This window comes from Callorhinchus milii, unplaced genomic scaffold, assembly GCF_018977255.1.
Source record: "Callorhinchus milii isolate IMCB2004 unplaced genomic scaffold, IMCB_Cmil_1.0 Scaffold12, whole genome shotgun sequence".
Lineage (NCBI taxonomy): Eukaryota > Metazoa > Chordata > Chondrichthyes > Chimaeriformes > Callorhinchidae > Callorhinchus > Callorhinchus milii.
In genome coordinates, this window is record NW_024704753.1 from 2,345,035 (window position 1) to 2,633,392 (window position 288,358).

General features: G+C 47.6%; 5 protein-coding genes and 1 non-coding gene across 6 annotated transcripts; 2 read left to right on the plus strand and 4 right to left on the minus strand.

The window, feature by feature from the left end:
• Window positions 1-13,921: 13,921 nt before the first annotated feature.
• Window positions 13,922-19,208, minus strand: bhlhe40 (basic helix-loop-helix family, member e40). The gene is made up of 5 exons (XM_042339484.1): window positions 19,092-19,208; window positions 18,453-18,519; window positions 17,924-18,031; window positions 16,403-16,526; window positions 13,922-14,914 (listed from the first exon to the last, which is right to left on the minus strand). Exons 1-5 carry the CDS (start codon window positions 19,148-19,150, stop codon window positions 14,064-14,066), a joined length of 1,209 nt encoding a protein of 402 aa, XP_042195418.1. The 5' UTR covers window positions 19,151-19,208; the 3' UTR covers window positions 13,922-14,063.
• Window positions 19,209-27,689: 8,481 nt separating this feature from the next.
• On the minus strand, window positions 27,690-161,202 carry itpr1b (inositol 1,4,5-trisphosphate receptor, type 1b). The gene is made up of 60 exons (XM_042339713.1): window positions 161,098-161,202; window positions 159,927-160,046; window positions 156,493-156,563; window positions 133,634-133,749; window positions 129,637-129,723; window positions 128,861-129,019; window positions 128,207-128,305; window positions 127,358-127,441; window positions 126,687-126,833; window positions 124,859-124,966; window positions 124,699-124,743; window positions 122,136-122,290; window positions 120,861-120,960; window positions 120,147-120,307; window positions 119,649-119,790; window positions 119,370-119,528; window positions 118,828-119,000; window positions 116,955-117,074; window positions 116,173-116,364; window positions 115,320-115,571; window positions 114,503-114,644; window positions 113,860-114,013; window positions 113,176-113,363; window positions 112,682-112,826; window positions 112,142-112,196; window positions 111,475-111,640; window positions 110,618-110,800; window positions 109,955-110,044; window positions 109,695-109,832; window positions 108,569-108,694; window positions 107,326-107,526; window positions 106,045-106,296; window positions 105,678-105,803; window positions 103,825-103,953; window positions 100,745-100,865; window positions 100,106-100,290; window positions 98,493-98,641; window positions 97,931-98,042; window positions 96,141-96,179; window positions 88,088-88,135; window positions 85,682-85,814; window positions 83,000-83,190; window positions 75,066-75,249; window positions 72,620-72,873; window positions 71,423-71,623; window positions 69,862-69,972; window positions 69,145-69,240; window positions 68,675-68,797; window positions 67,090-67,197; window positions 64,272-64,464; window positions 61,299-61,421; window positions 56,174-56,349; window positions 53,311-53,475; window positions 52,836-53,031; window positions 51,160-51,258; window positions 50,272-50,393; window positions 49,013-49,178; window positions 48,116-48,276; window positions 35,545-35,706; window positions 27,690-28,712 (listed from the first exon to the last, which is right to left on the minus strand). Exons 2-60 carry the CDS (start codon window positions 160,019-160,021, stop codon window positions 28,626-28,628), a joined length of 8,265 nt encoding a protein of 2,754 aa, XP_042195647.1. The 5' UTR covers window positions 160,022-160,046; window positions 161,098-161,202; the 3' UTR covers window positions 27,690-28,625.
• On the plus strand, window positions 144,622-144,695 carry trnav-uac. Its single transcript has one exon. It is a non-coding gene; the product is annotated as a tRNA-Val (tRNA).
• A 2,664-nt stretch (window positions 161,203-163,866) lies between the features above and the next one.
• sumf1 (sulfatase modifying factor 1) lies at window positions 163,867-186,518 on the plus strand. Its single transcript, XM_042339630.1, has 9 exons — window positions 163,867-163,993; window positions 165,661-165,834; window positions 166,221-166,295; window positions 170,407-170,489; window positions 174,293-174,415; window positions 178,792-178,906; window positions 180,273-180,386; window positions 185,789-185,848; window positions 186,404-186,518. The coding sequence occupies exons 2-9, from the start codon at window positions 165,661-165,663 to the stop codon at window positions 186,515-186,517; spliced, it is 858 nt and encodes a 285-aa protein (XP_042195564.1). The 5' UTR covers window positions 163,867-163,993; the 3' UTR covers window position 186,518.
• A 3,136-nt stretch (window positions 186,519-189,654) lies between these two features.
• setmar (SET domain and mariner transposase fusion gene) lies at window positions 189,655-196,166 on the minus strand. Its single transcript, XM_042339629.1, has 2 exons — window positions 196,061-196,166; window positions 189,655-190,544 (listed from the first exon to the last, which is right to left on the minus strand). The coding sequence occupies exons 1-2, from the start codon at window positions 196,163-196,165 to the stop codon at window positions 189,720-189,722; spliced, it is 930 nt and encodes a 309-aa protein (XP_042195563.1). The 5' UTR covers window position 196,166; the 3' UTR covers window positions 189,655-189,719.
• Window positions 196,167-258,917: 62,751 nt separating this feature from the next.
• On the minus strand, window positions 258,918-261,389 carry lrrn1 (leucine rich repeat neuronal 1; the record flags this gene model as incomplete). The annotated part of the gene is made up of 1 exon (XM_007903381.2): window positions 258,918-261,389. A coding segment is annotated over one exon (2,289 nt), but the record flags the coding sequence as incomplete, so codon positions are not given.
• Window positions 261,390-288,358: the final 26,969 nt, after the last annotated feature.

The window sequence follows — 288,358 nt, forward strand, 5'->3', positions numbered from 1 at the left end:
CGGAATATCAAAGCATTCACCCCAACAACAACAACAACAAGATTCCATTTATAGAGCGCCTTTCACGTCGGGAGGACGCCCCATCGTTCGTGGCTGCTCTGACTTTCTGAATGAGTGATCTATTCTCGCTCCCCGCACCCCTTTTCGTATTTTTCCTTTTGAAACACTGTACGTGTCAAACTTTAGCTACGAGGAAGTGGGGGGATGGGGGTGCGGGCGGGGTGGGGCGGGGCGGGGGAGACGGGCAGGAAGGAAAGGGACCGAAAGGATCGCTCTTAAATGAGCCAGCACAGGCACGATGGGCCGAATGGCCTTCTTCTGTGCCGTAACTTTCCACGGTTCTAAATGTCCTTTAAAAAGCTATTACGGATTGCACTTCACACAGATATCTTTTGTGGTCAAAAGCTTTTCCATCTCCTAAGTGACACCTCAATACCGTTGGTATTTTATTGGGACATGATCTTAAGTTTATGGTCTCATGGACTGTCTAAGATAAAGACTTTGCAAATTGTGACTAATTTCATAACAGATCAAAGCAGGAAAATCCCCTTGAAAACTATCTCCCCCCCACCCCCACCCCCCTCCATCCTTCTCTCTGCACTTGGCCAACGTTTTAGGATCTGAATCACTTCTTGGTTTAAGAAACCGAAGCTGCCAACAAATGGTCCTTGTTGAGGAGAGATGTTTCTGCCAACCTGTCGGATAAATCAAACTCACTTATTATCAAATCATCTCATTTGTCCTGAGGTCTGTCGTAGCCAAAGGTTCATCATTAAAGTCTGAAGACAGGAATGGAGTCAAACACCCAACTGAAGCTCCACCGAGTGAGTAGTTTGGACGAGATTTTAATCCTGTCAAAATAAAGTGCCTCGAAGTTATTGTCTTGGCAGCGATTAGGAAACGTGGAATTCACTGGCCCTTCCCAGACAAGATTCCTTTCAAAAATCGCAGCAGTTAAAATAAATTAGAGTCTACCGGGTTTGCTTTGGGCAATTTGTGATGAGATGAGTGCAGAGGGGAGGGAGGAGAGAGAGGAGAGAGGAGAGAGAGAGAGGAGGGAGGCAGGGAAGAGGAGAGCAAGGGAGGGAGAGGAGGAGGAGAAGCTCAAATATGGCAGCTAAAGCAAGAAGAAAAGAGCGTCAATAAGACCCCAACAGGTTCTCCTTTCAAGATCAGACTTTGTCTGAACAAAGGGACATCGGACCAATCTCTATTTGAGTAGCACGGGGGAATCTTTAACATCCGCCTGACAGGGACAGACGGGGAACTTGCATCAATGTCTCATGGGAACATAGGAACTGCTGGACCAAAGAAAGGCCGAGGTGCGTCTAGTTCACCTTCTACCATCCTGGCAGTCGCTTGCTACAATAACGGAGATGTTGATTAGGAATCAGTTCGGTCCGGATTAGTCTGCAATGCCAAAATGCTGAAGCGTGGCACCTCCGACTGCGGTGGGGGGGAATGAGGGAGCGTTATGTTGTCTTCAAGACGAGCGTTGAGGACTGTGAGCTCAAAGTCCCTGACGTGCGGCTTGAAACCACAAGCTTCGGACTGACGTGAGCGAGCTGTGCCAGGCTGACGGGCGCATCGGACTGTAAATGACTGCAAAGCGTCCACGTGCGGCATCAAAAGTAAACCGACCAACAAAGTGCTGCGTCTTGATTTTTTTTTGGGGTGACACAAAGTGGAATGTCCGTAGACAGTCAGAACAAACCTGTGGCAGCACCGCACTCTACTGTTAGAGGGGCTTTCCTTCATCTTCACGCATCAGATCGAGAACGCAGCGGTTACACACAAGATAAGATCGAGCAGAACAGTTTTTCACTATGATTCCAACCCGAAACTGTCCTCAGGGAAACGCCAACACTCGAGAGACACCATCCGAGCCCCATCTCAAGCGCCACAGTCAACAATTCAGCCCTCAACCACCCTCCGCCCCGCCCTCCGCCCCCGTGAAGATCGAGTAACTATCACACCAGGGAGTTTCACACCTTATGTAATAAAAATAATACTAATAATCCTTGCATTTGATAGAGCGCCTTATCGCCTCGTCGAGATGTTTCAAAGCGCTTCACTGAAATACTGTAAAGTGGAGTGACTGTGTGTTTTGTGGGCAAAACGCGGCAGCCGATTGCGCACAGCGGCGTTCCCCACAAACAGCCGTGGGTTGAGTTACCAAATTGTTTTTGTTTAAGAGTCCTGCACTGAGCTGCAGGACTCTTAATGGTAAAGAACAGTAATAATAATAATAATAATAATAATAATCTTTGCATTTGGTATACGGTGCCCCTATCGTGTCTGAAGGATGACCCAAAGTGTTTCACAGAATTTACTATGAAGTGTAGTGACTGTGTATCTTGAGGGCAAAGGCAGCGGCAAATTTGTGCGCAGTGATGTCCCGGCAAACAGCCGTGAAGCGATCGATCAGTTTCAGCGGGGGATGGGTTGCGGGGGAGGCGGAGGGGAATTGTCAGGTTGTTAGTCGATTGGCGGATCGCTTTTCCGGGGGCGGTGGTGGGGTGGGGGGGTAATAACCCCTCAAAAAAAATTGTAATAATAACGTAGTCACTCAACCCACGGGACACTGCTGCGATGAAATAAACAGTCAATTCACTTTGCATTATATTCTGTGATTTGCTTTGAGATAAGGCGCTACATCAACGGCAAAGATTATCATTATTATTATTATTACTATTATTATTATTATAACTGTAAATACCCTAAGATGCCCAGCTGGTGGCAATCATGTTCTGCCAGCAACTCCCCTGTCTGCCGTCAGCGTCCATTGGAGTTGTCTCTCGTTCTCAATCTCGCTGACTGGTGAAAGAATTTCTCGCCAACGTCAGGTCCCCACTTCCCTTCGTCTGCTTCTTCTGGGACCTGCCCTGAACATACTCATCGACAATAATAACCCACCGATCATCCAACCCGGGTCCTCTCGCTTCGCTGAGGCGAGTGCTCTAACCACCGAGCCACAGGCACCCACGTTGGCATCAAATTCCTGGCTCGCTCGCTCGCTTGCTCGCTCTTTGTACCGGCTGGTACGTTGCTGTATGTTTAAGCGCTCCGAGACACCGTCAGGCGCGAAGGGGGCCAAGTGTGAATAAAAATGTAAGTTGTCGTCGTACGTGGCAGAACTGGCATTTGCTTAAAGTGCCCACCGTCGCGCCGAGGTTGGCATCGCCAGCGGGGAGGGCGGAGGAGAGCGAGGCTACCATCACGGGACACGGCTCTCTGGTGGGTTAACGAGTTTAACCCTGCGCGTGGCGGGTTTGCCCCGGTTTAAGTGAAGCGCTTTGAGGCGTCCTCGCCAACCCGAACCAGCGTCGGGCGCAAGGAGCGGGTTTGGTCGCGTTTTTTTTTACACACACACACACCTTTCCCGCAACCGTTTCAATCGGAGCGGTGACGCCTGAGCGGACAACAACAATAATAATAATAATAACAACAACAACAAGAAAGAATCCTGACATCTATCACGTATTTGACACGTCTCAAGCAAGCATTTTTTTTGCCGTGTTGCGCGGCGACTGTGCATTTCTTAGGGGAAATGAGGCAGTCAATTTGCGCGCAACAAAACACCCCCTCCGCAAACAGCCGTGAACTGAGTGAGTGCGTGTGGTTAGCTGAGGCCTACGGGGCTTTCCCTCGGGGACAGGGTGCCAGGGGGAAATAAAACATCTCTCCGCCAGTCGTTGAGTGATACCACTGGCAGCCAAGTCTCCAATAGGCGCCAGTTGGCGGCGATCGCTCTCCCCCTCCCCTCTTCGCACCTCCACCCCCTTCTCTCTCCGCATCCCCTCCCCTCCAACCCCACCTCCGCCGCCCCCCCACCCCCCCTCTTGCCACCCCCAGAAATAAAGTGCATCTCAAGCGAATTAGAAACCAACAGGGGGATTTAGTGCGAATCATGTTGAGACTGCTTTACCTTCAAACGTGTTAATGTCGAGGCCGGTTCATTGCGGATGCCCTCTCCGTGGCAGGGCAACCGCAGAAGAGGAAGCATTAAAACGGTGTCCTACCCCCACCGCCCCCTCCACACACACACACCGCAGCCTGACAGCCTGAGGCTAATTTTCATATAAAACACCAAATTAAAAAACAGAGCCCGACTAATTAAAAACCCAATGAACCGCGGCAGATTTCTGCAGAGAGATTATAATTTAGTGCATCCAATTAAAGTTAAACACTCCCCGGGTACAGCAGGCGGTGATGAAACTCGTTGTTTTTAACCACCCACTCCCCCCAAACCCCCAACCCCCACCACTCCGGCCGCTAACATCTGCTATGACTGTCCAGTCAGCTTCACTTTAATACGTAAGAGGATCCATTCTTTCTTACCGAGTAAACAACAACAACTTGCATCGGTGTCGCCTTCACGCGGGGCAGGGTCTCGGAGTGCTCGGCCGTGACGGGGTGGGGGGGTGGCGGGCAGGTGACTGTAAGCCCGGTCGGTCGACGGGGAAGGTTTTCAGGCGCGAGCTGAAGATGGGGAAGGCAGTGGGAGAGAGAGAGATAGAGAGAGAGGGTACATTTCATTCCAGACACAGGGAAATTTCCCTGCGTAGGTGGCACACATATGTGTAACTCTCAGTCTGGTTTGGAAAGTTGTCTGCACTGCGATGGGTTTCCAATGTGTTGGCCTTTAAAAAAAAAGATAATTTTGCCTGGAATTTAGCTCCTGACTTACTTAGGACCCGCGCACACCTCTGACCTGAGGGTATCTCTCCGCATCGGCCGAGAGACTGAGACAACAAAGAGACTTCAGGGTCTCGAAAGGCAGAGGACTAAACGCAGTGAGGAGACGGGACCGATTCTGACCATCAACCTCCACCAGACGCTGTGAAATAACAGGGTCTTTAGGAAAAAGCTTTGGCGAGAGTCTTAACGCTGGGTCTGCAGTGCCACGACTCCTTGCCCAAATCTCCAGAAGCCCTAGAGATCCTCCCAAGATTTACCGGAAAGCAGTGGAAACGTATGACACAAGCCACGTCCCCAGCCTTCCTGCGCGTGAGCTGCGAGACCGAGGTCTCGAATGGAAACTCGAACGTCTTTGCAGACTTTCACCCTGACGATTTTGACTCTGAAACTCTCGGATTGACCCAACACCGCGACGAGGTTCTTGAGGCTGACTCAGATGACGTCAGAGTAGGGAGAACGGCAGGGGAATTTATTCACACTTGAGGTTACAGGAACTTCCTTTGGTTCCCTCCATCAGCTCGCACACGCTGAGGGAGAGATGTTTTAGCTTCAAAGTTGTGTGTGTGTGTGTGTTTTTTTCCACAAGAACTCGTATTTTTTTTTTAAAACGGGTTGAAATGCCTCAAAGAGGCTTCCAGTAATTAACGTCAAAGTGTCCCTGAGTTGAGAGGTTGGGGTGGTGGTGGGGGGGGGGGGGGGGATTTTTTTTTTGCAACCCGTTTTTGCACACAGCCATGGCCTGGCAAGAAAACAAGCGCTTGCTTTCCGAGTCAGATGCGTGCACGCTGACAGCCGAGTCGTGTTGACTCCTCGGCGACCGAGCCTCGTTGTGCTGATGCGCCTTAAAACGATGGGCGCAGGAGATTGCAGTCTTTTTTATTAACCGAACACAAAACCCTTCTCTCGGGCGGGAATTTCCACCCGGGTCTAGATTTTTTTTTCACACACGACGCTGAAGGCCGCTATATTACTGTTTACCGAGCAGTCGAGTAGGAACCCGGTTTGCGAATTAATCAGCAGATCGTTTTTCCCGGAGCTTTGCTGCCACGAAACGCACAGTCGACGCACTTCACGGTACATTTCTGCGAAGCGCTTTGAGACGACTCGGCGACGCGATAAGGCGCTGTGTCAAATTCAAATCTAAAAGCAAGTCGCCGCTGTTTAGGTAGGATTTGGGATGCTCTTAAGCACGGTGATGGGTGTCCGCGTGTGTCAGACGCCCGGCTGACCGACCAAGAAAAAAAAACCATTTCGGAGCGGCCAGGGTTTGGGCAAACTGTCGAATTTGGTCTTTCTTACAGGAAACTTACAGAAGAGAGACGTCAAAAACGTGCATAAGGCTTCGTTTCGGAATTTGACAAATTCTGGACGCCCTTAAATGTAGATTTCTTTTACGCGAAAGGCGCTATGTAAATGCAAATCATTTTTACCGCTTTACCTCCCTCGGCTTGCACACTTTGGGGGGAGATTAATACTTTAGTTTTACTCCCTCGACTCCATCACAGCCCTTCTCAGGACCCTCCTCTTCGACCTCACCTTCGGTCACCCTTCCACACCCCCCCCCCCCCCCCCCCACGCCCTCCACCCCCTCCTCCTGATCCCAACCCCCAGCTCGGGTCCAAATCCCCGACCGTCCAGAGCCTCGGGACGTCCTTTCCGACGTAAGCGTAGCGTGCCGCTGTTTTAAGTATTTTTTTTTAAAAAAATATGCTTTCAAAATAGTACCCAACGTACTTATCCAAATAAGGAAAATTCCCTTTCGAAACGTAAAAGAAAATAACAATAATTTTAGTTGAGCAACCGATATAAGATGCCGGACTGATTGTGTTGCTTTAAGGACAACACCCAAATCCTGGCCTGAATTGACCCACAGCAAGAAACTAAAACTCATTTGAATTGGAGGAGAGGAGATTAACTCCTTTCCTTTCTTCTTCTGTTCAGAGGGGCCGGGAGTTAGCAACGGCTGCTGCAAGAATCCACGAAGGCCGTGAAGGGAGTGAAATCCCAAAAGGTTCGGTTTTGGAGAGGGAGTCTCACAAAAGTTAAATAAAATGGAAATTTCCTGCTAACTTGACTCGACTTGCGAAGCCCAGGCTTGCTTCGCGGATCGCAGGCAAGTGGAACCCACGCCAACTTCTCTTTGCAAGCCGACGGCAAAAGAAAAATCCAATGAACTCCCGAGATATTCCAAGGAGAGGCGAGGTCCATCCAGTTTTCGTGGCAGTCGCTTTGCACGTGCGTCCCAAGCTACGTGTTATATCCCGTGATGTTATTTCCTTACAGAAATCTTATCTCATTTGTTCCTGAAAGAATCAACTTTCTGCTTCCACCATCTGTCCGTCTGTCTCCCTCGGGAGCTTGTTCCCTACTCGTTAATACATTATGTATTATATAATACGCATCCAATATAATAAACACTTCTGCGTTACGGCGTGGAGCACAGTGGGGCTTTGTTCGAATGTGGAGCACGACAGTAAATGTTGCTCTTGCGTCTGATACAGTGCCAAGCTTCCCAACGCCCAGTGAGTGTAGTGACCGTGCAATCTGCCGCCTGCGAAAGCCCACGGCCGGCCACCCTGCCTCTGCGGTAAAACCCGCGCGGAGCACTTCGAGGCGTCTAATGCGAAGACGAGCATTCCTTTCGGAGGCGAATCCGAAACCCCGGGGTTAAGGTCCCGCAGACGACCACAAAACTAAACGCTCGGAGGTTGTCCGTTTCGCCCAGAAACCAGGGAGAAACCGCCTTGCTCTTTATTTTTTTTGGAACAGGCGTCTTGAACACACACCTGAGCGGGGAGCTCGGGTTAAGCCCAAAAATCAGCTTCCTTCCTCCTTTCTCTCCTCTCCTCCCACTCCCCCACCGCCCCCCCCCCCCCCCACCCACCTTTACCACAAGGTAACGAACCCTCGTGACATGGCCTTGGATCAGGAACATGTTGACTGTTTCAGATGGTTGGTGTGTGCGAGGGAGAGGCACCTGGAGAGGTACAAGAGCCTTACAGCGCAGAGAAGGCCATTTGACCCATGTGTGCTCTCTGGATGACTTCCTGTAAGCTCCAGCCAGCACTGCAATAAATAAAAACGAGCGCAAAGTCAGCCAATACTGCAGAAACCGCAAACGTGCCGGGACAGGGCTGTGGTGAGCTATTTTCGCTGAGAAAGATTACCAGCCAGAAGTTGCTGCCCTGCCCTCGAGAGCTCGTATCGCGGGAGGTGAGAACGCACCTTTGGCTGTGGGTTTTATTGACGAGCCAAGCAACGATGCCTTGGATTATTCCCACCATTACCGGGGGTCCAGGCGCAGCTCCTCACGCGCCGGACCCCCAAACCCCAGGAGGAGACGCACTTCTCGCAGGGTTGCTTTCGGGGTTTCCCTGACCTGTTCGTGCAGGTCGGCGCTGGGGGTGGAGTGGGGTGGGGTGGGGGCGGGGGGGGCGGTCGGTTCGTTGCATTGTCCGAGCTGCCGCGGATGAGACATTAAACCTATGCGCGAACCGGCGGCTGGGTTTCGCTCAGAAAAATACACAGTCACTACACTTCGCAGGAAGTCTTGAGAAGCGCTTTGGGATGTCGTTCCCACGCGAAGGACGAGAGGCGCTGTGTCCAATACAAGGACACATATCCACAACAACAACAACTTGGATTAGCGCCCTCCACGCCGGGCGGCGTCTCAGAGCGCTTCACAGTAACTGAGTGTCTGAATATCACAGTAAAGAATATCTGACACACGTACACACACAAATACACACACACACACGCACACACACGCACACACACACACACACACAAATACACACACACATACACACACACAAACACACATACACACACATACACAAATACACACACAAACACACATACATACACACATACACACACACACAAATACACACACACATACACACACACAAATACACACACAAACACACATACACACACATACACACACACACACAAATACACACACACACACAAACACACATACACACACACACACACACACACACATAAATACACACGCGCACACATGCACACACGCACACACACACAAACACACACACACACAAACACAAATACACACAAACACACATGCACACACATACACACACACAAACACACACACAAACACATACACAAACACACACACACACACACAAACACACACACGAATACACACACACCCACACAGAAACACAAAACACACACACACACAAACACACACAACCACACACACAAACCACACACTCACACACGTGTGTGTTTTTATAACCTACAAAAAAAAAAAATCCATCATCAACAAGAGAGGTGAGGCTGCTTCCGTTGCATTATCTTCACGCCGCCTCGCATGACCTGGTGTGTGCAAGTGGAGCGCACCGGCACAGAGACAGAAACACGTTTGCAACATGTGAGAGAGAGAGAGGGAGAGGGAGAGGTAGTGGAGGAGACGAGTCAATGAAAGGATTGTGGAGGCTGGAACGCTTGGAAACACCTTGGCACGTCCTCCTGACCCCAAAGGCTCCGGATTACACGAACAAAATAGCTGAATATGCAAACCGCTGCCGTTAAATAAACGCAGTGCGTCGCTGCTCGTGTTTATCGTCGTCGTCGTCGTCGTCGTCGCTGAAGGATCAGAGAGGGAGATGACGTCCTTTGAAAGACAATAAGTTATAAAGGGAGGGAGCCAGACATGACACGTCCAGGCATTTACAGTATGCAAAGGGCAAACCGCAACACATTATTGCGCACAGATAAGTGTTGTGCACCGAGGGAGTGGCGAGCTGTGAACAAACTTTTGCCCTGTGTCAATCGGAGCCCAACGACAAGGTCCTGTCTGTGGTCGCTCACGTCGGGGGGACGCGGAGACCAGGATTAGGAATATCTCGGCGCGAGGCTTTAGTTTACATCCGCGCTCAAAAATGACACGCATTTCCGAAACCGCCGACCGCTTCGTGTTTCCGCTTCAAAATAAATACGTTTTATACCCCTCCCGCTGTATAATACGCACACACGCGCACACACAGACCATATTATAAGTGTTTTATACGTAAATGTGAAAAACAAATGCTTTGATTTTGTGTAATTAAACAGGAGGCAGTTAGTTAATAATAATAATATACTTTAATTCATTTAACTGCCTTTAATTTATCCCATGACAGTCCTGAGTGACCCATGTGAATACTCGTACATTAAAATAAAAAATATTTGTGTGTCCATATATATATATATATATATATATATAAACATTGTGCGTGTGTGTTTATAATACATATATTTATTTAGTTGAAAGCTAAGAGATACGATTACATTCATCAGAAGCGTCAAAACACCTGCAGGTAATTCTGCAGTGTGTGTGTTGTTTTAAAATAGATAAAAAGACTAGAAATCCCACTTTTGGGGTAAAAAAAAAGAGGCTTTTTGCTTAAAAAAAACTCCATCTCTACTGTTGGCGGCGGTGGCTTGCGAAACTTGGCCATAAAACTCGCTCCCCCAAAAAAAATCCTGTCTGGGAAATCTAACACACGTGATAATAAGGAGAGCGAGAGAGAGAGAGAGAGAGTGTGAGAGAGAGAGAGAGAAAAAAACAGAGAGAGAGAGAGAAAGAAAGAGAGAGCCTGAGTTGGGGCTAATCCCGTAAAATGGGTCGGGGTCTCTGACTGAGGCTGACGGACGTGTTTGGATTGGAACGAGAATAATAATAATAATAATGATGATGATGATGATGATGATAATAGGTGCAGTGATGTGTGTGTGTGTGTGTGGGTGTGCGTGTGGGTGTGTGCGTGTGGGTGTGTGTGTGTGCGTGTGGGTGTGTGTGTGTGGTTGCGGGGTGGGGGGGGGGGGGGTGTTGGGGGTGGGTGGGTGGGGAGTCCTGGGTTGCTAAGCTAACCTAAGATAATATAAGCTGGCAAACAGCGCTGAGCTGAGCTGAGCCTTGACTCGCTGCCAGACACGTATTTTCCAAGAATCGAGCTGCGTCTTTATTTAGTCATTCCTGCACATGAAGAACTCGAGCCGGAAACGTGACTGTGTGTGTGTGTGTGTGTGTGTGTGTCTGTGTGTCTGTGTGTCTGTGTGTCTGTCTGCAGGTCAACACTGGGTGAGGCAATGAAACTGTGCCACGAAACCGTGCAGAGCTGCGAAACCCACCCGTTCTGACTCCCTCCGACACCGGCTCGCCCTCTCTTTCTCTCTCTCGCTCTCTCTGTCTCTCCTTCCACCCCCCCCCACCCCCATCTCCCCCACACCCCAGCCCACCCCTCTCCCCTTTGCTCTCTCCCCTTCTCGTTCGCCCCCTTACTCTCTAGCCCCCCTTTTTTCTTTCTCCCCCCCCCCACACCCACCTCTCTCCCCTCTTATCTCTCTCTCTCTCTTTCTCCCTTCTCCCTCTCTCCCCACCTCTCTCTTTTCTTTGTCCCCCTCTCCTTGTTCTCTCTTTCTCGCTCCTCTCTCTTCCTTGCGTCTGCTTTCTTCTCTCCCCCATCCCCCCCCCCCCCCCCCCCCCCCCCCCCCCCGCCCACTCCACTCTCTCTCTCTTTCTCGTAAACGAACAAAAGGAAAATCAATAATTACCAGTTGGCGGGTAACTGACCCCCGGAACATGCTGGAAAGTCCCAAGTCGTTGGTTGCCTCTATCCACCTTTCAAACGCGCCCAAATCCATCCATTAATTCACCTTTCAGCGTGAACCGTAGCGCGTTTGTGAGACGAGAAAGTCACCGGATTGGGTGAAAGGTATTGGACCATATTTAAAGATTTTAATTCTGATCAGCACATCTCGCTCTAACCCCCCCCCCCCCCCCTCATCCTGGTGGGAGGTGGGAATTAGCGAGCCAACAAAGACCAGAGAGACTCCAATTCCTTCCCTCCGAGGGATTTAAAGTACCTCAAGGGAGAAAGGAGCACTTCAAAGGGATAAATAGGAGTGAGTGATTGTGCTCTCCGAAGCTCAGTGACCTGAGCACTTCTGCATTCTTTCTAAAGTCCACACGACTTGGTATGAGAACTGGAACCACAGCATTCCTACCCAGCCGGTAGCGGAGAGCTGAACCCAGTGTCCGGCAACGACAAATTGCGTTCGACAGTGGGGCAAGCGCTTACACGAGAGCTTGGGGGGAGAGGGGAGGTGAAGAGGAAGATCTTCAGGCACTACCTGAAGATGGGGAAGGAGCGACGAGGCGGAGAGATTGAGCAAACGAGTTCCAGAGTTTCAGGGTGTAGTGGCTGAAAGCACAGCCACCAACGCATGAGTGGCTTTGCTAAGCTTTGGAAGCATTTTGACGCACCAATGTATTAAGCAACTTGACTTAGGTTGGTAAATGGACGTCTCCGCTGAGTATATTGCTATGAATATGTATTGTCACTGAATCCACGACGGTTTGTGGGACACTGCTGTGCGCAATTGGCTGCCTCGTTTCGCCCACAGAATACACACTTAATCCATTTTCCAATATATTCTGTGAAGCGCTTTGTGACGTCTCAACGTGATAAGGCGCTGCATCAAATGCCAGGATTATTATTATACTGTTACCAACTATTTAATGCAGCTTAACTGACCAGAGCAAAATTGATAGCAGGTGAGAGAGACAGATAGATATATAAACACATCCGTAGAATTGTTGCTCTGTATATCTTTATATTTATATATTTCAGATATATATATATATATATATATTTATATATAATTATACAAGTAGTTCCACAGGAAAAAAAATATTTTATTAATCTTTTTTTAAACGAATAGTAACATTTATGTATAGACAAAATATTTACAGCACAATATATCCATCTGCTGAAAGTTTCCAAAAATAGTCTTTGCGTGTCTCTTCCTATACAAAACTAATCTTTTGTCTTTTTTTTNGTTGTTTGAAAACATTAATCTTCCTCCATTTCCTTGCAATCTCGAGCCTTTCCAGTATTCACGCAAATACAAGCTTTAACTAGCAAACATGTACCGGCTGACAAAACCAGAAAGGCAACGTTTTTTTTAAAAAAAATAATAGCCCCCCCCTCCCACACCCCCCCACCCCCACCGCAACCCCTAAATAAAAAGGAAAATTGTGGTTTCTCATTTTCTTTTGGGGTTGGGGCGGGATGGGCGGGAAATAAGGAAATAACAAACCAAAAACCTTCACGAGTTGTCAAAAGCAAGTTCGTATGTCAAAGGGCTCGTGACTGACTGGGCGAGGAGGGGGGTGGGGTGGGGGTGGGGGGGGGGGCGGAGGCGGGTGGGTGTGTGGATTGGGGGTGGGTGGGAGAGGGGTCTGAGGCGTTCTACAAATCCGTCCGCTCGCACCAACAACCTGTACCCCCCCCCCCCCCAAAAAAAACCCTCGGCGGACCCGACGTTCATCTTAAACCTCCAGAAAAACAGAAACCACCGAAAACGTACGCGGAGGCATTTCCAGACGAAGTTGCGCCCTTTCGCTCGGAAGCACGTTCACCGGCGGCGGACCAGTTAGCCCCCGCTCGGCATTGCCCCCCCCCCCCCCCCCACTTCAAACAGCCTGCTAGGACTATACTCGCGTTTGCCCGTTTCGTTTGAAATCCGTCCTGCAAAATATATATGTACAAAAGCGGCCACGTTTAATAATATTTGGTGCTTTTAGACTCTGTGGAGGGGAAGAGGGTTTGGGGGGTTTGGGGGGTGGGGGGTGGGTGGGGGGGGGGTTTAAGCAGCATATCAGTGCTTCAGACAGGCCATAGCTGAGTTCCTTGGCTATGATTACAGCATTAAGCTTGAAGCAGCATCTCTAAAAATTTCACCATTTACATTCATTTCACAAGGCAAGTGTGTTTACACCTCTGAAACTACAACTTTGGAAGTTTTTTTTAATTTCTCTCTCCCTCTCTCTCTCTCTCTCACGCATGCACGCACTCTCTCTCTCGCTCTCTCTCGCTCTCTCTCTCTCTCTGCTGGAAAATACGCACAGTTAAAAATAAAACTCTTGAAATCCATTGCACTTGTTTTTTTTTCTCTCTCTAAAACTCTGTCCGTTTTAAGTCCGTCCGCCCGCAGGCTTCGGCGCACGACTCCGAACAGCGGCCGGCCTTTTCCTGGTGAGCGACTGCGAACGAGACGTTCGTGGCGGTTTCGAGCTCGCTCCAGGGTCCATCAAAATGGCAGCAACGTCGAGTGTAAACACAGAGCCATCCTCGGGGTGGGGGGGGGGGGGTAGGGGCTGGGCGGTGGGGGTTGGCGAGAGGGGTGGGGGGGGGGGGGGTTTGTGGAGGTGGGAGGGGGAAATCGTGTCCCGTTTTAAATTACGACGACTTTTTCTCTCTCTCGGTCTCTCTGTCTCTCATTGTAAACGCACTGTGTAAGAGTTTGTTCCCCGGGAACGCCCCTTTGCGAGGATTCCGTCTTCAGTCTTTGGTTTCCGCAGCCAACGAGGGCACGTGTTTGAGAGCCTGGATCAGGGCCGACGTGTCCATGGCGGGGGAGGCGGAGATGGGGGAGGCGGGCCGCGGGGGCATGAGCAGGGGAGAGAGTTTATCCGGGCTCATCAATCCCGTCAGAGCGGCCGGTCCCGAAATACCGGGGTACAAGACGGGCATCGAGGTGGGATACCAGCACTTCTCCAGCATGGGCATGTAGGCGGCAGCGGCGGAGGGGGGCAGCAGGTAAAAAGGCAGGCAGAGAGGGGGCGGGTGGTGAGCCAGGAAACCGCCCCCGCTCAGATCCCCGGTGACGACTCGCATGTCGTCCTCGCAAGGCTCCATCCTGGGCTTCTTCAGCAGCGGCTCCTCGTATTCCCGTTTGATGGAGATCATGCGCTCGGTCAGCGGGTGCTTGAGCTTCCCGTCCCTCTCGCCGCCGGCTCGCTCCAGCTCGTGTTTGGAGTCGCCCTTGTCGGGTTCCCCTCCGTACCCGCTGTCGGTGTCGGTGTCGCTCCCGCTCTGCTCCCCGCCCGCGGCCGGGCAGGTCCTCTGGATGACGGGCACGCAGTTCTTGCCGTGGCCCTCGGCCCTGCTCAGGGCCTTGGCTCGGTAGTCTTCCTCGGGGAGCCTGCCGGACGCGGGGACGTTAACGTTGAGGTATTCGCCCGGGAGCAGCTCGGCCCCCACGCTCTGGAGGTGGCTGATCAAATGGGACGGCTTCACGTCTCGGCTGTTCTCGTGCTTGGCCAAGTACTGCAGGACCTCCTTGGCGCACGTCTGGAAGCCAGACTGGAAGAGGTTGTGGCCCGTCTCGGGGGCTTGGACCATCTGTTCGCCTGAGAACAAGAAGCGATGGGGGGGGGTGGGGAAGAGGGGGGTTGGTGGGGGGTGGGGGGAGAGAGCGTTAAACCAGGTACCTCACGGCTCCACTCCTCTCCGCGCTCCACGCACAGTCTCTCTTTTTGTAACGGTAACGCACTTCAGGTAAACGCGAGGACGTGCCAATTTCCCCCTCCCTTGCCCCCACGCCACAGCCCTCCCCCCCCCCCCCACCACTCTGCCCACCAACCAGGACCGGCCCCCCACCCGCCCCATCTGCAAACAACAGCTGCTCAAATCTCATCGCGTACGAAACTACAATCCATTCGGGAGGGACTTCCCACAGCCCTCAACAGTTCTGCGTCACCACAAAAACACACAGTCAATTCACTCCGCAGGATAATCCCGTGAAGCTCTTTAGAGACGTCTGAATGACGTGATAAGGTGCCATGTCAAATGCAAGGATGATTATCATTATTATGATGATGATTACTATTATCACTGGCTGGGGGGAGAGGGAGGGAGGGAGGGAGGGAGGGAGAAAATAAAAGGAAAGCCACATACATGTACGTAACATACATATATTTTAATTGGAAATTCTAGCGACGCGTTCCTTTTGGGGGGAGAAAAAAGGCTCTCGGTTCGGGTGAACGAGAAACTAAAATGGGTCTTTCGACCGAGGCTACAGTAGTTGAGTTTCTTCTGCACAAAATAAAAACCCCAGAGCCACAGACCACAAGACAAGGAGTTGCCAGTCTGCCCGGCCCACCTCCGCTGCCAAGACTTTATTGTGCGTTCGACACACGGACGTTAGCTGGGAGGCAGTTTGTCAAAGTAGGTCCGCAGTAGAAACTTCCGGAAGGTTAAACAGTGAGCGGCTGTTGACGTTGGCACACGTCCCCGAGCCCCATTGTACAACTGTCAAGATTTCAGTGTCGCTGTGTCAGTGTTAAGTGGAGGGCAGTGGGTGAGGTGAAGGAGGGTGTGTGTGGGGGGAGAGAGAGAGAGAGAGAGAGGGGGTGTGGGGGGGGCTGTGCTGTGTGTATCTCGTTCCAGGGTTTATTTCAACCCCAGAGAGACCGAGCTTTCACTGTAAACAGCCACCCCCCACCCCATAAAAAAACCCCAAACCAAGCACGCAACAAAAACAAAACGCAATAATAATAAGAAGAAGAATCCTTGCGTTTGATACGGCACTTTGTCAGGTCTTCGAGACGGCTCGAAGCGCTTCGCGGGATATACCGTCAAGCGTAGCGACCGCGTGTTTTTGTGGGTCGAATCATTGAAACGCACCGGGAGTTTTTTTTTTGTGGTGGTGGCGGGTGCGGTGGGGGTGGGGGGGGGGGACCAGAATCTCCGCTGTGTTTATTTTGAGAGAATTGAATTGGTACACGAACAGAACCTTGAACTTGTCACACGCAGCCCCTTGGAGGACGGGGAAGGGATAAGGGGGGGGGGGCGGGGGTATGCGGGGGGGGGGGGGATTCCCAGGGCTGGAAACTTACCGATCTGTATTCCGTTCTGCAGGGCGAGGATTTTCTGCTGTTGTTGTTCGATCAGACTGCTCAATGCCTTGACGTGCTTCAAGGTAAGCTCAAGCACAACCGCTTTCTCCAAGTGTCCCAGAGTCTGAAACGAATCGATCGACGTGCATTATTAACCCCGACGGGATTTTACCTACTGTGTGCGGCGGTAGTGATGGTGGGGGGTGGGGGTGGGATGGGGGGTCGTGGACCGGGGGGTGTTTGTGGTAAGGCGTGGGTTTTTAAATACAAACCCGTGTACGGGGGTGGTGGGGCCGGGGGAGGAAAACAAGGAGGTAGATGGGGTCGATTTTGGTGCAAGTGATCTAAATTTGGCATCTGGTTCTACTCGCCAAGCTTTCCCCGAGCAGCAGTGAAACCGTTAAAGGACAGACGAGATTAAAGTGAGAGACAGACAGACAGAGGGGGAGAGCGAGAGAGCGAGAGAGAGAGAGAGAGAGAGAGAGCGATGCATTGCAATGTGGAGTGGGTGTTTCGAACCATCGATAAGCATTGACAACATTGAAAAGCTTGACAGCCCCCACCCCCACTCGAACACGCACGCACGCACGCACGCGCGCACACACACGCACGCGCGCACGCGCGCACACACTCCATCTAATCACAACCAAAAGGTTTTAAGTGAGAAATAGCAATGCGATGCGAAGCGAGTCCAGTCCACGTTCGATTTGATGGGATTGCCTTATTTTAAGACAGGGACCCCGCCTCCCCCCCACCCCCCGCCGCCCCCCGCCCCATATTTTTTGGTGATGGTGGGATGTCGAGACACGAGCCAGAGATGCACCGTCAAGTGGGAAACCCCCAGTCGTGGGTTATGTAAAAAAAAACCATAACCATCTCGTTCCCTTGTGAACCCTAAGGCTTCTATTTCAGATATAATTCAGATACTGTTTCCTCCCCCCACCCCCCACCCCTCACACACACACAAACACACACATTCCCCTCCCCAATTGCCAAACCTCCCAGTACTTTGACAGCCAACATTGCATTGCGTAAATTCCATTCCTTCCCTCGATGGGTTTCTCGAAAGCAGTTTTAATTTGGCTATTTTTTTTTAGGGGGGGGGGGTGGGGGGGTTGGGGGGTAGGGGGTGGCGGAGAGAGGGAATACATAAAAATAATAATAATAATCCTTGCGTTTAATATAGCGCCTTATGCCATCTTCGAGACGTCTCAAAGCCCTTCACAGAATATACCGTGAAGCGAATTGACCGTATACTTTTGTGTGTGTGTGTGTGTATGTGGGGGGGGGGGCGTGGGGGGGGGGGGAAGGAAACCTAAATACTGCAGGTCTTGTTCCAATTTTTATTTAAAATCTGATAGATTAAGAAGATAAAAAGGTGGACTGATGGTGCTTTCAGCGCTGTAAGGAAGCAATCCTCCACACACAGACAGACACAGACAGACAGACAGACAGACACAGACACACAGACACAGACACAACCCCGAAAAGATATCAGGTCTAAATTGCAATGCCTCTTACCGTCAATTTAAGGTGCTCTGGAAGCATATCTTTCAGCTGTGCAATACATTCATTTATTCTATCTCGCCTCTTCTTCTCAATCAGCCGATGGGGCAACTTATAGGTCTCCTGAAATCATTTTATTTTGACATATAGGTTTAAAAAAATATATACAGTACTCTCTTACACACACACACACACACACACACACTCCCTCTCTCTCTCTCTCTCTCTCTATATTATATGATGATTATTATTTATACACATATATACACATTTATGTCATACATATTAGGAAATGGTTTGCAGGGGGGAAAGAAAATGTCATTAGCTTCTCCCAAAACATACACAGATTTGGTGCAAAACCCATGTTATTTCAATCCCTCCACACACACACACACACACACACACACATAACACAGTTACTTAAAACATGAGCCAGACTTTTAGTGCAATAGAGTGTAAAGGGGAAAGGGAGAGGGATTAAAGGGGGAGAGAGAGAGAGAGAGAGAGAGGCAGAGAGATGAGAGACAAGTCTAGAATTTCCTACCTTACTGTCCTCGTTTCTCTTTAATCCTCGTTTGGATTTATAAATAAACATATGAGAAAATTCCATTCTAAAGAGAGAGAGAGAGAGAGGGAGGGAGGAGAGGAGGAGGAGAGGAGGAAAAAAAAAAATGCACAAAAAAGAAAAATTAATCTTAATTTCTAACATCATTTTTTTTGGGGAAAAAAAATTTTTTTTTTTTCTCTAAATTTTTTTTGTAACCAAAGTCCATCCAGAAAGGTGTTTTTTTTTTTTTTTTTTTTTTTTTTTGGATGCGCGGAAAATAAAATGACTGATGGTTAAAACACGTTTGAAATTAAAAAAGAAAAGCTCTGGGGAGGGGGGGAGAGAGGGAGGGAGAGGGGAGAGGGAGGGAGAGGGAGGGAGGGGTAGGGAGAGGGGAGAGGGAGGAGGGAGGGAGAGGGGGGGAGAGGGGGAGAGGGAGGGAGAGGGGGAGAGGGGGAGAGGGAGGGAGAGGGGGAGAGGGAGGGAGGGAGAGGGAGGAGAGGGGGAGAGGGAGGGAGGGAGTGGGGGAGAGGGGGAGAGGGAGAGGGGGAGAGGGAGGGAGGGAGTGGGGGGACACTGATCAGGAGATGATGGCTTTAAAGGGCAATTAATATAAAGCAGAAATAATTCTCCTACCCTTGCACTTCGTGGTCAAACGGTGGTATTTTGGGCTGTGAAGTTGTCAGCCTTTCCATTTCAGAATCTCTGGTCTTCACTCTCTCTCTCTCTTCTCTTTCTTTTTCTCTTTCTTTCTTTCTCTCCTTTCTTTTTCTGTCTCTCTCTCTCTCTCTCCTTTCTGCTTTGCTGGAGCTCTCCTTCACTCACTCACTCACTCACTCACTCTCTGACACACAGTGTCTCTCTGTCTGTGTGTGTGTGTGTGTGTCTGTGTCTCTCTCTCTTGTCTGTCTGTCCCTGTGTGTGTGTGTGTGTGTGTCTGTCTCTCTCTCTCTGTCTGTGTCTGTGTGTCTCTCTCTGTCTATATGTGTCTGTGCCTCTTAGTCTATGTCTGTCTGTCTCTCTCTCTCTGTCTATGTGTGTCTGTGTGTCTCTGTGTCTGTGTGTCTCTCTCTCTGTGTCTGTCTGTGTGTCTCTGTGTGTCTGTGTGTCTGTGTGTCTCTCTCTCTGTGTCTGTCTGTGTGTCTCTCTCTGTGTCTGTGTGTGTCTCTGTGTGTGTGTGTCTGTCTCTCTGTCTGTGTCTGTCTCTCTGTCTGTGTCTGTCTCTCTGTCTGTGTCTCTCTGTGTCAGTACAGGAGTGCACAGTCCTGTGGAGGAGACTCAGTGTTTTGGTGCAGACACCACTTTTGCTTTGGCTTTAATGAACGTGTGGGTGGACGAGGCTACGTGTTAAACCCTGTGACTGACTCTGGGCACGTCTTTTTTCTGCTTTTTTTTTACTGTAACAGCCCCTGAACAGTCACATGAGACTCACGTGTTGTGAGAACCTGTATACACATCTCTCTAATCTGTCTCTGCACACAAGACAGGGGGAGAGAGAGAGAGAGAGAGAGAGAGAGATGGAGAGAAAGAGAGATGGAGAGATGGAGAGAAAGAGAGATGGAGAGAAAGAGAGATGGAGAGAAAGAGAGAGAAAGAGAGATGGAGAGAAAGAGAAAGAGAGAGAGATAGAGAGATGGAGAGAGAGAGAAAGAGAGAGAGATGGAGAGAAAGAGAGAGAGAGATGGAGGGAAAGAGAGATGGAGAGAAAGAGAGAGAAAGAGAGATAGAGAGATGGAGAGAGAGAGAGAGAAAGAGAGATGGAGATGGAGAGAAAGAGAGATGGAGAGAAAGAGAGAGAAAGAGAGATAGAGAGATGGAGAGAAAGAGAAAGAGAGAGAGATGGAGAGAAAGAGAGAGATGGAGAGAGAGAGAGAGATGGAGAGAGAAGAGAGATGGAGAGAAAGAGAGATGGAGAGAAAGAGAGAGAAAGAGAGATAGAGAGATGGAGAGAGAGAGAAAGAGAGAGAGATGGAGAGAAAGAGAGAGATGAGAGAGAGAGAGAGAGATGGAGAGGAAGAGAGATGGAGAGAGAAGAAAGAGATGGAGAGAAAGAGAGATGGAGAAAGAGAGAGAGATAGAAAGAGAGAGATGGAGAGAGAGATAAAGAGAGAGAGAGAAAGAGAGAGAGAGAAAGATGGGGAGGAGGAGAAGTTGGAGTGAGAGGCATCAGATTGGGAAAGGAGGGGAGAGAGGAGAGATCAGAGGAAGCAGATCACAGTGTAGCAAATAACTCCCTAATAATTGCTTAAATTTATCTCCACCCCCCCCCCCCCAGAGAAAAAATATATACCGTATGACACCCAAGACTACATATTCCATTCCCCCCCTCCCTCCCTCCCTCCCTCCCTCTCCGTCTCTGGAACTCCATCCCCAGTGCCTTCGCCGCCTCCTCCCTTTCCTCCTTCGAGGCCGGTCTCAAGACCTTTCTCTTTGACCGTACCTTCAGCTCCACTCTCGACTCCCTACCCCCTCCTCGCCCCCTCCCTTCCCTCCCCTCACCCTGACCATCTCCCCCCTCCTCGCCCCCTCCCTTCCCTCCCCTCACCCTGACCATCTCCCCACTCCTCGCCCCCTCCCTTCCCTCCCCTCACCCTGACCATCTCCCCAATCCTCGCCCCCTCCCTTCCCTCCCTCACCCTGACCATCTCCCCCCTCCTCGCCCCCTCCCTTCCCTCCTCTCGCCCTGACCATTTCCTTCCTCCTCGCCCCCTCCCTTCCCTCCCCTCACCCTGACCATCTCCCCCTCCTCGCCCCTTCCCTCCCTCGCCTGACCATCTCCCCCTCCTCGCCCCCTCCCTTCCCTCCTCTCGCCCTGACCATTTCCTTCCTCCTCGCCCCTCCCGTCCCTCCCCTCACCCTGACCATCTCCTTCCTCCTCGCCCCCTCCCTTCCCTCCCCTCACCCTGACCATCTCCCCCCTCCTCGCTCCCTCCCCTCACCCTGACCATTTCCCCCCAATGCTCGGGTCCTGACCCAACTGTCCAGCGCTTTGGGACGTCCTCCCGACGTGAAAGGCGCTTTATAAATGAAATCTTGTTGTTGTTGTTGTTGTCTGTCTCTCTCCAAGTGAACCAGGTTTTATGATCAGATCATTTTATGATCTCATTTTACAATCTGATCATAAACCCACTTTTTTTTGGGGTGGGGGTGTGGGGGGTGTATTGTGTGGACAGTCTCTCTCTATCCCCTCCCCATCCTACTTTGTGAATTGAAACACATTTTTTGTTGTTGTTGTTGTTGCTTATTTCCTCCAGGGTTTCTTTTTGGAGGAGGGCGGAACGGTGAAAGGTTTCCCCCTCTTTCCTTCTCTCCTTCCCCCTCTCCCCCCCCACCCACCCCCTTTTTCTCACACTCCCTCTCTCCTTCTCTCTCTCTCTCTCTCTCTCTCTCTCCCCCCTCTCTCTCTCTATCTCTCACTCCCCGCCATCTCTCACTTCCCCCTCTCACTCTCTCCACAAACTCTTGTCCCGTGTCGCAGGACGTTGGCGTGTCCTCTCCATTTCGCACGTTGGGAAAATTAGCGCGTGAAAGTCATTCAAATCTAAATAAATCTCTTATTAATTACGGGATAATCTACCGGTCTGGGCATGAGTTAGGGTCGGCTCAAGCACTCCGGGACACTACCCCGTGTTGAGGGCGTCATGTAAATGCAAGTTGTTGTTGATTGCCTACAAGACACTCTCGTCTCCCCTCTCCTCTCTCTGTCTTTACCTCAACCAGCAAATCACTCTCGTGTCTATCAGCCAAGTAATTAATTACTCAACTCAAGTCTTCGCTGCCGCAGATTCTGGCTTCAATGTGAAGCAGTTCCGCCGAACTACGAAGAGGGGAAGAGACTGGAAAGGCGGATGGCAATCAAAATTTCTATTTTGTTCAATGAAAGTCACTCAGGGCGACTTGCGTGTTTTTTTTTAAAAAAGAAAGCACATTTTTTTTTATTATTACATCTTGCGTTTTATATTCACGAGAGCATCCTTTCGAGCTGTGCGATCCTACTGAGGGGGGAAACCAAAAGTGGGGGAACGAAAAGCACACACAAAAACTAAGGATTCAGCAACAGAAAAGCAACTGAGAAAAGCAAGGGTTAAGCGTTACATTTGCCACACTCCCTCCCCTCGAAATTCTATGGGGGAAGAGACATCTCACTGCTTTTGACCCTAAATGACACTTCGACATAATGCAGCGGAACTGACTTTGCTCGCGATTAAAAATGGGCCAAAGAAAAAAAAAATAAAAAAAAAATACACGTTGAGAATGAAATTACCCTCTTAACCCCTTCCTCCCCGATTCGATTGAATTGCAGTTTAGCGAAAAGGAAATGGGAGGTAGTGAGGGGCCGAACGTTTGGGATTTCGGAGTGGGTGGGAGGGGGGGTGGGGGATGGTTTGCGCGCGCGTGTGCGTGCGTGTGTGTGTGCGTGCGTGTGTTTGAGAGGGGGCTATTCCTAATCCCTATTGGTTTTTGTTCCTGGTTATTCTCCTCCCCGTATCACATCACACTTCCAGTCCACCCCCTTGTTTGACTGTCGCACTAGCGTGAGGTTGCCAGCATCGCCCCGACTGACAAACACACACACCACACACACACACACACACACACGGAGCAGCTGCTGCTGCCGCTAAAGCCTTGGTCATGGGGATGTGAACGTGACAGAAATCACCACACAGCACGGCATCAACGGCGGGGGCAGCAATTTCACATCTCTTTCTTGCCAGACACCCCCACCACCCAGAATAGCAGAGAAGGGAGGGCAAAGAGTGTGGGGGGGGGGGGGGAGTTGTGGGTGGGTGGGTACTGTTTTTAATGAGATTTTCAGCTGCCTTTATATGTGTGACAACACCATTTTTCATGACACAGACACGGCGTGACCTTTACATCAAGTGGATTTCCTATCACCTCTCATGTCGACCCTAACCTTGGCGTGTTGTTGTGTTTTTTTTTGTGTGGGGGTTGGGTGGGTGGGGGGGGGGGGGAAGTGGGGAATAATAGGGTATCTTGACACGTGCGGAAACCCATCACCGGGTTTCTGAGCGTCCAGGTCAGACTGCGAGTCCCTTCGTTTAATAGTGACCGACACGTGTGAGAACGTACGTATTGGTGACTCGTGGGAATGGAAAACATCTCTTATCTATACAGAGAGAGAGAGAGATGGAGAGAAGGAGAAATAGAGAGAGAGAGAGAGAGAAATAGAGAGAGAGAGGATGGTTAAGAACAGAACCTTATTGGAGAGGTGTGGGGGTGGGGGTGGGGGTGGGGGGGGAGATGCGATTTTAAACAGAAAGGATTTTATTCAAGTTTATTTTGGGGGATATTTTAAAACAAGCGAAAGGTCCTGATGTTTAGCGCATTGACACAGCGCAGGTGAGAATACGCTGTAGAAATCGTTTTTATTTTCCAGACACACAAAAGCAGACGACAGACAGCACACTATTACCCACAGACACACACACACACACACACACACACACAACACACCCACACCCACGCACCCAGACGCAGACACACTTGGCAATGAATGCTTCACTATTGCTTAAGTCAGCCTTGACTTTTATCTCTCGCCGGCCGGCCGGCCACTGCTCCCACGCCCAGGGAAACCATGGCAGATGTTGAACCCACGGTTATTGCTGGCTGGTTGCACGCTGAGATTTCCCAGACAGGATATTTACACGTGTTTGACTACTCGCGAAGGCTTCACCTCGCCTCCCTCTCACCCACCCACTCCATCCCAGCCATTTGGGGCAGAGCAGAATCTAAATTTCCCCCAACACAGAGATAACATCTGTGTGTGTGTGTGTGTTTGTGTGCGTGTAGATAATCTGAAAGCAGTTAGTAGGTCAATTTCTCGAGTTCAGTGACTTTTGTTTCTCTCTTTCGCAGCCGTAGATGAACGTGATTGATAGCTTGGACGGTCTCCACACTCAATTGCTAATCACCCACCCACCCGCCCACCCGCTTCCTCCTTCCCCCTCCCCACCCCACACTCACCCCCTCTTTTTAAGCCACTCACCCTGACCGTGATGAACGATTTAACCACACAAGTTCTTCACAAGTGCAGACTCGAACGAGGTGTCACTCTTTCTACGCCTCTCTCAAACCCCTCCTCTCCTTCACCTCTCCCAACAAACAACCATAAATAAAAGTGTCATGACATTACGTGCAAGCAAACTCCTGATAACTCGTCACTCCGAGGGTAAAGAGCTCAGTGATGAGTTAGGCGTGCGCATAAATATCCCTCAAGAAAAAAAATTAATACATCGGTCGTTTCAATCCACGGCTGTTTGTGCGGACGCTGCTGTGCGCAATTGGCTGCCGCGTTTCGCCCATAAATATACAGTCAATTTGCTTTACAGTATATTCTGTGAAGGGCTTTGAGACGTCTCGAAGACGCAAGTGCAAGGATTATTATTATTATTATTATTATAAATGCATCAATCAATGCAGCCGGGATATTGACAGGATGATGACTTAAGTGGTAGCGATCAGGTAAGCCAGAGTCGAGTTATCAGGAGTTTGCTGTGTATAAACCCCCTCCCCACAAATAATAAGAGTGACCTGGTTATTCTCTGAGGACCTGGGCCAGAAAAAAAATTCAAATCAAGGGGTTTACCCCCTTTTTTAATGCCCCCCCCACACACACACAGAGGCCAATTGCTGTAATACGTCGCAGAGATTACACAGTCACTACACTTTACAGTAATTCCCGTGAAGCACATTCAGACGTCCTCCCGACGTGAAAGGCGAGTTACACCAAGAACAAGGATTATTATTATTATTATTATTACGATGTTATTACTGTTTAAGTTACCCTGTAGCGGTCACTCCTAAATATTTTTCAGCGATGGTCGATCAGACCAATAATATTGACGCTTCACTTCTCTCGATGTGTCTGAGTTTCCTGAAACAGCCACTTTTTTAAAAACAGTTTCACTTTATTATTGGTTGTTGTTATCGTAGCACAGACACAGGCAAGACAACCGGAACAAGTGACATTTACACGTCCCAGGGCGCTGGACAGTCGGGGATTTGGACCCGAGCCGGGGGTTCGGGATCAGGAAGGGGGTGGAGGGCGGCGGGGGGGGAAAGTGGGGGTAAGGGGGTGACCGAAAGCGAATCCTTTTGGAGCGCCCGTCAGTCAAGCGCGTGCTGAGTCCCACTGCGTGTTACTGGTGTGAACGGTACAGAGCGATGGACCATGTGAGAGTCACATTTAGTTGCTGAACGGCATGTGTGCAACATTAGCAAATTGCTCTGAATCTTGTGGTGGAATCTGATCTGATCACAGGGACTGGATTGTGACCCAACAATAATTAAAACGCCGCCCAAATTCAGTTATACTCAACCGCATTCTGCATTTCACTTGTTTTTGAAGGGGGAAATAAAAAAAAAACAAGAAACTTTCCGCTTAAAAAAAAACAACAAAAAACAGTCCGTTCGTAAATACGAATATTGCAAGTTTGTGACTTGGCCTAAAAGTTTGCTGACTTGAAGTCAATTCACTTTACAGCGTATTCCGTGAAGCGCTCTGAGACGTCTGGAAGATGTGGAAAACGCTATCTCAAATGCAAGGATTATTGTTATTATTATTACAAATAAATACACAGTCACGACACTCAACATCATATCCGCGTGAAGAAACGTTGAGGTGTTTCGCTTATTGGCACTGTATCGAATGCGAGTATATATCCGAATTGAGACGTATCTATTTAATGATCTTACTCCCCCCGTCCCCACAAACACACACATTTTTGTTTACAGGACAACACAGTCAACTGCACTTCACGGTAAGCCTTCGAGACGTCTTTCCGACGTGAAATGGCGCCTTACGTCAAAAGCAAAGCTTAAAAAAAACTCAAAATTTGGATCTCTCTCTCTCTCTCTCTCTCGATACATTTGGCAAAGACCATTTTCATTCTCTGAGCCCATTTAAACTCGTTGCTCATTCACCCACAAAATGTACGGTCAATTCACTTAACGGTGTCCACTGTGAAGGGCTTTGAGACGTCTCCGAGACGTGATAAGGCGCTGTATCAAATGCAGAGATTATTGTTGTTATTCGTTGCACTTTCCGCCCATGGATTTCTCTTGCGTTTGGGGCTTATCATGTGGATAGGGTTCCAAAACTAGAATTTATAGTACGCTGGAGTGAATTGATTTGGAGTGAGACAGAATACCAGCTGTGTGGTAGGAGAAAGTCCCAGTCAGTGCTCGGCATTTAACGTTCGGAGAACAATTATTCCTTACCACGTCTCCGGAAAAGCTTGACAGGTCATTAAAAACTTTTGCTTCCGCCGTCACAGCGTCTGATTGATGTCTGTCTGCTTCACCGCTGTATAAATGGGAGTCCAATGTGTGACTGTCGACATAGTTGATGTTCCTGGGTGCGTGTCTTTGAATCGTCTCGATTTATAGAAATCTAGACACTGCCTTACGGAGAATAAGCCAGAATGCGTGAATGGGCAGAGCGAAGGGTTAAGTTCTTGTGTGTCGAAGGTACAACTGCCCCCACACTACCCCCCCACCCCCCCATAAAGTGAATGATGCTTCACAAGACATGGCGACTGCTGTTTCCATTTGAAGAAATCATCACAAGGATCGAGAGCGGACAGGGTTCGGGTGGTGGTGGGGGGGGGGGGGGGGGGGGAAGAGAGGGGAAAGGGATAGTAGCAAAGTAATATGAAGAATAATAATCTTTGGGACTGAGATAAGCCGGAGCATGGCTCGAAGCGCTTCACAGGATGTACTATAAAGTGTAGTGACTGTGTGTTTCGTAGGCCAATTTGCACACTGCAATGTCCCCCCGATGATCAACCTTTTGGGGAGGAGGGGGGGGGACTATTGGCCGGGACGCTGGGAGAAATTTTCCTTTTGCGAAGAGCGCCGCGGGATCTCTAAGGTGCACCTGTGACCAGGCAGACGGGATCGTGGCGTAGTCTGTGCTGAGAGATGGCAGGGTACGATAATGCAGCATTTCGCTCGACTCGTCCCGACGTGAAACTTGAACCTACAGCTTTCTGACGCAGGTGGCAGTGATACCAGCTGAGCATGCAAACGGATCCTTTGATATTAATCCCCACGTGAAAGTTCAACCCAGCTCCCGGTAGGGCGGAGGACAGCCGGTTTATCTATTGAAAAGAGGTCGCCGTTTCATAGGCTTCGCCCCAAATCAAAACGCCCGATGCAGGTGACAATAATTAAAACACCTTAATAACCTGAAAGCACACATTCCGAAGCAGCTTCATATATTTATTAAATAGCTTTTCTTATGGATCTTACAATGGTCAATATCAAGCTTGACTTATATAATACTATTAGTGCTTTTAATGTGTATATTTACTCGGTCGTTAACACTGCAGTTCCGGTCACGAATGTAGGTCTGCCATCTGCAAACCGAGGTACTTATACAAAACTAGACTAAGGCAGCAAATATACAAATAGTTCTCTCTCCCTCCGTACGTCTTTATGTCAGCTTCGAGGAAAATAAACATGTGGATATTCTTTTAGCAAAAGACAATGTGGTTCTTCACAGATAGTACATTTCAGTGCTCGTCTACAGATGCAAAGTTATAGTAGAGGATTTGCATATTCGTTAGTCATATTGCACAGGTCAACTTACAAAAATAAGACACTGAATACTGCTCACACAACTATATATTTTTTTCTGTACATACAAAATAAAACGGTCCCATTTCGACGGTTGGTTCCTCGAACTAAACGAAACCAAACAAAACACACGACAACGACGACTACAAAGAAATAAAATAAAAAGTAAAGTGTGCTTTGGCAACAGTGGAAGCAAATGTGCCAATGCTAGTGAATGGGGTGGGTGGGTTGGGGTGGGTGGGAGAGGGAAGGGGAGGGGGGTAAATTGATCTATCGGAAATGCCGTTAAGACACAAGCAAAAAACCTTCAAGACTAAAAAGTGTCGCTTATTCCTATGGTGCAAAACGAGTAAACATTTCGATGACTTATACTGGTTCAGTAGTCGGGTGAAAGATCCTGAGAGCGTCCATTTCGTTCTATTTTTTTCTCTCTTTCTCTCTCCGTCTCTCGCAGTGGTTTGTATCTAGGGCAGCAGGGAGGAGGAGGAGGAGGAGAGAGGGAGGGAGGGAGGGAGGTGAGGGAGGGAGAAAGGAATAATAGAGGGCAAACGGAAGATTCCCCACCTCAGTTCACGCCGGCTGCTGTGGATTCATGTTCATGTGGGGAGGGTGTCCTAACAGCCCGATTCGTTGCTTTTGCTTTCTTTGTTCCGTCATCTTTGGAGGGACATGTTGAGAAAAACACACACACGAAAAAAAACGACCTCGGTAAACCGTACGCCACTCTCGAAACATTTTTGCGCCCGCGCGGGAAAGGGCCTCCGTGTGTCGACGCCGACGTCCTCCCGACGTGCAAGGCGCTCCACGAACGCCATTTGCTGTCGTCGTTGTGACAGGCGGCAATCACGTGCGTCAGTAAAGTTTCACAAGTGCTGATCGCTCGGTCGTATCAGGAGACGCCCGTAAACCAGGTCACGTATGAAAGAGGGCGTCCGCTTACGTGATGCGATTTACGCAGCAATACAACACCGCCGTCAATGAAACGGGCAGCTTTCATTCCAGTTCTGATGCTCAGTGAATGGTTGACCAGCTTCAAGGTATTTTATTATTCATCATTTAATAACAAATACTTCAAAAACCCCGAACTGCTGAACGCCCAGAAGGCAAGTCGTCGATGAATATTTAATAATAATAATCCTTGCATTTGATACAGCGCCCTATCACGTCGTTGAGACGTCGCCAAGCGCTTCGCGGGCTACGGTGTAAAGTGGATTGACTTGTGTATTTTGTGGGCGAAAGGCGGCAGCCGATTGCGCACAGCGGTGTCCCCCACAGACAGGTCGTGGATTGAGTGACCAAATTATTAAGAGTACTTTTTTTGAGAGAGGTTATTAACCCCGGAAAGCGATCCTCCAATTTAATAACAACCGGGTTCCTACTTTACTGCTCGTGTGTGGAGTAAGGAAACTTTGCCGAATGTTTCGCCCGGCCCGGGAATCCAACCCTGATCGTCTCGCTTGCGGGGCGAGAGCTCTAACCACCACTCAATGAGACCTCCACGTTTTCGTGGCGGATTTCTGAAACGTTACTTAAATAGCGAGCGACAATCTCTCCTGCTTCGTGCTGTACACTGTGGAGTCCTGTAGCTCAGCGGTTAGAGCACTCGCTTTGCAAGCGAGAGACCTGAGTTCAATTCCAGGCAGAGGGCCAAACCTTGGGCAAGTTTCCTTACTTCACACAGAGCCTAATGATAATCCCTCCAAAGAAAACAAAAACAATAATAAATTGGTCATTTTCAATCTACGACTGTTTGTGGGACATTGCTGTGCGCAATTGGCTGCCGCGTTCGCCCACAGATATACAGTCAATTCACTTTACAGTGTGTTCTGTGAAGCGCTTTGGGACGTCCTCCTGACGTGAAAAGCGCTATATCAAATGCAAGGATTATTATTATTATTATTATTACATTTGCCCTCTCTGAATCTGGCGAATAGGACAGACCTGACTGTAACACGGGCTGAGCCAAAACGGGAGCTATCTCACTGTGATCGCTAACGATTGCTATTTTGGGATTTCAGTCTATTGCAAAAGGGAAACGACATTCTAAAGACGTAGTGAAAATCTGGTTTATTATCAGTGATGAGCCTTGAGATGTCTCTCGTGGTCACTTTATCAATGGCATTATCTTCCACCAACCATAAAGTGTACTTCCCTCTCAACGTAGGAACGAAAAGGGAATATCACAGGCCACGATTTCTTTTAGGAATTCCTAGCCCTTGGGCAGAGCCTTTCACGCCAGGAGATCATCTCACTGTGGTTCACAGGGTTTCCTTGTAAAGCGAAGTGACTGTGTGTTTTGCTGTTTGCGCATGTGGGAGCCAATTTACGTTTCCAAACTTCCTCGAGCTCTTAAAATAATGGTAATTGCAGAGCAAAGCAGTTGTCTCAGCAGTTCGGTCACTCAACCGACGACAGCAACACACTGGATTTGGATAACACCTTGCATGAGGGAAGGACATCCCGAGGTATTGGGACAGTTAAGGGTTTGCATCCGAGCTGTGGGTTGGAATCAAGAGGGGTGGTGGGTAGGGTTAGGAGTGTGGCTGAAGGCACGGTCAAACTGGAAGGTCTTGAGATGGGCCTTGAAGTAGACAAGGGAGGGGGTGAGGCAGAGGGAGTCCGTTCCTAACCAATAAAGTGTTTAGGCTTCAAGGTTGACTGAGCAGCCAGTGAACCATCAATGGTGCTGTGTGTTAATTGCATTATCGCCTCGTTTCATGCTAGTTCTGTCTCACAAAGACCACGCTCACCTTTCTAACTCCATGGCAGGATATTACCAACCTGCTTTATTTGTCTCTGGTGTACCTGGTGGGTGTGGGGGGGGGGGGCGGAAACTCTTACACAGGAACTGACCACCAGTTTCTTTATTACTGTATCAACATGAGCAAATCTCCCTACTTTGGTTTCCTCTGCGATCACTGCGTGTGTGCGAGCGTGCGTATAAATATCCAACAAAGTCCTCATTCTAAATGGAGAGAAGGTGACGTCAAAGAAACTGACGGGATAAGAAGAGGGAAGTGTTGACGTGTGGAGAGTTTTTAGAAATAAGATTATCCGCTCACACTGGGGAAGTGTGAGACAGGTAGGCAGGTTCGATGTGTCACACCAAAGGCTGAACACGCATCGAGTGTAAAGTCAACTTTCTTCCTCAAACCTGTTGCCGCTTTCGCATTCAATAATCTGCTGCCACAGGTGGCGTCCTATGTCATGTTACGATGGCAGCACTCGCCTCGCACGTGAGAGGACCCGGGTTCGATTCCCGGGCAGGGCCAAACCTTGGGCAGGTTTCCTTACTCCACACGCACGGCCTCTGTTTACCGAGGAACCCGGATGTTAGTCGATTGGTGGATCGCTTTCAGGGGGTAATAATCCTCCAAAATAAATACTGATCACTCAATCCGCGACTGTGGGTGGGACACTGCGCTGGCTGTCACATTCACCCACAAATACACAGTATATCCTGCGAAGTGCTTCGAGACATCCTCCCAACATGAGAAACTGTATCCAAAGTGAGGATTATTATTTGTACAGTCCAGCCTGCATTCTACTCATTACACAATCCCTCAATCCCTCCGCCTTCGCTCCCTCTCTCCCCTTTTACAAGTCCCGCCTGAAAACCTCCGCCACCGTTAAGCGCTCTGAGACGCTACCCAGCGTGGAGGGCGCTACAGAAGTGCAAGTCGCTGTTACAACACTTGACCCGATCTTGCCAATCACTTGAACGGACAGGAATTTCCAACCGGTTTAGGAAATAGCCCGAGTCACGGCCATTACTCCTGGCCCCGGGGTTTTTGCTCACCTCCGCTGATGATTAAATAATAAAAAAAAGGGAAGGAATGATGGGACTTTAATGGAACAAGTTCCTTCTCCCAGGACAATCGGGGGAATATCAGCACGCAAGCGACTGACAAAAAGGGCGTTCTGTATGAGATGCAGCGAACAGCTTCTTGTGGCTTTGCTAAGAATTGGGTGCAATGAGCAGGTGTGAGACTGAAACTGGAACAGGATGATGTGCTGAAGCATTAGCTTCGCGCTGCGATTCTTTTTTTGTAGCTCGTTTCATCAAAATGCTGTCTCAGTTTACGCGTCTCCCGGTTAAAGGACATCCCTGAATATTACAATGATCCTGGTTTGCAGTCGAGTTTCTGGAGCCTCCTCATTTCTTGAGGAAATGGGTTGATGTCCCCCACAGCAGGACTTGAGTTCACAGTCTGGGCTGGGCGAGGGGTGCTGGGTGGGGTGGGTGGGGGCGGTGTTGGGAGGGGGAAGGGCACGGTTGGTTAGAGGGAGGGGATGCTGACATTGTCAGAGGTGCCATCCATCGGGTAACAAGTTAAGACAGATAAAGCTGTTCAGTTGGACATCAAAGAGAAGGGGGCTGGCCACAGGACTTGAGATAATAACAATAATAATAATGTTTGCAAATGATATAGCGCCTTATCACGTCATCAAGATGTCTCGGTACATACTGTAAAGTGGACTGACTGTATTTTGTGAGCCGAATAGATTGGTCATTCAACTCATGGCTGGTTGAGGCTGCATGCATTTTGGCTGCTGATTTTTTCCCCCAACAAAAGCACTCAACAGCAATTCTCTGCAATGTTGTTTGAGACACTTCAGGGCTAAAGGCACTACGACTGAATGCCTGGATCTCCAAAAGTGCAACGCTGACTTCCCTTTTCTTCTGGGGATGAGGAGGAGATAATAATAATCCTTGCATGTGATGTCGCACCTTATCACGTCATCTAGCTTCCCGAGAATTACTGTGAAGTCTAGTGACTGTGTACTTTGTGGGCGAAACACGACAGCCAGTTTGAGCACAGTATCGTCTGACAAACAGCCACAGAGCAAGTGACCGATATTTATTTGGACGATTGTTGGCTAGGACACGGGGTGAGAGAAAGTCTCTTCGTCAGCACATTAACTTCCCACCAAGTCTCCAGCTGAGATGCTCCAAATACCTCATTTCCCTGCTGTGTGTCGCAGGCTCGAGGCAGGGAAATAATAGCAATAATCCTTGCATTTGGCACAGCGCCTTATCGCGTCTTCTAGACGTCTCAAAGCGCTTCACCGAATACACTGTGAAGTGTAGAGACTGTGTATTTTGTGGGCGAAATGCGGCAGTCAATTGCACACAGCAGCGTCCCCACAAACAGTCGTAGATTCAGTGACCAAATAATTATTATTTAAGAACTTTTTTTTTTGAAGTATTATCATCCCCGGAAAAGCGATCTGTCAATTGACTAGCCACCGGGCTCCTACTTACTGCGAGGTAAGTAGGTGAGAGGCGTGCGTGTGGAGTAATGAAACTTGCCCAACGGTTCGCCCTGCCCGGGATTCGAACCCAGGTCCTCTCGCTTGCGAGGCGAGCGCTCTTAACCACTGAGCTACGGGATTGCAATTTGTCAGCACTTTCCAAAGATCCGACTGCTCCAGTCACTGTGGAACGAACGCCTGTGATTTTCGGTGGGGTTTGCGCGCTCAAACGCAGGGCCAGACGATATCCCCAGCTGGTGTCTCAGCTCTTCCAGCGAGGAGGACAAGGAGGACAGATAGTTATCTGATCTGTCTGAGCTGTATCCTAAACGTCAGTAAGGTGGTGAGTTCACGTGATCTCTCGTGTTAACCATTAACCATATCCCATGCCCTCGCACTCTCTCCCGGTGGGTGAGGTGAGCGGGTGGCTGTATTACTCATTCCCCCTGATGAGCACACACACACACACCACGTGCACACACACCACACACGCACGTACACACAACACGCACGTACACACAACACGCATGCACACACACACACACACACACACACACATCACACAGACACACACACACGCGCGCGCACACACAAAGGAGACCACCGTCAGGACATTTTTGACCACCACTGCAGAACGAACCTGCCCTGGGAAACTGCAGAGGGAAGGGTAGAAGAAAGTTCTTGTAAAGTTTCCCAAAGCAGCTCTGCAAACCACTTCCAAGAAAGAGATAAGAATGGTTTAGAAACCATAACAGCCCAACAAGTGTCAAGATTGTTTTACGTACACAGACAGGGGAGTTTCTTCTCACTCCACTCCACTTTACAGTAAAAATCCTGTGAAGCCAGCGGTTTGTAACGTCCTCCTGGTGCGAAAGACGCTTTTGTCAAATGAAAGGATTACTGTCATTAATTATTATTAATTGTTATGAAAAATAATAACAATAACCCAAAGAAATGAGCTGTGATTTGGGCGCTTTGAGCTAGATTGTAGCAGGAGATCCTCGGTTTCAGAGAGCAGGTTGATGGATTGGCTTTTACTGTAAATGAGACGGGGTTTCAGGCAGACACCGAGATGAATCACTCTCAACTTCACAGCGTTGCCTGAATCACCCGTTAACAACAGAAAAAAAAGAGTATGTAGAAAACTGCAACTCGTTTGGTGCAACCCTACCACGGTTCCTGTAAAAATGATGGTTCCTCTTACATTCGTTTCAATTTCAACTTCAACTTCACCTTCAAATACGGGGGAAAGCGTGGGGGCAGGTGTCAAAAACAGCACCGTAGCAAATTCAGCGCATTGTAGTGTTTCGCCCACATAATTCTCTTTATTATTATTAATAATAGACTTATGTGGCAATATAAAATAACTATAGTCACTATAACCTTTGCTGCAACTGGGACTGTTAATAAGACTATTCAGAAATGGTTTGACAAAATATCCGGTGAACAAAATATCAAACCTCCTGCAATAAGTAGTTATTTTAGGAAGCTCAAGTATATTAAGAAAAGTAGCATCTATTCATAATGCGACGTGCCAGTGTTATTGATCTGGCTGACCCACCACTGAAAACCACCTCGACACAGTAATTTAAACTGTAATAACATAATGATGATAATAATAATCCTTGGGTTTGATAAGGCACTTTCTCACGTCATTCAGATGTCTCAAAAGCACGGTGCAGGTTTAAAACAAGGCAGGAATTGGGAGACAACATCACAGTGTTTGAAACGCCAGACTGTAAAAATTGTGAGTGAAAATACTTTTAGGGAAGTGCTGTACGTCTGGAGAGAAAATAAAAGGGAAATGGTTGTACAGTTCTTGTCCTGGTCAATACAGCACACAAAGAACACCTGGTTCAGGTTTGTCTGGCTGATGTGGTGAGGAGGATATGTCCACAAGTGCTGTGATGATCAGCCTGTCCCAACAGCTTACTCTGATACGCGTGTCAAACTGGCTCAGTGGTCGCGCTCTCTTGGAAGCCAATTGCCCACAGCAGTGCCCCCCGACAAACAGTCGTAGATTGAGCGACCAAATTATTATTATTATTTTTCGGGGCTGGGGGGGGGGCGAGAGGAATTATTACTCCTCAGAAAAGCCATCCGCCAATCGACTAACAAACCGGTTCCCTACTTACTGCCGGGTAAACAGAGGCGTGTGTGTGTGCCTAAGGTTTCGCACCATTATTCACTGGCACCAGCGCTGGCAAAGCACCCGAGGGGATCAGTCACCCACCTGCTCCTTCAGCTCTGACAGCTGGCCGGACAGGTTGGTGACCAGCTTCATGGTGGACTCGAGCTTCTCCTGCAGGCTCCTCAGCTCGTTCTGCTCCCCCTCGGCATCGCTGCTGACCAGAGACATGGCTCGCATGCGCGGGAACCAGTCCAAGTTGTGCTCCTGGACAAGGGAAGAGATCAGATCGGCCAATTAATAATAATAATAATAATCATGATGATGAAACGCATCTCATTGTTTGTTTCTTTTGCGTCTGACGCTTGCGGAAACCCATCACCGTGCTTCAGAGCATCCAAACCAACAAACAGGTTCCTGCTTGCTGGTAAGTAAACAGAAGCGTGTGTGTGGAGTAAGGAAACCTCCCTAAGGTTTCGCCCCGCCCGGGGATCCAACCCGGGTCCTCTCGTTTGCGAGGCGAGGGCGCCGTCGGGTGTTTGCGGTGCAGGAGAGGGGTTTCACGGTCGACTGACTCAAAGCCCATCAAAGACGACGGCTCCAAAAGAAACGACAACACAAAATATATGCACACAAGGGGTTAACGGGTTCCACCAACGAGAGGCGTGACCGGAGATTTGAGAAACTGCACTCGGGCCAGTCACTGAACGTCATCGCAGCTCCCAGTCGCTGTGTAGTTACCTCACTTTGTCCCGTGCAATTGCTGGAAAATCCCGAAAAAAAAAAAGACCAGTTTCTTTGAACTCGTTTTGGTTGATGACATCAATGCTTTTCACCACTCTCCTTTGCCATGAAATATAACACACATTGTAAGAGGATGTGACTGCCCACCTCTCTCTCTCTCTCTCTCTCACTCACTCACTTACACACTCACTCACACGCGCACAGGGTTCTGCTTTCCTGGTTATATTTTAAGTGTCTTAACTTAATATTGTTTTGTCCCTTTTTTTAAAAAAAAAACGCAAGCACTTTTGAGGAGTTAATGGTTTCTTCCTCCTCCTCACCCACCCACCCACCCACACCCCCACCCCACCCCTCCGCACCCTCGCGCCTGTTTGCGGGGAAGTTGAACCGTGCGCAATTGGGCTGCCGCACCGCGCGGTCACGCCACTTCGCAGTAAAATCCTGAGAAGCGCTGCCAAGACACCTCGAAAGGCGTGAAAGGCGCTACACCAAACCCACGGGTCGTTCTTAAGGCTGGAGGAACCGAGGAGTGGCTTGCCTGGTGGAGGAGAAGCCCTCAAACCCAGTCCATTTTCTCGCGGGGTCAGGAAACCTGACTTAAGGTTGACGTCCCGCCCGGGGAATCGAACCCGTGCTCTCTCGTTTGCGAGGCGAGCGCGCTGCCCGCTACACTGCGGGGACTCCGCAAGGGCAACTAGCGTTTGATAAAAACCGCCTTTCACGGCGGGAGGACGTCTCGAAGCTCTTTGGCAGTAATTTAGGGTCAAGTGCAGTGATGATGTGTCATTGCCTACCAGTACGTATGTCCTGTTAAAGATAGAACAGAGAGAGAGAGAGAGAGAGAGAGCGGGGGAAGCGACGACTGATAAAATTCTGTGGGTGTGCGGGGGCGGCAATGAGGGCACACAAACGGGTAGCGTTTTATTTTCTCTTTCGCCCGTGTGTGTGGCACAGAGCCTCGTAAATCGGCCGCCCGGTACATCTGCGAAGTCGCCGGGCCACAGAGCACGAAAAAAAATAACTCTCTCGCTCTGCCTCATGAGCACGTTAGGACTCAGACACCCTATTGAACTCCCACATACCAATGTTATTGTGTACTGTCTGATTAAGTCCTCCTACTCTGTGCCTGCAAGTCCGGGCACAGAGATCGTGGGCCGTCAGACAGTCTCTTCCTTTTCGAGCAGCAGATGACTTGACTGAAGTCCCGAGAGTGTGTGAAATAAACCGCAAGAGGAAGTTGGCCCACCACAATTCTGGGCCTGGGTTCCTTTGCTTCTCGGTAAAAATAAAAGTTGGAAAAATCCCCAGAACGCAACGTATGTTTGCAGATGTGGAGGCGGGTTAACCGATCTGTTTGTCTCTCTTTCTCTCTCTCTCTCTCCTCGCTCTCGCTCTGCAGCGTGGGACTGACTGCATTGGCAGCCAATGCGATCAGGCAGACGGGCGGGCGGGCAGGTCTGGCACAGTGTTGTCTGAAACTCGTAGCAGGAGACTGAAGAGAAAGCCTTTTTACAGTTTGCGGTTCTGGCCTCATTCGTTTCCCATAAAGCGATAATTGCAAGGGGAAGGGGGCGGCGGGGGGGGGGGGGGGAGTCGGGGAGGAGGAAGGGGTAGAGAAAGAGAGGAGAGGGGAGAGGCAGAAGAGAATTCTTTTACATGTAAAGACACAGAGCTCGCTCAACATCTGTGCCATCTGTCCTTCGCCCACACTGCACAGCGGGCACCCAAAAAAAAAAATAATCCACGCAAGTTGGGTGGCACAGGGTAACTGGACAGAGCACAAGCTACCGGTTCGAATGAGGTTCATCCGAACAAAGGTTAGGGAAGCAAGAGCTGGGTTCGCCCCAGCGCCAACGCGGAGTATTTCTGGGAGATTTCTTCAGCCCCCGGAAGCAATTCGGAGCCTGTCCTACCGACGGGAACGGCACCGGGCGATGTAAATCGACCACAGTTTGCCCACGGCTTCGAGAGTTGGCGATTTTAATAATAATAATAATCCTTGCGTTGACAATAGCGCCTTATCAGGTCATTGTGATGTCTGAAAGCGCTTCACGGGAAATATACCGCCATGGAATGAGAGACCGATGATATTTTGGGGGATTGTTGGCCAGGACGCCTGGAGGGAGAGAGAAACTAATAATAATTTCCAATAGTGCTACGGGATCTTTAACGTCCACCCGAACAGGCAGAGGGGACATGGGCTTAACGTCTCATCCAAAGGACAGATTTTATCATCCGAAGGAAGGCAGTCATTTAAAAACTCATCTTGTTCCACTTTCTTACTAATGCAAATCATTAAATGGAAACGTCACTCCCCCCCCCACACACACACACTCATGTAGACACGCGCACACACGCACGTAGACGCACACACATGCACACGCGCACACAGCACCCTCAATTTTCTCTCTCTCCAACTCTCCCCGAAGCCCTTGGGCCTGTTCCTTCTGGCCTTTGGTTCAAAATCAATCTCTTAGATACGCTTCTCTTTGCCGAATGCCTTCAAAATTTCCTCTCAACAATGACAACAACCACCAAATTATCTTTGTATAGCGCCTTTCACGTCGGCAGGACGTCCCAAGGCGCTGGACAGACAGAGTTTCGGACCCGAGTTGAGGGTTGGGGTGGGGGAGGGGGCCAGGGCGGGGGGGGGGAAGCAGGGAGACTGAAAGAACGATCGAAGAGAAGGGTCTTGAGGTGGATCTTGAAGGCGGTGAGAGATGGGATGAGATAGAGGGACTGTGGGATGGACGTACAGAGTGGCGTAAGGCCCGTTCGCCGATAGTGGGGCGAGCGAGGCGGGGGACATGAAGCAGGCTGGAGCCCTCTGAGCAGACGGAGTGAGCAGGATGGTAGGGGGTTAGGAGGTCGCAGAGGTAGGCAAGAGCAAGACCATGGAGGGCTTTGAAGGTGAGGACCAGGATCTTGAACTGTATCCTCTGTGTGATGGGAAGCCAGTGGAGTTGGGCGAGGATGGGAGTGATAGGGTCACGGAGTTTGGTGCGGGAGAGGACCCGGGCTGCAGAGTTAGTTCTGGATGATCTGCAGTCTGCGGAGGGAGGCCGACAAGCAGTGAGTTTGCGTAGTCGAGTCTCGAAGTAATGGAGGCGTGTAGGAGGGCTTCGGCGGCCTGAGATGGTGTCGGAGCCGGACGACGTTGCGGAGGCGGGGGAAGGCAGAGTGGGGCGAATGTGGGGTAGAAAAGATAGTCGAGGGTCGAACAAGACCCCGAGGTTCCAGACTGGCTTAGCAAGCTTGAGTGTGCAACTCTCCTTTCCCTCCCTGCCAGGCTGATACTCACTGACTTTGCTCAGCGCAAGTGATGGGGATTATACAGTGGTGATATTAATGATAATAATAATAATCATAATAATAAAACGATAATCCTTGAACTCGACACAGAGCACCGAACAGAGTCACAGCATCTCAATGCCCTCCACGGGGAATCGCTGTCGAGTGTAGTGTCTGTGCATTTGTTGGCAAACGAGGTGAAACACAGTCGCGTAATCTAGAATGAGCAATTTTACCCGGGGAGGGGGTTTGCGGGGTCATTTATATAGAGAAAACACCCGATGGCCGACGACTTAAGCGGTAGTGACGAATTAAGCCGGGGTTGAGTTATCAGCAGTTATGCATTGCTTTTTAAAAATATATAAAAACGTGGCAGAAAATTCGAAGGTATGAATGAAAGTGGAACTTTCTCTCCCCCCACCGCCACCCCCCCCCACCCCCCCCCAATCTCTCTCCTCCCTCCTTGCGCGATTCACACGGTTCCTGTGCATCAAAGCAGCGAGGGCCAGACGAGTCGGGAGGCGGAATGATAGAGAAGTGAGAGTGATCGATGGTTTCATGATCACTGATTTGTGTGCAGGGGCTATATTTAGATTCAGTCACCCGAGCCTGGAAATCACGTGCTCATTTATTTCCGTTGCGACTTTCGAAAAAGATATATATTAGATATAAATATATATATAATACATAAATACATGAATCAAAACCCTCCAAAAAAAAAAAAAGAGACTTCGATGCAAATTTTGAAACGTGGGGGGGGGGAGGGGGGGGGGGGGAATCATCGGATCATCGCTCAGCCACCTCAGCCCCAGCGAACGGGGGTGGGGGGGGGGCTATTCTATCGGTTTGGCTACAGCCCCGAGGTGCAAGAGGATACAGTGAGAGGCCGGGCTTTGAGCAATCCCAGGGGTGGCCGGCAGACAGGAGAGCCCGGCAGTCAGACATCACCTGACTGGCACAGGTTACCAGACAACAAACAGCCAGGCCTTGACGTCTCCACTGCTTGACGGGCAGCAAAGAGCCAATGAACTGCGAATAAAGCAGCCCAAGTGATCGTTAACCTTGGGTGGTGCAGGGGAGGACAGGGTTCCACGTGACCCACCGTCGAACAGCCGAAAGGTTTGCTTTAAAGGGACAGAGCGCCTTGCTCCACACACACAGCGACGTGTGTGTGTGTGTGTGTGTGTGGGGGGGGGGGGGGGGTGCGAAGGGGATGATAGCCGGCGTGAGGGACGCTATATAAATGCAAGTCGTCGTTCTCGTTGAATGCAGACACTTCAAACCTCAAATCAGGATTACATTAAAATAGAAAAAGTCTTTTTTTTTTTCCCCTTCCCGCCCTCAGCAAAGAAAAAAAAATCATAGACTGCAGCTCAGGGAGGGAGTTACTCAACCTCTCCTCTCCTGGAAGCTACATACTTGTGTCACAGTGATAATAATAATTATTATTGTTAATTATTAATACTTTCCAAAGTACACAATCACTACACTTGACAGTAAAGTCCTGTGAAGCGACCGCCTTGATATGACCCGCTTGATGCCAAAGGCGCTGTGTCAAATTGCAAGATTATTTATGGTTAATAATAATCAATTAATAATAATGGCAATAATAACATGCATTACTTATATTTGATTTTAACGAATAATTATTGTCATCCGTTGTCGTTATTATAGTTGTGAGTAACAAATACTATTAATAATTGACAATAATAAACTCAGAACAAAATTCGTAAGAATGCGGTGGAGGTTTACGAGGCAATAAATTGGTTGGAACAAATGCAGAGACGTCAGGGAGACAGTTTTTTTTTTTTGTCAGCCGGGTGTCTGACGCACGAGGCAACCCATCACTGTTGCTTAAGAGCATCCGAACCGCGCTGAGAATTCCCTACATCCCACCTACACGTGGAAATCCCAGAGACAGATTGTTGGGATGGAATGCGCTCTCTCTCTCTCTCCCCCTCTCCCTGGAGGGACACTTCCTGCGTACCTAATTCCGTAAAATATTAGGCGCAGGTTGGCAAAAGCCAAGGCTTGGGGACCATAGAGTGCGCGTTGGGGTAACTGCTGGAGTCTAATCAGCTAAAGCCGCATAGCTCGCCATTGATATTGCTGTCTGGCTAAGCTGTCCGGCTGCTTGTCCATCTAGGACCACTCTATCCATTAGGGCTTTGGCTTGCAGGGTTAGCAGAAGCTGAGTGGGAGGATTCCTTGCCCCCAGTAACTGGTCTGCACAGGTTGGGGAAGGTGAGCGGCAGTGTTTAGGGCAGGACGGACATTGTCTGATGGCATCGAAAGAGCCGCCTGGAAGCCCTGGCCAGGTTTGCGAGGCGGCGAGCTGTCGCTGGAACGGTGAGGCTGGAAGGGCTGGCACTGTGGGAGGATGCGCTCAAACAGGCCGAGCAAGTCTCCTCGCGATGGGTCAATGTGCAGGCATTTGTATTGAGTCACTGTGCTGGCAAGCGTGGGGGACATTCACAGCAGGCTCGGCCCAGCTCATCCCGGATTCTGGGAGAGTGCATTAATTGTGGGTGTTTAGCCTCTGCTTCCGCCCGGCCTTGGGCAATCATTCCCTGCCCTCGAACACCTTGTGTTGGTTTTTTTTGTGACGGTACAAAATAAGTTTCCCAAACTATCGGGCGCAGCCTGCAATCTGCGTCACGGGAAAAAGGAGTCGTCACCCTGCAGTCTCTCCTCCACCCCTCGCTCCCGGCTCAGAAGGTTTGACGGGTTAAAGACCTTACTTTTTGATCGCACTCACGGTCACTTTGCCCCCACCCCCCCACCTCGTCCCTCCTTCCCTGGCTCGGGGCGGAATTTTGTACCTCAAGACGTGTGAGCTCACTATCAGAGCCAACGCAAGATGATGGGGCCTCAAAAAAACGCTCCAGCATTGGTACCCCATATGCGGTCACCAGAAACAACACACCCCCCCACCCCACCCTTCTCCCCCCCACCCCCACCCCACAGTAACAATAATAATCCTTGTGTTCGATACAACCCCTTATCACATCTTGGAGACGTCTCAAAGCGCTTCACACAATGTACTGTGAAATGAAATGTATATTTTTGTGGGCGAAATACAGCAGCCAATTGCGCACAGCAGTGTCCCACAGACAGTCGTGGATTGAACGACCAATTTTTTCTAAGGGGTTATTACCCCTGGAAAAACGATCTGCCAATCCCCACCCCCCCCCACCCCCCTCTACGAAGATTTTGAGACGTGGTGATTTACACACATTGGGGGAGGGGTGTCGGCGGTGGTGGTGTTGGGGGGGGGGGGGGGAGAGGTGCAAAGGGGGAGAAGACAGACCTTTCCGATGCGTGCGAGAGCAAAGTTCTACTTGGCGAAAGTAGGCCACGCTAATCTGGCTTCTTTTTTATCTTATTGGTTTGTTTTGTTTGGGGGAAAGGAAATGCAACTTGTTTCTAATCGGGCCGCAAGCTTTCACAATGACGCAATACACTTTGTTTAAATGTCAGTCAACTATTGTTACGTCAACGCACTGACACACACACACACCATTGTGAGGATAAGGAATGGATTAGGTTCCTTTGGTGCCAATTTCAAGGCTCTTTTTAGCGAGTTACGGTTGCATTTCGATACTGAATGATGCTTTTTTTGCCCCAAAAGTTGCATCGACGTCCCCGATGTCTGTGGTGGTGGCGGTGGTGGTGGGGGGGGGGGGGTCGGGAGAGAGGGTGGAAGGAGAGCCTCAAACCTACAATCTTCTGACTCACAGACGCGAGTGCTGTCGACTGACTGACTGACTAACTGACTGACTGAGCCGGCTGACACACAATCCTTTTAATTGATTGATAATATTTTTGGCTTCAAACTAGGTAGAAGTTAAAACACCAACAGCCAGGAAGTTCACGCCTTAAGCGCACAGAGCAGTTGTTTATTCCAATCTTTGGTCTCGCATGCTCTAGGTTGACATTCCTACTCGGCGCTGGGGTGGGAGGGGGTGGGGAAATGCTGCAATGTCGGAGGTTCCGCCCTTCGAACGGGTCGTTAAAGCGAGGTCCCGTCTCTGCCCGTTCGGGTGGACGTTAAAGATGCTGCGGAGATATTTGCAAAGATAAAGGAGGTTCTCCTCCCTGTGGTCCTGGCCTGCAATCCCCCATGTAAAATCAGTCGCTCGCTTCCTGGCTGCTCGCAGGACATTGATGTGCGCAAACTGGGCTGCTCACCAGCAAAACACACAGTCACACCGCTTTATCATAATGTCCTGAGAAGCACTTTGAGAGCTTCTCCTATGGTGAAAGACTCTACCCTAAATGATTATTAATTGGATATTATTATTTGATTATCAATCAAACTGCTCCTGAGATTTAATATCTATTTCACCCACAAAATCCACAGCCACTTTCACTTTGCAATATATCTTATATTGTTAGCACTTTGAGAGGTCTCGACAACGTGAAAGATGCTGTACCCAATGCGAGGATTCTATGGATTCATTTTGGGGATTTTTTTTTAACGTAAACAGAAATCTGTTATGATCGTGGAAGATAAGACTATTAAACGAAGACTTTTTTTTGAATTGAAAGATTAGTTTTACAATTATTTTCCCTCGCTCTCTTTGTCTCGATTGGCCCATCGCTTTTCCGGAAGTAGTCATCCTTTCAAAAAATAATAATAATTTGGTCACACAACCCACGACTGTTCGTGGGACGCTGCTGTGCGCAATTGGCTGCCACTTTTACGCCCACAAAATACACAGTCAATTCGCTTCACGGCATGTTCTGTGATAGCACCTTGCGACGTCTCGAAGACGTGATGAGGCGCTGTATCAAATGCTTATTATTATTATTTGTTCCGTCCAGGAAAAGTGCCAGCATGACTCAGTCTCTTCCAAAGGGCGGAAATTCGAACCGGTTTCTAAACCAAGGCTGAATTTCAAGACATTTTCCAGGAATCTGGATCTGTTATCTTTCTCGAGAGAGAGAGAAAGAAAGACACGCAATGTGCTCTCACAGGCTAAGACTAGGTGGAATTTGGGGCCTGTGAATTTCTGAGTATTAAAATCGAGTTGCACACTTCCTGCAGGAAATGAATCACTGATCATATAGAGAAGAAAAAAATCTTTCCACTGCAGATTTCTGAAGTCATGCAAACCCACGTGAGAGATAGATAGAGAGAGAGAGAGGTTGCAGATTCCTCGGGGCAGTTCCTTAGCTCATCACATATCACCTCTGGTGTGTGTCTATACACCCGTCTACACTGTCAGGTCATTTACATTTTGTTGCTCCAGTGGGGTGCTGGGGCGGGTGGGGTGTAAGTGGGGGTGAGGGGGGGAAAGAGCATTGCATTGGATTATCGGAGGTGCTGTGAGACATTAAAACAAGCTCCCTGTCTGTACCTGTTCAGGTGGATGTTAAAGCTCCCGGGGTGCCATTGGAAATAAAGATAGGGTGGGTTCCTAGCCGCCCACACTCCCACCCAACCCCCACTCTGTCTGTTTACTCAAATCATCACTGAACGTGGGAACTCAGGAGATTAATCAGCTTGCACATTACTAGATGTGCCCTACGCCTTGCAAGGACAGTGACTGTGCAATGAAAAAAAAACAGACTGTGGCTTGTTCGTTCAATCCTGACTTTTTAATACCCGCCCTCCCCTGATCTCCTGCTGATCAGGCTTTTGATAGCAGGAGGACAGGAATGGAAGGAAGAGAGAGAGAGAGAGAGAGAGAGAGCAAGAGATAGAGCGAAAGAGAGGGGGAGAGAGAGAAAGAAAGAGAGAAAGCGCAGGAGAGTGCGAGAGAACAAGAGAGAGCAAAAGTGAGCGAGAGAAAGAGAGAGAGAGAACACCAAAGCACGAGAGAGAGAGAGAGAGAGAGAGAGAGAAAAAGGCAGCTTTAATGTGATTCCCATCACTCCTCTTAATCCTCAGTCAGGTGACTGCTCACAAGACTGAACTCGGCCACTTTCTGAACGCGAGACAAAACAAACAGAGCTAAGAACCGGGACGGAATCGACCCCCTCAGCCTCTCAAAGCCTCGTGTTATTCTTTCCTTAAAGATTTAGGATGTGCCAACAGCGTAGAACAAGAGGATACTGGTTCAGAGCTTGCAAAGGGGCAGTTTCAGCACGGACGCCAGGAAGCGTTCCTTTACTCGGAGGGTAATTAATGACTGGAATGTGAGGTCAGGGAGGGTGGTTGAGGCTGGGACTCTGGAACGTGTTAATAAAGATACAGTACAAATTTCCATTTCGATAACGCCCGCCTTTCATGTCGGGAGGACGTCCCAAGGCTCTTGACAGTCCAGGCTGGGCACCTGAGCTGGGGGGTTGGGAGGTGAGCCGAGAGGAGTGGGGAGGGGAACACTGACCAAAGACGCGGTCAAAGAGGTTGGGTCTTAAGATGGACCTTGAGAGAGGGAGGGTGGTTGCTTAACGGGGAGGGTGGGGGGGGGGGAACTGCATGCAAATTAGTTGTCGCATCTACTTACTGACGCAGGTAACGTGGGGAGAGAGAGAGAGAGGTCACATAAATAACGTTAAACTCTGGGGCTGCCATCAAGTGTTCCTCCTCACCTCCCTTTTCCCCCCAACTCCCTACCCCCCGCATCAAACAACTTATTGGTGGGGGGTGGGGGGGTGAAGAGAGGGAGAACTGAATGTTAACAGGATGTTACCGTTAGGCTGCAAGTACCAGGACCCCAGGGTGTGTGGTTTCCTAACAAGCCTTCTGTCAGAAGGTGTGAGATAGTACTCCTCTGGCCTTACATCTGTAGCCTGACAGCATCAAGATCCTACTGGCTGGTCACACAGAGCTTCGAACCGTACCCTGGACTTTCGTGATCATCAAATGTCTGGGGTGGAGGAGAGAGGAGGAGAAGGGTGTTGGGGGGGTGGGGGGCGAGGGGAGATAGGACAGTGCTTTAAACCGGGTGGAAAAGAAAGCTTTTCTTTGGGACAGTTTGTAGTGCGGAAATGGAAAATGCAGGGACTCAATTTGCTGCAGCGTCCTTGCATGGAAAAGGTCCGAATGCAAACTCTCTCCCTCCCTCTCTCCCTCTCACACGCACATCCTGCCACGACAATAAACCGTCACTTTGGTTCAGGTTAATGTCCTGGTACATCGGGAATGGTGAGCTCCGACAAGAGAATTAGTGGGAAGAAAGGGAAACAACTTTTTTTTTGGGGGGGGTATTATATATATTAGAAAAAAGCAGTTATAATTATCTCCGAGTCGGGAGAGGAGAACAGGTTACATAACTCAACGGGTTTCGTCAATAATCATAATACTCCTTGCAATTGACGTGGTGCCTTAACGCCACTTTGAGACGTCTCAAAGCGCTTCACGGAATACACTGTAAGAATTCGACCCCCAAACCTCACCGGCATTAAGATTCAGCGCCTGCCTTTGAGGAGAGCGCCTCCGCACAAGTGGAAAGCAGCAAAAAAAAAAAAAAAAATCACGCTGCCTGATTGATGGCCTTTCAATCCGCTAAAAATGTGGCCCCGAGCGGCCGAGAGATGCGAGCAGTGAAGCTGGCAAATACCAGGCGTATTTTGAAAGCGGTCCACATGATTAGCTGCGACGTGAGAAGCAATTGGCTGACGGGGGTGGGTGGTCAAAAGCATCTTACAAGCACCGAGGCAATCTCTGACCTGTGAGGATCATATCTGTCTGCTTGTTATGGCACAGGGGGAAGAGGATATTTAATGACCGTCTGGCACTGAACAGTAGAGAGTTCTCGGAAAACACATTCAGATATTCCTCCTTTGAAATTAGCTCAGAAATAGGCCAATCAGTCTAACACGCCCGTGCCGTGTTGGTGCTCTCCACACGAGCCCCAACACCCCCACCACCCCCCTTTTCTGTTCCCCATTTTACCTGTCCCCCACCCCCCACCCACCACACCTGTCTATCCTCCTGTCGATACACAGCACAACAACAACAACAACAAATTGCATTTACACAGTGACTTTTACGTCAGGAGGACGTCCCAAGGCGCTGGACAATGAGGGGCTTGTACCCAAGCTGCGGGATGGGAGCAGAGAGCGGTGGAAGAGGGTAAGGTGGGGGCTGGGGGGGGTGTTGGAAGAGGGAAAATGACTGAAGACACGGTCTTGAGATGATCCTTGAAGCAGGCGAGGGAGGGAGCACAAACACAACAACAAAGGCCAAGCGTAGTAACCTTCCATCACATATCCATCATCTGTTTAAGATTCCACGTTACACACTCACTCACATACACACACACACTCGCTCTCTCACACACACACACCCACTCACTCTCTCATACACACTCACTCACTCACTCACTCACTCATACACACTCACTCACTCACACACAGACACACACACGCTCACTCACTCTCTCACACAAACACTCACTCTCTCACACACACACTCTCTCACATACACTCTCACACACACACACACTCTCACACACACACTCACCCTCTCTCTCACATACACACTCTCTCACACATACACACTCTCTCACACACACTCATTCACACACAGACACACTCACTCACACACACACACACACACACTCACTCTCACACACAGACATACACACGCACACTCACTCACTCACTCACTCACGTGGAGCAATGTGCGAGACCAAATCCTTGTCGACAGTAAAGGGAAAAGTCAGATGGGCAGAGCTCACCCACTAACCTTAATCATCTCTGCCACGTAACTCTCAGGCCCTGTGTATTCAGTGGAGTCCTTGACTTTAACCAGGACGATAAAACATAAATAATGCCACATGTTGTGCTCCTCTTTAATGTGCTCTTCAAACGTTACGGTCTTGTTGTCAAATTTATCTCTCTCCAAGCCTGGAAATAGCAAAGTCAGGAGATTACCAACCGAGACTAATTGGACCTACAGCCAAGAATAAGCAGGGGATTGGAACTCATCGTTGTTTAAGGAGTAAGTTCTTGGCTCGGAGGGGAATGTATTACCCAAGGTCTATATTGTTGCCCAAAAGGTTAGTGGAAATCTGGAACTCTCTTCCCCAAAAGGCTGTGGATGGTGGATCCGTTCACATTTTCAAGACTGAGGTGGATAGATTTTGTAGGTCGGGATTATAGGGCAAACGAGGGTGAAAACAACAACAACTTGCATTTACATAACACCCCTCGTGCAGAGTGGCGTCCCAGAGCTCTTGACAGTGGCGAAGCCGAGGCGGGGGTAGGGAGGAGAGGGAGGTGACCGTAGGCGTGGTCAAAGAGTCAGGTCTTCGGGCGTGACCCGAGGATGGGGAAGGAAGAGATAGAGAAAGAGTGTTCCAGAGTAAATTAAGTTGAGATACAGATCAGCCATGATCTAATAGAGTGGCGGAACAGGCTTGAAGGGCTGAATGGCCTCCTACTGTTCCCATTGTTCCTATAATATCTATCCTATTTGTATACAGTAGTCCTGAAATGCCAGGCTGTCTGACCCAGCAAATCTGGGCTGGTACTTTGCACGTTGTCCTTGAAGCAATGGACTGTTAAGATGATTAACGGTGGGTCACGGCAGGTAAACAACAGTGAACGAGGGCACTAGCTGGGGGCAGGGTTCGGTACTGACCGCATATGAAGCAGGTGGTTTTCAGGACCTCTTCCTTCTTCTGCTTCTCGCTCCTCAAGTCAGCGAACGTATCGATGATGACACCAAAGATCAGGTTGAGGACGATGATGATGACCATGAAGAAGAAGAGAAGGTCGTAGATCACCCGGGCAGCGAAGAGTGGCTCCTGAGTGAGAGAGAGAGAGCGAGAAACACCCAATGAACGTACAGAGTCACGCAACGATAAGCATTTGGAAACATAGAAACAGGAGAAGGCGATTCAGCCCCTTAAGCCTGTTCTGGCATTTTATAAGATCACAACTGATCTGTACTTCAAGTCCAGTTACTACCAGTTACTACTAGTTAACAGCCTCTCTGCCCCCGCACTCTGGAACTCCATCCCACAGTCCCTTCGCCTTGTTTCCTCCCTCGCCTCCTTCAAGGCCGGTCTCAAGACCCTTCTCTTTGACCGTGCCTTTGGTCTCCCTCCCACCTCTCTGCCTTCCCTCACCCCTACATCACTCCTCCCCCATGCTCGGGCCCCGACAGCTGACTGTTCAGCGCTTTGGGACGTTTTCCCGACGTGAAAGGCGCTCTATAAATGTAATTTTGTTTGTTGTTGTTGTTAACATCCTGACCTAACCAACATCTCTCTATCGCTATCTTGATATTGTTAATGGATCCAGCATCCACAGCCTTTCTGGGGAGAGAGTTCCAGATTTGGGTGAAAAAACTGCCTCCTGATTTCACTCCTCAATGGCCTAACTTTAAGAGCTTTAAGAAGAAGTCAAGACATTCCCGTTGAGCCTCTCTTCCCAATCGCTCATCAATAATTCTGCACTGGATCCTCTGGTTCTAGTGTTCTGTGTGATGTAATTGAAGGGGAGTAAATTCAGAACGAATCTACGCAAACACTATTTCAGTGAGCGAATAGTGAACCTGTGGAACAGGCTCCCGAGGGAGACACGGCGGGAAAGCTTGAAGCAGGAAACGTTGATTCTTTCAAACGCAGATTAGATCGTATATTTTGTGAGCAAAACACGGCGTGTCCCACAAACAGTTGTGGATTGAGAGACCAAATTATTTGAATTATCTATTTATTTCTTTTTTGGAAGGAATTATTACCGCCCGAAAAAGCGATCGGCCAATTGATTGCATGTGCTAGGAACAGCAGCAAACAGCAGAACCATCGGGTTGGCAAGATAGAGCTCACAGATTACCGCAGCAAGAACTTATCTCTCAATATCTGAAGAGCTGCAAGGGTTGAAGCTACTGCTCACCTCTTTGGACGGTTTCCTGAGTACATCGCCCACTCCGCCCCCGCTTCGCAACCCGTGACTGAGCACAGTGATAATGCACATCAGAAGAGTCTCGCAGGTGTGCTCTGAGTCCGCTCCGCTCTCTGAAACAAACTCTGACGATCAGTATATATTTATTTGGGTGGGAGGTCGACCGGGTGTCTGAGACACACGCAGAAACCCATCGCCGTTGCTTCAGAGCATCGAAACCAAGCTGAGAATTCCATGCTTCCCCCCCCCACTCCACGTGGAGATTCCAGAGATGGTTTGTTGGAATGGAATGCGCTCTCTCTCTCTCTCCCTGGAGGGATGCATCCTAATTTACTTAATTCCTGAAAGTATTAGGCGCAGGTTGGCAAGAGCCAAGGCTTGGGGATCCCAGAGTGTGCGTTGGGGTCACTGCTGGAGCCTAACGGGTTAAAACCGCCTGGCCTGCCATTGACAACGCTGTCTGGCAAGCTGTCCCGCCGTGTGTCCTGCCAAGACCACGAGGGCTTTGGCTTGTAACAACAACTTGCACTTGTATAGCGTTTCGGAGTGCTTGACAGCGGTGGAGTCTGACCCCCGAGTCAGGGGGGAGAGGGAGCGGGGAGGTGAACGTAAACACGATCAAAAAGGAAGCTCTTTAGGCGTGATTTGAAGGTGGGGAGGGAGGGGGCAAGGCGGAGGGATTGAGGAAGGATGATTCCCTATCCCCAGCCGATCAGTAATGACGCATCTTGGATGTGGGGAGGAGGGGGAAGAGGAGGTGGGGGAGGGCGGTTGCTCATTCTTGACCCAAAACTCTGGGCCAGCAAAAGATGAAGGGAGTGGGAGGGGGCGAGTTACCAGAGGATGTTAACACCACAACTGAAACCAAAGTCCTCTTACCGTGACTTTCCAAAGAGGTGGAAGTTGAGCAGTTCTCTCCGTTGCCGAGCCTGCACACGTCCGCCATCAGAAAGTCATTCACCACGGATGTGGCATCTTCTGAACGGACAAACAAACAAACAAAAAATCTAAATAAAGACATTCTTGCCTTTGAGCCGTTGGTAAGGCCTTTACTCTCCTCCAGCTTCTTGTGGGATGAAAATTCCCGACCACAGTGGGAGATCCCACGAGTGTCCCACATTGACTTTGGTATCATTTTTAACCCTTTTGGCATCTCAGAGTTGTTTTAAACAGAGAGAGAAAGAGCTTACTTCATAGGAACAGGAGGAGGCCATTCAGCCCTCGGGCCTGTTCCGCCATCCTATAAGATCTGTGTCTTTGCCCCATATCCCTGAATAGCCTGACCTAACAGATATCGATCCACCTCAGACTTGAAAACGTGAACGGATTCAGCATCCACAGCCCTTTGGGGGAAGAGAGTTCCAGATTTCAACCACCCTTTGTCCCCATTGCTGATTTTGCGCGTGAGTATTGTTGGGTGGGTTAAAGGCTTCGACTCACAAGACGTAACGCACGAGGGATAGAGTTAGAGGTTTGTCTCTTGAGGATCTCTGGACACGAAAGCAGCTTCGGAAACAGGCGCTGGCAAACACGTAGTCTCAGCTTATGTTTGAATGGGACCCGATTAGACTTGATGTTCAAGAGTACAGATGCACAATTTACACCACAGTTAACCAACCCTGCAGCTTGCTCACGTTCCAGGGCCTTGGGACGTCCTTCCGACGTGAAAGGCGCTATATAAATGCAATTTGTTGTTGTTGTCAAGCGAAGTATCTAAAAGAGGTCGAGTCGGGACCCTACCCTGTCTGCGTGGCCGAGATTCACGACTGATCAATTGAACTACCAATTGGGACCGTCCTTGAATTATAGCTTTAATGAGCACTACCTGAAGCCTTCGAGGCAGTCTAAACTCCAATTCATCCCATCAATACAAAGTGACACCTTTGAAATCCAAGGCCTTTCAATCAGCAGCACTGTTGGGAATCACGTCTGTATTATCTACGGCTGCTCAATGAATATGGTAATGAAAGCTTTCAAGTGCCGGCCTTTCAAAGCTTCTCCATCGTGTCTCGAGTGTTTCGGGCGAGTTTCACCAGAGTTACAGCACACCAAGGTTACCTTGATAGAGTGCCACCGTGTTGCCTCATGTCAACCCCACCAGCCCATCAATACGGCGCTCAGTATCAGTGTCTTAAACTCTCATGGTGGGACATCAACTCAAACCGTTGATCGAGATACATTGAAGCCGCAGAACAATACAGATAAGGAGCGGGTTTTAAAGTGCAAGTACCCCACCTCTTCCTCCCTGCATTTGATATAGCGCCTTATTACGTCGTTGAGATATCTCAAAACCCTTCACAAAATATATTGTAAAGGGGTGAAACGCAGCAGCCAATTACGCCCAGCAACGTCCCACAAATGATAGGACATTGAGGTTTTTATCCCGGCTGTTGCATGGGGGTCTAAACACTGTAAGAACCTCATGACTGCAGGAATTTCCGCTCGAGCAACTCAGACCACCGTGTCGAGTTATCCCCACCTCTCTTAAAATACGAGACTCTAAACCACTGACCCAAACCTCGGAGATTCCACCCCAACGCACCCCTGGTTTTTACCTGCCCAGTGAGTTTTGTTTGGGATCTTGTCCACAGCCAGGATAAAGTCATCCTTGAAGAAGAGAAATCCCACGATGGAGAACAGGTAGACGAGGATGAGAGCCAGGACTGCGGTCAGGATGATAGAGCGACCGTTTCGGGTCACGCTCTTGATGACATTTAGCAAAGTCTCCTCTCTGTAAACCAGGTCAAAGAGCTGGAAACAAAGGCACCAGTGAGAAGTGGGTTCTTCACTAACCCCCCACCCCACTCCTTCCCTCCCCTCCCCACTAAAAAACAGAGACCTCATCTCCATTTTATTTCTTTTCCCCTGAATTGGGAACATCAACCAACAAACTCAAACCCTTCCACCCAACATTCCAGCATTTATTCGCCTGCCTCATTCTGACCTCTTTTGTGTGCGTGTCTCTCTCTCTCTCTCCCCTTCCCTCCACGACCCCCCCACCCCGCCCCCTCCGCATAATAAAATGCATACCAGCAAACTGTAGAAGAACTCGTGTGCAAATAGTCCCATGACGGACACCATCGTGTACGCCAAATGGTATAGAAACTCCACGTCCAGGATCATTGCTTTGTACCCTCGAGTAAACGTCCCTCGATTTCCCACAAAACTGGTCAGGAATATGACCTTGTTACCGACCTGTTGAAGAGGTACACACACACAGACACACACGCACACAGACACACACGCACAGACACACACACACACGCACAGACACACACAAGCCACATATTGGTTAGCGAAACTCTCCTTAGAAAGGTTGAAGAGTGAAAGGGGGGAAAGTGACCATCATAAGCAAGATTGAAGATGATCAACTAAATGAGGGATTGTCTCTCTCTCCAACCTGCTTACTCCCCAACCCACCACCCCCTGCCTCTGCTTGACTGGCTCCCGCTTGTCCCTCGTGCCCTCTGTTCCACCATCTGTCGCCCCGCTTTCACCCCGAAACTCTTGAATATTCTATCCCTCCGCCTTGCACCTTCCTTCCCCATCTTCGGTCGCGCCTGATGACCTTCCTCTCCAACAGTGCCCTCAGTCACCTCCCCCCTTCCCCGGCTCGGCATCGCGCTCGGCCACCGTCACGCACTCTGGGACGCTATTCTGCGCGAGGGGCTCTACATGAACGCAAGTTGTTGTGGTTGTATTGAGAAAGGGTCTCGCTGCAGATTATAATGTGTTCTGGAGAAGCGGAAATGTGCCATTGAATTGTCGGTGACATTAATTGAAGGTCATTTTTTTTTTGAGAGAGAATTCACGCAATTTTTAATACCCGAACCCAATTTGCTTTGGATAATATTTTCTCCCTCTCTCTCTCTCTCTCTCTTTCTCTCTACGAAGCACGCTCAGTTCAACAGGGTCACGCAAGAATAAATTCAGCAGGAGCATTTTTGGTTACATTATTTATAAAAAGATCCCAGGAGAACCCGCCAGCTAAAGATGACCCATTTCACACGCCTACTTTGGAGCTCAGATTATAACTAAAAAAAAAAGGAAGGATTTTCTTCACGAGTTAAACTAGAAAATGATCCCGTAGGAAAAGTTACCAGAAAACGGAACTGACCCCAAATGGTAAATGACCAATTATCAATTCAACAAATGATTAAACTCCGGAGAAGGAATGAACGCGAGGATGAGTCAGAAGACGGGACGGTTACTGGGAGAAGTTACTGAGAATTACTGGGAGAAATCCCGTTTCGTTGTTCAAGTAGCGTCGCGGGAATCGCTCACGCCCACCCGATGGAACGGGCAGAACAGATCTGGGGTTTAGTGGGTAGGAGAGAGGCAATTGCCAGGAACTGTCTGGTGCCCACATTGAGAGAGCTGGGAGGCTGAAACCTGACCTGATCTCAGCTTTACGCACATACCGCCCACGTCTGATCTGCAGAAAAAAGATTGCGTCTGCAAAAACAAAAACAACACGCCGGACTAACAAGAAGCCTCTTTATCTGGGAGCGGGTTTCACAGCCGGATAATCTGTGCTGAACACTGAGAAAGTTGTCAGCCATTGAGGGCTGCTTGGCTTGAGATTCTGAAGGCTTGTGCTGTGGGTTTGATCCCTCCACCTTGCCTCAATCCCTGCGCCCTGCTCCCTCTCTCCCCTTTTCCAAGTCCCGCCTGAAAACCTTCCTCTTCGACCGTGCTTATGGCCACCTCCCTCCCGTCCCCCACCCCGGCTTGGAGTCAGGCTCCGCCACTGTTGAGCGCTCTGAGACGCTACCCTGCGTGGAGGGTGCTATATAAGTGCAATTTGTTGTATCTAAAACACTGGTGCTCCCAGGTCTGTGCTGGGTGATTGTGTAGAATGTGCGTGGGGTGTAGGACTGAGATCCTATAGAATATGTATGATTTCAGCAGTAAGTGACCCTAAGATTGTGTGTGGTTTCTACACTGGGTGATCCTATGCAATAAAAATAATAATAATAATCCTTGCATTTGATATAGCTCAGTGGAGTCCTGTAGCTCAGTGGTTAGAGCACTCGCTTTGCAAGTGAGAGACCTGAGTTCAATTCCAGGCAGAGGGCGAAACCTTGGGCAAGTTTCCTTACTGCACACAGAGCCTAATAATAATCCCTCCAAAACCAAAAACAATAATAAATTGGTCATTTTCAATCCACGACTGTTTGTGGGACAGACATTGCTGTGCAATTGGCTGCTGCGTTCGCCCACAAATATACAGTCAATTCACTTTACAGTATATTCTGTGAAGCACTTTGGGACGTCCTCCCGACGTGAAAAGCGCTATATCAAATGCAAGGATTATTATTATTATTATCACGTCATTGAGACGTCTTCAAGCCCTTCACGGAATATACGGTAAGGTGAATTTACTGTATATTTTTGGGTTGAAACACGAGAATCAATTGTGCACAGGTGTGTCCCGCAAACAATCTACCAAATCATTTCTTTATTTATTTTTAGCGATCCCCGGCCAATCGACTAACAACTGGGTTCCTGCTTACTGCGAGATAAACAGAGGCGTGTGGAGTAAGAAAACTTGCCCAATGTTTCGCCCTGCCCAGGAATTGAACCCAGGTCTCTCGCTTGCAAGACAAGCTCTCTAACCACTGAGCTACAGGACTCCAATGTGCAATTGCTTTAGTGCTAAGGCCTCTTATAGAATATGGGTTCAGTGTAACTGATCCTATAGAATGTGCACGGCTTCAGCACCTGGTGATCCTATAGTGTGTGTGTGTGTGTGTGTGTGTGTGTGTGTGGCTGAGAGCACAACCAATCATATAGCAATTACTCAAAACATCGCTATCTGTGTAACTCTCCAAGTCTGCGATGTGATGTCTGATGATTCCCGAATGAATGATCATCTTTAAGCAATACTCACGTTGAATCCTCCCAACAAGTACAGCGTTGGTTCCAAACCCACCGAGAAGATAAGCCTCAGGATGGTGGAGGCTATCAAGGCCCGAATACCATGAGGTTTGGGAAGAGCGATCACAATGGCCAGAGAGATTAACACCGCTGTCCACAACAGGCCTGATAAATGGGCCTCCAAAGTACCTAGCGAGAGGGAGGAAAATATCCTGCTGTTAGCAAATATTGCAAATATTCCGCTTGCATTTCATAGGCAACACTAACACTAACATCAAAACGCCTCGCAGCACTTCAGGTAATTGCTGTCAAGTGGAGTGACTGTGCATTTACAGGCTACTTGTGCCCAGCGCAAAGCAGCTATGGAGTGAATGCTCAATTTATCTGGGGGATTGGTTAGCCAAGACAGTGGGAGAAACTCACCTATGCTTTTTGAATAGAGTCATGGGATATTTTGACGTCCACCTGAATAGCACATAGAAACTTGGTTGAAAGTTTCATTTGAAGGGGCGATGCCTCCTACAGTCACTAATCCCTCCAGCAGAGCACTGGAGTGTCAGTCTGGTCTGTGAGCGCAAGTTCTGATGTGGGGCTCGAGCCCACAAACCCCTGACCTAGCGGGCGAGGGTGCGACCCACTGAGCCAGGCTGGCACGCGGACATCCGAGCAAAGACCAATGTTTTGGCAACGCTAAAATACAGTCACTGTCCTGTCGTGTCCGTCACACAAGAGGTTAATTGCAACTCGTCCAAAATAGGCTGTGTAATTGTGGTCAGGGATTTCCGATTACACACACACCACTTCTGTGGAAAATAGCCAAGCATTGAGCATTGTAACGGGAAATTCCCATCCATGTGCAGCGGATATGGAGAGTGCAGCCAGCCTGAATAACACACACTGTGAACACAGACAGATTGGACCTTTGGGCTTAATTTAAGTTTTAATGGAGTCAGTTATTAACTATAAATACATGCACATACCCTTACGCACACACACACACACTGCAAGACCAATCTGCATGTTATAATAATAATACTTACATTCGATATGGCACCTTATCACATCGGCAAGATGTCTCAAAGCGCCTCACACAATTTCACTGCCAAGTGTAGTGACTGTATGTCATGTTGATAATAATAATCCCTCCAAAACCAAAAACAATAATAAATTGGTCATTTTCGATCTACGACTGTTTGTGGGACATTGCTGTGCGCAATTGGCTGCCGCGTTCGCCCACAAATATACAGTCAATTCACTTTACAGTGTGTTCTGTGAAGCGCTTTGGGACGTCCTCCCGACGTGAAAAGCGCTATGTCAAATGCAAGGATTATTATTATTATTATTATTGTAGGAGACTAGAGAATTATAACATGGAAAAGGTTGCTCGAAAAACTAGGGAACTTGCTCTTTACTCAGTCTGGTCCTCACCATTTACTGAGATCAGTAACTCAATTTGCTCAGTCAGTTTGTTCAGCAAAGACATTTGGACGCAGAAGGTTACGGGTCAACACAGACCAGCCTTTTAGTCGTTCGAGGTTGATGGAATGAGTTCTATCATTAAACACGTATCTTCCGAAGGTGGTGTTGAGTAGTTGGCAGATCACATGAGTTGGATTGCCCTAGAATTGACTTGACTTAGAAGGAGACAAAGAAATTCAAAGCACTGTTGATGGCTGACCAGCCCGAATGGGCAATTAACCGGCGGGTGTCGGCGTGTTGGTGAACGCGTGAGAGTGAGCCTCGGGGTGGGGGGCTAGGCTGCTTGATGAAATCACAGGAGTCACAAGGCCTCTTTGAAATGTGCAACAAGGAATTGGGAGGTTGAAAGGTCAGCCCGTCTCCTCCTCATGTTCATTCCTTCCTCTGGAGCCCAGAACACACAAAACAGCTCTCATTTTCATTCCTGAAGAGGTTGAGATTATCGGAGGTCCTTCCGATGAAACATAAAACCACTTCAGGTGGGCATTAAAAGATCTCAGGACTCTATTCGAACTGGAGAAGGAAGGTTCTCCCAATGTCCTGGCCAACAATCTGCCCCCCCACCCCCCCCCACACACTTCACAGCTTCCACATTTGCCTGCAAACACAGTCAGTGGATTTGACAGCAATAAACCCTGAAGCCCTTTGAAACCCTCAACCACGTGAGTGTGATGGAACAACAGGTCAAAGACAAGACCCAAGTGATCTCTCAGAGGAGGGGGGGGGCTTCCTTTGGACGTGGGCTGTAACCCTAGGAAGTCTTTCCGACGTGAAGGGCGCTATACAAGTGTAATTTGTCGTTGTAACACTGGAATGGGAGCAGATGTACAACTCAAGTGCTCAATCTAGAGAGAAGAACTCATGCTGCAGTTCAGTTTGTTTCACTGTGAAGAGATTTATGGAGCATTTTGAGAACATATTGCTGAACCAGTTCTGCGGATATGCCCGAAAGCTTTTTTGGAACGAGATTAAAGAGCCTCCACAGCCTTCCACTAACCTCCCGAGAGGCAGTGGTTTGCTCGAACAGAATAAAATTCATGACCCGTTGACCAATTTCCCCACCTGATTAAGATGGACAGGGCACTTAAATGTTTGCTTGACTTTAGAATGGACTTGTGGTCAGGTCACTGCTGTTTAGATGCAATGGGAACCGATTAGCAATGGCATTTGCCTGTGTAAGACCCTCCTAACCTCGAGGTCTTTGGCTTGCGGACAACGCATGCCTTCGTTTGTGTGGAGTCCTGTAGTTCAGTGGTTAGAGCACTCGCCTCGCAAGCGAGACACCTGGGTTCGATTCCCGGGCAGGACAAAATGTTGGGCAAGTTTCCTTACTCCGCGCACACGCCTCTGTTTACCCAGCAGTAAGTAGGAACCCGGTTGTTAGTGGATTGGCGGATCGCTTTTCCGGGGAGCAGGCCATGAAGTCAGTGACTAATTGATCTGTTGGCTAGGACACTGGGAAACTGCCTTCTCTTCTTTTTGAATGGTGCCATGAGATCTGATCAGATAGATAGAACGTACCTTTTTTTTAAGCATCTCGTCTGAAGTACGGCACCTCCGACAACGCAGCGCCCCCCCACCACCCCACCCACCCCCACCACCCACAGCACTTAGAGCATCAGCCTGGGCTGTGAGCTCAAAGACCTCTGTACCAGGGGCTGGAACCCACAACCTTCTGACTCAGAGGTTAGGTCACTGGTGGTTCGCATGACTTTTTCCAAGATTATCTCCTTGGAGGTCAGTTCAGTCTCCACTTGCCTCTCCACACATGAAGGAAGGCAGGTCAGAGGACCCGGGTTCGATTCCCAGCAGGGCAAAACCTTAAGCAAGTTTCCTTACGCCACGCGCCTCTGGTTTGCCCAGCAGTGAGAAGGAACCCGGCTATTAAGTCGATTGGCGGATCACTTTTCCGGGTGTAATAATCCCTTCAAAAAAAACAACTAAATAAATGATAGTAATTTGACCCCTCAATCCACAACAGTTTGTGGGGGGGACGCTGCTGTGCGCAATTGGCTGCTGAGTTTCGCCCACAAGATATACAGTCAATTCACTTTACAGTACACGCTGTGAAGCATTTTGAGACGTCTCGAAGACGTGACTGAGGCTCTATATCAAATGCAAGGATTATTATTGTTCCGGCAGCTTTAAGGACGGTGGGCATTTAGTCAACCTGAAAGTAAGCCGAACTTGGGAGCAAAACTCAGCGGACGTGTGACTCAAACCCACATCTTTTGGGCCCACGTTCAACCCCTGATCTGAATGAGCTATAAGGGAAGGAAGGAGGGGAAGCTTTTTTGGTTGTTGTTAATAATAATAATAATAATAATAATCCTTGCATTTGATATAGCGCTTTTCACGTCAGGAGGACGTCCCAAAGTGCTTCACAGAACACACTGTAAAGTGAATTGACTGTATATTTGTGGGCGAACGCGGCAGCCAATTGCGCACAGCAGTGTCCCACAAACAGTCGTAGATTGTTGAAGGGTTGGAGGGGGAAGATGTACAAAGAAATTTAAAAAAAAGTCCCAAGGACGACAGAAGTAAGAGGAAGCCATTGGTGAAAATCCAATGGCTTTCGGTTCCCCTTTGCAGCCTTGAAAAAAAAACTCCCGCAAAGACCGCTTATCCTTCGATTTGTTGAAACCCAGACCATTCACTTCTGTTTAAGGGCTGGCCAGGGAACGTTCTGTGTACCGCACAAAACTTTCCTTCCATTGAACGCTTTTTTTTGTTTCAACCAAGATTACGTAGCTCTTTCAGAGAGACTTGTACTTGTTTCTGTGCGGTGAAGACGCCGCGAGATTTCTTTTACAAGGCGGTTGCGTTGGGAGCTTGGAGAGTAATACCAGAGAGAGTCTGGGTGGGGTGGGTGTGGGGTGTGTGGCGGGGAATGGGGGGGGGGTTTGGGAGTGAGGGTTGGGAGAGTGGGTTGCCTGGCACATGGGAAGAAAGACAGAGGCAGAGGTCTGATGGACCAACTGGCTGGTTTCTGTGCTGTAACGAAATATGAGCTCATTCCTTCTGCACGATCCTGGTTTGAAAAGTACAGGTTGGCTGTATTCCAATCAGCACAACTTGGGTTTTCTTCTCAATCAGGTTCCTGTTTAAAGTTGCTCATAATAACCCCCGGCTTAAAACTTGTGGAAGGTGACATCCTTTGAGGAACGAACACAGGACGTGCAGAGCACAAGAAAATCGAGACTTGCGCACAAACACGCGCACACGCAAACAGAACGCAGGCATACAAAAAACACAGGTGTGTGCGTGCCTGTGAGCGCACACACGTACGTGTCCAAAAACACAACTAAAACGCAAGCGTATGTCAGATCTGTCGTTAAAACTGGTTTGTCGACAAAGAAAAATCACTTCATGGCTGTTTGCGGGATACTGCTGCACGCAAAATTAGCTGCCCTCAAAAATACACAGTCACTACACTTTGCAGTAAGCTGCTCCGAAGCGCTTTGCGACGTTCTCCCAACGTGATTAGGCGCTACACCAAATGATTCTATTTTACCACCGCTAATTCACGTAAACCCAGACAAGCACAGGGGGGTTTAGAACAACCACAACAACAACTTGTATTTATACAACGCCCCTCACGCAGGGTGGCGTCCCAGGACCCGCGAGCGCAGAGCGACCCCCCCACCGCGCGCACTTACCTCCGCGGGCACCTTCGAAGGGGTAGAAGAACGCAACCAGCAGGTTCATGAGCACGGCCAGGTTGAAGGAGATGCTGCTCCAGAAGGTCATGTTGCGGGAGCACCAGTAGAGCACGGGCTGCGCTGTAACACAAGAGCGCAGCGTGAGGAGCCTGAGGAGAACGAAGGACGGGGAGACTGGAGACTCTGGTGAAGATGGAGAATCTTCGAGACCGTCTCAGCGCGCTTCACAGAATACACTGCAAAGTGAACGGACTGTGTACTTGGCGGGCAAAACGCGGCAGCCATTTGTGCACAGCGCGTCCCCACAAACAGTTGTGGATTGAGTGACCAAATTATTATTATTTATTATTATTTGAAGGGATTATTACCCCCGGAAAAACTACCTGCCAATCGACTAACAACCGGGTTCCTACTTACTATTAGGTAAACAGAGGCTTGTGTGTGGAGGAAGGAAACTTGCCCAACATTGCGCCCTGTCCTGCCCGGGAATCGAACCCAGGTCCTCTCGCTTGCGAGGTGAGTGCTCTAACCACTGAGCTACAGGGCTCCTGTAATAAACCCCGAATCTGTCGACTTACGACGTGGAACCTGAGTGTTTCTATTAACCTGGGTAAACGCTGCCCCTTGTTGTGAAGCCAAGACAACACCTGATGGTTCAAGCAAACCAAAATCCTGCTTGAAACTCTACTCCTGGGTTCTCCTATTGTGCAGCGGAGTTTGAATCCTCAGTGGGCAAAAGTCCTTCACAAAGTTAAGTCGGACATTTTGAGTCACTTCAATTTTTAAGCTTGTGGGGAAAAGGGAGGTGGGGGGGGGGGGGGGGGGGGGGGGGGGGGGGGGGGGAGGATAGGGGGAAGATTTACTACAAGGGGAACCAAAAAGTCATGATGTCTAAACCTATTATCCAAAAAAACACCCACACGAAAATATCATCGTTTCTTTAAGACTTATTAGCCATTCGTAATGGCGTCAGGACTTTTCGGTCACCCTGTGAATGAATGTGTTTTGACCCTGAGCTGGTGAAACGCACGAGGGGAAAATAGAGCGCGGTCAAATCATTCTATGAGAGCGAGAGAGAGAGAGAGAGAGAGAGTGCGTGTGCGGCCGTGTGAGCGGGGCTCGAATCCCGAGCAAGTTACCGAGTAACTCAGCCAAGTACCCAACGAGCCTCAGTACGAAGCCCCTCAGCCTCTTAAAAACCCAGCCGCTTTGAACCCCCGACCGTGTGAGGTTGTCATCGACAACAACTTGCATTTGGATAGCGGGCTTCACCCGGGATAGCTCCTCGTGAGCGCTCGCCACCCCCTTAACGGTAATCGCTCAGTCCTGTTTGCTGCGACTTTAATTCGTCTCCGCGTATTTAAAAACACATAGCGCACAGCTGGTTTCTTTGTTTATTCCGCTCTCACTCCCCCCCCCCCCCACCCAACAGCATTCAACAGGTTTTATTTTCGGCCACTCCAAAAAAAACAACAACTGGAATCAGCTGCCAACCCTCCCTATTTATCTGTCCCTCACCGACAAACTTGCAATTCTTTCCAATTTTAGCACAGGTTACGGCTCATTACATTCATCACGAGCGCCTTGTTGTCCAATTCATGTGCATCGAGTCAAGCGACGGGGCTTGTGAGACCGTGGAATCGGCTTGGTCACACACAGCTCAAGTCCGAAGCATTAATTTCGAGATTCTCCCTTTGATCAGGCTTTGATCAGGAGAGCACGCGCCTTTCGTTTGGGGTGAGGAGGGGGGGGCGGGGGCGAGGAAAGTGGTTCAGGAACCAAGCAGGGCAAGTCTAAATCTGGACTGGATGCTAAAAGGACCTCCAACGTGAAGCGCAATGAATTTTCTGCTCCGCGCAGATCTATTTATGGCCTCGGAACGAGATTTGAATAAAAACACTATTTTGAAGACCAGCGATTCCTGGAACTCAAGAGGATCATGTGGTGTGGAGATGGTACAGTCATTTTGCAGGGCGTCTGGCTTGACGGGTTCATAATAAAAGTAATAATCCTTGCATTTCATACGGAGCCTTATTACGTCTTCGAGACGTCTCAAAGCGCTTCACAGGATTCACCGTAATGTGAATCGACTGCGCATTTTGTAGGCGGAACATTGAGGTTGACACCTTGAGCTGTGACGGGAGGTTGGGCAGACTGCGGAGGTAAATAAAGGGTGATTTGATGAGCTTTTTGTTTCGCTGCTGTCCTTTCGTTGGACTCTGCCCTCTCTCTCCTTCCTCCTTGATCCAACCTGGCCCCAGCGAAGCACTTTAGAGATGTTATCCCACGTGAAAAAAGAAATTTTTTTTTGATTCAATGACTGTGCGATTTGAGGATTAAGTGTTGTGGCGCAACATCCTTACAGGAAGGAAGGAAGGAAGGAAAGAGCCAAGAGAGAAGGTACCGAGAGAGATACGGTCAACGCAGGGTGAGCTCCAGGCTACAGTCAAAGGCCTGGCAGCAGGATGGTAGGGGCAACTGTAGCTTAGTGGTTAGAGCACTCGCCTCGCAAGTGAGAGGACCTGGGTTCTATTCCCGGGCAGAACAGGGCGAAACGTTGGGCAAGTTTCCTTCCGCCACACACAAACCTCTGTTTACCCAGCAGTAGCAACTAAGACGAGAGCTCCACCTCCATTAGTGGCAGAAAGTGAGCCACTTATGTCAAGGTTACTGATTGAGTTATTAAAGACACCTGGCACCACCCTACCAGCTCACTCCCCCAACGCACCGCCCGCCGCCGCCGCTCGCCCGACTCCGGCCTCCTGCTTGTCCCCCGTGCCCTCCGTTCCGCCACCGGTGTCTGCACTTTCACCCCGAAACTCTGTAACATTCTCCCTCCGTCCCTCCGCCTCTGCCCCCACCCCTCCCTCCCCCGCCTGCGGGTCGCGCCTGAAAGCCTTCCTCTTCGACCGTGCCCATGCCATCCCAACCGTCTCGGGTTTAGACGGTTTTCGGAAACTCAAAGCCAACCTCTGAGTTTCTTCTGCCAGTTCATTTCGTTGAAGAGATCCTCGGAGCTCAGGAAGAAGTCGTTGATCTTGCTGCCCTGCTCGTCCCTCTCGGTGGTGTAGTAGACACGCAGTTTGGATTCCTTGGTCAGGAACTCGCAGATGTTCGGAACGGGAAAGACAATCTGCTCCATGGTGCGATCCTGCCTCACAATCTGCCCACGGGAAGACCAACGAACAAAAATGATTCCTGAAGTATCCGTCAATGCCTTCCACCCGCTTTTTCTGCCCCCCCCACCGATCCCACACACCCCACCGGTTACGATCCGTAGCTTTGTTCCGCTTACCGAACACGTTCACAGAAAAAGTAACAATAGTAATAATCATGCACTTGATCTCGCGTCACCCAGACATCTCGAAGCGCTTCACAGGATCTCTATGGTAAAGTGTAGTGACTGTGTATCTTGTTGGCGAACGCATCAGCCGACTTAGACACGTCAAACATCGCCACAAACAGCCTTGAAGTCAGTGATCGATCTTATGTGGGGGATTCTCGGTCAGGGGAGGGAGGGGGAGAGAGAGAGAGAGAGAGAGGGAAATTCCCTTCTCTTTTCGAATAGATTCGCGGGATTTTTAACATCCACCTGAACCAGGGAGGCTGGTTAATGTCTGATCCAAAGGATGTCACCTCTGACAAGGAGGTGCTCCCCCAACACTGCCACGAGTACCATGTGCGACGAAATAGCATCACAGTGGCAATGATTTCGCTCAGAAGACAATTCCAAAGATCAAAGAGGCTCGAGCGAAGAACTAAACCGGTACGTTGGGTAAAATTCACGACCAAGCCACAGAAATGAAACAACAGGCGTTTGAACCACCTTCGAATTCCGCTGTGAATGGCTCAGCTCGATGGAATGTCGAATCCCTCAAAAACAAGCGGCGAGGATCTCCCCCCCACCCCACAATTTGACTTATAGTATCATACCATCACAGATTGAAGGAGGCCATTCAGCCCATCGTGCCTGTGCTGGCTCTTTGAAAGAGCTACCCAATTAGTCCCGCTTCCCACCGCTCTTTCCCCGTAGACCTGCAAATTTTTCCCTTGCAAGTATATATCCAATTCCCTTTGGAAAGTTATTACTGAATCTGCTTCCATCACCCTTTCGGGCAGTGCATTCCAGATCGTGACAACTCGCTGCGTAAACAAAGAAAAAACTCTCCTCATCTCCCCTCGGGTTCTTTTACCAATTACCTTAAATCTGTGCCCTCTGGACTCGAAAGGATTTCGTTTTGAAGACTCATTTGGTGGTGAAAGTGGCAGAGTTTTCGCCGCCCATTTTTCGGCAGTCCGTGAATCTACTGTTAATGATAATCCTTGCATTCGGTGCAATACTTTTTCACATCAAACCCTTCACTGTCCAGCGCCTTGGGACGTCCTCCCACTGTGAAAGGTGCTACACAAATGCAATCTGTTGTTGGTGGTGGTGTTGTTATCAGGAGGACACCTCAAAGTGCTCCATGGGATTTAAGTGCAGTGACTGTGTGTATTTGTGAGCAATGTCCCGCAAATAGGCACCCTCCTTAGAACCTGGGATCAGATCGGCATCGGGAAACCATTTGCAGTAGGAACCTTGTCAAGTCAATTTGAGTTGAACAGGTTGTCTCGACAAAGACTCCAGTCCAACTGCATTCCTCGCTCATTCTCTGACGGTCACGGAACCATGAAAATCGCAGCAACAGAAGGCCTTAATATGTTACTGAAACGCCTCAAAGCCCTTCACGGGTTATAGTGCAAAGTGGATTGACTGGGTATTTTGTGGGCGAAATGCGGCAGGCAATTTTGCACAGCGGTGTCCTACAAACAGTGGTGGAATGAGTGACCAATTTTATTCGGGGGCTTGTGGGCCCCGACACTGGGAGAGAGAAACTCCCTTGTCTTTTCGAGTCGTGCCATGGGATCTTTAACATCCACCTGAACAGGCACAGACGAGAGCTCGGTTTAATGTCTCGTCCGAAGGACGGAACCTCCGACAATGCAACCCCCCCACTTCTCCCCACGGCGCTGCATTGGAGCATCAGCCCGGGCCGGGTCTCGCAATCAAAACAAGGGACAAAAGAACACCCTGTTTGAAACCGACTGATTAGCTTCAGATCAAATCAGAATTCAAGTGAATTCCCTGTTTGCCACCCGACCCAACTGGGGCTCTCCAAAAAAAGAAGCCGGCCGCAACCCCAAAGGCCGTTTGTGTCCCGGTGTTGGGTGTATTTTTGGCGGCGAGAGAAAGAGAGAGTTAAAAATCGGCGCATTCCTGAGCAAAAAATAACTGCTCACATGTCAGCACTTCCCCGATCAGCATGGCCGCAGAAAATTCACCGTCTCAAATGGATCATCCCCGGGAAAGATCACGCTCTCCCTCACCCGCTTGACCGTGTGATGCCGATACCACGTGCAAAGAAACAAATCGCTCTCTTGCCAAAGTTCAATCTTCCAAGCCCTGTCTGCGTGGTGGCTTCAACTGCTTCCCGCCCGATTCGGTTCGGAAACCCTCCACCCAGCCGCACCCCCTTCGCTCAAACTAATACACCGTGGCGTCTCTCGATCACTCTGTATGCCACCGTCTCTCTGTGGCCGTGCCTTCGGCCGCTATGCCCCAAACTCATTTGATATCATGCTCACAAACCCTTGCATTTGATGCATCGCCTGATCACGTCGTCGAGACGTCTCAAAGCGCTTCACAGGATACACTGTAAAGCGAACTGACTGCGTAGTTTGTGGGTGAAACGCGGCAGCCAATAGCGTCTCATCCGAAGGACGTCGCCTCTGACCACGCAATACTGACCTCGATCTGAGCCGTGTGTTTAGCGTAATACTCCAGAGCCTCATCTCCTTCTCCCATCTGAGTACCGGGCTTCAACATCTGCTGGAGCTCTTTATTGTGTCGGGCGAGCTGCGAGGAGAAGGCAAAGGCATTGAACGGGAGCTGCTCGCTGCGCGGAGAAACCCTGGCGTTAAAGAGACCTTGACCCCAAAAATCTGACCCACACTCAGTGGGTGTGAAGTCCTCCCATTCTCTGATAACCGACTGCTGGCACTATACTGAGACTGGAGCCACCAGCAGCGTGTGTGTGCGTGTATCAGTGTGGCTCAGCTCTCTCTCTCTCTCCTCTAAGTCAGAAGGTTGTGGGTTCAAGCGCCTCAATACAATCATAGTCTAAGCTGATGCTCCAATGCAGGGCTGGGGGTGGGGGGGGTATTGCATTGTCGGAGGCGTTGTCCTTCGGAGTTTCTCTCTCCCGGTGTCCTGACCGACAATCCCCCAGATAAAGTCGGTCACTCGCTCCATGGCTGTCGGTGGGGCATTGCTGTGTGCAATTGGCTGCTGGGTTTCGCCCACAAATTACAGTCAATCCGCTTTCCGCTAATGTCCTGTGAGGGGCTTTGAGACATCTCAACCGACTGCATTACATCAAATGCAAGGATTATTATTACTATGTTCACACTGGTCAACAGTAGTAACAATAATAATACTGGCATTTGATAACAGTGCTTTTCACAGTGGGAGGACGTGTCAAAGTGTTTCACGGGATTTTAGTGCAAAGTGTAGTGACTGTGTATTTTGTAAGCAGGCAGCCAATTTTGCGCATGGCGTCTCATCCTACAAACAGCCTTGAAGCGAATGGCCAATTTTACTTCATCTGAAGGATTGTCGGTCAGGATTGCGCAACGGGAGACACTCCCTTTTCCGTTCAAATCGTGCCGTGGGGACCTTTAAACGTGCAACTGAATAAGCGCAGAGGGGACCTGGGTTAATTGTTAGCGTCTCCGACAAGGCTATGAGGTGCTCCCCAACCCCACCCCTCTCCTCCTCCCCGACACTGCACAGGAAGATCGGCCGAGACGAATTGAGTTCAAAGCCCCAGTGTGGGGCTTGGACCCGCCACCCTTGTGACTCAAGAGGTGAGAATCCTATCGACTGAGCTATCAACACACAAACCCAGGAGAGGAGAAGGTTTGGCTCTTGTTGTTGTTGTTGCAACTGATCTCCTGGCCCTGTGAAGGGAACCACATCAGGACCGTGGTGGGTCGTGTTCCTATCAGGAGTGGGGCAGAAAAAAAGGGACCTTCTTCCGTCTTTCTCCTCTGGCTGTTATCTTATTGCAATTAATGGCTGAATGAAAGGGAGGATTGCATCTTTTCTCCTCGTGTAGCTCAGTCGTCAGAGAGAAAGTTTTTGGCAGTTGCCGGAGGGAAACCAAAAAAAGACACAGAACAATCTCCCGATTGTCTGGGGAGAGAGGAAAATAAATAGCCGTGACGTTTCCTGCCTCCTCCTCCCTAACCCCCCCTCTCGCCCCCTGCCCTGCTCTGCCCTCCTCTCCACAGCCCTCCTCCACATACCTCGAGCCCTTGACGTCGTAACGCACCTGGTGAGCCAATATGTAAATATTGTGCCCCACGTTCCTCGGAGACGCCGCGCAATCTTCTCCATTCTCCACTTCCTCATATTCCACCTCGCCTTGCAGGTACGCCTTCTTGATCACTTCCACCTGAGGGGAGACCGGCTTTTAACAGTGGGGGAGGTGGGAGTACCGAGTGAGCGAGGAGTGATCGGGAGAGGGAGTGAGTGAGCGTTCGAGGGTGGGAGTGAGAGAGTGAGTGAGAGAGTGAGCGTGGGAAAGAGCGAGCGAGTGAGTGAGCCAGGGTGGGTGGGAGCGAGTGAGTGAGTGAGCGTGCGAGTGAGAATGAGTGAGAGAGGGAGCGAGTGAGTGAGCGCGAGAGCGAGTGAGAGCGCGTGGGAGTGAGAGAGGGAGGAAAGGGAAGAACAAAAGCATAGCCAGCAAACTGAAATGAAACAGAAGAACCCACCCACCCCAAAAAAAGAAGCGCTTCTCACCAGCTCTTTAGGCCTCATATTATACAATATTCTCTCTGCGTTCTCGCTGTCGTGCCTGCTCTCCATTATTGCCAACAGCAGTTTGGAAGCATTGTTCTGTTTGAAGAAAATACAAGGTTAAACCTCATCCCATTTGTTACAACTGGTACTCAAGATGGGTGGGCGGGTGGGAGGGGGCGGAGGCGGTGGGGGGTTTGGTGGGAGAGAGATTCGTTGAACCCTGACCACGATATCGCGACGCACGTAGGAATTCGGAACAGGCCATTCTGCCTACAAGTCATTCCACAGCGACACGCATATCCCCCTCCCCTAACCTCACTTCCCTCTCCTCGACTTTATTTTGGGGGTGGGGGTGGGGGGATTGTCGGTCAGGACACCCGGGAGAGAGAAACATCCTTCCCTTTTCGAATTGTGCCATGGGATCTTTAACGTTCGCCTGAACAGGCAGACGGGAACCTCGGTTTAAGGTCTCATCCGAAGGACGGCATCTCCGAGAATGCAACACCCCCCACCCCACCCCATCCCCCGCCTGCCCCAGCGCTGCATTGGATTCCATGTGTTTCCAAGTCCCGACGTGGGGGCTTGAACCAACAACCTTCTGACTCGGAGGCGAGAGCGAGAGACCGAGCGATCAGGCTGAAACCCACAAGTGGGTCAAGGCTCCCCGGTTCTTGAACCCCCCACTTGCCCCTCCAAGGCCACGCAGGTGGGACTCGCCTTAAGCTCTAGCACCAGGTCCATCCTCTTCTTGCCCAGAGGGTTGATGTCGTTCAGGATCAGCGCGATGATTATGTCAATTCCGTTTGATTCGTGAGTCGCGATGCAATTCTGGGCAAAAAAGAAGAAAAAAAAATACACGCACAGTCCTCAAACCGCCATCCCCTCTTCCGTTTTGCCCCCAAAATGCACAGCCAATTGACTTTACGGTCCAATCCTGTGAAGCGCTTTGAGACGTCTGGAAGATGTGATAAGGCGCCGTATCGAACGCGAGGGTTATTATTAACTATTACAATAACTTCCTCTCTAATAATAAAACGATTAGATCTCAAGCTAATTGCGCCTCTCTTCACCTTAACCCTTCTCAACAAGGAAAGCCAAGCAGTCGTGTCTGCTACCAGTGCTGGGAATGGTTTCTCCTCTGGATGCTTTGTAGTGGAGTCGATACACGGACATATTTGAGGTGACTGACCAGAGAACAAAGCACTCAGTGCCAATCTTTATTACCACCACCACCACCATCACCCCGAGGATCACATGTGAAGGTTTATTTTATGAATGACTTCAAAGCCCGCTCTGGGTGTAATTGTCTGCACATTGTGCGGTCAATAAGGTCCTGGAGAAATGCCACCTGCGTCTTAAAAGATTTTAATTTCCTCAATTTTCTCAGCATCGCAGCTGGAGGACATTTAGTTTTCCTGCGTTAGTATTTGCTGCTGCAAGTAGCCATCCATCCTCATCCCATGGTCCCCACTCGTCCTCCGAATCCTCCAATAAAAATAATAATCACCGTAATAATAATCCTTACATTTGATGCTTTCAGGGGCTGTATTTAATGTAAGGATTATTATTGAGGAAGCCCTTCACAGGCTACACACTGTGAAGTGTGACTAGAGACCGTGTGTTTTGTAGGTCAACACAGCAGCCAATTTGCACACAGCGACGTCCAATACACAGCCGCGACGTGACTGATCGATTTTGTCTGGTTTGTTGGGTGGTGGGTTAGGAGTATCAATGAGCAGAGCCCTGGGGGGTGAGGTAAGGTTGTGGTGGGGGGGGGGTTTTGGGGAAAAGAAACTTCGCTCTCTAAAATAATAATAATCTTTGCATATGATACAGTGCCTTATCAGGTCGTTGAGACATCTCAACGTGTTTCACATAACAGGGTAAACCGGATTGACTGTATTTTGCGAGCCGAACGTAGGTTATAACAACAGCAGTGACGAATTACATTTACACGGCACCTTTCACGTTGGGAAGCCATCCTCCCAAGGCGCTGGACAGTCGGGGATTTGGACCTGAGCTGGGGGGGTTGGGAATCAGGTGGGGGTGGAGGGCAGGGAGTGTAGGGGTAGGAGGGTGGCTGAATGCGCAGTTGAAGAGGATGGTCTTGAGATGTGCTTTGAAGGAGGCGAGGGAGGGAGGGAGGGAGATGAAGGGACTGTGGGATGGAGTTCCAAAGGGTGGGGGGCAGAGAAGCTGACGTATATCACGTATAAATTGAAGCAGCTGGAGAGTCATGCGTGCGCTGAGCGAGTGGCTTATCGGGGGTGGTGGGCACCTGGTTCTCGTGGCAGGGACCCTGGCAGTACTCGGTCAGGCTCTCGAGGGTCTGGTTGATGAGGGCCACGTTCTTCTCGTTGATGTAGAGCCCCAGAAGGCCCAGGCCGCCTGTGGTGCTGCCACAGATACAGTCCAGGAACTGAAGGGTCTCGCACACCAGGTTATAATTTGCCTTGTTGTTCTGGCATCGCAGAAAGTTCTGAGGAGACATTAACGAGAAAGATAATTAACGTCGACAAATCCCAACCTCCCTTCTCTCTCCAATTCTCGCTCGGTTCCCTCAACAACAACAATAGAACACATTTACATAGTGCCTTTCACATCGGGACGATGTCCCAAGACGGTCAAGGATTTTGTCCCAAGCTGCTGGTTGGGATCAGGAGGGGTGGAAGACGGGGAGGATAAGGGTAGAGCGGTGACCAAAAGTGAGGTCGAAGAAGTAAGTCTTGAGACAGGCCTTGAAGGAGGCAAGGGACGGGGCGAGGCGAAGGGACTGTGGGATGGAGTTCCAAAGCCTGGGTGCAGAGAGGCTGAAGGCTCGCCCGCCATCAGCTCCTCGTCCTCCAAGATCTTTGTTCATACTTTAAACTCCTCCGCAGTCTTGGCCAACATCCCTACCTCTGATACCTCCTCAAATCCTACTCCTGTCGCTCAGCAATCACCAGCTTGCTTCACGGCCCCTGCCCTATCCGCCCTAGCATCGGTGGCCAAGCTTCCAGCCAGCAACGTCTCAAAATAGACCTGTTTTTTGGTCATCTTTCCACCCCCCTCCCCAGCCCATTGCTCACCTCCCAGGTCGAGACTGCGAATGGGCTTTGGGAAGTCCTCCTAACGTGAAAGGCGCTGTTATCAGATTCAAGCTTTATACTTGATTATAACTGCAGCGTTTATAAGAAGAGCAACGATCTCTCAAATAGAATTGGTCACTCACTCCATGGCGGTTTGTGGGACATTGCAGCGCGCGACTGGCTGCCACGTTTCCCCCACAAAATACACGTTACCGTGTATCCCGTGAAGCGCTTTTAAGACATCTCCTCGACGACTTGATGGGACACTGTGTCAAATGCAAGGATTATTATTATTTGAGAGGAGGGGGGAAGAAGGAGCGGGGAACTGGGGTTAGGAACAGACGGTTGTCGGGTGGGGGGGGTGGGGGGGGGGGAGCGTAAAGCACGACGGGTTGTGGAGGTCGTACCTGGAGGTCGCGGTTGTGGTTCTCGCAGAGCAGCTGCATGAACCGCAGAATCGGCTGCATGATGGCGATCACGGCGCTCATCTCCCCGTCCTCCTTGTTCTTTTCGCCGGCCGCGGGGTTTCCGTCGGTGGCCGTGAAGTGATCCTCGGGGTCCGCCTCCCGCCTGAAGGCGTTGTACGCCTTGCGGGTGGCGGAGGAAGCTTCCAGAAGCTGCTCCCTGACCTCGTCGCTGAGCTGGGGCGTGGCGTCTTTGGCTGGAACAGAACAGAACAGAAGCCAACGCACGTGAACGGCGAACGCAGCGAACGTAAGTAAAACGAGAGGCGAACCGAGAGCAAGGTCCGCCCGGTTCGCCTTCCGCCATCTTGGCAGTCACTGGGACCGTAAGACGGGTTTGGGTGACGCAGGCCTCAATATGATCTCACCCTTTCCAGAACACCCACCCCATTGCTCCTCACTCCTCCCCGTCAACATAAACAAGTCCCGGCTTCAATCGTACTTCCTGGTGCCCATCTCCTAATTGCCCAATTTACAAATCCAAACGCCCGCCCTCTTATTCTAACGGTCTCGGTGGGGGTGGGGGTGGTGGGGGGTAGAGGGGGTAAACACTGCTCTGGGTTCACTCTTTCAACCCCGTTGACGTTTTTGTGCACCTCCAGAACGAGACGGAAAAGGGATCAAGGGAAGTAAGTCCCCACGGAAAGCTGAAAAGCAGGAGGTCAATGAGGAGGAAGATATTTCGCCCACAAAACCAGGCAGTCAGTTCACTTTACAGCGCATCCTGTGAAGCGCTTTGAGACGTCTCGAAGACGCGATGAGGCGCTGTGTCAAACTGCGTGGATAAAATTGACTGACAAGCCTGAAGAAAGCAATTATAACGGGGCATCTCTTTGAAGGCTCACCCCGGTAAAAGCCCTGTGGCCTTACAGGCTACGAGCCGAGCGAGTCAGTTTTCAAGCCGGGCTACAGGATTTCACTCTCGGCTGCTCGTTTTCGGGGTTTTTTTTTCCAGGGAAGAAACGGTGACGGCAATTAGGGTCTCGGTTTCCGCGCTCCAATTAAGCAAACAGAATTTGACCTTTTTTTTTAAAAAAGCTCGCTGCATAAATATTTAATGGGCAAGAGAATTCAGATTTATTTTGTTTGGTTAAGGCAGCCGCAAACCCGCGGGAACAGTGGCCCGGTGCTTCGCATCGTGTTATTAAACCTGATTGCTAATCATTCTTCCCTCATTAAGTTCTCTAGAATTATTCACGTTTTAGTGTGTTTATTTATAGCCGGGCTTTCAGTTCAGCCCCCGAAACAGGCTCTGCCGTCAGTCTGAGAACTGAACGCTGAGAATTTTACCATATTCTTCACTATTCTACCGGGTGAAGACACGGGGAAGGGGAAGACCAATAGGGGAAGGAAGACAGGGGCAGAAAAGGAGAGGGGGAGTGAAAGAGAGAGCGAGAAAGATGAAACGCGAGCTTGAGTGGGAGAGAAAGAGAGAGAGCGAGAAAGGTTAAAGGAAAGCTTGAGTGAGAGAGAGAGACAGAGAACGAAGAGAGAAAGAGAGAAAGAAAGAGAGAGCGAGAAAGAAAGAGCGAGAAAGAGAGAAAGAAGGAGCGAGAAAGAGAGAAAGGGCGAGAGAACGAGAGAGAAAGAAAGAACGAGAGAAAAAGAAAGAACGAGAGAGAAAGAAAGAGCGAGATGAAGCAAACAAGAGTGAAAGAGAAAGAACAAAGACAAGCAGAAAGAGAAAGTTTGAGAGAGAGTGAGAGAGAAAGAGAGAGAGAGCAAAAACGAAACACAGAGAGAGAAACAGAAATAAAACAAAAACTTGTTATTTTCCCAATCTGTCGGCCAAAAGGGTAAAGTGATGAGCTTGTCCCTATTCCTTGTTCTTTTTTTCACTCTCGTTTGCTCTTTCGTTCACTCTTCCTTGCTCTTCTCTCCCTTTCTCTCTCTTTTTCAAACTTTTTAAGAGAGAGAGAGAGCGCGAGCTGCGGAAAACCGACTTGCAAATGAACGACAAAAGCAAAATGAACGCAGTACGTTTGGAACAGTAGTGGTATTTCCAATGTTACATTGGCTTCACCCACACACACATATATATATAATACACTTTACAGTATGGCAAAGTACTGCTGGTGCTGGAAATCTGAAATAAAAACAGTCGCTGGGAACACTCAACAGGTCAGGCAGCGTCTACCAAGAGAGGAAAGTGAGTTAACGTTTCAAGTCGATGACCTTTTGCCAGACATCTCTCTATAGATGCTGCCTGACCTGCTGAGTGGTCCCAGCGACTTCTGTTTTTATTTCGCTTCAAAGTATAGCCTGTGCAGCGCTTTGAGACGTTTCGAAGACAAGTTAAGGCGCGATATCAAATGCAAGGATTATTCTATTATCGTTGTGACATCCTGCCAGCATGGGTTATTCAGGTTAACCGACAACTGTGGTTCACCTCTTCTCCGCACAGGCACGTCTCGCTCTGAAGAATCATCGTCCTTCTTTTTGTTTCCGAGGTCACTGGTATTAACGGTGACTGTAGCTTTGATCTCCTGCTGAGCCACTTTCATGCGATCGTAAAACACCTTGAAGAATTTCTCCGACTTCTTATCCTCAGTCAGACGGCAGTAAAACGAATGCTGCGAAATCGGATTGAAGGATACATTAGATCGATTCCTGCCCCCGCCACCTGCACTTCCGCTTCACCCACAAAACACACAGTCACTTCACTTTACAGTATATCCTGTGAAGCGCTTTGAGACGTCTTGTAGACGTGATAAGGCGCTGTATCAAGTGCGAGGATTTAATATTATTATTGTTATAATTCTCTTTTTTCAAATAATAATTGGGCGATCAACAGCAACAACAAGATTACATTTTTTCTGTATACCTGATAACTCGACCCTGATAACTTGATTTGTCGCTACCACTTAAGTCATCACCCTGTCAATATCCCGGCCGTATTTATTGCTGTATTTATACACACGCCTAACTCTCTGCTCCTGATAACTCGTTCACTGAACCCTGTTCCCTTAGTTGGAGGGATGCGGTATCAGGAGTTTTACTACATTTAAACAAATGGTATTTGTACAACAGCAACAATTGGTACTTGGAAAGCGCCTTTCATATTGCACGTGTGTGTGTGCGTGGAGTGGGGAAACGGAGTTCTTTAATGTACGCACAAACCTCAGGTAGGGCCGGGCTTCAGTTCAACTGATCAATTAACATCGTTCAGGTGAATTGATAATAATAATAATAATCCTTGCATTTGATGTAGCGCCTTATTACGTCTTCGCGACGTCTCAAAGCGCTTCACAGAATACCCTGTAAATTGAATTTATTACTATTTTTTTCGAGGGATTACTACTCCCGGAAAAGCCACCCGCCGATCGACTGACAACAATAATGGGGAGCTCAGTGTCGCCGAGCGGGGAAAGCTCGTTGGGTGACACCGGGTGCAAAGCAGAGGCTGGAATTTCCGAGAGGGAGAGTGAGAGACAGAGAGAGAGGGAGAGAGAGTGAGAGAGATCTTTTCCCGTGCCTGTTGGAGGTGAGATAATCGTTTTTTGAAAAGCTGAGGGAAGTTGTGCAAACGAGGCTCCGACCGCATGCAGAGGCTTTTCAGGAAGATTGCAGCAAATAATAGTGTGTCGAAACAAGTTGGGGGTGAACGGTCGCTGCGGTGAATTGCCCCGAGTCACATTCGGAAACCACACGGGGACGGGACCCTCTTGGGGCAGGGGCCAGAAGGGGGCAAACCTTCCTCCGGTTTGGCTATTGGGGGTATTGGTGGCTGCCTCGCGTGAGGGGCACGACATAAAGCAAGTTGTTGTTGTTGTTGTGGTGCAACGAGACATGAAGCAAAGCGACTTGTTAACGATTAATGAGTTGAGTGAGTGGGAGTTGAGTGGATCCGATGCCAGATGCATACACACACACACACACACACAACTGCACACACGCCACTGCACACACAATTACACATACATACACGTACACCAGGATGTACCAGAACTTGGCTCGGTTGGATCGAGTCCCAGTGTCCTGGCCTCATCCCACCTTTCCTGGCACAAAGCAACTCGGAAAAACAGCAACAGGCCATTCAGCCCATCGAGGCAGTTTCACTAGTTTGTTCTTTTAATCTGAATGCTCTTCCTGTCGCTATATGCCTCACTACCTCCAATTATCCAAGTACCAGTCCATCTTGCCTTTAACCATCCCTCTTGACTCTGTCTCTACAGTTTGTGTTTCATGTACCAGACAGATTTCGCCAAAAAATATGCAGTCAATTCACTTTACAGTATAACCTGTGAAGCGCTTTGAGACGTCTCGAAGACCTGATGAGGCGCTATATCCAATGCCAGGATTAATTACATAGATATTGTCTCATCTTCGTTCTTTGTCCTAAAAACTCTGTATGCAACCCTGGTCCTCTTGTTCATCCTACTTGGAGCACCTGAGAGAGAGATGCTCTGTGCAGGAATGATCGCCAATTTCCTTGTATAGCCTCCTCACTTGGACGCCATAAAGACCCATCACATAGGGCAGGTTATCTTTTGTGAGCGATCGGGGAACCAGACACCTATCTGCCTGACTGCAGTGGTTCCGACGTACAGAATGCCTAACATAGTCTCCGGCAGAATTACAATGGATCTGGGTCAGGCTCTGAATCACGTAACACACAAGAACGGTCGGCGAAGGAGAGCGCCTCGAATGAATTGCAGGTTCAGTCGTAAAAGATCCCGAACGTAGAAGGCTTGAAACGAATTCGCTCAACGCCTAAAGTGGTTCACCCCATCTCGTCAATGAGGTCTCCTCTGGCTGGACTTCAGGGCTTTCAGTGTATCTCGGCCTTTCTCATTCCTCGCCCGTACATACAGGGTCCCTCCTCTCTTTGCCTAATGGTAATGTTAGTCTTGTACTTGTTCGGAGGGAGTGCTTCACAGGACTTGCTGTCAAGTGCAGTGACTGTGTATTTTGTAGGCGAACGCGGCAGGCAATTTGTCCCCGCAAAAACAGTCACGAAGCAAAGGATTTGGAGCGACTGTCAGCCAGGGCGCCGGGATAGAAAGAGGTCATTTTTTTCCCCCCCATTTTTCGTGCCGCGTTTCACCAACAAAATTTACAGTCACTCCACTTGACAGTATATCCTGTGAAGCGCTTTGAGACGTCTCAACGATGTGATAAGGTGGTATATCAAATGAAAGGATTATTATTATTATTACTACACGCACTAAAATGAACGTCGGGACTTTGCGAGATAGCTCTGGCCACTTTGAGCAACAACGTCAACAACAACTTGTACTTATGTAGCGCCTTTAGGGTAAGGTCACGGAGCAGCTTAGAATGACTGGGAACCTCATTCCAGTGGCAAATCGTAAAGAAACAACTTCTTGCTGTGAATTTGCCCTTCACTGCCTCCCCCACCCACCCCCCCCACCACCACTTCCTGCCCCCCTTCTTGAATGAACTTGCACTCTCTCATTCCCAACCCAGGTACGTGGAGAGGTGAAATAGTCAACGTCCTGGAACTATCAGCTGAGGGTGGGGGGAGGTTTTGGGGAGCCATGTCACTGAACCAGCTGTTGTGTGGCTTCAAAACATTATCCTCCGCATTCGGACCATTACGGAAATGACGTGGCAGGAGATGGCTCTCAGCTGCTCGAACATCCCCCGGAGATTTGCGACGCTCTTTGAAGTGGCCGGGCTGAAAGGGAAGGTCTTAACATCCTTATCGATGCCTCGCCTGGAATACATTCCCACTGGGAACCTGCTCCCAGCCTCAGCCAGGCCTGAGTACAGAAGATACCTGTTCTACCGCTGACTTCTCAAGCAGGCAGGGGACCCCGGGAGTACGATTCCATGGCAACGGTGGCCAGACACGCGGGCAGAAGTGGCGTGGTTCGGGGGAGAATTCTTACGACATTGAAACGTCTCGAAAGTTCTTCTTCACGGGTCACGGCTGAGGAGTGCAGGGAATGGGTCAGTGGAAGCGGGTGGTGGGGAGTGGGGGGTGGGGGTGGAGGGTAGATTGGGAGCAAGTGGGATGGAGGGAGAATTGGGAAACCCAATGAAGAATTGGTACCCTGTTCGTCTGGGTATCCGGAACAGACACGGGAATCGTTTCGGCACAAAGCCGTGACGTCTACCTTAAGCTAACATTTTTTGAAGCGCTTCGAAAACCGAATAAGTTATAAAAAGGTGCGTCCGTGGGAGGTGCAAGAAGTGCCACACTGTGAGTGGGTTCCCAATGCTGTTCCTTCTCGCTTTATGATTCGTAACGCTGCACGATTGTGGGATCGCTTTTCGATAAATAAAAGAAAGAAGTAAATAAGAGGCAACGGCTTAAAGCGAGCTGCTGTGAGGTCGCCGACATCGAACAAACGCAAATCAAATGCAAGGATTGTTATCATACAGTCGACTCCTGATAACTCAACCCTGTCCTAACTGGTCACTGCCACTTAAGTCATCGCGCTGTCAATCTCCCGGCTGCATTTATTCGCGCATTCACACTGAAGCCTCACTCGACACTCTTTTCCCTCGTAGCCACGAGCCATTAGGAGTTTATTGCAGTAAAGTAACTCAGGGTTCGATTTTATACAAACGCCGAGTGAAGTGCGTCAGTGGAAAATCCTAGAATGCCGATTTCATGGCAGGCTCTCCCCTCTCCTCTGCTGATAAGTTACAGTTCACATGCCAGAGCACAGCTCGACACCTCCTGCCTCACCAGCCCCGCAAATCTGGCAAGTTATCCATTAATGAATGATGACCCAGATAGCCAGGCAACCTTCCAACCAACACAGCTGCCTGCACTGTTTACCGAAAGTGTTTTCTTGTGGCTGTTGGCAGGGTTACCGATTCGAATCACCGGGAAGATGATTAACTCTTCGATGCAATCGCCAATTTCCCTTGTAGCGATACAATAATGCTCCAGGGTGGGTGGGTGGGTGGGTGGGGGGTGGAAGTCAGTCGCTTCAATCCACGGCTGTTTGTGGGGACGCTGCTGTGCGCAATTGGCTGCCGCGTTTCGCCCACGGTCGATTCACTTTACAGTATACCCTGTGAAGCGCTTTGGGACGTCTCGAAGCGGCGAAGAGGCGCCGTATCAAACGCGAGGATTATTATTATTATTATTATTATTACTTTTATAAGGAGAGAGAGAGAGAGAGAAAAAAAAATACTCAACAACGGGACGTTTTGTTCAGTGGAGGTTTAACGACATTCAACTGATAAGTCATTGCAACACTGCAGGTCGAGAGCTTTGGATTTGTTTTTAAAAATGGCTTTTTTAAAAAAAAATCGTGCGGTTTTAAACACAGCGCAGTTGTTCGGCTACTGTGTGGTTGCGGGGGGGAGGGGGGGGGGGGGGGTGGGGGGGGATAACGAGTAACTGAGTGACTGCAGATAACTGATTCTTCACACCTTTCAGCTGGGCCATTCCTCACAGCCAGCTCGCTCGCTAATTATAACTATGCTAATGCACAGGACGGGGGTGTGCTTGCGAGAGGCAGGCAGGAGATTTATCTCGAAAAGCTGCAGTCAAGGGGAGTCTACCTTGCGATGTTCCCTTGTCTTTTACTTTTCTAAATTCGTCTGTGGTTTTTTTTCACCCCCCCCCCCCCCCCCCGTTAAAATCCGAGTCTTTGTCAAGAAATCCGATCGGAGTTCCCGGCAATCCGTGGGAACGTCGCTCGCGACGGCACGGGAATCCCGCGGGTTTGCACGACGCGGTTCCGGACACCCAGGTGTGTCTCAGTTTCTGCGTGAATTAGACCCCCAAAATGTCCAATCTCTCTCTCTCTTTAAATTAAATAACACTAATAATAATCCTAATAAGTCTTTGTTATAGCATCTCATAACGCTCCGCGGTTTTCTGTAAAGTGTAGCCAGCGACTGACTGTGCACTTGTGGGCAAACACAGCAGACCAATGCGCACACAGCCATGTCCCACAAACAGCCGTGAAGTGAATGACCGGTTTTATCTGATGGGGTGTTGGCCAGGCCATCGAGAGAGAAACTCCCTTCTCTTTTCCAGTAGTGCCATGGGATCCTCAACTCCCACCTGAACAAGCACAGACAAGGGAGCTCGACCGAACGTCTCGTTCAGAAGGACAGTATCTCGAATGACGCAGCGCTGCTCCGAGCGTGGGGAACATAGTGTTGTTGGAGGTACCATCCTTCGGATGAGATGTTAAACCCAGGTCCCGCCTGCTTGTCCACATGGCTGCGAAAAATTCCATGACACAATTGCAAAAAAAAAAGTTTCTACTGGTGTCTTGGCTGATTGCTTGTTGCGGGGCTTTGCTGCGCGCAATGTGTCTGTCGTGTTCGCTTGCAAATACACAGTCTTACACTCCAGAGCAATTACCTGTGATTTTTTGGGGAGACGTTTCATTGCTAAGAGTCTCGTACCCAACTCCAGGAATACGATTAATATAATTAATAATCGTTATTCTATAACTGGATAATCACACTTGCATTTGCAAATCAATGTCACTCTCCCTTCCTCCCTTACCCTCCTCGGGCCATCTCCTTCGCCACCGTTTTGGCAAAGGTGTAAATACGTAAGAGTTCATTAAAAATCCTCCCACTTTCCCCCCCAAAAAAACATAAACCAGCTCCTGTGCGCTGCTCAGCGAGTCAGCGAGGGAACAGAATATAAATAGAAGTTACATAACATCTCTTTGTTGATTTCAGGGCCGGGGAGGGGAAAAAAGTACTCCGCGATGACCTTGTTTCGTGACTTAGCTGCCTGTGTCGAAGTGTTGACAGTTCCAATCGCCTTATTTGGCAATCTTCCGACTGGAGCCCCGGTTGAGCATTTGTAAGATCTAAGAGATGGTTTATGTAACGGCTTCAGGTTTCCACGGTTTCCAGGGTTTAATGACGAGCAGCCGATGCCAGAATGCTGCCTCGATGTGGAAAGGTACGAGAGAGAGTAAGGGGGGGATAAAATTAATCTGGCCCGACTCTCAGCCAAGCCTGTGCAACCAATCCCTCCTTTATTTGAGCTCGTTCCCAGGGCTAACAGTTCACCTTCACACAGACACTGCTTTGGCAGCGCAGATATTTCATTCCANTTTTTTTTATAAACTGCCTTGCTCAAGGGCTTTTTTTTTCTCTCTCTCCCTCGTCCTCCCTCCCCGTGTTAAAATAGATTCTATGCAAATCAGCCCTGGCTCACAGCCTTGCTCATCGCTGAGCCGCAACGCTGGATTTGTGTAACTGCTCGTACCTTTACACCGCTGCCCAGAAACGCGGGACCAAAAATAAAAGCGCTCAGGAGCACGGCGGGGGTCCTCGCTTGCTCACTGGGGCTTCCCGTACCAGGCCTGAGCTTTCCTAATAGACTAACCCCCAGAAAAAAAACACAACACGCAGTTCAAGGAACAATAAAGCGACGACGACAGCAACAACAACCTGCAGCTCGGAGGGTTCCTAGAAAAACAGGACCAGGGAGAGGCCAGTCAGACCGTCAAGCCTGTTCCGCCGGTCTACTAGATCATGCCAAACACTACTGCCGCTCCAGGACAGCACTGGGGGGGGGTGGGGGGAGGGCCGAATTGTAACATGTGCCGTCCTTTGGAAGAGCTGTTAAGCTGAGGTCCCGTCTGCCTGCTAAAGATCCCGTGGGGGCTAGTCGAAAAGAGAAGAGAGTTTCCCCCTTTCTCTCTCCCTCTCTCTCTCGCTCGCTCTCTCTCCAGCGTCTTGGCCAACACTCCCCCACCAGAAGCAATTCGTCACTCACTTCACGGCTGTTTGTGGGAGAACGCCGTGCGCAAAGACCAACCGCACTGGCTTAAAAATACACGGTCACTCCAGTTCACGGCAGTTGCCGAAGGACCTTTGGCAGAAGTCAAAAGCTCGTCAAGTGATGACGAAGGAACGCTGGCCGGCCCTGCCATCTTCCCAATCGCAGCGTTGTGCTATTTCCTACAGAGGAGCAGAACTTGTTTCAAGTCGCTGCAGGCTGAAAGGTGTTGGGCAACAACTGAGCGCTTCCCTGAATGGCTGGTTGACGCCACCCTTTTGAGGGATTCCAATCACGCAGCGGGCAGCGAGTTGGATAAAAGGGACCAACCCATGGACACGACAGTCAGCCATCCTCAGGTTCCAGCTCACTGAAAACCCACAGCAAATAACGTCAGAGAGAGGGAAGCTATCAAACCGCCCTGACAATGATGTAACACAGTATATACATCGGAATTTCTCCCTCTCTGGAAAAGATTACATCGGTCACCATGGTGATAACTTGGGAACCTTTCAGATGCTAATTGCCACTTCACGCTGTATGAACTACTATCAAATACGATCGAATCGCTAGGACGTTTAATGGTGAGGGAAATAGCCGACACGAGTTCAGCCCTGGTTTCCGTCCACGTCGCCTACCTGGATTGTGGTGTTGCCGCCCTCCAGCAGGGCGATTGCAAGCAGAATGCTTTCGTGGAAAACCCGGTCACTGGTTGCGTTCATGATCAGGTCTATGACGAGGTCGGAAGCTCCCTCTTTGTCCAAGTGGCACTGCACCTCCGCAAGGCTCATCTCACTCCGACTCAAGGTCCCGGAGCCTGATCCGCCTGCTGAAACGTACAAAGCAATCGTAAATCATAATAATCCTTGAATCTGATATAGCGCCCCAGCATGTCCTTGAGACGTCTCAAAGCGCTTCACAGGTTACACTGCAAAGTGAGACTAAACTGCATTCAAGAACTACCTCTCTGACCGCTCTTTCGAACAACCCTCCCCACCCTCTATGGCTCAGACCCCCCCCCCCCCCCCCAACCAGCTGGGAGTTAGAAGGCGCTGAACAAATACAAAACAGCACACTCCCAGATAGGTAGGAGCCGAGGAAGGGTGTTGGAGAGCATGGGGGGAAAAAAATAGGGAGTTGGGATAGAGGATGGATAGTTTCATTGAAGGAGCAAACGACTGACAATATTGCATTGGTGAGATAAGCCTTCAGATAAGCCTTCCACTCTCTCACAGAGTTCTACACTCCGCAAAGGCCGTTGTTTTCAGCACAGGGAGATTTCAATTTATCTTCTCGACTGCGCTTTCAGTCATCTTTCCCCTCACAACCTCCCCTCCCCCCCTCACACACACCCCCACCCGCCCACCCCTCCTTGGTTCCCACCCCACAGTTCCAAATTCCCACCCAGCACTGCGAAGCGCTTCCAAGATGTCTTCCCGACGCTGTGTAAGTGTGAATTGTATCGCCTTGAGAAAACAACGGGTTAATTCGACCCGTCTCCGATCATCTTCACGAACCATTATCTTTACTGGCAACTGTGTGCTTTACAACAGCTTGCTGCTGGCAATAAGAGGTTCTTTTTGTACTGAAATGTTTAATCCTTTAGAAAGTCAGAGAGTGGCTGAAACCAAGCGATTCTTTATATAAAAAAATCCAGGTCCCCAGCGAGCATTTAATTAAAGAATTGGACGACAGGTGATAAATCTTTCAAAACCCTGTTTCACATTGCCTCCCTCCCAGACCAGCCTTTGCTCTCTGTGGAGCCAACACCATGTATTTGTGATGAAGGATCAAGTGGAATCAATGCTTTAGGCTTGGAATGAATCTCAGTAACATTTGGTCACAGTTAAGGACACACTGTGGAAACGACATCTAATTTTATCATAATTCTCAAGACTGAACCAAGTTCCGGACTTGATTCATTTAACCAGCCTCCCTCCCGTTCTATCCCCTTCGACCCAGTGTACTTGTTTATTTTACTTCAAAGACTACTGAGTGGAGAACTACCCACTATTTTCCCATGAAAGCCTCTTTGGCTGCTCGCCAGTTATTTCTTGAGACTTGTTTGGCTGTGCTTTCATCATCGTGTCTGAATAAGCATTCACAGACATCTGCTGTGTAATGCAAGCTACAGACTCGCTACAGCCCGATTACACACTGGACAAAAATCCACATGACAAAAGGGAGCTCGCAAAGTTCAAATGCTCGGGAAATGTGATGCTTGTAACTTCATGCCATTCTCCCCCCTCGACTCACTAGGTTCATGTTCACCAACGTCCGACTCCCCCGACTGTGTCTTCTGGCAGAAAAGAGTGTGAGCAAACATCGCAGGAGAGGTGTCCATGAAGAAGGCCATTCAGTCAATTTGATCGCTTCCTTCCTATATACCAACCTCAACAGTGGTCTCAAACCCAAAAGGTTTCTTAACTCTAGTCTCTAGTGTCCCCGTCTCACCCGTCGTTCTTGTCAACTCATTCTAGTTGGATAGCTCACTGTGCCAAGAGATCTTTCCAAGTATCTGTCAAATTGCCCCTCGCACACCCTGAACTTAGACCTGCCGACTTGGTCCATCTGATAGTTAAGACAATAATCCCAAAGACAAGCCTTAGGCTCTTGCCAACCTACGCCAAATATTCTCCGGAATTAGGTCCCTCCAGGGGGAGAGAGTTAGAGTGCGTATTCCATCCCAACAATCTATCTCTGGACTCTCCATGTGTAGGTGGGAGGCATGGAATTCTCTGTTTGCTTTGGATGCTCTTAAGCAACAGCGAGGAGTTTCCGTGTGTGTCAGACACCCGGCTGACCAAAAAAAAGACGAGACGGATGAAAGAATGGTGCTTTGAGCAAGTCTCACACTTTGCTTCGGAAAGATCTTCATTTTTTGCTTAAACACACTAAACATGATGAACTCTTGCTAATTATACAGAGTCTATCTCATGAACATTCAGTCCAAACAGAGCTTGTTAGAGATGTAGAAAGGAGTCACTTGCAAGGGTAAAGGGTGGGGGAAACAACAGGTAAGTGGACTGAATAGACTGCTCTTTCAAAGAGACAACAGGGCAGACAAGATGGGCTGAATGGTCTTCTCCGTGTCATGCATTTCTGTGGTTCTATGGGTTGGAAGTGACATCAGTCTTAATTAAATATATGACTGCTTACTGTTATATTCTTGAAGTAGTTCTTCCCAATAGCATTACCCATGCATTATTACTTGTTCAAAGGCGTAACCCAAAGAGTTACTCAAGAACCAAAGTCAACCTAATGAGTTGACTGAGTTAAACAGTAGAGTGAAGCTGGTTCCAGCTTTCTGCTGAACTTACCTCTTTCGATGGATTTGTTAATCCCCCCTGGTGCCAAGGGACCATTGTGGAAATTGGTGAGGCTGTCTCTTCTTCCCACTGACCTGATGTTGCCGTAATAACGATTGACCAAGATCTGTCTTAGAGCTTCTCCCTTGGGAAGGAGAAAGGAGATCATCAGAAGCAGAAAAAAGACATAAAGATCTAACCAAATGATTGAACGACTGACATGACGAGCTACGGTGAATACCCGATAGGCATCAAAGTTTTTCTGGTGGTGCACTGGAAACCCCACAAGGTTGGATCAAGACTTTGACACGTTGTAAAGCCCCCCACATACCCCAAATAGGTGACCCCCAACACAGGCACTAGAAACATACATGACAATGGACAGGATTTAGAATCACAAGGACTTCTCAGCATTAAAAATCTGGCATAGAGGCCCTCTACGGGGGGGGGGGGGGGGGGGGGGAAGAGGGGGTTGCCTTCAAAATATTGAAAGGTTTTGGTCACGGAGATTGCAGGGTAGAAAGGAAGACTAACACTAATCCTCTCGTTGGTGTTCTCAACCATTATGGTCACTTCTGCACTCAAGTGTCCATCATTACCCGCCGAAGGACTTTCACCCTTCACGGCCTTGCTCCTCCCTACCTCTGCGATCTGTTAAAACCTCCTCCCTGCCTCTGTTCTGCAGGCACTGGTGTGCTCCACAACCCTGTCCTGCCTGCTCCACTATCGGCCTTAACCTTTCTGCCCCCACCCTCTGGAACTCCATCTCGGAGCCCCTCCACCTTGCCTCACCTCACGCCCTCGCTTGACTCTTGAAGACCTTCTTTTTCGATCGTGCCTTCGGTTATCTTCCCTCCTCCACCCCCTTGCCCTCCACCCCTCTCTGATCCCAACCCGCAGCTCGGGTGCAAACCCCTCATTGTCCAGCGCCTTGGGATATCCTCCCAACGTGAAAGGCGCTGTGTGAATGCAATTTGTTGTTGTTCATTGTTGCTCTACTGTAGACACTGCAAGTGCAGGAGGCTAAGGCTGGCTTAAACTCAAAAGGCGCACTCACACGCATACTGAGAGGGCAGAGAAATCTGTGCGCTCGGAAATCGGACAGTGATCAGTGATTTGGCAATGAATGGGAAGTATGGATAAGAGTCATATCAGTCACCTCCTCTCTCTCCCCTCCTTCTCCCCACCCCCCCGGAAAAAAATAAAATGAAACGCAACATATTAATGATGTGATCTCTCACGAGGAGCGACAAGGGAAATTGGGTTACTTGCAACGAGTATTCAGAGTAACCGCCTCCACACAGCGTTCAGCTTAAACAAAGGAGAGGTGAGGAGATGAGTCAATTTCCCTACCCTCGGAAAGCTGACAACTGAACAATTTCAGTGGAAAAGGAGGCAGTCATTCCTTCCTTAAGAGATTTTTCACGCAAAGTGTAGTGGAAATCTGGAGCTCTCTCCCCCAAAAGGCTGTGAATGCCGATTTGGGTTAAAATAAAAGATGTAAGATTTGGGGATGAGGTGAAAACTCCAAAAAATACAATAAAAAAAACACAAAAATGTAGACTGCCGAGTTCGCCAGTCTCAGTGCATTTGGTTCAATTGCTTAACTCAAGTCTTTTAAGGACTCTGTGATATTCTTTAGAAGATTTTTTCTTAAAAACTTTGGGCCAACGTGGGCTACACATTTAACCGTTCTTGAAAAAAAAGAGGGAGGCCTTTCCAAACTTTCACATTCCCTGTACAAATCTGTTCCGACTCTGATGTTTCACTTTCTAAAGTGTAGACTTTTATCTACGTGGCTCCCCCGATAGTTTTATGCTTGGGCCAAAAATATTCTGCAACGCAATCACAAAGAAAGGACTAGTCATCTGATTATGGATCCTGCCTAGCCAGAAACATACTGTATTCAGGGAAATGTCACCATTCGCTTCCTACTCATCCCGGTCCACTGTGAATTACTGCATCTTTCCGCAGACAGCATGTGTTCCAAACATTTAAGCCTTGTCCTTAATCCTCCCCTTTGCACCTCTCCTCAAAACAATCACTCTCGGAGGAAACCCAAAGTGCGCAAGTGTGAGACGTTCATTAATTATTTCAATAACATTTGCTACTACTGTGTCAGGAAAGAGGGGAGAGGGGGAGGGGGGCGAGGAAGAAAGAGAGAAGAGAAGAAGGTTATTTGGAACAAGATCTCTTTGTGAAGGTCGCAAGCAAGACTTTACAGGTCCTTCAGGAAGTCAAGGCAGCAACATCCTCGAATTTGGTGGAGTCCATTCCTCCTGCACCTTTATATAACCTAACAGATTGTTCAAGTGGTTTGCGAAGGCACCAGCTACTCACTTGCAAACAAACGAGAGGGAGACAATAACATGTCCTCCCAACTCCCACATTTTCAGAAGCGTGCACAGCATTACATACCCTTTTCTGATCCTCCAGTTGCTTCTGAGGTAGGTTTTGATCAAGCTCCTGGCGGAGATATATCCATGCAGAGACAAGATTGGTTTGCAAGAGCGGGTTAGTGTCATCTCAGGTGTTAATAGCCGAGCCCAGATCACGCAGCGCCATGAGCAAAGGAGAGCAACACACATGTTACATGCCACTTTTTTTTTATCCCCCTCCACAAACAGCATCCCTTTCTTTTTCTGAACTCTTTCAGGAACAGATAAGATGCGATTTCAGTTAGTAAACGGTTAGTAAACAACATCTCGGGATATAGTATAGTTTGGGTCCTGACTTGTGCATGTGGCTGCCAGGATGGTGGATGGCGAACTAGGTGGACCTTGGTCTTCTTTCTCCGAGCAAATTCTTATGCTCTTTCGTTTGCAAAGTTAGGCTCTCACTCAGTCTTGCAGCAGTATTTTTTTCCAGTTGCAATGGAGTCTATAAAAAGGGATAATGTGTTGGAGGGGGGTACAAGTCTACAGCTAGCAGCGAAACGGAACAACAAGCGAGAAGCAGAATGCAGTCCCAGTGAGTGAGTCATAATCCCCTTCCCAATGTAGTGTCCCTTATTATTAGCAATCAATGTTGCATCTCCTCCCAGCAATCCCATGCAGCAATCAGCTGTCTCAACAGGTGAACCATCCTCAAAACGGGTCCCAGCACCAATCCTGCGTCAAAAGGGTTAGACTAAAGCTTCAGTTTTAAAAGCATTAGCTTGCGGCGAGTTAGATAGCGGTCTATTCAAAGCGCCTCCTTTTCTTTTCGAAGTAGGGATGTAGGAGGTTAAGAGCAGGTGAAGGCCATTTGGCCCACCGCCCCTGCTCTGCCGAGCCCATGCCACAGTCTAGCATCTCACCCCATCCCACCCCCTGCCAGACCCCCTCATTTCGCTGCTGATGAAATTGAAACGAGCTCCCAGAGCCAAAGGCACCTCATGGCCTGAAAACCCCCTAAAACACCACAACCTTCTTCAAACTCCGAGGACGTTCCTTCGAACATTACCCCGATGCCCTCACCAGCTCAGTATTTTGCACTTACATTGGCTCGTGTGTTTCGCCCACAGAATGCACAGTCAATCCACTTTAGAATATATTCTGTGAAGCGCTTTGAGGCGTCTCAATGACGTGATAAGGCGCTGCGTCAAATGCAAGGGTTATTATTATCATCATCATCATCGGACAGTGGAGGCTTCAAAACACTGTCTTATTACCCTCGCTGTGTACTGTTCTTTCCCCTCGCCATCCACCCATTCATTGGAACGTTTGATCAACTCCAAAGGGAACAAAAATTAAAACGTTATTGTATTTTAAACCAAGGCGCTTAATCTGATTCTTTCTGAAGTCGGAAAATCGACAGGGAAGGGAGATTTGCCCTTGAATTCCCCAGAGGCAGATGGAGCTTTCCCAAGGCCTCAGTGCTCTTTTTTTCGCTTGTTTGTTTGAAATTCAGATTGAATCGAGTTTAGCAGCGTCATTAGCTACAATTATCCTGAGTGTTTCTCCATTCGCAATTGACACAGCGCCTTTCACTTTCACGTAAGGAGGACCGTCGCAAAGTAATTCGCGGGATTCACTGTAAATCGTGAATCGGGTATTTTGTATATGACCACTTTATCTGGGGGAAGGAAATGTCAGACACGACACCGGGATAGAACCTCCCTTCTTTTTTTCGAACAGTGCCATGCGATCTTTACTGTCCACTTGAACAGCCAGAAGGGACCTCGGGTTTAACTCACTCCTTGCTCGTCTGAAAAGATCTCACCTCTAAAAGTGCAGCGTCCCTCCCACTGCATTGGAGGTGTCAGGATAGACTGTACAAGTTCATACAAGAAGGTATTGCGGTGCCATGGTTATCAGACACCGAAAACTAGATACCATATTCCTACTTCTGCCTGACTAACCTTATTATTATTATTATTATTCAGGATTGAAGAGAAAAAAAATATACGTGCTTTTTCACAATTGCCAAGAGCAAATTGATGGGTCATGTTGGGGTCTAGAGGTAATTACAGAACAAACAGGTGGCTGATTCTCTACATCCTGCTCCACCTGCATATCCGTTTCCAAGTTACTTATGTCTGTAAATCATTACACATGGCTGAACACCAATAAATATGGCCTTTAATCTAAGCTTGCAACATGGGCTGACTTGGCAGCAAATGCCACCTGTGGCTAGCCCCCAGTCAGTACAGACAGAACTCTGTCCCTTAATGGTGTTGGCGAATCGTGAATCATTTCAGGACTAGACATTGGCATCTCCCACGGTTCTGTCTCACTTTTGGGACCTGGGATCCAAAGTCCACAGCGAGATCACGAGCCATCATTCTGGCAAACCCGAGACTCCTTGCCGGCGAGAGAGAGAGAGCGAGAGAGAGATGGGGCGGGGGGTCATTTTCAAGAAGTCAAGGGTCAACAAAAATACGATTGAGAACAATTCTTAACGAGCACTAAACTCGTCACCTTACTCTAATAATAATAATCCTTGCATTTGATAGAGGGCCTCATTACATCGATTCAGAAGTATCAAAACGCTTCACAGAATATACTGTGAGTTGAACTGACTGTGTATTTTGTGGGCGAAACGCGACCAACACTGGTTACATTCCTGATATAGGAGACACTCTGTGTATCTAACCTATGTCACACGCGCTGCTATCAATGTAAACGTGCACCAGCCCCCTTCTTACCCAAGTCTCATTCGAGGTTCAATATGAACTGGATACAGGCACCAAACACATTCAGTTGCTGGAAAACCTTTTATCTTCTTGGAAAACGAAATGAACACAGGCTGAGAAGATAATAGTTTGACCTGGTTTTGCAACGGGAGGGGTGGTGGGGAGGGGGTTGGGGGGAGCAAGAGGAAACGGCCTTGAGACATCAGCTTAGAGTGTGAGACGCAACTCAGAAATGAAGGGAGAGTTTTTTCCAACTTATCTAATGGGTAACTAGTACTAGGACTTGACTACCCCATCACAGCTACAATTTGTGCTGTTCAGTTTTAGACCTCTGACAAGAGAAGCAACCATCTCTATCACTACTCAGAAAGTTTCCAGCCTTCCTTTGTGACTCAATGACTTGGGACTCGCTTAAAATTTCCCCCTATTCCTGAGCATGTGCGGGTGGGGGGGGTTGGGGGAAGAAGAGAAAGCTTTGCCAATTTCGCTCACTCCGTTCAACAGCGGAGGCCTGGAAAAATTCTTAGCCTTAAGAGCACAGTCTTAAAGGATCGAGGCGTAGTGGCTGAAAGCACGGCCTCCGACGGTGGAGTGGATGAGGGAGGTTCAGCAGGTCTGATCTGGCTGACAACGACTATTAAATATTTAACTTCTTTTTAAAAAAAAGAAGGAAATTGTGAACTCGAGATAACCATGGACTTGAGGAAGTTGGTCTATTCATCCTTCCCATCTCAAAACACCAAATGATTGCAAGCCGAGAAACCACAATGACAACTTAATTGAGAGTCTGGTGAAGGGCTAATGGGTCAGGAGCATTTATGAGGAAGTGCGGGAGCTTCTAGGGATGTGGAGAGGAGGTTTTGGCTTGGACTCGATGGGTTAACTAATGCTCCTTCCCTTTCTTCCCACTCTTCGGCTTTCACGGAAATTTTTTAAAAAAAACTGTGGGTTTTCCACCCATTACCGCACACTGTCACTCCACTGAATCTGCTCGAGGGGACATGAATCATCCTAGCAGCTGATTTAAAAATAAACAAGGCGTCTTATAGCCTCCAAATCAGTGAAGACTAATGCCTTTTCTTTTACATTCCAATGTGCTCTTTTACGCCCTTCCAAATCCCCTCTCCGGCCCCACTCCACTCATCACCACCACCACACCATGATAAAAATAATCAACTCACTACACTATAAGTTGACACTGATACAGCACCTTCCACGTCGGGAGGAACGTCTCTGAGCACTTAAGCGTAAAACAGGGACACACAGTGGAACCCGCTATAACACGGATTTGTTTATGGGGGGGCGGGGAATGGTGGTTTACGCCTTCTTCTGTCTCCTCCACCCATCCCGCTCTTCTCCCTGACAATCAGATTGTTGCATTCCTTCTCTGCCCCCCACCCCCTTTAATTTCAGGACCCATTCCTTGCATGGGGGGGGGGGGGGGGGAGGCTAAAATTGTGACGTGTACTGTTGAGTTTCCGTACAAATACACTCAGACACTACAGTTGACCGTAAAAATCCTATGAAGTGCCTTGATAAGGTGCCTCAACTGGGTTTGATTGCCAGCCAGGGCAAAATGTTGGGCCAGTTTCCTTGCTCCACATGCCTCTGTTTATCCAGCAGTAAGTAGGAACCCATTTGTTAGGGGATTGGGGGATTGCTTTTCCGAGGGTAATAATCCCTTAAAAATTAAACAAAAATTGATCACTCAATCAACGGCTGTGTGTGGGGACGCTGCTGTGCGCAATTGGCTGCCGCGTTTCGCCCACAAAGTACAGTCAATTCACTTTACAGTCTATTCTGTGAAGCGCTTTGAGACGTCTCGAAGACGTGATGAGACCCTATATCAAATGCAAGGATTATTAATCCTGCCAATAGGGGGCACAATCAAATCGAACAGTCACTTGGTTCCTTCTGACTTCCTCTTCCTGCCCTCCCCCGCCAAAAAAAAAACCTTGACTGCAAATTGAGTGCCTAACTTGGAAAGCCTTAAAAACACCCATTGGATTAGAATGACATAGACTTCCTGGGACTTAGAAGCAGATGACCCACCAATCTGGGAGCGAAAGATTCCAACTGTCTAAGCCCCTGAGCAGCACTCACTGTAATCAGTTCTAACGCAGATGAAACAAAGACTCATTGTTCCCTCAATGGCAAACGTCCCATTTCGATTCACGTATCCTGTTCTTGGCTGCTCTGGATGTCAAGTGTTTCACTATCTCAGCAATCGGCAAACAAGGAGACATTCCACACGGTTTAATATTCTCTGCAGTGAGACGCTATGTTGCGCAAGACTCCTCTGCAGGTCTGCTGTGTGCAATTAAAACACTGCCGCCACATAAAGGCAAAGGGGTGTTCGTTAGCTGTGTTTTTTTTTGGCTGTGGTGGCGGGGAGGGTTAAAAGAATACCACGTTTGTTCAATGTAAATGTGGCCTGTGCTCAGACACTTCTGCTCCCTGTATTAGTCTTGAACAAGGTCCTACAATCCCTTCGCCTCGCTCCCTCCCTTGTCTCCTTCAAGGTATGTTTCAAGATCCTCCTCTTCGACCGAGCCTTCGGTCACCCTCCTATCCCAACTCTCCCTGCCCTCCGCACCTCCCTGATCCAAACCCCCAGCTCGGGTCCAAATCCCTGACTTTCTAGCGCCTTGGGATGTCCTCTCGACATGAAAGGCGCTGTGTAAATGTAATGTTGTTTATATAGATCTCGCCCACAAAATATACAGTCAAGGCTATATCAAATGCAAGGATTATTAATTATTATTTACAGAGACTTTACAGCATGGAAACAGACCATTCGGCCCAACTCGTCTGCGCCTGGTTCATTTTCATTTTCCACAAGAGCCACCCTTTCACTCCCAACTCCCTCCCGGACCCTTCTATTCCCTCCTCCCTCAATAAAGATGGTTCTCACTCCTGATCACTCATCCACTGACATGACAGAGCCTTACAGAGGCATACAGCATCTTTTTTGTTGTCACAATGAAAGATAAATTCAACCAGTAGTGGTAAAAAATATACTGCCCACAAATCAGTCAATTCACTGTACGGTATTTCCGGTGAAGCGCTTTGAGGCGTCTCAATGACGTGATAAGGCACTACACTAAATGCAAGCATTAATATTATTATTATTATAGTAGGTACCCCAATCTAGATCTGGATGTGCAAAGGTGGGGGGGCGAGGGGGGAGAGAAAGAGAAGAGGTGGGTCAGGACCTGTAGTTATTTATCAGAGAAATAAATCTAACACATTTAAATATCAATTAACAAGGCACGTTGATTATAAAATTGGGAAACTCCAGCTTGTTGGGATTGTTTGAGACGTAGTCATCCGGTCGTCTTTATTTGGAATGGTGGGGGCCGTGAGGAGGAGGTGTGTGTGGGGGTGGGGGGAACAGACCGAGAGAGCGAGCGAAAGCTGTCGAGGTCATCTCTCATCTCTCCCGCCTCCTCCCGAACTCCAGCTGGCTAATGACGCTGTAGTGGAGACTTTTTTTAAAAAAAACAGAGAGAGAGAGAGAGAGAGAGAGACAGACAGAAAGAAAGAGACATCTGCTTCCCAGATCAGCATTCTGCCTCCAAGAGGCCAAATCACTGTCGGTTCCAGCCGTGGGGAGAGACCTGGAGGAATATCCCCTCTCTTCCCATTAAACAGCGATTGTATTCAGTGTCTTCCTGACGCTATATAAATGCAACGTGTTGTTGCTGCTGCTGCTGCTGTTGGTTTTATTCCTGGTCTAAACTGAAACAGGAGGAGGGATTCACTGCCAGCAACGACCACATTGCAAAAATGCCTCAACTTCAAAGCACAATCACTCAGCAGCCTAACTCCATGCCTCGCTCGCTCGCTCGCTCACTCTTGGCACACTTTGCCATAGCCCATCCTCCGACCCCCCAACCACCTCCTCCTCCGCCTGCCCCCCTCCCTTCCCTCCCTCTCACTGATCTGCACTGCGTAGCCAATGCATCACAGTAAACAGCTCCTCACTCCCCCCACCCCCTCCCCCTCCCTCCCAACACACACACACATCTATTGGCAATTACTGATGAAGGTCACACATCAGCTGAGAGGCCCGAATTCCAGGAAACAAGCTGAGCTTATGTAAGTGCATCACCAGCATTGGCCGCTGTCCAACAATCATGCAGCGAGCGACTGAAAGTAGGACAATGTACAGGGCTTGGAAACCCGAGCTCCGGTCTGCTTCCCCCTGCAGGAGAAAGGGAGCAGAGGAATCCTCGGCAAAGCAGCGTGTCACGAGTGAATAATCCGCACGCCACCTGCTTGGGAGAACTCCAGTCGGTCCGGGCAAAGGTCCGGGCGTGATTTGAATAAGGCAAAGACTATCCGGTGGGATGCTCAGCATGCGACTCCCAACGCTCTTTCTCCACGCCCGCTGTCTCTTTAAAGAGTTTTGTCTTATATTGAGAGGAAATTCTTCCTTGGGGGAGTGGGCGGAGGGGGTTGGGGGTAGTACGTGAGCTCACACACGCCTTCTCCCTCTTCTCCCGCCATCCCAAAATCCCTGCGTTTGTGCAGAGACAGGAACCCCGCCGCCCCACCCCCCCGACTCTCGCCAGGCTTCACCTGGTCCGACACGTGACCGTAAGGCAGGTTACCAACAATAACTAAAAATTCCAGGTTTCCCAGACTGGTTCTTTTTCTACACCGAAACAAACAAAAAAATGCCTCGTTAAAGCACAACTCATCCGGGATGGTCGAGAGCGACGTAGATTGTTATTTGATGGGAGAGGTTATTTGCTGCCGGTCACCTCTATCTGTGTCGGTCGGTCAGACAGACCGACGGACAAGTGGAATGTTTGGCAGCACAGAACAGGTATCGTTTCCTCTCCCTCCTCGGGCTTTTCCTCGCTTCCCAACCCTTTTTGATCTCATCCCTCCAGTAAAACCCGCTCAACCGTCACAGCGGTCGAGTTGATTTTTTAAACGAGTTCACGGCCTCAATCACCTGTCCTGGCACCCGTGGCAAAAAATTGGGGGCACCTTCCATTTCAAGAGGAGGAGGGTGGGGGGAAAACAGTGTAGGGCTGGGGCTTTGGGATGTTTTTGCTCTCAGCAATTTTCAGTGTTGCCACGTTGAAAGGCTCTTTACCCGACGTTCCCTCTGTGACCCAAGTTGACTCCATTCTTACACTGAACCATTCTCAGGTCAGCGGCACTTAGACTGCATGGAACTGGCACTTATTAGCTGCTACAAAGCCACTGCAGCTTGGCACGTGTACTCACTCAGAGGCACAGACACAGCAGAGGATAGGGCAGAATGAAGCGGCGGGGAAGGGGGGGGGGGGGGGGAGACATGCAACAGGAACAAGGAGGTGAATAAAAAAAACGGTAAACCTCAGCCACTTCCACCAATTCATCATCAAACGCAATGAGCTGTTGAGAGGAGGAAGACGGGGAGGAGAAAGGGAGAAGACAGAGAGAGGGAGAGAGAGAGAGAAGGGTGAGAGCACGTTTGTGTAGAACCGCACGTTAAGCACCGCATTCCCCCCCCTTTGCCGGAAAGGAAAGTTCGATCAAGTCCGGTGAGAAGGTTAGTGAGATTAACGATGGTGCGTGAACAGAGGCTCAGTCAGGAGTCTGGTCTGGCCTTATAGCCTGCAGACTCCAGCGAGAGGCAGTGCAATGGGGGTTGGGGGGGGGGGGGGGGGGAAATCAAACCAGGACAGTTTTGAGCAGGATCCACGTTATTATCAAGCCACAGGCAGCCCCCGCCCCATGCTTCCCAAAGCCAAGGCCTCGCAGTTTGGGAAGCTGTACAGCGCCAGCTCGATTCAACCAGTGGTAAGAATAGTCGCACACTCATTCATAGCCACTCACACACAGACAGACACTCTCACACAGACAGACACTCACACAAACACACACAGACACTCACACAAACACAGACACACACAAACACAGACACACACAAACACAGACACACTCACACACAGACAGACACACTCACACACAGACAGACACACTCAGACAGACACACTCAGACAGACACACTCACACAGACACACTCACACACAGACAGACACTCACACACACGGAGATAGACAGAGACCCCGATGCACGCAAACACATTGACGCCACATGCATGCAGACACATGCGCACAAGCGCACACACAACGAGAGAGAGGCACACACCCACACACAGACACACACACACAGAAACTCAGACACACACAGATGCACAAACACACACACACACACACATACACACACACCCAAAGAGCCCAACTCCTGTCTGACTTAAATTACTCATAATCAATCCCACACGTCTGTAGAGCTGGTTTCGTTGCGCAAGATTCTGTTTGCTTTTCAAATCCTGCCAACAATCTGAAACGCTTTACTTAAGGAAATGAAGAGATTGAATCAAGAGCAGCTGAGCAGCACCTACGCTGTCTGAAAAAATATATATTTATTGGCAAAATAAAAATCCCACCATCGTCCCTGCAAGACTGGGTCTCGACTGGTCTCGGCTGAGGTTTCAAGCCAAAATGGAGGTGACTTTCCCCATGATTTCCTTTTAAGATTAAGCTGATATTATATTAACGGCAGCCGTGAAGTGGTTACACCCCATTTGTAAAACCATTATCCACTGGAAGTTGCTGCCCTGGGATTATATATAAAATCAATCAAGGTTCTTAAATCAATGTAAAGAATTTGCAAAGCTGGTTGTTTCACCTAAAATGGGCGATCGGGCGGGCTGTTATTATTTTTTTTTAAAAGACACTTTAAAAAGTTGGGGAGATTTCCAGTCTTTAGACCGAGGAGCGAGACGGGGGCTTTGGGTGTCGGGAGGTTGCTTGGGGGGCTGGGGGGTGGGAGGGACGGTGAAGAGCCCTCAAAGTGGGGCCACTTGACTTGTCACCCCACGTCTCACACCTCTGCTCGATTCCTCCAACCCACTCGCGTGCGAAAATATACAGAGATCTCCAAGGAAACCAAAGCAAGTCCCAAGCACTTTGCAGATGTCATTTTACGACCACCCCATCCTCCCCCCTCCCCCCACGATTTCTTGACCCAAGGAGTTGGCCCTGTTGGAAGAGATTTGCAGAAAGCGCTCAGGATGGTAGTGGGAGGGGGTGGGAGGGGGGGAAAGGGGGAAACATGGGCAGTGGGTTAGCTCACGGTACCTTCTCGCCATAACCCCGATCTTTGGTCATCATTTCCCGCAGGGTCTGCAGGACTTTGATGCACAGCTTCTCCTCATTCTCCTCCAGGAGCTGTTTGGTGTGTTTGATCAACCTGTGGGCCAAACCGCGCACGTTTTCATTTGTTTTTCGAGCAACGCAACAGCAAGAACAGCAGCAGAATTATATTCGTATGGAGCCTGTCACGTCGGAAGGCGTCCCAAGGCGCTGGACAGATAAGGGTTTCGCCCCCCCCGAGCTGAGGGTTGGAATCAACAAGGGTGGAGGAGGAGGAGGAGGAGGGTAGTGGGGTGGGAGGGTGGCTGAGAGTACGATCAAAGAGGAAGGTCTTAAGGACAGGTTTTGAAGGAGGCACGGAAGGGGGAGAGGCGGAGGGATTCAATACAATACCGCGCTCTCTCTCCCCCCGTAGGGCTGCCCGGGAGTGTCAACCTAACCCCGTGAGCTCAAAGTCCCCAATCTGACATGGGGGTGGGCGAGGGAGGGAGGACTTCAACCCACGACCCTTCTGACTCAATGGCGAGAGCCAATTTCGTTAACTCACTTGCAGATAAATCCTCCGCTCTCGCACTTGCGCCTGGCTTCCGTGTTCTCGGGGAAAAGCAGCTCGGGCCGATGGAGGACGTCGACGAGCACAGAGAGCTCGGCCTGGACCAGGGGATGGAGCCGATCCTCCAGGGCAGACACGATATCCTGCGGGGGTCAACAAGAGCAGAAACTCTCAGCCCTTCAGCTCCCCACGTTAATCCTTCCACCAACCAACCCCGGTCGTAAACACACCGCACTTCGCTAGTAAATCCACGACTGTGTGTGTGGACGCCGCTGTGCGCAATCGACAGCCGCGTTTCGCCCGCTAAATACACAGTCACTACACTTTACGGTATATTCTGTGAAGCACTTTTGAGACGCCTCGAAGATGCGATAAGGAGCTGTACCAAATGCAAGGACTATTATTATTATTATTATTATTGTGAAATCCTGTGAAGCGCTTTGAGACGTTCTCCCGACGCGATGGGCGCCACATCAAAAACAAGCGTTCTTATCCCATCTCGGCCCCACCCCACCCACACCTCCTCAAACCACACGGACCAGAAAGGCAAGCAGAGCAACACGCCTCACCACCAATACCACGGTAACCACCAGCCTTCTCGGAAAGCAAATGAGGTTAGCGCAATGCTAATCGCATTCACCACCGCCATTCAACTTGTTCGGACATCGCAAGGCAGTCGGTTAACACAAACCCTGAGAATTTGCATTCCCCCCACCCCCACCTTTATAAATTTCACGCGTTCAATTATTTTAGGGGACTTTCTTCCCTCAGCGGCATGCGCGACTGGTCTGGTCATCTCTTGCTGGGGTGCGGTTTCATGCCCCACCCTCCCCACCACCCCCCACCCTATCAATGTTGCTTCTACTCAACCCTTGGCAGCGAGCGGAAATGAGTCACTAAATTCTGGTGTCGCAGCTGTGCTTGACTTCTCCCCTCCCGGCTGCCATGTGCACAGGCTCACGAACTGAAGAGAGATCCGTAGAGGAACAAGGAGCAGGAGCACTGGCTAGTTTCCCCCTCCCTAACCCCTGGGAAGCTCAGGGACCTAAGGGGGTGGGTTAAGAATCAGCGAGAGTTAGAATCAGCGAGAGTTAAACCATCTTTTTGTACGCAATAGACAAAACCATGCAACACACACACACACACATCACGGCTCCTTGAATGCAACTGATTCTCGATGTGGCGACCTGGTCACACATAAGGAAAACGGAACAAACTGGTGGAAGAGGGTACGTTAGTCTGGACGAGTATGAAAGCCAAACTGAAGCCTAAACATCTACAAATAGCACGTCAAAAATGGGATGGATGCCGGGGGGGAGAAAAAACACACAATATACCCTCCGTGAAAGCAGATCTTCACACACAAGAGACAGAGCTGCAGAGAGGGAGGGAGAGAGAGAGAGAAAAATAATAATTTAAAAGTTCAGTGGATGGCACGGACAAGAAGAAAGAAAAGTGAGCGAAACGACAAAACAAAATGCTTTGAATGCAACCGAGAGGAGAAACACGCGGGTGTTGTGGGGGAGTGGGTAAGGGGATGGGGGAAGGTGAAGTGGGGCAAAGCCCCGCGTGCGTTGGCCTGGCCTGGCTCTCCGCTCATACCCTACCTGCAATCGCTCGATGATGTTGCGGTAATCTCTGGAGGTGGTGAGGACGGAGTCGCGGCGGGCAGAGTTGCGGGCGGACATACGCCAGCTCATGGCCGTCTTCTGCACGATGTTGTGGGACTTGAGGAACAGATTGTTGACCTGGCTGTCCAGGTCCACGGGGATGGCAATGGCTCGGCTCTTGGCTGCAACGGGAACTCAGTTGGTGACAAGAACCACCACAACGACAACAACTTGGATTTATACAGCGCCCTTCGCGCGGGCTAGCGTCCCGCAGCGCTTTAGGTAAACCCAAACGAGGTGGAATCGTCAACCCGCCTCCTGGTGGTGAACGAACTGAGACGTTCAATGACTCTCCTCTCTCCATAGATGCTGCCTGACCTGCTGGGAGCTCCCAACGACTTCTGTTTTTATTTCAGATCTCCAGCATCGGCAGTATTTTGCCTTTTGTTTCTGTGTGTGTGTGTGTGTGTGTGTGTGTATATATATGTATATATACTATATATTAAAATAAATTGAATCCGTCAACAGCAAAATCCACTTAAATACCAGATGTTCCTCTGTTTTTCTACCTGTTCATCCTGTGCCAGTTCAGACAAGCTTTAGCGCTCGCACATTGTCCTTTACAATAGCGCTTACCCACTTCAGATAACACCTTAATGCAGCTCTCAACAGACGCCTTCTGTGTGGCGGACAGCCAGGGGCAGTGGTAGACTCTGAAAACGCCTTGCAGCAACTGCACGAAGATAGGCTGGCGAGTCTGGAGACATCGCGGGAGGGGAACAGAAGAAAGAAACAAAGAAAGAAAGAGTTGAGATTCCGATAAATTTTCACGAGCATAAATAAAAGCAAGGATGACTCCAGTGAAATTTTCCCAATTTTCCCCATTTCTTCTTCGCTCAGCGCCTCCGCAGAGTTGGATGGAGGGAATCAAAGGCAAAGGATGGGGTGAGGGGGTGAGGGGTTGGGCGGAGGGGATTTTCCCCTATTCTCATCTCGAGTGTGTCTTGTGGCCTGGGACACAGCCCGCCACCGGCTGAGAGCTCGGAGCACATTTGTAGCACCTGAACACTCTCGGTCATAGCGGGCGTGAAGCCTGGAGAGAAAATACAGCGGGAAGTAATTCAGCCTTTGAAGCGAAGCGCAGAACTTTGGCCCCGAGGAGACAGATTTAACATCCCTCCAGAGGGGTGTCCAGTGAGCCATTCATTATTCACCGACAGAATGACTTGGAGTTGAAATGCTGTGTTTCGAGATGTTATAACCTACACCCCTCTCCCAGTTCTCTCGCTTGACTTCCCCATTATTCATTGATAACCGCTCCTAGTCTGACTGCCACTTTACATTGAGTGCCTTCAGCTACTACGCCCCGAATCTCTGGAACTCTCTCCTTCCATCCCTCCGCCTTGCCCACTCCCTCTCCCTCCCCACCTTCAATTCCCCCCCTGAAGAACTTCCTTTTTGATGATTCCAGTCACCTCCCCCCTCCCTCTCCCCCTGGGCACCAATGCCAAGTACTCCGGGATGCCATCTCGCATGAAGGACACTACATAAATGCAAGTTGTTGTTGAATGGATGGGGTAAAGGCTTGGGATGGGGCAGCTGTTAGCAATGGCTGGGGACAGATCAGGTTTGATCCCCAAAGAACTTTTGCCCCCTCTGCGTGGCACAGCCGCGCTGTGCTTATCGACCCTGCCTCCCTCCTGCCCCATTCACGTAACTGCTTAGGGATACGTCAAACAAAGGTTCTGGAGCTTTTGGGGAACTTGGCTCAGGTTTAACAAACCCATATACGGACAGAGAAGGAAGAAGGTTTGGCTTGAATTAAAAGATGTTACAAGACATGCAAGTCTGACGTGCAACCTTCACGAGAAGCAGTCGTGTGCGTTTCCCAAGCCAACAGACACCAAAAGGCAACAACGGCAAGTGTGGGGCTACGCGTGCAAGGGTCAGGCTGAAACTTCAACCCATCAGCTCCTCAATCCGCTTCTTAGTTTCAGAAGTCCACGTTCCTACAGCTAACCGCTAAAGCTTCTCCCAAATGCTTTATTTTCATCGTCTGTGGACCCGCTCACAAATTCTTACGTTCTTACGTACAGGGTGACCAAAAAGTTGGGATATCTACCCTGTTATCTAATAAAACATAGATTAGCATTTCTTTAAGACTTATGATAATATAATAATAATAATCCCGGCAATTGATACCGCGCCTCATCACGTCTTTGAGACGTCTCAAAGCGCTTCACAGGACAGACTGTAAAGCGAATTGACCGTATGTTTTGTGGGCGAAACGCGGCAGCCAATTGCGCACAGCAGCGTCCCCGCAAACAGCCGTGGATTGAGTGACCAAATTGCACTTGTTTTCATTTTCTTTTGTTACTTGCAAACAATTTCTCCCGATACACATTGTAATGGTATCACAACTTTTTGGTCGTCATGTATAATCATCTGCAGCGCGACTTAATTTCAAACTCCAGCCCCCGGTTCGGGAGAGGTGTTTGGGCGATGTTTTGACGATGGCAATGCAGACGGGGAGGGGACTATTGCTGGGCTGAGAGGTGGGTTAGTGAACCGGTGCACGTGTGTTCAAGGCAGAGAGGTTTTCCTTTTTTTCTTCGACAAAAAATAAGACAAAATAAGAAAAAAAAAACAGGCTTTTTTTTTCCCCGTCCGACAAAACATCAACCAAACTCGTGCAAACAAACATCTCCAGGCTTCACAAAATCGTTCCAGTGAGAGAGAGAGAGAGAGAGAAAAGATCACATCATCAGACCACACCTCAGTGTAAAGTGAAAGGTTGGAAACTGCATAATTGCCAACAGTTCAATTCTAACCCCCGCCCCCAGTCTCACTTCCCCCACCACCCCCCCTCCCCAGACAGTACTGCGACTGTACCTCTATAATGCCATGTGCAATGCACCTTTCTCTACATCAGAATGTTTCCCCAGTCTTTTTTGTTTGATTTTCGCTACACAAAATACACACTATATATATATTATGTATGTATATATATATATAAAAACATATTGCTGTATATTCTGTGGCGCGTTCTGGGATGTCTCAACGACGTGATAAGGCGCTGTACCAAATGCAACCACTATTGTCATCACTATTATTTTAAATGCGGAATATCGAACGACCCAGCGAACGTCGGCAACTATGCAACTTTGGAGAGACCGAGCTTGAAAATACCTCGTTAGTTTGACTCATAATTCTGGCAGATAGCTGTGAACAAAGAGTTTAATTAAGTGAATGGTAAATGCGTTGGGGGTGGGATGGGGGTTGGGGGGTGGGGAGAGAGGAAAAACCATTGTAACTGGTTGAAGAGATTTTCACCGTGTTTTTTTTTGGACTTAAGAGCAAAGTCCCGCAGCTTCTAACGCGCCCGGCTGCAGGTTGCAACTTCTGCCGTACGTCGATGCAGCACCGATGTTGCAGCGATGCAGCGACTAGCACTTGCTACAAACGCGCGCTCCTGCAGAGTTGCATCGCCCAATGCGGTTCCTAACGCAATCCACTGCAGTGCCCACGAATAATCTCCCATCTGCCAAAGTTGGTGCTGAGTTAATTGATGGGAGTCACTGCTCTTCGATAGAAAACACACACGCAACTCGGATTAGCGGGGGGCTGGAGGGGTGGTGGGGGGGCGGGGGTCTTGATAGCTATTTAGAAGCCGCAAGCTCATCATCCAGCCTGTCCAAAGGAGGAGGGTGCCATACCTGTAAACTGGTGCTTTGATCAGAGAAGGGAGAGCTGAAGAAAGTGGTGACAATGCTCATGACTGTCTCGGTGACGTATCTCTCCAGAATGTTGTCCGCGTGCTTTCGGTCGCTGGTGTTGTTGCACACCTGCAATTGCAGGCAAAAGCGCCTTCATTGAAGGTTGAGGGGGGGGGGGGGGGGAGTGATAACTTAACAGCAATTTCCGAAACACAGCACACTGCGGAATTAGGCACTGCAAAAACACACACACGATAACCCCAGTGTCGGATTGAAAGCCTACAACGTTATCGAAACTTCTCCAGTTGTGCGCAGTAATGTCACGTGCCACAACCAACCGCAGAGTGAATGAGCAATTTAACTGGGGGTGACTGCAGGCCAGGACGCTGGGAGTTAACTCCCTTCTCTATACGAATAGCGCCACGGGATCTTTGATTTGAACAGGCCCAGGTGGGACCTTATGTCTCATGAGAAAGACGTCAATTCTGACACGGTTGCCCGTTTGCCCCAGTGACGAGCAGGACGGAGCTCAAAGTTCCCGAAGCGGGGCTTGAACCCACAACCTTCGGACCCAGAGAGGTGTAAACGCTACCGATTGAACCAAGTTCATTTGACATTGCGCTTTGCTTGAGGTTTAATCTATTCTGGCAAAATGTCCTCTGCATCAAAGCACGTCAATGTGACAACTGCTCTTTAGTATTTTGATGGTCAAACGTATCCGTTACCTAAAGGGATCATATTTGGACTATTAGCTTAAGTACTGAATGTAACTACAGGATGCTTATTGTAATCACTTTGGTATTGATACTAAGCTGCATTTATACCCTGTCCAAACCCAGTTGTCCTTCACGATAAATTTTGAAACACGAACTGGTTTCTGGCGGCGACATAAATCATTCACGAGGTTACAAAGAAAGTCCCCGAAATAAAAGTTTGAAGCAAAAAGGATTCAGTCGACAAAATAAACCGCAAACTGCAAAATACTTTTAGAACACGGGGCAATCTGAGAGGGTTTTGACCCGGCTTCCTCAACGTAAAAAGTTTTCACTGGAAATCCAACTTCTGACTTTTGTGCCGCAATAAAGTCCGGGGGATGGGGGAGGAAGCGTCGGGGGTGGGATGGGGGAGAGCGGCTTTGGGTCTGGAAGCAGTGAGGGGTTTTGTAGAGCAGAGAGAATGTAGTCAAATCACCTGTATTATTGCCCCCGCCTTAACCTACATAAAAATGCCTCGACAATTCATTGACGCCGCTTAACATCAAACGTTATCCAACAAAATGACTTGACGTTTTACCACAAAACCTGACGTGCCACTGCCTTCGCCCCACCCCCAAAATTGAGTTGGTTTGGCTTAAAAGGCAGTTCAAGGCAACGGTTCACTGCTGACCTCCAGCTGACGTGTATTAATCAAAGAGTTTCTAAAATGGTTTGAAGAGACAGTAAAGGGGCCAAAAGATTCCAAATTCGCTCCATCTGGATCTCCCTGGGCTTTGGACGGCATCTCGAGTCATTCCATGCGACCAAACTGGCGCGGACTCAAGCCCACAGCACTCCAGCTGTCCAGAGGTACATTGTCACGAAATCTGACCCTAACTCCAGGAACGTTCCCTCACCTAAACAGAATAAGGAATCAAGTGCTTTCTGGAGTTCAGGAATAGGGAGAAAATTCCTGGGTGAGGGGAGGGGTAAATAAGGTCCGAACAATGTAGCTTGCAATCCAAAGTTGGGCTCCAATTTCCTGTCGGGCCAATTAGTTACGCGTCGGGGCACAGAAAACTACATGGCACAATCCACGAGTTAAGAGCTACAAGCATGAGGCTACATGCTACGCGAGAATCCCACAGAAATACTTGCCCTGCATATGTCGACGAGGAAATTCTCAAAGAGTTTCCACATGTGGTTGCTTGTGTAAATCTCCTTCATCTCCACTTCTGTGTCCACGTAGCAGTGATTCAGGAAGTTGATGTAGGCGATCTTGACCTGCGTAGAAGAAATTTTTTTAAAAAAAGACACAACGCGTTTGCAGCTGTCGTAGGAGTGAAGGGTACCTCGGTGAAAACCACAAGGTGGTCAGTAATAAAAATACCAATAATAATCCTCGCATTTGATACAGCACCTTATCAGGTCGTCTCAAAGCACTTGACAGACACACCACACACGCACCACACACACACACGACACACCACACACACACACACGACACGCGTGCGTCCCCGCTCACCTCGGGGATGCAGTCCTCGTGCGTGGCCACTCTCACTATGTCGTCCAGTGGGAGCAGGGAATTGCACTTGATCTCGGTGTAGACGTTCTTGCCCTCGGTGCAGACGGCCAGCAGCTCCACCAGGTGAATGTGGTACATGAGGGGGCTGTTCTCATCCATCCGGTCCCGCTCGGAGCGCATCATCTGCACCAAAGTCTGGAACGAGGCGCGGTCGTTGTAGAAGATCAGGACGTCTTCGCCGGCGTTGACGAGCTGCGAGGGGAGCGAGAGCTTAGGGCAGGTAATTCCATCAGCTGATTCCCCTGCTGCTTCCGAGCAGGGATCCGCGCGGCTTGGATTTGGGAGGGTGTGTGCGGGGTTAGGGGGTGTGGGGGGAGATTCAATTGCAAATCGCTTCGAGGGAACGATGATAACGCTTGCATTTTCGCGCAGGGCCTGGTCACGCCTTCGAGACGTTCGACGGGATAGACGGCAAAGTTACCTGACTGCGTGTTTTTTGCGGGCGGAACGAATACGAAGGATTTCCAAGGCTGAGACTGATAGATTTTTTTTCAAAAGAAATAGAGGGATTAGGGGATATGGGGATAGGGCAGGTAATTAAGAGTTAGGTCAGACGATCAGCCGTGATCTTATCGAATGGCGGGGCACAGGCTCGAGGGGCCGAATGGCCTACTCCTGCTCCTAATTCTTATGTTCCAAGCGAAAGGGAATAAGGTAACCTACAGCCCCAAGTTCTACCTCAGTCACTGCCTCTAAGAACTTGTAAGGTGTAGGATTGTGAAATCGTGTGGGGCCACTCTTAAGCGTCGCCTGGATTCAGAAGCCAACTCTTTCCAAATCGATGTGGAGAGAACACGTTTGAATAAGTAGCGTTAGTACATATCAATATAGTTCAACAGGGAAACTGGATGTAAACTTGAAAAGGAAAAAGTTGCAGGAAGTATTGTGCTGGGATGGGCTGAGATGGAATAATAATAATAATCCCCGCATTTGATACGGCGCCTTATCACGTCTTCGAGACCTCTCCAAGCGCTTCACAGAATACTGTTAAGTGAACTGACTGTATATTTTGTGGGCGAAATGGCAGCGTCCCACAAACAGTCGTGGGTTGAGTGGCCAAATTATCGAGATGGAATGGAACGGGATGAAAAGAGGAGGGAGACTTATGCTGGATCCAAAGGACCAGATTAATCTAGAGAAGCTACAAAGTTCCTTCCTTTCTCATCACGGGACCCGCAGTTTCCACAGCGTCGACGCAAAAAAAAAGCGGCTGCCGCTCACCTCGGCCATCACCATGTCCTGACACTTCTTGATGAACTTGCCCTCGGCCTTGACGATGGTCTGCAGGAACTTGAGGTACTGCACGTTGCGGCCGTGGGTCTCGATGCAGTGGACAAAGTGCTGTACCACCCGCTCGTTGATCTCGCTGCACAGCTGGAAGTTGTTCATGAAGATGTGCTGCATGGTCACAGCCTCCAGGATCTGCAACGAGAAGAGGAGTAACCGAGGGCATCGCTGTCCACGAGGTAACTTAGCAACCCACGACACTCTCGAGAATCCTCCCGCACAGACCCTCGGGGGTGGGTGGGGGGGGGGGAAGACGTTAGGCTACATGATTATTATTATTAATTATTATTATTATTAGTGGAACAAGGGTTCGTTCGTAGGTGAAACTTTTTTATTTGGGCTTTTTGAAATAGAATCAAACTTTTTTTTGGGGGGTGTGGGGGGGGAAGAATCAATTAATTAATACAGAATTAATTGCAAAGTCTAGTGACTGTGTATTTTGAGGGCGAAACACGGCAGCCAGTCGCGCCCAGCGGTGGCCTGCAAACAGCCGTGGATTGAGAGTCACCAAATTTTAGGCTCGTGGCTTCTGATCGAAGCAGAATTTATCACGCGGTTGCGTCTTCATTTATTAGCCGATACCTGTCTCGCAAACTGAGTTATCTCAGACACGAAGAAGCAAGTGATTGTTGTCTGTGTTTGGTGTGCGCTTTTAACGGTTTCACTTAGTGATCAACTAAACAACTTGTATAGTCATGCGGTTCAAACCAGTCTATTGAGTCTGTTTGACACGTCAAACGCCCTCGTAAATCTGGACCTCAACCCCAAGCAATGAACGAGACAGGAGCAGTGTGAGGAAGAGGCAGTGTGTGTGTGTGTGTGTGTGTGGAGGGATGGGGGGGGGGCGGTAGGGTGGACTAGAGGGTTGTCCTGAGTAACGGAGGCCAGTCCTGGGAACAGGATCACAGCGCCGGTGGGTGAAATAGACAAAGAAATAAAAAAAAAAGCAATGATCTGGAATGCCAGCCGTTTAATCGACCCATCAAAGGATCCCACTGCGTTGCACCAAACCATGGCGAGGTGTGTCAGTCAGAACCCACAGGTCAGAGTCTTGATGGGGTGACGGGAGTTTTTGAGACCCTGTCTTGGGGGAAGGGTCCTGTATAAATGCAAGTTGCTGTTGTGTTTGGAGGCTGATATACGGATGGACACTGGAATCTGAGATCAAGCGTCTTACCCCGGGAGTGAGGAAGAGGTTGATGTGCTTGTGAAGGAGGGCTTGGTTTTGCGGGTTGCCAGCACAGAAGTTCTGCAGAAACTTGTGGGCCAGTTTCATTATCTCTTGCATTCGGAGGTCTTCAGCCTGACGTATAGCGAGAAGACAAAAAGCGGAGACATTACCCAGGTGCAAGGATTCTCTTGGCTTTCCAGCACCTGGAGGCACTTGTATCCTGGTGTATCCTCTCCCGCACCAGGCTCCGTCACCCTATCACCCCCATCCTCGCCTGACTCCACCGGCTTCCCATCACACAGAGGACACAGTTCAAGATCCTGTTCCTCACCTTCAACGCCCTCCATGGTCTTGCTCCCCCCCTACCTCTGCGACCTCCTAACCCCCTACCATCCCTCCGCTCAGCGGGCTCCGACCTGCTTCACGTCCCCCACCTCGCTCGTCCCACCTCGCTGCCAATCTGCCCCCACCCTCCGGAACTCCATCCCGCATTCCCGGCTTTACGGGAAACGGGAGCGAGGGGTACTTCACTTCACGCTAGTTGTCCCTCTGGGCTGGTGAAGGCAGGGGGAACACCCCCACTTAACTATTTCTACCCCCCCCCCCCCCATTACCTACTTTGCGCTGCTTTGGAGGACTCTCAGGTGAGGTCAGGTCAATCCAGCTCCGCACTCTCCACTTCAGTTACTGCCCTTTCAGAGCTACCTCAAAGGCGCCCTGGGCTTTGTGTTAACTGTGTGCTTGCCACCCCATCCCCCCACCCCCCCACCCCCCACCCTCTGAACGCACTGCGGAGATCGTTAGCCCAATCAACCTCCACCCATCCTCACGCACGGTGCGCGCCACAGAGCTGAAATACATCTGCGGGGTTCAAAGGTCAAACTGTGTTTAAAAAAAACACACGGAGCTCGTGATTACCTTAAACCCCCCCACCCCCACCCCCCCACCACACACGCACCACACCCCACGACGCAAGAACAACAAGTTGTATTTGTAAAGCACCTTTCACGTGGGGAGGGGGTCCCAAGGCGCTGGACAATGAGGGGCGGGGGAGGAGGGAAGATGACCTTTTGGGTTCAAACATTGGGTGAGGCCCCGCGAGCGCTTCCTGAACCGCGCAAAGCGACCACACCTTTTCGTACGGGATCTGCAGCAGATCGAGGACCACGGTGTGAGCCCCCATGTTCCGCAGTAACCTCTGCTGCTGTTTCCGGCTCTTCCTGACAGACGAGCCTTCCTGCACGCACAGCTTGCTGAGCCTGATCAGCACCTGCACCGGCCAGGGAAGAGAAAGGGGGGGGGGAGGAAGAGTCAGTGCCAACGGTGAGGGCTGGCTCAGTCACGGATCACAGCCGTCAGCAGCACCCCCCACCCCTCAAGTCGGCGCCTCACCTCCTTTATCACTCGGTAGTTTTTGCTGCTGGTGCTTTCGATCGTGGGCGCCCCCTCCGAACCGGGAGCCTGGCCCTTCGTGAAGTCACCCTGCGGCCACAAACAGAGGCAGCGCGTTGGCTTATAATAACGATGACCTTTGCCGTTCACACCACGAACACGGCTCAGAGGGGATTTTACCGCAAAGGCGACTGACCTGTGCATTTTTGTGGGCGAACGTGAGCAGGTTGGGGGTGGGGGTGGGGGTTGGCGGTGGTGGTTGGTAGGGGGCGGGTGGGGGGGGGTTTGGGGGGCAGGAGGATTGCCAGCCTGCACGACCACAAGAAAACCACAAGTGAAATAAAAGTAAAATAAAACTAAAACAGAGCGGTTTTGCTCTGACTGGGAGATCGACGGACCGTGCCTTTGTTTCCAGGTCGAACGAAACGCCGGCAAACAAAATATCCGCATCGCTTGCGGTGATTACCAAGTTGCTGGGACAGGAGCACGGCTGCTCTAACCACGGAGAGACAACTAACTATAGGGCAGGTCCCAAAGAACACGGAGCAACTTTGTATTAACTCTGCGTTGACAGCTCATTAGGAGCCCCTGCAGGACGAGACACCCTTCACAGGATGAACGGTTCACAGTTGGCCTCGGGTTCTCAAAAGGGATGAGTTTTACCTCCTTGTTCTTCTTCAGCTCGTTGCTGCTTGGCACACTGTCGCCCCCCTCCATGCCCTCGTCCGAAACCTGCCCCTTGAAGACCCACAGCTCGGATTTCTCCACCAGCAGCCTCAGCTGGTCCAAGTCGGCCTTGATCTGCTTGTAGTTCTCCACGTCCTGGCTCGTCACCAGCAGCTGGACCTTTTTGAGGCATCGGGAGAGACGTTTAGTTCCCAACCGTCCCGTCTTAACAAGCCCTCCCGATCCGTACACGTTCTGCCGTTGTGCTCTCAACAACAAGTTACATTCGCACGGCGACTTTCCCCGTCAGGAGGACGTCCCAAGGCGCTGGGTAGTCAGGGATCCGCACCCGAGCTGGTGGTTGGGATCAGGAGGGTTGGAGGGCGGGGAGAGTAGGGGTAGGGAGGGTGACCGAAGGCGCAGTCGAAGAGGAGGGTCTCGAAGGACCCAATTTATTCACAAATCTAAGACAATCACTCTGGATACTGCCGTTGGGTTAAGCTAGTTTGGATTTGAGGTGACGGGGTTCTGGGTTCGATTCCCGGTGAGTCAACATCCCAGCAAAATCCCTCTATTCAACCTCCAACAGCAACGACAACAACAATGACTTCAACTTGCACGTACACGCCACTGTTCACGGAGGAGAATGCCTCGAAGCTCTTTGCAGAGCCAGAGTTGGAGCAGGAGGAGTGGGCTGAGCGATAGCATTAGGACCACCTGCTTAGGTTTACCTGCTTCTCCCCCCTGCCCCACACAGTGAAGCTCTCTCAGGGATCCTCACTGTTTTATGTATATCAGTAGTCGGTACAGACCTCACACACACACACACACACACACACACACACTTCAGGTACCTGTTTAAATGCTTGAAGGACCTCTTGCCTCTGACTGAAATGTCTGAAGAGGAGGTGAAGAGCGCCCGAGACAAGTGGGGGGTAATCGTGCATGGTGAGGTGCAGCAGGACCCGGAGGAACGTCCGACCACCATGGTCATCCAGGTCCAAGGGCGTGTTCTCCTCACTGTGGGAAACAAAGCCAGCAGCTTTCCACATTATTCCACACTTCACAGCGATCGTCATACAAACAATTGAAGCGCTTTGAGGCGTCTAGAGTGATAAGACGCTGTATCAAATGTAAGGATTATTATTAGTAGTATTAAATAGAACCAATAATAATCCTTGCATTTGATACATCTCCATTGCTGTCGAAACGTCTCAAAGTGCCTCACAGCAATTGTTATTAAGGGTAGTGACTGTAATAGTATTTTTGCAGGTGAAGGCAGCAGCCAATTTGCACATAGCAATGCCCGATAAACAGCCAGGAGGTGAATGACCGATTTTATCTGGCGGTTCAGGTGGCCAGGACGCTGGGAGAGAGAAATTACCCCGGGGCTAGCAACAAAAACAAGGGCCTAACCCAATCCCCCAAAACTCTCGCCATCCCCTTCAGGTAACAAAAAATACATGACTATACACAGCATCGCATCGTATTCATGTGCAAGCTGCATTGAGGCAAACCTACCTTCCACCAAAGATCCCTTCTGCCTGCTCTTCGATGTGTTCAAAATCTAACGTGCCTGTGAGATCAAACGTTCACTGTGTAAAGCTTCTCAGAAATACAAGCGGGCGGAAAGTGTTCCTAAAGGCTGTGTGTTTTGTGGGTGATCCAAAAAGATCTACTGGGCTCCAACACATGCAAATTTATGCTTACGCAGGGTATTTCACGTCGGGAGGATGTCCCAAAACGCCCGACATTAACTGGTTGGGAAGCCGAGCTGGGGAGCGGGAGCTGAGGGTAGTGGGGAGAGGAAGGGACAAGTGACCGACAGTGGGTCAAAGAGCTCGGTCTTGAGATGGACCATGAACGAGGCGATGGGTGTCAGAGCAGAAAGGGAGAAGAGGAGGGAGGGAGGAAGTCGGGGATTGGAGTTCCAGAGCGTGGAGGGCAGAAAGTCTGAAAGCCCACCTGCTGGTGGTAGGGCAGGCAGCTTGGGGGGTTGGGGGTTTATGTCCACTGAGCTAACCAACCGAGCCCTTGCTCCGAAGTGACCCGGATACAAACCTGGGACGTTGCTGGGTCCCTCAGAGGAAGAGGATCCTAAACTCGGTGGCGAGTCTACGGTCTGGGCGTTGCTCTCATCAAACTCTCGCTTAAATATAGACAGGAGGCAGGAGATTCGATAGTCTAAGCGGACGTTCAAAATAAACTGGAAAGAAAGCAGCGGGATTGAAAGAAAGAGGGTTTTAATAAGCAGTTTACAGATAGTTCAAGCAAGCCGGGAATCCCCCGATACAATGGATTTAACACCCTGATTAGTGACTGAGCCACTCTCGGCAACAGTTATAATTAAGGACGTTATCTTTAATGTATCGGAGACACGTGATCATTTAGTTCCATGTTGAAGTGTGTTAAAAGGGACAGGCAACGGCGACTCTGAAAGCCGCAGTTATCTAAAGACTACATTCAGTATGTTATTCTGTAGCTGCACCAGTTAGAGTGAGTGAAGTCGACCACCTGTCACAGTCACTACACTTCTGGCCGGCTGACTGGCTCACCTGAAGGATCTCGATCGTCTTTAGCTTGGTGTCCATCACCAGGATGTCCTCCTTCTCTGGCTCGGCCTGCGGCTTGGTGGTCCCGTCCTGGGGCGCGATGGGGGTCAGAGGCAGAAACCCACCTCCCCTCAGGACCACCTGGGTCATCAGCTCTCCCACTCCGTGAATGGATCGCATAACATTGCTGCCTGCAAAGTACACAGACACACACACACACATTGACTGGTCAATGCAGCTGGGTCCTGGTGAGTGGGGGATCCCATCAATCCCAACTGCGGAAATGGTTTCACATAACAACAACAACAATAATAATTCTTGCATTTGATACAGGGCCTCATCCCTCCGCCGAGACGTCTCAAAGCGCTTCACAGAATATACTGTAAAGTGGAGTGACTGTGTATTTTGTGGCCAGCCAATTGCGCACGGCAAGTGTCCCACAAACAGTCGCGGATTGAGCGACCAGGTTTTTTTTTTGAGGGATTATTACCCCCGTAAAGCGATCCACCAATTGACTAACAACCAGGTTCCCTCTTACTGCGGGTTAAACAGAGGCGCGTGGAGTGAGGAAACTCGCCTAAGGTTTCTCCCTGCCCCGCCCGGGGATCGAACCCGGGTCCTCTCGCTTGCGAGGCGAACGCACTAACCACTACGCCACGGGACTGCACAAACTCGACGGGCTCGTACCTCGGCTGTCATCTCCTTTCACCATCTTGCTGATGGGGAAGATGGTTGCCATGTGCACGCAGTCCAGGATGGCCAGTAGGATTTTGGTCAACCGCAAGAGATCGCTGAAGCTGTAGAAGCCAAAGTAGATCAGATTCCGAGCCAAGTTCACAACCTGCAAAATAGAGAGAGAGAGAAAAAAAAATCGCTTGATTAATAACCCCATTATTTCTGGGTGGGGGGGGGGAAGCCAATCCAAGACTGTTTGTGGGAGACGCAGCCGGGCGCAATTGGCTGCAGCGTTTCACCCACAAAATAGACAGTCACTCCGCTTTACCGTATATCCTGCGAAGCGCTTTGAGACAGTCTCGACGACCTGATAAGGCGCCGTATCAAACGGAAGGATTATTATTATTATTATTATCATAATAACATCCAGGTCAAATAATTCTGCGCCAGAGCTCTGCCAATTGGCAGAGCAATGCGGTCGCTAAGAAGATAGATTAAAGTCAAATCGATCTGGAGGGTTTGAGGCAGGGAATCTTTTACGGTCAGGGGGTGGGGGGATGAAGGCACAGCACGACCAACGTTGATGGAGTGGAGGTGGGGGGGGGGGTGTCGGCAGACAAGCTGCATAAACTACGGAGCGGATGCATTTATTTACCTCGAATGTCAACTTGTTCTTTTCCTTGTCGGAGAAGGGAAATCTCTGGCAGACCACGTCTCTCAGGTACTCCTCCACAAACGCCATGGTTTGCGCGAAGCGCTCTTTTATCTCGTCTTTCGAGGCCGCGCTGGAGTCGTAGCTGTTCGGGTGAGGAACAAGTAAGAATGACCTCAACGCAATCCGCAGGCCACAGCTCATGGGTCACCTGTGCGCGCTGAGCACTTGTGTGCACCCTTTGGCCAGTCCTGCCATGGACTTGCGAGGAACATAGGAACGGGAGTAGGCCATTCAGCCCCTCGATCCTGTTCCGCTATTCTATTGGATCACCCTGCACCTCAACACCCTTGTTACCCTGACCTAACAACTATCTAACCACTTCAGTCTTGAAAATTTGCATCCGGAGTCTTCTGCTGGAGAGTTCCAGATTCCCACTTCCCTTTTGTGTGAAAAACTGCTTCCTGATTCCATTCCTAAATAGCCAAGCTCTCATTTTCAGATGATGCCCCACCTTGTTTCTGGATTCCCCCCACCCACCAGAGAGGAAACAGTTTCTCTGTAGCGACCCTATCGAAACCCTTTACATTTTAACCACCTCAATCAGATCATCCCTCGAGCTTTTAACCTCGAGGGAATGTCGACCCCTTCAAAATCCGCTTCTTATTTGTATCACTCTGCGATTTGGTGTCGGAATTAATCCGATCCAATACAAGATTATGCTGGGTTAGCGCCTTTCACGTTGGGAGGACGTCCCTAGGCGCACGTGTTTGTTTCCGCAATGACTGTGTGTGGTTGCGGAGGAGGGAGAAGCACTTACTCATCAATGGCGATTTGCGAAGGGATTTCTGACCACAGGCGGGCGTACTTGACTGGGGTGACCTGCTCCTGGGGGTCTCGATCTACGTGCATGTGTAGCATCAGGCGGCAGAAAGAAGCCCTCAGGTCGTAAGGCAAGTTCTCGTCAGACATACAGCGGAGAATCAGATCCACGTCCAACTGCCCCGACACTGCATTGATAGCTAAGTACTGCCGGTCCAGGCACATTCTAGCGAAGAGGTTCAGCTGGTATCTGGGGGGGGGGGGGGGGCGGGGGAGAGCGACGGGAAGACAGAGGGGGAGAGAGAGAGAGAGAGAGAGAGAGAGAAAGGTTACAAATATGATGTTAGGAGAATTTTTCCAATTGGATTCAATATACATTGAAGATAATAACAATAATCCTTGCATTTGATATAGCGCCTTATCGTGCCGTTGAGACGTCTCAAAGCGCTTCAAGGAATATACTGTAAAGTGGATTTACTATGTATTTTAGTGGGCGAAACACGGCAGCCAATCACACACAGTAACGACCCATAAACAGTCGTGGCTCGAGTGACCAAATTATTATTATTATTTTCCGAAGGAATTATGACTCCCGGAAAAGCGATCCGCCAATAGACCATTAACCAGGTTCCTGCTTACTGCGAGGTGAACAGAGGCGGGTGGAGAAAGGAATCTCGCCTAAGATTTCGCCCTGTCCTGGAATCAAGCCGGGTCCTCTTGCTTGCGAGGGAGGCCACGCTACGGGACTAAAATCTTATGACAGAGCTAACCGATGGTTTTGACCCTTTGGGTAATTGCCGGCAATGAAAATCTCTCTCTCTGTCGGGTGTCCCAGTTTACGCTACACTAACCTGTAATAGCTGAGCACCTCCTGGTCTTCCTTCTGACCCTCCTTGGCATCCTGCGCCAACTCACGGATGCTCTTGCTGCGTAGCTCTTTACAGCCGTCGTTCCAAAAGAGCCAGACCTCCTCGTCCTCCCCCACCTCCAGCCGGCTCTCCCCACCGTTCTCCACCTCAAACTCCACCCGGGACAGGACCAGTCTGCGAGGAGAGGAGAGGAGAGCGTCAATGGTATAAATTTCTATTCATAGAAAACAAGATCACTAACACCAAGAGCCTGGCTCCAGGCAGACAGTCTCCAATATTAAATTACTAATAGGTCAACGCGGCTTTGAAGTAAAGTGAATTATATGAGCAAACAGGAGGTTTCCTTATTGCAAGTCAAGTCATTATTTCATTATCATTTATTCAGCACCAATTTGCACTTATGCAGCCCCCATCCCACAGGATAGCGGCTCGGAGCATTCCACGGTGTCAGGGTTGGAACGCCGAGAAAGGGAGAAGAGGAAGGTGACCATAGGCGCAGTGGAAAGCGACAGGATTTATAGAATAAAGAGGAGGCGAGGCAGAGGGATGGAACTAATTCTACGTTTTATTATCCGTGACAGTCTGTGAATGGAGTTAGTTAGTACTCGATTCATCCTGCATTAGAAGGATGATCTCGTGTTAAACCTGGCTCCTAACTCACATGCCAACTGGTGTCTCAACACGTGGCAGTACGGTTAAGAAGCAATGGTGGTATAAGCACAAACACAGAAGCGTTGAGGCCCTGACAGCCAGGCATTACGTACTTGGTCTCGATGAGGATGTCCCCGTTGGCTGGATTGAGCACGGCCTTGCAGATGAGCTCCTGGGTGACGGGAATAGCCGTGTTGTTGGACACACACAAGTCCGAGAGATAATCCAGAAACCTGAAGGTGAGCAATGGGTTTCAAGTTTGCAAAGAATTTACACAGAATCTACAGCACGGAAACAACAGCAACAAATTACATCTGCACAGCGCCTTTCACCCCAGACAAAGCGCTGTACAGTTAGGGATATAGGCCACTATACAGGCCCAATCAATCCGTGCCATTCTTTACACTCCACACAAGTCTCCACCCATTCCTTACCCCCTCCTTACCCTTCTCTTTCCCTCTCCCTCATGTAAAGGTCTTGCTTCCTCTTGAGTGCATCTACGCCATCAGATTGAACCACCGTTTCAGGCAGCGAGTTCCACAACCTCACCGTCCTCTGGGTGAAGTAATTCCTCTTAAATTCTCTTTTGAATCCCTCTAGTCGCTATCATATTTGTGTCCTTAGTTACCGACTCCCCGACCAGTGGAAACATCCTATTTATGTTAACCGTTTCGAATCCTTTTATAATTTGAAACCCTTTCAATTAAGTCCCCCCTTAAAGGTCTCTCCTCCAGTGAAAGAAGGCCCAACTTATGCAGTCTCTGTCTCGGCAGTAACCTGGTATCATCCTCGTAAACCTACGCTGTAATCTTTCCAATGCAGTTATATTCTTCTCACAGTGAGGAAGGAGACTGTGAGAATTGGACACAATACTCCAAATGTGGGCTAACCAAGGTTTTGTGTAAAATATTAAAATAGAACCCGTGTTAGAAGGATGAGTATCAGTTAAATGCACAAGAATGAAGCATTAGTAAAAAAAAAAATGGGCGGGTGGGGGGAAGAATTATACAAGTAAGATGTTACACCTGCATTTCTAGCTGATCTCTCTAATCTTGAGTGATTGATGAATTCCTTCCCATCACCCTTCTTCTGACTGTGACCTCCTGCCTTGATGGATAGTCTCGAGGCAAATTACATTGCGGGCCAAGTTTATGTGTCGTTGTGTCTGTGGTCACAAGCTTCTTTAGTCTTGCAGGGCGCCCTTTCCTGGCACATTTTAATTGAGAAGAAAGGTGGAACGCAAGGGTTCGACTGAAACTGGTGCTTGCACGTCAAGTGAGCAACACTGAGCATTCCCAGTGTTAGCACGTCCAGCACAGCTCGCTGCTTGGCTACCTGGTTTATTGCAGAGCAATAATAAGATGAATATCTACCTGATGTATTGGGGAGTCACAGTAGATGTACGCTGTGCGAGGTGGGGGGCGGGGGGGGGGTTCCGACAAGCTCACTTTGATCGCGAAGCTTGTGTTGGGCAATTTGTTCGGTAATGCACAAGGCTAAGGTCATTCCGGAAAATAACACCAGCAAATCAACAGAAGATCACCAGAAACTGACACTTGTATTGTGTCAGATGAAGCAGAACGCACCCCAGGTTTTTCAGCTCAATGTCACGCACACATCACTCATTGTGAAGGTGGTCACCATAGCCTAGTGAGTCTCAGGCATGTTTTTTTTTCCCCCCCCGCGTGTGATGTGCGAGTAGTTGGAATTAAATCCCACGTTTTAAAATAAGAATTCGCAAGAGAGGTTCGAATGAAGAAGGCCCTTCAGCCCAATCGATCTCATCCTTCCAGAATGCCTACCCGACTGACCTTTCCTTAAACGAGTCCCAATATTCTTGCCTCATCTGTCCTTCCTGGTTGACCCAGTCTGGTAGTCAACAACAACAACTTGCATTTATATAGTGCCCCTCACATGGGGTAGCATTCCAGACCATTCAGGCTGCCTTCAAGAGGCCACATCCCAGTGCCCACCTGACCAGCTCACCTCGGCTCTCGGTTTTTCCTGACCAGGCTGACGAAGGTTTCGATCTCGGCCGCCGTGATGTGCTTTTCCAGGAGTTTGCGGTTGTTGTGGAGCAGAGCTGTGATGGTGTCCTCGGCCAGCACATCATACCCGATCTGCTTCTGCATGAAGCCAAACTGCTTTGCAATGTATTCCTGGGGAACGCAATACAATGCTGTTAACGTTTATACAACAACGACAAAATGACATTTGTAACAGCGCCTTTCACGTCGGGAGGACGTCCCAAGGCTCTGGACAGACAAGAGTTTCGGACCTCATCAAAAAATGTCTCAGAGCGTTTCACAGCATGTTACTGTACAGTGTAGTGACTGTATTTTGAAAGTCAATGAGGCAGCCAATTGCGCACAGTAACATTCTCGCAAACAGCTGCGAAATGAATGACCAATTTTATCTGGGAGATTATCAGCTGACAACTGTCACAGTGGATAGGATCCTTCAGTTGGGTTCTGGACCAGGCAAGCAGTGGAGCATTTTACCAGCAAACAAAGCATTGGGGCTTTTACCTGGTTCTTCCTGTAGTCCTGCTGTGAGTGCCTGAGGACCCGGTAACATAACCTGCAGATATGGCGGAAAGGAGCGTGCCTCTGGTCTCCCAGCTCCTCCAGCCTCAACATGGGTCCGTCACCACTGTCAGTGAATGGTGCTTGAAGGAGCTTAAAGATCTGGGGAGTGGGGTGGAGAGCGAGCGAGAGGTAAATCAGTCACCAACAAAGTTAATGCCAAACACGTCCACTAAAAGAGAAGTCTGTTTCGGGCTGGGATTGAATTGAGCGCTGCTTCACCTGCTTCAGGATGTTCTGCTCTCTCATCAGCTTCTGCCGCTCCCGGTTGGGTTTGTTGATGATCACCTCCAGCACATCCTGGGCAGAGTTTGGCACGTCAGCCACAAAAAACACCAAGTCTTCTAGAAGCTTCGTCACAAATCTGATACACACAGACAGACAGAGAGACAGACAGAGACACAGAAACAGACAGACACACGAGAAAAAAGTTAAAGTTGTCCAAACTTCAAGTTGACATGAGAGCCGAACGCTGAAAGTTTACGATTACACAACAGCTTGTATTTATACAGCGTCCTTCACCACAGGTCAGCATCTCGGAGCAGTGAAACATGAGTGCCATTTATGCAAAATAATTTCCACCGACCGCCTGAGCCACAAAGACGCGTGTTAAACGTCAAAACCTTTGGCAAATGCTGCCCAGGAATCGAGCCCCGGGTCCTCCCGCTTGCAAGGCGAGCGCGCTAACCACTAGACTCCTCAGTTTAAAGCTTTGCCTACCGTCGTTCATTCTGAGTTATGGTGCCCTTCTCCAGCTTCCCGGCGATGGATGCCAGCACTTTGCTGGCATCGTTGGCAAAGTCCAAGTCTCTGACTTCAGCCGGTGAAACCGGGACGATGGCAAACGCTTCCTTATCCTCTTTAGTTGGGGAAGTGCCGATCTATGGTGAGAGGAAACAGTCACAGCCTCGTCATAACACAAAAGCCTCCTGGCTCGCTGGTGGCTTAATAATAACAATAACAACTACAAGGTGACCAAAAAGTTGCAATACCATTAAAAATGTCTAATAAGTCTGATGATGAATATGTATATATATATTTTTTTGATAATAGGATAGATGTGATGACTCTTTGGTCACCCTGTACTTGATGGAGCACCCATTGCATCAAATATCTCAACACGATTCACAAGGGCCTTGGCGGACAAAGGCAGAAGCCAATCTGCACACCTAAGGCCCTGCAAACATGATGTGAATGAATCGTTTATCCGGAGGATTGTTGGCCAGGACACTGGGAGAAACTCCCTTCTCCTTTTGAATAGTGTTATGATAGTAATCCTTGCATTTGGTTACGGGATTTGGAAGATCAACCGTGGTTTAACATGTGAAGGACGTCACTTGTGTACATGGAGCACGTGCCCAGCACCGCACTGGGCCAACACTGTGAGCTCAAAGTCCCCGTTGGTGGGAGTGCTGAGGTCGACTGAACAGTTACCTTGAGCATAACGGGCCTTTCTTCATCTTTATCTATTGGCAGATTGGTGCTGTGAACCCAAGTGTTGGTGCACAGATGTCGGAGCCTGACGTAGGAGTTTCTGAAAGACAAAGAATGAAATGCAGAGTCAAGTGCAATGCCCTACATTGGCCCTGCACTTTACACCTGTTAGTGTGAGATACAGACTCTAAGATGCCTGAATCACAAGGCAAGTACTGTACACGGTGCTCACAAAGTTCTGGTACCCCCTCCCTGATGTGGCATCAAACATGGCGGTGGATCAGTCAGTATCTGCCACGAAAACGATGGCGCTCCCACACACTCGCACACTCTCACACACACACTGATCCTCTGGACGTCTAAATACAGTTAAACACTTGTATTGCATACGACAAAGTACTTCTAAATACAATGATCATCTTCCACATGTTTCAGTTGTTGGTCAGTGCCCGTGTAGGAAAGAAAAAGACATGGGGGAGTAACAGGACTTTGTGAACACCCTGTAGAATGCCAATGAGTTAAATTAGCTAATCCCCTGGTTAACTGAACTAACGATTGTTCCATTAACACGGCACAGTAATACGATTTAGAATACGTGGCTATTTAACAGCTAAATCCTTTGAGAGGCCATACGTATACCGCTGAACAACAAGTTATCACTAAATTGATTGCCTGTGAGCCGGTGATGCTCAGCACATGAGATGGGAGGGATGGGAAAAAAAAACAGTAGGGGAAGAACTTGTGGCAATGAGTTTCCCAACGTTACTTCGACATGTTGTTGGTGTTTGTAACAAGGCTCGTTAGGCCTCCACACAAGGCTTTGTCTGTTGAGACAATTTTAATAATAATCTTGCATTTGATATAATAATAATCATCCTTGCATTTGATATCGCGCTTTTCACGTCTTCTCGACGTCGCAAAACGCTTCACAGGATATCTGTACAGTGGATCGACTGTATTTTGTGGGCGAAACCCGGCAGTCGATTGCACACAGCAGCGTCCCCATAAACAGTCGTGGATAGAAGTGACCAATTTTTTTGTTTGAAGGAATTATTATCCCCAGAAAAGCGAACCGCCAATCAACTAACAACTGGGTTCCTATTTACTGCTCGGTAAACAGAAGCGTGTGGAGTTAGAAAACTTGCCCAACATTTCGCCCTGCCAGGGAATCGAACCCAGGTCTCTCGCTTGCGAGACAAGTGCTCTAACCACTGAGCTGCAGGACTCCGATGCACGGGCTGGGTTTGGCTGGGCTATTGATCCGGCCGGACATACCTGGGTACAAGGGAGTCGCCTCTTTGTAGAGTGGTCGTGTCGAGTTCGAAGATGGAGGAGATATCATTGCCATCGGGTACGGAGACCAGAGTGTACATCACCTTCTCCTGGGCGCTACGGATGCGGTTCCTCAAGGCTTCCTGGTCAGAATCCATCTGACGTGGGTGGACAACACACACGCACCGTTTAAACCTCAACAGCATCGGTCGAGAATGAGGCCGAGCTCGCAGGCACATGGATCAAATAATAATAATAATCCTTGCATTTGATACAGCGCCTTATGGCATCTTCGAGACGTCTCAAAGCGCTTCACAGAATACACTGTAAAGTGGATTGATGGTATATTTTGTGGGCGAAAGTGAGGACCGCGATGACTCTGTCCTGGATTAAAAATCCACATTTTTTTCCGAAAAATAAAATGGACGGATTAATCCGCATCCAATTGACACTCTCCCAGCCCTCATTCCAATTGGGGGGAACGGGGAATTGGTCATAGGTCTACAGTAATAATCCTTGCATTTGATATAGTGCCTTATCATGTCGTCGAGACATCTCAAATCACTTCCCAAAGGATGCTGAGATCACTGTATAAGGCCATTGTAGACTGAGCTGCACACGCTGATAATTTGCTCATCCCTCAGCAATATCGCGAGAGATTCAGATGAAAGTTGAACCCACTCGATCTCGTCCTTCCAGAATACCCGCCATCCCATCCCATCCTCCCGTTACAGCAGCAAGTTGTTGCTTAAGAAACAAAGTGTCCTGACCTCGACCAACCTTTCTTGCTAACCTGTTCCAGTCGTTAATCACACACCGTGTAAAGAAACATTTCTCGTGGTGTCTCGAAATTGCCCTCTTTACAACTCTGAACCCGGGACCTCTTTGCCCTGCTGTATCTGCAAGAGGGGCTTCCTGGTTTCCTTACTCAATCCCGTGTAGCAACTCATACACCTCTGTCTAGAACATTTTACCCAACTGTTCTCAGAGTTTGTATTGAACCTCAATAGTAAAATTGGGGTCAAGGCCTTTCTTGAAGTGAGTCAGGCTACAGTCACTACTCATCACTGTAGTAGGTGGAGATCAAGAAGGTTAGTTGAGACACTGAAGGGGTGTTGTGTTGACCTCCACGTCTGAAATAAATAAATAAATTGACGTTCTACTCCCTGCTGCTGTCGGGTCAGACAATCCCAAATTGTTCAATGAACAGTGAATAGAAAACGTGGAGAATATTATAGTAACTATCTGTGCGAAATTTTCAAATGCCAGAAAACGGACTCTTTCGTTATCTGAAACCCATCTTCTCAAGAACAACAACGCGACGGATATTGAAACCTATTAAAATAACTGTGAGTTGCAAAGCTGTAAATAAACCGACGAGAGAGACCCAGACAGAATATAGTCAACATTAATGGGGACCGAGTGAAAGCTGGGACACAAGGGTGTCCCCTAGTGCTGGGGCTGTGTATTTCACCAAAGCCGGAGCTGGCCTCGAGCTGTCTATCTGTCTGTCTATATCTGCAAGACCCCATCAAAAGACATTCATTCATCTGCCCCTATTGTCCATCTCAGTGGTTCGCCCAAATGTACAGCCCATGTTTAACAACTTGCCCAAGCATCACAGATACATCCACTAAAGAGAAACAGCTACTCTGCCATCTTCCCAGGGGCACATTTACTCATCAAGTGAAGGAAATGCCAGCACTTTCCCCCTCTGTACACCTTCCTTACAACTGTCTCCACTGACAATTCTTTACACCAAGTGTTACTGTTTTAAGTCTCTCCCCGAAAATACTGGGTTGGGTGGTGGGGGGGTGATTTGGTAATTAATAAGCATCCGTTTCCTCTAACATCAAGTCAATGAAAGGAATGATCATACAGGCAAATTAACCCTTGCTCCGCAGAAACGAACAGGATGCTGAGTGAGAAAGTGTAGAGCAAGACAAGCTTAGAGCGAAAGAGTTGCCATATTAGGAAAACTGGAGTGCGCAGGGCGGGGAAAGAAAGGAAAAAAAAAAACACAGGGTAAAGGAAGACAGCGTGGATTAGTGAACCAGAAATCATCTCAAAACGGTTTGGGTCACGACATATCATGCGGCTGCCAGGATAGTGGAAGGTAAACTAGAAGGTGGTCTTCTATCGTCTAGCACATTCTTATGCTCTTAGAGCAAGACAGCGTGTGTGAAAGCCCTCAGCCCCCCAATCATTTACCCCTCAGCCCCCTCAGCCAGTTACCCCTCAGCTTTCTCACCCAACGTAGAAGATGCCAGTTGTTAAACGACAGAGAGAAAAAGAGCGATCACAGAATACAAGACTAAATCTCTGAAGATCACACTATATTGGTGGTAGGTTTCCAGGCTCCAATTCTGGGCACAATGCTTTTCTTTTTACAAACAAAAAAGGGAATTCAAACATCAACACTTTGGTGGTAGTGAGGGGGGGGTTAGTGGTCAATAACACCTATCACCCCGCGTGGCTTTGGGGGTAACAGAATGCACACGAGCAAGAGAGAGAGAGAGAGAGATCCCAATCGCCAGTCACTTTCAGTGTTCTCGGTCTCACTTACTGATGAACGCGACTCTTGACACTCTTCCTGGTAATCTGGAATCGCCTGCGAACACAGATGGATTTAGGCACAGGTTGACGCATTTGCTCAGAGGGTAAAAATGGCATTTCGGAAGAAACGAGAGAGAGAGAGAGAGAGAGAAAGAGAGAGAGAAACGCACATTCCCACCAACCTCGGCAGCCAGGTAATTACCAGTGGCCAAGTGTTTGAAGCGGAACAGGCTGTTCCAGTGCCCAGCTCCTCCCCGGCACGGGTCATGTTGCACCACCTGGAGCGGAGCAAAAGCAGGACATCTGATCAGAACCGGCCTTTGCCATTTCTCTCAAGTAAAAGCATTGCCATATGCCTTACGTTAGGTATTAGGGCCCTTCGCATCGGGAGGACATCCCAAAGCACTTCACGGGACAATAATAATCTTCGTATTTGATATTGCTCCTGATCACGTCTTCAAGACGTCTCAAAGACAGGTCAATTGGTACACTGTGAAGTGCAGTGACTGCGTTTTGTGGGCAAACTCACCAGCCAATTTGTGCGCAGCAACATCCCCACGAACAGCAATGAAATGAGTGGCCAATTTTTCTTTGGGGCATTGTTGGCCAGGACACCAGGAGAGAGAGAGAGAGGGAGAGAAACTCCCTTCTCTTTTCAACGAGTGCAATGGGATCTTTAACATCCACCTGAATGGTGGCCTTGGTTTAACTTGTCATCCAAAGGACGGCATCTCCAACGGTGCAGCACACCCCCAGGACTGCATTGGAGCGTCAACTTAGATCGCATGAGTTCCAAGACCTGGAGCACAGCTTAAACTTACAATCAGCAAGCCTTTAGGTGCAGAGAACCACCCAGCTGGCCAAGCTTTGGTATCCGTGCTCAAAAACTGCGTTAATCACAAAGCACATTCTGTGCCCATTTAAGGAACGTCATTAAAATGTGTTTTCAAATATCTCTTCCCTTCTCCATCTACCGCACACCCTCCTTCCCTCCCTCCCTCTAACCCCGTTCCTTTCCGGGGCTCCCGAATAATGAATGTAAAACTTGACTTAAAAAAGTTCCGGGATCTTAAGATTCTCGCTGAACTGAACGTCAAAACTGATCGGTCCTTTCCGGGCTGACTCATTGGGGTTATTGGCTCTGAACTGGGACAGTGTCCCACCATTGAATCTACTCTCCATCACCTGCAAACAGCAAGGGAGGAGGTTGCTGCAATCTTCTCTGTGTGTGGGTCTTAAACTGTGCTGAAATTATAGGCTCAAGAGCATATTTCACAGCCACTGAACTAGAAAATCAAAGCAGGGGGATTTTCCTCTGAATGAGTAATGTAATCGGATAAGCATGGCTCGGGTCAATAGGCAAGGGTACGCCTTGGTGAGGAGACTGACTCACCCTCCGCACGTAGAGTGCCAGGAATTCAGACCCACTCACTGCAAAATGTTGGAACGGAGGCGTCGTTTCTCAAAGGCTCTTCAAAAATCAGTGGACTGAGAAGGAAGCTGGATAAGAACAGAGCAGTGGGAAGTCTGGACAAGCGAACGAGGCACGTCTGGAGAAGGATCCCACTCAGGGCGAGATCTCCTCTAATGATGTATCCCCCCAGAATTCAGACAAATTCCTTAAACGCAGCCTTAGCTCTGGAAGCCGGTATTCCACAAGGACGGCAGAGAAAATGGATGGCTTCAAAGTCGAGATTGAATTGGAACAGTTTGTCCTGTTGCGGACACCCAGGAACAAGAGTAAAATCTAGATGCGGGTGGAATGACTCTCCTGTTAATTTCACATCATTATAACTGGTTTGAGTTTCCCCCGAAAGTACAGATTCCAACGCCACAGGGAAGATTTAACAGCTCAGGCCCAATCTTCTTTCTAATGGACATGTGATGCATTATTTATTGACTGATTGATTGACCGACTGGCTAATTGACCGACTGGCTAATTGACCGATTGACCGACTGACTAATTGACCAACTGACTAATTGACCAGCTCAACCTACCTCAACCTCCCACAACGCCTTGGAACTGGTGGCTGAGGTGGCAGACTGACGTCCTGTTGTGCGCAGAAAGACATACTGCTTTTTCCGATACTCATCGCAGGTCAGGAACTTCTCCTGTTCGGCATGAAATAACCTCACAACGTCGCCCTGCAGGTGAAAGCCGATTAGCCCAATTATTAACAACAACTTGCATTTATCTACGGAGCCCGTAATGGTTTCGGAGACTGACACCGAGCCGGTGATGGTGGGGGGGAGGGAGGGAGTAGGTGGCCCTAAGCCCGGTCGAAGAGGAGGGTCTTCTAAAAGCGGGGAAGGAGGAGACGAAGCAGAGGGATTGAGAGAGAGAGAGTTCCGAAGCTCTGGGGCGTAGTGGCTGAAAGCACATCCGCCGACTGTGAGGCGGAGGGACGAGCAGGAGGCCAGAGCCAGCCAAGCGGAGACAGCGGGTTGTGGAGTGGGGATACGCAGGCCGGATAGATAGGGAGGTGCCAGAGCGTGAAGGCATTTATAGACCGGTGAGAGGATCTTGAAACTGTTCCGTTATGCTATTGACAGAAGAGGAGATTGCGCAGCTGCCTTAGACGAGGAGGCGAGCGACAGAGGAGGGAAAAAAAATCCATTCCCTTTCCTTGGAGGCTGTTCGGAAATATCGCAAAAATATCCCAACTCACTCCTTTCAAAATATCTTCTTTGTTATCGCTCCATTTCATGAAAAGGACGATTTTCCAGCTGGTGTTGCAGTTCACAGAGTTTACCTGAAGACAACGGGAATGTGGCTCAGTCAAACGGACTGAGAAAAAGGTGCTTGTCGAAGCCCTTCGACCGGAGGCACATTCCTGCCCGAATACAATGATAGAGTCAACGCAGAGTGCACCTATTAAACCTTTACCAACCTTTCCACTCCCTCTGTTCTGCAGGCATTGGCCTGTTTCACATCCCCTCGCCCTGCCCGCTCCACTGTCAGCCTTTCCGCACCCACCCTTTGGAACGCTGTCCTGGAGCCCCTCCGCCTTCGCCCCCTCCCTCGCCTCCTTCAAGGCCTGTCTTAAGACCTTCCTTTTCGACTGAGCCTTCAGTCATCATCCCTCCTGCACCCCACCCCTCCCTGATCCCAATCCGCAGCTGGGGTGCAAACCTCTCGTCCAGCGCCTTGGGAACGTCCTCCCGACGTGAAAGGCGCTGTGTAAATACAACTTGTTGTTGGTGTTGAAGAACAAGCTCAACAAGGAACACTCATTACAAACCGAGCAGCCAATTCCAGTCGATACGTACAGTTAGTGCAGAGAAATGTAGGAGAAGAGTTAACATGTCAACAGGGGCAAAAGCCAAGTCAATGCTTGGCCCCAATAATTAGGTGACGTGACTTCCAACTGGTGATCTGCTGAAGGTAACGGTGTGCGCTGGCTCCTAGCTGATAAAAGACCATCTCTGGAGCTACGATGCTCCCCCGTCAATGCGATACTGACCAACCGGGTCTGGCAGAGAGTTAGTTGCTGAGCCGAAATTGCTTTGGACGTTACCTCTTTACACCCGGCATTGTCGACCAACTCGCAGTTGCTGGCGTGAAGGGGCTGCCCTGCGTTGACTGGGTTCAGGACCACTTTATCCCCAATCACAACCTGGAGAAAGAGAAGAAAACAGGACAACATTCGAGTCTCCGAGGAAACAAACTCTCATCGCACTGACTCCTTTGCTGGTTAGTCTTGAGCCGCGATCGTCGAGAAGAAAAGAAATCTCAGCCACTGACGTTTCCTCGTGTGGGGATGTTTTGTAAGAGAATGAGAGGGAAGTGGGGGGTGGGTGGGGGGAAATACTGGTGTCAGCATCGGTGTTTAAGATTAATAAGGATTCGATTAGGCTTGAGAGTGCGAGGTGGGGGGAGGGGAAGGGTGAGACTATCTATTCGAGAACGAGTCTCACCGACTCTCCCAATAAAAGTCGACTTGTCGTTAGTTCTGTGCGCCACTGGCTGCCGCGTTTTGGCCGCCAAGTACACAGTCGGTTCACCGAACAATCGCGCAAAGCGTCTTGAGAAAGCGTCTCGAAGACGCGACGAGGCCCCGTCTCAAATGCAAGGGTTAGTATTCCGATCGTTATTACTGTCCGTGACTTTGACTGAAGTCCGTTGATTGCAGCGCTGCAGGAGAAGAGGGTTTCGCTTCGCTTATACATACACTGTCACCTATGGATCGAAGCTTGTAGAAAGGCTGGATGTAAAACCAGGAGCCCTCATTGCCCGCCGCGTCCAGCGTGACCCTCATCGCGTTCTTCTCCAGCAAGGCTGGCAGCCTCTTGTTCACAGTCAGGTACTTGTTGCTCTTCAGGTGCAGCAGCTGGAAGCGTTGGGAGACGGCAGGCGACAAAAAAAAAACCATCGGATTACGTCGAGGATGTGCAGAGCCGTCAAAGAGCCCAAACCGCAACACGACTGCCCCTTCGCTACTCGACAACTTGCATTTACACTGCGCCCTCCATGCGGGGTAGGGTCCCCGAGCGCCTCACGGTGGCGGAGTCTGACCCCGAGCCTGGGGTTTGGGGGGGTGTGAGGAGTGGGCGAGAGGGAGAGGGGGGAGGTGACCGTAAGCCCGATCAAAAAGGAAGGTCTGTAGGCGGGATTTGAAAGGGGTTACGGGAGGGGGCGAGGCGGAGGGATTGAGAGAGAGAGTTCCAGAGTTTCGGGGCGTAGCGGCTGAAGGCACGGCCACTGACGGTGGAGCGGAGGGGATAAGGGACGAACAGGAGGCTGGAGCCGGCCGAGCAGGGGGCAGCTGGCGGGAGATTGGGGGGGTGGAGTGGGGTAAGCAAATCGGAGAGGTGGTGGTCGGGGGTGGGGGGGGGTGCCAGGGCATGAAGGAATATTCGCCATCCAGAAAACACACAGGGGGGGGGGGTTCCTGAACGCAGACGAATTGCACGGCCGACTGAGACGTACACAGTTGACAACGCTCACCTGAATGACGTTGCCGTACTGGATGATGGTTCCCAGTAGCTTACGGTTTTCGGATTCGTTCTGTTTCTTCTCCAGGTCGGAGGCATGCTGTGTGGCGAAGGGTTAAGACGTTCAGCAACGAAACAACCAGGCGGACGACATCTTGCCTTCGGTTCGCGCTCGTCGCGTAGGGGTGGCATCTCGGGAACGACGGGGTCAGACGATGAGCGAGGGATGAGGGAGGCGATCGAGGGTGCAGTCGAAGAGGCGGGTTTTAAAGGGGGTGTTGAAAGACAGATAGAGAGAAGGGGGCGAAATCGAGAGGGAGGGAGTTACAATTCCGATTACGGACAATTGCCCGGGCAATCGTCTCCCTCGTGAAATGAATTGTCCATTAAGAATAACATTGCGATGCAGACCGAGCCCAGCAGAGGTCCCTGTGTGTCAACAACCCGTAGGATGCAGCTCACAAATTCTGGAGATTATGATTATTGCAGAGACCGGGTGTGTCTGACACGCGCGGAAACCCATCACCGTCGCTTAAGAGCCTCCAAACTCAGCTGAGAATTCCGTGTGTCCCAGCTACACGCGGAAAAAATCCCAGGGATAGATTGTTGGAATGGAATGCGCTCTCTCTCTCTCTATATATACATATATCTTTCTCTCCCTGGAGGGACACATCCTGTCTGCTCACCTAATGGCCTCTCCTTAAGTGGATGGTTTTGGAGATTGAATCCCACTGGTCCAGTGGTGTCTGAACTCGCACGCACGTTTTGTGACCACAAATCCCGCACGCTGATCTCCATCTTCAGCAGTTTCTTCGAGCAGAGGTACGGCAGGTAAATCAATCAACCGCTCAGCGGGCAGGGGTGGGGGTGTCAAATGGACGACAGCAAGCCCCCACCCCACCACCCCCTCCGCACACTGCCTCCCCAACCCCACGGCCACTTGCATATCTTTTAACACAGGCCAGTGACCGACGAAGCAGGGTTCTTCGGCTTGATAGGAAATGTTAGGGGGGGAATGAGATCAGGTGGGACAGAGGTTCCTTCTTCATCCAGACCAATCTCGTGATGATTTTGTGGGAGGTTCACAAAATGGGTTTATATAAAAATATGCAATAAATATCTATAAAAACAGCAGCCTAGTTTTCTGCATGGAACCCGAGACACCCAGCATACAGCCAAAGGAGGCTCCTGATGGACTGAGTGGGTGCGTGTCCCAAACTGGTCACCCCACTCCACCCCTTAGCTACCGGCTTGGAACCCCGACTGGGTCTCGCAAACCAGACCCCCTGATACAATAATAATAAAATAATAATCCTTGCATTAGATATAGCGCCTGATCACGTTGTTGAGTCGTCTAAAGCGCTTCACACAATATCCTGTAAGGTGGAGTGACTGTATATTTTGCAGGGGAAACTCTGCAGCCAATTGCGCACAGCAGCTTCCCACAAACAGTTGTGGACTGAGCGACCAATATTTGGTGGGGGGAGGAGGGATTTTTTATCCCTGGAAAGCAACCCGCCAATCGAACGTAATGGAACAAACCAGAGGCCCTCTCAAAGAGAGAGAGAGAGAGAGAGGAGCCTTTCTCACAGTGGAATCCAAGTTTTCAATTCTCAACGGGACAGACGACGTAAGATCCTGCGAGATAAGGTTGAGATTGTTGCTGAGGCAGCCTGTTCTTACACAGCCCGTCCTCTCTCTCTCTCTTTCTCTCTCCCACAGCAGAGCTATTGGGGCTGCTATTTGTCAAGCATGAGGCTCGAAGCCACAGGAGTCAGGAATGCAGGGACTCTGCAACCCGAGGATTCAATTCCTAAGTTGGACTTGCGGGAGCACGAGAGCACGTTTCCTGAATTCCTTTCAGAAATCTCGCACCAAACTACGCCTCACTCCTTGTACCACCTTCTACTCACACTTGTGTGTGTGTGTGTGTGTGCGTGTGTTTGGGGGAAGGGAAGGAGGGAGGGGTGGGAAAGAAGCACAAATTGTTCCACGCAGCTCATTCAACCGCTTGGCCTCATGCCTTCTCCCTGCCAACCCCCCCCCACCCACCGCCTCTGTCCCCAAGTGTGAGTGAGCCAACAGAACGTAAATATAGTAAACTGATAACTCGACGCCTGGCTTAACTTGGCACTGCCACTTAAGTCATCATGTTGTCAATATCCTGGCTGCATTCATGTATTTATATATATATATATATTTATATGTCTAACTCGCCAATCCTGATAACTCGTCACTGAACCCTTTTCCTTCGGAGCGATGAGTTATCAGGAAGTTTACTGTCGTACACTTTGCTCGGTTGCCTGGTACCACAAAGGCACCTTCCATCCAACCATACGTTCTGTCGCAGCACATTTTCTGGATGCCCTGACTGAAAACGGAGAGAGAGTTGAATGGATACACCGTGACTGAACCATTCAAACACCCGGCTGCGAAGTGCTTTGAGATGTCTCGATGCCGTGATAAAGCTCTCGGCAAGGATTATTATTATTATTATTGAAAGGATCTGTCATGACCCAGCAAACAGGCAGAGCAGGCTTGATGGGAGTTTTGCTCCATTGAAACAGTCCCCACACAAAGAAAGAAAACAGGTGAATAATCAGAACCTCTGATTAACCACACCAGTTAGGCAGAAATAAAGTGTTTGACGAGGCATCCGTTCACAGCTCACAATTCACGAGCGCTGACCTTCGAGCAGAAGTGACCACACTCGAATCCTAGGCTTGGGTGGAATTGACAGCCTAGGTTGCAAGGGAAAGGAAAGGAACCCTTCGTTCTTCTCAAGTACGCCAATTGAGCAAAGGTCAACCCATTGACCGAGGAGCCGACCATTTGCTGAAATATCTCCTCTTGGAAAAGGGGTTACAACTATAATTTAAGGCCAACACTAGTTTTATGAGGAGCAAAAGAAGAAGAAGAAGAAAAAAAGAAATCACCAGCCCTGGCCAATAAAGATAATTGGCTAAAAGAATCTTTGGGAAAATGTCCAATATTGTGAGGAGACTGTGCGCCTAATTCACTTCGATGGAGCATCAGGAGATGTCTTGGGCTGCTCCGACCCATTTAGTTTGAGTGTAAGTAGAAATATTCCACTAAACTCGTTGCTTCTACAAGCTGTTTGGTAGCTAAAACACAGGGCAGCTCAAGTCAACTACAGACGTTCAATTTGATCAACTAATTAATAACTACAGCAAATATTTCCTTTTGCACACATGCTACCAGTTAAGTAGGAACCCGGTTGTTAGTCGACTGATGACTCGCTTTTCCGTGAGTAATAATTCCTTCAAAATAAATGTAAATTAATTGTTCACTTCAATCCACGACTGTTTGTGGTGACGCCGCTGTGCGCAATTGGCTGCCGCGTTTCTCCCACAAAATACACAGTCAATTCACTTTACATGATACTCTGTGAAGCGCTTGGAGACGTCTCGAAGCAGAAGAATGTCAGGTTCCAGACAGAAAACATCCTGTGTTTACACATCTTGTGTTCCGAGTCTTTCCATCCAGAATTCAATATTAACTCGTTTTTCTCCCCCTGTTTTATTTGTAATCGCTTGATCCTGGATGACCTTCCAATTTTTCTTAAAGTACAGATCTCACACCAAGTTAGCCCTCATTCAGATTCCTGTCGTTTCCCGAGGGAGGGAGGGAGGTGTGGAAAGAGAGGAACGAAAGGAGGAATAGGATGGAATGGAATAATAATAATCCTCAGGTTTGATAATCGTTGAGACGTCTCAAATCACTTCACAGAATATACTGTAAAGTGAAGTTATTGTGTATTTTGTGGGCAAAACATGGCAGCCAATTGCGCACAGCAGTGTCCCGCAGACAGTCATGGATTGAGTGACCGGATTATTATTATTTTTTTAAAAAAAAAGGATTTCGGTACGATCTGAAGAGGAATGGAAGGAAAAGTGTAGAGGTGGTGGAAACAGACACGTGGAGAATTGGGAGTCGATAGTTGCAAATCCTGTAGCGGCTGGAGGCAAGGACGCTGTGTTTGTACTCACGTGAAGCTTGTTCAGAAGGACGGTGTCCGTGGTACTGTTGGCGCCTGGTTTGGCCGCTTTCCAGAACTGCTTCTGAGCCGAGTACCGGTTCATGGGACATAGCTTAAACAGACAGTCTGTGAAAACAAGACGTGCACACACACAAAAAAAAAGATAAGTTCCCTTCTTTCTCCTGTAATCCAAACGATTCATTTCCTGTGAATCATTTGAATGCATCAAGACATTTACAGCAAACTCTGACCAACAAGCAAAACGCGTGGAAGAATGATGTTAATTGCATTTAGAAGTACTTTATTGCGTTCAGTACAAGTGTGTAACTGTATTTAGACGTCCGAAGGTCTTTGGGGAACTATCAGGAGAGGAATTCTCAGTAAGTTTTCCCCTCCTCAAGTCCAGAGGTCCCACATTTAACAACACAGTGTTCACAAAGTCATGTAACCCTCCCCCCCCAACCTTAACTCGTGAATACCCTGTACAACCCCTTATTAACGACAACAACATGCGTTTATATAATGCCCCTCACGCAAGATAGCATCCCAGAGCACTCGACTCTGGGGCTGTCAAGGTTCCTTATAGGATTCGAGATATCCTTCTCTCTGTGACTCCTGCCAAACCCCTCCCCACACACACTCCCACACACACACACACACACACACACACACAGACTGAACCGAATCCTCTCTCCCTCCCACCCAGAGAGTAGACTAGATTTTTGAGGGAAAGAAAGTGCACCACAATCCTCGACTCCAACATGGCATAAATCCTCCTGCGGAGCTCACAGTCACTGTTGTTTAGTCTCAATCCGCACACAGCCATACATTTCACCGAAAGATTAAGATGTTACGTTTCCAGCCCTCTCACACGCAACATGTTGAATTGTACATCAGGTAAAACACGCCTGTTCTTCCTTTCACATTCCCCCGTCTCCCCCCCACACCCCGCTATTCTTTTTTAGGTTCACATCTTCTAGCAGGGCGGGTAGATGACCCCTTTCCTGCCCCCCCCCCCGACAGAAACCTTGGTGTCTCAAGCACTTTGTAAGAAAGCGATGGGTTTTGGGAAAGGGGAAACACATCAAGCACTGCCTTGTTGGAGGATGCCGTCCTCTGAATGAGATATTAAAGCCCTCTAGGACGGTACCCAGCGTGAACGGGGCTATATAAATGCAAGTTGTTGTTGTTAACCAAGCTCCCATCTGTGCCTGTTCGGGTAGATGTTAAGAGAGGGAAGTTTCTCTCTCCCGGTGTCCTGGCTAACAATCCCTTGCATAAAAATCAGTCATTCATCTCACAGCTTTCAGCAAGACGTCGCTGTGTGCAAATCGGCTGCCTCGTTCGCCTACACAATACAGTCACCAGTGATACGTTTTGAGATGTCTCGATGATGTGAAGAGTCGCTGTATCAAATGCAGGGATTGTGATCTAACCATAGATAATAATAATCCTTGCATTTGATATAGCGCCTTATAAGAACATAAGAATTAGGAGCAGGAGTAGGCCATTCGGCCCCTCGAGCCTGTGCCCCGCCATTCGATAAGATCATGGCTGATCTTCAGACCTAACTCTAATTACCTGCCCGTCTTTAAGACGTCTCAAAGCGCTTCACAGAATATACTGTAAAGTGAATTGACTGTACATTTTGTGGGTGAAACGCGGCAGCCAATTGCGCACAGCAGCGTCCCACAAACAGTTGTGGATTGAGCGACCAAATTATTTTATTTTTTTGAAGGTGAGGATGAGGATTTCAAGATCCTCATCCTCACCTACAAGGCCATTCACGGCCTTGCTCCCTCCGACCTCTCCAACCTACTATCCCCCTACCTACCTGCCCGTGCCCTCCGTTCCTCTGGCTCCGGTCTGCTCCACGTCCCCCGCCCCAACCGCCCTACTATCGGTGGTCGGGCCTTCAGCCTCTCAGCCCCGAGGCTCTGGAACTCCATCCCCCAGTGCCTTCGCCTTGCTTCCTCCCTTTCCTCCTTCAAGGCCGGTCTCAAAACCTTTCTCTTTGACCGTGCCTTCAGCTCCCCTCTCGACTCTCTTCCTCCTCCTCGCTCCCTCCCTTCCCTCCCCTCACCCTGACCATTTCCCCCTCCTCTCTCCCTCCCTTCCCTCCCCTCACCCTGACCATTTCCCCCCTGCTCGGGTCATGACCCAACTGTGCAGCGCCTTGGGACGTCCTCCTGACGTGAAAGGCGCTCTATAAATGGAATCTTGTTGTTGTTGTTGTTGTTGTTGAAGGGATTATTCCCTGGGTGAACAGAGACATTGGGAGTAAGGAAACTTGCACAACCTTTCGCCCTGCCGGGAATCAAATCCAAGTCCTCCCGCTTGCGAGGCGAGTGCTCTAACCACTGAGCTGCAGGACTCCACACAGATGGATAGATAGAAGGAACAGAGTCTCACGTTATTGCCGGAGATGTCATTCTTTGGGTGAGATGATTAAACCAGGGTTATGTCTGCTCGTAACTTCATCCAATATTCAGTAAAAACGTAGATTGGCCCTTCATCTCAGTGCTATTCATGTGAAGTTGCTGGTACAGAAATAGCTGTGGCTGACTTCATAACAGTGATACATCAAAGTAACTTATTACGCGAAGCACTTTGGAGATGTTTCAATGGGGACAAGGTGCTCCGTCAAAGGCGAGGTTTTTCTTCAGTTAAGAAAAAAATAAACGGGTGGATACACAATAGGTGGCTGATCGATTCATTACTCAAGCAATTGCAGAGCAGACCTTCAGTGACCTTAGACTTTGCAGAGCGCAGCCTCGTTAAGCAATAAAGCGATTTGCACAGCCGATTTTTTCACACAGTGTTCTCGAGTTAAATAATAATAATCGCTGCATTTGATGCAGATCCTCATCACGTCTTCGAGATGTCTCAAAGCGCTTCACAGAATACACTGTAAAGCCAATTGACTGTATATTTTGTAGGCGAACTAGTTAATGGTGCAAAGTTTTATTTGAAACCATCTGACTGAACCGGGAAGGGAATTGGAAGAATAAACAAAAAAAAGTGTTGAGTGATGCAGTTTATTCCAAATTTGGTCCCAATGAGGTTGCCCCACCACTAGCGTCAAGGGGATCATTGGGCAGGGACTCAACCCGCCACATTTTTCTGTCCGTTATCTGATCTCACAGCGGCTCCTTACAACAACTCTTATCTACAGCGCGCCCTTCACACGGGGTAGCGTCCCAGAGAGCTTGACAATGGTGGAGTCTGACCCCAAGCCAGGGGGAAGAGAGGGGGGGGGGGGGGGGAGAGAGAGGTGACCTTAAGCAAGATCAAAAAGGAAGATCTTTGGGTGGGATTTGAAAGTGGGGAGGGAGAGGGCAAGGCGGAGGGATTGTGGGGAGAGAGGGTTTCAGAGCTTACCAACAAGGTGGCACCGAGATGGAGATACCGACATGTCCTGCGATATTGGAGGTCAGCCTTTGGAGCTGAATCTACACCACAAAGATAAGACGGCACTTCCCCATTTGTGAGCGAGTCGCTATCTGGTCCCAGCAATCCCACCGGTCCTTTAAGACTCCTTTCACGGACACCCTGAACGTTGTGAACATTCGTGTGCAAGCCTCGATGGGGAGAATCAGGAAGCTGTCCGACTGCATTGGACATCAGACCTAAACCCCTAAAACCCAGGTCCACACTTGTCCATGTGAGCATCTCCTGAGAGAGATCATTGGGTAAAAATTTGGACCAAGAACCCCAGTGGAACCTAAGAGACAGGCTGTCCATCAACCGAGTCAAACTGAGAGTCGCATTAAAATTATATGAAACATAAGAACATGGGAATTTGCGAGGTGAAAGAAGACCAAGGTCCATCCACTTTGTCCTTCCACCTTCCTGGCAGTTGCTTGACATGTCGTGTCCTAAACTATACACTGTATCTATGCCCAGATATTATGTCTTAATGGAAATCTATCTCCATTTGTCCTTGAAAGAATCAATACTTTCTGCCTCCGCCGGCTCCCTAGGGAGCCTGTTCCATACGTAAAACATGAAAAGATTGGCGGGATCAAAAAAAGAGAGAGAGAGCGAAAGAGAAGTCATGCTGACCTAAAGGAATTCTGTAACCCACTGAATATTTGGCTGCAGACAAAGAGAATCTGGGATTGTCCCATTAAACGAAGCAAATGTCATCTCTCTGAGAACAGAAATGAGACTTCACAACGTCAGGAATTTGATCCAAGTTCCTTCATTGACATTCACAAGTCGACCTTCCTGTAGGTACTTGTGAAGGGGAAGTCCCATGTCAGGGACTTTGAGCGCACAATCTTGTCTCACAATCCAGTGAGTCAAGCGATTGAGGTTTTTAAAAAAAAAATCACAAAATGATGATTGAACCCATTCCGTTAGACAATTTTACAGCTCAATGCCTGAATTATGGCCTGCGTTGGCAACGTAGCGTTAAAGACAATCTCTCAACAGTGCAGCGAAGGTGCAGTATTATACAGTAGTGCCTAGAAACACCGGACCAAATGTGACTCAACAACCTGATAGTTCTACAGGCCAGCACATTAGAGCAAGGCTCGTGCTCCATCAGAGTTCAGTCACTTGCTTCAAGTCTCTTTCCCTCCCCTTCACCCCCTCTTCTCCCCCCTCCCCCACTCTTTCACCCACCCCTATGTCCAACCCCTCTGCCAACCCAGCCACCCCCCACCCCAAAAGATCGAAAGCCTTGCAAAAGACAGAAGATGTGGAAGAAAACAAAGCTGTGCTTGAAACTATCATTGCAGCTTTGTGTTGGAGTCCGGTAAGATTCACGTTTATACCTGGTGCCTTTCACGTTGGGAGGGAACCTCGAAGCACTGGACATCACTGGTTGGACGGGGTGGGGGCCGAGCAGCCCAGGGAGGGGAAAGGTGACCAAACACACAAATCAAAGAGGTCAGTTTTGAGACAGGCCTTATAGGAACAGGCCTTGCCCCCCCCTCCTACCTCTCTGACCTGCTGACTCCCTACCAACCTGCCTGCTCCCTCCGTTCATCAGGCTCCGACCTCCTCCATGTCTCCAGCCCGACCCTCCCCACCATCGGTGGCCGGGCTTTCTGCCTCTCTGCCCCCACACTCTGGAACTCCATCCCACGGTCCCTTCGCCTCGCTTCCTCCCTCGCCTCCTTCAAGGCCGGCCTCAAGACCCTTCTCTTAGATCGTGCCTTTGGTCTCCCTCCCACCTCTCTCCCTTCCCTCACCCCTACACCACCACTCCCCCATCCTCGGGCCCCGACATCTGACTGTTCAGCGCTTTGGGACGTCCTCCTGACGTAAAAGGCGCTCTAGAAATGTAATTTTGTTGTTGTTGTTGTAGTCGGCCATTCAGCCCCTCGAACCTGTTCCGCCATTCAATGTGATCATGACTGATCTGTACCTCAACTCCAATGACCAACTTTGCCCCATATCCCTCGACACCCTGACCTAACAAACATCTAGCCCCTTCGGTTTTGGAAAATTTGAATGGATCCAACAATCCACAGCCTTTTGGGGGAGAGAGTTCAAGATTTCCCGCTACACCTGGTCTTAAAACAGAGGGAGGGAGAGGGGGGGAGCAAGTCGGAGGGACTGTGGGATGGGTAATCCAGGGATCAAGGGCGGGTAGGCCAGCAGACGGTTAACGTAAGCCAGGCAAGTCCTGAAGAAATCTGTTTTCAAACCTTTTGCTCTCCTGACCCCCATGACATTACAACCCCTCTCTTCTGACCCACTCCACCCACCCCCAAACAGCTTTACATACTCAAACGCAACCCAGCTGCTGCCATACTGGATTTGGTCCAATAAAACTTTCTCTCGTGGCAGGAAGTTGCTGTCTAAGTTCACCGTTACTATGGGGGTCACTGCGGAGAACATACTTTAAATGCGGTTGAGTGTTTTTTCTTGAAAGAAAGGCAGAGAGAGAGAGAAAAAAAAAAGACCTTGGATTCCTCCCAGCTTTGAAAGGAAACGCAATTTGGACGGCAGGAAATAGATAAAATATGAGAATGACTGCACGAAACAAGATCAAAGATAGGAAAGACGCTGTGTTTGCAGATCCAGCCCCCTCCCCCTCCAAAAAAACTCCCTCACACACACATACATACATACACCCCTCCCCCTACACACCCACACACCTCTCTACCCCCACACATACACACACCTCCCCCCCCCCACACACACACAGCCCCCAACCAAAACACACTCCACCTACCCCCCCCCTCCCCGATCAAACACACACATGTCGATGCTTTCAATGAGATCTTTGCTCTCAACAAAAGAACACAGAATGTTTCCTCCCACCCCAATTGACAACGGTTTTTTTCCCCCCCCCCAGTTGATCGAGTATCTCAACTCACTTTACTCTCCAACTGAGGCCATTCATTCACACCTCACTGGAAACATCTCATAGTCACGACATGACAACGTCAACTCGTCTGCTGTCTGACCACACGCACGTGACACGTTAGCACGTGCTGGTGTTACTGGCGGCCATGTTGAAGTGGACAACATCCCCTTTCCCCCACCATCTGGCTCCAACAGACCACTGCGGGAAGGCGAGGGCTACGGGACTCAACAAAGGCACGAAGGAAACGAAAACAAATCAAAGCTTTGGGTCAGTGAGGTTGGAAAATAAAGGGAAGGTGGTGCGAGAGGTAAACGGTCAACAAGGGGCAGCGTGCATTTGGCTCACACTGCTCCGTGTGTCACGTGGACCACTCCCTTTCCCTTATCTTAAGAGAAGCAGCATCTTTCCCACTCTCTCCCTCCCCCCCCCCCCCCAATTCTCTCTCCTCTCTCGGATATAGAGTTGAGATAGAGTGGGCCACGATTCCAGCCTCTCACCCTCTCGCTGCCTCCTTCAGTCAGCAGTGCAGAAGCATTACATTACCAAACAAGGCAAGTGGACGTGTCAATACGAACAGCCCCACTTTCCTCAAAGTCGGAGTGCCTGTCTGCCCGCCTATCAGAAACGACACTTGATCTGACCTCCGGCGTAGAGATAGGGGGCCTGAATGCTGTGCGTGCAGCAAAGAAATGGACCTGTGCCAGAGCCGGCAATTCATGAAAACACACGCACACACACACCACGACAAGAAAAAAAAAACACAACACGTCAAATTCAACTGCAGTGACAAGAGGGTCAAGAGCTCGTTGCACCTTGTGCTAAATTCAGAAGAGAACCACAAGGTCACGTCAGCTCTCGGATGATAAGGAATATGAAGCCTTCAGGGGCCTGTATCGCTTAGATGCCGCAATATAAGGAGAGCGTCCCGCCCCACTCAAACCACCGACTTCCAGGTCGTTAGGCCACCGTTAACCTCGCTTTCTGCGCAAACCGCGCTGACGTCGCTTCCCGTGCGTCCTCTGACCGAAGTTGTTCCACTCGAACCCTCCTTAACCGTGCCTGGGTAAAACTCGCCCCACCCCGCCCCACCCGCCCCCGGTCAAGATCTACTCGACTAACGTGATCAGTCCCCGGGGGCAGGGAATCCTCCCACTCAAGTCCCGTTAACCCTGCAAAGCAAAACAGGGTTGGGTGGTGCTTGCAGGACAATCAGCGGGAAAGCTTGGCGGACGGCAATATCAATGACAAGCTGTGCGGTTTTAGCTGGTTAGACTCCAGCAGTTACCCCAACGCACACTATGAGGTCCCTAAGCCTCGGGCTCTGACCAACCTGCACCTAATCCTTACCGGAATTAGGTAGACAGGAATGTGTCTCTCCAGAGAGAGAGAGAGGAGAGAGTGCGCATTCCATCCCAAGAATCTATCTCTGGGATTTCCATGTGTTGGTGGGATGCAGGGAATTCTCAGCTTGGTTTGGGTGACGGGTTTAAGCACGGTGATGGGTTTCTGCATGTGTCAAACGCCTGGCCGACCCCAAAGCAAATCATCGTGGCATTTCGGAACGCACAGAATTTGGCAAATGGTTAAAACACAGCCACGACTTGGAAGGCGTTTTGCTGCAACTTCTTTTAAGGAACTGCATCGAACCTTCTTCATTTACTGTAAACTGTGCGGGGACCGCAACGCCTCAATGTGAAGGCCGTTTGGCAAGAGATAGGCTGAAGTCCATTAAAAGCCAACATCTCCCTCAACTATGCCTTCATTCCAATGGTGATTAGCTTATTATTGCACTGTCAGAGGTGGGGGGGTGGGGGGTGGTGGGGTGGAGGAGAGCAGGCCTTGGTGGGGTGGGCAGGAGGAGGAATGGAATATACAGTATATCAGATTGTTTCTATCTGTGGCCCTTTAAACTGCTTCCAAGACAATCATGGCAGGATTTCGGCTCTGTGCAGCAAACCAACAACATTGTGAAAGAAAAAGAAAATCGGGGACACAGCTCAGCTCCCCGTCAGAAGGAGTGTGTGGGTTGGGAGGGGGGGGGGGGTTGGGGCGGGTGGAGAAAGAAAAAGGCTGGGGTGAAGCAAAGGACCTGTTGCATCAGGGTTATGGCAATGTTTGAATGGCATCATCAACTACCACCCAGTTAGAGAGACTGATGTCTGACAGTGCCTGGTCAATATAAACAGAGTGCCCTGACACCCCAGTCAACGACCGACTTCCAGGTGGCCGGGTCACCGGTTCCATGCATCCCAACTATAGACGGACATTCCAGAGATGTTTATTGGAATGGAATGCCCACTCTCTCTCCCTGGAGGGATGCATCCTGCTTACCTAATTCCAGAGCGTATTAGGTACAGGTTGGCAAGAGCCAAGGCTTGGGGGCCACGGCGTGTGCGTTGGGGGTAACTGCTGGGTGTCTAAACAGCTTGGAAAAAAAAATACACACACACAAAGAGCACTGCGTGGCAAGCTTTGTGGCCGTTCGTCCAGCTAGGACCACTCTACCTGGGAGGACCTTGGCTTGCAGGGTTAACGGGAGCGGAAACGGGAAGTATCCCCGCCTACACACGCGGGTGTGTAAAAAAAAAACAGCTTCCAAATTAAGACTGAATCGAAGCATCTTCCACGATTCTGTCCGTGCCACCTTAAATTTGGAAGCAACACAAAACGGTCTCACGAGGTGCAATTTCAGGGTTGTGTGGAGAGCCGGCTGTGCAGAAACTTGGCAGCGTGCAGCAATTAGCCAGACACACCACTGATGGGGAAAAAAAATAAGGTACCCATTTAATTCAGTCAAATCCTTTTAATGATCGAGATCAGCACCCCAAGTGACAATGTAAAAAATAATAATAATAATCCGTGCAGTTGATACGGCGCCTTAGCCTGTCTTTGAGACGTCTCAAAGCGCTTCACGGAATATGCTGTCAAGTGAATTGACTGTGCGTACTTTGTGGGCGAAACCCGGCAGCCAATTGCGCACTGCAGCGTCCCCACAAACAGCCGTGGATTGAAGTGACCAATTCATTATTTTTATTTTTTTTTGGGGGGGAAGGAATTATTCCCCCCCCGGAAAAGCGACCCGCCCATCGACAAACAACTGGGTTCCTACTAACTGCTAGGTAAAGGGAGACGTGTGGAGTAAGGAAACTTGCCTAACATTTTGCCCTGCCGGGCATCAAACCCAGATCTCTCGCTTGCGAGGCGAGCGCTCAAACCACTGAGCTACAGGAATCCACGGCCTCACTATTCCTTTTATGTATTCCTCTTAGCGGGCAAACGGTGTGCGTCTCCACAAGTCTCCCATTAGCTTCTGGAATTTATCCACCCACTCCAGTGGATCTTTAATAAAAACCAGAAGTGGCTGGGCACGCGCAGCATCTACGGAGAGAGGAAAATGAGCTCACGTTTCAGGTCGATGACCTTTCGTCAGAACTCATTTTCCGCTCTCCATGGATGCTGCCTGACCTGCTGCGCTGTGGGTTCCTTCTGTTTTTATTTCAGATTTCCAGCATCTGCAGTATTTTGCCCAGCGCATGGTGAGCTTGCACGGTTTTGACAAAGGCCTCGCCTCCGCACACAAGTCTTCGTTGTGGGTTACGAAGCAGAGGCGTCTGTGATTTACGATGATCCAGCGAGCGGTAAATTGATAGGGGGTTGGGGATGCATAGGGGCGAATACCGTCCTCCCATATCTGGAAGGGAAGTGGTCACAGCCCAGCAACAGAAAGAAAGTAACTGCAGGAAAACCAGCATAGTCATTCTCCGCACGCTCTCTCTCTCTCTCCCCCCCCCCCCCAACCTCGCCCAAGGCTTGCTGGCTGGCATGCCTTGTGCTTGCAAAGCAGAGGCTCAGTTTATTACCAAAAAATGTCTATTTCAGGAAATTGCAAAGGTTTAGTTTTCCACAAGAGGATATACTGTAGAAAGATGCATCCATCTGGGTTCCACTGAACACTACACAGCCACAATAGAAATTGCCTCTCAGCCCAGTGCAACTCAAGCACCTACACACAACACGATTTAAGGCTTGCGTAGGTTATAATAATAATAATAACAGCATTTGATATAGTGCCTTATCGCAGAATATATATCGTAAAGTGGATTGGTTTGTGTATTTTGTGGGCGAAATGTGGCAGCCAATTGCATACAGCAATGTCCTAAATAACAGTCACGGATTAACTGCTAAAAAAAATTTGACAGGAGGGATTATTAATAATATTTACATTTGAGATGTCTCAAAGTCCTTCCAGAATATACTGTCAAGTGAACTGACTATATACTTTGTGGGGAAACACAGGAGCCAATTGCACGCAGCAGTGTCCCACAAACAGTCGCGGATTGAAGTGGCCAAATTATTATTATTATTACTTTTTTTGAAGCGATTGCTACCCCTGGAAAAGCAATCCACAAATTAATAACAACTGGGTTCTGACTTACTGCTAGATAAACAGAGGCGTGTAGAGTAAGGAAACTTGCCCAAGGTTTGGCCCCGTCCGGGAATCGAACCTGGGTCCTCTCGCTTGCAAGGTGAGCGGGTTGACCACTATGCTACAGGACTCCACAACTAAAAGGTTATGCAACTGGGAACTCTCTGAGTGTGCTCACTTTTTCTTTTGCAAAGACTGATTGCCCCGTTGGATGGGAGGGTTGGCTCTGGCTGGATTGAGATCATTCAGTCCTGTAACTCAGCGGTTAGAGCACTCGCCTTACAAGCGAGAGGACCTGGGTTCGATTCCCGGGCAGGGCTAAATGTTAGGCAAGTTTCCTTACTCCACACGCCTCTGTTTACCTAGCTGCAAGTAGGAACCCGGTTGTCAGTCGATTGGCGGATCGCTTTTCTAGGGGTAATAATCCCCTCAAAAGAGNAAAAAATAATTGGGTCACTCAATCCACGACTGTTTGTGCAACACTGCTGTGTGCAACTGGCTGTCACATTTCACCCACAATATATAGTCAATTCACTTTACAGTATATCCTGTGAAGTGCTTTGAGACTTCTCGAAGACGTGATAAGGCGCTGTATCAAATCCAAGGATTATTATTATCCATGCACAGACTGATCCACATGGTACATGAATCCACTCACCATCAGTTAGCCCAAGAATGTGTGTGTTTTACAGTCCGTGCTTCGATGTGCACAACTCCCAGATAAACCACTTCCTCTGCCAGTGTAAGCAATTCTTTTTGCCTTGAATTCTAAGCATTCGCATTTGGCGTGGGCACTGTTTGCTGCAAAGTCACTCTCTCGCTCTCTCTCTCTCTCCTCATCAGGAGATGTTGGATGCCCGAGAATTCGATAAGAGTCCTTCCTCAAAATATGGAGACTACAAGGGTCTCAAAGCGCTTGATAGTTCATGGCTTGTGATGTGCTTAAGACTCTGTACTGACCCCTGAGAGATAGATAGTCGTGTGATAAGATGGCCAGAGAGTCACGATTTTAAGCTGCCTCTTGAGGTTATTATTTGCAACATGCGTAAACGAAGGCTAAGTACGTTAGGTGTGATTTACGGCGACTGCGAGAGGCTGGTTGTCAGAATTAAACCGAAGAGAAATGCGACGACCGCAGAAGAATCAGTTACCGGCCTTCCAGTATAACCGGAGAGCGTGGCACTGCGTTAGTGAGTGACAGCTCGACGGCAGACCAGAGCAAAGCATTCAAAATACCTTCCAAAATACTGCAATACCACATTACAAGGGCAACCCCCGTCTGGAAGACGTGAAAAGCGCTATATCAAATAATAATAATAATAATCCTTGCATTTGATATAGCGCTTTTCACGTCGGGAGGACGTCCCAAAGTGCTTCACAGAACACACTGTAAAGTGAGTTGACTGTATATTTGTGGGCGAACGCGGCAGCCAATTGCGCACAGCAATGTCCCACAAACAGTCGTAGATTGAAAATGACCAATTTATTATTGTTTTTTGGGTTTGGAGGGATTATTATTAGGCTCTGTGTGGAGTAAGGAAACTTGCCCAAGGTTTCGCCCTCTGCCTGGAAGGATTATGCAAGGATTATTATTAAATAGCGGAACAGGCTCGAGGGGCTGAATAGCTGACCCCTGCTGGCCTTTCTTCTCTCGTTAAGGATGCGGTGGGTGGGGGAGAGGTGGGGCAAAGAAGCATTGGCACTTTCCCCATCAGCGCAACAGAATTCCACCATGTTTTAGCAACGCAAGACCATTGTGCTTAGAATCTAGGATTGGGCAGAATTGTGGAAAACTCTTAAAATTCAGCCTTAATTTGGTGGCAGGGAGTGGGTCCTGTCCGCACAAGTCCGTGACGTGCAATGCTAGAGCAAGCGAAGCTCAGGCACTGGGTCAACTCTCAACGAGTCTATCCCGGCAAATCCCTCCGCCTCACCCCCTCTCTTGCCCCCTTCAAGTCCCGTCTTGCTCTTCGATCGTGCCCCTTTGGCCACTCTGCCACCCCCACCTGCTCTCCAGACCCAGCTCGGGTCGCAAACCCCTGACTGTCCAGCGCCCTGGGACGTGAAGGGCGCTGCATACAAGTATAATTTGTTGTTGTTGGGTCGACACAAAACATGTGCAGAATTCGAGTGCCAAACTTGGGTAAGAGTTTCTCTCTCTTCGCCCCCCACCCACATCACCACAAAGTCCACCCCTCCACAGCCGCGAACATTTCGCAAACGCGTCTCTGTGCAAATTTTAAGTGAAGAAAATTCTATGTAGAATGTGCTGCCTCAAATCCCTCCACATGGTATAAATCTCCAAGTACAAGTACCTCAAAGTAAACCTGTGTCAAGACAATAATAACAGCAGCAATGAGTGTGCCTCCCGTAGGGCATATCCAAAGACCTGCACTGACCTTGCTTTGCAGTGTAGGGGAAAAGGGTATCAATGGAATAATAATAATAAAATAATAATAATAATTCTTGTATTTTGATATAGCACCTGATCATTTTGTTGAGACATCTCAAAGCGCTTCACGGAATATACTGTGAAGTGAGAATTGATGGTATATTTTGTGAGGGAAACAAAACATACGGTACTCATTTCCTCCTAGTGTTTTTCCTTTTTTGCCAATTTTCTGCCAATCGACTAACAACAGGGTCCCTACTTACTGCTAGGTAAACAGAGGCGTGGGTTTCCTTACTCCGTTTCCAAACAGAATAAGGAAACTTGCCGAAGGTTTCGCCCTGCCGGCAATCAAACCCAGGTCCTCTCGCTTGCGAGGTGAGCACGAGAACCACTACACTACAGGACTAATAGAGCGACTTGCGTGAGTCATCAATCTACTCGAGAGTAATGTTAGTCACAAAGAATGTTTTTTTTTAAACTAGAAAAATATATATCATTAGAAAGACGAGTCTTCCATTAAGAGCAACCTCTCTGTCATCTGTCTGTCTCCCTTTTATTTTTTTGAAAAAAGGCTTTTAAACATGGACGTTTGTATCTTAGTGGCCTCATTACCACTGTCATAGCCAGGAATGTTTATTTCTTACATCAATGTCTACAAATACTTAGCTGACTTCTGGTAGAACTTCACCGTGGCTCAGTTCCAGAACCTAACTTGGCTCCTAAAAAGGTGCAAATGCCAAAGTCATTGACTTGAAGCGCTTCATTCCTTCTCCAGGCATCAGCCGTACAAACACACACACACACAGACAAGACAGTGTGGTGAGAGAGACCAGCTAACCTGACGCTCTCTCCCAATCTCTTCTGTCCCCTTCTGACTGCTCTCAGCATTTTTTTTAGTTGTGACAAAAAAAGTCAATCAACTTCGAAGCAACATTCTAACCAGCTATTAATTGCCATTCCCATCATACCGTATGTTTGTTTTGCCTTAAACTGGAACATAATTGTGGCCAGAACTCAACAGTGATGCACAACTGCTCTACAGAAGGCTCAACATCTCTTGCCCCTAATCTACAGAGGAAGGGGTTGGGGGCTGAGAGAGAGAGAGAGAGAGAGAGCGTAAGAGAGAGAGCTCGGAGAGAGAGAGAGAGAGAGGAAAAAAAAGAGTGCTTTTAGTTTACAGGCAACCGAAGACAGCATTGAGTAACCATCAACCCAACCCAGACAGTGATTTGATACAGAAATAGTTAGAAGAACTAAACTCCGCAGGCAGGGAGTCTGGCGAGAGACCAACTCTTGCGGGAGTCCATTAGTAGTAAGAGTGTTTCACACGGCCCCTGCTATTTTTGTTGAGAATGGGTTGTTTTTTTTTCGTCGTTTTTTTTTCTCTCTCGGAAAAGAAAAATGAAAGAAGTCATCGGGGAGTTTTACAACACGGGATGAAAGATGCGCTGAATATTCCGGAGGAATCTTCCCTAGGATTTTTACCCTCTTCCCCCCCACCCCCACCCCTCCTTGAAGTGTTCAGCGACAACAGCAAATGCATCGGAGTATTCCTTCCCTTTTTTTTTCCCCCTTTCTCTCTCTCTCGCTCCTCATTTTTTCTCCTTCACCCCCTCCCCCAAACTGAGCTGCAGTGTGCCTCTGTGACACGAGAGACATATTGATACACAGCTGGATGCTGCGAGCATTAGATCATAGCATTTTAACAGAGGTTTGGATTGCAGCAAAGCCTTGGATGAAAAAACACACAAAACAAGCTCGCAATTTAGAGGAGCTAAGACACAAATGTACGCTCAATCCACGACGGTTTGTGGGTCACGCTGTGCTCAATTGGCTGCTACGTTTCGCCCACAAAACACACAGTCAATTCACTTTGCAGGATATTCTGCGAAGAGCTTTAAGTCGTCGCAAAGATGTGATAAGGCGCTGTATCAGATGCAAGGATTATTATAATGTGCATTAGTGGTGCGTACGTTTCTCTCGCTCCGAGAAGCTAATCTGCGTGAAGGGCCCTATGTAACTGCGAGTTGCTATTGTTGCTGTATAAGATCCCGTTACAAGAAAAATCTCTCCTTTGTCATGGTGTGAGGTGGGGGGGCAGGAAGAATGTTTAATATCCAGTTAGGTGCACAGTAAAACATTTTCCTTAAACATCCCCCGATCCCCAGCAGGATGTTTTTTGGCAGAGGATGGTTGTTGGAGGAGGGGGGGGGGGTGTGGAGGGAGGGGAATGGGAAGAGATGAGAGTACTGGTTTATATTTAAAATATATATATATCTATTATGTGAGAAAAACTTAATTGCAAACTCTCCAAAGCGTCTTTAGCAACCGTGGTGTTGAGGGCTCAATGGAAGGAGATGAGACTTGGATCACTGGTGTTGTTGGCTATGTTTACACTCCACATTTTTTGTTGCCAGGGGATCGGGCATGAGATCAGGGTCTGGCCCGGTCGAGCCAGGACAATAGCTCTGGATCTCCTCCGCGCTCTCCCTCCCCATTTTACTCCAGGAACAATGAGAATCCCCCCCACCCCCAACCAACCCCCTATACATATACGCACGCACATACACACTCTGCTGAAAGCTCTCGCGTGGAACACGCACGGTTTCAAAGCTCTGCTTAAAAGCCTTCCTTTCCGATCGTGTTTACGGTCACCTCCTCCCCCTCGGGCTCGGAGTTGGGCTCCGCCGCTGTCAAGCGCTCCGAGGCACTGCCCTGCACGGAGGGCGCTGTGTAAGTGCAAGTTGTTGACGTGCACCATTGACCCATCCACACCAAACAGGAAGGATGTGGTCTCCAGCAAACCCGATGGCCCAGTAATGCTCTACTAAGCACCAATGCTTAGCCACTTTGGTTGCAGTGCGACAGAATGAAAAAGATACCGATTTCGAGGCCAACCTCTCAATCAAAACCGAGAACCACTCAGACGCACTCCATCGCCATAGCGACCGATCGAAGACTTCTCGAAACAGCACCAAACCCTCCAACCACACCGCTACCTCTTCCTGACGGAATGGGCGACCTCAATTAAAGAGTATGGTTATTTTTCTGCTCTTTTATAGCCTTCTGGGTTTCCATTTCCCTTCTAAATCCGTTGCTTTAATCTGAATTGAAGTTTCCCCACTCCATCAGTTTGACCATCCAGACGCGCAAAAAAAAAAAAAAAACCCCCCCCCAAAAAAAAAGGGTTCAGATTCAGATCCTCCAAATAATACTTTAATTAAAAAATTGCTTCCTCAATCCGCGGCTGTTTGTGGGACGCTGCTGCGCGCAAAACCGGCTGCCGGGTTCGCCCAAAAATACACAGTCAATCCACGTTACGGGATATCCCGTGAAGCGCATTGAGACGTCGTGAACTGAGCGAAGCAACTGGTCGCAGACCAGGCTGCAGCAAAGCCAGATCATCACATCGGGTTCCCCTATCTCCCCTCACTCCCAGATGGGTAACTGGTATTGTGAGATGGGTAACCAGCTAAGTGGCACGTTAACGGGTAAAGTTACTCACTGCTACCTGCCTTCGTTGCTTGGAGGTTGTGATGTAGCTAAACTCTGCCAAACGCTAGCATCTGTGATTTTTCAAAAAAAAACACACACACACACACACACACTCCTGGAACAAACTCATTAGGATTATATTTTTCACTGAAAGGAAAAGGAGAAAGTCCCGAGGAGAAGACTCCCAAACCCTTCACGGGCACAGTCAATACCCGCGAATGTGCCCCGAGAGAATAGAAATGCTAACAAAGCCACCGCTGGAGCCAGACAGGCATTAAAGATATTCCTGCACTTGCTATTTGTGCCTGTAATTGCTGAAATAAGTTATGCCAATAAGTAGGTCAAACGACCCTGGAGACGTGACAAAAGATGGAGCGGGAGAAAATCTACAGGTCTGTGGAGGCCATCTCATTAGTGAGCCTAGACTCAACACTGCCCTACTAAAAACGTGCATCTAAGTGACTTTTACCATCTACTTGCGGAGTGTGTGCGTATGTTGGGGAGGGGGGGGGAAGGGGGAGAAGGAGTGGGAAGGTGAGGGTCACTTACTGTACTGAGTGCTGCCGAAATATCGCCACCTCACAAAAGGTCGCTTTAGCAATTTGCGATCGCGCAGAGCTTTTCACGTGGGGAGGACGCCTCGAGAGCGCTTTACACGGCTGACTGGGTGACCGAGCTGTGGGTGGGGGGGGGGGGGGGGGGGGGAGAGTGGGAGAATTTGCCCTCGCTTGGTTTCCTTCTAAAAAAAAATCCGAAAGTAGCAGACTAATAAGAGTGCAACACACAGGGAATTTTTTTCCCCCCACCCATTCCAGTGAAAAAAGGCTTCAAAAATGGGGAGGGAGGGGGCGACGAGACTTGGGGGCAACGAGAACCCAGTGAAAAGTGATGGCTTTCACACATCCCTGCAGGTTAACCCTACCGCAGTTACGACATCTCAAAAATTACAACGGGGGGGGGGGTGGGGGGGGGGTGTTGGGGGAAAGCTTTGTAAGCTTCAAAGATTTTACGAGAAAACAGTTCGGCTTTTAGACGAATAGATAAATCGCTCAACTTAAAGCAAGTGACCTGTGGCATAAAATAGGCCTCGAACCTCGGGATAAACCCGGACCGCCACATACTTTACAGCACAAAGTTAAGACAATGGAACGGCAGCCAAGTTATTATCAAGTGGAGTGGGATCTGCACATCATCGCGACGCTGCGGAGTTGTACTCTCCTGCTGTCAGGCCGAACCGAGACAGATAGAGAAAAATCAAAGGGAATCAAACCCTCCCACTGTAAACACAATCATCCTTTAACTCGCAGAGTCAATTATACCAGTTGTCCTGCTCCCCTCCACCCCCACCCCATCCCAGACGATCCTGAAAATAAACTGGTTGTCTAGGAAGTTGTATTTCCTGCCCAGAGACTTGTTACTGCCTTGTCCAGAGGGGAGCAGAGCAAAACATGCTCTGAAAGATCAGGCTTTGTTTCTGTCAATTACAGGGCTCAGCTCAAAGGGGAAAGATTTTCTTTACGATGTTTATGTCAGTATCTGAATTCAAAGACTCAACGAGCTAATAATAATCGATGCATTTGCTATAGCGCCTTATCACGTCTTTGAGATGTCACAAAGTGCTTCACAGGATATATTGTAAAGTGAATGGACGATATTTTGTGGGTGAAACGCAGCAGCCAATTGCACACAGCAGCGTCCCGCAAACAGATATGGATTGAGTGACTAAAGTTTTTATTACCCACGGAAACTGATCCGCCAATCGACTAACAACCGGGTTCCTACTTACTGCTAGGAAACAGTCGCGTGGGGTAAGGAAACTTGCCGAAGCTTTCGCCCTGCCCGGGAATCGAACCCGGATCCTCTCGCTCGCGAGGCGAGTGCTCTAACCAAAGCATTACAGGACTCTTCACGCCCGTCACTTTTTCTCGCCTCAATTTCACCCTCACCCCATCCCTCCATCTCGCCCTCCTCAATTCTGTGAGATTTATTTTCAGTAGACAACTTGTTCTTCTCTGGCTAGGGGCATCCAAAGAAGAGTTAATTTTTGATTAACAGCAAAAAGTGCACATGGGCTCTCTTAATTGCCCCCCACACCCTTCCAGGCAATCGCGTAACACGCCTCGGCATACACCCAGGTGTGGGGGGTGTAGAAGGAAACAAGGATACACATTGCTGCATCTACCGTTCCAAAATCACTTTACATTTCTAACCCCAACTGCACACACCCTTTCAATAGACAAAGCCGCACAGATAGACAGGAGCGCATCAGTGAAGCTCACAGTTTACAAAACCTTTATAAAGAACAGACACTGGAGGAAGGCTCTCTCTCCAATTCTGCTTGCGCCTGTCAGGCCTTTTAAGACGAAAGTCCCCTCGATATTTACATGAATTCATACCAACTCGTGCTTCTTGCTGAGTGTTCGAGAACATTTCAGCTTACCAAGGCTTTCCTGACCATCATTCATCAGCTTTGGAAACCTCGACACAAAACTACCCAGGTCCCAGCGCAGCTTGTGCGGAGGACAAGATGCAAACAACTGCCACAGGACTTGCTGAAACAGTTCAAGGGTTTGGCGATGGGGATAATTAAGGTGGACAGGCAGGAAGGGGTCAGCATGGCATGTGTGGTTAGAGAGCTCGCCTCGCAAGCGTGAGGACCCGGGCTCGATCCCCCAGCAGGGCAAAAACGCTGGGCAAGTTTCCTTACTCCACCCGCCTCGGTTTACCGAGCAGTAATTAGGAACCCGGTTGTTAGTCGATTGGCGGATGGGTTTTCCGGGGGTGATATAACCCTTCAAAAAATAAATAATTTGGTCACTCAATCCAAAACTGTTTGTGGGGACGCTGCTGTGCGCAATTGGCTGTCAGGTTCCGTCCACAAAATACAGTCAATTCGCTTTACAGTAGATTCTGGGAAGCGCTTTGAGAGGAAACTGAAAGTACAATCGAAGAGGCAAGTCTCAAGGCAGGGTTTGAACCCAGGGAGGGAGGGTACAAGTCAGGAGGGTGTCCCTGCAAGGAGTCAGACCGAGCCTGAGCTCTCTCTTTGTCGCTAGTTTCAGTTATAGGCAGAAGCCTGGAAACTAGTTGGTCATTTAATGATCAGCTTTTATGGGGGGGGGGGGGGGGAAATCTCACAGCAAACAAGCTCCAAAATGATATGTCCTGTTGGTTTCAGTACACAAAGATATAATGGAACGCAAACTGAACATTACAATATATATTAAAATGCTTTCAATCATCATGTACCTCCTTTGCTGGTTAAGGAAGAGAAATCAGCTTCACATCAGAGCAAAATTAACTTATCAACTTCCTTTCAGAATGGGTTTAGTCAATTTCCCTTCACAATTCATCCGTCACCTAGCTACGCTGAGGCAAGGCTTGGGAGATACAGGATGCTATTAATTTGGAACTGGTTTCCTCGGAAAACTAATAATAAGACGACAAATGCACACAAATAGTGTGTCAGTCCAGCTCAGTCGCTGGTTAAACTTTCAGACCAACACTCTGCAGTCCGCAAGCCTTGGTTCGAGCCAACCTACGCCTCATACTTTCCGGAAACAGGTAAGCAGGATGCATCCTCCAGGGAGAGAGAGAGAGAGAGAGAGCGAGCGCATCTCATTCCAACAATCCATCTCTGGGATTTCCACGTGTGGGTGGGATGCGTGGAGTTCTCAGCTTGGTTTGGATACTCCTAAGCGACGGTGATGGGTTTCCACATGTCTCAGACACACGGCTGACCACAAAAGAAAATCACTCACACTCTTGCCTTAGAGGCAGATGGTTGTGGGTTCAAGCCCCATTGCGGACTTTAAACTCACACAGTCTAGGCTGACCCTCCAATGCAGTGCCGGGGGAGGTGTCGTGCTTTGGATGAGATCCAAAGTCCTGCCTGCCCTGCATGTTAAAAATCCCATGGTGCTACTGGAAGGAGAAGGGAGTATCTGTCTACCCGGTATCCTGGCCAACAATCCCCCAAATACAATTAGTGTTTCACTTCATGGCTGTGTGTGGGGGGGGGGGGTTGCCGTGCGTAAATTGGCTGCTGTATCCACCAATAAAATACACGGTCACTACACTACAGTGCTTAAAAAAAAATTACAGTTACTACACGTCTATAGCAATTATCTGCAAAGTGCTTTGAGACTCTCTGGTCTTATACCGAATGCGAGGATGATCTCCCCAAGCCGCATCCCACCCAATATTCAAACCACACTCCCCTCTTGATGCTCAATGAGAGCAGAGTTGAGTTTACTAACATGACCCAAAGCTTGGGTTAGTGTCTGACGCTAACCCACGTTCCAATCGTGGTTTAAATAAAATGAAGCGAATTCAGAGCCCCATTCCTTTTCTGCAATGAAGGTTCACGTCGGAAGACAGTATATCAAACAGAACGTACGATACTAAGGTGAGAAAGTGGACCAAACGCCACCCAATCGGCATTGGGAGTGCAGTACTGAGTAGATATCAAGGGGCAGGAATGCTGGTTAGTTTGTTCCACCGAGGACCAAGGTTCTCAACAATCTGTCTGTGGAATTTCCATGCGGAGGTGGGATGCATGGAATTCTCAGTTTGCTTTGGATGCTTTTAAGCAATGGTGATGGGTTTCCGCATGTGTCAGACACTTGGCTCACACAAAAAAAAACACACACCAAGGCCAATTATAGCTCTGCTATTAACTCTTGCCACCACTTAGAGCAGTCATCGCTGCAGGCAGCGAATTTATCTCCATGCGCACGTCTGCCATTGTTCATGATGGTAGATCGCGATCAGACTTGTGGCCAGAGATTGCTGTCAATCTTGGGTACTGTTTACGACATTTGTGTGGTATCGAACGAGTTGAACGCAGCATCTCAATTTTTAAAGTATTGCCCGGGAAAAACAGTTGCGGGTTTGATAACATTGTTTTGGGGTCAGTCACGATAGAGATATGCACACACACACACACACACCTGTCCACAACCACTGGTAACCACGCTACCAATCAAACAGTTCCAGATGGCAGAGTCTATTCCAATGGTAAACAGAACCTACAGGCAGAGGGTGAGAGGGGGTGGGGAGAGAGAGCGAGAAAGAAAGGAGAGAGAAAGGAAATAGAGCGAGAGAGAGAGATGCCCACCACACACACAGCGCAGACAGAATGTTACATCCTCGAACAGGAAGCCAGAACGAGTACTTTGGCAATTTCCTCACTGCCAGAGTAAATCTCTTCAGTGAAGGTTTGACCCTGACTGTGGCACAGTCCTGCGCAGATGTTTTGGTACCACACAAGGTTCTGTACCTCTTATCTCGTGCTCTAATTGACCCCAATCAAAAGTTCCAAAACAATCCGACAGCATTCACTATCATTTTGGGCGGGCGGGGGGAGTGGGGGTGTGTGTGTGCGTGTGTGTGTGTGATATAAAACTTCACGGTTGTTTGTGGGGCATTACGGTACAAAAATTGGCTGCCGCATTCACCTACTTTGGCACAGTCACTACGCTTCGCAATAAAGTCCAGCGAAGAACTTTGAGGCAAGATAAGGCACTGACTGTATCAAATGCAAGGATTATTATTACAGCAAGACCCAAGATCCCAAAACAGAGGTTCAGGAAGGTTAATGCGCTAACAGCGTTCACAATGCTGTGTGCCACAACGCTCCACAAATGGGGAATAACCAATTATTAAATGCGTCATCCAATCGGGATTAAGGAACCTAATTTTCCGCGCACAAATGAAGAGCTACTCTCAAAGGAATTCAGAATTAACAGGGCCATTTAGGTAAAGTCACGCGTCAAAACTGTAAAAGTCACCACTGCAAAAAGGAAACGTGGCCCAAAATTCCACCCAGTCTTAGCCTGCAAAACAGTCTTTTGCTTTAAACATTAGGACGTGGTTAGAACTGTGGGGAACTCTTCAATTCAGTGTAACGTTTGAAAACCGGCTTTCAAATTTTAGGCTGAAATTAAGGATTTAACCAGAATTCCCCAACTTATATTTTAAGGCAAACGGCTCCCGCAGGTTAGGACTAAGTGGAATTACACGGCCTTCGAAACTAATTATGAAACAAACCAGATTTTTAGGATTGACCCATTTTGTTAATCGTAGAGTTTTGAGACCATTAAATTGGTTGATGACCAATTGCACACATTGGAACCAGATCGGTCTATGTTGAGTCAGATTGTAAACGGGACACAGAACTTTCATTTCTCTTATTGCTCTTCTCACTAACCCTTTAGGCCCGAGACTCACCTCTGAATTTCTTAGGCGGGTTGTTCAAGTCTCCGGCATCTGGTTGGACCACACATCGATCATCCACAAGGCTACCAAAGGAAACAGAGGAGAAGTTTGTCAAATTATTTTTATTTTAAAACAAGACATTTACTTTCCGAGTCCCATATTCTGCATCTCTGCTCTTCCACCTGGATGATAAATTGCTAACAAAGTAATGGCTTTTCACATTGAGCCTTAAACTTGCCCACAGTTGCTGTGTTCTCCCAAAAAACACTCACAAAAAAAACTTATATATAAACAGTATGTAAAATAATAATTTGGTCACTCAAGCCACGACTGTTTCTGGGGACGCTGCTGTGCGCAATTGGCTGCCGCGTTTCGCCCACAAAATATACAGTCAATTCACTTTATAGTATATCCCGTGAAGCGCTTTGAGATTATTATTATATAACTTTGTCAAGCAGTTTGAGACTTCCGCCTGACATTGAAGATGCTGTGCCAAATGTAAGGATTATTATTATTACTACTAATAATTAATTATTATTAAAGAATTGAAATGTCTCAACGTGCTCAACAGTCGAAGTGCATGTCACTTTACAGGCATCACCCGTTATGAATCCCTCACAATAATATTATTAATAATAATCCTTCCATTTGATACAGCACCTTATTACATCTTCGAGACTTCTCAAAGCGCTTCACAGAATATACTGCGAAATGAATTGACTGGATTTTTGTGGGAGAAAAGGAAGGTTTACGGGCACGACCTGAAGACAGGGAAGGAGGGGGCAAGGCAGAGGGATTGAGGGAGAGCATTTCATAGTTTGGGGGCGTAGTGGCCGAAAGCACAGTCACCGATGGATGGCATATGGGACAAGTGGGAAACCGGAGGCAGTTGAGCGGAGGCAACAGGTAGTGGGTTAGGGGCGCTATGCAGGTCGGAGAGGTACAGAGGTCCCAGGGCAAGAAGCAATTTGAAGACAAGTGTGAGGATCTTAAAACACGATCCATTCAGTGATGGAGCCAGTGGAGCCTTACGCACATCTTTCCTCCACAAAGCTGTCCCACACAACAAGATGGGAGATCAGCAGCTTAGTGCCTTTGGACCCCTCACTCCACCAGCAGGGAAACCAGAGTGTTTTTTGGGGTCTTAATATCACAATATTTTACGACTGTTCTCATTACTCAGAACAGTTGAAATGCAACACCCATTGAGGGCAACCTTAACTGGATTTGTAACAGTAGCACACACATTGTTCACACTCTGGGCCAGGTGTCATAATTTTATAGATTGAGGCAAACCCAATAAAAAAAAACACATGTATCAACCAGCCTGTTACTCACTTCAGAGAGAAGATTATTCAACAAACTGTGAAGGTGCGAAAAAAAACACACACGGACGCTTAAAGTTCAGCCAAGACAAAGTTATATTCTACCCTGCGACGCCTCACATTATACTGCACTATTTGCTTACACAGTTGTCTCCATGGTGTTTTGGAAAGGGAGAATTGGACACCAAGTGGGAGGAATTTAACATGATAATAATCTTTGCATTTAATGTAGAGCCTTATCACGAGACGACTCAAAGCGCTTCGCAGGTCCTACTGTGAAGTGGGATGACCGTGTATTTCATTTATGGGCGAAACTCGGCAGCCAGTTTGCGCACAGCAATGTCCCACAAGTACGGAGTGAGTGGTGGAATTTGTTGAAAAGTACAACCGTGTGCAGCGGTAGCAGGTTAACTGGTTTGAAATCATTTTACATAGAATGATACAGCACAGATACAGCCCATTTGGCCCAACTAGTCCACGCCGATGTTTATACTCCGCACCAGCCTCCATCCTTACTGTTTCCGTCTCCCTCATGTAGGTTCCTCTTAAAATGTTTGACACCTTCCAAAAGGAGAAGGGAGTTTCTCTCTCTCCCCCCACCCCGGTGATCTGTCCAACATTCTTCCAGAAAAAATTGGGTCACTCGCTCCATGGCCGTTTGTTGGACATTGCTGTGGGCAAATTGTCTGCCGCATTTACCCACAAAACAACTTGGTTTTATATAGCGACCTCCACGCCTGACGGCGTCTCAGAGCGCTTTAAAAACACACACAGTCACTACATTCTACGGAAAATCATGTGAAGCGCTTCAGGGCCCTTCTGACGTGAATGCGCTATACTGAATGTTATGGATTGTTAGTATTGTTATTTTAATCCACGCTACGACGACTGCTTGGATCAAACAGCAAACGAGAGTGGGGGAGGGGGGGGAATAAGCAGGGACGTGGAAGGAGAGGAGATTTCCAAGTGCGTGTCTAAAGGTGAAGAAACACAGATGATGCACAGCGGATCATGGCTTTGGCAGAGTGCTACTGTTAGACATGGATAATCCAACAAGTGCATATTCCTGGCTGCCACCCCACTCCCACTGTCCTTACGCCCTTGCGTTAATTCGGAGATTGTGACCATACAACCAATTATTTCCCTTTCTCTGAAAAGCCCACGGTGAGGGGAGTGGGGGGGAAATGGTCTAAAATTGGAAAGGAGGACGAGAGCTGTTGGCAGGGGGTGAAGTTAACAGAGCAAGAGAAAGAATGAAGCCTTGCAGGGTTGAGTTGGGTTGGAAGGAAACATTTCACTTCGCAGTTCATTTGGAGCATGAATGTCACAATTGAATTACCCCCCCACACACACACACACATATATATATATATATATATAAAAATTATATATAAAAATATATAATATAGGTGAACCAAGACTCAGCAACTTCCAATGAAGTTCCCTTTAGTACAGCTGTTTGGAGTGAATGCCAGGGGTTGAACATGTGTGTGTGGGGAGGGGAAGCAGTGAAATAAAATCCAGCCAAAAGTCTTAGGGTAAACCTTATCAGGGAGTGGGGGGGGGGGGGGGGACAAACGACTTTATCTGGCAGATCTGCTGCCCTAATAGTTTTACTTCTTTTTAAAAAAAAGAAGTTAGTGCTGTTGATTTCAAGGCATCAGCAGCTGAGGTTCCAATTGCAATTAAGAATTATTTTTTTTTTGCACGTGGGTGTGTGTGTGTGGGTGTGTGTGTGGGGGGGGGGGGGGCAAATGCACACCTTTTCCCTGATTTTATTTATGTTGGGGATGGGGAAGGGAGGAAAAGATACTGACTTGACATTGAGTGGCAACTGAAGTCGACCCCTAAAACGACATGGAAATAAATGACAGGAGTAACTTGGGGTTGGTTTATTGGGGGGGTGGGGGGGGCTATTTATAATTTTAATTATTTTTGCTTTCTCTGTGTGTGTGTGTGTGTGTGTGTGTGTATTAATTTCACTCTGGATCAATTCTCTCCTGGGTTTTGCCCAGAGTGAAATGGACCAGAGGTGGGTTGCAATAAGCAATAGACAGATGCATCTGTGTGTGTGTGTCTGTGTGTGTCTCTCTCTCTCTCTCATTTCATCTCTAATCTTACCCCAAAGTGCTGATGAATCCATTGACGGAACCCTCGGCGAACAAGGAGACTATATCACCGATGTGCAGAAAACTGGACATCTTATCAGACATCATCTCTCCTCCTCCTCCTCCTCCCCTCCTGCCAAGGGAAGCACACAGAGACACCAGGAGATAGAGGTGATGGGGGGGGAGGAAAAAAGTACCATCAGACACCCTCATCTAACAAAAAAAAACACTTAAAGTTCCCATCACAACCCTCCCCAATAAAACCCACAGATGCAATTCACCCCCCAACCCATGCAATAAAAAAAAGAGGGTGAAAATAAGAGCAACCCTCCACCCACCCACCCACCCACCCAACATCCACACACTTCAGTTGGTACAGAAATTAACACGAAGCCCATCCATTGCTTCTTTTTTTTCCTGATTTGCACAGTATTTTTTTTAAAAAAAACAAAATCCTAAAGGCAATTACAAATGAAACTTTCAAGAAGACATCAGCAACAGCCCCCCCACCCCACCACCAGACCTTTCTGCTTCTTCAAATGTCTCATTGCAAATGCAATATGTATACCATATCAAACATGCAATAAAACAGCACACAATAAGAAATCATTTGCAGTTTGCAAGATGCACCCAACGCCCATTTAATTTACCTTCTACCCCATCCCAGTCTTCCCTTTGCTGGAAATGGATCAGAATCAATTCAATCTTTCGCTCCTCCTCTACCTCCCTCCCCCCCCCCCCCAACCCCACCCCTTTTTTTTTTGCAAGTTCACATCGTTTTGATATTTTTTTTGCAAAAAAAAAGTTGACTTCTGGTTTTTTTTAAGAAAAAAAAGGGGGTGAGTGGGGGTAGGGTGGGGGTTTGGGTGGGGTGGGGGGGGAGAAAGCCTCCATCCAGTTAGTTAATCAATGCCAACAGCAGCAAATCAATTGCATGTAACAGTTCCCTCCAAGTGAGAGAGAGAGAGGAGATGGAGGAGATGGAGGGGGGGGTGTGAGAGAGAGAGAGAGAGAGAGAGAGCAGTTCTCCTCCATCTCTCTCTCTCTCTCTGTCTCTTAATTCCTTCCTTCACTTAAGTTTGCTTTGGGCTTGAAGTTATGCAAAGGCAATGACAGCCCCAGACAGACAGGACAGACAGACAGACAGACAGACAGACAGACAGACAGACAAGCTCTTGGCTTACCTCTCAGACGTGGAGTTTAAATGCAACAGCAGAGGAGCAGCAGCAGCCAAAGCAGCAGCAGCAGTGTTTGCTAGAATGGGATGTGAGCAGTGTGGAGGAAGCCCATGGTGCTGGTCTGATTTTTTTCTCTCTCTCTCTCTCTCTACTTCTCTCTCTCTCTCTGGTCTGTCTGTGTGTTGCTGTGTGTGTGTGTCTCTGTGTCCTCTTCCTTCAACCAGATCCCCGTTGCAAATCACTCACACACTCACACTCACTCACTCTCTGCTCAGCTCCACTCTCCAACCACAGCTGTTCCAGTCCTTGGGTCCTATCAGCTGGTGATATAGCCCCCTGCGCGCGCGGTGCAGGCCGGGACTTGTAGTCCGCCGCAGCCCACCAGCAGCGGGAGGGGGAGGAGGCGTCACGCGCGCATGCGCTCTGCCGGGGCGCCGGGGCGACTACAACTCCCAGCGCGCCCCGCGCGCCCGCCCGCATCGGCTCGACGGTGCCCCGCCCAGCCCGGGCGCTGATTGGTCCCCGTTCCATTCCCCGCCCTGATTGGGCCGCAGCGGACGTGCCGATTGGACGGCGGGGACGTCGATCACCGCCCACCGCCAGCCCCGCCCCCACCCACCCTCTGAGAAAAGTTTCCTTGTTGGGCAACTTTTTTTGTATCCAAAAAACTTTGTGGACACCTGTGACTGTAAACCCCCCCACACACCCCTGAAAAAATAAACACCTGCCCCCCCCCACCCACCCCCCCCCCCCCACCCCGTGGATGCGCACGCGCACCCCGCACGGTCAGCCCTCCTCGCGCTGCGTCCGGCCGAGCGCCGTCGAGACGCCGTCGCGAAGGACGCGATAAAAGGCGCCGCAATGTCAGGATCGTTGAAAGCAGACGGAGGGTCTGGCAACGCGCTTTTTTTTTTGGTATCCCCCCACCCCCCCCCACCACCGCACGCAAACTACGCAAGTCACTACACCGCACAGCCTTATCCCGCGACGCGCTTTGAGACGTCTCGACCACGTGAGAATCGCACGCCAAGGGATTGCGATTCATTATTATTATTATTATTATTATTACTACTACTACTCGGTCTTTTCTTAAAATAAACTCAATCTGTCGTTTTCTTTTTTTTTTGGGTGGGGTTAAAAAAAAATATATATATATATAGATATATATAACCCCCAGTCGGGTTGCAATCTGTTTTATTTGTTTTTTTTAAAAAAAAATGTATACATTAAATAAAGCTTCAAAGTAAACGGAAGCGTTTTAAGGCTGAGATGTTGCTGCGAACAAAGGGTTTTCTTTTTTTTTATTAAAAAAAAGATTACTGAAGCTCAAGGGATTCCAGTGAACTCCTTTAGTTTTTTTCTTAACTAACACACACGCGCACACACAGAGACAGACAGAGACCACTGCATTTCCCTGAATCTGGATTTATAGATGTGTATATATAAAAATAAATATATATATATATGTATATGTCTGTTCGGGGCTTTTGTTCACCGGTGTTGAAGGTGTAAATCAGACGTAACTAACAGCAAATCCAGTGCCAGGAGGGAAAGAAAAGTTAAACCAAAAAATGTACAGGCAGTGTCCATCGTGTGTATATACGTGTGCAGTGTGTGCAGCGTGTAGTGTGTGTATAGGTGTAGTGTGTGTGTAGTGTGTGTGTATATGTTTAGTGTGTGTGTAGGCCTGTGTATACGTGTAGTGTGTCTATAGTCGGTGTATATGTTTAGTGTGTGTGTGTGTGTAGGCCTGTGTATACGTGTAGTGTATGTAGGCCTGTGTATACGTGTAGTGTGTGTGTGTAGTGTGTATATGTTTAGTGTGTGTGTGTAGGCCTGTGTATACGTGTAGTGTATGTAGGCCTGTATATACGTGTTGTGTGTGTGTATGTTTAGTGTGTGTGTATGTTTAGTGTGTGTGTGTGTAGGCCTGTGTATACGTGTGTGTATGTATAGTGTGTGTGTGTAGTGTATGTGTAGTGTGTGTGTACGTGTGTGTAGTGCGTATAGTGTGTATGTGTGTACGTGTAGCGTATGCATAGTTGTGTGTGTAGTGTGTACCTGTGTGTAGTGCGTGGTGTAGTGTGTGCGTGTGCTGTGTACGTGTGTAGAGTGTGTCCTTTCCCCCCACCCACACCCCAAAAAAAGGAAACGCACAAACACACACACAAACACAGACCCACACACACACACACACACACAGACCCACACACACACACACACACACAGACCCACACACACACACAGACCCACACACACACACACAGACACAAACACAGACCCACACACACAGACACACAGACACAAACACAGACCCACACACACAGACACACAGACCCACACACACAGACCCACACACACACACACAGACACAGACCCCCACACACACACACAGACCCACCCACACAGGCAGGTGGTGGGTGGGCCCTGCGGCCCCCGGGCCGGACAGCACATGGCGAGCTCCGGGACCTGGGGCTGGTGTGCGGCGGGGAGAGCCCGTCCCCCCCCCTTCCCCTCCCCCCGGGACCCCCGGGACCCCCCCCGGCACTCGGCCTCTCGCTATTACTGCTGCGCCGCGATCGCTTTGCTCTGCGCCGTCATCCCCACCGCGGCTCCGGGCCCACCCCAGGCCCCCCCCCGGGACCCCAGGCCTCCCCCCCCAGCCCGGGCCCCCCCCCCGGCCTCCCCCTCCTCTGGGGCTACCGGTGGCTGTGGCTGCGGCTCCATCAGTCGCCCCGAACCTCCTCCTCCTCCTCCTGATGATGATGATGATGATGGTGGTGGTGGTGGTGATGATGATGGTGGGGTCCCGGCGCCCCCCCGAGCGGCAGCCGCCAAATACACCGAGAAGGCCAACGCTCTGGGTCCACCCGAGGAGCTGCCCCCCCGCCCATCACATCAGGTAACCCCCCACACCCTCACTGCCCCTCCACCCCCCCCCCTCACTCCCCCTCCACCCCCCTCACTCCCCCCCCCCCTCACTCCCCCCCCCCTCACTCCCCCCCCCCCCACCCTCCACCATCGCCCCCCCCACCTCACTCGCCCCCCACCCTCACTCCCCTCCACCATGCCCCCCACCTCACTCCCCCCCCCACCCTCACTCCCCCTCCACCATCGCCCCCCACCCTCCACCCTCACCCTCCACCATCGCCCCCCACCTCACTCCCCCCTCCACCATCGCCCCCCACCCTCCACCCTCACCCTCCACCATCGCCCCCCACCTCACTCCCCCCCCACCCTCACTCCCCCTCCACCATCGCCCCCCCCTCCACCCTCACCCTCTACCATCGCCCCCCACCTCACTCCCACCCTCACCCTCGCCCCCCCTTCTCTCCCCACCCCCATTCCCCCACCCACCCACACCCACCCACCCCTCCTTAGCTCCGTCACCCCGGCCGGACGCACTGCGGATGAACGTCTCGCTCTCCCGCGGCGGTGGGGGTGGGGAGGAGATGGGGAGGGGGTGGTTGGGGGGGGGGCGGTCGAACGGAGGGACGGCCCTTGTCCCCTTCCGGGCCGCGAGCCCCTTGACGACGATTCCAGGGTGGGCCGGTCGGCGGCCGAGGTGGCCGGAAGGCTGGCGGGGGTCCGGCCGGGCTTCGGCGAGCGGTCCAGGCGGGGGCAACGCTGGCGACGGGACGAGCCCGGGGTCTGGCTCATCTCGGCAGGACTTGGAAGGGCGGCGGGGTGGGGGGTGCGGGGTTGGTGGGGGGTGCGGGGGGTGGGGGGGGGAATCATCCCCACGCAGCTCCCGTTAACCCCGCGAGCCAAAGCCCTAACCAACGGGTTAGGGTCTGGCCCAGCCGCGCAGGCGGCGGGCAAGCTTCCCGGACAGGCTGGCGCGGGCGGTCGGGCGGGTGGCCGGTCGGGCGGGTGGTCGGGCAGGTGGTCAGGCGGGCGGGTGGGTTTGAGGCGAGGGCACTGAACTCACTTCCTTCCGCCTCACCCTCAGCAGGGCTCTGTCGCCGGCTCTGTACCCCTCGTGATGATAATCCTCGCGTTATTATTATTACTATTATTCTTCTTCTTCTTCGAGACGTCTCAAAAGTGCTTCGCAGAACGTACCGTAAAGCGTAGTGACCGTGTGTTTTGTAGGCGGAACACGGCAGCACGATCGCGCACGGCCAGCGTCTCCCCCCCACCCCCCACCCCCCCCCCCCGCAGACAGTCCAGTCGTGAGTTGAGAAGCGAGCGGGAAGAGACTTATTTGGGGCGATTGCTTTTTGCTCGTATCAAGGATTATTATTGTTATTATTTGCTTAGATTGGGGGGGGGGTGTGGGGGGGCAAACTTCCCTTGAAAATACACAGAGTCACTACACTTTACGAAAGATCCAGTGAAGCGCCTTGAGACGACCTCCCGACGTGAAAGGAGAATGCGAGAATTACAATAATAACGACAATAATAATCCTCGCATTTGTTCTCGGGCTTTACCCCGTCGTTGAGAGGTCTCAAAGCGCTTCACAGAGTAAATACGTTGCGAAACGGATCGACTTGTGTGTTTGGTGGGCGGGCGAGACTCCGGCTACGTTGTTGACTAACGCCGCCCCGATTGTGTCCTGGTTTAAGATGGTGCCCATTCCCGGCGGGGTGTTTACCATGGGGACCGACGACCCGGGCGTACCTCAGGACGGAGAAGGCCCGGCCAGGAAAGTGCACGTCAAAGCTTTCCACATGGACAAATACGAAGTCTCCAACACCGAGTTCCAGAGATTTGTCCGGGCCACGAACCACGTCACCGAGGTAGGAGCTCGCTCAGTGATCACCACCCTTGGCGGGCGAGCTCTCAACGCTCCTGCCCTCTGCCAGAGGCTCTCCGCCTCCCTCCCTCCCTCCCTCCCTTCCTCCCTCCGTCCCCAAAGTCCGTCTCAAGACCATTCCTTTCAACCGTATTTTTCTGGCCCCACCTCGTCCACCCTTGGCCGCTCGTTCCCAGACACCGCCCTGCGCGAAGGGCGCCGCGTAAACGCAGCGTTTGTGTTTGTGGTTTCTCCGCATCCCGGGCTCAGCCTCCCGGGTCAAGCGCTGAAGGTCAAGCGCTTCGAGACGTCCCTCCCGGTGTGAGATCAAGCGCTAAATCCAACACAAGGATTGATGGTGCTGAGTTGTGGCTTCTGTCTCCCTCGCAGGCGGAAAGATTCGGTGATTCCTTTGTGTTTGAGGGGCTGCTCAGCGAGAAGGTGAAGAGCGGTATTACACAGGCGGTAAGTACCCCGGGCTGCACTGACCCAAACTTCCAATCTCACGCTTTGTAACCCTGATTTTGGGGGAAAACATCTCATTTCAGCCAAGAGGGTGGCTCAGGACGTTGTGGGGGTTCAAGTCCTGAGTCGGGGGAAGACATTGAACCCATAGTCCAAGATGATCGTTTCATCCGGTAACTTGGGGTGGGAGAGAGGGCCCCTGTGTGGTCGGAAGTGACGTCCTTCAAATGAGACATTGAACCGAGGTCCTGTCTCGCCTGTTTGGGTGGAGGGTAAAGGGAGGTTAGGAACATAGGAAACATACAACAACAACAACAACAACTTGGATTTATATAGCGCCCTCCACGCCGGAGGGCGTCTCAGAGCGCTTCACAGTAAAAGATCCAGGGGGAGGGGGAGGAAGGTGACCAAAGGCGCGGTCGAAAGGAAAGGTCTTCAGCAGAGATCTGAAAGTGGGAAGAGAGGGGGCGAAGCGAAGGGAGTGAGGAAGGGAGTTCCAGAGCCTCGGGAAGTAGTGGCTGAAGGCGCGGCCGCCGAGGGTGGAGCGGAGGACTCGGGGGACGAGGAGGAGGCCAGACCCGGAGGAACGAAGGCAACGGGCACTGTTACGAGGAGAGAGGAGGTCAAAGAGGAGTGCAGAGGAGTGGAGGGACTTGAAGACAAGGGTGAGGATCTTGAAGTCGATCCTCTCTGGGTCAGGCAGCCAATGCAGTCTGGGCAGGACTGGGGTAATCGGGGAGCGGAGTTTGGTGCGGGTGAGAATGCGGGCGGCAGAGTTTTGAATAATCTCATAACACATAGGAACACAGGAACAGGAGTAGGCCATTCAGCCCGTCGAGCCTGTTCCGCCATTTAATTAGATCACGGCTGATCTATATCTTTAATAGAATTTCAAATCCAATTTCCCGCTTTTTCCCCGTATCCCTTAACACCCCGACCGACCAACCCAAAAAAACTGTCAACCTCTTTCCTGAAGGTGTGGATGGATCCAGCGTCCACGACCTTTTGGGGGAGAGAGTCCCAGATTTCCACCACCCTTTGAGTGGAAAAAATGCTTCCCGATTTCACTCTGAAGTGTCTCGCGACATTGCTCCAGATTTTTGGAAAAACCGCCCGTTTTCACTGCGCGGCTGCGTGTGGAGCGTTGCTGTGCGCGTGCTTCGTTCGCCTACAGAAAAAATCCACAGTCACTACACTTTAGAGCGAAATCCTCCGAAGTGCTTTGAGGTGTTTCCACGTCCCGCTTTGCGACAAAACCGGAGGCAGCAGCAGCAAAAACTCGCATTGACACAGCGCCCCGCACGCAGGGCGCGATATCGTACGGGCGGATTATTATTGGGGATGTTCAGGGTTCGGGGGCCGAGGAGATCGCTGGATTGCGGTGTGTAACGGGTTCCCTTTCGTGAGCCAGTTGGGTTTTCAGTGGGTTCTGCATTCTGAGCCTCAACTGGCTGTGACTTTCTCACCCGATGTGCACCGTTATTAACTGGCGATTTGGCCACCTGCACGTACGTATAATGTCCTTTGCTGTTCCCACGCCCAATTACGCCCTAGTTTCAAAATCACTAACGCTTAATAAACAGTATTAATTGCAATTTGTGCCTCTCCCTTCCTCTCTTGCTGGTCCCCTCCCTCCCTCCCTCCCTCCGTCCCTCCCTCACTGCCCCACTTTTCCAATATTAACAACCTGTAAAATGACTATTAATACAGTCATGTCTCTTTCTTTCTCCCTCGCTTGCTATCACTCTCTTTCTGTATGTGCCCTAGTTCTGAAAAAAAACACACCGCTGGCTATTAATATCTTTCTCTCCATATATCCTGGGTTTAATATCTTCACAACTTATTAACGGGGCTCTTGCTTGCATCAGCCCCCCTCTCTCTTTCTTTCCTCACTCTCTCTCTCTCTCTCTCTCTCTCTCTTTTCCTTTCTGTAGGCCTCACATTTAATACGATTCTAATTATCCCAAACTCGGAATTATCCCATTCAAAGGTCCAGTGGCAATTGTGAAGCCGAAGTAACTTTCACCTCTCCTCTCCAGCCCAGATTTCCTATTTCCTGCTTTCCAATCTACACCCCCTAACCTTCTCGACTTCCCTCTCTCCCTGTCTCCACCTCTCTGTCTCCGTCTCGGCCCTACCCCCTCTCGCTCCGTCGGACTTGAAGAGGCCCGTCTTAAAAAAATTCCTCTTTGACACTCCCTCGCTCAATTTAGCATCCGTTCCTGCAGTTGTAAGACGCTCCGAGATGTTACTCTGTGTGAAGTATAAATATGCAAGTTACTGTTATTACAGTAACAGCATATCAACGTAACAGCATATTAATATATATATATTACATATATCTCAATATTCATTTTCCAGTTATAATAATCCAATCAATAAAATACTAAAAGGCAAAATACCGCCCACCATACAGTCCACAGTGTAAAGAGATAAAACGAGAATGAAAACAAAGGCCACTGTGCACGAGACTGCTGCAAAAAGCTTCTCCAAAGTGGTTTCCGCCCAGTATTACTTTAAACGACTTGAAACACAGACCTTCTTTGTTGCACCCATGTTGAGCCGATGGATCGCAATCTGCGGCACTTGCTCGTGCATCTTTCAGCCCGCGACACCCTTTACGCCATAAGGTTTTAAGATTGTGCAGAACCGTGTAACGGTTCGTAAAGTCGCCCTCTCGGTAGAGAAACGCTTCCTGGTTTTTGCCTGTCCTGAAATGACCCCCTTCGCAACCTCTAAACCCGGGTCCTCTTGTTCCGCTGGCTTGGACCAGCCTGTCGTACTGCTCTGGGTTTTTCTTTTTCAATCCCATTTTACTACTGCGCACACCTCTGTCAGGCCCCGTCCGAGACGTTCCCTCTCAAGGCTTTGTCGAGTGGGTCAGTTACACAACCCCGCTCGCTGTTCCGGTGGTCCCTGGCAGTGTTATGGTTCCAATGCATCCCGAAGAGACACATTGAAGTCCGGGTTAAGGCCAGCGTGTTTGCGGGTGATAAGTAACGACGGCACTCCGGTTATCCTCTGCCTCCTGCTTGTCCCTCAGCCACTACCCCTCGAAGCTCTGGAGCTCTCTTCCCCAAATCTCTCCGCCTTGCCTCCTCCTTCCCCTCTTTTAGATCATGACTGAAGACCTTCCCTTTCGATTAAGCTTACAGTCACCTCTTTCCCCCCCCCGGCCCCCATCGGCTCAGCGTCAGGCGTCAGCAATGTTACTCCCGACACGCTGCCCTGCATGAAGGCTGCTATATAATTGCAAGTTGTTGTTGTTGTTGCTGACTAAAACGCAGCTGAGTTAGGCTCCCGAATCTGATTAAACAGTCATCGGTTTCTCAGTGATGTAAGAGTGGGCTTGAATGCCGAAGGCTAGGGGGAGATGTCATGCTCAGTGGTTAGAGCACTCGCCTGGCAAGCGAGAGACATGGGTTCAATTCCCGGCAGGGCGAAACCTTGGGCAAGTTTTCTCACGCCACACACATGCCTCAACTCAGTTCAAAAAGGCTAACCCTTATTCTTGAGGCTATGACCCCTAGTTTTAGATTCTCCAACCAGGGGAAACAGTCTCACGGCATCTACCCTGTCAAGACCTTTAAGAATCTTATAGGTTTCTATAAGATCACCTCTAATTCTTCTATATTCTAGAGAATATAGGCCTAGTTTACTCAACCTCTCCTCATAGGTCAACCCTCTTATCCCAGGAACCAACCTAGTGAACCTACGCTGCACCCCCTCTTAAGTATGTCCTTTCTTAAATAAGGAAACCAAAACTGCACACAATACTCCAGGTGCGATCTCACCGAGGCCTGAAACAACTGCAGCAAGACTTCCCTACTCTTGTACTCTCACCCTTTTGCAACGAATGCCAACATGGCATTAGCCTTCCCAGTTGCTTGCTGTACCTGCACACTAACCTTCTGTGATCGCTGTACAAGGACACCCAAATCCCTCTGAACACTAACACTACTTCGTCTCTCCCCCTCTAGAAAATAATCCGCTTTTCTATTTTTACTACCCACGTTTACTAAACCGTTGGCTGTACGTTGGTGCCCAATTCTCTCCCTCAATGAGGAGAAGTTCACTGACTCCAGCCCCGTCTCCCTCATCTCTCTTGAAGGTCGCTGAGGCCCCCTGGTGGCTCCCGGTTAAAGGGGCGTCTTGGAGACACCCCGAAGGCCCTGATTCCAACATCACCAACAGGTAAGTCCTAACAATACGTCCCTCCAGCAGAGCAGGGCTGGCCCAGAGCCTCGGTGTTTTTGCTTCTCGGGGCCGGGGGGGGGTCATAAACTAGGGCTACTGTACGACCCCCGGTTCCGGGGCTCATAGCCGGATGAAATATTGTGTCCCCGGGGCCAGATTTTCCCCGTCTTGAGTTCAGCAACAAACTGAGCGAGAACAATAACATTCTAAAGCAGACGCACTCATCAGAGACATAAACGCAGCCATTAATCCATCACGCTTCTCCAGCAACTGCCAGCATCAGTAATTGTGGTGAGCTGCATGTTTTTTTATACATCTGTGTCCCCGGATTTGGTTTACACATTATGGTCACCCTACTTTGGGTGGTGGGGGGGGTGGTGGTTTTCATCGAAAATTGACGAGGTGGTGGGGGGATTAATGGTTGCCGTGAGCTTGAAGGTCTGGATGTTATCCTCCTGTGGAGTTTCGCAGCCGCGGCAGACACCAGCAAAAGTCGAAGGACAGTGTCTATAAAGCATGAGACAAGACAATAAGTATTCGGCAGTCGAGCCAAATGTGAACATTAAACCATTTACTGATCGGGCCACTTTTTATATGAAGTGCTACAGTGAATGTTCCTTGCTGTCGACTTTCAGTGCCCGTCGCTCCTGTTAGGGTTTGGATGAAGAAAGCCTTTTGGCCCATTTGGTCTCACCCTTCCAGAATAACCATCCGACCATCCTCCCATCACAGCGTCGAGCTGATTTCTTTTTCAACGGGATCTCAGCGTCCTGGCCTTTAACCACCTTTCCTGGCACAACCCAACCTTGTGCCAGTTGTTAATCACTCTCTGGGGTAAAAAAAAAACTTCCTGGTGTCTGTCCTGAAATTGTTCCTCTTTGCAACCTCCAAACCCCGGTGTCCTTTTGTTCTGACTGTCTCGCTGCATCTGAAAGTTCAGGGATTACTTTTCAATCACGTTTTAAAATGTTACACGTGTTTGATGCCTGGTTCAATTGGTGTCCCGCCAACAATTTCCCCCCTCCTCACCTTCACATCCCCCCCCCCGCCGTCTCCTCACCCACCCCCCCACCCCCCATCCTCTGGGAAAAACTTGGTCGTTCACTTCACAGCTAATTGTGGGAACGTTTACTGTCTGCAAATTGGCTGCTGGCTTCTCTTTACAAAATGCACAGTTGCTGCACTTATTTTGCAGAACAGAAACTCCTTGAAGCACTTTGAGATGTCGCAACGTGATAAGGTGCTACATCAGATTACAGCAACTGTTTATTTATAGCTTTATTAAACAGGGCCAAATGTGCTTTATTAAACAGACCAAAAAAAAAAATGACAAGCAATCTACTAGGGGTGCAGTTTTGGTCCAGTGTTAGCAGCCTCTCCCCTCACCCCCAATCCACCCCTCAGTTACAGTAGCTGCTCAGACTTCTCTGTGCGAGCCTTCAAAGCCAAGACAAGTCTGATGAGGGAATAGATGGTGGTGGGGTGGGGGAGAAAAAATCTAAGTTGATCCCCGGGGTTTAAACTATAATAACGTTTGTGTTTAAATCCGATTTTTCTTGTTCCTTGAGGAACATTCAGCGGGAAGTAGGGAGACAGGCGCTGAGCTTAGGGATATTACAAGCTTAAACAGCTGGAATGTTAGGATTCCCCGACGTCACAATTTAATAGCTCCGTTCACGTCACTTGTGTCACAAGTCCTGGGGGTGGTGGGAGGGGGAGAGAAAGGAGGGTTAGTGAGAAGGTTGGTGGGAGGGTAGGGGCTGAGGTAGGAAATATATCAGCAACTGGCAAATTGTTCAATTCAGTGACTTTTGCAGACTCAGAAGAATATCCAGTACCTTGCATGGTTTGAGAGGGTTCCAGCACAGATAAGAGCACCACAGTGACATTTTCTACCGTTAGAGGGCACATGTTTGCGGGGCTATGGGGAGAGAGCGCGGGGGAGTGGGATTGATTTGGTTAGCTCTTTCCAAAGAGCCGGCACAGACATGATGGGCCGAATGGCCTCCTTCTGTGCTGTATAATTCTATGGTTCTACGTGTGGGGGAGGGAGCGAGGGGGAGGGTGGGGAAGGGGTTGCGGAAAGGGGGAGGCGGTGAGGGTATTCCGATTGCAGTGAAACCCAGTTAAGTAACCGCACAACCGGTTTGCCAAGAAATCGCTCTGGACGGATGAGAGGTTTCTGTAAACCGCGGATAAAAAAAGATAGTAAGCAAATCTTTCTTTGTGTGCAGCCCATTTAATTACTTAACAACCCTCTTTTCTCCCCTCGCTTTCCCATATTCCTCTCTCTCTTTCTCTCTCTCTCCTCCCAACGTATATTTTCCACATCTGCTCTGCTTAAAGCAGCTTAATCACTTTGGTCCCGTTTTAGAGGGGGTGGGGCGGAATTGGCAACATCTTGATGGCATGTGTGCTCCAATACAATCTGGAAGTGGACGTCGCTGGAGGATTTCAGTTGGGAGAAAAACATAGGAAACCATTTGGCTCATCAAGCCTACCCTGCCAATGGCAGATCTTTCAACTCCCATTTCCCCCTCCCCCCCCCCCCCCACTCCTTCCCCTTCCTCCCCCCCCCCTCCTTCTCCACCCCCCAATACCCTCACATACTTCCCAAGCATGTGTCTGCGGTGTCTCTCGTTCGAACATTCCCCCTCGATTCTGCCCTCACAGTCTCTCCGTCCCAGCCCCGCTCTGCTCTGTGCAAAGCCATATCTGGGGCTTTGTGTCCAACGTTGGGTTCGGAGATTGTAACCAAGGGGATCAAGGCAATCCTTGGCAAAACGTCCCAATTCCCTTGAGCCAGCAGCTGAAGATGTCACACAGCGCCAGGCATCATAAGGTGCAAGTTATTCACATAAATCCACGAGCACTGCTTGCCCCGTGTCCTGGTGGAATCAGCCTCTGTGACTAAGCCACAGTTGATTGATTATTAATCTCTTGGCGTTGCTGAATGAGATGGCCTTGCTACTTGTGGTCTGACCATCTGCCCAGCCATCTCTCTCTCCCCGTCTGTGAACCACAACCATTGCTGTTGCTAAATCCCACAACAGATTTTGATCAAACGGCCCTCAGGTTTATTCCAATTGTGGGGCCGTCTTCTCTCTCTCCCTCTCTCTCTCTCCCAAAATATATATATGTACGTGTAATAATCCTTGCATTTGGTACAGCGCCTTTCATGTTGGGACGGTGTCTCAATAGCTCCACAGGATTCTACTGTGAAGTGGAGTGACTGTGTATTTTGCAAGCGATCAGCAAAGTCCTCACGAGCAGCCATAACACGAATGACTGATTTTAGCAGGGGGATGGTTGGCCAGGACACCAGAGAGAAATATAAACAGGCTGAGATTTCCCTCCCCCTTCGCCCTCTTCCCCCCCCTCCTCCTCTCTCTGCCACTGGTGTTGAGGATGAGGTTGGTTGGTTGCCACATGGCCTGAGGGCAGTGCTGGATTCCTCAGTGCAGACTGATTTGCAAGACTTGTGGTGCCAAACCCTCTTACTCTGTCCACTCTCTCACTCCTTCGCTGTCACACTCACTCACTCTCTCCCTCACTCTCTTTCTCACAAGATCCCAAGGATGGTCTCTGGATGAACAACACCCTTTAGCTCATCCGACCTCCTCCCTCTAGAACACCCACCCTCTCCTTCCCCATCACCGACTGCAAGTCGTGGTTGTTGTTGTGTCTCTCACTCACTCTCTCATTTACTCACATTCTCTCACACTCACTCTGTCTCACATACACTCTCTGTTACTCTCACACTCTCTTACTCTCACATTCTCTCTTACTCTCACACACAGAATGGATCACCCCGTGTTGCACATTTCCTGGAATAACGCAGTGTCTTACTGTACCTGGGCCGGGAAGCGTTTGCCTACGGAGGCGGAGTGGGAATACGCCTGCAGAGGGGGGCTGGACAACAGGTAACAGAGACTCATTGCTCTAGCGCAGGGCCGTGCAGAGTGGCGCTGTCTCGAAGTCACCGGCCCGGAAATTTCCACCTCGGTGCAGATTAATTTGCAAGACTTGCGGTGCCAACCCTCTCACTGTCACTCTCTCACTCTGCTATTCTCTCATTCACTCTCTGTTACTCACTCACTCTCTCACTCTCATTCACACTCACTCTCTCTCACTCTCTCACTGCTATTCTCTCACTCTCTCACTCTCTGTTACTCTCTCATTCACTCTCTCTCACTCTCTCTCGCTCTCTCTCACTCACGCTCACTCATTTGTCATCAGAATTCAATGATGGCGCAGAACTTGTAGGAAAATCCTTCAGTCCGGTCTAAATTTGGAAGCTGTTTTTAAACGGAGGCCGAACGGAAGGATTTTTTTTACAACTCGTTGAATTCTTGGAAGGCTCAAACGGGTTTCATGGGATAAGGTGGAAATTCGGGGAATTCAGCCTTAAATTTTGAGAAGCCCAAAGAACTTTTCGATAAACGGGTTTAGGAGTTTCCCACAATTCTGCGGCATCTTATAAAACGATCGGAAGACTCAATGGAATTTGGAAGGGATGGGGAGTGGGGTGGGAGGTGGGTGATGGGGTGGAGGGTGGAGGGTGGGGGGGGGTGCGATATGGTCGAGAGCCACATTTGCGATCGTTTGGGGGGTGGGGAGCGTCTAAAATGCAGTGTTGCCAACCGGATTGGAACCGGACGTGTGATGATCGAATCCCTGCAGGGGACCTGACTCGTGTCACTCGGCCCCACTGGGACGTGTAAAAACCAACGCCGAAAAACACGACCTTGTCACAGAGAGTCAGCTTGACGCAGGTCCTCCATCTTGCACGCTAATCTACACAGAGATCCCGTTTGGAATGGCGTTAGAAACGGCGCATTTTATTATCATCGATGATAATGATAATCCTTGCACCCGAGATAGCGGTTTATCGAGTCGTTGAGAGGTCTCAAAGCACTTCGCGCAATATACTGCGAGGTAGATTGACTGTTGTATTTTGTGGGCGAAACGCAGCAGCCAATTACGCACAGCAGCATCCCCACGAACAGCCGTGGATTGAGTGACCAATTTATTTTGTTAAAATTTGGACGCCCCCATTGCCTCAGTCCGCCAATCTGGAGTTTCTAGGCCATTGCGGGTAAAGGGATTTGGGGGCCGAGGTGGGCAGGGAAGGGTTAAGACGAACTGAGAGACCTAAACTAGTTATCAAATTCCTGGTGGACTTAGTATAATTGCAGAATTATTAAAGTAGAAATTAGTAATTGCAGCTTTATGCTCCGAGGCCATTTCTGTCATCGTTCTGGGTTTATTTTTTGCCAGCCAAGGCTTCCAATGGGCTTGTCCCTGATTGTTGGTCTATAACGATAAGAGATAGTGTGTGACTGCGCATCCTGTCCAACAGACACAGCACCGTGCGCATTGTGCTTATCACGTCGTTGCGACGTCTCAAAGCGCTTCACAGAAGCAAAAACACTGTATGTTTTGTGGGTGAAACGCAGCAGCCAATTGCGTACAGCAATGTCCCACAAACAGTCATCAATTGAGCCACCAAATTATTATTATTATTATTTTTTCTTTGGAACTATTACCCCCAACTATTTGAACAGCGTGACATAACCTTTCACCGTCCGTCCTCTCCAAAAAAAAAACTTTTCTGAGAGTTTTTCTGACCTTGATTCGGTTTCTATCTCGATCTTCTCAGTCTCAGCGAAATCTGCCTCAATTAAAGCTCCAACCGATTCCCACCCCACCTCCCACCCCACCCCTAAACTCGCACTCGGGAGGAGAGAGCTTTTCCTTCCTGGTGTCCTGGCCAACAGTCCCCCCTCTCCCCCCACCTCCCCCCTCCCCAGATAAGAAGCGGTCATTCACTTCACAGCTGTTTGTGGAACATCGCTGTGTGTAAAATTGACTAAAAAAAAATCACAAGTCACTGCACTTTACAGTGAAAGTGCTTTAAGACGTCTTGACGAGGTGAATGAGCGCCCCATCAATTGGAAGGATTAGTCATATTATTTTGCGCTAACCCACCCTTTCCAGTTGGCTTCAATAGAAGGGTTGAAGGAAGCCAGTGGGGTAATTAATGGGTGATTGCTCCTCCTCAAAATGCACAGGAAGACTCTTGTCTGAAGATGATTAATGAGCCTGGTTTTATCCCCTTGTGTCCCGTGTCCCTTGTCCCTAGAGGAGCGGGCTTGTGTTCGTTCATTTCTTCGAACAGCTGGATAGAAAATTCTACTTGAATGTCATTCCCTTTCAAGTGCTAATCCAGTCCCGAGGATCAGTAATTCTGGCTTGTTTTACACTTCAATCTCTCACCTTATTTCAGGTTTCCGCGATTGTGTGTGTGTGTGTGTGTGTGTGTGTGTGTTTCTTTCCTTTTCATCTCAATTCATAGCAGTCCGGCGCTCTTAAATGCAGAGCCTGCTTGCTCCGCACTCCTCTGGCTTTGAAGGTCGACCCGGGTTTGAATATTCAGATTCAAGGTTGGGATCCAGAGATAAAAACCTGCATTTTGTGTGGGGGAGGGAGGGAGTTATTTTGAAAATACATCAGAAAATAATATCTTAAAAATAGAACACGGAGCTTTGTGGGGTTTTTATAACATGGGCCCAACCCTGCTCACGTGATATTTATTTGGCGGCAGAGAGGGAACGGGGGAAATCACATTATTATCAATAAAAATCATCTAATAATCAAAAGTAACCACGAAGCAAGCGAGAGGACCTGGGTTCGATTCCTGGGCAGGACAGGGCAAAACGTTGGCAAGTTTCCGTAATCCGCACCCCTCTGGAACCCGGTTGTGAGTCGATTGGCGATCGTTTTCCTGGGGCTAATAATCCCTTCAACAATAATAACAGTTTGGTCACTTAATTCACGACTGTGTGGGACGCAGCTGTGTGCAATCGGCTGCCGTGTTTCTCCCACAAACCGTGCAGTCACTACACTTTGCAGTGTATTCTGTAAAGCACTTTGAGACGTCTCGGAGACGTTATAAGGTGCTATATCAAATGCAAGGATTATTTTACCTGATTGACAGCTGTTCCTCTCGTGAGAAACACACCCGGTGAATGTATTTTGCGGAGTTGTTGCACATTTTGTCAGAAAATATCAAGTCCTAAAAATTCCAGTTAATAATAATAATAATCCTTGCATTTGATATAGCGCTTTTCACGTCGGGAGGACGTCCCAAAGCGCTTCACAGAATAGACTGTAAAGTGAATTGACTGTATATTTGTGGGCGAACGCGGCAGCCAATTGCGCACAGCAATGTCCCACAAACAGTCGTAGATTGAAAATTACCAATTTTATTATTGTTTTTTTATTTTGGAGGGATTATTATTAGGCTCTGTGTGGAGTAAGGAAACTTGCCCAAGGTTTCGCCCTCTGCCTGGAATTGAACTCAGGTCTCTCGCTTGCAAAGCGAGTGCTCTAACCACTGAGCTACAGGACTCCACATCTCAGTCATTGGGACAATTGTGTCTTAAAGCTTAAACTTTAAAATGGCGGAGGACTGTGAATGACATTATCAATGTAACAGGAAAAACTCTATTGGCCTCTGCTATACCTGAGGCAAGACAAGATAATAATAATAATAATAATAATAATAATAATCCTTGCATTTGATATAGCACCTTATCACATCGTTGAGACGTCTCAAAGTGCTCCACAGAATATATTGTACAGTGAATTGACTGTGTATTTTGTGGGCAAAACAACACAGCTTCCAGATTATTAATCTACAAACTACACAGTCACTAACCCTTAACTGTAAATCCTGCAAAAATGCTTTGAGGCATTTCAGCGACTCGGTAAAGCACTGTATTAAATATAAGGATTCGTATGATTAATAACAAGAATCGAGTCTGTCACTTCCATCTACGATGAAGCGGAACTGCAGAGATAATAGAGAGCAAAATAATAATAATAATCCTTGTATTTGCTATAGCGCCTTATCACGTCTTCGAGACGTCTCAAAGCGCTTCACACAAGATAAGGTAAAGTGAATTGACCGTATATTTTGTGGGCGAAATTGGACTGACATCTGACATTCACTGTGTTTCTTCGTTAATCACTGGTTAATCACTTACTGTCTTCCTCAGTTAATTACTAGACGAATTGACTCGACAGGGTTTTTCTTCCCTCCCAATGTGGTCTACTTTCCTGTTGTTTGTTTTACCGCATTGACTTAAGAGGGTCAGGAAACCACTGTGCTCTTGTCAAAATCGCCAGGGACCTTTAACGTGACAGTGGTGGTGGGACATAAACATCGCTGATTAGGATTGAGTGATTGCTGATGACAGAATACATTGCTGTCACCTCTTATGCTCTCTCGAAGGCTCTTCCCCTGGGGGAACAAGCTGCTCCCGAAGGACCAACACTACATGAATATTTGGCAGGGACACTTCCCTTACCACAACACAGCAGAAGATGGATATGACAGCACAGCCCCGGTAAGTCCTTCATCTCCCGAGCCTAATACTCTCCCGAGTTAGGTAAGCAGGAATGGGTCCCTCCAGGGAGAGAGAGCGGATTCCATTCCAACAATCTTATCTCTGGGATTTCCATGTTTAGGTGGGATGCACGGAAATCTCAGCTTGGTTTAGATACTCATAAGCACAGTGATGGGTTTCCGCATGTGTCAGACACCCAGCTGAACCCACCAAAAAAAATTACCCTCTGTGTAAAAGAAATATTTCCTGGTGTCTGTCCTAAAATTGGCCAACCTGTGCCCTCTTGACCTGCGTATCTGAGAGCTTGTTCTGCGTTTACCTTATCAATCCCATCTATACATCTCCACCAGCTCACTTTCTATTGCAGATGTATCCTGCAGTCTTAAGATCTCTAGACGTTTTCTTGAAATACATACTCAATTCAGCGATTTCATATGATTGAAAATCAACGTGTTTTTTCACAATCCCCGGCGATGTACAGGGAGACTCCTGGCGGGGGTGGGTGGGGGGGGGCATTAAGGAAGAACGACTGTTATTCTAATGACCTCGGTGGCAACTTTCCTGAAGCCTCCGAATCCTGTCATCTTGTTGCTTCGAATTAGTGTTAACGGCAAAGAAGGAGGACATGTTATGTTGCTGTCACCAAACTGGCACGACCTCTCAGCCTGGCTCGGTCACTCGCTCTACTGCTTCTGAGTCAGAAGGTTGTGGGTTCAAGCTCCCACTCAGAACTCACAATCTAGTGCTGGGCTGGGGGGGAGATTGGGTGGGGGTTGGAAACAGAGACCACGAGCGCTGTGCATTGTCAAAGTTGCCAGCCTTCAGACGACGCATTCAGCCAAGGTCCTGCCTGTGCCTGTTCAGGTCGACGTCAAGATCCCATGGCGCTATTCAAAAAGAGAAGAGAGTTTCTTCCCCCGTCCCGATCAGCAATCCCTTCGCTGTTAATTGGCCCCCCCGAGAGTCACTTCACTCGAACGCGATTGGAGATGTTTAGATGCAATAATAATAATAACAATCCTTGCATTTGATACGGCATGTTATCATGTTGTCAAGCTGTCTCAAAGCGCTTCACAGGATACGCTGTAAAGTGCAGCGACTGTGTATTCTGTGGGCGAAACGCGGCAGCCAATTCGCACACATCAATGTCCTACAAACAGCCGTGGAGTGAGCGATCAATTTTATTTAGGGGGATTGTTGGACAGGAACTCCCTTCTATTTTCAAATAGCGCCCTGGGATCTTAAAACATCCACCTGAACAGGCAGACAGGGCGCTCGGTTTAACGTCTCATCCGAAGAGACAAGATCAAACAGAAGGATTATCGTAGAACTCTAACCACAGTTGCTGTTTGCCCTCTACCCCTAGGTAACTGCCTACCCTCCCAATGGGTACGGTCTGCATAACATGGTGGGCAATGCCTGGGAATGGACTGCGGATTGGTGGAACATACACCACACAGTTGATGAGGTAGAGAACCCTGTAAGTATTGCTCATTGACTGATCTCTGTGAGCGAGATGAACGGAGCCAGAGCTTTTCCTGGTGTCGTTTACAGGTTGTAGAACGTTTTTAAGGATGTGACAGTTTTTCAGTCCCTGGTTTGCATTTCAATGCCTGATGCATTCAGCTGAAAAATTGTCGCCTGCATTTTAAGGCTGTGTTTTGATCCACTGTACACTATATCGAAGGAAAACAAAACAACAACAAAAACATCTGAGACTCCCAAAATTCCACCTTAACCTCCTGGGTTTTTTTCTTTAAGCCTCGCGATCTTAAGTCTCTTCATTTAACCGTGGAATTGAATTCTTAAATCCAGTCTTGTTATATTCTTTCACGATACTTAGAATCCTTGCACTTGATATATAAGCGCTTCACAGAATATATTGTAAAGTCGATTGACTGTGTATTTTATGGGCAAAACGTGGCAGCCAATTGCACACAACACTGTCACCGACTAACAACCGGGTTAAACAGAGGTAAACAGAGGCGTGTGGTGTAAGGAACTTGCTTAAGGTTTTGCCTGGGAATTGAACCCGTGTCCTCTCGCTTGCGAGGCGAGCGGGCTAACCACTACGCTACCGGACTCTGTATACAGAGCCTGTCCTCGCCCAGTGTTCACCCCTGTCCAGATGGGTGATAAGGAGAGAGAACCACAACTAATTATCCCCCGTCCCCACTCGGGGACACGTAGGAAAATTGCTCTCGCCCCAAAGTCTTTACTCAGGAGTTAGTGTTGAGGAGTGTTACACCAGAGAAAATCTCATCAGTTACAACTCTACGTCTCGGACACGTATCGCACCAGCCCTGGAGGCATACTTAACGTGGTAAATGATTCATTAATCCGTGCGGAGTGACGGACGTAAATTGAGTTTGAATTATTAACTGCGGTGTGCAGTGCGCACGGAACTGTTGAAATCAAGAGACCAACGGGAGGGTTTCCAGCTTTCATGGCAGATGAGAGCTGATTGTCATCGAGGCACTGACACAGAAATCTCTCCCGCTGGGCACACCGTTGCACAGCGACCCACATACCAGGCGCTGGTTCATTATAAGTTGGAGAAGTAATATACCTGTCTGGAGCTAATTCTACGCCAGGGAGGGTTAGCTGTAGAATGAGGTTACAAACTGACAGACGATGTTTGTCTCACAGCGAGGCGCAGGACAACAAAAGGAACAAACCCTTGTTTGTCACTCAGTCCCGTTGCCGTTTGCAGGGGCAAGACTTTGCTGGGCGCAAATCATCTGCCTCGATTTCCCACAATATACGCAGCCCGCTCCACTTTGCAGTAAAATCCTGTAAAGCGCTGTGAGGGTCTATATTGAATGCAACAGTTTTTGTCACACTGTAATAATAAGAGTCACATCAATATTAATAACAATAATAATCCTTGCGTTTGATATGGGGCCTTATCACATCGTTGAGACGTCTTAAAGCCCTCCACCGACTGTACTGTAAAGCGACTAAATAAGGGTGTCAACAATAATAAAAATAACAAGCCACAGCAGGAGAAATAATGATAAAAAAAACCAATTGCAATAATGAAAAAAGAACCATAATAGCAATAACTAGAACAATGATACAAAACTAACAATAATGCTAGCAATAATAAAAATCATAACAGAGGTAATAAATTACTGTAATAATGATAAAATTCCTCGCTTTGACACGCGGGTTATATTTGAGGACGTTATATAATAAGGGCACAATTGGAAACTGCTATACCCCGGGTCACTGCTGCAAATTACAAGGTTGCAGCTTCCGTTGAAAGATAATAGCTGCAGAAACCGATTCAATCCTTTGGTCTCAGAGAGAGTGTCGGAATTACAAAGCCGACTATCGAAAGAGATTCAGAATCCACAGGAGTTTGTCATCCAAGATTATCCTGGTCTAAACACGGTGTGGTTGAACCTCACTTTCCAAAAGAAAGCAGAAGATTCCTTTGGAACAAATAAAGTCATTGGGGCTGAACAACATTGACTTTTTTTAAAAAACAGAATGAAATTACCATCGATAACAAAATACCATTATCTGGCGGGGAGCGGGGCGGAGGGCGGAGTGGGGGGGGGGGGGAGGCTAGGAAGGTTTTTTTTTAATTTTATACACAAAAAACATTCCTTAGCCAATTCTAAATCCAAGTACTGCTCACTGCCCTCGAGCAGGAACGCACTGGTGTCAATGAGACAATGCGAACTGTCGGATTCTGTGTAATTAGAATAATTGTGAGATGGAAATTCCGGTGGCCTGTGTAATTAGCGCAGCCCCTTGCCCGGACTGTGAGACGAGTTTAGCTATCTCAGATTTCGACTCAGCTGGAACTGCAAACAGTAAACAGTGTGTCTGTTGAGCCAGTGAAGTCACTGACTGATTGCCTCTCAGGCACTGGCAATTTACCATATGTTTACTCGAACCTAAGGGCCAGACAGGTTTCAGAGAGTTTGGGTGAGAGCAAGAAAACCGCATTGCAAAGCGGGAGTTATGCAAGATTTTCAAATGGGATTGAGAAAGTAAAATCGGAAACATATTTCGAAGGCACCAAGGCAGCATTCAGGACAGACGCCGGGAAGAATTGACAGCTGGAGCAGGGTTACCAGGAAGGGTGGTTCAGGTCAGGACACTAGATTCATTTTAACAAAAAAGGCCTGGGAGAAACTCTCTCCTCTTCAAATACTGCCGAGGGATCTTTAACACGTCCTTCTGAAATCTCATCCGAATGACGTCTCATTCGAACGACGACAGCACCTCCGACAGTGCAGCACACCCCCAGCACTGCATTGGAGCATCGGCATAGATTATATGGGTTCCCAGTCCTGACACTTGTAACCACTTGTGTAACCTTCGCGACTCAGAGGTGAAAGTGCTATACTGACCGAGCCAGGCCGACACACGGATCTTGTGATTAGAAGGAATTGTGTTTGAAGTGTTGTACGTCCAAGGTAAGAAGAGCATTGGTTTAAATATGGAACAAGAGAAAGCCATTGAGTTCAGCAAACCCATCTTTCAGCGCCTGGGAAAATTGCGTCCTGCCAAATGCTTGCATTGACGTTTTACCTCGCCCTCTCCCCCTCCCCTCCATCCCTGGTGAACCTTCCAAGGATGTAAAACTTTCTGACATTCTCTGTGGCCTGAAGGCAAATGCACCTTAAACTCTGGCCGGTCGAGCAGAATATCGCAGCCTGTTGTACTCAGACCTGACCAGCTGAAAATTCCACGTTTCACATTTCCTTGATCATTGCCAGAAAATGGCCGTGGGCAACACAAAAGCGTGTGGCGTTGCAGAGTGCCCGGGCAGGTTCCGACAGCGCTTTGCGTTCATTCCCATTCCCCCACACTCCTTTCCAATCTCCACGTCTAGGGATATACGCAACTCTCAGTCTGGTTTGGATACTCTTAAGCACGGCGATGGGTTTCCGCACTTGTGATTAGACACAGCACTGACCAAAGCCCCCACCATTCCCCCCTCCCAATACCTTTTAATATTTTTACTGGGAACACAGCCAATTTTTACTGCAAACACAGCCAAATAAACACAGCCAATTTGCGCACGGCAACATCCCACAAACGGCCACAAACAGTGAGCGACCAGTTTCATTTGGGAGGGGGAAGATTGTTGGCCTTGTTGCTGAATTACCTTAAATCCGGGGTCCGTTTAGTTAACGAATCAGTGACTAGTGGAAATGATTCTCTGTGTTTCCATTGACAGAGCCCCTTGAAAACCTTTATCGGCTTCCCCCCACGCATAATACCTAGATCGAGGGGATGAGAAGAAGTGTACTTTATATTGAATGCCCTTCCCTGTCTGTAACATCTCCTTTGAAGCCCTGCTTCGCACAAAGAAATTGGGTTCGGAGGTTCCAAATTGAATTTTTTTTCATATCTGCTCAGGCAATTTATAATAAACCCCGTGAAACGGCATCTAATTTCCACAAATCAAATTAGCTGAACGCAGCAGAGTGAATTAAAAGAGATTTCAAAGAAAATGCAGAGAGCAACAGCTGCATTAACCTGTCAGCTATCAGACCACCTCATTGCAATACGGTTGTCGGCCTAAGGGAATGGCTCACTAAGTGTTTAATCATAGTAATAATAATAATAATCGATGCGTTTGATATCGCGCCTTATCAAGTCTTCGAGGCATAACTGACCCAGCAGCCAATTGCTGTCGTGGATTGAATGACCAATTTTTTTTGGGGGGGGGATTTTTTGAAGGGAATATTACGACCCGGAAAAGCGATCCGCCAATCGACTAACAACCGGGTTCCTGCTTACTGCTGGGCAAACAGAGGCGGGTGGAGTAAGGAAACTTGGCCAACGTTTCGCCCTGCCCGGGGAATCGAACCCAGGTCCTCTCGCTTGCGAGGCGAGCGCTCTGCCTACTGCGAGTACTCTAACCACAATTAAACTCCACGTAAAAACCAAATATGGAACATTAACACTGTCGCGTAGTCTCAGAACATTTGGCCCAGGTTCCGAAATTGCCACCGTATTTGGCGTCTCGCAAATGGTCGGCCGGTGAGTGACCCAGCTCTTTGCTGTATCAGCTGAAGCTAATATCCCCAGGTGATGATGCTATTTGCAGTCTAAGATGCATACGGAAGATCACTGAAGTGGTTATTGCCATTACAGAGCCTGCCCTCAGGAGCCAAGCACTCTAATTATCTGCAGTATTGAATACGACCTCCATAATAATCCAGTTCAGCAGTTGTCAGTGTTCACCAGTGTTTTGTCATTGTTCACCAGTCTGTTATTACTGTTCACCGGTCTGTTATCATTTTCAACCAGTGTTTTCACCACCGTTCACTGGTATATTATCGTTGTTCACCAAAAGTACCCATTTTTGTCCTGCCCCCTCTGGTCATCGCCCCCGATTTACCTTCCGTTTAAAGAAAGTCTCAGGACTTTATTGGGGGTCGAAAAATTGGGGGGGCAGCGGTTCGAAGGGATCTCCTGACTCGCAAGCCTGTGATGTGGGAATCCTTTCTCACCAGTGGGTCAGTGAAGCTACGTCAATGGAATCAATCAAAAGGGAATCGGGTAAACACCAAATGCGTGTGTGGGGAGGGAGTTGGGAAGTGAGACTGACACAATAAAACAATAATAAAATAGTGGTAATCCTTCCATTTGATACGGCGCCTTATCACGTCTTCGAGACGTCTCAGAGAGCTTCACAGAGTATACTGTGAAGTGAATTGACTACGTTTTTGTGGACAAAACAAAAAAAGGCGACTTTGAAACATAGGCAACAGTGACACAGAGCCAATGGGTTGAACAGCTCTCTGCTCAGATTCCTGCGCGCTGGAATGTTTCTATGTCTCTCTGATTTCTCCGCTGTGTCTTCAGTAAAAGGTTTTGTGGTGCTGATCTTTGTTTGATTCCGTCCTGCAGACTGGAGTTCCAACAGGCAAAGACAAGGTGAAGAAAGGTGGATCCTACATGTGCCACAAGGTAATCAAAATAGTAACAATAGTAGTAATAATATTAATCCTTGCATTTGATGCGGAGCCTTATCACATCGTCGAACTCCTCAAAGCGCTTTACAAGATATACTGTAAATTGCAGAGTCCTGTAGCTCAGTGGTTAGAGCGCTCACCTCGCAAGTGAGAAGACCTGGGTTCGATTCCCGGGCAGAGCGCAACCTTAGTCAAGTTTCCTTACCCCCACTCGCCTCTGTTTCCTCAGCGGTAAGTAGGAACCCGGTTGTTGGTCGATTGGCGGATCGCTTTCCGGGGGCAATAATCCCTTTAAATAAAAAAAAATAACAAATCTGGTTGCTCAACCAGCGAGTGTTTGTGGGACGTTGCTGTGCGCCCACAAAAAACACCGTCACTACACCTCACGGTACGATCCTATGCTTTGAGTCGCCCCTTCAAGGTTTAGAAGTTAAACCTGGTGAATTTGAGCGGAGAGCGGAAGGTAGAGGCGAGGGAATGCCAGCTATCGTTGAATCATTGAGGTGACGATTGACTTACCGCCCTCTAACCTCCCCGGGTTTGCTTTCAGTCCTACTGTTACAGGTACCGGTGTGCGGCTCGCAGTCAGAACACCCCAGACAGCTCCGCGTCCAACCTGGGCTTCCGCTGTGTCGCTGACCAGCTGCCCGATCGCGTAAAGTGAGGAGAGAGACCGGAGGAGCGGCCGGTAACAGCCTCGGACCGGGGGTGGTGGGTGGGTGGGGTGGGGTGTCACTCCCAACGCAGCCTCTCCCATTCCTTTTGCGGCGACCGTCACACAGTGCAGTAGCAGTCGGACCCTGTTTCTGAACTTGCCCCGGTCCAGCGCTGCGAACACTTCCTGCGCCGGCTGCCCGACCTCCTGCGCGGACGGCCCGACCTGCTGCGCCCGGCGTGCGTTGGCGCTGCACCGCAGGAAGTGACGGCGGCGGTACTTCCCGCGCAAGCAAAGCGCCCAAGCAATGTTTGGCGCGCGGGAAGCGACACGAGCGGCGATCCCACAACCCGGGAGGGCTGAACGGAGGCCTTTTTTTTTTTTTACGACCGCTCTACATTCCAGTTCGAGGCTCCGACCCTAACGGACCCAAGTCACCTGCCTTAACAACCAGCGACAGACGGCTCTCGGGCCTTTTGTTCACGGCGTCATTGTGCGGAAGTATTTCAGACTGAGGATCCTGTCCGTCTGCGTTAGGTTTAAAGGCAGAACCTGATTTCTCGTAATAAAGACTGTTTTGCGCTGGAACCTTTGTGCCGTGGCTTTGCTTGCGTGTGCGTGCGTGCGTGCGTGTGTGAGCTTTGACCGTGACACTGGTTTATAACAGCAATGATAATCCTCGCGTTTGATACAGCTCCTCGTCACGTCATCGAGACGTCTCAAAGCGCTTCACAGGATACACTGTAAAGTGAATTTCGTGGGCGAAACGCGGCAGCCGATTGCGCACAGCGGCGTCCCCGCAAACAGCCGCGGATTGAGCGGCCAAATTAATTATAATTTTTTTGGAAGGAATTAACGGACCCACTTAATGGGGAAAAATTAGAAGGATTAGAAGGGAACAGTAAGTGTTGGGGCGGTGGGGGGGAAGAGCAAGGACTGTGGGACTCAATAACCTTGAGCTGCGGAGTGAAAGGAAGAACCGATCAATAAAAATCAGCTGAGGTTTCTTCCCGATTGGTAACTCGTGCCCCCTGCTGGAAAGCTGTGAGGCTGATGGGCTACGAGGACAGGAATGAGCTCCATCGTCATCCATCTGCGAGGCAATGACCCTCCGTGTGTTCGTGCGTGTGCGTGTGTGTGTGTGTGGTTACGTGATCAAAGCGCCAGACAGGCAACTGTGGCAACAAGCCCCTGCCCGTCTCGCGTCGAAAGGAGGGGGGAGGAGAAGGGGGTAACGTTGACTGGGGGTGTGGTGGGGGGGGGGGGGAAGCTTAGCCGAGAACAGTATTTCGAAAAGTATTCGCTGCCGACGAGGCAATTCCAAATACCGATAACCGTTGTGTTTTGATGCGGTGCCTTTCATGTCGGATCGACCCCTCGCAGGATTTTACCGCAAAGCGTAGTGACTGTGTTTTTCGCAGGCAATGCCGTAAGCAGCCCCCCCCCCAAAATAATAACAGTAATACTACTGGCAATCGTACATTCTGTGGGCGAGACGCGGCAGCCGATTGCGCACAGCAGCGTCCCCGCAAACAGTCGGGGATCGAGCGACCAAATTATTATTATTTTTTGGAAGGGATTACCACCCCGGAAGAGCGATACCGAGGCGCGTGTGGGGGTACGGAATTAGGTTTCGCCGAGGCCGGGAATCGAACCCGGGTCCTCTCGTGCGCTCTAACCACTATACCACAGGGACTCCCCAAGTCTTAATTTGGTGGGTTCATGCAAAACAACTCTCCGCGAGGCAGTGGGGAGCCGAGTGTAACCGACTGAGCCGGACGAGGCTGATGTCTGGCAGAAACATGGGACGTGCAGCATAATTTGATGTCACCGTGAACTTTCAGGAACAAAAAAGCACGAGGAGCGAGGGCACGAATTCCGAAATGACTTTAATGTGAACTCATAAAAGTCTCACGGACATTCCAGTCATAAAAATACGGTGGTTTTCTTGGTCTAAAAGCAGAATCGGAACAAATCAACCTCCCCTCCTCTCCCCCCCCACTCCACCCCCCACTCCACCCCCACCCCCCACCCCACACTACCCCCAAACATAATTCTGGAATATGATCTCGAAACCCACCACACAGAGAGAGAGAGAGAAAATCACATCGTTGCTCCAAGAGATGAAGGCACTGTCTGCCCAACGAAGCCTGGAATATAAACGCTTAGGGTAATAATCCTCACGTCTTTGTCGCGTCGTCTTTCGCGTCGAGAGGACGTCTCAAAGCGCTTCGCGCGATCTTACTGCAGCGAAGCGATCGGTCGGGGAGACTGTCAGCGGGAGAGAGAGAAACTCCCATTTCTTTTTGTGGGGTAGGGGGGGGGTTGTGGAAAGTGGGGTCAGGCGCGACTAGACAGTCGCTGAGACCTTTCACCGGTCCGAGTGTTTACGGTCCGATCGCGACGGATCGGCGTTGGACGCGGCGGTACAGACGAGAGAAGGAGAAGGCCGGCGCGGAGAGGGTTAACACCGTCTGCCCTACTTTATTACTGGGAGAGACACGAGGCGGACGAGGAGACGAGGATTTGCTATTCTCGTGGCCTCACCTCCCGGAGCAAACGCTATTAGCGGAGATGTGGGACACGATCCTAAAAAAAGCGTCGCGGTTAATTGAGCAGCTCAGTGCCCCCCCCTCCCCCCCCCCCCCCACCATCCCCTCGGCTCACATTGGCCACCATGTTCCCAACTTCCCCCCACCACCCCCCCACCCCACCTCTCCCCCACCACCAACACCGCCCCCATCGTCCCCGTCCCGTAACCGCAATGGCTGCCCACGTGAGAAAACGAAGCTCATTCGGATGAATGAGGAGTTACTACACTAATAATGTACGTCAGGACTGCGGGAGAGAGAGAGAAAAACTCCCTTCTCTTTTGGGGTGGGGGGGGGGGGGAAAGAGCGTCCCCCAATGTCAACCGATTCACTACATTGAAAGCGTAGTGACTGTGTACTTTCTGGGAGAAACGCGGCAGTCAGTTTTTGCGCACGGCAACGTCCCGCAAACAGCCGTGAAGCGAGCGACCGATTTTATTTGGGGTGGGGGTGAGGGCGGGGTGGGGGGGGGGGGGGAGACTCCCTTCTCTTGTCGAATAGAGTCGAGGGATCTTTAACGTCCACCTGAACGGGCAGACGGGGAGTGAGGTTTAACGTCTCTTCGAAGGACGTCCGTCTCTGACAACTCGGTTCCACGGGGTCTCGTGCGAAACGTCTCGTCACAGCGTCTCGCCCTCGGGCGGGTAGAGGGACGGGTCGAAGGGCAGGAAGCCGGAGCAGTCCTCCGAGCCGCAGAGGCACGGCTTGCGGTCCGCGGGCGAGGGCGGGCGCGACTCCCCCGGGCTCAACCCTGCCCTCGCGGCGTCTGCGTCTGTGTCTGCGTCGCGGTCGTTGTTGAACCTTCCGGAATAATCGTAGCAGAGCTCCTGGCGGGCCGGGATGTCGCGGGCGGCAAAGAGCGCCAGCCTGGGGTGCCAGCCGCCCACCCGCACGGGCACCATGTACAGGTTGGGGCGGCACGAGTGGTTGAGGTAGCGGCCGGCGTTGCCCACCCGGCTGGGATCCACGAAGGTCTGCAGGGTCCGGCCTCCGCTCAGGTGCTCCCTCACCGCGATCACGTAATTGGCGTCGCCCGGAGCTTGAGCCCGGACCCTGGCGGAAGCTTCCGCGTGGCCCAGCACCTCGCCCGCGTACTCGCACACGAAGCATCCCCGCCTGATGGGGGCCGCCGAGCGCAGCCCCCAGCCCTTCCCGGGGGTCTTGAAGACCTCCAGGGGCCAGGCCGAGCCCCTCTGCACCACCCTGTTGGCACAGGTCTCCCCGCACCTGCACATGACGTGGCACTCGAACACGGGGGCCGGGGAGGGTCCGGCGCCCGCGGCCGTGACGGTCAGCCGGCCGCCCTCGTCGTACGCCGCTCCGTGGCGCTGCAGGCAGGCGCACGAGGCCCGTGCGCAGGACGGCGCCAGGCAATCGCAGCCGGGCAACGTGACCTCCGCGGGATCCAGTTCCGCCCCGGCTCCTGCCACGTTCTCGGGCGTGTACTGCAACCACAAACCCCCGAGTGTCAGAACGTTCCTCTTAAGCGTGTTTGGGGGTTCCTCGGTTTAAGCGTGTTTGGGGGTGCCTCGGTTTAAGCGTGTTTGGGGGTGCCTCGGTTTAAGCGTGTTTGGGGGTGCCTCGGTTTAAGCGTGTTTGGGGGTGCCTCGGTTTAAGCGTGTTTGTGGCGTCTGGAAGGCGAACTAATCCCTAACAAGTCACCAACAAGGTGACGTCTCGATCTTCGCATGAGGATTGGATAGGACTCGGCTATTGATGGGGTCGATAGAGGAGAAGCTGTTTGCGTGGGCCGGCGGGTGGGCTGGCGGGTGGGCCGGCGGGCGGGCTGGCGGGCTGGCGGGCGGGCTGGTGGGTGGGTTGGCGGGTGGGCTGGCGGGCGGGCTGGCGTGTGGGTTGGCGGGTGGGCTGGCGGGTGGGCCGGCGGGTGGGCTGGAGGGCGGGCTGGCGGGTGGGCTGGCGGGTGGGTGGGTTGGTGGGCGGCTTGGCTGGGGGACCGGTAACCAGGGGACACAGATTTAAGATAATTGGCAAAAGAAACAGAGGGGCGATAAGGAGACATTTTCTTTTTTTTAACGCAGAGCTGTTACGGGCTGGAACGCACGGCCTGAAAGGGTCGGTGGAAACAGGTTCAATCATAACTCTCAAAAGGGAATTGGACAGCGGCTGTTGAACTGTACCCCGACAAACAGTCACCAGCGAAAGGAGCAAGAATAACATTAATAATAATAAATAATAATCTTTGTATTTGATACAGCGTTTTGAGACGTCTGAAAGTGCTTCATGGAATATATTGTAAATTGAATCGACTGTATTTTGGGGGCGAAACCACACACACACATACACACACACACACACACACATAGGGTCTCAGCCCCCAGTCCGCACGGCACACCCCAAAATACATCCCCTCAACCCCTCTCTCCCCTTTCCCTCCGAACCCCCAGACTCTCGACCTGACCCACAAAGCAAGTTCCTTTTTTTTTACTCGGTTAACTTTGGAAGTGGAGTAGCATGACTGAGTCAACATTCGATCCCAGGTTAGTCAGACTGAGTGACCCATTTCCAATCTGGTTCCCAGGGTCTCTCAACAAGATTTTAGCAATTTGGGCCTTAATTAACTTGCCTGATATGACTTTAACTTCAATATCTATTGCCGATTGCTGCCGTCCCCCTGGGCTGTGCATAGCGTACGGTGGAAACTAAATGAAGCATTAAAAACAGGCCAACCACTTAACCCTGAGGATGGAGAGTGGAGGATGAGGGAGATGCAGGTTGGGGGGGGTGGGGAGGGGGGCGAGGGTTAATCCAGGTTACCAGGAGAGTGCCCCAAGTGACAGAGCGGCTTTAATAATAATAATAATAATAATAATCCTTGCATTTGATATTGCCCCTTATCACGTCTTGGGAGACATCTCAAAACGCTTCACAGAATATACTATAAACAACAACAACAAGATTCCATTTATAAAGCGCCTTTCACGTCAGGAGGACGTCCCAAGGCGCTGGACAGTTGGGTCATGACCCGAGCAGGGGGGAAATGGTCAGGGTGAGGGGAGGGAAGGGAGGGAGAGAGGAGGGGGAAATGGTCAGGGTGAGGGGAGGGAAGGGAGGGAGCGAGGAGGAGGAAGAGAGTCGAGAGGGGAGCTGAAGGCACGGTCAAAGAGAAAGGTTTTGAGACCGGCCTTGAAGGAGGAAAGGGAGGAGGCGGCGAAGGCACTGGGGGATGGAGTTCCAGAGCCTCGGGGCTGAGAGGCTGAAGGCCCGACCACCGATGATGAACTGACTGTATATTTTGTGGGCAGAACGCAGCAGCCAATTGCACACAGCCATGGATCAAGTGACTTGAATTATTATTATTCTTTTTCGAAGGGCTTATTACCCCCCAGAAAAGCGATCCGCCAATCAACGGACAACTGGGTTCCAACTTACTGCTGGGTAAACAGAGGCAGGTGGGGGTAAGGAAACTCGGCCAACGTTTCGACCTGCTGGGAATCGAACCCAGGTCCTCTCGCTTGCGAGGCGAGCGCTCTGACCACTGAGCTTCAGGACTCCTTTGAAGCCTCTATCCTTCACCACCGGACATGTCAACTGAGGTTGCTGCACTTTTGAGATGCCAAAGTGGGAACAGGATGGATCTTGTTGTACATCTGAAGGGATCAATCCGAGTAAAGTATACCTCCAAAGAGGTTGGCCATCACTGTCCTCCCAGCAATAAACAGGAGATAGGGTTGAGTGTTCACATCTCGTTATTTCTCTTATCTCCTGTTCTCTTTATTTACTGGACGTTCAGAGATGCCCTGAACACTTTCTGCTTCCCGCCGCCCCCATCGAAACAAGATATTTGTGAAAAGAGTTAAGGATTTTCAGCAATGGACAACATTTCAACAATAATATTGATAATGATAATAAATCGATCACTTCAATCCACGGCTGTTTGCGGTGACGCTGCTGTGCGCAATCGGCTGCTGCGTTTGGCCCACAAAATGTACGGTCACTACACTTTACTGTGTATTCTGTGAAGCGCTTTGAGACGTCTCGAAGACGCGAAAAGGCCCTGTATCAAAGGCCAGGATTATTATTATTATTACTATTTTTATTTCACATCCACCTCAGTCTCTTCTCATCCTGAGTTGCCATGACCGATAACAACAACAACAACAACAGCTTGTATTTATACAGCGTCCCAAAGCCGTGGCGGAACACGGTCCTGAGCCGATACCAGAGAACTGCCACCATCGTTTAAAAACCGTGGCTCTGCCCCAGTGGGGAAAAAAACCCCACAAGGTCGCGGTGTGCTTTTAGAGGTCTCGAGGTGAGATACACCCAGCAAGTCAATCAGGCACTTCCCGTAGAAAGAGCAAGAGCAACGCTTGAGGATTTATAGGGTCAGCAGAACCTTGGAATGCGTTGCTGTCAAAACTCACTGATAACCGTTATAATAAGCCTTCGACTCGACGCAAAGTCTTATCACTTCGACGGGTCTCAAAGTACATCAGGGTCAGTGTTGTTAAGCGAACGGACTGTGAATTCGTAGGCGATCGCGGCTGCCAATTTTCCACCCAGTGCCATCCCGAAAACAGACGTCAAGTGAACGGTGTCCCCGGCCAACAGTGCTCCGGTTTAGGTAGAGGATTGTTGGCCCGGACACCGGGAGAAACTCATTGCTCTTTGCGAACGGCGTCACGGGGATCTCTAAAGACCTCCTGAACAGGCACAGGCAGAACCTAAATGTCTCATCCGAAGTACTGGGTCTCCGATAACTCAGCGCTCCCCCACCGTGTCCTGGACCGGGAAGACAGTCAGTCTAGACCGTGCGCTCCAAGTCCATGATGCATGATTTGAACCCGCAGCCTTCTGACCCAGAGGCAAGAACGCTACCAACTGGAGCCGCGGAATGTAGCGTAGATTCTCGCAACGACTTGCACCATTTACGCGGCACAGCACCTTTCAGGCAAGGCCACCTCTCAAAGCAGGTTACGGGGACGGAGCAGGAGCCTGAGCTGGGTGGGTGGGTGATAAGAGGGGATCGGCAAGAGGTGGGCGAAGGCACAGGAAAGAGATGGGGGTGTTTCCGCGGAGGGATTGAGGAAGAGCGTTCCGGAGAGTGGGAGCAGAGTGATTGAAAGCTCCCCCGCTGATGGTGGGATGGGAGAACATGGCAGCGTTAGAAAAGCGTATTCAAGAGTAGGGAGCGTACAAACTGTGCTAATTACAATCCTGCTGCTTTTCAACTCGGTTATATAAAACTATAGAAATTACAGCAACAGAGGGACATTCAGCCCATTGAACTCGGCCGGTGTTAACTCATTCATTGGAGCGATATTGGTGGATCCCGTTTCCCTGTCCTTTTGTATTACCAGCCTTTGTCTTTGAATACTTTAACAGTAGTAATCCTTGCATTCGACACAGCGTCTTATCACCTTGCTGAGATGGCTCAAAGCGCTTCACAGGACACGCTGCAGAGTGAACTGACTGTTTTGTGGGCGAAACGCAACAGCCAATTGCACGCGGCAGAGGCCCACAAACAGTCGTGGATTGAGTGGCCACATTTTTTGGGGGGGAGGGGGTGGGCGGGGGCGGGGGGGGGGAATTATTACCCCCAGAAAGCAATCTGCCAATCGGCTAACAACCGGTTTCCTGCTGGGTAAACAGAGCTGTGTGGAGTGAGGAAACTTGCCTCAGGTTTCAAACCCAGGTCCTCTCGCTTGCGAGGCTCGCTAACCCCCGATGCTACGGGACTCGCTAGCCTCGCTAGCCACGTGTGGCAAAGCATTCCACGTGGCAATAGCCTTCTGCCTGAAAATAATCGCTCTCGTCTTCTCCTTAACCCTTCCAGTGGACAATCCTCACTGAGTCTTATGTTCCCCCGTTACCAATTCAACAGTAGCCTCAACCACCTCCCAACGAGGACCTCTCAAGCCTTCTTCTGGGTGCACAGCACCACCTGCTGTTTGTTGGTCCTCATTTCATCCGCCCATTCTCATTGGCGGTAAACATTAGGCTTCGGGAATTTGCTGTGAGATGATGATGATAATAATATTAATGATAATAATCCTTGCGTTTGCTGTAGGATTATTATCGCATCGTCGAGACGTCTCAAAGCGCTTCGCGGGGTGGGCGGCAAAACGGATTGACTGTGGATTTCCTGGGTGGGATTTCCTGGGTGGGATTTCCTGGGTGAAACCCGGCAGCCAATGTGCGCGCAGGAGTGTCCCGCAAACAGCCGCGGGGCGAGTGACCGATTTTATTCGGGGAATGGTCGGCCGGGACACCTTCTCCCTCTGATGGCGCCACAGGATCTGTAACGTCCACCGGACCAGGCGGACGGGGCCTCGGTTTAGCATCTCATCCGAAGACCCCGCGGCACTCGTCCAACATCTCCCTTCCCTTCCCTCTCTCTGTATCCAGCTTTATGGTACAATCCAATTGCCCACCCCTGTCATCTACCACCCACCCCCCTCCCCCCCCCCCCCCACCCACCCCCACAACTTGCTGTTCCCCAGGGTCTGAAACCTGTACAACTCCTTCCCTCACTGTGGACTTCACTCCTCTTATTGATGTTGTTTTTTTTTATATATATATATATATAAAACACAGACAGAACTCACAGGTCACAGCTTCCCTTTGAGTTTCCTGATCGTCTTATGAGAGGATCGCTCCCCCTTTTCCCCACTCCCCTCCCCACTCCCCCCCCCCCCCAAGCCCAGCCCAGCCCTTTACCCCCCACCTTCTCTCGATGGCGGGGAGACCCACCAGACTGAGTCCAAACCAAGAGGGGCCGAGTCGTTTAAAAAGCCTTTCTTTTGGGGGTGGGGGAGAGCAGATGGTGGTGGACGTGAAGTCCTGTGAGGTTCACTGCCTTTGGATTGTGTGGTGTGTTAAGGAAGAGAGAGAGGAGAAGGGGGTGGGGTGGGGGGGGGGGAGTAGTGGGGAAGGGGTGGATCTCCCCCCACCCCACCCCACCCACATCGCACCCCCCCCCCCCACCCCCGATAAGTACCTGTACGGGTGTCAAACGCTCATCGTCGACCTCGTTGACCACCGGGATGGGCAGGTCCTCCAATCCACGGCTCAGGTCGGGGTCCAGGAGAGCGCCCGTAGCCATTGCACTGAGACTGTGAGAGAGAGAGAGAGAGAGAGGGGGAGAGGGGGAGTCCCCGGGGGGCGGGGCTCAGCGCCGGGGAAGCCCCGCATTGTGACGTCACGCGGCCACTTGCTACACACACCACACACTCGTTACATTACATTCCAGGCGGGGGCTCCCCCCCCCCCCCCCGGGGGTCTCCCCCCCCCCCACACCCCGGGGGTCTCCCCCTCCCCCCGGGGTCTCCCCCTCCCCCCGGGGTCTCCCCCCCCCCCCCCCCCGGGGGTTCCCCCCCGGGGTCTCCCCCCCCACCACACCCGGGGGTCCCCCCCCCGGGGTCTCCCCCCCCCGGGGGTCTCCCCCCCCCGGGGGTCTCCCCCCCGGGGATCTCCCCCCCCCCTGGGGGTCTCCCCCCCCCCGGGGGTCTCCCCCCCCCACACAACCCGGGGGTCTCCCCCCCCCACACACCCCGGGGGTCTCCCCCCCCCACACACCCCGGGGGTCTCCCCCCCCACACACCCCGGGGGTCTCCCCCCCCGGGGTCTCCCCCCCCACACCCGGGGGTCTCCCCCCCACACACCCCGGGGTCTCCACCCCACCTCCACTCCACCCTCCCCCACCCCCCCGGGGTCTCCCCCCCAGGGGGGTTCCCCCCCACCCCGGGGGTCTCCCCACACCCGGGGGTCTCCCTCCCCACACACCCCGGGGGTCTCCCCCCCCCCCGGGTCTCCCCCCACCACACGCCCGGGGTCTCCCCCCCCCCCGGGTCTCCCCCCCCCACACCCCGGGGGTCTTCCCAATCCCCCGGGGTCTCCACCCCACCTCCACTCCACCCTCCCCCCAACCCCCCCCCCCCCAGGGTGTATCCCCCACTCCCTACCCCACCCCCGGGGGTCTACCCCCCCCACCCGCACACACACTCAACACATCCATCTCGTCACCTCACTGGTCCCCACTTACACCCCCCCCCAACTCCCCCACACTCTCCTACCCTTTCCCCCCAACTCCCCCTCCCACACCTCCCACTTACCCTCCCACACTCCCCCCTCCCCCAACTCCCCCCCCCCACACACTCACAACTCCTCCCACTTACCCCCGCACACTCCCCCCAACTCCCCCCCCACCCCCCCCCACCCACCTCCAGCACCTAATACAGTGGGATTTGCAATTTAATGTAACATCTATAATAATAATAATAATTATTACTATTGAATTGTAAACAATGAAAATAATTATATTTCTAATTATTTGTATTATTGTAGATATAATAATAATAATAATAATAATAATAATAATAGTAATCCTTGCATTTGACACAGTGCCTTCTCAAAGCGCTTCGCGGGATACGCTGTAAAGTTGATGGACTGTACATTCGAGTGCGTTGAAGTCTGAGAGCTCAAGTTCAAGCAGTGCATCGCTCATTTATAATGGTCACCGTCACGAGTGACTACATTTTTCTGCGCTGCGGTTTCGACGCAGCATTGACCGTGTCCAAGTCTCTTTCTCTGAGGCCACTGCGCTCCAGGGGTTCACTCCCAGGCCCCGCACTTTTAACCCGGGGTAATCATTTAAAAGGTTGAGAGTTTCCTCACAAATTCTTATTAGTCATTAGTCGCTGTTTCAGTTCAGTAATCTAACTGCTTTATCTCTCTCTCCGTCTCTAACTCTCTCTCTCTCTCTCTTAAGGTCACCCATTCAATGCTCTCCCTGCCTCTCTTGAACAGTTGCTGGTTAGCAACATTTAGGAAAAGTAACCTACGCAGTTTATTGGAACGAGAGCATTAAGTTGGGATCGGATTTCAGGAATAAACGTGGTTTGCTGCAGGCTTCAGTAATTCAGATCTTTAATCAGAATTTAATACCTTAAGTTCAGAGGTGGAGATTTCTCAGTCAATTACAGACGTAATGACATTTTGGCAAAAAAAAATGGGGTTAATGATTTTCTGCTGTTTCCGTCTTTTAACGTTCTGCTTTCCCTAAACATTTCAAACAGCTGAAATGATGTGAACAACTCCTTTACGCCTTCAGAACTGCTCTCTGCACTTAATACATTCCACATCGATTGACCTCAACCTGGAACCCACTGCTCGGTTAAAAATGGCCAATTGGATTATCGAACAGGATAGAGAGAGGTCAGGCCCTGAAATTCTTAACAGGGGTAAAGCCCCAAATGAACTTCTGTGCAATTTATTGCCTGAATGCACATTTTAACAGAGGTTATCACCGTTATCATTAATTACATTGCGCTCTCTCTCTCTCTCTCTCTCTCTCTCTTTCCTCTCAATACAGGATTCAGCTGTTAGTTTATGCTGTCTAAGCATTTCTCATTTCTGTCCAACAAGCAAGATGGCTCCGGGTTTCAGTATTGCTGCTTTGCTTATACCATCTCAGTGAATATCCACAATTAGAGAGTCAAGGAAGAGGCTTTGTGCTTCCCAAAGCCGATTGGGAACAGATTTACCCCTCTCCTGTCCCCCCTCCCCACCACCAGCTCCTTTAAGTTTTGACCGGCCCAAACGCCTTTAAATAACCATAATCCTCGCATTTGATACAGCGCCTTATCACGTCTTCGAGACGTCTCAAAGCGCTTCACAGGAATATACTGTAAAGTGAATTGACTGTATGTTTTCTAGACAGCCAACTGTGCACAGGAATGTCCCACAAACAGTCGTGGGTCGAGTGAACACATTTTTAAAAAAATTAATATTTGTAAAATATTAAACTCGTTTAAAAGCAACGATGCTTTGCAACGTCACCGTGCGTTATATTCTTTGCAATTGCTGTAAGCTCATAAGGTCAAGCAGTTGTTGTTGTAATAATAATAATAATAATTGTAAAATAATAATAAATCTTTGCCTTTGATAATCCTTGACATCCACCTCAGTAGAGAAATAGGACTCCAATTTAACAACATCAGCAACAACTTGCATTTAGATAGTGACCCTCAATCAGTATAGCAACCGAGAGCACTTAACGTCTCATTGGAAGCTATAGTTGTACTATAGGCTCCACCATGTAAACCATCAGTGAACCATTTAAAAATCGGCCTTTGTCAGAAGATTAAACATAACAAGTCTTATGTGTGAAGAGTTAATCGCAGAGCCAAGGTGCCTTTAGAGATTGTGACCACGAGGATGCAATGATGTTCAGGAAAGCTTCCCTTTCAAGTTAACGCAAGAATCAATCTTGCATCTGTAATTCTCTCTCTCTCTCCCCCCTTTCAAGGCACGTCTTAAAACGTACCCCTTTGGTGTGCGTTCGGGCCTTCCCCTTCCCACACGACCCTCTCAAACCCCGAGCTTGGGTGCCCATCAGGCACGGATCTGAGATGTCCTCCCGACGTGAAAGGCATAAATTGGAGTAAATTGTATTGTATTTAATGTTAGCGGAAAATTCGAGGAAAGAATTGGAGGAAGAGCTTCATTCAGAGAGTTACTGGAGTCTGGAATCCATCATGAACAGTGGCCATTGAGGCTGGATCAATAACGTTGTTTGAAATGAACCGGATAAGCACGTGATCAAGAAAGGATATACATGGGGAGACAGAATCGGAAGGTGGGATTAGTTTAGAAGAAAAACAGGCTGTGCGCTGACAGAAATAAGATGAGCCAAATGGACCCCTTCTGTGCTGCAAATGTTCGAGTTACCATGTCTACGTACGGGAAGGGAGAGTTACTGACAGTAATCAATCATCTCTAATGGCATCTTTATCCTCAGGACAGAAAATACTTTCCAGTTCAGTGGCAGTAAGCAGCAGCAGCCGCAGGCAGGACATCACAGATGGTTAATGCTGATGGAACGCTCACTGCTGGGCTGCGATTATTACCAATGATTACTGCAGCGTTAGATTGCTGGGCTGGGTGCATGAGCAAGGGGTCAGAAGGTACTGTGGGTATTGCTGACATCCATTCATTCTCTGCGCTAGATAAATCATACCCATGATCCGACGCAGAGAGCAACAGTATTCACCCAAAGCCAATCAGTCTGGGTGCTGGGCTGTGGGAATCTCTTCCCATACAATCGCCCACAAAAATACACAATCGATTCACTTCACAGTATATTCTGTGAAGCGCTTTGAGAGGTCTCGAAGTCATGATAAGGCGCTATATCAAATGCAACGATTATTATCATTGTTCTTATTAATATGATGCGTTTCTTTACTAATTAGTTAGGAGGCTTGATTCGACTTGTTGTAAGCCACTCTCCTCGGTCTGTTTGTTGGCAATTACTGAAAATATAATTTCAAGATAAAAGCGGGCTAATTACTTCCTGCTTCTATCACGGTCTCGCGATTTCTAATTATTTGCTTTATGATATTACTTTTGAAGGTCATTTTTGTTTCTCCTCCTCCTCCACAGCACGGAGCTTTGATCCGCTCAGAAGTGACTGGATTTCAGGGCTTATCCCTCGGGACGGAATCAGGAAATCAGCGTCCACTGGAATTCTGGAGGGTTAAGATCAGATGGGCCTCAAATTATAAGAAGGTAAGAATTTGCTGGCAAAACAAGACCAAGGTCCAATCTCGTTCGCCTTCCACCATCCTGGCAGTCAGTCGCTTGACATGTCGTGTCCCAAACTATACTGTATCCCCAGATATTATTTTCTAGCAGAAATCTATCTAATTTGTTCTTGAAACAAACAATATTTTCTGCTTCCACCATCTCTCTAAGGAGTCTGTCCTGTTCCACAGTTTTACTACTTGCTCACTGAAGTAGTGTTTCCCCAGGTTTGTTCCAAATTTAACCCCCTTCGATCGCTGACAGTAGATTAAATAAGCTAAATTGACCCCGTTATTTGGAGAGCGAGGGAAGGGGCAAGGGGAAGAGTGAAAAACTTGCTTTAGATATACCAGGAAAGCACTATTATACAAAAAAAAGCGTTCTCCGCTCTAAAATTCCAACTCTTAGCCTCGGACACAGTTTTGCCTTAAAATTTAAGATCGCGCAGAGCTGCGGAAAATCCTTCAAGTGGGTTTTAACTTGGAATCCGGTTTAGATGCATCGCTCAGAAAGAAAGGGGCTTCCAGAGAAACGGAGAGATTTCCCAAGATTCTGCGCGATCTTAAATTTAGGACAAGACGAGGGTCTCGAGGGTAAGACTAGGTGGAATTTAGAGGTCAGAATTTGCGGGTGGATGTTACCTTACCTAGGAATTGCCGCTGCAGCTTTGTAATGCTCTGTCCAGGATAGCAGAACTATGCATCGCGTTTGCGTAATTCAGTCCGGAAATTGCACAGCGACAATTCACGACTTGTTTGGTTAAGTCACTCCACTGCTGTTTGCGGGACGTTGCTGTGCGCAAGTTTGGCTGCTCGGTCTACAAATACACAGTCGATCCACTTTACAGTATAACCTGTAGAGCGCTTTGAGATAACAATATCAACAACAACGCTCACCGTTAAGGCTCACAGGTGAACAACATCCAACGCAGGTAACAAGAGGGTCCCACGGATCAAAGTCTCAGAAGAAGGAAAACAAAATCAAAATAGCTTCAGGGAGAAAATAACACGAGAGAGAGAGAGAATTTCGAGTTGCCCCCGTAGGAAAAGTATTCACACGAAACAGAGCGCTCTTTGACTTTGATAATCCTCGCATTTGATACAGCGCCTCGTCACGTCTTCGAGACGTCTCAAAGCGCTTCGCAGAACACGCTGTAAGGTGAGTTGACTGTGTATTTTGTGGGTGAAACGCGGCAGCCAATCGCGCACCGCAGCGTCCCACACAGACACTCGTGGACCGCTTTTCCCACGAACGATCGTGGATTGAACTTTGACGTGACCAGCAGATGGCAGTGAGATGCTGCTCATCTCAATGGAAACCTAACGGCCGTGAGGACCACCTGCAGCCTACGGAAAGCGTAGAAACTCCGAGCACAGTGGAGGTAATTGAGTGTAACACACAGAGATTGTGTACTCCAAGCAGGGCCATTGTGGAGGGCAGATGGCCACAATAACATTAAGTTTCCCGATTGCATTTGCAGAAAGGAGGAATAAATGACTCCCGCACAAGTAAACGGTGCAGTTTGTTAAGGAAAGATAAACCTCGTGGACGGAATGAACCCAGGCCAAGCGGAGATACACGTGGGTTTTCTGACCAGCCCGTCGCCAGCAATTGGAAAGAGCAAGCTTCAGCTTGTTGTGGTCTCTTTTTCCACATTAAAGGGACTCTCTGCTGTCTGTACAGGACAGTGTCTGTCAAACCTTTTCCCATTCGTTTGCAATGTAATAACGCAGGAACGTGTCGTGGACAGGAATACAGTCAATTCGCTTTACAGTATGTTGCTTTGAGACGTCTCGAAGACACGATAAGGCACTACGTCGAATGCAAGGATTGTTATTATTGTAATTATTATTTGAGATGCTTCAAGACGTTTCCACGACGAATTAAGGCATTAAATCAGACCCAAGGATTATTCCTATAATTCTTATCATCCACTCCTTTCCGTAAGAAAACTCATAGTGTCCTTTGGACAATAAGATGTTTATTGAAGGTATCCGCAGATAGATCAGAGAGAATCACGACCGCTAATAGAAGCTTTCGCATTGCCAGACAGATTTAAGCAACATTTTGTGTCAAGCGATTTGTGTTATCCCTGTTAATTCGTTAGAATTTGCCTTTGGCAAGATGTCATGCGAAGCTACGAGTGTAACAGTGTGAGATGAACACGTATGCGAGCGGAATACGTAGTCAGCAGCTCGTGTGTTGATTTCCTTGTCAGCAGCCCTTCTGCTTGATGTTATTACCGATATCTGGCGGTAGCTGAGATCTAATTACGGTCCCTGTTGGTGTCCTCCAAGCCTCACAGGCCCTCGAAGGCTGGACTCCCCCCTTGGTTTAAAATGTAATGTCGCTCATCCCTGTCCTCTTTCATTCCGCAATTAAAAAAGAGCACAGAGAGGAAAGGAAGATGCCAATTTGTTCAGCTGTGCCCACAGCCGGGCCCAGTATTCAGAGGTGTCCTACAAGTGCATACGCCCTCATCATGCGTTAAAAGTCTCGGTTTATTATTAATAATAGTAATCCTTGTGTATGATTATAGCGACTCATCATATTGTTGAGACTCTAAAAGCGCTTCACAGGATTTACTGTAAAGTGTAGTGATTGTGTATTAAGTGAAGACGTGGGATAATGCAAGGCTGGTCTACAGTATATTTTTATTTATTTATTTATTTTATATATTATTTCAAAATATTTATTCAAAACATTTTGTTTTATGCAAAAGGCTGTTTTAATATGCGAGCAATAAATGTGTCTTACACTTGACGCGGCACCTTTCACGCCGAGAGGTCGTCTCAAAGCACTTCACAGTAAAGTGTAGTGACTGTCCTTTTGTAGGTGAACAAATTTTGCGCATCAGAAGACCAAGTCTAATAAGAGAATGGGATTAGTTCAGTTCTCCTGCTCTTTCTGAACGTACAAACAAGACTGAAGCCAGTTATCCACGGAATCTAAGACCATTCATAGCCATTCATACCCCAGCTTTCCCGTAACCTTCAATCCTGCCAAAATCAAATACTCGCCCAATTTTTTACACATAAAAAGGAGTTAATTGAGACAGCTTTAATTACTGGTGTGTCTATTCCATTTATCCAGGACTCTATGGGAATAAAACTCTTTAAAACTATAATCTTGGTTAAGGCTTGCCAATTTTGTACTCAGCCTCTGGTCCTCTGATCATAGTAACGTAATCTACTTTCGCTCACATTACCCAAGGCTTTCATTACATTTCATCAAATAATCATATTAAAGATCTGGACCGTGTTCTCTCTCGCTCTGCCTTTCCTTCTGCAATGGGATCAAGTTCATTCCCATCGGAATCCCAGAGCTGCACACAAAGCTGTTCACAGTCCTGTTGCACACCCATGGTTTTTTTTTTTGCGCAGCGCACACTGATCAACAACTGAAACCTGCGAAAGAACGATAATTGTATTTAAAAGTACTTAATCGTATTCGGTGCAAGTGTTTAACTGTGTTTAGGTGTTCAGCGGAGTTCTGTGAGTGAGCGCCAACATTTTATAATAATAATAATAATCCTCGCATTTGATATAGCGCTTTTCACGTCGGGAGGACGTCCCAAAGCGCTTCACAGAACACACTGTAAAGTGAATTAACTGTATATTTGTGGGCGAACGCGGCAGCCAATTGCGCACAGCAATGTCCCACAAACGGTCGTGGATTGAAAATGACCAATTTATTACTGTTTTTGGTTTTGGAGGGATTATTATTAGGCTTTGTGTGGAGTAAGGAAACTTGCCCAAGGTTTCGCCCTCTGCCTGGAATTGAACTCAGGTCTCTCGCTTGCAAAGCGAGTGCTCTAACCACTGAGCTACAGGACTCCACCATAAATTGGAGCTTCAAGTGTGTCCTCGGAAGAAACACTCTTAAACTGCCCTAAGAACCATCTCCCAGAGCTCAGCAAGTCTGCTGTCCTACGGCAGATGTCCGTCTGGTCTTGTGTGAGACTCTGCGCTACATGCCTCCGCGCTGGGAGAGGGGACGAGACGAACAGCTGGAATCAGGTAGTGAAAAGACACTTGGGATTAAGGGTTCTGAAGCAATGCTGCAAATGGTTTCAGCTGAGCAGGCGTAAACTGCTTCAAAGTGCACATCCAGACAGGCGAGAAAGAGACAAGGTTTTGTGACAGATTGTTGTCTGCTTCCTCCGCTTGTCTGATACCCCAGTGGAGTAATTAGCTGTTGTTTGATTGAACAAAATTTAACGCATTTGAATTTTGGTAATGACTTAGTCTACCAAGCAATGTTAGGGTAGGTCCTGGCTATCAGTTCCTATAAGGCCACGTTAAACTAACATTCCCATTTCTGCCCTTAGACGTTGAAATCAATGCGGGTGAAATTGGTGACATGTCATCACACGTGCTATGTGTTAATTAACAATTATTCTAATCAGGCAACTGAACGTAAAGGAAGGAGGGAGGCTGTTCCTTTAACCAGTTTCACCCAGGGTATCGTGTTATATTAGGGTATATTAGCATGTGTTGTTTGTTAGAGTAATAAACCAGTGAAACAGGCTCGAAGGGCTGAATGGCCTCCTCCTGCTCCTATGTCCCCGAGCGTACTTAAAATAGTTCAGGAGGAAATAAGATAAGCCAGATTGAGAATATAACAACCGTTTGTTCTTTCTTTCCCCTGTTTATGAAATGGAACCTTTTCTGCACGAGGTAAGTGAACCAAACCAGATTATTGGCAAAGTGCATCATGCTCATAAAACGCTGCAGAACCAACGTCCAAGGGTAAGGATCAAGGTCATCATTTCCTCGATGAAAATACATTAGTGTTTACCTTGAACCTCTTTCCATCGACTGGCTTTGTTACTGCAGCAGACACTGCATTAACAGAACCTTTTAAAGAGTGCACCATCCTCTACGATGGTCGAAAATGTCCATTAGCGCTTTGAAAACATCCACAGTTTTACTTTCATCTGACATCCACGCCAGGTAAATAACAATCATTATCTTTTCTGCGAGGATTATGAATACTAATATGATAAAACAGGGATTACTATAATACATTTATATTCACAGGATTTACTGTAAAGTGTATTGATTGTGTGTTTTGCAGGCACACGGCGATACCCCACAAACAGGGATGAAGTGAGTGTCCGATTCTACCTGAGGAATTGTTGGCCAGGATAATGCAGAGTGCACACACGGTGCAATTAGAGAGGAATTAGACAGAACCACTGAGAATTTTCTGTCTTCTTGTGCAAAAATATTATTCTCTCATTATTACATTTATTATTAAGTATGTTATTTAATAAATGATTCATCAAATCAATTAAAATAAAATATTATTGCTAAATTATTAAACTGCTGCGCGCGATTGGCTGCCACGTTTCGCCCACAAAATACACAGTCTAATTGCACTTCACAATATATTAGGTGAAGCGCTTTGAGACGTCTCACAGACGTGATAAGGCGGTTGCATCAAATGCAAGGATTATTATTCTTATGTTATAGCATTGAAATCCTTCCGTATTCAGAAAAACATCCCGTGCAAAATCCTCCTGCCCCATCTGTCTGGCGATAAAACCCAACTGAGAATGTCAATGCGAAATTCGTTAGAATTACAAACCGAGGGAAAAGGCCAGATTTGTTCCGTTTCCAACGTTTAATTACACTTGCGCTGGAGCTTTCTATTACAATACGAGCGACACAATATCGTGTGGCAGCTTGGAATTCTTAACGCCGGATAAACACGTGTTTATTTAGACGTGAAAGCAGCTACTGCAAAGGTCGGGACAATTATTATTGCTTCCCAATAATCCATCTCCCTCTTAAACCTCTGAATTGGTTCTGTATCTTTGACCTCCGGCTTGCTAAATATGGTCTCGCAATAAAGTCTCCTCTTTTGTCTGTCGTTTCCTGCTAGTCTGCGCCCGGCTTTAATAAACAATTGATTCTATTACTGCAGCAATGTGCTTAACTTCAGTGACCTGGATAAACCATGGGACTCGATGATCCTTCTCCTAATGGACCAACCTCCACGGCTTTCAAAATCAGGAGCTTAACCCACATTAGGCTGCGTGCATGTCCATGCTACACCACGCGCCTCAGCAAACCAAATTTATCCCAATTAAAGTGGGGCCACTTCAGTGATGGCCTTTACCTTTTACATTAGGGATATTAAGAGGAGAGCTGCATTAGCGGCTTCACTCTTGATTATTTCTAAGTAAAACGCACGCTTTCTGAGACCAAACCTTCATATCAAGTCTAATTGCACTTAACATCAACCAACAACTTGCATTTAGACAGAGCTCAAAAGATCGCACTGCGCTCTCTGACCATTTCAAAAGAGAAGGAAGTTTCTCCCGGTGTCCTGACCCACATTCGCCTCCGCTCCCGCCCAATAAAATGAGTCACTTTACTTCATGGCTGTTTGTGGTACATCACTGTGCGTAAATTGTTCACCTACAAATACACAGTGACTTGTGTTTTACAGTGAATCCTGTGAAGCACTTTGAGATGCGTTTGATATAGTGCCTTATCACATCTTGAAGACATCTGATGTATGGCTGTGGCATTCACCTATAAACTCAGTCACGACACTGTACAGTAATTGCTGTGAAGCGCTTTGAGATGTCTCGACGACATGATAAGGCGTTATGTCAAATCCAAGCATTATTATTATTTAATAAAATACAGATGCTTGGTTGTGCCAAAAAAATCCTTCACAGTTTATTCTGTGAAGCCCTTTTAGAGGTCTCAACGACGTGATAAGGCGATAATCCAATGCAAGGATTATTATTATTATTTTTATTATTATTATTATATCAAATCCTTAATTATTATTATTACCAAAATCAATTATGAGTTTCTTATGACAGTATGTACTTTCCCCAAACTCCCTTGGGAAATCGTGACATGACATTCGAAGAGAACTCATTCCTTTTTCCTGCTTCCGTCATCACACTTTTGGGGTGGATTCCTGTCGCTGGAGATATTTTCGACCTCAAAATTGCGCTGCGAAAATATGGCAGGAACTCAACCCATTCGGGACATTTTTTACACCATCTGCCGAGCGACAGAGAAGGCTGCAGGGATTTTTTTTTCCCTCCCCGAGCTGGGAAGTGTTACTTGCTTATGAAACGTGGACTTACAGTCTGACCTCCTGTTAGACAGATTGTAGGCTAATCGCCATCAACTCCAACATTAACATTTTGCTTTTGCCGAGCGCAGGGTTTTATTTCTGCGTTCAAAGGCAAATGGCTTAAGATCTCCCATTGGATTCGCGCATCAGCCGCACACGAGGTCCTGGAGTGTTCATTAGCTGGTACGGAGACTGTCGTCGCATTTCGAAGCGCGGCCGCTGTTAAAGACAGACTTTTCTCTCTCAAGCGATGCTTTGACATCTGTCGCATCCATCAGCGCCCCCACACACACGCACACAGCGACCGGAATGCCATCAGCACTAACAAGCTGTGCTCCACCTCACGACACGACACGACACACCATTAACGGGCCAGGATAACGTTTTTTAGAAGACACTTTCCTGGCAACTTTGCCACGCGCTCCCAACCGTGCTCGGGTAACGATGTGCCAAATGTACCGTTATCTTTACCATTTCGCCCACAGAGTCAATTTGCCTTTACGTTATACTCCATGAAGCGCCTTGAGACGTCTCGAAAACGTGATAAGGCGCTTTATCAAATGCAAGGATTATTAGGGTTATCCGTCACCTCCTACCCCATCCCCGCCCGGCTCGACTTCAGATACCACAAGCTACAGCCTCAGTTTTCACCACTTGCAGTGAATTGGATCGAAACCAAGTGTATCCAAGACAAGAGGTATCAGTTTATTTTCCCTCCTCCCCCCTCCCTTCCTCCCAGATGCTTTTCCTTCCATCTGTCATCTTTAAAAAATCTGCTTACCAGCTCATTAAGCCAAATTGATAAATGTGTTGAAATATCAGCCTGACTTGAGACTCGGGAACCACGGAACTACAAAGTCAGCAATTAAAGTTGCTTTCTCTGTAACACCAGTGGGAATCCTGACTCAATCCACGTGCTGGTTAGTGTCTGAACCATTGCTGAGGTTGGTATTCGCAAGGACATCGAATGCATTCAAGCCCTGATGCGATTCACCAACAGATAACACTGAGTCCTGCAATATCTACAAGCGTAATATCAAATCTCAGCTGAACGCCACTGTTTGCAAGAGAAATGAGTATCAACTTTCCTCACACAAACCGCCAGTGCAGCAGTGAAACTATATTTGAGGCGCATCAGGAACATCTGCGGGAATATTCTGAGTGCTTTAGCTGTTTTAAAAAAAAATGGATTCAATGTCAGCTCGGGTCGATGTTAAACGACCCGGGAGAAGGAAAGAGAAGAAAATAAAGGACCCGGGATTCCATGTTGGAAAGTTCTAACAATAAAAATCCTTGCACTTGATATAGCGCCCAATCACGTCTCAAAGCGCTTCACACAATAGATTGTAAAGTGTGTATTTTGTGGGTGAAACACGGCAGCCAATTGTGCACAGCAGTTTTCCACAAACAGTCACGGATTAAATAACCATTTTTTTTTGGAGGGATTAATACCCCCGGAAAGCGATGAGCCAATCGACTAACAACCGGGTTCCTACTTACTGGTCGGTAAATAGAGGCGAAGTAAGGAAACAGAGCCGATTGCTTTCCACCCAATTCAGCCATAACAGAACAAGCAAAACAGTTCGTATTACAACGGTGTTCCAGTGACTACTGTCTAACAGGCAAAATCCGTTGACCTGGAGCGGACGAGAGTGAAAGCTGCTTTTTACTGGAATAACGTCCACTTTTATGGATGCCCGGGAGTGGCGGTTTGGGTGGGGTTTTTTTTTGGGGGGTTGGGGGAGGGAGGCAGTGGAAAGGGTCCCTTGTGCAATTCCACAAACAACATTCAAACAGCTATTAGGCTGAGCAAATTTTTTTACCTATCAGCGTGCTGGAAATTGAGCGCCCGGGCAGAATAATCTCTCAATATAATAGGAAATGGAATGGCCCCAGGATCCTTGTACCTCGATTGCTCCATTGTCTCTTTAAAGAGCCGTTCCTCAAGGCAGAGAGAGAGGAGAAGATGCACTTACATCTCACTGATTTGTCTCCCGGGGGGTACGGGAACGGCAGGCAGATTTTAATTCCGTGAAGAGAGGTTTGAGAAGCAGCTGGATTCAAATACGGTGTCTATTACTCAGGCGTATTGAAAGTTACACGGGATGCTGGTATTCTAAAGCATCTCGGAAAGGGCCGGGGACAAACCCGCGCATAGTCAACCTGGAGAGGGACCGTGCAAAGGAAACTGGGCCACACGAACCTCTGGAAACTTGACTCCATCACTCTCTCTGGCCATAATCTCGCCTCAATTCCTACCTCTTCAAACACGCCCCCTCCCGCCCCCCCTCTCCCCTGTTCGGCCTCCAACGCCCTCCCTGAAAAGCGCTCCGAGACAATATCCTACACGAAGGATGCCTTATAAACGCAAGTTGTTGTTGTCGACGGAAGAAATGGATGCGAGCTGATGAAATGTGCCACGATGTCTCAATATGTCTCAATGACGTGATAAAATCAAATGCAAGGATTATTATTATTATTATAATATTACATTTGCTCTGTTTGCTATTCCAGATTGTCTTAACAACAGAGGGCATTTAGAGAGAGGAGGTTGACGAGGGGAACATTATTTGAAAGCAAACATTTGCCGGCAGATGTGTTGCTTCGTCCGTCGTTCGTACGACTTGCCGCCGTTCTTAATTAACCGATTAATTCTTAGTTGATAATTTCTTAATGAATCTTATTTCATCAAAGCGCTCCAAGGCGTTTCTTTAACCTGGATGTTTCCACACAAATGCAAGCTGTGGTTCCAAGTTAACTATTAATTGCCATCAGAGTCAACAGACTTGGGCACTGCGGGGCAGGATATTGTTAAAAGGTTCCTTTGTATGAGCCTTTAGAGAAAGCTATTTTAAAGTAATCAATGCATTGATGAGTTTACACAGTACTTATCATCCCAGTGTATTAATAGAACCCTCAGGTTTATTCATAGAATAACATCCTAATTACTAATGTGCTGAAATGTCAGCATGCAAGAATAATTGCTAACTGCAAATGCATTGATGGATTTGAAGAACAGTAGTTGTTATATAGTTAATTAACTATTACAGGCAAATTCTTGATCTGCTAAATTTTTTGGCTCGGCACTTTCCCCCGCCAGTTGAAAATGAATCCGTGACGGGATTTTGTAGCTACGAAATGGGCCCAAAGGATTTAAATTAGGGTGACGATTTAAAGACACTGTCATCATAATCATTCTCGCCTTTGATGTAGCGCTTCGCAGAATTCACTGTAAAATGTAGAGACTGAGCATTTTTTTTTGTAGGCGAGTATGCACTTGAACCGATAAGAGTTGCCAAGACAAAAACGGATGAAAGGTATAAAGGACAGTGCCTCTGGAAGCAATGTTTTGGAACGAGAGTCATGGAGGGAGCATATAAAACCATTCAAGCGGCAGAAACGAACGGAGCGGTTACATTTACACAACGCCTTTCACGTCAGGAGGACGTCCCAAGGCGTTGGACAGTCAGGGATTTGGATCACCAGCCTGATCCGAAATTCCCAGAGGCCCACAACGTGGGTGTTAGTGACAATCCATACAGGGAATGAGCTTTATCTTAGGTAGTTCATTAAAGGAACCATTAAATAGGTAGCAATGAGAGGTGCTTTGTCATTGTGGCAAGACTGGAACGTGTATGGAGCTTGAGGAATTCGAGAGCTCATAGTATTTTTTCTTTCACCTGGAGTGATCTGTATTCGGGGTTGGAGGGAATCTTTCCTCTGCTGCGTTTGCTGAACGAGGACAAGAAAAGGTAGACAATCAGAGGGGAAGATTTGCTGTCCTGACCACCTTAACTCCTGGTAAGGAGTGCAAACAGACGGAAAGTTTAATAGATCTCCAGCGCACGATGAAAAAGTTATAGTAATAATTATAATGATAATAATCCTTGCGTTTGATATAGCGCCTTATCACATCGTTGAGACATCTCAAAGACATCTCAAAGTTGAGCGTGTCTGAGGAAAAAAGGTTGAAGATTTCACCTGAGATGCTCCATTGTGGAGGAAGGATAATTCTTTGTTCTGCAAAATTGCAAAAGTGGCTTTGAAAAGTTGCATTACTTTCTCCCTGAAGCACTTCATACGAAGGATTGTCAGAAAATGTACTGTCTCGGAAACGGAGAGCATAAGAACAAAGGTACCCCCGAGATTTATTTGGGTTTGATAGAAATTGGAATCCACTTGAATTCGTTCCTGTAAGAGAAAATACAATTTTGTCCACTTCGATGGAGAAAAAAAAGATGCTCCGACCAAGGAATGAGTCGGATCAGATCAAATGTGGAGAACGGAGAGAGCTTCTAACAGATCAATCACTGAACAGGAAAAACGAAGCTAACAATGCACACAGAGGTAGGACGAAAATTTTTGAAAGTTCAGGTAATTTTATTATTGTCTGGCTGTTTTCCGACATCTAAAGATATTATAACTTCTTCTTTTATCGCTGTTTCCGTCAAAAGAAGGATTTATATAAAGGAGAAAAATAACCTAAATTCTGAGCAGAACTTTGGGTATTTACTGCTGATCCCCAGTGTCAGAAAATAGTCTGGGAGCTTAGAGTATTAACTGAGATCAAGCCATTAGCACTGATGTACCTCGATAGAGAACAGATTTCCAGTTCTTTGTGAATTACAGCCCTGTTCCATGGATTACAATAATAATAATCCTTGCATTTGATACTGCGCCTTATCACGTCATTGAGACGTCTCAAAGCGCGTCACAAAATATACTGCGAAGTGAATTGGCTGTATATTTAGTGGGCGAAAATTGTTCACAGCCGTGTCCCACAAACAGTCGTGGATTAAGTGACCAAATTATTATTTGTTTGTTTGTTTATTTATTTTGAAGGGATTATTACCCCCGGAAAGTGATCCGCCAATCGATTAACAACTGGGTTCCTGCTTACTGCTGGGTAATCAGAGGAGACTGGAGTAAGGAAACTTGACGAAGGTTTCGCCCCACCCGGGAATCGAGCCTGGGATCTCACTTGCGAGGCGAGTGCTCTAACCAAAATGCTATGGGACCCCACGATTATCAACCATAGGCAAAATACTGATAGAAATGTCTCCAACAAAGCATTTTAAATGATCGGCGTTCTGTAAATGTAAATCGAGGAGAACATCTTGAATCCTCCAACGTGTGGGGCAGATATTCACAGGCAATCGAGATATAAATGGGAGGGGAAAAGGGGAAATGATGGGAAAGTGAGCAACCTGCTTTGGGGAAGTTTCAAGTACTTTATATCTGATTGGAATCAAACAGTTTAATGCTTGTTGTGGATGAGATAAAGACGTCTGAATGACTGGAGGGAGGAATAGGAGTGGTCCTTCTTGTTTTGTCAAGGATTAGAACGGTCCATAAACAAAACAAAACACCAGCAGCTGAATGGGATGTGTAAAAAAAAAGAAATATTTTTCAATGCAAAAATTGTAGGAGATATTTCCTCTCTCTTTTTCTCTCTCTCTCTGTCTCTCATTCCATCTCTGTCCGTCCCCAATCCCTCCCTCCTTCATCGAAATGGCTAAATTGACCCTGGAACGGAAATTGCTGTAATTGAAGCAGTGGCTGGGTCTAGATTGACTGTGTGCTGTCTGCTGTGTGCTGTATTGACATGTAATTACACCTGACCAAGGACAGTTCAGTATTATCACCAGTGAGACAGTCTATTTCATTCCTCAGCTCTCTGAGGGTGGTGGAGAGAGAGAGAGAGAGAGAGAGAACAAAACAACAACTTGCACTTATATCGCGCTCTCCACGCAGTGCAGAGAGAGAGGAAAAAAATTCCCTTTGATACGACAACCAAAAACCTGCAGTCGATATCATTTACGTAGACACTACATTGCACATTGGAAAGCTCACAGACATGCAGAATGGAAATGTTAATACCACATTCCTCTTTCATAACCTATCAACGCAGAATTCCATCAGCCAAAGGCTCCTACTGTATAGCATGTCAAGCTCTTCCCTCACTGTCGACAGTGTTTTATGTCTTCGAAGTCCTAAATTATTTAAAATGATGCAGGAGGTTTCTCGAGGCCTCAGCTTCACTCGTGACTGAGAAGACATACACAGAAGACCTTGGGATGAGAGTAAACGCCATGGAAAGTGGTGAAGGCAGCGCAATTAGCTTTATAAATCACTCTTTTATGCTGCTATAAATCAGGCAACCAGGGAAAAGTACTTGCCGAGGTTGGATAGAAGTTTGTCTCAAGCCATTAAATCAAGAACATCATTTATGTCCCAGCGAGCGAGTGAGTGAGGAGCGGGCGAGCGATTGGATTAACAAGAGCCCGAGACAGCCTTTGAAAAACATCAGGCGTTTGTAGCGAATTTTATGCAGTGGAATTTCCTTTAAGAGTTTCGAAGAGAAGAGCTGAGAGGGAAAATATAATTTATGAGTCAGCAAACAGAAGCTGACACACACCTTCGAACGCATGCAATATTTGATCACTATTAAAGCTGCATAAACATCTTCCTGAAATATTCTCTGAAGCATGTTGTGCTCATTCGTTGCCTGACCCTGGAATTCGATAGCATAGTGGTAAACGAGAGGAACTGGGTTCGATTCCCGGGCAACCTTAGGTAAGTGTCCTTACTCCATACGCCCTTGTTTACCGAGCAGTAAGTAGGTTGTTAACCGCTTGTTAGGGGGGAAATGATCTCTCCAGAAAATATGGGGTCACTCAATCCACAACTGTTTGTGGGACGTTCTTGTGTGCAATTGGCTGCCTCGTTTCACCCACAAAATACACAGTCAATCTGCTTTACAGTGTATAATCTGTGAAGCGCTTTGAGACGTCTCAACGATGTGATAAGGTCTATAACAAATGCAAGGATTATTATTATTATTATTATTACACATTTTGTGTGTCTTTCAGCTGGTACCTCACGATCACTGTATTATTTGTGGATGTCTCCCCCACCCACCCCACCTCACGCAAACACACCTCCTCCTGGATCAATCAGAACCTCTTCAATGCTCTTCTCTATCGCCTGTTAGACTGTCTCTCTCGCTGAGGTGAAGAAGGACATGCTCAGTAAGCTTGGATAATGAATTGGTGAAATGTGCCGAGTGGAGTTTGAAAATGAATATCAGTCAGGACCGTGATACGGCAGTAAAGTCATTGCCATCTGGTTTGTGTGTGTGGCGATGGCTGGTAAGCTTTCCCCGAAGCAATTTGACACAAGAATAGATTTTTCCACTAACCGCCCATAATTTGCCGTACTTGTTGCAAAGCAGTTTGGAATAATCTGTTGACCTACATATTGGGCATGTGAGGGGTGTGCGGGGCGGGGGGGGGGGGGGGTGGCGGTTGCGGACTTGGACTCAAGACCGAGAATTTTTTTGTTTTAAATAAAACAGTGTTGAAGAAGTAATCTGCTTCTCGAGGCTTGTGTTTTTACAGCTACCGGTGATCTCTGACCTTACCGTCTGTATTGATTACATGGGAATACCTGGGCAGCGGGACACTGGCCTAACTTAGACAGCAATATTTTTGTTCAGGTGAGTTAGTATCTGCTAACCAACAGCCCAAAGGGTAGGGCTTTGCACCCAAATCACTGTGACCGAATCTGAGGAAGTTGGGGAGGGGTGGGAGGGAAGGAGAACCCACATAACCAGTTATTCAAGAGATCAAATGAGCTGGGAGCAACGATTAGAAGAGCTATTGGCTCTTCAGTTTTGGAAGACGTCTCAGAATGGGACCTTATAGATATAGATATTGGAAAGAGGGGCTAATCATAATAATAATAATAATGCTTGCATTTGATTTAGCGCATTATCAGGTCGTTGAGATGCGTCAAATTGCTTCACAGAAATATACCGTCAAGTGAATTGACTGTATACTTCGGGGGCGAAATGTGGCACCTAATTGTCCCACAAACAGTCGTGGATTGAGTCACCAAATTATTGATGGCAGCTGAATGGATCGCTCTTTCAAAGAGGCGACACAGAACACAATGGGCCGAATGCTCCTTCTTCTGTGCCGTAAATGTCTGACGTTCTACAGAGAGTGCAGGAGATTTTTCTTCGTAAAAAAGCACCGAGTAAACTGCAGAAGTCTCTATTCCGGTCCTGTATGATTCCTGCCTTTCTCATCCACAAAAGAATAAGAGACTGAAGCAGAACAGATTTTCCCTTCTGTGCGCAATGAACAGTCAAATTGATGTCCATTATATAGCTACTGGAGTATAAAAGTCATGCTTTGCAGCACTGTTAAAATAACCTTTACTGACCTTATATTCTGTCAACTGCTGAATATATCAGTGTCTGAAAGCTCTTTTGGTGGCACAGTCCATGTGTGTGTGTGTGTGTAGAGGGTGGGGGGGGGGGGGGGGGTGGCGCAGGGGTGTTATGTTGTCTCATACTTGCTATCACCCTCGTTAAACTTTTCTGTTCCTATGTCAATCTTAACAATAACAATCCTTGCATTTGACATTGTGTCTCATAACATTGTTGAAACGTCTCAAAACGCTTCACAAGAATTATCTTCCCTGTAATGGGGAGCCAACAAGGGAGTGTGATTCTGCAGCCGGGTCAATGCAGCTGATAAAATTCCCACATAAGTTTCTTACATTATATAAATATAATTTTACAGCAGGAGGGACCCCAACTGATTTTCTCTGCTGCTTGGCTCGGAGTGGGTGGGAGGCAATAAGGCCGTGTAATTTTATTACTGCAGTCTGCTTGAGATCAGCTCGCTATTGAGTGTGGATATCTCAGGAAATGTAAACGACTGAAAGCCGATCAGTTGTGATTAAGCTTGAAGGTCGAGTCAGTCCACAGGTTTTACCCAAGTGTCGGGAACAAAGCAGAGGGAGGAAAATAAAGGATATTATGGCGTTCTTGTTAGAAATCCGCTTGCATCTGTGCAATTTGCAACCAAACTCTGTTATTTGATATCTCCGAAGAGAACTGTGAAGAGTTTAGCATATTGCAGTGTACTCTCGAGCGAGAAATTTGATTCGGGCTGGAAAAGTGTTTGCGCAGCCAAACAAATTACTTGGCTCCGGGGGAGAGATTAACCCCTCTCCTTCCACAAACCCCCCCACCAACCCCACCCACACACACTCACACACAAGGGCGTGGGAGATTTTTACTTTGAAACCAAATCCCAGCAGGATATCTTCGTCTTATATAAAATTCCGTAACAAATTCAGCCCAGCTGTTAATTCACCGCAAGAGCACTCTCCTGGTTTTAGCAGATGCTGTTTGAGGAGAGGTCCAGAAAATATACACAGGGAAACTGACCCCTTGTTTTCAAGAAGCAAACATAAAGTAATAATTTGGAGAAGGCCCAGAGGACAGGAAGTATTTCTTCACCCAGAGCGTAATCGGCAGCTCAAATGGGATTACCTGCAAGGGTGGGGGGGGGGGGGGGGGTGGGGGAGGGCGGTGTTGGACTCATTTAAGAAACAGCTTGATGCTTTGATGAGAAGCGTGGTTTTACTGGAAAGACAAGATGGGCTGAAGGACTTTCCTCTTGACATCCTGTGCCATCCAAGTGCAATTAATATGTGGCTACGTACAATAGGGGGATTACTGTGGAGCGAATGCATTTTTGGATGTCCTCCCAATGTGACAGGTGTGATGTAAATGTAAATTTTATTGTATTGTATTGAGGGAGCTTGCAAATTACAGGCAGGAGAACTTCCAGAGCAGCTTCAATTGACACAACTGGAAATTACTGTCCTGAAAAGAGCCACGTTAAGAAAAGTCTGGTATAGATTTGAAGCATAACTCATGGGCACGAGGATTAAGACGGCGTCGGACTGTGTTGTAAAGTGATTGAAAACCGGGACCTCATCGAGCAGCGGTTCAGTGAAGTTTTTGGGGAGGAAATTAGTTCATAAAGCTCGTTGCAAACAGGAACTCAGCCATTCTGTTCAGTAGAGAATGAGAGGCCACCGATTCATTGGCTTTGCAAAAAATTTGATCTTGTGGATGGCGCGTGATGGAAACAGGACGGGTTTGTGGTCAATTACCGTTCAACTTGTTTGCATCATATCTCCGCATTCCTTACGCCCGAGCGTAATCTGCAGTTGGAATGGGATTACAAGGAAGGGTGGAGGTTGAGTGCGGGATGCCAGACTCATTTAATAAACGGCTTGATGCTGTGATAGGTAGCACGGTTGTACTGCAAGGATAAGATGGGCTGAAGGACTTTCCTCTGGACCTCTCGTGACATTCTGTGTCGCTCGAACGCAATTAATAGGTGGCTATGTACGATAGGAAGATGGTGCCTGCTGCTGTTTGTTCCTTCCCCCATTACGAAAAGGTGACGGGTAAATTTCATTCACATCGAGTCAGCTGTTCTTGAATTAATGCTATTTATTGATTGAATATTTAAATAGTGGTGCGGAAAATGATATGATACTACAACAAAAGGCATCCAGGTGCATGTTAAACATCCCGAGGACAAAGAGAAGGGAGAACAGTATCTCCCAGTGTCCTGGCTGTTGATCTCGTGGGTAAAAAAATCGGTCGTTCTCTTCAATTCGTGGGGCACTGCCTTGCACAAATTGGCTGCTGCGTTCACTCACGAAACACACGCAATTGCTGCACTGGACAGTATATCCTGTGAAGCACTTGAAGACGTCCTCCTGACGTGAAAGGTGCTATGTCACTTTTTTTTAGGGCTTTTAGCCACTATGCCCCCAAAACTTTGGAACACTCTCCCTCTATCCCTCTGCCTTCACCCCCTTTTATTTCCCCCATCTTCAGGTCGCGCTTGAAGACCTTCCTCTTCGACCGTGCCGACAGACAACCTCTTCCCTTCCTGCGCGAGGGACGCTATATAAATGCCAGTCTTTGTTGCTATATCAAATGTAAGGTTTATTATCACTGTGCCCAGAGAGAAACAGACGCAGTGTGTGTGTTTGTGCGTGAGGGGAAGGGGGTGGCTGGCCATCTGAAATACCACTCACCCACTATAAAGACGGAACAGGAAAAAACACTGTGTTCTTTTTCTGATGGTTCAAAGAGCATAGGAGCCTTTCATCTCCTTAACGAGCGATTCAAAATGAGTTCCTGGTAAGAATAATTTCTTGTATCTGGGCGGAAACCACATTCAATCGTTGAATGAATTGAGCGCAACTTGGTACTTATTGTTTTACGCTCTTCAAATCGAAAGCAAGTTGTTTTTTGCACACAAACATTTTTATCCCCTAGGAGATCATTATTTCATCAGGAGATCTTAATGGTTACGCACATCACACACGTATACACACACACACATAACAAAGGTAGGATCTCCTTTGGTCACACAGCTTGAGCTAAGGCCCGACGAAGAGTCCCATTGCATCCTTCAAAGGCCACATCACAAGGGGAGGCTTCAAGTGTGGCAATTAGTCAAGGCTTGTAATTACTCTGCCATTTCCACCTCATGGCCCTCAGAAAAATAAATCTTTACTGACGTGCGGACAAATTGCAAACCGAACTTAAAATAAAAGCTGCCAGCAAAGTCACTTGAGTGTCGTTTCAATTAAAAGCTTTTGACTCCAGGTCAATAGCTGTCCACCTATGAATTTCTCCTTTCCTGTGGTAACTGGAGAGAATTTGTCTTTGTTTTTGTTTCACCTGTTCTTCTGTCGGTCCTGAACTCCACGTTCAAACATACCTCACGTTACTATGTTTGTGAGAGGCTTAAGGGAGCTTTCTCTGGTTTTACCATCAAAAGCAGTCCGATTTAGTGCCACGAAGCTGAAAGCAAGTGACGTGCTTTATTTGCACCAACACAACATAATCTATCTCACAGCCTTTTATCATTGTAACAGGGGAAACTCCTCTTGCCTCTGCTATACCATTACTGCAACAGGCTGCTTTTTAAATGAAAACTCTCTCCTGGTCTATGTGGTATTTTGGGACACTATTGCAGAGAATTTCCACCTGGGACTAGATTTTCAGTCTCAGTTCTGAAGCCCCATTTTTGTAGAAACGTCGCAAGTTTGTAAGCAGGTTTTCCGCACTTCCGTTTTAAATGGTGAGTAAAAATCGGCTCCTCGGTTTGGAATGAATTTAAAATGTTTCCAACCTTCTGCATAACCTCCCGTTTGAAGACAACGGTCAAAGCCTGAGAAACGTCAGGCCTCCGATACCAACACGATGGGAGTTCTTCACAAAGACTTGCCCACAGAGTGTTTCTGACCAACATCTTAGCGTAGAGGCGGCAGAAACTATCAATACAATAATAATAATCCTCGATAAAGCGCTTCACATGTTGGGGGGACATCTCAAAGCACTTAACAGGATATGTTGCAAACCGTGTCTTTGTGTAGGCGAACTTGGCAGCTCAATTTATGCTTGGCAATGGCCCACAAACAGCTGTAAAGCAAAAAAATCCAATTTTCCTGAATAGTCGAAAGGACAGGAGTAATAGCGCAGGTAATGTCCTTTGCAACATTGCAGATCATGGGGTATTCATGACCGTGCTGCCTCTTTAAATGTGGTACAACTCACTGAACTTGTACAATTATTGCGTAGCGATGTCAGTGAGCTCAATTCCCTCAGCTCATTTGTCAACCAGCTTTTTTAATTCCCCTTTCACGGTAACCAAAAATATGAGCGCTTTACCTTATAAGAAACGCTGGCAATTCACTGCTCTTTCTCCCAATGCAGAGGAAACGTCTACAAGGTAGGCACTTAGCCCTGAGAAACTGAATAAAGCATTTGAGACAGGAGTGAAGCCAAAAACTCTTTGCCTTGACGTCGTTTAGATTGCCGAACAAAGGTTAAGATGTAAGGCTTGATCGTCTGAACACTTTCTCTGCCTCTTGCTGCTCGAAAATAATAAACCCGGTCCTTTCAGCTTGCTTGAAGGAAACAAGACATTCATGAGTAATGGGAAGCCTGGCTTTTACGGCACTTGACACAATATAAATACTTCGGTAAAGTTAAGAAACAAAATCGCCGCAAGAAGTTTTAAGATGATTTTCGTTGGCTGACAACCGGGACTCATATCTTTGCAGAAGATATCAAAGGCTTAATGGAGGCTTCGTGACAGCGAAGAATGAAGTAATTCGACATTACATTTAGCGTCTGCAAAGCACTGAATTGAAGCTGGAGACAATTGTCAGAAGACAATTGTGCTGGTTGTGAAGAGGTTGTTTTTCTAATAGTCGTTTAAGGTTGGCTGGTGTCAGCCTGGCTTGCTTGCTAGTGCTCTCAACTCTACAAACATAGGACAAATTAGATAGATTTCTGCTAGAGAATAATATCTGAGGCTTACAGTATATAGTTTGGGACACGACATGTCAAGTGACTGACTGCCAGGATGGTGGAAGGCGAACTGGATGGACCTTGGTCTTCTTTCGCCAAACAAAGTCTTATGTTCTTATGTAGAAACATAATGGGGCTGAAAGGATTTCTCTCTGAAAGAGCCAGCACAGGCACGATGGGCTATAAATGGCTGTAAATCTCTGGTACAATCCTGGGAAGCGCTTTGAGACATTTCGACAATGTGAAAAGGCGCTATATCAAATACAAAGATTATTATTGTTATTATTATTATCATAACAACATATTTTCCCTCCCTTTTTGGTTATTTTTCTTTCCTCGCTTCCAAACTGTGACTGAAAGTAAGAATTTTCCACAATTCCACCCCCACCCCCACCGCTCATTGAGGCAAAATGGTCATTTTTAGGCTAAAACCAGGTGGAGTTTCAGGTCTCCGCTCCTGAAAAATATCCAGGATAATACTTCACGAGGAAGTGTTCCAACGTTCCCAAACTGTTTTCCCTATTTGGTGAGAGGAAGAGAAGTGCCGATAAATCCCAAATTCCTAGATGTCCGATATAGAGATGCCACAACTAACTTGGGTGATTGAGTTCAATGTGTTTGTACCCGTTAGGAGTTCTAAGGCAATGAACCATACCACCTTAGCCCACAGTGTGATGCTTGCAGGATCTTGAATGCATTGGTATTCTTAATAATATAAGAACTGCCTTGAAAGTGGTGGCTGAGAGATAACTCTCCCTTGAATTATCAGCAGAGCGAGGTTTCCATTAAGAGTCAGGAGAATTGGCTTACCTTCAAGTATCCTTAACAAGACCACAGGATCATGAGCCTCTTCCTACGCTACACTTCAGACCTTCTCACAGTGTGCTCTGGTTGCGTTAAACATAAAGATATCCATCATTTCGGCTCCTTTTAAATATAAATGGCTGTATCTGAGGCTTTGGTAACTGCTCTCCTATATTATATTGCTCAGAAAGGTAAGTCGGGGCTTTAAGTTGAGGTAAGGCAAATATCTTCAATTCGCTTTGCAGTATATTCTGTGAAGCGCTTTGAGGTGTCTCGAAGACGCGATAAGGCGCCACATCCAATGCAAGGATTATTATTATTACTATTGTCGGTTACTCCAACGCACACTCTGGGATTTCACTCCCCCCACCACCACGAAAAACAATACCAAGGGCAAGCAAGGGTGTGCGCTTTGCAAGATGAGCAGTTTGTTTCTATTTAATCAGACGATCGAATAGTAAAAGGCAACAACAACAACAAATTATATGACCAAGGTCCTTTCACATCAGGAGGATATCCCAAGGCGCTGGGAAAAAAAAAGGCAGGATTTTTCTCAATTTCCTGTATTGCACTGGAACAGATCAGAGACGAAAGGTCGTCGACCTGAAACATTTACTTAACCCACTTTCCTCTCTCCATAGATGCTGCCTGACCTGCTGAGTGTTCCCGGCGACTTCTGTTTTTATTATGATAAATGCGTGACTTGACATCAAAGCAGTGTCCAAGTCACGAAGCCTAAATTACCAGTACAACGAGTGTGCCGGGCAAGGTGAGGGAATAATTCAGCATCGCAGCAACTGGGAGGATTTCTAAGACTCATCGTGCAGGCATGATTTCACAGGGATTTCATTCCGACTAAACTCTTCACACGAGGCCTATTTTCTGCCTGTCAGTAAACTTACTGATGAGTGGTATTGTAAAAAAAAAAGCCTTCAATGCTTTGACATTTATGGAAAAAAAACAAAGAGATTTCAGCGATGGACAGTCTAAGCTATTCATTAAAAAAAAAGATATTTTGAGATTAAGTCTGCAGCACTTGATAGCAAATGCTTTGTAACAAGTATTGTTTAATCCTACGGGAATTATGGAAGGTTATAGCAGTCTCAATTCATGGTTTTAATCCTGCGTTAGCTGGAGCTGAGGATTACAGCGTTGGTTAAATCTTCTCTGAGCTTTCTCAGAAACTTTCCTGTATGATAGTGTAAAATGAGCCTCACTGGTTCAACTCTGTTATCCTTGAAGCAAAGTTACAAAGGATGAGTGTCTCAGCACTTTCTGCCATTGCATTACGTTTCCACAGAACTTGCTCAGCCCTGAGGTCCTGCCAAGGGGATAAGAACATAAGAATTTCTGCTAGGCGAAGGCAGACCAAGATCCATCAACTTTGCCTTCCACCATCCTGGCAGTCACACCCACATGTCCAACTATCTATGTATGATATCAAGGTAGAGTCCTGCAGCTCAATGGTTAGAGCACTCGTCTCGCAAGCGAGAGACCTGGGTTTGATTCCCCGGCAGGGCAAACTGTTGGGCAAGTTTCCTTACACCACCCGCCTCTGTTTACCCAGCAGTAAGTAGGAACCCGGTTGTTAGTCGATTGGTGGATCGCTTTTCCAGGGGTAACAATCCCTTCAAAAAAAATAATAAATTGGTCACTTAATCCATGACTGTTTGTGGGACACTGCTGTGTGCAATTGGCTGCCGTGTTTTGCCCACAACATATGTCCAGTCAATTCACTTGACACTATATCCCGTGAAGCGCTTTAAGACGTCTCGAAGATGTGACAAGGCACTATATCAAATGCAAGGATTATTATTATTATTATTGCGCTGCAAACGTGTATTGGCGTAGTTTGATAAAGGGAATTAACTTGCTTTGTGACTGTTTGGGGAGTGGGGAAGGGGGGAAGATTGTGAAACATCCTAACGTAGAGCAAGCTATCAGCTATAATTAGTCGTTTGCACTAGAATCTCCCCAGATATTGCAAAAAGATTCCTTTTTATGAAGTTCTATGTAAGACAGTCAGCCAATAAATACTGTGAAGCCTGAAGTATATTTAGCTTTTATCAACCAATTCTTGGGGACAAAATGCGCTCACGTCATCGTTACCCCAATAACACATTGCGTCTCCCAACCTCCCTTAGCATCGCAGTGATCTATAGCTCTGAAGTTCTTAGTCTGAAAGGCCAATTTGTCTGATTTGTCCGGCTCATCTGAAGTGCGGAGTGTGTAGCTTCATTGCTCCCGGTTGGAGATTGAGCTCTGCAACGATCTTCAACGTGTCATAAATTTCATCTAATAATTTTTAAAAAAATTTAAATTGCATTTGGCGAAGAGCCTCATCACATCGCCGAGACATCTCAAAACGCTTCACCGAATTGGTGATGTGTTTGTGGTACAAGGCAGCAACAAAGCAAATGGCTGATTTTATCTGGGGGATCATTGGCCAGGACACCAGGACAGAGAAACTCCCTTCTCTTTCGGAACAGCGCCATGAGACCCTTAACATCCATTTGAACAGGGTTTAACGTCTCATCCGAAGAACGGCACCTCAAATAATGGTTCACCCCCCACCCCCCCAGCACTGCATCGAGGTGTCAGCCTGGACTGTGCCCTGATATGGGGTTTCGAACCCGCAACCCTTCAACTCAGTGGTGAGAGTGCTCGGGGCTGAGTCAGGCTGACGTCATGTTTAGAAATAAAATAATAAATCCGGTGTCGGTGAAGAGAATCATTAAGCATGTTTCAAGTCGCGAGGTCTTCGTGTCTTTTTAGTTGGACCTAATCTCCTTTGGAAACGATTTTCACTTCCAACTCACAGAGATAGAACGGAGAAAATGTCTAACATAACCTTTTCAGAATTGGCAAGTGGTCACAAAGGGAAATGGAGAGTGGCACATCACAGTCATAACAACTCGCTCCCTGTCTGTGGTGAAGATTGCCTCCGAAATGTTATTTTAATGTCATTTCCAACACTCTCACTGTGTCAAGCTTAGGCCAGTCAATGCCCTCCATTGTCTCTCAGGCTGAGTGAAGTCCCAGCACTGGTAGTAACCGAGGAGAAATGTGCAATCTCTTGCATGTGCTGTCAGAAAGAATACTCCGAATTGGAAGAATGCTGTGCATCAAACCATCTCGGACGTTCGTCTGCAGAAGCAACTGACAGCCAGTCTGATGGCGCTGAAATCAAACACAGAAGTTTAATATGGAGGCCGTGAATAACTAACTGAGTGCATAATCCTTACGCGGGATATAGCACGTCTCACAGCACTTTTACTGGATAGCATCATAAGTGTGTGTTTTGCAGGTGAACACGGCAGCCAATTTGCACACAGCAAAACCAGAAAGTGAGCGAGCAATTTTATATGGGGGTGGGGGGGGGAGGGGGGGTGGCGGGGACAGGGGGCAGTTGGACACGGGCAGAAACTCCCTTCCCTTTTCGACTAGCGCCACAGGATCCTTAACGTCCACCTGAACTGACACAGACACCCATTATTTTTAGTGACTCCCGACGTGAAAGGCGCTCTATAAATGGAATTTTGTTGTTGTTATTGTTGTTCTACGTTGTCAACTGTTTTGCTTGTGGTTCCTTGATTTGGACAACTTTCTCCTGTAGGAGGTTTACTGTCACTTAATTCTCATCTCTTTTGGACAAGCTTTCCTGGAATTTGCATAGAAATCTGCTTAAACCACAGTGGAAATGGCAGGATTTGAGTCATTGCATAAATTTGCATTTTTTTGTGTTTGGATTGGAGTGACCCAATTTTTTTTCCTTAAGCCCCTTGAGAAAAAAAAAATCACATTTTGCAAATCTTTTCTTGGAAAACACCGAATTCAAGAAGCTTTCGTCTCTGACTGCTTGTCTGGAGACGTGGTTGAGATGGGCCAATGTCATGTTTGAAACTTTCCCAGCACCTGGAACGTGGCAACTTGTTGAATGGAGTTTGGTAGCAAGCGAGAGGAACCCGGACAAAACACAAAATACTGCAGATGCTGTAAATCTGAAACAATAACAGAGAGAGAGAGCTGGAAAAACTCAGCAGGTCCGGCGGCACCTATGGAGAAAGGAAAGTGAGTCAACGTTTCGTGTCCAAGAAACCTTCGTCAGGTTTCCCAGCTCTCTCGGTTTTTGTTTGAGAGGAGCTGGGTTCGATTCCCAGGCGGAGCGCAACCTTAGACAAGTTTCCTTACTTCACACGCCTCTGTTCGCCTCGCAGTAAGTAGGAACCCGATTTGCGAATCGCGAAAAAAAATGTAGTCGCTCAATCCACGACTGTTTGTGGGACACTGCTGTACGCAATTGGTTGCCGGGTTTCACCCATAAAATACGGAATTAACCCACTTTACAATATATTCTTTGCGGCATCTCAAATGGTTAGAGCTTGTGGTGATGAGGCGAAATCTCGAACGCAAGGATTATTAATAGTATTATATTATTATTAGACGAGACCGTGAGTTTGAAGTGCTGACCTGGAACTTGTGAACCCACGACTTTCTGAGGCAGGACAGCAGAGAGCCAGGCCGGCAAGGCACATTTTTTTGGTGGCGGTGGAGGGGGCGGTGGGTGTCTGACACGTGCGGAAACCCATCGCCGTGTTTTGGAGTCCCCAAACCAAACTGAGATTTCCATGGCATCGGGATGAGCACATCGTCCCATTGTAGTTGGTAATGAATCTCCTCCATGAGAGAGAGAGAGAGAGACGCAGAGAACATTTTGAGGAGAGACTTCACCGTCCTTTATATCAAAGGTCTGATGTGTGATTCTCTCCCTTGTGACACCCACCTACTGCTAGCAACGAGACGTTGTGCAGTGACCTGTTCCCACTCACCACCCTTGCTTATGTGAGCAATCAAGCTAATAGAACTCTCTCGTTTCTCTTGCGCTTCCGTTTATAGTTTTTTTTTTTGCCCCAGGGTCATTTTAATTAATTTAAATATTATAAAAGAAGTTCAGAGGAACGTGGCCATGATTTGCCCCGGGTGGGGTGGTGGTGTCTTTTGGAGCAGAGGCGACGGGGGTGGAAAGGGTGTCAGAGGCGGGGGAAAGGGGGAGGAAGAGTGGGGATGAAGAGCATGAAATTGGCATTATGATTTTCCCTTTAATTTCGTTGCATTTCTTTGTAATCGACACGAAGTTAGCAAGGGAAACCTGCACGCTCTGATATGTCTGCCGTTTACCAAAATAGGAAAAGCATCAGAGGTGATAAACCGCACCCCATTTTCAACGCACTGCAGTACTTTTACAATCATTTCACACGTGGTACGATCAATATAAGCAGGTTGTTGATGTTGCGGGTGGTGTTGGTGATGCGTTTACTCTTTCGTTCCCTCCGTGTCGCACACGGACGTGGGGAAAGCTTCATCCGGAGCGAATTATGTGAGGTTCGTAAACTTGGACGCGACTACATTTTCCATCAAACATAGACGTTGGCTTGGTTGAGCACTCCCTCTCTGCCCCCACTTGAGGACGGTTTGCAACATCAGCTGATGTTCGTCGACAAGAGAGAATAATTGAAGTAAATTGAACCTCATTTCGGTGGAGACTGAATAATGGAACTTTCGACGACCAAAAATAAACTGTGGCGGCCGGTCACATGTATCTAAAGGTTCGCACAACGAAAAATATTGCTTGGGGCACCGAAATAAAAAAAAAAAATTCTCTTTAACATTTGCGTGAATTTTTTATACGGGCATTGATTTTAATCTAAGCTAAATTAAAACAAGGGCTGCTTTTTCCTATCTGTACGTCAGAAGATAAGTTATGCAATTGGCTTGGCGCTGAAACTCAAATTACCGAAATGTCACTCCATGTCCAACCTTACAGGCACGGACATTAATTAGATCCTGGGAGAAATTAGGAGCAATGAGCAATTAGCAACGAATGGTTACCAACATTTAACACCTAATGAGCTGCAGCCAACGAGCCACTGCGTCAGGGAAATTGCAGTAAGGTTAGAATAGAAAACAGCACGTGGTTCGGGACGTGACATGTGCAAACGACTGCCAGGGTGGTGGAAGGCAAACTGGATGGACTCGGTCTCCTCCTCGTCGAGCATCTCTTATGTTCTTGTGTTCTTAAAATGCAGCTCGCAAGTCATTTTTTGGGGGGATGGTGAATTTTCCCGCGGCAATTCTGCATGGCGGTGGGGTTGCGATCCGCTTTGAAATGAATACGCTCTCTATGTTTTTTGTACCGGCGTTCAATCCGGCGATTAATATTTGAAGTCAGTCGTTACTCTTGGCGCTGACTGAGCAGGTAGGCAAGCACGCTGTTCGACACGATCGATCCAATTTGTCTCCCGTCCACAAACTGAGCTTGAAAGATAGGCGATTAACGCCCAGCCCTGGCCGTGAGAAAGGTTCAGAAGGGAATGAACCAGGAGAGGTATGATTCAGTGAGACGTGGCTGTTAATCATTCTTTTGTAAAAATCTCATCGAGAGATTTGGCTTGAACTCATGGTGGCAAAATACCTTGGGCCTATCTGCTGTGAATCTCTGTGAACGTGTAAATTCAGTCCGAGAAGGTTTTTCGGTGGATGTCTTCACCGATGCTGCGATCTAAAACCAACAGCGTTTCTCTATATAACGTTCATTTTCATTTCTGATCAATTATATTTTGTAAAGCACTTTGATACAAGTTCAATGTGAAAGGCACAGTATCAACTGAAGTTACTATTATTATTTTTTATTATTATTATGTCTTTTTTTCTGTTTGAAAGGTGGTATTCGGAGATGAAAATCACTATCACAAGCACAATAACGTTTACCCCAGGGGATGGCAGTAGGAGTAAAACCCTGAGGGAAATTGAGAGTGGGCAGGTTGCACATTCGGAAAACCTATTTATAGTCCGAAGTGCCTTCCCAACTAGTGAGCAAAATACGAAATTGTCCGTAATTGGACAATTAGATCGGTTTATACAAAAAAAGGGTGATTTCACATAGTGCTGTAAAGAGCTTTTTTTTGTTATAGAATGTAATATTATTAAAGGAAAGAGCATGAGTCAGTCAGTAAGAATAGGCTTGAGCTAAATTGCCAGGAGGAAAAGAGAATGGTTATTACTGTTGATGTGGTGAAACATAACTTTGGTCTTGTGTTGACCCCATCCCCTTCGCTTTCTCAGCTCTAGTCCGCTGCTCTGTTGCATTAAGCCTTCAACCACTATGTTCCCCGCTCTCTGGCACTCACTCTCAACTCCCTTCGCCCACGCCTTTCTATTGCATATCACAAGTTGGAGAAGCGTTGTTGCTTTTTGAAATTCTCTTGATAAATACAAGTTGCTGTGAAATGCTCCCTCTGGCTAATCGCAATCGCACCACACTCGGAGATAGGAAACGCGGAGTTGACACGGAGAATTTTGGATCTCCACTTCGTTCCACTGCATTGAAGCTTCCAAGAAGCTTACCTTGGCTGCCGCATTTCGCCCACAAAACATACAGTTAACTCACTTTACAGTGTACTCTGTGACGTCTCGAAGGCGTGATGAAGCTCTATATCAAATGCAAGGATTATTATTAATAATATTATTGACAGGAAGCCATTAACTGGCAGAGTGATGAACCAGAAATAATGCCGATTGATAGATTCGAGGAGCAAGAGATATTAATAACTGGTCAGTGGTGTTCTTTCGCGTCTTTATATGTTTGATGTATATCGAATGTGCAGTATAGTTGCTGCACACTGTGCACAATGTGAAGTGAAGTGAATTGACACAACCTCAGTCTGTCCGGTGGATTCCCTGTTTGAACAGAGGCAGAGGTCAGACTTAAAGAGCGCTCAAGTACATCAGGGCACTGACGTGACAGGCTTACTTGATCAAACCCAATGACCCATCATCGAGACCTGCACAGATGAACACATTTATCCACATGCTGTGTCGACAATGATTGGCGCTGGGGAAGGGAGGTGGGGTGGCGAAGGGACTCAATTAAATTGTCTTCTTTTTTAAAAAAAAACAATTAATTATTTAAGAATTTGGAAGGAGGAAGAAACCAAGTGATTTTAGCTGGTTAAACTCCAGCAGTTCGCCCCCCACCCCCCTACCCCCATGCATAATAATAATAATTATAATAATAATAATAATAATAATAATAATCCTTGCATTTGATGCAGCGCCTTATCACGTCTTCGCAACGTCTCAAAGTGCTTCACAGAATGTACTGTCAAGTAATAATAATAATAATAATAATCCTTGCATTTGATATAGCGCTTTTCACGTCGGGAGGACGTCCCAAAGCGCTTCACAGAACACACTGTAAAGTGAATTGACTGTATATTTGTGGGCGAACGCGGCGGCCAATTGCGCACAGCAATGTCCCACACACAGTCGTAGATTGAAAATGACCAATTTATTATTGTTTTTGGTTTTGGAGGGATTATTATTAGGCTCTGTGTGGAGTAAGGAAACTTGCCCAAGGTTTCGCCCTCTGCCTGGAATTGAACTCAGGTCTCTCACTTGCAAAGCGAGTGCTCTAACCACTGAGCTACAGGACTCCAGTGAATTAACTGTATATTTTGTGGGCGAAACGCAGCAGCCAATTGCGCCCAACAGCGTCCCCACAAACAGTCGTGGATCGAGTGACCAAATTATTATTATTTTTAAAAAATAATTCTGAAGGGGTTATTACCCTCCCGATGCGGGTATTGGCTAACAACTGTGTTCCTACTTACTGCCAGGTAGACAGAAACTTGCCTCAGGTTTTCTAGTAATTTTGTGTGTGATTTATACCACAAAGACCTCACAAAACAATCACCTGCTCGGGAAAAATCATTGTATCATACAAATTGGGAGTCAACATTTTTGTGGAGCCAGAGAAGAGACAAACATCTTCTCACTTTTGCTGTCCTACACTTTATTCTACGTCTTGTCCAATAATTGCTGATTTACTGCACAAAGTTACCACAATGTCAATATATACAGCCTGCAAAACCCTTGGCTGTTTCTTCCTCATAAATTATTCACTATTGTGCTGGAGCGCTCATTAGATCACATTAATCAAGGGTGCAAAGAAAACATCATCCGGCAGTTTCATTTGTTGCTCAGGTAATTTCTCCAATGAATTCTCCAGGGCCTCGGATGTCTGCTGCCTTCAATTTGCTGTTGAGTTCCAACCAGCCAAAATATGGTTCTATCCTTGGGTACAGATAAAAGCTCTTGTGCACGACCTCAGTTTGGAACGGAATGCAAACTCTCCTCTCCTCTCTCGCTCTCTCTCCTCAGAGGGACGCGCACTGCTTACTTAATTCCAGAGAGTACTAAGCACAGGTTGGCAAGCGCTGAAGCTTGAGGACCTCAGAGTGTGCTTGCGGAGTCTTCTTGTGTATTGGGTAGAGCACTCGCCTCGCAAGAGGGAAGATCTGGTTCCAATTCCCGGGCGGGGTGAAAGCTTAGGCAAGTTTCCTTACTCCACACGCCTCTGTTTGCCGAGCAGTAAGTAGGAGCCCAGTTGTTAGTCGATTGGCAGGTTACTTTCTGGGGTTAATAGTCCCTTCAAATTTTTTTAAAAAAATCAATAATAATTTGGTCACTAATCTACCGAGTTTGTGGGACACTGCTGTACGCAATTGGCTGCCACGATTCACCCAGGAATGATAGTATATTCAGTGAACACTTTGGGAAGTCTCAACGGTATGTTCAGGCACTTTACTAAACAAGAGGATTATTATTATAAACATTTTAGAGACATTTTTTTCTTTAAAGCAGTACCTTATATCCCCTGTCTGATAAACTGATGAGACTTCCTTATTATTTGAATACAATACATTGGCTGTTAAGCCCTGGAATGTTTTCTGTAAATGTAAAAGCCAGCATGGCACTAAAATTGCCATTCCCTTTTGCAAAGAGGAGCGACATCAATAAAAGGAAATCGATATGTCACCATGGTAACATTATCCACTGAAGTCGAAGACATTCGCTCGTGGGAGAATGTAGCAATAAAGGTAAATTGTCAGAGACAATAAAAAAAGACATAATCTTGAGGAAGCCTTTGTGCAAATATTTGTTCATCTTTCAAGGTGGCAATAACGAATTTAGGGTTTAAAGGTGAAATAGCCAACAGATGGAACCTTCTATTCTGTCTCAATCAATTACAATTAAGAAAAAATTATTATTTAAAATAACCCACACTTCAACCTTTAATTTCCCCTTAAATTGCACCGAATGGTGAGCTTCTCTCTTTAAGTCTCGAAACTCTGACTATAGGAAGTATCGTAATTTGTTCCTTGTATAGAGAAAAAGATTTATTGTGATGAGGAAAGGATAATGTTCAAACTGGAGAAGAGATGGCTGGGGAAAGATTTCAGCGAAATATTTAGGATCCCAAAGGAATGTAGATCAAATTAGCTCTTGTGTTATGTTTGGCACAGTAACACTCTAGAACATGGAGCATGGACTGAAGCTCGGAGTGGGAAGGTGAGAAGACAGTGCAAGTACTTTACACAGTAAGTGACGAATTAGACAGAGAAGTCAGCCCAAGGGTGGGGAGGTCATGGGTTGTGGCAAGAGGCAATTGGACGGCAGTTTGACCAAGAAATTGGTTGAACGACATGAGAAATGATTTTGATATAATAACAACAATCCTTGCATTTGATATAGCGCCTTATCACAATTTTCAAAGCGTCTTTGCCACATGGGAACGTCCCAAAGAGCTTCACATCATAAAAATAATAATAAGAATGGGTCACTTTGGAGTGTAGTTATTATTACTGGATGAAGAAAGCTCTTCAGCCCATTTGATCTCCTTCTTCCACTCCCACTGACTTTCCATCACAGCGTTGAGCTGTTTCTTAAATGCGTCCAGCTATTGATTCCCTTCTGTGTAAGGAAATGCTTCCTACCATCTATCCTAAACTTGCTCTTCGCAACTCGGAGTCAAAGTCCTCTTGAGTTGGCCTATCTGAAAATATGCTTTGCTCAATTCCATTAAGTATTTCACATGTGTTTAGGAGTTCACCTCTAAGTCATCTCTTTTCAAGGCTGAATAACCTATTTATTCAGTCATTCTGTGTAGCTAATCTATCCAGCACCTTAGAACAGCTGTGTTGTTCTTTACCCGGTCTCTAAGGCCTGGATAGTTCTGTTTCCTGTTGTCCTCTGAGAAGAAAACTGTGTTTGTTAAGCGGACCGACAACAGCGCAGTAGGACTTCAGTGTGGCTCCTGCAGATCTGAACCCAGTTGAGCTGCTTTGTCATAAAAACAGAAGTCACTCGGAAACACTCGGCAGATCAGGCAGCATCCATGGAGAGAGACAAGTAAGTTAACATTTCAGGCCGATGACCTCCAAAGGTCATTGACCTCACTTTTCTCTCTCCATAAAACGCTGCCTGACCTGCTGAGGTTTCCCAGCGACTTCTGTTTTTATTTCACATATCCAGCATGTGCAATATTTGCCTTTGGCTGGTTTGTCATGAGGTCAACTTTCAATGATTAAAAAGTAGAAATGGGATCTATTTCTAGACCTTTCATTCGTTCTTCAGCCTGAAGCAAAATAAACAGCAAGAGGCAATAAGTCGCAACGGGTTAAAGGTTTTGACATTTCACATCGCCCCATTCCTTGTGTTGAAGGAACAAGTTGTAAAAGGTTTTTGTTCCAGAGAAGAGACAAACCTTACCACATGATTACCTGATCACTTGAACAAAGCAATTGTCGGAAGGGACGAGGAAATGTTGGAAGTAATAAAGACCATATCACCAGTCATTGCCAGCTGATAGGAAAGTCACCACCTAATCTCAATCAGTTAGCAAAGTGATGTGAAGAAGTTGCCGGGAGAAAACAAGGCTATCATCATGGACAATTTCAATTACACAGCATGAAGCCTGATGAACAGAACGAGGGTTATCTTGGGAGAGAAAGCGGACTGGAAACAAATTCATCAGTCAACAGATGATCTTAAGTCACAACACGGAAATCAGGGCAACTGCATGTGACGATATATTTATATATATATATGAGGGAAGATCTCTTACCTCCAATTCTAACTCAACAGGACGGAAATAATCCTCGTTGGAAAGCAATCAGAAACAGCAAAAAAAACAGCAGAACACAGGCTGGGGTTTTGAGAATCTACTGGTATGATACTAGTATCTATGTGCGTTGATTTCCAGCAGGATTCCTTAATCAACAAATTAAATGGGGTCTCTATCAACTAATTAGATATACGTCAGTCACACTGTCAAATGGGAACTTTGATCCATTGTGAGTGCTTTAAAATAAGTACAAGATTGGATTATTTTTTAGAGAGGAGTCCTGTAGCTCTGTGGTTCGAGCACTCGCCTCGCAAGCGAGAGGAACTGGTTTCAATTCCCGGGCAGGGCAAGATGTTGGGCAAGCTTCCTAACTCCACATGTTTCTGTTTACCTAGCAGTAAGTAGGAACCTGGGTATTACTCGATTGGTGGATCGCTATTCCGGGGTTATCAATTCCTTCAAAAATAAATAAATAAGAAATAATTCAAAAATTGGCTCACTCCATCCACGACTGCCTGTGGGACGCTGCTGTGCGCAATTGACTGCCGCGATTCGCCCACAAAGTACGAAGTCAACCCACTTTACAGTATATTTTGTGAAGCTCTTTGAGACGTCTCAACGACGTGATAAGGCGCTGTATCAACTGCAAGGGTGATTAGTATTATTATTAATTATTATCATTATCAATTGGCCAAGTGATCCAAGGAGGACTGGATGCACTGCTCGCGCTTTAAGGAAACCACAAGGCTGTAGAATTGGGTAAGCTCAACATCAGCAGTTTTCGAGGATTTTTACAAGATGTCAGCACAGACCATTCATCAATAATGTTAAGTTATCAAATGCTGCAAAGTACAGCCTGCAGAATAAGAGATCAAATGTGACAAACATGTTTTACGGTTCGGGGCATAAATGGGCATTAGCTGATTGGATTGGAAAGGACACGGAGAGCGATAGGGGAGAACGGACATTCCTCTCGTTGTAGAGTGCAGACAAATGACATTTGATGTGAAATCTAACTCGATTCTCCATTTCTCACCATCTTCATTATTGATCGGGAGGAAGAGATGTAAGTAACGTTGCCGGACAGGACACTAAATTTTCAAGGAGGATGTCAAATGTAGTGGACACTCTCTGCTTGAAAGGATTTAGACGGAGCTCGACACTTGGGTCTGAACTTCACTGTATGCTGTTTAATGTGGCAAAAAGTCGCAGATAATTCATTTGGGCGCAAAATGACGATCCGAGATTTATTGAAAGGTGTTGAGCTAGTAAAATAAAAAAGATGCATTTCTTGATGGTCTCAGAAAATGTTTGGGCAGTTACTCAATGGCTCAGTGGCTGAAGACACAAATGAATGGCCACACAGTCCAGAGGTTTGCAGGTTTAATACCTTGTCTAATTGAGGGTCACTATTGCCTATGTTGCCTTGTTGCCTTTCTTCTCAATGGGAAGATATCTCACCTCTATCTTGTATCTTCACCCATTTGAAACTGAAACCCAATGCGGGGAAATGTTCGTCTTTTAAAGACTACTTTTGGACTAAAAAAATAGATAATGTCCCACAAACACATTAACGAAACACCTCGCTTTGAGGAAACAATACCAAACAATAGAATCATGGAATCGTACAGCACAGAAGGAGGCCATTCGGCCCATCATGCCCGTGCCGGCTCTTTGATTGAGCTATCCAACCAGACCCACTCCCTCGCTCTTACCCCACAGCCCCGCAAATTTTTCCTTTTCAAGCACCTATCCAATTCAAGTAAAGCCAACAATCTTGCAAGTTAAAGCAATATGGAATGCATCGTTAGACTATAATGCAATCAAACCGAAAGACTTTCCCTGTTCAAGAAGTAGTAATAATAATCCTCGCACAGGAATAACAATCTCACAGCACATCAAAACTGGTGTGGGTGCGAACTGAGTCAAAACTTAATAATAATAATAATAATCCTTGCATTTGATATAGCGCTTTTCACGTCGGGAGGACGTCCCAAAGCGCTTCACAGAACACACTGTAAAGTGAATTGACTGTATATTTGTGGGCGAACGCGGCAGCCAATTGCGCACAGCAATGTCCCACAAACAGTCGTAGATTGAAAATGACCAATTTAACTATTGTTTTTTTGTTTTTGGAGGGATTATTATTAGGCTCTGTGTGGAGTAAGGAAACTTGCCCAAGGTTTCGCCCTGACCTGCCTGGAATTGAACTCAGGTCTCTCACTTGCAAAGCGAGTGCTCTAACCACTGAGCTACAGGACTCCACAAAACTTGAAACTTTAGATGACCACCTGCATTGTGATCCAAGTCGAATTAGCAAGAGGCAATTGCCGACATCTTCACCAATTTAAACTGTTCTGCTTTATTCCCCAGCACCCTGTCATCCTTCACTTTCACGTATGATAAATGCCTCCAATATCTGCCAGGGTCACATTACTTACAGTACGAGTTGCTGAAAGGCTGTGTCATACACGGCACAAAAACAGTAAGTGTCGTCTTTAACAAAATGTTTATAACAAATTAGCTTGCCTGCGCCAAATCAATCAACTGTCAGGAACGAGTTGCTGCAACGTATGATTACATAGTGGGTGAACAGCAACCTTCCACTATGAATAGCGTGGAACACTGGGATCAATTAAGGATGGAATGCAACTGCTAATCCCTTAGGGATTTGTAATTGAATGCATGTTATTTAACCCTCCAGCTATGAATATTAAACATTTGCGTCTTCGCTCCTGTTTGGTTAGTTCTAACAATGCAACAGACCGTTACCACAAACTTTGATACAAACCAGATAAAAAGCGATTATTTATCTCTTTCTGGCGTACAGTGATACTTCTGTTGTGTTGAATCCGAGTCAGCCACGTTTTTTTTTATTTAATATTGGAAAAGCAGATAGGTTCCAGCGTTATTGGATGACGAGATGGAATCTGTCAGTGAAATCTTTTATAGAAAGCTCAGCTTTTTTTCTTGCCACGCCATTAAAATGACATGGAAGGCGCTAGATCAAATATGAAGAATATTATTATTATTATTATTAAAAAGGCAAGTTTCACCCACAAAATATACAGTCAATTCACTTTACAGTATATTCTGTGAAGCGCTTTGAGACATCTTGAAGACGTGATATGGTGCTATATCAAATGCAAGGATTATTATCATTGAGTGACCTGGAGATTCATGTGATAGTTCCGCACAATGCACTTCAAACATTCTTTGTGAGCAAATAATTAGAAAGATAAAAATGAATGGAATACCTTGGGATCCCAATCACATAGAAGATGGATAATCCAATTATCTTTGATCGTGGTTTACAAAAAGCAGACCAGATGCATAAGACATTTCTAATCTGATGTTCTATTACTAAAATGGCACCGAGCATGCACAGAATACATTAAAACCTGGGAATTATCCAACTACGCATTCAATACCTCGACTGTTATTGTTTTTTCAAAATGGCCTTTGTCACATAATCTATCGACCCCCAAAATCGAGCACCAATTCTGGCATTTCAGAATGGATCCAAATCTCTCCGTGTTAACCTCATGTCAGATAACTGGACATGTCTAGGATCTTGTATGCTGCCCTCCGAATTGAGACTGAGATTCTTTTCTTGATCAGTCGGGTGTCTGACACATGCGGAAACCCACCACTGTACTTAAGGGTATCCAAACCAAGACTGAGAGTTCCATGCAAGCAACCGACACATGGGAATTTCCAGGTGTCTGGAATGGAATGTGCATGGCCTCGGGGGATGCATCCTTCTTACCTAATCCCAGAGAGTATCAGATATAAATTGGCAAGAGCCAAGGAGACAAAATCAAATGTAAGGATCATCGTTATTGTTCCCCTGGCTTGTTGTCAGACTCCTCCACTGTAAAGCACTCCAGGACACCATTATGAATATATATATATATTTATACTCATTGTTGTTGCTATTATCATTTATAAGGTTACCTGGATTTAATAGGAGTTTGTGCTATTGACCATTGAAATAGCACGATAAAATCAAACCTAATAACACAGAGATATCATTACCCGATCCTTTTAACCCCGCCTTGGTTAGAACAATGAACGTTCCGGATGGTTTTCGGTCAGACACAGAAATGCAGATCATTGCTTAGTTTCCAACATTGTGACATTTGGAATAAAGTGAGTCCAGAGACCAACAAGAATAGGTGAATTTCATTAGCCTGCAGCAGAACAAAGCTTTACTTTGCCTTCATATTCAGGCTCTACATGCTGTTTTGTGAAATTACCGATCGCATTCTTTATTGAGCATTGACTTGCCTCCACTTTAAATTCCCTTCATTTTTCACAGCGGCAGTTATTATTTTTTTATCATCATGTCCTGACAGAATTGTAGTGGCCTTTAATTTCACAGCAGATTCTGAGAGACATTGTCAAACGTAATCTAGCTGTAAATTGTCTGAGGCCAAATCACATCGAAATGAACTCTTTCAATCTTCACAGTGACTCTTGATTTGATATAGTGCCCACAAAATATACAGTCAATTCACTTTACAGTATGTTCTGTGAAGCGCTTTGAGATGTCTCGAAGACGTGCTCAGGTGCTATATCAAATGCAAGGATCATTATTATTGTTGTTATTATTACAACGTTTCAAAGCACATCACAGTTTGTGGCAGCCAATTTGCAGCAAAGATCCCCCAGAGAGCAATGAAATAAGCGTCCGGTTTGTCTGGAGATTTGGTGGTCAAGATACCAGGAGTGATTCCCTTTTCTTTTCAAATAGTGCCATGGAATCTTTAACGATATTGTGTGCAGTTTTGGTCTCCTTAATTAAAAAAGGACATACTTGCCCTGGAGGGGGAGCGGCGTAGATTCACTCGGTTAGTTCCTGGGATGAGGGGACTGACCTATGCGGATAGGCTGAATAAAGTCGGGCTATATTCTCTAGAGTACAGACGAATTAGGGGAGATCTTATTGAAACATATAAGATTCTTAAAGGGCTGATATAGTAGACACTGAGGGTCTGTTTCCCCGGTGGGAGAATCTATAACCGGGGGTCACAGTCTGAAAATTAAGGGTCAGCCTTTTAGAACAGAGTGGAGGAAACATTTCTTCACTCAGAGGGTAGTGAATTTGTGGAATTCACTCCCCCAGAAGGCTGTAGATGCTCAGTTCTTGAACATCTTCAAGGCTGAGACTGATAGATTTTTTTAAAAACAGAGGGATTAAGGGATATTGGCATAGGGCAGGTAATTAGAGTTAGGTCTGAAGATCAGCCATGATCTTATCGAATGGCGGGGCACAGGCTCGAGGGCCGAATGGCCTACTCCTGCTCCTAATTCTTATGTTCTTATGTTCTTAACCTGAACCTGAACCAGATGGGGACTTTGGTTTTAAGCCTCATCTGAAGTATGTCAATAGTTCCAACAATGCTTCCCTCAACACTGCACTGGAGCATCAATGCAGACTGTCAGATTCAGGTCCCGACGTGGGGCTTGAACCCAAATCCTTTTGACCTAGAGGCAAATGTACTACTGACTGAGCCAAGCTGACACCTCCGAAAATACGATTAGGTAAAGCACTGTTGTGTTTGTACTGAACATCTGGCAACAACAGTCTCCACTATTTTATATGCCTTAAGAATAACGGCTTGGCGCGAGAGCATGATTTGTGTTCAGGGCTTATTCCTGACAACGCCTGGTGTGGCACAGTGTAAACCTGGAGAACATGAATAATATTGCTTGGGTTTCATTCAATGCCACTGTGCCCCGAGCTTTAAGATTAAAAGCTATTACACAGCAGAAGGTCTCCAGAACATCGCAGCCATTTATCTAAAAACATTCATCGCTTTCACAGTCGAAGGTATATATATCCTAGAAATATATCACGGTAAATCTGGTCTTCATACTGTCATGAAGATCCAGCGAGAGGGTGCTACAGAGAAGTAGTTTCCATATAATCTCTTTCCACATAAATAACATACCTTAGGAGAGATTTAAGACTTGTTCTGTCCATTGTTGCTGTGACTGGATGAAAAGAGCGTATCAATGTGCAAGCATGATACGTTCATAATAATATAATAATAATACTTGCATTTGATCCAGCGCCTCATTACGTCTTCGAGATGTCTCAGAGCACTTCACAGAATATATTGTAAAGTGAATTGACTGCATATTTTGTGGGCGAAACGCAGCAGCCAATTGCGCACAGCAGCGTCCCACAGACAGTCGTGGATTGAGTGACCAAATTATTATTGTTTTCGCTTGAGTCATTATTATCCCCGGAAAAGCGATCCGCCAATCGACTAACAACTGGGTTCCTATCTATTGCTAGGTAAACAGAAGCGTGTGGAGTAAGGAAACATGCCCAACATTTCGCCCTGCCCGGGAATAGAATCCAGGTCTCCCGCTTGCGAGGCGAGAGCTCAAACCACCGAGCTACAGGACCCAACAAATACACAGAGAGCCACAGGAACTGGCGTGTTTTGGGTCGAAGAGGGAGTGAACATAAGGTCAGGATGTTCAAATTGTCCACTGTCATATTTCATCCAGAGCAGCTCCACGGTTCCGATAGATGTCAATAGTAAATAAGATATAGGAATAATTGAATAGCCCATTTCTCCCAAGGGAAGTAATTACCCAGACAGATTATTGAATCAGAAGGTTTGAAGGCAACTCACGAATTCTCTTTTCAATGAAACAACACTAATTGCAATCTTGGCGGTAGAATTAGAAAATATAGAAAGCTTGTTTATATCTAAAGTTCTTGGCTCTTGTCATAATTTTTTCTCTTGTTGGATTTGATCCCTTCCCACGTGGAACATGCAAAACAGCAAAGATATTTTATTTGGCAGAAATCTGTTTCGCCTCCCCTCGTTTTTTATAGTTATTTATCTAAATAAAGCCAATTATCCAGGGGAATTGTCATTTTATCATCGACGGCAACATCCAGAGTTAAAAGCCGGGAATCAAATCTGAAGAGCATTTCCTTTCCTTAAAAGGTTACGTCTGATTCAGCTTGGCTCTGTTTTCACCCCTCTGGGTCAGGGGGTTATAAGTTGAGCCCCCCTCCCAAGGCATGTCTCAAGACCCCCCTCCTCGACCCCACCTTCGGCCACCCCTCCTACCCCTACCCTCCCTGTCCTCCACCCCTCCTGATCTCAACCCCCTGCTCGGGTCCAAATCCCTGACTGTCCAATACCTTGGGATGAACTCCTGATGTGAAAGGCGCTATACAAATGTAATTTGTTGTTGTTGATATCCCATATTCGGGACTTAGAACTCCCAGCCGAAGCTGACCCTCCAATGCAAGGCAGAGGTAGAGCACAGCGTTATTGCCAGTGCCGTCCTTTGGATAAGACGTTAAACTTAGCTCTTGTCTGCCTGTTCAGTTGGATGTTAAAGATCCCGTGGCACTATTGAAAAAGAGAAGGGAGTTTCTTCTGGCGTCCTGGCCAACAATCCTCCCAAGATAAACGGATCGTTCACTTCATGAGGAACTTTGGTGTGACAGCTGAAGATCTTACCTTTTTGACTGACCTTTTCAGCTCGGGTTCAGCTCAGACTCTCGCTCAGTCTTCGTCAAGTGTTTGGAGATATTTTCCCAATGTGAAAGGTGCTGTACAAAGTGTGAATTGATGTGTTTTGCTGTTGTTGACAGAAATTGTCTGCGAACCTCCTTGAAACGTTTCAACGTTGCAGATGCTGTCTCAATTGCAAGGTTATTATTTCTGTAGAAAACAGGGCTATTCTGAATAATTAGAATGGGACGTAAAATAGATAGGTCTTGAACAAAGGCTGACATAATCAACACTACATTACATCTCATTGCAGGGATGATACTTTCAAGCTTCAAATGGCCCGAAGTGGGTCAATTTTGGGTGAATGTGTGAATCTCTGAACTACACACAATCTGCAAAAAATTCAGGCTTGAGTTGCTTGCCCTTTAGAAATGCCAGCACAAATTGCCCTTCTGTGCATGAATGCTATCACTTTGCTCGTCCTACCATATGTTTCCCTGCTGTCACGGTGTGCTGCAGGTGGGTGGTTGGCAACTGCAACTGTGTCTCGGGCTGTAGCATCAAAACAAGCAGCTTCTTTCCTTCTTTGGTGCAATTTCGCCCACAAAATACACAGTCAATTCACTTTTCAGTGTATTCTGTGAAGCGCTTTGAGATGTCTTGAAGACGTGATAAGGCGCTGTATCAAATGCAAGGATTATTATTATTATTGTTATTATGTCTTTGAAGGGTGGTGAAGTAAGGAAAGAACTAACCAGCAAGTTCATGGTTCTTTGTAATATCAACCTATCATCTCAAAGAGCTTCACATAGGTAAATCACTGTCAAGTGTAGTGACTCTCCTTGTGGGCAAACGTGGAAGTGAATTGCATATAGCAAGTTCTCATACAAAGCTCTGAGCTGAATAATGATCTATTTATCTGGAGCATTTTTGATGAGGACATCAGGTAGAAATTCCCTTCTTGTTTTGATTAATGGGGTCTTCAATGCCAACCTGAACAGGCAGACTGGACCGTGGTTTAACACCTCATCAGAAGAACGCCACCTCCAACACTGCAGCACATCCCGGCACTGCACTGTAGCGTCAGCTTAGAATATATGGGTTCCAAGTCCCGATGTGGGGGTTAAACCCACAACCTTCTTCTGACTCAGAGGCGAGAGTGCTAGCACCCCTAGCCAGCCTGATCTGAGGCATCTTCAATAATGTAGTTGCAAATGGAGCATCAGCCTGGAGTGTGGGAGCTAAGAAATTTGAGTCGTGATCTGATGGAGTGGGGGGGGGGTGGGGGGGGATAGGCCATTAAATTCCTGTGCATCGAATGCACATTTTTCTGGTACTCTTGTAGCTTGAGTACGTTACCTAGCGATCCAGTGATAAGTCCGAATAGTCTCACTCCTGGTAAAGTGGTGAGTAATATGGGGTGGGTGAGGGCGACAGAGAAACATGTCCGTATGTCACAGTAGTATGGGAGGAGGGACGGTGAGGAGATAGCCCTAACGCACACCTCCAGACTGTAAGCCTCCTTCCGTGCGGTTACCTTTGTGTGATTCATACGGCGCCGAGCGAGACCAGTGCCGGGATCAGCTCTATCTTCGCAAAATATCAACGTCTCACCATTAGCACTAACCCAGAGTTCAGGTAATTCAGAAGTGCGGGCATCGCATAACTGTGGAAAGCGCTATTGTTCCCATCACAATCAAAGCACAGCCGGCATGATGAATTGTGCAGCCCTTCACAGCTCAAACGGGCATTCAGTGGGGAATCATTTGTACTGGAACAGATAAAGAGAATATTTCATCTTGTCAATTCCCACTTTTCTCTCTCTCCTGGAACGCAACATTATAAATCACTCACGCCTGTGACATTCATGATTGATGGGTATTTCACACTCATAAAAGAATAATAACTCGCTCTCTCCCCCAACCCACCCCCAGCGAGAACGGTTCCGTCTCCTTTTCAGTTTGCTTCTTCCTTCATCTGTTTCCTACGTCTGGTCGATTAACCCTTTAAAGACGTTACGTGTTTCATGACAGGGAAGAGGCTTGCCCTGTTCCTGCGATCTCATACAGTTCCGATCTCTGCTTGGGCCACTGTTCACGCAAGATCTTTTTGACGCCTTTAAGAAGAAGAACAACAAATTGCATTTATATTGCACCGTTCACATCAGGAGGATGTCCTAAGGTGCTGAACAGTCAAGGGTTTGCACCCGAGCTGGGAGTTGGAATCAGGAAGGGTGAAGGGAAGGGAGGGTGGTGGTAGGAGGCTGACTGAGGGCAAGGTCAAAGAGAAGGGTCTTGAGACGAGCTTTGAAGGAGGTCAAGGAGGTGGGGGGAGCGAAGCGAAGGGGCTGTGGGATGGAGTTGCAAAGGCTGAGGGTAGAAAGGCTGCAAATCCCAAACATGAAGTGAATGATCAATTTAACTGGAGGATTGTTGGCCTGGACACCGAGAGAAACTCTTAGTGTCAAGAGATCTTTTAGAATTTATTATCTCATTTAAGAGACAGCACCTCTAAGAACTATATATGCTCCATCCCTGCACTTGAGTGTCATCCTAAATTATTGCGAGTTCAAAATCCCAACGTGGATTAATAATCCTTGCCCTCCACCCCTTTCTGATCCCAACCCGCAGCTATATAAATGCAATTTGTTGTTTGTTGTGGTTGTTGTTTATCTCACAACCTTCTGACCCAGAAGCAACCGACTGATCCAGGCTAATGCTCTTCCTTGACCTTCGAAAGAGTGATGGGCTGAAGGGACCCATTGTGATTCAGACCTCTACGTTTCCAGCCCCACGTAATGTTTAGCTCGACCGGCTGAGCGAGACGCTGTACGGTCAATTCAGATGATATACCTCGGTGAGCACAAAAGTGAGGGAAAATGCAAAACAGAGAAAATATTTGCAATAATTTACTGGAGCAGCAAGCGTGTACGTAATCGAAGAAGTAAATTTATGTTGAGGGCTTATTTACTGTTTACAAGCAGCCATTTATAAGCTTCAAAGGACAGCATATGTCATGTAATATCCTTTGTTCACACATTTTATGAATAGATGAGTTACTCATGCTGACAAAGTTATTGCAGAATACAATCCCACGCTGGGACATCCAGAGCAATCCATTACTGATCTGACACCTCCAGAGCAGTAGTGCTGAGCCAGCAACCTGGACCAGTCTGGATAGAACACCAGCAGAGTTTTGCTGGAGTTTTGAGCCAAATAAAAACACCCATTTTCCCCAGTTCTAAGCCTTAATAATAATAATAATAATAATAATAATAATAATAATAATAATAATAATAATCCCTGCATTTGATACAGCGCCTTATCACGTCTCAAAGCGCCTCGCAGAATATACTGTGAAGTGAACTGACCATGCATTTTGTGGGCGAAACGCGGCAGCCAATTTAGTTCCGCAAAAACAGTTGTGGAGACCTGTCAGCCCTAACAGTATACTCTTTACAAACATATCCGGATATTGGAGAAAATGGTCAATGGTCAAGCAAACCCAAAAAAAGGCACACTTGCCATTTCAGGCACTGTTTCTTTGCAAGATTGGAGTTACGGGTTTATTCCGTGCAGATTAACAAAGACACGAGTGGACTGCTTGAGCAAACAGGCCGAGAAGTGGGAACGAACATTATACAAGAACACTTCGGGTCTCTGGCATGCATGAGAAAGCCAGTCACCTCACCTCTCAATCTTCATTTGTGTGGATTTGGTTTGGCAAAGGAGGAATGTGAGATACATAGAGTCTCATAGAGTTTCGAATAATAATAGTAATAATAATTCTTTTTTTTGATAGAGTGCCTATTGAATTGAAAGGTCTCAAAGCCCTCCAGATCAACAAACCAATTTATCTGGATGATTGTTGGCCAGGACGCAAGGAGAAACTCCGAGCTCTTCTATAATTATATTATTGGATCTTTAACATCCACCTGAACAGGCAGACCCAAGCCAACACCCTGATAGTCCAAGGACAACACTGAACATAAGAACATAAGAAATTCTAGACGCAAAAGAAAAAAAAAAGTACTAATATCCCATAATCTTATTTCCTGAAAGAAAAATAAGAACATAAGAAAGTCAGCTAAGACCAGTGCGGTCCAACCTTTTGGCTGCTGAGGGCCGGGTGCCTTGTTTGAGAAATGTCCGTGGACCTCATAAGCAATATTTTTGTACGATTCCCTTCCAGAAACATCACATAACATTTACGGGTTACGGAGGGAGCGGGTGGGCCAGATGAAATGGAGGTGGAGGGTTATGGGGGTGGGAGGGGGGGGGAAATCATTCAGTCAGTTGGACCACTCTGGTCTAGACTGTAAGCTCGAGTTGCAACATGGGGTCCAGTATCAACTCAGTTCCGTCCAACTCAGAGGCAAGAGTTTTACCAACTGTTATCATCCGAACCTTAAGGACACTTATAGGTTTCCAAACACTTCCATGAGCTGGTCGATAACAACAGGCCAGCAAGAATAAATGCAAGGATTATTATTATTATTTTCTGCTTTCCAGTTGCCTGCCAATATATTAGAGCCTATTTATTACGACCTCAAAAGTGCGTTTAACCTGAAGGAAGGCATCTTCGTGTTCAGAAGCACTTTTCTGCACCATTTAAAAAGAAAAAAAATAACGATCATAAAAGTTAATAGACCCCTTTGATTCTCCGTGAAAACAATCGCTGGCATAAAATGTCGCAGGCAATTAGACTGAGATGTACGTGCAGGAGACAAACTCTTATTAATATAAACGCTTACCTTCGAGTGAAGCGGAGAAGGTGAGACACCCACAGAAAATGCTCACGGATCTCTCCTTTCAATTTCCAAATACTGCTGACTAGAATATCACCAATGGAAAAGGTTCATCAGGTTACCTTCTATTTATGGATTAGGTATTAGTTATTAAAGATGCCCTACCTTCTACACCCAAGGTCCGTCTGCCTGTTCAGGTGGACGTTAAACATCCCATGGCACTATTCGAACAGAAAAGGGAATTTCTCTCTCCCGTTGTCCTGGCAAACCATCGCCCCAAATAAAGTCGTTCACTCACTTCACGTGGAGTCCTGTAGCTCAGTGGTTAGAGCACTCGCTTTGCAAGCGAGAGACCTGAGTTCAATTCCAGGCAGAGGGCGAAACCTTGGGCAAGTTTCCTTACTCCACACAGAGCCTAATAATAATCCTCCAAAACCCAAAACAATAATAAATTGGTCATTTTCAATCTACGACTGTTTGTGGGACATTGCTGTGCGCAATTGGCAGCCGCGTTCGCCCACAAATATACAGTCAATTCACTTTACAGTGTGTTCTGTGAAGCGCTTTGGGACGTCCTCCCGACGTGAAAAGCGCTATATCAAATGCAAGGATTATTATTATTATTATTATTCATGGCTATTTGTTGGACATTGTGTGCGCAATTGTGCTGCCGCGTTTCGCCCACGAAATACGCAGTCACTCCAATTAAAAGTAATTCCCGTGAAAGCGCTTTGAGACGTCCTTCTGACGTGATAAGGTGCGAATCCAAATGCGAGGATTATTATTATTATTATTATTAATTTCATATTGAATACCAGCTCGGGTCTGAAATGCTGTACTCTGCCTTGGGACGTCCTCCCGACGTGAAAGGTGCTATACAAATGTAATCTTGTTGTTGTTGTGACAATAAAGAGCTCTTTGGGGATTTCAGTAAATTGTGGGGTTCTATCTCATACTATACAACTGAAACAATCAGATCTTGGTTTGCTTTATGAAAACAAATTAAGAGAAAACACTCCCCTCCCACATTCAAAGTGAATAATTATTTCGGAATCAGTGCTTGAGGTCTCTGTCTCCAGCAAATCGATACGGGTCAATTTTTGGACAATTCTTAGACTCGAGTCTTCAAGTGCGAAACGGGTTTTCTGTAAGGTTTCCAGTTACGTTTTTTTTTCCTTCTTCCCCTGACAGCTTCACACTGAAAACTGGATAAACTCTGAATGACGCTGAGAAAAAAGTCAAAACTTGGGTACATTTCTCACCACTCCCTCCCTCCTCCCTCCCTCCCTCCCTCCCTCCCTCCCTGTTTACAGCATTAACTATGTATTTAAGCTTTTACCAATAAATTACAGTCCTGAGAATTTCCATTCAGCAAAATAGTTTGGGGTCAGCACAGGTTTCTGTGTTAATTTCTCTCCCTTCTGTTAATGAACCCTAACCCCCACCCGCCTCCCCCATCTCCGCGCCCCATGTTCTGAGACCAGCGCCACTCCCAACCAAGAGAGCAGCAGATGGCCTGGCTGGAGATTTTTTCAGACGCTGCTCTTGCTCGCTGGTTGCTAGGAGATACACAAGAGCAGAAATGATTCAACGCGCTCTCCGATTCTCTCCCTCTTTCCCCCGCCCCCATCTCCCTGACGAGAGAGGCAAGTGGTGGTGGAGGAGGGGTGGAGAAAGTGGGGGGGGGGGTGGGTGGGTGTGGGGGGCAGAGGAGAGAGAAGGAGCATAGCTGACACTAGTCAATCAAGCTGCAATAAGGAACGTAGTACTGCGTCAGTATCTAAGAGGTTAAATTGTGTCCCATTGCTTTCTCCATAGGCAATCGTCGTCACTTGGTTCCACTAACAAATAAAAGGTTCTTTAATGATAATCATAATAATAATCCTTGCATTCGATAGAGCGCCTTATCGCGTCATTGAGACGTCTCAAAGCGCTTCACAGGATACACTGTAAAATGGATTGACTGTGTATTTGGTGGGCGAACCTTTGTAACATTTTGAACATGGACTTTCCTGAAAGGAATGGATGTTTTAATGTTTTAAACATTAAACATGCTTAATTTTAAATATGCTTAATATTTTAAATGATAATAATAATAATAATAATATTCCTTGCATTTGATACAGCGCCTCATCACGTCTTCAAGACGTCTCAAAGCGCTTCACAGAACACAGTGGAAAGTGAATTGACTGTGTATTTTGTGGTCGAAACGCAGCAGCCAATTGCGCACGGCAGGGTCCCCACAAACAGCCGTGGGTTGAAGTCCCCCAAGTGCGCGCTTAAAAGTAGGTGACGTTTTCTCGCTCGGTCATTTGCTCTCGAGTCACAACCTCGCGGCCTAACGATGGCAAAAAGGCCCGGTGCATGCATTTAGACGTCACAGTGGTCGTGCCTTTCTGCGCAGCATCGCGAAGGACATACTAGTGCCATTATTCAATCTGCTCAAACTATGTGTTTTTCCTTTCAGACTATTGAACTCGAGTTGCCACCTGTCTCTGGCCATCTGGTATTCCTCTTTGTTCGGAAGCAGTCAGGAGGGTGGTTCAGAATTTTCCCATGCAGAGGAATTTGCACTTGACAAAACGAAAAAAAAAAAGAGCTAGGTACATCTGCTTTGCCAGAGACAGACGTGATCTCAGTAGATTTTTACCCCTTCAATGAGCAAGCAAATTACTTTCCCCCTCATCCCACACTTCGATGTCCAGTTTGAAACAATTCGTTCTCATCTCCAAGAAGCGCAGCCGAAGTAATGCACTAAAGGTCAATGAGCCGGGAGATCATCTACGCTGAAACGGTTCTCAATCTGCCACTTGCTACCAAAGCGAAATGATCGAGTGAACGGAACGAAATAAAATTCGACCATTTCCAAAATCAGGATAAAGGTTAAAGAAAAATCAGGAATAGGACTACACATCGCATTTACATAATCCCTTTCACGTCGGAAGGACCCCCGAAGGTGCTGAACAGATAAGGGCTTGCACACGAGCTGGGGGGGGGGGGGGTGTCGGGGGTGGGGGGGTTGGTGGATAAGAGGGATGGAGAGTAGCCATGGGTGGGGGGTGGTGGGAGGGTGGCCAAAGGTGCGGTCAAAGAGGAAAGAACGATAGAAGGATGAAAGGCGTTTTAGATCGTTTTAAGGATGAAATGATTGAGCTGTTTCTGTGACACAAGAGCACAGGTACTCCATCGCCAACTTATTGCGAGACGAGTGCTCTAAGCATTACAGGACTCCACAATGATGAGAAACGTTGAGGGAGAGGGAGGGGGAGGAGGGAAAAGAGAGGTGGCGGTCATTGACTGGGATGGAATTTACCGTTGGGATAATAATACCGTCACACGTTGTGCTTTTCACCCCTAATTTCCATTTTAATTAATCCCCGAGTGATTGCAGATGAAGAGTTCCATCGTTCTTCTGTGTTTAACACGAGGAACACAATTTTTTTTCAAATGACTTTCGATGCAATGGGATCCGAGCACGAAATAATTGAGCAATGCAAATAATTTAGCGGAGACCTATCCAGAGAGTATTTTTAATGAAAAAAAGGGGACAGGTTAGATTTGACATTTTTTTTTACTCACACACACGCACGCGCACACAGACAGAACAGACAGACGAGGGCTGTTAGAACATGGAATGCTTCACTGAGAGTAGGGCGGTTGAAGTTGAGCCCATGTCAGTATTTCAAAGGGAATTGGACAAAGACTTGAGAGCAAAAAATATAAAAGAGTCAGGGATGGAGCAAGAGAATAAGATCAGAGTTGATGGGGAGCAAATGATAAGCCAAAATGGCTTCCTTCCCTGTCTGTAAACATTCCACCATTCTGTTGAGAAATCACTTTGTTGTGTCTCTCCAGATTTTGTTGCTGTAAAAAGTCTTCAAGATTGAAGATGCTCTTAGAGATGGCCACGGGGGATCGCATTTGGTCTGATAGTGACCTTACTTTGAAGACAAAATTCCAAATGGCAACAGCCACCTTGTTAAGCACTGGTGGAGAATCTATGTGAAGATGAACTCCCTTTCCTCAATTAATAATGCAGGAGATGGTTAAGGGAATTGGATAAATATTTGAAAAGGAAAGCTGTAAAAGGGTAAGAAGAAAGCACAGGGGGTTTTGTTTATAGTGGGAAAGCTCCAATAATTCAGATAGCAACATTATCTAAAATGCGTTGCTGGCTGGCTGACTTCTGGCCGGAGATTTATCTGATTCTATATGATAAATATCTGCTGATTTGAGATTTATCATTGTGCGATGTATAGCACCATAGAAATCCAACACCAGTTATCGATCGGATAAGGTTTGGCCCTCAAAATACACAGTCAATTCACTTTACAGTGAGGCACTTGGAGACATCTCAACAACGTGATAAGGCGCTGTATCAAATGGAAGCAGTTAAGAAGGTCCAGAGAGAGAAGCCTAAAACTGAACATTGAAGACGGAGGTGATGGTGATGGCGGAACAAAGCACATTGACAAAGAGGAGATACAGCACGGTAATCGGCAAATGAGTCACTGCCCTGAATGAGCAAAGGACAGGGTGACTAAAAATTGTGGTGGACAGTACTGGAGGAAAACAGCATTGAAAAGCATCTGCTGATGCTTATTGCCAAGTATTTATCACTTGGGATCAAGCATCAGCAGTTCCCAAGTGATAAGTAATAATCCCCGCATTTGATACAGTGCCTTGCATATTGGGAGGATGTCTCAGAGTGCTTCATAAGGTTTACTGTCAGGTGGAGTGACTGTGTATCTGCAGATGAACATGGCAGCCAATTTGCGCACAGCAATGTCCCACGAGCAGCCTTGAAGTGAGTGATCAATTTCTATGCAGACTGATGACTGCAGTCCAGAGCCAATGAAGGTTATCCATTCCTACTGTCTCCCTCCCAGAATTGGTAGGATGTCTGTGCTGGGATGCCTCAAGAGCAATACTTTCAGTCCCACGCACCTGCCCTTTCTCCATACCCCTGTTGCTGACTCTTTTTAAGGTATCTGTCTAGTTCCCTCTTGAAGGCCAATATGGATTTTGCCTGAACTACCACTCATCAACAACTTATCATGTAGGATAGCGTCTCAGAGCGCTAACTACTCTCTGGTTGGAAAAAAAAATGTGCCAAAAGGGTTTAACAATGAATCCGGAGTAAGACTGCGAAATGGCCACTTGTGATTTAGGAATACAGTATTCCAAGTGGGACATCAAGGAGAGCATCAATTGCACCAGAGAGCTGGCAGTAAATTGTGTACAGGCTTTTTCCACAGGTAATTACTGTCAGATATCAGTAAATTCTGTTTGGTTTGAACTTTCCTTTTCGTTGCCTCTCCCCACAATGTGTCTGATGGAGTATTGCAAATGTCGTTAAGATTTCTCGTGAATGTTGCTCACAGAATCACAGTACAGTCACAAAACAATAGCTGTGATAATACTCAGGCAGAATGCAGTCCACAAACTTAAACATTATATAGATCCGTACTGCCGAAATAGGCAAGAGATCAATATTGCCTCGTGCAAGCCACCTATTGAAAATGCGACTTTGTGAAATGAACTAGGACCATGATCAGAACCCTGACCGCTTTCGTCCTTTCAGCTAAACCATTATTGATTATTGATTATCATTATTGATATTTTACCAACTACATGCAAGAGTCACTCATCTATAACAAAGCGCAGGCTCACAACAACAAATAACAAACCAACGTATTCCAATTATATAGCGCCTTTCGCATCAGGAGGAAGTCCCCAAGGCTCTGGAGGACATCCTAACCTAATACGTTCATCCCTTGTCTCAAGAGTAATAATTATACCCCAGATTTTAGACCAAGAATCTTGTTACCTGATATAAATCCATCAGAGCAGTGTTTTTTAACACTGGAAAATGGGAACGGATCAGCCAATACTTAATCCAACCTTTTTGGTCGGCCAACAAAATACATTAGAATACAATTCAATTTGTTCGGTTTGAATTAGGATACATTGCCATATTCTTTAATATAATAAGACATGAAGAAACATAAATCTAGCTGCCTTTGCCTCTGTTGAGAGTCCAGCCTGTCCATTCTCAATGAGTGGACTTGTGAGCGGGACTGACTGACTGAATGTGAGACCGAGATTACTGAGGTCAGTCTTGCTTGAAAGCCTGCAGCTTGAAAACCTCTCAGTTCTTCGCACTGGGGATAGATGAGAATGCTCTGAATGCTTTCAAGCCCCTGACAGTGAACGTTCCAAGATACACAGGTCTATTATTGCTCAATTGGTACCTTGCTGGCTCTCTTTGGATCTCACTGCAGATGTGCCAGATGGAATAGCAGACCTTGCAATCTATTTCACTGAGTATTGGAGTCTTAGATAAGCACCCAGCCTACAAATCAAAGCCAAACCCCAAATTTCTATTACAGAGTAATGGGTAAATTATCAATGGTGTCCAATACTGTTATGAGATGCTTTGATAGTCTGTTTTCCTTTTAGACCATTAAAGTATCTATTTATAATATATGCCTTAATGGTCTAAATCCGTGCATTAAGTATAGAGCCTTAATCACATTGTTGAGACATCTCAAAGAATATATTGGAGAGAGGATTTGCTGTGTATTTTGTGGGCAATATTTAGAACAGACAAGCCATATATTACCATAAATATATCAAGGCCATAAATTATACGTTGCATTGACTTGATACAATGTCGGGATAATTAATTTGGAGTTGAAGTACAGCATTTTATTTCAGCACTCTATAAGCACTATGAAACTTTCAGAAACTTTGCTTTAAAGAGAGATATATTCCACGCTTTTCAAGGATAACTTTGGTTCAATCCTCTATCTGAAATTGAATCTTAATTCAATCTCAGACCTGATTCAACCACCTGGGAAATGCTTTCTGTGTTTTTTAATACAAAGCATTGACAGTGATGGTTTTTCTAGTGGAATTGAATTAAGTATGCCATTTTTGGGCTGCATTCACACAAACATATGTGACTATAGCTATTTCTACCTGTTGTGTACATTATCCAGAGCGGACATTTGTAAATGAACAAGTCAATAATAGTAATGATAATACATGCATTTGGTATAGCACCTTTCAAGTTAAGAGGATATTCATCCCACAGGGCAAATGATGGACATTGGAAGTCCACAAAACAGCATAGTAACTGTGTATTTTTGTGTACAAAACACACTTTAGGTTAAAACTGTGTCTCCTGAGCAACCAAAAAAAAGAGGAAATATTTCAAATCGTGAAGCGCATTTTCTGTTCGTTACACCATTTCTCAGGGCATCTAATGGATCTGCCCCCTGGAGGAGAAACAGCCTGAAAATATGCTAAAGATCTTCAAAAAGACCACAGAGATGGATTTAGTGATGCGAGACACTATTTTGGATCAAAGGCATCAGGAGTAGGTCCCGAATGAGTGGGAGCGGAAGATGTCCTTCTCCATTCCCTCCACGGGACAAATGATGGACATTGAAAGTACTAAAAACAGTATTAATTGGGAATCTCAGTCAAACACCACATTGTTGCTGCCACATAGTACTTTATTGAGCAAGAAAGGTTTTTTAAAAATATATAAATGTCTACTCCAAGGATACATTTCAATTGATAAAGGATTTAAATCCTCAATCAACAACAAATTACATTTGTATAGCTCCTTTTACGTCAGGAGGACGTTCCAAAGCACTGAACAGTCAGCAATCCACACCCGAGTAGGATCAGGAGGGGTGGAGGGGAGGGTGGGGGTAGGAGGGTGACTGAAGGCACAGTCAAAGAGAAGGGTGTTTAGACGGGTGTTGAAGGAGGTAAGGGAGGGGCCGAGGTGGAGGGACTGTGGGATGGAGTTCCTGAGGGTGGGGCAGAGTAGCTGAAGGCCCAAGTTTCACCATAAATACTTGGGTGAAAGTGCTGGACATTGGAAGTCCAACACATCCACAAAACAAAAGATTACTAATTGCATTCAGTATTTCCATTGTCACTGAAAGTGAAATATTTTATTGCCTTCTGTTTTGAACCTATGGCCAGTTTTGAAGACAGGAGGAATCTCTAATTAAATGGGGTTTGACGAAGAGGTCTGCATTGCAACCGAGAAAGGACGTTAAGATGACAAATGCGCGGTCCACTGATAATTAATATTAAAATGCAATGAAATGTAAATTCATGTAATTGATTCAGTATATCAGAGCGCTAATGTTTATAATTTGCTTTGAAACACAATACACTTAGCGTGTTCATTTATCCGTCGGCTACTTTAAATGACCATTTCTAACCGCTCGATAATATTTTATGATATAACCTCAAAATGTTAATGGTCTTGATAATGGTACAGATGCATTATCTTCCAGTGTGCTGTGCAAGCCTGAATTTTCTAGCCCTAAATACAATAGTTCCCAGAAAAGCACAGCCACACTAAGGCATTTGTGGTTTTGTTATTAAGCACTGTTTGTGTAACAATGCACCAATGTTTGCCTTGTTGTTTGACACTAGGAAATTTGTAATAGGAAGTCACAAAATAGCTCTTAATGGCTATTTTGTGGAGTTCTGTGGTGTAGTGGTGAGAGCACTCGCCTCGCAAGTGAGATGATCCGGGGATCCATTCTCAGGCGGGGCGAAACTTTAGGCAAGTTTCCTTACTCCACATGCCTCTGCTTACCCAGCAGTTGATCGGTGGATCTCTTTCCGGGCGTAATAACCTCTCAAGAAAAAAATATTAATTCGATCACTCAATCAAATGATCGAGTGATCCACGACTGTTTGTGGGACACTGCCATGTGCAACTGGCTGCTGTGTTTCTCCCACAAAATACCCAAGCGATCCACTTTACAATATATTCTGTGAAACGCTTTGATATGTCTCAATGACGTGATAAGGCGCAGTATCAATTGCAAGGATTATTATTATTATTTTTGACAGTTAAAACAGGAGGATTGTTGACCACTGTTGATACTGAGAGTAATTTCCTCCTTTTTTTTCCAATAGTGGTTCAGGAGATCCCTTCAGTGATGTGTTGAGATATTTCTTTTAAAAGCGCATATTGTCAGAGTCCTGCAAACATACCCTGCAACATCACACCCCGGTGCATTACTATTCTGAAGAAAAATGTTCCATTGTGCCTTTACCGCCATTAATTATTCCACTTGCTTGGGTTTGAACGTAGCCGAGTACAATCGGAATATTAAACCATCTAGTCATACCACCCAGGAGCACACGGCTCCACACCACCTCCTCTGATGTGCTTAAGCTGTAAGAAGTCTGCCTGTCTTCTGTACGCAGAAGAATTCTCAGATCTCGCTGAAAGAGCTAACTGCTCTATGACTGCTCTTCTTGCAAAGTCGTTCAAGGCCGCACAGCGATGTTTTGCCATGCAATTTCCTGGAGAATTTAACAGTTCGGCGGTTGACTCTCGAGGCTCCATTACTTCACTCCAAATGAAACGTTATCCCAAAGCACCTTGACGTTATAAATTCACAAGCAAAACAACAACAAAAAAATAGTCTTAGGTCAGGAAAAGGCCAAATCAAAAACACTGAAGACCGTACAGAAATAATTCCGGTTGTCTGTTCCTAAACTGACCCTTCACAACCCCCTTAAATGATTGTCCTTAGTGCAACAAAATATTTTCTCTATAAATAGGACTCATTCCGATTGTTTGAGAATCTTTGTGAAAGTATTTGCAGATTCAGAAAGAGAGTCTCTCAAGAGGTAAATATAGGAAAATGGAAGATTCTCAAACCCCATGATCTTGGATCTTGGCTGAGAAATCACAGCTCGAAGTGTTTTGCGAAGCAGGCAATTAAAATAGCTCTTTGATCAAAAGGAAAGTGACTGAATCTCCTCACAAATCACTGCTTTAATCCAATGCCAGTTCTCCCCCCTCACCTGCTCCCCTCCCAACACAGATTGCTGGGGGTCATCTGGACATCTGGATCGATTCAGTGAGATAAGGAACCCCTCCAAGAATCACGTGACCTGCCTCAGACTGCAGACGCTACCTTATCAATGGCATGCACAACCCCTGTGTGTCACCGAGCAGCAGTGAAAGAGAATAAACCAATGCATTTGATGAAAAGTTCCAGACACAAGGGACCACCATTGATCAGCTTCAGGGAGGACAATGAAGTTGACACGATTGATATTTCAATCGTAATGGATGCTCTGAAGGTGACAATGACAAAGTGGGGGATGGGGGAAGGGGATGGCGGGGGAAGATATTGGAGTGGTTTCTGGTTGGTTTGCTAGGGCAGGGGGTTTCATATTGACCTCTCTGCTCCCTTACTCTCAGCAGTCTCCGGCCTGCTCCACCACCTCTGCCCGGACTGCTCCGCCGTCGGCGGTCGGGCCTTCAGCCTCTCTGCTCCCACCCTTTGGGACTCCATCCCACATTCCCTTTGCCTTGCTCCCTCCCTTGTCTCCTTCAAGGCGTGTCTCAAGACCCTGGACTTCGCCATATGTAACTGTGGGTCACCTCCTCCCCGACCAGCGCCATTACAACTGCGAAGTGGAGACGAGGAGGCGATCGCAAGACTCTCTTCCAGCTTCTTAGAGGAAGTCTTCAGCCTTTGTGGTATATTTTCGCCCACAAAATATAATCAATTCACTTTACAGTATATTCTGTGAAGCGCTTTGAGACGTCTCGAAGACATGATAAGTCGCTAAACCAAATGCAAGGATTATTATTATTATTATTATCTCCCCAAAGCAACATAGCTAACCTGAACGGGATGACGTGTCAACTTGCGTCTAAACCTAATTGTAAAAAAAGGACTTAAAATAGCTTTCCTTTCAAGTCAGAGTCTATTTGCTTAGCTCAGCATCGTCTTGGGACTTCCTAGAACAATAGAGAAAATTCCTATAGAAAGCAATTAAGGGGACTCACACCCCTAGCGAACAAAGAAACGGTGACTATCTAACAATTTTGCAAATGCCTAAATGTTAATTTTTTTAAAACAAAATACACGTAATGTAGTCAGAATTATTCCACGAAAGTCTATCGAGAATAGCTTGTGTTCAGACTATAAATCAGGGGGTCTGTGTACCCCGCCTACACTAGTGTATAGGAGAGCAATAGCAAACACCTACGTGCTGTCCAAGGTACGAAATGCAATCAGTTTTGATTCTATCTCAAAACACTGGCAAAAACTTTTGTCCTTTTTCTATTGTGTTTGGCTTGTGTGATTCGTGTATTCATCCGAGCCATAAATAGAGGCAATAGTTACAAACATATCCCGCTGGGGCTAGTTTCTGCTCTGTGGTTTATTTGTAGTAAGGGCTTTAATGCCCTCACTCTTTACGTGACAGTAACATGCTATTGCCAATAGCCCACAACACATGCTTGTTCTCTCAGCAAAGTGAAAGGAGACTCATTTATCTGGGTATATTTTGCTAAACGTGGAGCTCAGCAATTTACTTCAAGCAGAGGTGACCTTGAAAAACAGTGACCGCGAACGCGAGAAAAGTACGAGTTAAAGCCTCTATAAATACACGCAGATCTGATGTGTTTTAACCTTTGTTGGACATATATGCTGTGGTACTGCAATAGTGTACGTATTTTGAAATGCTAAACAAAGTTGGGGATCAGACAGCTATCCGAGTTGTAAAATTTACAAATGAGCCTCCTTTATTCTATTTTATTTCCGAGCCGCTTTCTTCCTTCCAGCAGGAAAGTGCAGTGCGCAAAACATTAATGCAACTCTGATCTGCTCGCTGGTGAAAGTCACACAGCACACACGGCAAGACAGAAAACACCAGCCTCAACTCCTTACGTGTAGTGCTCAGTTATTGGGAGGTGTTCCTGAAAAAGTGAATAAACTCATCCCGAACGTGGCAATTGGGTTCAAGCCATTTTGCAGCTACACAGTGCATTAAGCGCGACCTTTCGGTTGAGATTACAGCAGTATAAACATTGACTTGCTTGCTCCAGTCTGTGCTCTTTAAAAGGTTGACCATTGCTTAACCTTGGCTGTGATTGTAGGAGGCCTGAGGTTTCATCTCCGAACAAAGAGCTTCACGCGTAACCTCTATCTATAACGTTCTTGCAAAATGATTTACTTCCACTTTCCAGTGATGAGCTCGAATTGAATTGTATTCTATAATCAGGAAAGCACAGAGGGGTCAAACTCCTTTGACATATCAAATGTTACGAGATGTAGGAAATTCACAGACACTGATCACAGCTTCAAGTAAGAACACTTTAATCAGAGTCTCAAAGCTCTATAAAAATCAAGATCAAAACTGTAATTTAATAGAGTTTCGTCTTCATTTTACACTATACTTTTCAAGCCATTCTGAATCACAGTAAAATTCAATGCTTAAACTATATGGATACTAAATGCAGTTAAGGAGACATTCAGAAAATACCTGGCAGCTAAAGTCCCTCATTTAATCAGCTAAAAATCTATTTTTTATTTTTTTTATATAGAAACGCGGCAATTTTTTTTTAAAGTACACCGTTCAATTATTGTTTTAACATTAACTGCACAATCGTCTAAGATAAGTGTCAAAAAACTAGTTTAAGCAAAGAAGGCAAATTAAAATGTACAAGTGTTTGGGCTTTCAAATTCCAAAAAAGAGCAAATTATAGTTGATACAACAATACAATTTAGTTAGCTAACAACATTCAATGGACAGAATGGAACAGGTCTAATCCTCACATGTCAGCTTTAGGAATCTAAAAGAAACACTAGAACATGGCAATGGATCAGTATTGGACAGTTAATATGAACCACATTTGCTGAATATGAGGTATCGGCTCCTCAAGGCTTGACGCAGCAAAGTTGCTCCATCGAATGACACTGGTTGACTTGTGTTGTCACCAGTTCCTACTGGCTTCTGCAGTGAAAGAAGAGATAAGTAATGAAGCTCAACAACCCAGGCATTTTCGCAGGATAAACGGACCTGGTTTCTCCCTCCCGCCCCACACCCAAACCCCCCCCCACCCCACCCCACCCACCACCCACCCCGCCCCCTCTCCCCCATGTCCTTCGACGGCGATACGCTATACTAAAAGTCTTTGAAATATCCATCTGTCCTCACAGCTCTGCCAAAAGTTAGCAAAGTCAAATACAAAAGAGTTTGGGAACTTTCACTTTTGCAGAAAAAAAGCAAAAAAGTCTCCGTGCTCCCTTTAAACTGGAAGCAAAAATTCCTTCAGAATTACCACACGTAGTAGCTTCTCGTTGTGTCGACAGGAGTAGGCTTCACCTCAGAAGAGCCATCTTTTTCCTTCTCGCTGTCCCCTTCCCACAGGTTGATGAGTGGTGGGTAAAGCTCGTTCAACGGGATGGAAGATGTCTTCTGCATGTATTTCTTCAGCGAGTGGTGATAGTTCTTCCGCTTGAGGCGTTTTGTGATGTAAACTGCTATCGAGGCGATGCTGATGATGGCGAACATTGAACCCATAACCGCTGCCAGCGCTGTGCTCGTTCCTTGATCGGTAATGTCCAAGGAGAACGCCACGCCCTTGGTGGTGACATTGACGCACGATTTCTGCGTCTGCTGGTGGATGTTAGAGACGCTGAGACAGACCTCGTACTCCGTGGAGGGCTGAAGGTGCGTCAGGTTGTACTCGTGCACGTCGACGGGAACCCTGGCAGTGTAGGTGATGTGAGGGTTGTCTATCTTCATGGTGGCCGAGGACCACTTCAAGTTGGAGGTCATGACGTTGGAGTTCACTTTCCACGAGACCAAGATAGAGTGCGATTCGGTTTGCTTCACGTAAAGTTTTAGCACGTGCGTGCCGTCCAGGAGTGTTCCGTTAACTCGAATGGTCGCAACTCTGGTATCTGCTCCTTCCGAGTTCTGAGCGACACAAGTGTACCTTCCCGAGTCTTCAATCTGGATCTGAGTGACTTCCAGAGTCCCCTCGTTGCTCAGCCTGTACTTGTCTGAGAGAGTGTCGACCGTGATTTTACTTCCCAGAGGCGTGACCCAGTAGATTTCCGGTTCAGGTTCCGCCATGGCTCGACAGTCCAAAGAGACCGTCATGTCAATGTCCACGTTGAGGTGGTTGGGGAAGGTATCGTGAGCAATCATTGGGAGGCACTGCTCCACAGTCTCCTGGGAGAGGACTTCTTTGACTTGCTGTCCTCTGTATTCTGGTGGCATGGCGCAAAACATGGACTGGGGCTCCATGAAGCGAATTGTGGTCTTGTTCGAATTCATCCACTGGATGACACAATCGCATCTGATGGGGTTACTGTGAATGCTCACCTCACGCAGATTGGGAAGACAACCCACGGTCTTTTCATAGAGAGCGTTCAGGGCGTTATTGTTGAGCATCAAGCTCTCAAGGGACGGGAGGTCACGGAATGCGTAGCGGTGAATGTACGACAGTTTAGGGTTATTCGTGGCTTCCAGTTTGGTCAGTTCGGGTAAGTTATCCAGGGCGTACCGGTCAATAGAAACGAGCTCGGCCATGTTGTTAATACCGAGTTCTTTCAAGCGAAGCATGTTTTTAAAATCACCTTCTTGAATTTTGTGCACCGGATTCTTGTTCAAATCGAGGAATTTCAAGACGGGCACATTCTGAAGTGAGAGTTGAGGTACTCTTCCCAGTTTGTTATCATAGAACGAGAGGCTTTCTAGACTATCTAACCCGACCAGGGCATTGCTAGGGATTTCAGTCAGTTCCATTGCTGCTAAAACCAGGCTCCTCAGATTGTTCAGAGGACGGAAATTCATATCTAAGATGCCAATCACCGGGTTTTCTCCGATCATGAGAATCTCCAGGTTAGGTGTGGACTCAAACCAATGGCTGTCGATCACTCGGAGTTTGTTGGAGTTCAGGTGAAGCCTCAATAAGTTCCGCAGACCAGAAAAGGCGTTGGCAGAAATGCTGTTAATCTGGTTGTGATTTATGTACAATTCCTGGAGATTAATGAGGTCCTTAAGGCAATAATTGGGCATCTCCGCTATCTGGTTTTCCTCCAAGTGCAGGGTCGTGAGCTGGCTAAGGTTTGTCAGCCCCACGTCTTGGATGTGGGTGAAATTGTTCTGGGAGAGATCCAGCTCGGTAAGGTTGAACAGCTGCTCGAGTTCAGCCGTGGTCTTGCCGATATTGTTGCTCTGCAGAAGGAGCACTTGGGTGTCAGCGGACAGGTTGACGGGGATTCTGGTCAAGCGCAGGTCGTTGCAGTCCACCGTGGTGGCTTCCCGGTAGGTCGACTGCGGAGTGAACCAAGGCCGGATTTCACACACGCACAGCTGTGGGCATTCGCTCTGGTGCATGGAAGCTTCGATCACCGAAACGATCAAGGAGGCCATCAACACTTGACAGACAGGCAAACACATCTTCCCTCTGCTACGATTTTTGTCTCTATCTTCCCTCGAAGCGACTGACGAAATTATCACAAGGCGACAGCCAGCCACACTTCTGTCACAGTTGTTGAACTGAAGGGATGCGCTGCTTAGATTCACAGCACGCACTGCATTGGGTTTAATTGATTATCGGTGGTTTGAGGTTAATCTTGATCCTTGATTTGGAAGCTCTCGGTTGCAAATTCTTTTTTTCCCCGCAAACCGGAATCTGCAAGAAGACCTGAAAGAAAAATCAGATTGCAGGAGCGATTAGGACAATTATTATTATTATAATAATAATAATAACAATCCTTATATATGATAATAAACCCCAATTTCATCGTTGAAATGTCTCAATCCGCTTCTCAGGATTTACTATCTTAATAGTGATGACGCTTTCATTCGATACAGCGCCTTATCACGTCATTGAGATGTCTCAAAGCGCTTCACGGGCGTACACTGTAAAGTGAATCGACTGTGTATTTTGTGGGTGAAACATTGCAAACAATTGTGTGGAGCAGTGATATAACTTCTGGATGACTCCACATGTCAGGCTCCCCAAATAAAAATGAATACATAGGACTACCTTTCTATGTTATTGTTGGTGTACATTCTCATTAAAAAATTCAATTCAACGTTAAAAAAGTTCAATTGCACATTAAATTGTGCGTGGAATCATCTTGCGTTGCTTCAGAAATAAAGGCAAATTGTATTTTCTGGTTGAAATCTCCCAAGTTTCCAGTCTAGAGAACAGGTGCGATTTAGAGAAACTTCAACCCTATTTCCATAATCTCCAAAAGAAATCGAAACCCATGGTCATAAATGGTGCTTTATTTTAATTATTATTGTTAGCCCTTAATATTTTCCTGCATTAAATCTCCCAAGAGGTGTTCGAGTGTCATCCTTGCATCTGATGCAGCGTCTTTCACGTCAGGAAGATGTCTCAAAGCGCTTCACGGATGTGCTGACTGAGAGGCAAGTGTGCTATCAACTGAGCCAGGCTGACACCCATATCTCTGTGGCAGTGCAAAAAAAAAGGTCTCTGATTGACGTAAGGAGCCAAAAAAAAGTAATGCAAGACTCATCAATTAATATGCAAATGATGTATTCGACTTGTCAAATACCAAAGGCTTTCTCAATTACAATTAAAACCCACAGGGAGTTTGAAGAAATAAAAGAGTGAAACTATCATCCAAACTGGAGACAGCTTTCTCAAAAATACATTGCTCATATTCCACAGCCAGCGTTATCTATCCCTTGTCAGCAATAAAGACAACTTGCTGCAGCGCTCCCAGTATTGTATTGGTTTCACTTCAATGGAACACTTATTCCCTGACAATCTCGCATGATGAATGTTATCTCATCAACTCCTGGCTTTGTCTTTCCACTCCAGTTCTAATCTAATTTTCCCTTATAGTAAATATCCATTTGCAGATAATTCTGCATTATTGTTCCGTGCTTCACTGTAGCTTTGGGCTATGCCACATCGGTCACACAAAAACATAACCAATTTGATGAAAGTTCCCGCCTTTCCAAACCATTATTGCAATGATTGTATTTGCCATTATGATTAGAGGTAGTGAATCACACTTGGAATGCGAATGCATTAATAATATTAATAATTATGCTAATATTACTGCGACTAATAATAATCAACATCGCATTTGATGATAGCGCCGTATCACCTCGTCCAGATGTCTCAAAGTGCTTCACAGGACTTTACTGCAACATGTAGTGACTGTGGATGTTCCACACCATTAACAAGCGTGGTCCTGTGTTAGCTTTGCAGTGAAACAATTCAGGAGCTGTGTGGGTCTATTTCAGAAAATATGAATTTTATTCCAAAATGTTCTTTTATTTTGAAAAAGCTATTATTTTATTATTATTGGAGTTACCATAATACACTGAGATGTTTCGGTGACGATGTGATAAGACACTAAATCAAATGCAAGGAGTATTATTAATTTTTTTTATTATTATTATGGGACATTACTGGCACAGGATCCATTGCTGCATTTGCCAATATAACATTCCCTTCTTTTCTCTCCAATTATACTTTGAAAGTGCTTTGAGACATTTATTATTAGAGGCATAAGTACCAACTGCAGTTATTGTAACAGATAGTTTTGTCAACTGTTGGGGGCATTTTTCTTGATTTAATTTTCTTCAATATTGTTTCTTTACGTCTATATTTGCAATAGAATAAAGGCTAAATTGGGTAGGTGATGCGAAATACAGGAAGAGCTGTGTGGAAGGGGAAAAAAAATTCAACTGTCTTATTTGTTGCATTTATTCTAAAGCCATTGGACTGAGCAGAACAAATGGGATCACCACTGCACTGAATATGCATTGGAGGCAACGAGAGAGATGTCACAGCTTCTGCTGGATAGCTCCGTCATTCATCCTGCAAACGTCACGGACACTAACCCCCAACACTCTAGATCTCTAGCCCATTAGCACTGAGCAACAGGCAGCAAAATTCTCCAGAGAGAATGCCCAAATGCTTTGTGTCGCCTCTGGTAACAGGAGCTTTATTCACTCGACCCTATGGCACTAAACTCCAATTGCTGGTAGATCTCATTACCGTCTTGTTCTCAAGTCACAGAAACATCTACAGACGTGAGAGCCTTTTCTTAGTCAACAATGTCGAGGGATCAGGCAAATAAATACAGGAAAAACGTATTTGCCCCAGGTTGATGAGCCGCTAACTGGAGACAAAAAATGTAAGAACATCACCAAACTATACTAAGGGAGAGGTTAGGAGGATTTTTCTCCAGACAAAGTTACGATACAGCAATCAATATTGTTGGTTTGGGTTCAATTAGTGGTGTCTTTCATTTATTTTCACATGCAAGATATTCTAATTCTTGTCTGTGATAGATGTTTGTTAGGTCAGGGTATCAAGGGACGCTGGGAAAGGACGGGTAATTAGATTCGAGGTACCGATCAGCCATATATCTTGTAGAATGGCGGAACGGGCTCGAGGGGCTGAATGGCCTCCTCCCGTGTGGTAAGATTCCATAATTTACTAAACTGAATCTCTCACACTCCTATTCCTGTCATGTTTTAGCAAAAGCCAACTCATCCCAGGAAGGAGCCAGCTCATTAGATGACGGCAGAGGCATTGAAATTGGAAGGAACTGGGAAATTCCCTCATGTTCAGGTCTATAATCATACAGGGCAAGAGGACTCGTCAGAGAGACAACCACCTTGGGATGCTTCCTGTAGCTTTCCCAGTGTCTACTTACAGCAGCTTGACAACTGACTGGTCACGTTCTCACTCCTGCAGAATTGCAATGTGTCCGAGGATGACAACTCTACCATAAATTGAAAACAAAGTGCAGACTTTAAAAGTACTTAAAATTGTGCTCTTCAACTTAATGGGGGTTATGTTGCTCGGATAATTCCACCATAAATGTAAATTCATTTATAAATATAGATTTAAGGAAAGAGAATTAATGAAGGAGTTCATTGAAACCCAATAAACGTAACATATTAACAACTGCAGCTTTTGAACCCAGTTAATGTTTGGCAATAAAAATTGCACTTTTCGTTAAAATGAGCACTCCCACAATTTACAATCTAAACTTTTATGTGCAACTAAATGCCTAAATGTGTGATACCGTAATTCATTCCCTGGGTCGCCTAGAGGCAGCAAATCGCTAACTGAAAAACTAGGCAAATGTTACTTAAATGACAAGATGCTAGTAATCATAGCACAGAAGACTAAATTAAAGCAATTATGCTCTTGATAGGCTGTTTTATGTTGTTCTGAAGGCAAAAAACTGAACCAAGACACCAGAAATCACTTCCCAAAATTTTACGATGGGTGAAAATATATTTTGCTCGTGAAGGATGTGATTCCCATGTGTATGGCATTCCTACGCTATCAATTGTGAAACTCTCACCCGTGAAACATAGAAACAGGAGTAGGCTATTCAGCCCCTTGAGCCTGTTTATAAGATTGTGGCTGCTCTACACCTCAAGTACAAGTATCTTCTCTTGCCCCATATCCCTTAATGCCCTGACTTAACCAATATCTATCTACCTCCGTCTTGAAGATTCAGGGCTGGCTTGCTCTGTGCTTTTTATAAAGTTTAGTTTTCTCCCTCAATCACTCCGCCTTGCCCCATCCTTCCCATTTGCAAATCACCCCTTGAGACCTTCCTCTTTGACGGTGCTTACGGTAACCGGGGTCGTTTAACTCTCTTTGCATTCAATAAAATTGCTTTTAATGAAATAAATAAAAGAAAAATAATCCTAGCAATTTGATACAGGGCTTTTCACACCAGGAAGGAGTGCATCTCGAAGCCCTTCACAGGATATACTGTAAAGTATCGCAATGAAAGTAGAAATGCCTCAATTTAGTTTCTCTTGCTGCCATTTTTGCCAGGGTCTTGTCCGAAGTAATTAAATACTTTTGCACGAGCAACGAACACAAGGTAATGATTGATGCACAGATCAGAGCCATTTCTATTTCCAATACGTCAATGATTATATACCAACTAGCTTTTGCTTTAGGTCAGCCTGGTGTCTTGACACATACGGAAACCCATCACCGCACTTAGGTGTATGCAAGCCAAACGGAGATTTCCATGCATCCCACTTACACATAGAAATTCCAGAGATAAATTGTTGTTATGTAATGCGCTCTCTCTCCCCATGGAGGGATGCATCCAGCTTACCTAATTCCCGAAAGTATTAGGGGCAGGTTGGCGAGAGCCAAGGCTCGGGGACACCAGAGTGTGCACTTGCTTGAAACTAGAAAGAGGTTAAATGGAAAATATACTTGTTGGACGTTTGTACCAAACTGTCACAGAAATTAATAATTAACATCATGGAATTCAGTGGGACATTTCATTGCTAGTAAAAGCGGTATTGTGGTGCAAGGTAAGGTGGAGGGTGTGAAATTGTATCAGTGTCACATTCATGGTTGACTGTCTATGTTTTGTTCATCAACTCCATCAAAGCTCTAGCCTGGCTTTCCTGCCGAAAAGAGACATTTCTTTGGGCTTTTGCAGTTGATCAGCGCTTTAAGCTACAAGTCAGAGATATTCCAGGACCCCCAATACAGTCCATAAAGAGATTTATTTTGTGAATTAAAGTGAAGTCGGAGAATGTATAACAGGACACCACAACCCACCACTTGATCTGCAGTACTTTGGCTGTGTAAATAATAAACCTTGCCTCTACATAGACCTTGGAAAGATATGCAAGGTCCGGGGAAGGTGGAGGGAGCGAAAGAGAAAGTAATAAGTCTGCATCAATAAGCACAGCTTCCTTATCTGACCAGTAAGAAGGGGCTTTGACAGTAGTAATAGAAACCAGACAATCCTGGACAACCGAATGAAGAGAAAATGCAGATGGCCAGTGAGTTGAAGATGTGCACACAACAGTGCATAAACTTGGATGAGCTGTTAAGCCAAAGTCTCGTCTGTCTGCTCTGGTGGAGGCTAAAGATCCAAGATGTTATCTTAGTTTCGGGTTCTACTCCAAAACTAACGAGATACTTGAAAGAAAGTGCAAACCAGTGGCATTTCCAGAGGCCGAACGTTTCCAAATGCCCAGGTCAGAAAAATCTAAATGGGCAATGCAGAGATTAGAAGCAGACGAGAACCAGTCACTTTAGAGCTTGGTAGTCATTTGCCTGAATTTACATGTCATGAAGTGTCCCTTTCTTATGGGCTAAACAATGAAAGGACAGTAGGATTTCTCTTTCTGCGAGACATAATTTCACTAAAGGAGGGGTCTCCTGCAACTTGCCAAATCAAATGAACCAATTCTATGGCAACAATCACTGACTTTCTAGAATTAAGCATGTACAATACGTCCCAGCAGATTAGAATACAAGCTATCAGTTTGAACTCCATTCCCCAGTTACACTGGGCACCAATTGTATTTGCATAGATAGAAACAGTCAACATAACTAATGTAAGCAAAATAATCAATTCTGCCCAGATCCGATGAGAATTTGGATCTAATCTAATTAGCAAGCGTTTGCTCCGTTAACATTGAACCTTAACTCTGCTTTGAGTGAAGAGAAACGAATCACAGGAGGCAAGAGAGACTCTTTCTGCATTAAAACAAATGCACGCAGAGGCAATAATGAACAGAATAATGACCTTGTTAAAAGCAGGCGGCAGCAGCCTTGGGTTCAGCTCTGCTTTGTCTCCTGCTTTAACAGTCCCTGGTGTACGAAAACCAATGCCGAAACGCCCCTGCACATTACCATATCACAGTCGGAATCTCAAGACAAGTTAAGCAGCAGCGTTGAGTCAATTATATAAAGAGGGAATTTCAATTTGACTGGGTGCAAGTGTTCTGGCATGTTCACACGGTGGAATTTTGTGGTTCAGTCTACTGTTCGAGGGCCACTGGAACGTTTGGAAACTGATTCCCTCATATCCTGGGTGCCTACTGTGTGCAAATGCACCATTGGTCTTGGCAGACAACGGCGTTGGGATTCAGTGCTACTTCTCGATGTTGGTGACCATCAACGGCAGTAGAAAAATGCAGCATCGGTCGACCAAGTTAGTTAGCCGTTAAACCGGTTAGTGATCCGAACTCAGTGCTTCACACCATTTTTCAGACACGGGGAAGCGAGGACTTGCAATTCCACCTAGTCTTCGCCTGTGAGAGCACTTTGCCTTCAAAAAGCGAAGAGGAATGCGCAGGAATGTGGCAAAAAGTCTTTCAATTCAGTCTTAATTTAGAAGCTGCTTCTCTCAGAGAATCTTAAAGCACAGAAGGAGGCCATTCGGCCCATCATGCCTGTGCCAGCTCTTTGAAAAAGCTACCAACTAGTCCCCACTCCCCCGCTCTTACCCCATAACTTCATAGGATAGTTGTAGGAATCCAGCTTCCAAATTAAAACGCAGTTTAGGAATTTTTCCACGATTCGGCAGACTTTAAATTTTAAAACCAAAACGGTCTTAGGGGCTAAGATTAAGTGGAATTTCAGTCTCCCGGGACCCTGAAATGGCCAGTGATTTACTACGACTCCAGTCTGATTGGAATATAGCTCTTCATTCCATTGACTTCTGCTCCCACTGAGCTCAGCGTTAATTAAAAACAGTTTCAATTCATTTGCACAGACCTTAACGTGTTTCAAAGAACCACGTGTGAAAGAGCTCCCAGATATTGATTCAATTCCAGCTCCAGAACAGCTGGATTACATTATTCTCAGTTATTAATTTATTTATTATGCTCTTGAACGTGAATTTCAGGCTGATTGTAGAAGGTGAATGTTACGGTTGAGAAGGGAGGTATAGTGGAAAGAAACTAACCCATAATAATAATGGACCTTTCGAGGCAATACCTTCGATAGACCTCTCTATCCCCTGAACGCACCCATGTCTTCTCTTGGTCTTCACGTATCACAAAGTGCAACATGTGATGTGCTAATAATCATTGTATGTGCTAATCATCACATACAGCATTTTCACACACACCTCGCTGCCTTACGCTGTAAACGCAACAATTTGGGCAGAAACATCTTTGAATGGGCCAACGGTTTCTTTGGAAGAGGTTCCTTCTTTCAGAAGGGCAGAATGTTTGGTACCTACAGATGGAGTATCGTTGACTGTGATGTTGTCTCACTCTCCGGCCCACCCCTCCCCCCACCGCCCTCCCCTCCACCCCGGGGGCATTAAGCAATCACATGCTGCTTCAGGTTGCCCAATGGTAAGCTTTGGGACGCCTCTAGGGCACGCACAAAAGAATGTCTTTTCTTCATTTTCACTGCTCTCTCTCTCTCTCTCTCTCTCTCCTCGAGTGTCATTGTGTTCACTGCTGCAAGCTGAAGGGACAAAAAAATGCTTCACGCTTGACTGTTCCCGTTGTACTCTGACTTTGAGGCCTTTAATTGAAGGTGACTAGCATGTAAGTTGCTATATTTACACTATCCTGAGAAATTAGGCACCTGACAGAGATATCCTGAAATGCTGCGAATAACTGGGGAAAGAAGAGAATGCACGATGGAATCCAGTCCAGCAATCCACCTGCCTCGGTACAAGAGGCTGGTTGAATACACGGGCAAGACTTCCGACTTGCTGCAATGTCCTTGAAATCAGAGGATGCACGCGATGCTGACTGGGTGATGGTACGTTATAACTCCGACTTCAAATCACAGGCCGCGAAATGAATCACTGTTACTTTTTCCAATCAGGTCAGGATTGATGAATGGTGGCGGCTTTCCACGCTACCTGTGCGATAACGCTCTCTGCCTCGCTTTCCCCTTTTGTCTTCTATGCCTTGAACCTTAGGGAAATTCAAGTATCTATCAACAAACGCACCACCACAGCCTCTGAGTCACGCAAAACCAGATTCCTCTCGCTCCCAGCCCGACCCTCAACCGGCGCTGTCCTGGGCTTCAGTAACATTCTCGTCTCAATTCCACATCAGACATCTCGCCCTCTCTCTCTTGTGTTACTGCTGCTCAAAGCTCAACCGTGGACACATTTGGACTCTTCCTGCCTCTGATTTTCCTCTTATTTTCTCTACTGCAACCTTCTTAGCTGTTAAAAGGAGCTGGTCCTTATGTCCTTATGTCCTTTAGCGATGTCCCTGATGTCCAACTGGTGTTCCGAAGGCTAGTTCTTCAAAAGAAACAGCTTTGAATGCAAGACTGGATTTGCAAACCTTTCAAAAATTCTACATGATGTTTAACATCCATTTTAACTATGGTCTTAAGGCTAAGACCATGAGAAATCTCTGCTCTCTGGTTCTCATTTTAATAAACTAGATGTTTTTAAGCGCATTGCCTTGATAAATAGCGGTTGCTAAATCATTGCTGAGCTGACAGCTGGGACCTAACAGCAAACACATCACCTCTGAATCGCAGTAACAAGTTCCTATGGGATTGGGGTATTTTAACAATACACTTAGGACAGACAACCTTTCAGAACAGAAAGGTAACAAATGTGAGATTACAGCAGTTTCTTCCGATCCGAATCAGTCAACTCACCAAACCTGATTTGAGAAAATATTACTAACCTTCATTAGTTATCAAATCAATGATCTGCACAGCTCTGAGCTGGAATGAATAGGTTTGGATGAAGGTCAATAGCGTTACAGGATTAAGCGGCCACAGATGCAGAAGAATGCACCGATGGAAGGGCAAAGCATTGATCACCACACAATGGGGTGAAAAGGTTACGTCAGGCAGTGAATAAGGGCAGGCGAGAAGTTCGCTGGGTCAATGCTAGTTCAGACTCTGGCTGTGTGGGAAAGAATCTGAATGCAGTGCTACAGGGACTCCACATTTACATCAAGAAGCAGGAGTCCTATTGCATGACAGGCAGGCAGACCGGGAATCACAAAGCTCTCTCGGGTTCTTGGGCGTAACAAAAAGAGTGCGCAAGGTCTGGGTTTACAGCTGTCCTTAATTTAGATTCCCATCTGCCTTGTGAATTCGGGTGGATAGGAAGGCACCTCCACAACTGGTCTTTAGCCTGCAGATCCATTTTATCTCATCGTTTTAAGAATGGGGGTAAAATTCTTCAATTTAGCCTTCATTTGGGAGCCCTGCGTTCTCTGAATTAAGATTTCAGAATGAACGCTTCAGTTTCGAAGAACTTTGCCCAGTTCCGCGTCGTTTTAAATCTGACGACAAAATGCAGGCTTTATAGTAGGTTCCACGTTTTGTGCAGTCACGAGCGGGCCTTGAGTAATAATATAATAATAATAATAATCCTTGCATTTGATATAGCACCTTCTCATCGAGGCATCCCAAAGTGCTTCAAGGAATATACTGTACAGTGAATTGACCGTATATTCCATGAATAAAACCCGGCAGCCAATTGCGTCCCACAAACATTCCTGGATTGAGTGACCAGTTTATCATTATTATTTTCTTTTTGAAGGAATTATTACCCCCTAAAAGTGATCCGCCAATCGACTAACAACCGGATTCCTACTTACTGCTGGGTAAGCAGAGGCGGGTGGAGCAAGGCAACATGCTCAACATTTCACGTCTTGACTCACTGACTTGTGCAAGAAGGGTCTACATGTACCAGTTTCAGTTATGTGCGGCTCTGCAACACGCTACACTTGCTCAGTGAGCTAACGCTGGCATGAACCTTCAGTGACTGTGGTCGGTGTGAGAGTTTTTTTTATTTTTATTTGGAGTTGAGGTACAGATCAGCCATGATCTAATAGAATGGCGGAACAGGCTCGAGAGGCTGAATGGCCTCCTCCTGTTCCAATGTTCCTATGTATAAGAACAGTGCGAATCAGAGGTCTTCACCGCCTCAGCTTTGTACTGAGGACCAGGTTGACTCCAGGCGTTATACACGGGTGACTTTCAGTCATTTAATTTTAGGGTTAGCTCACAGCCACGACTGATGGCAAGTACTAAGTGCATTCCATTCCACTCCAGATGCTCAGCTACTCACAGCCGATCATTGACAATCCATGACGTGATCAGGAACGATTTCTTACTGGAAAGACGGTTATTCCGGGAACCCCTTGTGAAACAGTATCGGGTGCCAGTAAACTCTTCACAACAAAGCTCGGTCCAAGTGCCTAATGGAGAGCAGTGTTTGCCTGGCGTGGATGTCACCGTGCAGTGCTCTGCGACACTAAACTGCGATAGGGGCAAGTGTTTAAATGCGAGTGGTTGTTCTTGTGGTACAGCCATTTCACAGGGCGAGTTATTGCACGACAAGGAAGCTCCATTCTCTCCCAGAGCCGTTGCAATGCCTGAATTTTAACCCGTAAATCTTAATAATAATAATCCTCGCGTTTGATACGACGACGACAACAACTTGCACTCCTGTAGCGCCCTCCACGCAGGGCAGCATCTCAGAGCGCTTGACAGTGGCGGAGCCCGACTCCGAGCCGTGGGGGAGGAGGGAGGAGGGCGTAAGCGCGGTCGAAGAGAAGAGTTTGGGTGTAGCTCCTTACCACGTCGTCGAGACGTCTCAAAGCGCTTCAGAGAATAAAGCGTAAAGTGAATCGACTGCGCGTTCTGTGGGCCAAACGCGGCAGCCAATTGCGCACAGCAGCGTCCCCACAAACAGTCGTGGATCGAGTGACCAATTTTTTTTTGCCCCGTCAACTGGAATAGCTTAGAAAATGCCACCACTGTCCCGCTTCAGCAACTAAATCAGGGACATCTGCACCACGCATACGCCTGGGCAACACAGCCAGTGAGACGAACTGTGAAGGCTTTGTTCACGATTACATTGGACTCAGACACAGAACCAGCTTTCCTCCAGCCAATTAAAGTGGTCAATTAATGAAACGAACCCAACATTTCACAGAGCGAGCGGTCTGCTCGGAAGCAGGGGGAGGGGTGGGGGGAGAGAGGGGGGGATTGGGAAGAGAATAGAGAGCATTCAGCTCGGTGCGGAGACTGCGATGGGCGAGAAATTCTAATGACTTGAATGGGTTTCTTTCCCCCCCCCCTCTCCCCGTCTCCCCGTCTCCCCCCCCCTTGCAGGCTGCAATCATGTCTGCCGCAGATTAGTGAAGTCAGTAACTGTTCGGGGAATAAAATAAATGCACGGCACCCAAAACAAACAAGCTGCCGCAACTCCCGTGACCTCTTCACACCCAACTTTCCCCAGTGGAGACTTCAAATCCCCTAGGCTCACAGTGAAGCCCTTTTATTTGATGGTGCTCAAGTATAAAGCAGGAACAAATCATCTTTTATTCTGTGGGCAAGGAGTACAGAAACAGCTAACATTCTACACCCCCTCTACCCCCATCTCCCCCCCCTCCACCCCTCTCTCTCTCTCTCTCTCTCTCTGTTCAAAAGGACTCCCCAAAATATAGACCTAACCGCTCTCAGTCTACCCTCAATGCCAGTTCAAAGTGAGCCAGGCATTCAGAGTTTGCAAAGAGTGTAGAGCATCGCTCTAAGCATGTCATCTTACAGACCTGCTCCACCTCCTCCAAAAATAACTGGGACAAAAATACCCTTTTAAATCTACGGGGCTCGGTCGAGAGGTCAACAGACAGCTTTAGTGGATCATGACGTCAATGCTATCTATACTCTGGTGGCAATAGTTTGGTTAAGCGCTCTGGGACTCCATCCTGCGTGAAGGGCGATACATAAATGCAAGCTGTTGTTGTTGTTGTTGGTAGTGGTGGTGGTTAAGCCAAATACAGTTTCGAGAGTTTTCCCTCATCAACCTTTCTTTACATATACAGTACTTTGTTTTTGGGTGGTGGGGGGGGGGGTGGGGGGTGGTGAGGGGGGTAAAGAATCAGACTGGTGCCAGACAGACATTAAGCAAGGCTGTCACTCACACTGTGGGAATGTAATAGATATCAGGCGAGGCTTAACAATTTAAGGGAGTTAAAAGTTTTGATGTGATTGACTCACAGACCATATGTCAGAAGTTTTAAGCCGACCGGGCCCTTGACTAATGCTTTTAACCAGGGGCTGTAATTCACGTAATAAATAAAGGATCTTTCACTGATGATGACGAGTTACACCAGTTCTTCCCTGAGTGTCAAAGAGCCATAACTCACAAGTTTAAGACAGTCTCTCTCTGTCTATTGTGCGCATCTGGACCCTGGGTGCGATCACGGAGAAGCTCTGCCTACACTCAGTCTCCTCACGCCACATCCTTCAGGGCAATGGAATGCTCCTTTCACGCGCACACATCAACACACACAAGACAGTGAAGGGAAGGGGAAAATCCGATTGAATATTTCGCATGTTCTGAGCCAGAATTCAGGCACTCAAGTGCAATGGAGCCGAGGGTCAAAACACCATCAGATACTGCGAATTTTGTGGGCAAATGCTTACGCTCAGAGCATTGGTCACTCACTCCAGGGCTGTTTGTGCCCAAAACACACAGTCACTCCACTTTACAGTATATCCTGTGAAGCGCTTTGAGACGTCTCAACAATGTAATAAGGCGCTGTATCAAGTGCAAGGATTATTATTATTATTATTATTATTAACGTGAACAAGCCCATAATCGAAATTCTGCCTCTTGGCCTCAATTAACCTCTTTGGGTCCCGTTTTCATCTACACCAACACACTCGAGCCCACAAACTACAGTAAACCAAGACCCGGGTTGATTATTTGCATAATTATAAATATTAATTGCCAATTAATTCCACTTTCTTTAACTCACCCGGCGAGCTTCTTACGCTCAGGGTGATCCAACACCCACCTGACCCCGGAACTTCACTGAGTTTTAGAAAACTCAAGACTTGAAGCAAACCCTTAAAGGTTCCCTCAACTTTCCCCAAGAACATGGGAAGAGATTATTTACACAAAGGCAGATGCTTCCAGTGCAAGGGATTCAGTAGAAGGCCGGTAAACTGCATACATTTGCACAACTCAGCATCTCTAAAGCTCACCAAAAAACGTGTGTTGATTTATTATAATGAGCACTGATGTTTGAATCGCTATCGCTCGAACCAGCTCTGAATTGCGATACAGAAATGAACCTATTGATTTACTTATCTCTCGTCTCACCCTCCAAACCACCCCTCTGTACACACCTTGGAGCCTTGTCACACCTCCCCAACATCAACTAAAAAGGAGCAACGAGTCTTTAATCGCAAACCCCCAGGAACACTTCTCAAGTCACAGAAAGAGTTTTAATAAAAGAAAACAAGAAATGTAGTGTGCAGATGTGCTTTTAACGTCTACTTGCAAAGTTGCAACCTCAGGAAACTTTTAAATAAAAGCTCGCCTTTTATTACCACACCACAATTAACCACAGACTGGCAGGTTGTCTGCACAGTTCTGCATCTTAGAAAAACTCTACCTGCCAGAAGGTAACTTTAATCGCTCGTAAGAAATGAGTAGCCTTATATTTTGTTTTGCCCACAAAATATAGTCAATTCACTTTGCAGTATATTCTGAGCAGCGCTTCGAGATGTTTCAACGACGTGATAAGGCGCTGTATCAAATGCGAGGATTATTACCATTAATATGATTTCAAAACAAAGTTTAAGTCACAAATATCCTAGAGATTTTTTTCCTCCCCAACTAGTAGCGACTGGGAAGTTTCTCTGCTCTATAAGGGGAGGGGGACAGCTGGCCGGTGAAAATTGACATGTTAGCACAAAAGTACAGGCAGGAGAGGAGTGGGTGTATGTGGAATACAGAGTGAGATGGCAGCTGCTGTGCTTGTTTGCATACCTTTAGTTTAGACCAGAGCATCCCAGACTTCTTTTCAAAGCACCCAAGAATGTTTGGATCGCCCCCCCCGTCCAATAATGCCTTCCACGGAAAGACAGACACAGAAAGCGAAGGAGGGGGGGAGGCGAGGAGGGATTATGCCCTTTCAGTGAATGGTCCATTCATTCTCTTTTACACCGGGTCTTGGGACCCTTGTCTGTCACACAACAGACTGACAGCCCAGTTAATGGCCATATTCACACACACACACACACACACACACACACACTCGCTCACACACAACTTGGCTTGGTTGTTCCCTCCCCTTCTCCTCCACCCCCCCCCCCCCCCCCCACCACCCCTCCTCTCCCCTATTGTCCTGGAGATCAAGCTGTGCTTGGGGAGAGGAGAGGAGCGGAGGTGGGGGGTGGGGGGAAAGAGTGCTTACTGCCTGCCTTTCATTGATGGGCAGATGAGAGTGGAAAGAAAGAGAGAGAGAAAAAGCGATAGACAGAAAGAGAGAGAGAGAGAGAGACACACACACACAGAGCAGAGAGAAAGACACTCGCGGTCATAAGTGCTCTTTACAGCAGTGAAACGTTAAAACAATCCTTGCGTTTGATACGGTGCCTTATCCCGTCTTCGAGACGTCTCAAACCGCTTCACGGAATATACTGGAAAGTGAATTTGACTGTGTATTTTGTGGGCGAAACAATCTCGGAGCTTTTTACCATTCTTCTACTCAAGGCCCATTGTTCTCCTCGGATTCCACCGTGTGAATAAATATGAGAATATCCTTCTCTTTCTCTTCCCCACCGCCACCACCCCCCCACCCCTCAGCCCCCTTTAACATGCAAATCAGAGATTAAGGAGAGAGACAGTGATAACAAGGAGAAATGAAACACGAACCCCATCATCGCCTCAATCTAACTAACTGTAGCACAATTAACAAGTGCTTTGGGGAGAGGGATCAGTTATGCATCTGACAAACATTCACAGACAAAAACACACACACACACACACACAGAGCAAAAATATTTTTTTCAGAGAAAACAAAAGCACAGAGTCTTACCCCCCCCCAAGTAAGATGAAGAGTGTTCCTCCAGGTTGTCCAAAGCTGAGTGATCCAAGATGCTTGCTCTGCTTTGCTCTGCTTTGCTCAGCTCAGTGGGTTGAAGGGAAAACTCCTCAAGAGCAATGAATTTTAGTGCAATGCAACCAGCCAGCAGCCTGGCTCTGTGTATGTGTGTGTATGTGTGTCTGTGTGTTCACTCTCTCTATCTCTTCCCTCTGTCTCTGCTCCTGTGGGTTCCTTAGCTTGTTTTTTTTCCCCCCCCTCCACCAGCAATCACATCCTCCAGTATCTGCTTAAAACTGAGCATTTGGGATCTGCAGCCATACTCCACCCTCCACCCTCCTTCTCTCAGGAGATATGCACTGGATAATACGTGTGTCTGCGAAGACCTCAAGTCCTGTTTCACTCTGCCCAAGGAGGTGGTCAGGCTGCAAAAGGCTCCTTGCACAAGGATGCTGCCCACCAGCCCTATCACTGGCTCCTTTCGCACTGCCTGTGACTGAATGCGTTTGGTACCCAGTGCTTCAGAAGGCAGTTGGCAGCTGACTCCCACATCCAGAATTGGTGGAGGTTGCTGTCAGTCACTGATCTCAGGCTCCAGAGGTCCATCTGCAAAGATCTCTCATTGCAACAAAGGGAGGGCTTTGCATTCAGTTGGATGGAGGGAGGAAAGGAGGTGGAGAGAGTGTGTGTGTGTGTGAGAGAGAGAGGAGGAGAGATGATAGACTAGGAGAGGATCGAGAGAGATGGGATGGATAGAGAGAGGATACAGAGAGGAGATACAGGAGGAAAAAGGAGGAGGAGAGAGTGAGAGGAGAAGCGAGAGAGAGAGAGAGAGAGAGTGAGGATGAGGGGATGTAGAGAGAGGAAAGAGAGAAAAGGAAAATGAGAAGAGAGAGGAGAAGAAGAGAGAGGATAGATAGATAGAGAGAGAGAAAGGAGGAGAGAAGGAGAGGGAGGGAGAAAAATAGAGAGAGGAGGGGAGAGAGAGAGAGAGAGAGAGAAAGAGATGAGAGTGCCTTCAACACATGGGGATATGGTGTCTTTCTCTACATGTGAAATAACACTTGTAAAGAAAATTAAAAGTATTCTCGCACCGACCCTCTTCTCCCCCACTCCTTCCCCCCACCCCCTAAAAAAAAACTGATTGAAGCAAAGAGCAAATTGTCTTACAACTTGAAAGCTCAAGAGGCGCGGAGATGCTGATGATAGTTACCAGCTTTCATCAGGGAAAGAAAGGTACCATATATATGTGTGTATATATATGTCCAAACAGTGTATATATACATATATATATAGGAAAAGGTGCTTCGCGGTTGAGCAAATAAAAGATATACAAGGAACTTGCTAACATTAGATACTCAGACTGCACTGCAGTCTGGCTTTGGTGGAATGCAGATGGCAGAGCGAAGGGTGAAATGAGGGTCAGACATAAAAGATTTTAACGCTGAGATTATGAAGTGATCTGCAATAACTTGCCACTCGAGCGCTCTGAGGTTGGCTGGTGGGTTCTCAATCCGGAGTGTTGGGGACGGGGGCGCGGTGGTGGGGGATGGGGAGACGAGAAAAGGGGGTTTAAGACGATCCGGTTGGTGAACACATCTAGCCAGAGTTATAAGCAGAGCCCAAAAAAAGCACAGGTTACATCACCATAATGATAACAATTCTTGCATTTGATATAGCGCCTTATCACGTCGTTGAGTCATCTCAAGTGCTCCGCAGGACATATTATGAAGTGTAGCGACTGTATAATTTGTGGGAGACATGGAGTAACCTGATTAATTGCAAAGTGAGTGGGGGAAAAAATGTGAAAATCTGTACAAATTATTGCTTGTTGCCCAATTATGTCCACACACACACGTATAAACACGTGCCACGCAGACACCAGCGCACAGGCACACGGTGTAATGCAATAAATACGACTTTATTCTTAGTTTATGCCAAAGAGCTGTGTGGGTTTGTAAGGATAGGGCAGCTTGAAAAGCAATCAGCAAATAATACCAGGCACTTCGCAGTGAATAGGGAAGCGATTCCAGGGGTTTGGGGTTGTAATTAGCCCCTCCACCCCTTTGTTCTCTTTCCATTTCTACACATGGCCCCCATTTGTAACCTGAATGGAAATAATAATCCTTAAGCGAATTGACTGTATATTTTGTGGGCGAAACGCGGCAGCCAATTGCACACAGCAGCGTCACCACAAAGATTCGTGGATTGAAGTGACCAATTTATTATTGTTTTTTTTGAGGGATTATTATCAGGCGTGTGGAGTAAGGAAACTTGCCCAAGGTTTCGCCCCGGCGGGAATCGAACCCAGGTCTCTCGCTTGCAAAGTGAGTGCTCTGACCACTGAGCTACAGGACTCCGAACGCACAACACTCATCTCCGTTCCAGCCTTGTCGTTCTAGACTGACGTTCCTTTGTGTTATGCGGCCCAGTGTTGACGTAGATTTCACTTGTGTAGGAAAGTAGGCAGGTTCAGAGATGTCGTGCCTTTCGTGATAACGTCTCATTGTGCTTCAAAATACTTGCTGTAAAGTGTAGTGACTGTGTATTTTGTAGGCGGACGCGGCAGCCAATTTGCGCACAGCAACATGAATGGCGTTGGCTGGTACCACAGGGAGAAACACCAGTTCACTCTTTCTGAGCAGCCAAGTCTATGTTGCTCAATGCACACACGCACATACATTGCAATAGTAATTAACATGAGTCGAAATCAACCTTGTTGATGCCAAAGGACTTAATCTACATGGAACAAAGGCTGCTTTTGCTTCATTATGTGACAATGGAATTGCTCAAACACGTCACAAACCAGACACCTGATTCCAGCTGAGTATTCACTGGGAAGATGAATGGGCGAGTGAACCTCAGTGTTCATTTCATCAACTCGCAAGGTAAAATGAAACAGAGACGTTGATATTACAGTGTACTCAGTACACCTACAGGTCAGGTTGACCAGGGCGTACATCTGTACAGAGGCTTTTCAGTCGCTTTCATACGCTGCGGGCTTCAAACACAAATTAACACGGTTATAATGTAGTACATCTAATTTGATGGAGAAAAAATCTGGTTTGGAATATCGGCAATGTCAATAGCTCATGGAATTAATAATTAACCAGTGTTATCTGTATTCATTAAAACCTCACTGAATTGAAATTCTTGAGAGGCCTAAAATAATGAGGATTGCTCTCCTCCTCCCGCACACACCGTCCTTTAGAGCAAGAAATTTCTTTTGACATACTGTTATGCCGGATCAGCTTGATTAATAATAATAATCCTTGCGTTTGATACGGCGCATTATTGACGTCTTCGAGACGTCTCAAAGAGCTTCACAGAGTATGCTGTAAAGTGAATTGACTGTATATTTTGTGGGCGAAACGTGGCAGCCAATTGCGCACAACACTCATGGATTGAGTGACAATAATAATAATAATATTATCATTATTTTTTGAAGGGATTATTACTCCTGGAAAGCATTCCGCGAATCAACGAACGGCCAGGCTTCTACTTACCGCTCGGTAAACAGAGGCGTTTGGAGTAAGGAAGTTGCCCAACGTTTCGCCCTGCCCGGGAATCGAGCCCAGGTTTCTCGCTTGCGAGGCGAGCGCTCCAACCACTGAGCTACAGGACTCCACGAGGGGGAGGGGTGGGGGGGAAAGAAGAAACATAAGACTTCTATTCCACTATCCTGACTGAGAAGTGTTTGGCGTGAGTTCAAGAGAAGATTCCTGGCCCTGGCTCAGTTGTGTTGCCCTCATCCAACCCTGTGCTCTGCATCCAACCAATCTTGTGACACTCACTGCCTAACCTTCTCCACGAACAACGGCCACTTTGGCTGAGGAGCCCACAATCTCTCCCCAGCCCTTGGGAAACGAGGCTGGCAATTGACAACGACTTTGAGAGAGGAGGAGGCGAGAAAATTGGCTAAATGAAAGTCCATGATGCTTCCTACACAAATTTAATTTTGCAGAAGGATTGTTTATCCGCAGAGATAAACTAGTTACGTCAGCCTTAAGATGGTAATAACGGCATTTATAATGCCTTTCATTTAAAATCAACATCCCGAAGCCCCGTGCAAAATGTAAATGACTAAAAATATACGTGCACGTTGGCTTCACAGGCAAACAAACACTGCTGCAGCTAATCAGTGTTGGGCGTCAAAGCCGCAGAGATTGGTGAGGTGACAGACGCAGCACAGAATCTGTTGCAATCCTTCTACCCTGCAGTGATCAGGAGGTTCTTCAAGGGAAGAGGTGGTTTGGGGGGGTGGGGGGGGGGGGGGGGGGCGGCGAAGAAAAAGGCACAACCTCTTGCATTCCCAGGCACTGATGTCAGATGGATTGAAATTTAATCCCAATGACTCCGCCATTTGTTCGTTGCAAATTCAGATAAAGAGAGTAATTAAAAGGGCTGATTGAGAAAGACGGCAACAGTGTGGTGTGTGCATCAAGATAAGCATTATCTGTCATTCCTGTGCCTGTCCCCTCAGGGGTTTGTGTTCAGATACAGTGCAGTGCGCAGGAGTGTGTGTACCATCTATATGTATGACTGCAGGTGGGAAAATCCTGGGCCTGCAAGAGGAGATAAGGACTGAATTACTCCGCTTCTGCACCAGAATTAGACAGTCTGGTCTGTCCCTGCCGATAAGCACCTCTTTGCAGTGTAAAGAATAAATTGCTCTGATGTATTTTGCTTGGGTCTCATAGAGTGGACATGACTTTTGGCCATTTTAACCCATTGCAGGACTCAAGCCCATCAGAGAACGTAGCTTCGGTGCCAACACTTGACTAAATTAGTGTTTACGAAGGAATTGGAAACAATATGAACAACAACAACAGCAGGATTGCCTTTATAGAGCGCCTTTCACGTCGGGAGGACGTCCCAAGGCGCTGGACAGTTGGGTCGGGCCCCGAGCAGGGGGGAAATGGTAAGGGTGAGGGGAGGGAAGGGAGGGAGGGAGCGAGGAGGGGGTAGAGAGTCGAGAGGGAAGCTGAAGGCACGGTTGAAGAGAAGTGGAGAAATGGAGTTAAATGGAAGCAAGGCAACATTTGAGGTAACCCACTTTGTTTTCTGGAAGAATCCGTGCATTTGATACAGCCCCTTGTCACGTGGTTGAGATGTCTCAAAGCGTTTCATTGTAAAGTGGATTGACGATGTATTTTGTGGGTGAAACGCAGCAGTCAATCGCGCACAGCAGTATCCCCACAAACGGCCGTGGTTTGAGGGACGAAATTGATATATTTTTTGTTTGGGGGATTATTATCCCCGGAAAGCGATCCGCCAATCCACTAACTACCGGGTTCCTACTTACTGCTAGGTGAACAGAGGCGATGTGGAGTAAGGAAACTTGCTTAAGGTTTCGCCCAGCTCGGGAACCAAACCCAGGTCATCTCGCTTGCGGGGCGAGGGCTCTATCAATATGTTACAGGACTAAAGGCACTTAGAATTGAAGGAATTGGAAACCAAAGTCATTCGGAGGGCAGTGGGGGTGGGGTGGGTGTGGGGTCGGTGGGAAGAGGGAGAAGAACATCAATGAAGCTCTTTGAGTTGAATGGAAGCAAGACAACATTTGAGGTAACCCACTTTGTTTTCTGGAATCGAGAGCAGGAACGACAATCATGGACTGTGGTGATGCGGATACCGAGTTGAGGGTATATTCAATAACTGCCTTATTTATAGGAACATGGGAACAGGAGTAGGCTATTCAGCCCATTGAGCCTGTTCCGCTCAGCTTTTGACAATAAATGCTGTTGACTGGAGCGCTGCTAAGGCACTCATTTCATTATAGCTTTTATTCCATTAGGCACTGCTGATCTGATCTGAACTGAGAGTTACCAGTCTTGCACTTTGCAAACCTCAATTCCCAAATGTGCAGACCTGGGCAGGTCTGTAACCAGAAGAGCTACAGTGTGCAAAGAAGGGTTTAACATGCCTGACAAAGAGGACAGACGTGTTAAACCCTCTCCTCTGTCGGGTTTCACTGTAATCAGAGAAGCCAGAGCTCGGGCTGAATCATTAAGTCGGCGGTCGAGATTGTTCATTATGTATTTGTGTCATTAAATCAAAGAGCTTATGGAGTGTTTGCAGCTAGTCACTCTTTGATCTCGTGTCACAGCGAATGCTGCATTCAAATACGTCAAGCAATGGGGCAGGCAATCAACATTCATAGCGCATTTGGTAAAAATGGATGGCTATCTGAAAAAAAAACACTGACAGCAAGGGTAGTGTTTTCCTTCTACAGTGGAGGTATTGATGATGTATTTTGGCCAGTAACAGCACCTGCATTGTAATCCCAATACAACTGTACCCCTTCTCAGAGAAACGAGCATACACCAAAACTATTACAGATAATAGTATTTTGGTCACTCAATCCACAACTGTTTGTGGGACGCTGCTGTGCGCAATTGGCTGCTGCGTTTCGCCCACAAAATACCCAGTCAATTCACTTCACCCTATGTATGTTCTGTGAAGCACTTTGACCCCGTCTCGAAGAGGTGATAAGGTGCTATATCAAATGCAAGGATTATTATTATAGCACCCTTCACCTGTGTTATTGTCAGAGGCAAAGGGACCTTTCCCCATGTTCCAATGCAAAGGACAACCCCCCTTTTCCCCTGCAAGTCCTTTGCACATGGTCACGCATGGATCAACACTTTTGATGGATTTACAACCTAGACATTCCCAATGGGGAATAACCTTCAGATGCACAGTCTACAAGAAACACAAGAAAAATATTGCCTGGTAACCAGAGGGGATGTGATGAACGACAGTGAGATATGATAATTGTCGTCTGATGTGACCAGCTCTAACAACCAACAGATTTATGTCTCACTGTTGGTCATTGTTAAGTCTGTCTCGTTTATTAGAATGATTGGAATTTAATGATTCAATTCTTTACTAATAAAGCACAAAGCATTTCATGGTCGTGTGGCTGGTGGGAATCTTTCTGACTCTTCTCGAGTATTTTACAGTTAAGGTACGGGTGAAATGCATCTTAAACCATGAAATATTAATAATAATAATAATAATCCCTCCAAAACCAAAAACAATAATAAATTGGTCATTTTCAATCTACGACTGTTTGTGGGACATTGCTGTGTGCAATTGGCTGCCGCGTTCGCCCACAAATATACAGTCAATTCACTTTACAGTGTGTTCTGTGAAGCGCTTTGGGACGTCCTCCCGACATGAAAAGCGCTATATCAAATGCAAGGATTATTATTATTATTATTATTATATTATGGCGGAGAAAATGTCTTTTAAAATGGACCAAAGCGCTATCAGGAGACAAAATGAATGACTCCTGGAATGTAAAGCCCATCTTCATGTTTTCCATATTAGAGGAAAGACCTCAAGGGTCAAAGATAATCCAGCGCTCAAAGCAGACTGGGGCACATTTAAATCAATTGAAAGACTCAGGCGAGGGTGTTTTAAAGTCTCCAGGGTATCAGTGTGGCAATAATCCCTTCATTAAGACTGGCAAAGAGCCTGCATATTTTACGGGATGGGCATCTATTAGCATCTCTATATAATCGTTCGTGCCTGTTCAGGTGGACGTTAAAGATCCCATTGCGCGACTCGAAAAGGATAGTGAACTGGTCAGCAATCCTCTCCAGAAGAAAAATCAGTCATTGGCTTCGTGGCTGTTCATGGGATGTTGCTGTGCGTGTATTGTCTGCTGCGTTCGCCTACAGAATACATTCACCGCACTTTGCAGGAAAATCCCGTGAAGTATTTTGAGACGTCCTCCCGAGGCGAAAGGCGTTACATCAAATTGCGAGGATTATTATTTTCATCATCGAAGGAACTCTGTAATCCGTAATTTCTCGCACTCTTCTCCCACATCCAATCTATAAATATGCATTTGATTCTACTGACATTAATGTCTCAAGCAAAACATCATTTAAGGAGTTGCTGTAGGTAGGGGAATCTAGATGCTGGCTAAAAAATTGTACTGGAAATAATTAACCAGTATAAGACGAAGTTCGGAACAACTTACATAACTTTCTCCCACAAAATACACAATCAGTTAACTTTACAGTATATTCTGTGAAGCGCTTTGAGACGTCTCAAAGACGTGATAAGGCTCTATATCGAATGCAAGTCTTATATAGCACCTATCACATAGGACAAACATCTTCCAAGTGCTTTAAGGAACAATCAGATCACCCGGTAGCACTGCAGGGATAGATCACAATTAATTTTTCATTTCATTTTTCGACCTAAGGGACGAATTAGCCATGATTTTCAGGTCACGATCACAGTGGAAACTGGCAAAGAATAAACCCTGGGAAGCAATCAGCGAATGCGGGAATAATGTTGTGGGCACCACTGACTTCCTGCAAGCTCACCGACAAATCCCTGTCCATTTCAAGAGCTTTGTTCCATTTCGGTTGCAAGCGCATACGTCAACATAACTTATCACTCGGACCTTAGGGAAACAAGCAAATGGTATAATGCTACTGTAGGGTTTGTGATACTTACTGGGTTGGAACAAACAAGATGTGGTGTTCTGCCACACTAAGCCACACAGCTGTCAGCAGGCACACGTGACCATCCACAATGGATTGCCCAGCGCCTCTCTATTGTCTCCTGAAGGGACTTGATTGCCAGAAGCAATCGAAGGCAAGAGCATCTGTTACGCTTTCTTCTTCCATTATGTCTTGACTCGCCCTGGAGTCGGTTTCCAAAACTCAAGCCCCTCAACTCTCTGACCGAGACCAGGAAGGGCTTTGCTTTGAATGCCAAGTTTAGCTAAGGCCGCTCGGCCTCTGTCAAGCCAAGAACATCCGATTGGGCTGATAGCGAGTTCTGTGCCGGAGGTAACTACTCCCATTCTCTTTCTATCTGCCTCTCCATTCACGTAGAAAGAATCTGCCATTTCCTCTGTGCTAAGGCTGTTGTACTTGTTATGTTACGTAATGCCCCATCTAATGGGCAGGTTCGACCAGAATAAACAGTGCCCGCAAAGTACCTATTGGAAATGGACTGAAAAGTTCAACATAACGTGTGAAGAGGCTGGTTACTGGCCTAATTAATGCTAAAATGCTTGGTTACAGCACCCACTTCACAGGTTAGCGAACCCAGTTGTCAACTTGCACAATTTCCAATCCGCATTCTCCATTGATGAAACAGGAAAGGCACAGATATTGAAAAGAATTCAAGGGTTCAGTGGGGAGGAGAGTACAATGGATCATTAATTGAAAATGAAAATGAGTGACGACAGTGAACTTTGAAAAGAAAATCAGTTTAACAAGGGCATCTTAGAGGTGAAAAAATATAGGCGTAAAATAACCGAAAACCTGAGAACAAAAAGTGCCACATCGATGGAGAGAAAAATGGACTGGAAAATGAAAAGCAATGAAGGAAGGTGTGAGATTAAAATAGTGGTGAGGGGACAAAGGAAGAAGACAGAAATGTTTCAAGGTGAATGCGGAACGGTTATGCAGTCAGGCTGCCGACAAGTAATGTCAATTTTACCGTGCGTAAATTGCATGTCGCTTATGCCTGCAAGCACACAGTCACTTCACTCCTGGCAGGAAAGGCAAGTGAAACACTTTGACCCAATTTGGCGATATAGGGGCTCTGTCGAACGCGAGGATTTATTTATTTAAATGCATCAATAATTCAGAAACAGAGACAAACTGAATATGAAATGTGCGCTAAATTTAATGCAAGGAAAAGGAGAGTACGGGAAAGAAAGAGAAATTGCAGGAGATACACTGAGGGAACACATGAGGGACAGTCTTTAATACATTTAAATAAGCAGATACTTACTCATTCCCCAAATTACTAGACAAGTAGTTTAAGATGCCCATTTGTCATCGTGGCAGCAAAGGTTTGGTGACAGCGGGACTTTTGTCCTGTCAAAGGGCAGAGAGTGATGACTGTGAATTGCAGCACATTAAAGGTTAGGAAGCAGTCAGAAACAGGGTGCAGGCATTGGTTAATGGTGAGGAGAGCGCGGAGAGATACTTGGGGAAAATTAATCGAAAATGAAAAGAATGGCGATGCCGTGAGATTTGGAAAGAAAGGCAGCCGAACAGATGGTGTGGTGGTGGAGAGAGCACTTGGAGAATTCTGGTCTCTGGGCTCACCACAGCACTGTAAATCTGGAGGTGCACAATGACACGAGTGAATGGGAAAGTCTGTTAGTTTCCAACTGTTATTTAATCATTCGTTAGGTGGTGTTTATAGAATCATAGAATTTTACTAAGCGAAGGGCATTCAGGCCATCACACCATTGCCAGCTCGCTGAAAGAGCAACACATTCGGTTTCCACCCCTGCCTTTCCCCTGTTCCCTTTCATATTCGGAGGTGTGTTGCATTGCCTGAGGTGCCTTCGCATGAGACTTTAAACCGAGGTCCCGTCTGCCTGTTCAGGCGGACGTTAAAAGATCCCATGGCACTATTCGAAAAGAGAAGGGTGTTTCTCTGTCCTGTGTCCTGGCCAATAATCCCCCAAATAAAATTGATCACTCACTGCATGGCTGTTTGTGGGACACTGCTGGGCGCAAACTGGCGTCTACGTTTCGCCCACAAATACACAGTCAATCCTCGCGTTTGATATGGTGTCTTATCATGCTGGAACATCTCAAAGGGCTTCAGGGTTTCAGTGTAAAATGTGACGAGCTATGAATTTAAAAAAAATAATAATAATTCGGTCACTCAATCCACGACTGTTTGTGGGGACGCTGCTGTGCGCAATTGGCTGCCGCATTTCGCCCACAAAATATACAGTCAATTCACTTTACAGTGTATTCTGTGAAGAGCCTGAGACGTCTTGAAGACGTGATAAGACACTGTATCAGATACAAGGATTATTATTATATTATTATTATTATTATTATTATTATTATTATTATTATTATTATTATTATTATTATTATTATTATCACTCTTTGGTGATTTTTGCCATAAAAGTCAATTGATATTTGCGGTGATCATTGCAACTGAGCGTTTATCAGTTGAAATCAGTGATAAATCCCAATGGATGCTTATTATTTGCAAATCAATGCTGATGTACGACCCGATTATACTTATGATGGCTTTGACTCCGCTGCCAACAGACAAAAAAATTGTGGCCCGTACTTCCTCTTTATCATGACTGGCCTTAAAATCCTTTTGATTACTGAGGCCTCATTGAAAATGATTGTATTGGCAATGGTTCAAAATTAGCCCTTCAGCTTTCAAGTTGCGTAGCATCTGCCTTTGTATTCATCACTGGAGGAGATGCAATTATGGGAACATTTAACGGTTTTGTCTGCTCATCGAGGTTCCGAACAATGATTGGTGCCAGCCTGCGATAACTTTCCCCATGAATATTTTATATCGAAACCTAAATAATCAAACGGGCAAGGAATCGACGTTAGCACGGCTTAAAGGTGAAACAGTGAAGGCAATTCTTACGGTCAACTGTGGAATTAAGTCTGAGTTCCACTGTGCGCATCGCAGTTGTGTTGATCGCATCCACCAGTGTGGATACTAATAATCTTTTCATTTAATACATCACCTTATCACAGCGCTTCTCATAATATACTAAAAAGTAAACTGACAGTATATTTTGTGGGCGAAACGCGACGCAGTGCACAGCAGCGTCCCACAAACAGCCGTGGATTGAGTGACCAAATTATTATTAGTATTTTTTTTTGCAGGGATTATTACCCCCGGAAAGTAATCCGCCAATCGACTAACAGCCAGGTTCCTACTTACCGCTACGTTAAACAGAGGCGTGCGGAGTAAGGAAACTTGCCCAACGTTTCGCCCTGCCGGGAATCGAGCCCAGGTCCTCTTGTTTGCGAGGCGAGTGCTCTAACCAATATGCTACGGGATTCCAATCAATTGGATTGATACTTAAATGGTCACCTCTCTCAGATATGGCCCACTGCACGTTTAAATCAGAGAGTCGTGTATTAATTATTTCACTCCTTGGCTTTTTGTCTTAATGTGGG

Coding starts and splice junctions, on each gene's coding strand:
- bhlhe40 (XM_042339484.1), bottom strand. CDS start 19,150: ATGGAAAGGCTGACAACTTCACAGCCCAAAATACCACCGTTTGACCAC. Junction 18,032..18,452: donor AGAGAAACGAGGACAGTAAG/GTAGGAAATTCT, acceptor AAATGATTTCAG/GAGACCTATAAGTTGCCCCA. Junction 16,527..17,923: donor CAGAGCACCTTAAATTGACG/GTAAGAGGCATT, acceptor GATTCGTTTCAG/ACTCTGGGACACTTGGAGAA.
- itpr1b (XM_042339713.1), bottom strand. CDS start 160,021: ATGATGTCTGATAAGATGTCCAGTTTTCTGCACATCGGTGATATAGTC. Junction 133,750..156,492: donor CCCGCCTAAGAAATTCAGAG/GTGAGTCTCGGG, acceptor TTGTTTTCACAG/ACTGTCTGTTTAAGCTATGT. Junction 113,364..113,859: donor GAAAGGAGATGACAGCCGAG/GTACGAGCCCGT, acceptor TGTACTTTGCAG/GCAGCAATGTTATGCGATCC.
- sumf1 (XM_042339630.1), top strand. CDS start 165,661: ATGGTGCCCATTCCCGGCGGGGTGTTTACCATGGGGACCGACGACCCG. Junction 165,835..166,220: donor CCACGAACCACGTCACCGAG/GTAGGAGCTCGC, acceptor TCTCCCTCGCAG/GCGGAAAGATTCGGTGATTC. Junction 166,296..170,406: donor AGAGCGGTATTACACAGGCG/GTAAGTACCCCG, acceptor TCTCTCTTGAAG/GTCGCTGAGGCCCCCTGGTG.
- setmar (XM_042339629.1), bottom strand. CDS start 196,165: ATGGCTACGGGCGCTCTCCTGGACCCCGACCTGAGCCGTGGATTGGAG. Junction 190,545..196,060: donor AGCGTTTGACACCCGTACAG/GTACTTATCGGG, acceptor TTGTGGTTGCAG/TACACGCCCGAGAACGTGGC.